Below are 284,195 nucleotides of genomic sequence, written 5' to 3'. Positions count from 1 at the left end.
GGACAGTTTGGAAATGGTCCGGACGAGTCTAATAATTCTAAACAAACAGTTCCAGGCGATTCCATAACATTCTAGCCGATCGCAAACGATTCCGGACATAACTCAGATCTCAGACATAACTAGTCAGATCGGGACTGGAACGTTACGTTACATGCGGCCCCCCCAAACAGAACCTCATCACTAGTCGTCACTCATCCGTTCGAAGCGAAGCGTGGTGCTCTCTAGTCTGTGGAAGTTATATGTTATTTTTTATTTTCTTTTTTTGTGTATATGCAATTAATCCCAGCAAGCAGAAACGACCCATCAAACGGACGTAAAGTTGGCTTGCGTCAGTGAGATGAACACGGACTCCGAAAGAAGTCCGTCCGCCCGCAACCAGAACCAATACACGACGGACGGGCAGCGATGGACGGTTTTGATTCCACTTTATTGCTAGTTAACTTTTTTTTTGCATTTTATGTCCAACTCTGCTTTTTCACATGCGCACCCACGGCACACGAGGAGGCACTTCGCAATCGAGACGAGATTTTCATGAGTCTACGCCGTTCCAGGGCCACAAAATCGCACTCGAAAGTGCGATAAAACCTACCGGGGGGGGGAGGACGCATCAGTTTGCTGGAAGAAGGTGATGATCGGTGAGTACCCCGGCACGGTGCGATACTTGACTTGACAGCTCGTAAGGCTGTCCTACCCACCCCACCCCAGAAAGAATGCTCCCAAAACGTGTGCCCCCGTGTTCGAATGGTCTTGGGGCAGAGTTTTTGGGGTCGCATGCTGGTGAAATGCTCTAGCGGACGAGAGTGTCTTCGCCCACGACCGAACTTACGTCCACGGTTTCATCAGGGCGGGGGTTGGTAATCGCAATATTGACATTCCCGTGGACCTCGCTCGGGCGCTTAATTCATCTCGACCGTCCGTGACCTCCGTGGTCGGGTTGGTGGGAGCCGGAGCAGGATGCGATGGGGGTTTATATCTTATCCGCAACGGCAATTGCGTACATTGATCCTCCCTGTCCCCCGTGGACCGAGAGCCTGGGGGTTGAACCGTTCCGACATGTTTACATGATGTCCTCGACATCTTGCACCCGTCGGTGGCAGTCGGCGGCGAAGAATACTTAATGAAACGTGCACTACCCCGTTTTGCGTGTTCCGGCGCTCCCCGGGACCTCGCCCCCGTTCTTCAAACGCACTGTCGAACGCGCTACGCATCACTCAGCCAACGTTCCGATATCTGATTACGCTCCGGTTCGCACGATAGAGCAGGAAGCGCGCGGTAGATGTGTCGGACGGTTGGCTTCTTCTGGAGACAAACTGTCACCAGCCAAGCCCTACAGAGAAAAAGACACAGACACACACACCGAGAGAAGCGTCAAAATGTCGAGATGTCCACGCTCGCCAATGTCGTGAACTCTCCGGACAGACATTGACTTCGACAGACAGCTGCACGCCGCCCGCCCGTCACCCACCACTGCGCATACACCATTATCTTCCACGTCATTTGCGGCGGTCAGCCGTGCGTGCCAAAGCGGGCCAGAGCTCCCAGCTGCTACCCTCGCTCGCGCTTTGTTTTATTTTCCCGCCCGGTGCCGGGCCGGTGCCTCAGCCCGCCCACTCCCCGCCGGGGGCGGATAATTAGCGTAAGTGCGCCGAGCGCTCCATCTCCCTTCATTATCATTCATTCGCCACCCGTTCCTCGGGAGGGTGGAGGCGGTGGCAGTGGCACCGTTGCGGACCTTTCGCCTTCCACCGTCGGCCGTCGGAATTTGTGTTCCGTGCCGAAAAATGTCGCTTCAGCCGGGCAGGCAGCAAGCGGGACCACGCAAAAAGGGGGGCTTACATCCCATCGTTCATCCCTTTCGCAAAGTGATGGATCTTTGTCGTCCGGGTTGCGGCGATGGGCACTCGCATTGCGTCCGGTCGATCAATTACAAACTCGTACCGCTTTTGTGCTCGCTGTCTCGTCTCGCCCGACGGACGGCACGGTGAGTCCGCGCAGCGGCGGAGTCAAACTGTTCTTCGGCTATTGATTTCAAAAACTGTCGGAAGATAGATTTCGGTGGCCCCGCTTCCGTATGTACGTTCGGATGACTCGAGTGTGTGCGATAAATCTTTGGGACGAGCCGCTGGTGAGGTCCAATGGTTTTTCCACCACCAACGAGTTGTCAAATTGAAGATTACAACTGATGAATTTCGTGAACTTTATGCGTCGAGGATGCTTGTGAGCGTGTTTTTGCTGGTAGGTATTTGCAAAGTTTACTTGATACGTCATCCCTATTGCAAGTTCCTAATACTGTTGTACCTTGGAGGACTCCTCGTTTATGCGATTTGCTTACGTCTATCTCAGAATGCCAATCTCAAGGATGGAACGAACGTTTTGCACAATTCAACATTTGATTAGGTCGAGTTTAGCCAATCAACTACGGCACTAGCCAAGTCATTTTGCTAATATACAGCCCATCAATGTATTCCATCTCTAATGCTTCCAACACTTGAGTTCAAATTCTCCAAACGTTTCTGCTGGATCGACATGCATCACTCAATAATCCATTTTACAACACAAATGAAATGAAAACGATTGAAACAGCTGCATTCCATGTGCTCTATCAACCATCTTTCTTCATTTTTCTCTCCTGTTTTTGTCATGTAGCTCAATGTAAACCATCTCGTCATGTCAGCTTCTGCATGCGATTGCAGACAACAACCCTCAATTTGCCAAATAGCTTTCGCTCGTCCTTGTACATCGGCACGATACAACAGTGGCACCCATTTTCCCATCCACCGAAGCGCAACGTACACTGCCACGCATTACTTTCGCTCGTCTACGTTTACGCTTTGCCTTTTATCGGTAGCGGCAAACACTGCACAGCAGCAACGCATCCAATGGGTGCACTTCGTCTTAATCAGCTTCGTGCATTTGGTAAGAACATTGCATCCCGTTGGCCCGGGACTCTTACGTCGAAGCGATTCGTTTCCCTTGTCTTCAGCAATGTTGGACACCTCCCGTTTAATTAAATGCAGAAGCCGGGTGATGTCGTCCGCCGAAAGTATATATTTTTTTATTTGTTTCTCCCCGAGGTGTTGAAAGACGCACTGGATATTAAACTGCCGCCAACGCGACTTCCAGCGCCGGGATGGAAATAGAACCGAATAAAGTCGCGCTGTGATTAGCTGCTGCCCAGAAGCTGTATGTACGCTCACACCTCTTCAAAGGGCTCGAAAGGCAAACATCCCAAACCGATTCATTTACGCAAGGGCTACGGCATAGTGTTTGCATTACTTGTGGCATCTTCAAAGCAATCGCATATCGATTTCCAGCCAACCCGCCAATCTTGGAGCCACTTGGAAAAACCACAACATTGTTGTTTGGGCGAGTGTTTAACACCACCAACCCCTCACAAATGGGCCTCGAAAGGGGGGCCAGTGAAGGTGTGAACATGCCACACATTACTGCACACCCTCGTGCTTGGTCGGGCAGGCAAAGTTAACGTGTTTAAGTTACTGTATCGCAGCAACAGTCAGCAGGAAACAGCAATGGGGGCAGTAAATTCTGTCCGCAAAATACTTGTTAAAAACCAAACCCACCTGCAAGTGGTAAATGTGTCAGTACAGTACATGGCGCAGTTTGACGCACCACATCCGCCTTGTACCGTCGACTGCCCCGCGCGGCACATGTGCATCCCATTGCCGGGGTGGTGCATCGCGGTGTCGCGCCCTTGTTCGCACCAAGAGCAAAGTGGCATTTTAATGGCTCTCCAGTGTGCGTTCCGGAGCTGATCGGATTGTTGGGGTTCCCGTTTCTCGCCCGTGGAATTTACAGTGTGCCGGTGCCAACTCCCCCAAAATGCCATTACTTGCATGCAGTCAAATGCCCGTGCGCCATCGAAACCATCTGGAAGCCGACCGATGACGGAAGATTATTTCCCAGCTCTGTGTATGTGTGTGTGTGTCAAGCACCAGAAAGTCAAATTGTCATGTTGTTGGCAACGCCGAAAATCGATGACTGCTGGAAGGTAGTAAAAGTTTAGATAGGACAACATTGTCTAGCCATTTCAAGATTGGGCGGGGCGCTGGAAAAAAACAGGCCCACAGCATCTCCATCTCCAGCGGCGAGTTGCGAGCGCCATCATTATCCATAAACATAGCGAAACAGCGTGGATCGCTGAGGCAAATTGCTAAAAAATAGCCTTCCCCCACCCGTTTAGTACGCAAATACGAGCCGGGCTATAAAAGCCAACGCCACCGCCATATGTGCTGTGCGGTTATGTAAACTCGGACTCGGAAAACGCTCGGAAGCTATCAAAAAAAAAACATAGCCCAATTTCAGGCGCGATCGTCCCATGCAGACCCCACCATCAAAGGTCCCACACTTATAGTCGACATCCCAAAAATCCACTTCGGCTGCCGGGGACGGAGCGCGTACACGCACGCATAAATTTTGGATAACGGGCAACCGCTGCCACCCACCCACTCCCGACAGGCACGTAATCTGGTGCGCAATATAAAATAAAATAAAAAAAAACACCCGCGGAAACTCCGCGGCACGCCTGACTTATGGAGTTCGCGGCGCAGGCCCTATTAAAGTTCCCCCACCCTGGGTGTGGAAGTGATGCGGTTAGAATCGATAGAGCAAATGCAGGGGAAGGGGAGGGTGTAATCTGCTATTTGAGGATAAATGTCCATCCATCCATTCGGGTCACGGAATGTCATCGATCGCCGTGTCGTGGCGTGGCTGGGGCGCGAACAAGCCGATAAATGTATGAGCGATAGCATGCGGCAGTGTAGTAAGACTCGCTGTCACCTAAAATTGGAATCCATTTTCAACTAATTTTTAAAAAACGTTTTCTGCAACATTTTTTGTAAGAGTAAATGAGAGTTCTCTTCACATCTGATTACAACACTTGTTTTGCTCGATTAGCTCGAAATTATAACACATATCAGTGAGGGACTATATTTGTTCCTCACTAATGCACCACAGTAGCTTCAATCTAATAGCTTCCATCCAATTCGGAACGGATGAATCCCCTAACAGGAGGAGAAATTGACAAGAGCATAATGAGTCCACTTTAAATGTAGGCTCATTTACTATTCGTTCAAGATTGTAAGAAAACGCATGACTATATCAATTTGTGGATTCTCCAAGACCCAGGGACACGCTTACAGATACACGTTTTACGTATTAAACGCCGATTGCAATAAGACAGGAATAAGAGGAAGGACTATAGATTAAACAACACACTACAGCAGGCCCACATTGATTGATGGATTGAAAGCCCCAAATGGATAAATCAAACGATGACAACTTTGAAACGTTATTGGATGATTTGATTGCACAGATTGTTATCATGAACCAATATTGCTTACGATATAGAGATGGTCACTGATACTTAAATGCAATTGAGAAATAGTTAGGGGAACACATATGAGAGTGACACACGGGATGATTCCCGATCAAGTATAATCCAACTTGAATATGTTGGTTAACATGTTTGGTGTTGAGCGATCGTGTTCTCCAGGGCATTTTCCAGAATTGTGGCATAATTAGGCTTCATCTATTCTTGCAATGGATATGTCTCGTCGTCAAGTTGAATATTGCTAACTATATCTGGTCTAATTTGCAACCGAACTATTCGGCTGCTAATTGCGGTTTGAAGGTGTCTATAGAAATGTGTAAAGTACGAAATGTTCTCCAGGTACCAGAGCCTGTGGTTCTCGACATCTCAATCCTCGCGGGAAACAAACTTGAAGGACCAACATAAAAATAAACGATAACTCAATGAAATAACAGTAGAATACATCATTTCGTTTGATTATCGATAGGAAAATTCCATATTGTTAAGCTAACATTATAATTTTGTAAGTAATCTCCGGGATCCGCTATTTGTCGTCTTGAAGGATTTGCCCTACCAGGCTTCTAAAACAACATGCATATTTCAAAGAGCACTCGACTCTACTCGAATCGCGTAAAAGCTGCGTTTAAGGTCTAGTAGTGCATCAACAATCCCAAGAGGAAGTATTGGACCGCAATGCTGGAGCTAAAACCAGAATTGATCTAGACCTCAACAGCTAAATTTTGGAGCCCTTGCGTATGAATTTTGAACGGAGAAGCATCGAAATATGTCAAAGCACATGTATTACTGTGCCAAATAGGTTACTTCAAGAATTTTGGGTAGCAAAGAACCCTGAGAAGTACATTGTTTTCAATATTATTAGCAGCCACAGCAGCTTAATTCGATTGTTACCTAGTAAGGACATCTATTAAATAGGTAAGAGATATACTCTGAAGATGAAAATGCTATGAAGCATGGCTGCACGACATTTAAGTGATCCTAATGGAAGAAGTCTTCAAACTAGAAGGCTACAAAAAAGCACTTTTACGAGCGTTCATATACAACGCTCACATATATGTTCAAAGTTCTTCAGAATTGAGAATTATTGTCATCTGCCCATTCCTGCACTGTTGATTGATGTTGACTGATCAATGTATTTGAGTTGATGCATCACCATTCAACCAAGTGATCGTAAAAAAAGTAGGAAATGCTAATTCAATGAAGAGCAAGGCTATAAAATACAAGGGAAAGCCCCCGGCACGCGAAAAGATTAAAGAATAGTACGCAAAACTAAAACTGATATCATTAAACATTAAACAGTCGAATAAAAAACAAATAAAAAAGGTGTGATAGGCAATTGGAAAAGCAATCAAACAAAATTAACAGCCCGATAAACCGAACCTAATAACCCCTTGCTCCCTTGCGGCATACAGCAAGCGGGACGGATAGCCACCACGCCAGAACTAACTCAAACTCCCCGGACGGCCATTTCGATAGTGGTGTTTTTTTTTTCTTTTCCTTTCCTTTTTGTCACGTGAAATGGCCCCATTTCAGCCGATTGGGTCGCCATCCACACCTTTTGACACCTACTTGTCGGCGTCGACATGTGTACGTGCTGTAGCCCGGGCAACTTCCCCATCGGTGCTCGGGCAATCGCGAACCATCACCATCGCCATCATTACGCGTCCCTCTGATGGCGGTATCCACCCCCCATCCGCTTCTACCTTCACCCGACAGTGCTCCGATTGTTTCTTCTTTTGTGTCGTTTTGCGAGAAAAACCCGAATCTTTTCGGTGTAACTCCCACTGCCCAAACTCCTCCATCGAACAGTCCTTTACTGTTATTATTTTCCATTTTCCATGCCGGGGCGGGGCGGCTACCTTTTTGCTCGGGAGTTTGTCCTCACTTTTTGTTGCGCGGGCTCACGCGTAGATGCGCACTTTCACAAATAATCGTTAATTTTTAATGCATCATCTCGTGCCAAAACGAGCGGCATTACGCGCGTCACTTCAGGCAGGCTTTAACGAACTGCTCGTGTTTGGGGCGGTGTTGGCGGTACGTTTCGGGTTCTTTAATTCCTTGCCCGCTTTGTGTAGTACCCAGCACGAAACGGCGGACCGGTGAAAAGCGCCGCCACCTTTACGAGCTTATCATTACGGCGTACGGCGCTGATCGGGGCAAGATTTACCGAGCAGTGCAGAGTGTGTAGAAAGAAGCGGGAAGGGCTCGTAAATGCGAGCGTTAAAGTATGCACGACCGTTGTATGCGCTGTATTACACATTACACACAGCGAGCAGCTCAGTGTAATAATGGTTCCAGTTGCAGCCGCTCATATGTTACCATCCGTGACCATGTTCTGCCTTTTAGTTTGTTGCTGATTTATTTGCTCCAGCAGGGGCAAGACACACACACACACACACACACAAAACAGCTGGCAGCAATGCAGCGAAAGTAATAACTTTGCTCTCTGCTTTCACCGTAACACCGTTCGATGGCGATTGCAACATGTGTAAATTCGAGCAGCCGAACATTGCTGGCAGAATACGGGAGAAAAAACTACTCCCACATGCCCCTTTTCCACGTCAAATATGTCCTGCTGCATTAATGTCCATGTCCACCTTAGGGGAGAGGAGGCTACAAACACATACCTTGCCAAGGGTGCTACTAGTACAACTAGTGAGCTGAGTGAAAGTGGCAACTAGTGGATGGACTCTCGCTTGTTGATGCACAACGAAACAATAACACAGCCCTCGGACTTCGTAGAGCATCGCGCGCGCCTAAAGAACAAAATCCAACGCGATGAAAACTTTGCAAATGCGCTACGCATCATTGCACCAACGAGATTGGAGCAATGGCGAAGAAACTAACCCTTCTTTTTCCACGTGCACCGGTACACCCACTGTACGTACGTACGTGACTGGGCCGCTTGGGCTGCGGTGGAGCAGTTGCTGCCTTTGCCGGCGCTATTTGTAGATGTAAAGACTGGGTGCGGCCCTGTGGGGAGGGAGCGTCATGCACGAGCAGGACCGAAAGCGAAAAGAGCGGTTTACTTTTCGCAAAGAGCATTAGTGGTTCCTAAAGCAGCATCGAACACACATCACACCGTCGGGAGAGCGAGTTGACATAAGCTGTTCTAGTTCGTATCTTTTTTTTTTTTGTAGCCATCGCTAGCGTCTGAACTTCTGACAATGTGCTGACAGTGCTGAGAATTGGAGGCAAAACAGCCATCAAAAGCATCATGGAGGGAATTACGAACAGCGGCGGGAACGGATGCACAGTTCGAAGGAAGCAATTAATGCTCTTTTACAGCCTGCTCTTTATACTTCAGACTTTCCAAGCCGATTGGTGCGCCGAATTCTAATCCCATCAGGTGAGACATATTGCAGAGTTATCGCGAACTGTTCTCCAATGGTTTTAAGCACGTTCTGCACTGTACAGCTCGTACCGCTTCGCTCAAAATCGCAGATGCTCTCTCCATAATCTTCAGGGTACAAGCATCAATATCCAAGAGGAATCAATCTTACAACCTGTCGGTTTTTTTTGCGTCCACTCTAAAACTTACGTTGTATTCCCGTGTGTTCCTACCTAAAACCCAATCCCAAACACAAAAATTGGAAACCACTACCGAAAAGGCCTTTCTATTTTTTTTTGTGGTTGCTCCAAACTGTCACCATTTAGTCGCTAATGCCGCATTAAACGACGGTCGAACTTAGCGCACCATCCAAAGTGGCCGTCAAAATATGTATATGCACCAAGGCCCGTAAAGGCGAGCAAGAGAGAGACCAGAGTAACGGCGGTAATGGGCAGCATTTCGTACCAATAAAACCAAAAAAGGTCTAACAATCCCATCGCTTGGAGCTCCACCGAACACAACGCGGAAAGGCTGGGCAAATGCTCACCGACGGCTAATGGATGCAGTAGTGTTGGGTAAATGTGATTCAGATTCATGAATCTGAATGAATCTTTGAAATGATTCAATGAATCCGAATCCCGGTTGCAACGAGTTATGAATCTCCAAATATTCTTTAATTGCCAAAGATTGATTAATCTCAAAAGACTCATGAATCTCGAAAGATTCGTGAATTTCAAAAGATTCATATCTCACGAGATTTTTACGATCTCCAAAAATTCATAGAGCTTGAGCTTCTCATTATTCCTCTTTTTGAAGCAACAACCTACGTGGTCATGCCAGGTTATACAGGCTTTCGGGACTTCTTGGCAAGTCCACGCAGCCGGTTGGTTTGTTTTGCTACGGGGAGACGGTCCATGCGCGGACTAAAGCCACGGCGGGTTTAAAATGTTGTTTAAGATGTTGGCGATGTGGTTTGGTGAGATCGCGCAAATTACCTATTTTGCAAATCATATCATATGCAAATCTTTGAAGATTCATATATCTTTCGACGTTCACAAATTCTTTGAGATTCATGAATCTTTAGAGGCCAGGTCTGCGGCCGTCAGACTAGAACATTGCAAAGCGATGGACAAATCCGGACAACACAAAAGGATGCTCTCTCTCTCTCTCTCTCTCTCTCTCTCTCTCTCTCTCTCTCTCTCTCTCTCTCTCATGGGAATTTTTCCTACGTCTAGATCGCAATAGAGCTGCAGCATCTCGATCTCGAAACTCTGGTGTCTGGGGTCGCACAGATAAATAGCGCCAAGTAATGGTTGCTGCGGAATCGATTTCCCATGCCATGCCACTCACGGATCAACCGCCATAAATCTTCCAGGTTTGAGTGTTTTCAGCGTCTGGGGAGGGGGGGGGGGGGGAATTTTATAGCATCATATGTGACATAAATGCAGGATCGTCAGTGCTGGTCCGCCCCTTTGTAAAGCATCAAACAGTCATTGGAAAGTTTGAATCCTCGCGATCAGCGGGTTTACGACGCTCAATTGAAACTTAACGAAAACTGATAACTAGTTAGGCAACGGCAGATTGGCTACGTAAACCCTGGGCAACAGTGTACTCCACCATCACGGGGGACATGAGTTCGGCATGAAATTGTTCCACAAGGGGACGTTAAATCAGCGTCGCAGCTCTTACTTCACCATCGTAAACTGCCAACCGTACATCAAACTATTAGCCAGACGAATAGTTTATATCACTCACGTACCCGGCTTGGTTACTTGGTTTTAGATGGGTTTTGAAGCTGCATGCGTCTGGTGTGGCACAAGTTTTATTTTTCCTTCGTAAAATCCAACCAGTTCCTTCAAATCTTCTCCCAAGCGGTGGCGTCTTAGTTTGACAACTTTTCAGAAATGCAATTCCCACGAAAAAAGAAACCCCCCTAGCAGCACGTTCGTAGAATGGTCCCACCCTTCCTGCACGAATAAACGACACCCAAGAGCACACGCAGACACACACACACAACTCACGTACCGAAAACGTTCGCCCTTCGGAACGGAGCAGACAAAGCTGGCCGACCTTTTCCTCCGGCATCCGTGTCTCCGGCAGAGCAGTGGGGAGCGACAGCAGCAGCAGCAACGACAACGCCAACCAAAACGAAATAGACGTTTTATGTCGATCGCTCCCCGGATGGCAACGGGCACGCGGACGGGTGAATCCGCGGGGGGGGGGGGGGGCTGATTGACAAAAATAAATCCACTTGCACCGCAATTAGCCTCGCGCCACTGTGAACACGCTGACAAGTCTGTCAAGATCGATCTCGGGCTTACCCCTCCCGCCGCCCTTCCCACCACTCTCCCGCATGCACTGGAGCAAATCACACACACACACACACACACACACACACACACACACACATGTGCCTTCATGCCTGCAGGAAGAAGCAGCCGGGGATGGGCCCGGCCCCGGGAATGTGGCGCAAATGCATTCGCCGAAAACGGCACCGTGACCCCTTAATGATGTCGCCCGTCCCCTACACTCCCGCGTAGCACCCCACCCGGCAAAACCCGGCCCCACCAACATGCCTCAAACAAAACCAAGGGACACAAGCACACCAAAAAAAAACCGGGAGGACTAAAACGGCGCACAAAGAACCCGCCCTTGTGCATGTGGTGCGTCTTCTGCCGGTGTGTGTGTTGTTTTGTCCCCGCACTTCTTCCATCTCCGCTGTTTGCTCGTCATCTTTCGCTAGCTTCGCTTTCCACTGGTGGAATTTTCTTTCATCTGTCGCAAGCAAAACACAAAGAAGTGCGGGCGCGATTCTTCGTCGCGTGTTTCCTTTCTCGAGCGCAAAAAAAAAAAAACTCCCGGGCGAAAATCCTGCCTGACAGCTTAACCCATTGCCCCAGGCTTTTGTTATCCGTCGCCGCGCGCGCGCGTGTGTGTGTATGAATGTTTTCCCGACATTGAATCAACAGCGCACCAGCCCACGGGATTTCCGGGGCGATGGATTTGGAGCAGGTGACGGCAGTGGGTCGTTGTGCTCGGGCCGGAACCCGATCGAATGGTGGGGGAGGAAAATGGGAATGGACAGTGATCGAGCCCCGGGGCGTATATTATTACAGCAAACATATTTTTGCGGAATCGTTGCAATCGTTGCTTTCTCCGTGCAGTTGAAGGTCGCACTGACTTGCAATATTTACGCCGCTTCGCTTGGGACTGGAACTTCAGTTTCCCGTTTCTCGTGTTCCTTGCTGAGTTCAATCATCCAATATCGCTGGAGCAAACAGTGTTCGTAGCATCTTTTCTACAATTCCTGTTACTGTCCTAGCTGGATATTGAGGAATGTCTCTCTTTTCCTGAACTCGGTATGAGTCAGCACTTCCGGATGCCTGCAGAAGGAAGTACATACTGTACAAGCAGTAATTGTTTGCATGTTTTGCTATTGGACAAGAGAGTGCCGTATTTTCTTCCTAATAAATGAAACATTCAAACACATTCTGAGAGTTCAAAGTGAGCCATGTTCTTTAAAAAACAAATTGGAATTCTATGCGAATTCAGAGCTTTCTGATATTTATGTCACAATATCACACTCTGGTCACACACGTTTGAGAGGGCCATCCGCGACTCGAGGGTGGATACTACGGGAACCAACTTCTATAAGTCAACCCAGATCCTGGTATTACGCTGATGATATAGGCATCATTGGTCTGCGACTCTCCTACGTAGCAGACGCCTACCAAGGGATCGAGCAAGCGCCAGAGAACCTCTGATTGCAGATAAACGAGGCAAAGACCAAACTGATGGTGACAACATCAGCGGACCTACCAATACATCATCAGAATCTACGTAGGTGGACGCAATTTTGAAGTCGTCCCACAATTCACCTATCTCGGATGAAAGGACAGCAACGACAAAAGCTTGGAAGCTGAGTTGCGCGCAAGGATACTGGCTGCCAACCGGTCATCCTACAGCCTGCGAAATCAGTTCACCTCAAAGAACCTGTCGCTACAGACGAAGCTGGGACTGTATAGCACCTATATAGTACCGGTACTCACATACACCTCTGAGACATGGAGCATGTCCAAATCTGACGAAACCCTCTTAGCCGCGTTCGAGTGGAAGATGCTCAGAAGGATACTTGGCCCTGTATGTGTGCAAGGGCAATGGAGGAGCCGTTATAACGAAGAGCTACACAAGATGTACGGTGAACTATCGTGCAGCTTATCAAGCTCGCCAGGCTCCGGTGAACTGGCTACGTTGTACGCATGGAAACGGACGACCCTGCCCGTAAAGTCTTTTTAGGCCCTCCACAAGGACAGAGAAGGCGTGGAAGGCCCAAATTGAGGTGGCAAGATGGCGTGGAATAACGGAAGACGAAGGCGCGAGTTTTGGACACTCGTGAGGCAGGTCAAGACCGCAAAGCGGTTGTACCGCCGCATAAGTAAATAAGTAAGTAAGTCACAATATCTTTTGTTGGAGCTGTGTTGGACATCAGGAACATCAGGTTCATCGCAAGGACATCATTATGTTTCCTGCAGTTTGGAGCAACGAACATCATTTCCTTATTCAATTAGTATATCCAAACGAATCTCCTTACGTTGTAGTTTTAAGATCGAGTTTATGAGTTCTTGCAGTTGGAGTATTAGGTCCTGATATCTTCGTGATTGGAGTAATTGCAAACAGAAACAAAATCAAAACAAAAATCCCCAATATTGAGAAGTTGTCTCAAAATCTTTTCAAACATTGGATGTTTGATTGGAGTTGTTGGAGGACTAACCTGCATATAGCTGACACCCTGTCCACCAATATCCACCACAGGGACAACTCTTTTTTGTTTTAGTCCCAAACCCCTTTGAAAACAACTTCAGCGAACAATCCTTTGAATATCACTGTTTGCTTTAAGGGCTGCCGAAAATCTGTTTTGAGCTGTTGGATTGGCTGTACTTTCAGCACGTCCTTTTCAAATGTTCCAAATAACTTCCCCCATTTGGAAGGCCCTTAAAACCCAGCAACGGCAGCACCGAAAACAAATCGTACCCATTAAAGACCTCCGCTCCCAGGCCTGCGAGGGAAGCCCCGAGAAAAAGGGAACTTCCGAATAATCCTTTACAATCATTTAGTACAGTTTACTCCCGCGTGTTTGGGCCCTCCGTCTCTCCGTGTGAGAGTACTTCGTCGCATTTTTTTCGTCACCCTCTTTTCTGGCTGCCTGCCTTAAACGTCTTCCCTTTTGCTGCCGTTTTTCGTGGCTACGTGTCGATTTTCCCAGCACCCGATTCCCTTGGCGCGCTAATCCGGGACGCTCGGGGATTATCGCCCCTCCCCCCGGCGGCGAAGGAAAAACCCTCCGCACTCCGCATTTATTTATTTACTCTCAGCTGCAAACCGGTGCGCGGGTTGGGGGAGCAGTTCAGCCGCGAGTTTTGTTTGATGGTTCACGATGATCGTCACGGATGCACAAGCTGTGTGTGTGTGTTTGCCCTTGCACCCTCCGTGTGTAAAAAAAAGTTGTTTCCTTCCACGCTGTTTGTTGTTTCTTCGCGTCCGTCTGGTGCCTGGTTTGCGCCTCTTGCAACGTTTATTGGGCGCTCTTCCCGTGGGTTCATTTTTACTCGCCAACGCTTCAGTTGCTGCAAGAGTATAGCGAGAAGAACAGTAACGAAAAACAAAAACGGAAGCAAACTCGAGAAAATTAACTACGCGCTGGCCTTTTTTTGTTCTTCAAACTTTTGCTCTCATTTTTTTTTTCTCGAAATAACAAACACACACACACAAAACTCCTCCAACTGATGAAGCCATACCGATCCTTCCTGTCTCTTTGCCTAATTCGCCCTCAGCCCGAGCGCCCGAGACGAAGCGGAAGGAAAAGGGGCGAAGATAATGGAACAAAAAAACACACACAGAGAGAGATCCTAGCGGACGGCGCGTTCCAGGAGGGCAATTAAAACCGTATGGCGTTCGGTGTCGCGCGCCTCCGTGAAACGTGAAACCCTACCGGCGGCCCAACTGGCGGCCCATATGGTTGGGGTCGCGCCGCACAGGAAGCCGGAAATTGTGGCGTGCAGCCGCGGGAAGGAACAAACAGAAGAAAACACGCGAAACGGTAGAACTGAGACAGGAAGAATAGCACCAAAATTAACCGACACAACAGCAACAGCTCTGTCCCTGAGATTATCTGCCTGATGTCGATGTCGCTAATCAAATAAAATCGAACGGCAAAGACATTCGCGCGCGTTAATACCACGCCTAATGCTAATCGGATTTCGGCGGCATTCAGCTGCAAAATTGCCGGCCCCCCGCGCGCACCCTCGTGCTGGTGAATTAGACACGCTGGGATGCGTAATTGATGCGACTTAAATCACCTTCCCTCGTTCACCCCCTAGCTCTAGCACACTAATCAATTGCACAAATCTCGCCCAAACCGTTGACCTGGCTCGATTGCCTGCCGAGCGCAATATATGTGGGCTCTAATCTGGCAAAGGAAAACTGGATTAGCAGAGCGTGCTGGGGAGGTCACGACCTGCTGACATGGCGCCAGTGTGTGTGTGTGTGTGGGGGCGAAAACTGTCCAATTGTTTGTAATTGAGCGAGGTCAATCTTGGTCTGGTTCAAATAGGAGTTGCCCCAAGGAACATTTTAAATCTTATCATAGTTTTAATGATGTTGCTACGGTTATTCCAATAGGTCTTCTTTTTTTATCTGAATGTCGTATATCATCTAATAAGACTATAACAAAATTCACTTAAGACTGAAAGGGCCCAGCTACAGAACTCTGTAAAGACTACTAGTTAAATCATTTCTAGACCTTTAAGATGTGAGGCGCAAATAAACTACCAAAAGTACAGCCTTTTCCTATGGATACGTTCTTGAAACGGCAATGAAGCATCGAATATGAAGTCATAGAAATGGTTGAGAATTATTTGAGCATTATTATGTTGTCTTGATTTTTGTTGTTGAAATCGTTCGCGTATGAGCAGAAATCAATGCCATCAATGATTTGAAACATATCAATGCGCCTTAATAATATGCATCTTTATCAAAATATCAACATGACTGGCACATATTGGACACAAAAATCAACAATCATATTAATAAAAATGGATTCTATTGGATTACGATCGGAAGGACTTTCCTGATCACAAGTTCAGACGATTTGTAGTGCAATATGTGTGGTTAAAATCGTTTTAAACAGCACATAGCTTTAGGAAGCGCTTGTGCAGACTAGCAAGTTTTAAGATTCTCCGCGCACAGGCAGTGTCAGAGATACGCATATTTACATAACCGCGGATTTCTCTGTTTTATCCCCTGCATAGATCAGTAGAATTAGACAAATAGCTAATAATCTTTACAAGGGGATAAAACTATCAGAAAAAGTATTTAATGGTTGAAAACTGCAAAATACAACTTACGCAGAAGATAGAAATACTCGGTTTATCCACGTTTTGCGTTAATAGCGTATTTCATGTACAACCTGTATAGTCTGTTCCCAGCTTCCCTTTATTCAAGACTTTATATGCATTTCACAAGATCAATTGATCCTGATGCCTTAGTCTCAAATAACAAGTCTTTAAACAGGTTGATTAAAGCCAGCCATCAAAACTTCAATTTTAGTTTTAACAGACAGTCATATAAGCTTCTTCAGAACGTTTTAAAGGTTTAACAACTTTAAAGACTGCTAAGCATCTGCAAAAGATATGTTGAAACTATATGACTTCGAACACTCATAATAAAGAATGCTTTAAGAAATGTTTAAACTTATATGGTAAAGGGTTACAAATTTTGTAAATTATTCACAGAGGTTGGCAAAAGAGAAATATCTAAATAACCAAAGATAAAAGGATAGCTGGATATCAGTTGCTCCTGAAAGCACACAGCAAGCACAATCGTCGTGTCTATGGAGCATGTCTTAATATACCACCATGTAACGGATTCATGATATACAAGCAGACGAACGATATCAAAATTCATTACCTTGGACCTTGGAGATTTGCGGAAAAGATAGTATTTGCTTTCAGCAGGATTCCGCGCAAGACTTCAATCATTCAGGAATGAGGCGTAAGAAGAATTGGCCTTATTTCCTAAGCTATCTGAATAATCTGAATGTCCCCGCCTATCCATATTCACGATAATCAAAGTTGGAAGAGTACGACGGACTGTTATGCTAAAAGAACTTCAGGATTTTGTTTTTTCATGCAGAAAGAACGGCTTCGGCCGTTATTCAGTAACGCTCATACAGATAGTTTCTTCCCGCTTCTCCAAAATCAGTCAAATCCTCTCGCGGGCCAGAGTAAACGTTGCCGCAAGACCTTTCCGACCGCTGGTTTACACCGAGGCGTCACCATTGCATGCACGGTGCCTAATTAGACGAGAATCGAATCGTTTGCACTGAGCAGAAGAATGAGCTAACTATTGAGCGACCACTATATTTTTAGCTCCATTTTTTTCCCCCAGTTACAATAAGAAGGAACGAAATAGCAGACACACTACCACACTACTGCCACTTACCTATTGCACTGTTTGCTGGAGATGATGGCGAACGGCCGTACGGCAGCAGAGCAAAAGCAGACAAACAAAAGCACGATTGTCCGAGTCCGCTGCTCGGGGAAGCAATGTATCGTTTTCGTTATTCGAGCAGGTAGATCGAGCGATCCGCTTCGAGAGAAGACGCGCACTATTTCGGCAGGTTGCCGAGGCACTATTTTTGGCGCGGGCTTTTGCCTCGCGTGGCTGCCCAGTAAGCACCGCAGCACGGTTTACACTATTTTACACTTTGCATACATTCACGCGCACACACACACATATACACACTCGCAGTGGAGTGGAGAGCCACTGATGCCTGGTAGCACTGCCTGCCTCGGCACGCACTCGGTCAGTTCAGTCGGTGCGGCGGCCAAACAATCCTTCGGCACGTACCGGCCGCTCTCGCCGTGCTGCAGGAAACATCGAAAGAGAACGCTAAAGACACCCAGCCAGCCATTCGGCGAGCAGGGGATGGTCCCGGCAAGGGTTGATAGAAGTGTTGATTGATAGGCTGGCTTGAAACGAAGCGTTTTTGAGGTTAGTGCGACGAGACGAGACACCCCGGCCACCCACCGGTCAACAAACGAACGAAAAAAAGTACCTCAAAAACTAATCCTCAAGGGAGATACGCCGGCACTGGTCAACGTGCTTGGGCCGGAAAGGTGGAAGATCTCCACTTGACAACCGCGTACTCGCGAGCGCATTGCGGGACCTGCTGGTGAACCTCCAAAAACCCAAAAAACTCAAGTACAACCGTGGCGGAACGGGTCTAGGCACTAGAATTTTCTGTAAAACAAAAGCATGCCAGTGAAACAGTGGGAAGCAACAGAAGAAAGAAAGCAAAACGAGACACCTGCACAAGTATCCTGATCTCGGACAAGAGGAAAGTGAAACGAAAGAAGAAGAAACAAATCGAGGCACGCCCTTTCTCAACGGGCTGGCACGGGTCGGAAGACTCCCCTCCTGTGGTGAGTGGCAGCGACCGGTAATCGAATTCGTTTCACTGTCACTTTGGCCACGGTTCGAAGCTCAAGGTCTGTGTCCTGAGCGTTTTCCCCGAGTGTGTGTGTGTGTGTGTGTGTGTGTGCTCCCGTGGCCCAAAAGGGAAAAGTTTCCGATCAGTTCGGAGCGGATGGACAGGACAGATAGAAGGAAGAATTATCTCCAAACTACTGCTCGAAGCAGATCTACCAGAGATCCGGAGCATAGTACCCAAGTACCCCGGTCGTAGTTATCTGACTCTACTGCCTAGCCGCCTGCCGTGATTATAGGTGACTAAATCGTTCGCGGAACAGTAAAGTTCGCAAGGACCCCTAAGGTACTCGGCAAGCGACACCAACGAACGAGAGAGGGAAAAAAAACCCCGCGCGTCAAGAATTTCGATCGAATCGATTCTTCACTATACACCATCCAACGGTACCACACACACACACACACACACACACACTATCAGGACCTACTCTAAAGGAGGCGTTCGATAAAGCTCAACTTCCCATCCGACCACCGATTCGCGGAATGTGCTTTAAAGCTCGCACGAGCACAAACTGCTGGACAACGAGGATGAGTGGTTTTTTTTTGGGTTTCGCTCCTCCGTTCCATTCTTCCCGCATTTGTTCTACATTTGCCTGGCTTTTAATCTCCAAAGGCGCACTTCCAATTTGGAAAAGGGGGGATAGGACTGCTGCTAAAAGGAGTCTTTGGCAGGATGATGCCCTCGTACGTCCGGGCACGTCCATCGGTACCCGGTAGAACCGGTGTCTCATTGTTATACCTCCTTATCTTGCTACATGAAAGCCTTCATTGACTGCCGCTGGCTGGACGAAACTACCGACGAAAGGTACCGGACGGAGTCGACCAGCAACAGCACAGAGCAGCAACAACAAAAAAAAACCAAGGGCAATGGAGGCTACTACGGGCCGCCGAGCAACAGGGAGGATCCGTTTTTATTACGTCCGAAAGCCCCAACACGCCCCAACGGGATAACACAATAAGGATAATAACGTCCTTAGACTGTCGGAATCGGTTTTAGTTCTCTTTTTTTTTGCGAGACGATGCTACAGGTCCGGTGCCTTCCTGTGCTAACGGCTAGCGGTGTTCTGAATAAGGGGGTACGGATGTACCAAAGGGAGTTTCCACAATAGCAAGCAACTCTCTGCCCTCTATTATCTACTTCAGGCGCTCACACAAACTCGTACACACACACTCGTACGACGCACTCGTACACTATTACCAGTAATTAGATTGCGAATTGAAACCGGATGATGGTCAGCCTGATTGACTGTGTAAGGTCCCTTTTGGACGGGTAGGGGGGACGTTCCAGGCTGTTCGGTGTACCGGACGACCACCCCTCTCCAGGTCAGCTGAGAACGAGTCCTCGGCTGAAAACTCGGGGCAGTCCTTTTTGGGAGTAATCGGAGCTTCCTCCGCACTCCGGAAAACGTAACCGTGGGTCTACTTTTCCGTCAAAGGTGGAGTTCCTGCAATATTTCTGGGAAGGCTCCACATGCTCTGAGCAGGGACGCTATCCGTACGTTTGTGCGGTTGTTTAAAGTGAGTGTGAATTTGCTCGCCAAATGCATACACCAGCGAATAACTGTTACGTCCACCGCTTTCTTCTCTTCATCAACCAACCCGCCCTCCCTCTCTTCTCCTCCACACACACACACACACATTCGGAGAATCTAAAAACAAAACCAAAATTACCCTAATCACACACTCGGCACTTTTCCGGCGGGGACACTCAGCAGCTTCCGTTTTTTTTTTTTTTTTTTTTTTTTTTGCTCTACGACACTACGACGCGTTTCGCGTGCAACGCGTTTCGACACGTTCGACCGGAAAAACGAACCTTCACACACTCGCACGCACGCACGCACAAACGCACACGCCACTCTCGGGAAAGCGGGTGTGTGTATCGAGCCGCACCGGACGGAAGCTTACGGAATACTAGCGCTACTGGCGTGTGACTGCTTCGCCGAGCCAGCTCGAATCCCGCGCGCCGTACCCGTTTCACTCTGCTGCTGCTGCTGTGTGTGGTGTGTTCGGGTTTTCTCACCGCGCGCGAGCGAGCGAGCGCCGTGCGTGAGCTGTGAGAAGCGACGGTGAACGGTGACGATGAGAGCAGGCAAGGGTGTGCTTTACTCGACGAACGCACCGGATACGCCGTACGTACGCACACGCGGGGCGTTACTGGAACACACCAGGGTCGTGCACGGGGCAAAACCCCGGTATAACTCCCTAGGGCACTGGGGATGTGAGAGAGCGTGAGCACTGGAGGCACTTTTTCGGCGAGCAGTATTACGCGAGGGACACCACACTGGCATCCCTTCTCATCAACCAAGTGGGACGGTGAGATGTGTGTATGTGTTTTTTTTTGTGTGTCTCTCCTATCCATATTTTGGTACCTTCTATCGAAAAGGAGGAAATAAACTATTGATATTGAGTTTGTAGGGGCTGTTTAATGTACAAAAAAAAAGTGTTTACACATTCGCGCATAGAGACGCACGGGTGCAGGCGCGCAATCGGGAACTGAACTCGTAACAACCAAGGTGCTACGCCTCCAACTACTATGCACGGCTATTTGCATCGGAAGGATTTGATAATGTTTCATCAAAATATAAATACCGGTCGTATTGCGTAACGATGCCGTCCACATCTATTCCACCTAAATTTAACATCTGTTTATTGTTTAGTACTAGAATTATTATTATTACTACACAAAAATTATTCATTTTTATTCATTTTTGCTTTTAACAAAACTTGTAAGGTTCACCTAATTTCTAATTGGAGTTTGGCCTTTATTAACTTCAGGACCGTGGTTTTTACAACAGTGACTTTAAACTAATCGAGCAGGTAGCTATGGAAAGAATCATTTATCTTGTCCTGTAGATTTGATAGGGTATCCTCCCTGTTGCTATCCAGGGCCCTATCGGATTATTTAATTAGAAAGTAGCTAGTTACTTTCTTGTGAATCTCTTATTGTTATATTTTTTGTGAAATGTATGATAGTTTGTTGTTTAAGAATCTCTGTCCATCCCTTACAGCTACATTTATTTCCCCGTTGCTTGTTTCTATTCCTTTTCCCACTTTCTGTTCCATTGCAGGTTGACTTTCTTTCCATGTGCTTATTTGCTTTTGACATTTTCCCAGTGTTCAGTGTTTATCCTTCCCTAATTTGCGTCATCTTTCTGATATGAATCTGTGCCATCCTTACTTTGCTTTACTTGCAGAACATTAACCTGCAACGCTGCAATGATGACATAACAGTATTCCAATTTGACCAATCAATATGTAAACAAAACTAAGGTCTCAAACCTTGAAATTAGAGTGTTGCTCTGAACCTCTGAATTTTTCACAACTTTCACATTACGGCTCACACACTCTCTGAAGAAACGTCGTAATGCGATATGCTAATACAGTAATTTTATCCCTTAATCCCGGCTAGACAGCATCACGTACCGAGCATTGACATTAAAAAAAAATCCCACACTCACTCACAAAACCATCCCCAACCCTTGTCCCATGTGCGCCAGATAAACCGTCCCGAAAAGCACCAAAGGCATCTTGGGAATCAAATTTCCGGCATTACAATTTTCGTCCGCCCCAAAACACAACCCCAGACAGTGCCACTGCCTCGATAATTGCATCGTTGCGCGCCACCCTTCCCCCTTCCCGTGCAGTTCCGAAAAAAGAATGCCCACCCGTGCGTGCACGCGTGCACGGTTGGGTTGCAGTCGGCGTGCTGATGTTTCGCTCGTTGCACTTCCTTTAACGTCGGAACGCTGTGGTGCGGAGTGGTGCGGGCTGCTGTCATTCCCTTTTGTGTGTGTGTGTGTTTTTTTTTACGTCGCGTTTTGTGGTCCCCTTTTTGCGCTATTCCCTGCACAGTGTATACACCCGTCGCATGTGAGCGGTGAGCAGCATTCACCGATGTGAGAAACTGTGTGGTCGGCTTTCGTGCTGCCGAACCGAGCACCTACCGAGCGGCGTACGAGCGGGACCAGCCCGACCGTTCGGTTCGCGATCGGACGGACTCGCGCTGCCTTCGGGACCATATCGCACTGCGAGATGTGCTGGATTGGATGCTGTCCGCACACCAGCGAAGGGACATTCAGGGCGATGCGAGGGACAGATTGTACCGTTCGTATGGTGCTGCGTGTGAATGTTTTGATTCCGCTCCCCCAAGGTGTGAGCAGTGGTTTCGGGAAAATGTCTCACGACTCACGATCGTGCAGCTTTCTCACTGTACAGCAAATTGTGGGATGGGGCACGGCAAGACGAGAGGGCGCCGGGGCAAGCAATTGCCAGATCACCTTTATCGTGTGGATAGTGTTGTAGCATGAAAAATTACACCTTCCCCTTCGTCGGGAAATGCTGCAACCGTTTCCCCCAGCAGGAGAGCACACGGGCTGAGTGATTTGTGTCTGTCAAGCGGCTGCAACGCGCGGGAAAATTGGTCGTGAAAAACACGAACCACGGCTGTTTGCTGCTGCTTTGCATCCGTTCTCACCCACTTGCCACCGGTGCACCGTCCGGAAGTACAGAAAAGGGAAGGGCGCACGAAACCAAGCACACGAAAAACGATAAAAAGGCAGAGAGACAGGAGCCAGAGAGGAGGAAGAAAGAAAAGGGACAGCGGAATGGGTAAAGATTAGAAAGAAAGGGAAAAAAACAAAAAAACCAATAGTAGAACGAACCGAGCGAACAAGCGGAAAGGAAAAGTACGAACGAAAACATCGGGAAACACGTGTTTTCGTTGCTCTTTTTTTTGTTTCGGGTTCTCTCCACCCCTAACTGCTGCTACTTCAAGATATTAGTTTTTCTTCCCTCCTCTCGCGAGCTCTTCTTCACTCCCTGTGTTGCACTTCAAACACTTTTCCTGTCATCGAAGTCGTTAGGAAACGCGTCGAAGAAGGAGAAACAGCAGCAGCAGCAGCAGCAAAAAACGCATAATGCATTATCGCATTAAACGCACATCCACATCATTGCCGCTCGTGTTGCCCTCTCTCTCTCTCTCTCTCTTTCTCTCTCTTCTCCGTGCGTTTTTTTCTTTAACTACTCTTCTTTTCCCTTCGCCTTTCCAGTCGCTTCGCTTTTCGTTTGCGCCCGAATGCCCGCATGCAAGAGCGCCTGAAGGTATGCGCGCTCACTTACCGTGCACCGCAACGAGCATCGAAGCTAAATGGAGGCAGCTTGTGCTCCCTGTGCAAATCACACACACACACACGCACACAAAATTGTTACGGATCGCGTCAGCGATAAAGGCGCTAACCGACGTCACGCGAATCCGGTACGAAGGACCAAAAGTGGGGACCCGCATTCATACATCCCGCACGCGCTTAATCTCAGCCGACATCATTCGCGCCCGAGATTGAGATCAATCGCTTCCGGTTGGTGTGTGTGCGTGTGTGTGTATTCGGATGTGAAGGTGCTGGAATTACTTCCGAAACAAACGCAAAAACGCAGGTGTAGCAATCTGCGCCCGTAAGCGCATAAATCTTACCCATCTGTGTGGGTGTACGCTTTTTTTTGCTGTTGTTTTGTTTTGTTCTTCTGCAATCGATTCTCCTTTTCGTGCGTGTGTGTGTGTGTTTGTGTCCATATCAGCTGCCCAGTCGATGGCTAATCTGTGTTTGCTTAACGAAATGGCAAAGTTCAATCAAAACCCCTTCCTCTCTCTCTCTCGCACCGCACGAAAACGCTCCGGCCCTGCATATTAACACATGCTTTATCTGCCGGCTTTAACCGGAAGCCTCCCGCCAGAAAACAAAAGGGGGCGCGCGGACGGTCGGTGTTGTCTGCGGCACCCGGAAATGGCTCCCGCCCAAACCCCGCCAACATCAAGCGTGCAAGTGTTTCTGCGTGCATCCGGCAAGTGTCTCTTTAATTAATTACACCCGATTACCGAGGATTATCGGACTCATTTGCCACGATGACTTCGACCGAACTGGCGGGGCTGGAATGCCATTGCGGGGGTTGGGAGGGCTGCGGGAAGACACATATTACCGCACGATGTGGCAGGGCAGCGAGCCGCACCGATAGGCTCAAGGCATTTATTCTATCCTTCTGCGCCCGCACCCGCCGTCGGTGACAGATAAATCGCCCCTCCGGTCGGCGCCATCGCACATGCCGTTGCGTCGGCCGTTGCTATTCCCCAACCACGCTGTCTAATCAATTTACAGTCATCGATATTATCCTCATCCTGCTGCCCCTGCCTGCCAAACCGCCCAAACACAGTGACCTGCGTCCGGCGCGAAGACGTCGAAAGCGAAAGACATTATTGGAGGATAAGTGACGCAACACGCACACACACACCTCCTGAGCCCGGGCCCGTTTGCAAAAATGCATCCACAATTGACGATAATAAACCAATTAATTATATCATTTATCATTCACCTGCGCGCACACGCGAACCGAGGTCCGCCGGTCGACCGTTTACCGAAAAGCTTTACCCCGATGGGATCGATGTGACAAAGGCGCGAAACAATCGTCATCATCATCGTCCCCGCCGTGCCACGCAGCTTTGCCCAGGCCGCAGCTCCGATCGATCCCTACACCTGGTGCTGGTTGTGTTCGAGTCGCTCGGAAATTGTATTATCACCAGCGCCCGACCCGACCGAACGGGGGACATTCCGAAACTGGGCAGACACCCTCCCGGCAGTGAGTGTGCCTTTCTGCACAGCTTCCACTGCTTCTTCCGCGCGCAATTATGCTGCCCGCACAAAAGCGGACGCGCATGAATGTCGATTAACAAAGGGAGGGCGGTGGTAGATGTATGGGGGATTATTTATCACTCCAGTTCGACGGAATCCGCGCCGAGGTAGGTCCAGCTCGAGTCGAGTGTCGTTGAATGTCACGCGCCGCGCCAGTTCGGACGATTAAACTTCAACCCGTGCTGTGCGCGGTAGGCCACGCGCGCTCTCTCTCTCTCTTTCTCTTTCCCCCAGGGCTCTGGCTGCCGGCAAAATGGTTAAGGAAATATGGAGCGAACTGGGCATGTGAAGGATTACGCTCGACAGCTGATTGGACCAGCTCCAGGATCTGCAGGGATTTTGCATACGTTCCAGCATATGTATGAGTTCAGAATCATTTACAGGACCAATATAGGCACAGAATTAGTTCCAAGACTGCAACACGTTCAGTGTCAATTCCACGACCCGTATGGATTCAGAAAAAGTTCCGGAGCAGGATCATGAGTTCATAGTCTATTCCTTTTGGATTGAATTGGTATGGTTTGAGCATCAGTTCTGAGACCCGTATGAGTTCAGCATCAGTTCCAGAACTGGTATGGATTCTACAAAACCAACAGATTCAACTATCAAATTCAGAATTAGTATCAATTCTAGAATCGGGGTTTGGTTCAGTCTCTGTTACAGCACTGGTATGAGTTCAATATCAGTTGCAGGGCCCGTATGGTTTCAGTATCAGTTTAGGGACTCGGTCGGTACTGGTTCAGATGGCAATTTCCCGGGTTGATAAGGCCTCTACTTCAGTTCCAAGACCGTTATGAGATCTGGATGAGTTCCGATACCGTTATGAGATTGAGGTTAGTTTCAAGACTGATATGCTTTAGACGTCAGTTGCAGTACCAGTGGAGATTCTAAACCAATTCTAAGACCAGTATTGGTTAGGGATGTCTTCCTATGAGTTCTACAAAGTTTCAAGTTCGACTAGTGTTTGGTATCGATTAGAGGACATCAAGGATTTAAGGATTGAGTTTCTCTAGATATCACCCAAACCATAGATACGTGTCGCATCTCTTCTTACAAGAACGAGGTGCAGCGCAAGGTACAGAGTGTAGAGGTTGATGTCGGAATCGTTCCAAACTCACAGGGACCTGAGACAAGATGAGGAATTCTTCTGTCTACTCGCCAACCTCGCTCTGGAAGGTATCATTCGAAGCGCGGGACTAGATAACGACATCAGAGGACGACATCGACATCATCGGCAGGACAACAGCGAAGGTGTGGGAGGCGTACACCCGACTCAATCGCGAAGCACCAAGTATTGGATTGAGAATCAATGCGGTGAAGACGACGTACCTGTTGGCCGGCGACCCAGACCAACCGGGAATGCAGTGTATTAGTAGACCGCGACAATCTCGATGTAGTAAAGGAGTTCGGATATCTAGGGACGGTCGCTACTTCGGACAACGACATCAGCAGCGAGATCCGGAGACACATTGTGCTGGAGAATCGTGCTCGTCTATGGACACGAGTCTTGGACCATTCGAGCGGAGGATGCAAACGCTCTGAGCGTATTTGAGCGACGCCTCCTCCGGAGCATTTTCGAGCATGGAGCCTGGAGATGAAGGATAAACTACGAGCTTGCTAAGCTGTATGGCGTACCAAGCATCCTTACAGTGGCTAAGGCTGGCAGGATACAATGGCTGGAGCATGTTATGAGGATTCCATACTCAGTCCAGATATGCACAGCGAGCTCGATGACTCAGGTGAAGAGAGACCTGTTGGAGCTCTCTCTACATGGATGGAAAGCTGCTCTATCGTGAGCAGGCTAACAAGAGAGACAGAGTCTTTTTACACATTCCACGTTCCATTCCATTTTACACTAAACAGTACGAAAGTTTAGTTTTGAGACGGCAAAAATACCATCGTTTTAAGCATAAATTCTATTTATAATGTAGTAATACTACAAGAAATCATAGCTCATACTAAAAACTTTGCATATCTGCCAACAACGCAGAGTCAACCATTTTGCCCCACATGACCGTTTTGCCCAGGCCTGCCTTGCATTCCATCCCAGTGTACCAGCGTGGACATCGTGCGGAGCAGAAGCAACGTCACGTATCGAATGGGGGAGTGTTTCAGCCGTTCCTGGTCGCTGGACAGGAATGCGAACTAACGAGGGCACATCCTTCGTGCAGCTCTCGGAATGTGCTAATGGACCTGCCACTTGCTCTCGTAGTCCTCGTGTAAGCGATGGACATCGATTTCGCCTGTTTGCGGTAAACTGTTCTCCTTCTCCTTCCTACATGTCCCCTTGCTTACACAGCAACAAAACAAAACGCAGTTTTGGGTATTTTTTTTCTCGTCGAATTGAACACTGCTGTCCTGTTACGCCGAACAATTGATCCGCTAATCTTCGCTGCCAACCTGGCACCTTGCGAAACTTTAAACGTGCACGTGGATCCGGCCCTTAACACCCAGACTAAGAGCAGTTAAAGCTAAGCCGCCCCTGTTGTGCGTGCTTTCTTCGCTTCAGACGCTTGCTGTTTTGCTCGTGTTCGTCTTGTCCGGCGGCACGTCCTCGACCAGAGGGGACCCGAAGGGCGCAAGCGGATTATTACTGGGCTGCCAGGTTTAATTGTACCCGCAACGCTTTCGACACCCATTTAACAGTGCACTTGTAATCCTAAGTAGCCCTCCCGGTCCGGTTGCGCCTCGTTGAGCACCGGAAAAACGTTGTTTGACGCGACGACGCTCATTTGCCTCGGTGCGTTGGTTGCCTGCGCTCGCTCAAGCGTGCCCCGTGTTCACGGTGTGCGGGCAGTGGTTTGGTACAAGCCATTCTGCACGGCCATTTCTTTTCGCTCGGTGTTGGGCAGATGAACCAGAGATCGAAAAGATGGAGCAAAGTAGTGTAGATTAAAAAGGGAAAAAAAACAAAAACATGCAACACAAAAACCACAAACATTGTGCTCGGCACGAAATGCGAGCCAAACAGTCGTGGGGGGAGGGGGGGGGGAACGGCAACTTACGGGGTCGGCAATGCAGTTTTCAAGCTCTTGGACGCTCAATTGGAAATAAATTTCAGGAAAATAATATAAAACTATTGACAAACACGGTCACAAACACGGATACAATTGTTGAGTGTGATCCGGTTCGAAGGACCATAAATGATGGATTTTTTTTAAAATAAATATCGCTTACATTTTACAATTCCGTGGAACTTTGCTAGATAGAGGTTATAGCGCCATAACGAGATTTTAAAGTTTGGAGAACACAGTTAACAGTGCTATCTGATTTAATCCCTCTTTTGTTGACACAATATTTATTGGAAAAGGGAAGGACCAACAGCACAGTTATGACGTGAAACTACTTTTTTCTACTTTATACCAGATTAATAATAAAATAACGAAGGCAATCATGAACTACACTGAGAAGCAATTGCATTTCGACGAACTACTAGAATTCTCTATAAAATTTTGTAATTCTTAATTGCTTACCTACATGAATCTACCTCCTGAAAAAAAGCTGTGTGATGTTGTTTGTATGTTTTTCAAGCACTTTTTGCAACGATTTTCCTTTCTTTTTTTAATTACATAGTTTTCGAGCCCAAGTAAACATCGCTCAGGTGCTGTTGAACATCGTTCAACTGTAAGTATTAATTGGACGTCCAACTGAATTGCTTGAATGTTCGCTCGTAACTAAACAAACCTGATACGATTGACAAATGGGGTCTTGTCTTTTGTTGTTGCCTACATTTGCAACAACAATTAGAATTTCGATGTCAAAAATGTATCTAGATACTTTCAAAATTTATAACTGATTATGTATCAAGCACGAAATCAGCCGAAATTAAGTTTTAAATTAGTTCAAATACAGTGGAGTACCTTTTATCCGACTATCCGTTTATCCGTGCTGTTGAGAAATGACAGTTCTATACAAAGGTGACATTGCGTTCTGAGGAGGATATTAGAAAAAACGGTTATCAGAGCAAATGGCCATTACAAAAAACACTAATTCTTATAACTAATTATAATTCATGGTCAATTTCAAATATTCTCATTGGAAAAACATTAAGTTAATAAAAAAATGCTAATTTGAATAAAAACATAAGATAAATTTCAAATAAAAATCAAGAATTTGTGCCTAATTATATTCTTTGACTCATTATCCGTGTTATTCGCATATCCGGGCGAGGTCAAGTCCCAATGAGGCCGGATAAACGCCGCTTCACTGTAGTACAAAACAAGAAAAAAAAATTGGAGAAAGCAAATGTTAATGTTACGTAGGAATACCCTACCAGCCAAAATCGTTAATAGATGTCTATAAGCCAGCCCAATAGACAAAGACTGTCTGTTTATTCGGCATCTATTAGGTTCACGAATGGAAGTAATTTTTAGACAGTAAAAATCAAAACCATCAGCAGAAAAAAAATTGTAGGGTTCTACGCCATCACATTCGTAGCGCTTTGCAGATATGTTTGATGTAAATAACTTTTTTCGTGTTTATTCCAGATCATTATTGTGTGTGTAGCCGCGTTTCGAACTCAGTCCAGTGATGACGAAAACTCGTACATCTGCAGTGAGGGATAAAGAGAATTATTCACATTGGAACGCTAAAAACAGATAAAATGCTTCAGGTTTATGATTGTGATAATTGTGATACAAATGTTTTTAAATATACAAATTGTTTGTGTTCTGAAGGCTCCTTGAATATGCCAGTAATAATCAGAACTGCTATTGTTTTATTAAACAATATTCATGTGTTGCTGTGTGTTTAGCAGAGTCTTTGAATACTTGGCGTAATATTACGCCTCTTTCTTAAATGTTACTCTTCATCAAATCAGACAATTTCATCCATATAGATGGGCAATCTTTCTAACAAAATTGCTTAAAGACTGAATTTGGACTCTTGTTGGGATCTATCATCTAATCACAATAATTAGACAATTATGAGACAAGTTTATGACAGTAAGTCTAATAAGGCTTATTAGACACTTTTTAGACGACTATTAGACAAGAAGTCTAATAAATCTTATTAGACACTAAAAAGACAACAATTCGACGGGTCGTCTAGTTACACATGAGCTGTCAATTAATAGACAGTTATTGGGATCCGTTGCCGTTTTATTTCGATTTTGGCTGGTAGGATATAACGCTCAGTCAGGCATCAGTATTTCAGTTGACTGTCAAATGTTTACTTACATTTGAACAATGTTCAAAAGCACCTTAACATTGTTTAGTTAGGCTCTTATTCGGTGTAACTTCAACCTTACTTACAGCTAAGTCTCATTCAATGTTTTGTCACAAGCTATTACTTCTTATGAGTAGCTTTATTCTTTATGCCTTAATAACTTCATTTCAAATGATATCTTTACATGCACAGTTAAAGTTGTTAATATTTCCAGTGCCTAATTTTTTAAATTTACATTCCGTTTCTCCGACTTTTTTTCCGTTTCGATAAATGTTTTTTTTTTTTATTTAGTGTGTTGCAATGTGCCTAAGTATTACCAATAAACAGGGTTGCCAACCCCTGGCGTTAGCAAAAACATCACCAAAGAGTGTTGACGACAGCGTCGACATTATGGGGCAGAATGGAGCAAGTTTTAAAACTGGCCACGATTAGGTATTCCGCTCATACGCCTTTTACGCTCGGAACGCATCCACAGTGGCCCCAATCCACGCCCTCCCCTCCTTTCTCTTGCCGTTTAGCTGTCCTCACCTTCTCGCACTCCACCACCATCGGGCGTTATCATAGCAGCATCGCTTTTGTCCTGTTTTCTTTTCCTTTTAACGGGAAGGTTTGTTGTTTTTTTTTTTTCTAACCAATAGAATCGATCGGACTCCCGGTTCTACCACGAACGGGGGATGCCCAAAAAAGAGAGCAGCATAAAGACTTTTTTTATGAAGTAGAGCAAAACAATGGCCACCTTCCCTCCCCACTGGTGAACCTTTTACGCTGGTTTGAATGGGCGCTACACTTTGCGAATTTTTAAAACAGCGAAACAAATCCACTCACGTTCCCGCTGCCTGGCGTTCCAGCGGCTGCGACATTGTTGTGCAGCTCAAATCAAAGCAAATTAACCTCCACGACCCGGTGGTGAACGACTTTGGTTTGCCGGATGCTATGCCGGATGGCGTGTTCTACACCCCTGCACTTGCTTGCCCAGCCAGCGCTAGGGCGCCGTGGACGGCAGCCGGGGACAACCGATTGTTTGACACAATTTTGGGCCTCTGTTACGCGCTGGTTCCGCTCTGCAAGCTGCCAATTTTTAATACCCTCCACACAAAAACTATATTCGTCGGTTCACCTTATTTTCGCTCGCTGCGCATTACACCGTCTTGGGTTTTTGGGTGGAACTTTCGTCTCAAAAAAAAAAAAAAAAAGGAAAAACAGTGCTAGCCGGCCCGCTGCTCTCGATAAGCATCTTCCGTTCGGTTGGGGCAGGCTAATAGCTTTATAGATGAAAGCCACCACCGAGCACGGGCGAACTCTACGCTACCGCTCTACCAGGGCGAAATGGTCGCCTCAGGGCGGGCGAACTTTCGCACGAACCGCTTGGAGGGTTTCGTGCATTTAACAGGACGTTACGATTTTCCTTGCTTCTTCTTCTTCTTCTTCTTTGAGCGTTTTAAAGGGCAGTCACTTGGAGCCACACAAAACTCCTAATCTACTGCCCTATTCTGCTCCTTTCCCTCCCGGCACAATTAGCCCAGCATGTCCGAGTGACCCTGAACGATGGGAACGCCATCTTCTCGAAACCGGTACGCCCGCACGCACCCAGGCCCGGAGAGGGGGGTGCAAGTGTAAAGCGGTTCAGATTAGTGTTGCCAGAAAACTTTGGAGACCATATTTATAATGCTTCCTCGCCTTGCGTTCGCTCATTCCGCTCACGATCTTCTTGCCCTGGTGCCACGTCCACCTTTCCTAGACCTTCCGCGGACGTAAAGCCAGCCCTACACTAAGCAAATTTTTAACCAGAACGGTACGAAACCGGCACGTGTGGTCTTTAAAAAGAATTCCAAAGTTTGTTGTGGCCTTTGCTGTGTTTTTTTTTTTTTTTTTTTTTGTTCCAGCGGCAGTTATTATTTCCACTCCGTCCGTTCTTTACCGAGTGCGGCGTATTGCAGGGCGAAAACGCTCGGGTAATCCTCGCCTCGGCTTAATGTGATTCGAGCCCGAAGGATACGCCCGCTGCATACATCTAGGCGGATTGCCTTTTGTGCTGCACGCTGTCAGGGTTTTGAGGGGAGGCTCTGGCAGCAGGGCCGAAAGTGTTGTTTGCTAGTTGCTACACCCGGTTCAATGCCAATCGGGCGGCCTGCGCTACGTCCTGCCAGCGTGCGATGCAATTTGCAGCGAACCAGGCGCTACAACGCGCTGCTGTCAAAACTCAATTTCTCTTCTCGATTTTGTTAGTTTTTTTTTGCCTGTGTGTCTAATATTCCTAATGCGGTTGGTTTGGTTCTCTGCTCCGGACCTGTCACGGATGCTGCGAGGCGAATTTTTGCTGACAAATCGAACCGGAAATGCACACAGAGCACACACACACACACACACACACACGAACGCTCACTGTTGAATTCTGTCTGAAAGGTCGGGAAATAACGCTTTAAAACCTTGTCGTTGAGCCGTTGTGCCAAAAAACCGCGTTGCTTCTTTAAAGCGAGTGCATTGGAGACGGAAGAAGCAAAACCAAGTGGCGACAGAGTGAAGGGACCCGAGGGGTGGGATAAGAGATGGCAATTATGAGCCATAAGTTTTGTTGGAAGCCCTTTTCGGACGCCCTAATCCTGCAATTTCTTCCCAACAGACTGCTGGAGAGTTGGGTAGTCCTGCCTTCCTTCTGGCTGTCTGTCTGTTCTACAATATTTGCCTTCTTGGTCCTCGTCTTTTCCTCCCCAACTCGAAACCGCTGCACTTCGGCTGCAATGCCTTTTGCAACGAGAGCAGCACTCATTTGCGCTCTTCTCGAACGTCCGCAGGCAGCTCCAGGACCAGAACCGACCAAAGTCTTCGAGAGCGCCTCAAGAAGATCTTCCCCATCGGGCGCAATTAGACGCCACACAATTGGCCAACACCGCAATGGTTACCCGAATCTTCCCGCAGGCGGGTGCGGTTGAAAAGCCCACCCTCTGGAGGGCTGGAAGTTTGGACCAGGCAGGATGCGGTGTTCGTAAAATTCGTCAATTGCGAGCGACTGTTCACGAGCGACAGATTGTTTGAAGGCTGGCTCGGAGCCTACTCGCCACTCGGCGTCCACACCTGTTGGGGGACGGACGGCTGACGGTAAGGTCAGATGTGTGCTTTCGCACGTGTACGAATCCCTTTTTTGAGCAAGGAGCAGCACCGAACGATATCAGTCTAACCGAAGGCGCGACGTCCACCTCTTCTCCGTCTCTATCCGGCTCGCCGATCGGTGTCGAACTTTCGAAGCGCTGAGCGAAATGCGAACTCTCGTCCCGGGGCCCGCCCGGACCTGCCAGCCCAAATACCTCGACGAGCTTTTACACCACCGACCGGCCTTTCAATAACAACTTCTGCTGGAGCGGTGCACCACCGCACCCGGTCGTTCTGCGATGTCTTTTGGCCACCGGAAAAAACGGACCTTCAGCTCGAGCACCATTCAGTGTTGTATTTTTGTTATATACCATCACCACCACCCGCCAGGGCGTAACTCTCGCCTGCCGGAGGATCTTTGCCCGGTGCGCATCCTGACCTATCCAATGGCATGATGTACCGAACTAGTGTTGGGTGAGTCGGAATGAATATTTGAGATGATTCAATGAATCTGAATCTCAGTTGAATCTCAGAAGGTTCCAAAATCTCTGAAGATTCGCAAATCTCTAAGGATTCTCAAGGGACTCATAACTCTCATAAGATTCTTCGGCGTAACGACCTACGCAGTCAAAGCCTGCATGACTTCTTGTCAAGTACTATGCAACCGAATAGTCTTCTTCTTCTTCGTTTCTTGAGGTCAATCAAACGTTCGGTACTGAATTTCTGATTCATGTGCCTTTCAATACTATGCCGCTATTATGATGATAAAATTACAACCTCTGCTTGAATATACACGGCATCAAAGGCCATAAGTCTGTCAAATAGTCTGACCACTGTACCAGTCGCGACCACTGTACCACGGAATCGCGTGAATTCAATATCCTCAAAATCATACACCCCTAAAAATTCAAGAATATCGGAAGAATTAAAGAGCATTTATGGTTTCACGAATCTTTGGAAATTCGACGTAAGATTCATGAAACACAACACCACAGCGGTACCTGCTACCCGAAACTTTAGCATCAACGCATCAGGCGGCAAGCAGCAGCAGCAGCGACGGGAGCGAAAGATTGAGTGCAGGGACACCTGCCACGTACACGTAGCACGGTTTTAGGGAGGCTATGGTCGTACTAAACAAATACTGCGCATTTCATATCGAAACGATTGCGACGAGCAGCTAGATTTCCGTGATGGATCCAGCTCGCATTTTGGACGCCCAGCCGCATTTTCCCAGGAAAGCCGCGTTTGCTATAAAGGTAGGAGCTGTGCTCTTTCTCTTCTTTTGCTTTGTCGTTGTTTAGTTATGACCCCCCATCCCACCCGCCTCTTCTCCTGCACGGTCACTGCGTCACGTATCCACCGCAACCGATGCTCTACATTCAATAAATGGAAAATGGAACACACAAAACCCCCGATGGAGAGACGGGACAGCACAGGGCGGCCTCGGAGGTCCAGATGGAGGGGGGAGGGGGCGAGCTACACCGATGGATTGTTGATACCCAAAGGATTGGATTCAGAACGACATGGCGCACACACACACACACACAGGGATATAAAAACGATATGCAAGATGGCGTATAGCCTTAGCAGGCCGACAGGGAGAGACAGAGTGAAGTCGTAATCGCGTTTTTGGGGGGAAAGGATTTGAACCATCTCGGAACGTGGATTGGATGTTCGTTATATGGGGTGTTCTTGTTTTGCAGCAGCAGCATCAAAATTGCCAGGACTTTCGTGTGCTTGTGTATGTGTGTGTGTGCAGATTAAGTTGCTGGAGGAGATACTATGTATCCGGGGAAAAGACACAGTTGAAGGTGATTGAGCAATGTACAATATGGCAGATTGTCCCCCCTGCAGGTGGATGATGCGATGAGAGCCGAATGCGAACGGTTTGTTTTCTCAAGGCTATTGGAATTCAACCGGCACCAAGACGAGCTGCAGCAATACACGAATATTGCAACTTTCAAGCGCTACAATACCCGCTGCCCAAAGCCAAGAACAGAAGTAAAGCTTGGGGTTGCCTAACTATGGTAAGACCTTACAGCCTGGAACTCTAACTCTTTCCCAGTAAGCTTTGGGCATATCGTGCGACAGCCCCTATTACCTTGTTGGCTCAAACCCTTCGTCAAACTTTTGAGGTGCAATCAATCGTTGACCACGAGGCTGTCTGTACCTCCCCGGTGTCCAATAGATTCGCAGTGTGCCCCCAATATTTTGCGATCTCCCGCAAATACCTACATCTGTCCCGCTATCTGCATCCACTGTCAGTCCGGTTTGACTTTGGAATAGCAGCCCAGCCGAGAAACAAGCAAACACAACAACCAAAAAAAACTGCAAAGAAATATCCCATTCCACACACAGACAGCACGCACCACCGAACAGTAGACACCCAAGAGCGAAGAGAACCAGAAAGAGCAGCGAAAGGAGAGAAAAAGAGCGAACACAGCCGGACAAAGAGGGAGCGAGATATTGTGTGCGTGTGTGTGTGAGAGAGAGAAAGGAGCAGCGATCTGTGTAACGTTCACGCAGCACGATCCGGTACGGTCCCCTTCTCCCTCATCGTCAACACCTGTGGCACAGTGGGACGGTGCAGCACAACCTGGCGGATATATGTATGTGTACATGGTTTGGTGTTGATTTTTATTTTATTTATTTTGTGGAGTACTTTGTGTCTGCCCGAGTCAACTTCAAACGTTTGATGTGCTTTTGTTTAAAAGTATCATCGCAGCAGAAATTATAATAAATCGTGAGGACCCGATATGGACCCGACTTGGACATCTAGCAGCTGTTGAATCGACAACAGAACGTAACGTGGAAATCACTGAAGTACTGTGAAGTACTAGTACAAACTGGTTAATCCATCACGAGATAGTTAGCAAAAGAGTATGGAAGGGAATGGTCAATACAACATCTTAATACATTTCAATCCTCAGAATCTGCAAAAAAAAAACAAAATCCCAAAGCAACAAAATGGGATCAATATTCAAACATGATCTTGTATTTTACCTGAAGGAATATTCTGATTACTTAAAGGAACTATTATCGGGCAATCATCTGAATCAAATGGAAAAGCGGACACAAACTCTGTACTAAACGAGATTGTTGGAGATGTCTCAAGTTTCATTATTATTTTTTTTTTTCGTTTCATTGTCTCGAGGCATTGCTTTCCAATTGATCTGTCAATGGTTTGTTTGTCAATCCTTTCAATGATAATCAATCCTTTCGAAGTGTAAGTTCTTGCAATTAGGTGAGGTATAGATTAACAATGTTACTAGCAAAACTATGAAACCAAAGCACTTTTCGTAGCTCTGATACAACGGACACCTGTTTGAGAAGAATTGGTCTTTGTTTGAGACAGGCAATGCAAATGTTTGACAAAAAAGAGTTATCTAGCACGCATCATAATACAAAATCAACCTCTTTGGCCCATCGTGCAAGTCATCTAATTGCGCCAGGTCTACTCGTTGGGCTTATAACCTACACAAACTATGCAGATTTCTGCTATGTCCACTCTGTGTCCCATCGTGTGGTTGTAAGGTTTCGGAAATATACTGAACATGATCTTCGCCCAGAGTTATTGGAGGTATATCAAAAAGGGAGGCTCACCAATAGCTGAATTTGACAAGAGTGTCTTGAAGTACTGCACAAAACCTAAAAACTGATGTGCCTGGCGAACGAATGATACGTTCGCTCTGAAACTAAACATCTATCATCAGAATGTACATCCATGTCCAGCAGGTGTCTGCTGTGGCGGTGGAGACTCTTCTTAAGTGATCACCACATCTCTCTTCCTCACACACCTAGAGAGCGCCCAGTCTTCAGTTCAGCTTCTTCTTCCTTAGTTACCTTCCTATGAACATGCATGATTTCAACTCCTCCCCTCTCTTCCAGCTCTATCCCCCTCTCACTGTCATCCATGCACACTCTACCTCGCACTCTATCCTTAGCCATTCTCTTTTACCTTCTCTTTCGGCTTTGCCACCACTTCAACACGACCAGGCCCGGCTTGATTCGCGCACAGTACCCGGCTGTGTGAATGTGTGTGATTCGACTGTCGGGTCCAAGACGGCCAGACCCTACCCGTTTGGGGGTGCGAACCCGGTGACCCCAGTGCCAGTTTGGATCCGAACGCACACGGGACTGGTAGCAGCAGCAGCAGCAGCTCCAGCTACTAAGCAGCGAACACTACAATCAACCCGTCCGGTTCCTGGGGGTTTCGGCAGCTCGACGCTGCGATCAATTGTCCCCACTCATCTCCCAGCCAGCGATCGGTGGATCTGTTCTGCCGCGTGACTCGCGGTGCGCGTCGATCGGTGGAAGTACCCTCCCGGATGTGCGAGTCCTCCTGGTGTCCGGAGCAAAGTGTGGAATAGAAAGCGCCAAGCGTGCGCACGTTTGTGTGTGTGTTTGTGTGTCTGTGTCTGAGTGTCTGTGGCTCTGTGCAGTGCCTTGTACGTGTGTTTGTGTGGTGGTGGTGGTGGTGGAAGCCGGAAGCAGCAGTACGTGGTCTCCCCAAGCGGGGAAGAGATAGATACCAGAGACCCGCTCCTCAGACATCGCTCCGACATCGCTCGGACCAGGCATCATGCGAGCCCTCGCCGTGGCTCTCTTCGGAGCCGCCGTCTGTCTAGTGAACGGTAAATTGCAATGTCTCTTCTAGTCTAGCAAACAAATTCCAGCACTCTCGACAACACTGCCCAACCCTTCCGTCCACGCAGAGGGTCCAGGAACGAACTACACGGTCTCGGTTCTCGTGCTCTGTTCTAGCCCGAACGGCAAAGAACCAGTTTCTGCCCGAACAGCTCCCTTTCATATCAATTTCACGAGCACGACATTCACTTTCAAGCAGTGCTCGTAGTGGCCACGATGGCCTTCAGCTTTCGGTGCAATTCCCGGACGTGAAAGGTGATAGGCGGCAACCGAGCGGCACAGCACTGCAGCCACTTGCTCCCACCCAGCAATCCTTGAACGTGTCGAGCAATGTTGCCAAACCTGCCGAAGATGTCACCGGCCCGTTCGCCCCGCACTGGCGTAACTTCCTGGCCGGCTGTGCTGGCGAACGAAAAGACGAAGATGACGAAAACAAAACCAGAGCAGAACCAACCGGTGGGGTCGCGTTGCCTTGGTTCCGCTTCGACGCGGTACAGGAAATGAAACGGTTTGCAACCACCTTTGTCATCCGGGGGGGGGCGGGGGGGGGGGGGTGGGATGGTTGCGTTCGCATTCCTTCACAGGCGGATGGCTTTAGGTTGTTAGGTTTCTCTGCCTAGGGTCTCTGTGCTGTGACGAAACGAGTGCCGCTCAGCTTCACTTTACGATTCGATCGTACAGAAATTCAACGTTTGTCTATCACTGTCGCTAGTTTACCAATGTATTGCAATTATCTTTGTATGTTTGGCAGAATATCTGTATCTGTGTGTGCGTGTGTGTGTGTGTGTGTGTGTGTGTGTGTGTGTGTGTGTGTGTGTGAGTGCATTTTGTTTTTTGCTACTTTCTTCTTTCTCCTTCTTACGGCGTCGCCTTCGGTGCGGCTTTCCCCGTTTTCGGCACGCTGAGGGGGTCACACACCCCCAGGTAAATGGACGCCGCCAGCTTTCTCGGCCCATAATTTCTCCCAGCTCCAAAAGCTCAGCCACCACGGATGTTTTGGTCCCCAAGGGGTAAACTGTCGCACTCTAGAGAGGCGCACGCGCGCGCGCACCACGAAATGGCGCTGGTCCGCTTACCTCAGCGGACCGCGCTTATTTTCAGCCGCCCGTGCCGTGTGCCCGCCGCCATTAGCGCTGATTGTTCGGAGGGCACAGGGAAGGGGACGAAACGGGGAGCTACAGCTAAAAGGCGGAACACAAGCCGGTTTCATTACCTCACTCGTAACAGAGGCAGGGAGAAAACGTGAAGCAACAACGAACAGAAAATATAAAAAAAACGCAACCATGCAAACCCCGCTGCGCACTCTTACGTCGCGCATAATTGCCCCATACGAACGCGCATCGGTGGGTGGGATGCTGTTGCTGCACGGGCCGTATTGTTTGTTTGGAACATTAGCTCGGATTGCACTGGGAAGGAGTGGCAACAACGGAAAAGCACAACAAACGGATAGCAACCAATGGCACCGATCGCGAAGGTGTTGCGCGCGCGCGCCCGGTTGCTTTCGATTTTAGACATTTCTTTTTCCGGTTTTGCTGTAATTGTTTCGTGCCTTTCGCGCCTTTCCGTTTCACTTCATTTTCTCGCCCAAACTCGAAACCCCGGGGTTTGGACCGGCTGCTTTCTTTCCCATTTTGTTTTGTTTCGCGCTCGCTTTCATTACGATCGCGCTGAGGTTTTTTTGCCATTCTCGCAATTTTTGTTTTCATTTCGCGCAGTATTTCTGTTTCCTGTTTTGGCTTCTCTTTGTGTTGCAGTTTTTTTTTCTTGTTTTCATTTTGGTGGCGCCACCCACGATTGCATCCGGTTTTATCGGGCGCGATAAAAAGGGAAAGGTTAACATGGTGCCAGTTTTTTATTTTTTTATTTATTTTAATATTTGTTTAGGCATATGGTTTTCGATTTTCGATTTTCACGCGTAAAAGATTATTAATTTTTAAATGGCGAAATTAGAAAACGGAAGAAACTCAATACTTTCCGAAAAAATACACCTGTGGTAGAATGTGAAGCACTTCCAGCGCTGCCTATAGACGGTAAGCTTGATAGCGCAAGTGGTAACGCAATTGGACCCCCGAGCGTGGGCTCTCTGCACGTTTGTTCCCCGCCTTGCAGTAATGAGTTCAATTCTCGCTTTCACACTTGCGCCTTGATAATTATTCTCCTTCCCATAATGCCTCGAATTAAGTTTTCTATTGAAAGCTTTTTCTCGTTCCACTCACCCACGTATGTGTGTGTGTGTGTCTCAACTCAACCGTACCCGCCGTATACATATGAGTGTGTGTGTGTCCATTATAGGAATAGAGTACGTTGTTTTGCCTCTTTCGCGGAAGAAATTTCGCCACAATTTTCGTTTTTCACCTCATTCTCGTAAATATATTGAAACCTTCGCCTTGCCTTCCGCATCACAGCCGCGCATCAGGCTTGAGTTAAGCTTTTCGTGCCGCCGCTTCCGGCTGCAGCAATTGGGTGAATAAATAGTTTTCGCACGCACTTTTCGCCCAGCTTCCGGTTCCTTCCGTTTCGCAACCATTGCGCACTTGGTAGGTCGGTAGTTCCGGTTTCATTTTCTTTTGCAAAATAGTTGCAGCACCGTTTCCAAAGGCTACATAAGAACGGAAAAGCTTCCCGCAGAACGTTTTGAAAACCAAACAAAAAAAAAGCCCAAACAGAGCAGCCAAAACCCCGACGTGACCGGGGTCGGGGGGAGGTTTTTTTTCCAGCAACGGCACATGATTAAAATATAATTACTAAAACCGACAACGCTCGCTTCCTGGTTTTAGGTGGACGTGATTTTAAGCTAGCCGTGATCGGTGCAACAAACACACACACACACACACCTTCACCCCAGGCGGCCACATTCCAATAAATAGTAGCATTGTGAAGGTTTCGCGCGATTTAGCGACCACTAAGCCGCGGCGAACGCCCTCCCCACAGCCGCCTGTGCCGTGCAGATTCGTGGAAAAGCCGTGGCAAACACAAAATCATGCGCCGGAAACGCCGCCACCGCCGCCACACACCCTTGGCGTGGACGCTTTGCGCGCGTGTTGCACGCCTGCAAGCCAAATAAAGTCGCATTACGCGCTCGCTGGGGAGCCGTTCTCATAATTTGTTTACCGATAATTTTCATCTCGATAAGCCGGCCGGCCCCATGCGCCGAGGTCCGATAAAATGCCGTCCGCTTCCGGTTCCGCCGGCGTGCAAATGCAAATCAAAGCGTATGGTTTTGGTTTAAAATAGGCAGCGGGGGGAGAGAGAGAGAGAGAGAGAGAGAGAGAGAGAGAGAGAGAGAGAGAGAGAGAAGGCGGGCAGGTCAGTGTGGTTCAGCAGTTGAATAGCGTCAGTCAGCTTTACGAGGACGCGGAGCACAAATTGTCAGCGGGAAAATTGGAAGGACGACTGCTTTTTTGGCACCATTCTAGGCACTGCCCCGCCCAAAGGTGTCCCAAGTGTGTGTGTGTGTGTGTTGTCTGCACATGATACACTCGCGCCTGGGCTGGGAAGTGAGTTTGCACATCGGTGCACAAAACGGCAGCCCTGTCTAATGATTTGATTCTTTTCGATTTTGGCTGGCGAGCTGTCAGATTTGACAGCTCCGCTGGACTCCCAAACTGTAAGTTGGAGCTCTTAAGTGTACAGAAAGTGCCACTTTGCTGACCTGCAACACGACAGCTCAGGTACGTCCCCCAGAACGAGCGGTCACAACATCCAATCAGATCCATCAGCACGACCAACACAATGTATTTCTTAATCTCCCAATACACACATAAACAAGTACGGCTGCCAAACCATTTTTACCAGCATTTTAAATAACATCCATTTTGCATCCACGTGCATCCCATCGTGCCGGCCGAATCAACAGAGTGTGCGAATTTCCCGGGACCGTGCGGGGTCGCCCTGATAACGCTCATAAAACCGACCTGAATAATGCATCCCGTGTGTGATTAGGGGGAGGGGGTGGCGAGTTGCCATCATTCAACGGCTCAGTTGCAAAGCGGTTGGGCTTAACGGAGCACACATACTAGTGGTGTACTCTTTGGAGCGCACCCAGGACTCCGATCCGACTCGGGCTAAGTCCGACAAAATTGGAACTGCTAATTCCACTCGGAATAGGTGTCATCTGGAGTCAGTGTCTTTTGGAGTCGCCTAGAGTCGGAGTCGTCTGAGGTTGGAGGCGGCCGGAGACGTCTGGAGTCGTCTGGAGTAAACCGAAGTCACACAAAGTCGAAGTCGTCTGATGTGGTACAGAGTTGCCCAGGGACGTCCGGTGTCGCCGAGACTCGTCCAGAGTCGTCCGGAGTCATTTGGAGTAAACCGAAGTTATCCAGAGTCGGAGTCGTCCAGAGTGGTCCAGAGCCGCCCAGAGACGTCCGAAGTCATCCCGAGTCATCAGGAGTCGTCCGGAGTCGTCCGGAGTCGTCTGGAGTAAACTGGAGTTATCCAGAGTCGAAGTCGTCCAGGGTGGTCCAGAGCCACCCAGATACGTCCGGAGTCATCCGGAGTCGTCCGGAGTCGTCTGGAGTAAACTGGAGTTATCCAGAGTCGAAGTCGTCCAGGGTGGTCCAAAGCCACCCAGAGACGTCCGGAGTCATCCGGAGTCGTCAGAAGTCGTCTGGAGTAAACCGGAGTCATCCAGAGTCGGAGTCGTCCAGAGTGGTCCAGAGCCACCCAGAGACGTCCGGAGTCATCCGGAGTCGTCAGAAGTCGTCTGGAGTAAACCGAAGTTATCCAGAGTCGGAGTCGTCCAGAGTGGTCCAGAGCCACCCAGAGACGTCCGGAGTTATCCGGAGTCGTGAGGAGTCGTCCGGAGTCGTCCGAAGTCGTCTGGAGTAAACCGGAGTTATCCAGAGTCGGAGTCGTCCATAGTGGTCCAGAGCAGTCCAGGGACGTCCGGAGTCATCCGAAGTCGTCAGAAGTCGACATGAATCAGAATCACCCAAAGAGCAGAAGTTGGAGTTAAAGATGACAAGCCTCATCACAAAAACATTGCACCGGCCGTCTGCCAACTCCGGACGACTCCGGTTGACTCCCGACGACTCTGGACTACTCCAGATGACACCAGCCTACTCCGGGCCAGTCCAGATGTGACTTCGGACATCTCCATACAACTCCGGACGACTTCGGATGACTTGGGATGACTCCTATCGACTCTGGACAATTCCAAACGGCTCCAGATAATTCTTGCTGGTGTTAGTTCCAAATATTTTTTAGTTGGAGAGTCGACCACGGATTTCTGCCAGGTTTACCCATCACTAGTACACACAGAGATTTAACAGCAGATACTGCAGCGCGACACTCACGGGAGGGACACGTAAAAGGACAGTACCGCTGGTCCCCGACCCCGATTAAAAAGGGGTTTGCGCGATAATTTCCCGATAATCGGAGCAGCGACAGTAGCGGTCCATTTTCCGGAGGGCGGGAGTTTAAAAAGGGGAAACATAAAATATATAAACATACAAACAGCAGGTCCACACGTGCAAACAAGTCGAACGGACCACCGCCCAGCACGATCCTCCGGGGCTTCACCATTTCCGGTGTCCAAAGGGACCGAACAGGGCGAGCTTCCAGTTCCGGACTTCATCTTTGAAAGGATAGTGCTCGAGCCTTGTGCTCACGGGGGCCTCATCCTTACGGTTAGCCTTTTTAGTAACCTTTGCCAGGTTCGTCGCTTCAAACGTATTCCCTTTTTTTTCGTTTTGTTTGCCGTTCTTGTCTGAAGTGGACGTGGACGTGGATACATAAAACACAAACTCCAACCCAAACAGACCGACCCGCCTGCACGTACTTCCGGCGTGAAGGTTGTTCTTTTTTTTTGCTTTTTGGTTTTTGTTTTCGCAATACACTCGTCCATTTCATTTCATCTTTTCCAACCTTGTGCTGTGTCTGTTGACTTACGGACAGCAAACATGCAGTCAAACAGCGAGTCGAGCAAACAAAACACGAACAAACAAGCGCGACTCGCGTCGCGTCCGAGCTCTCGGAGCCCGAGATGAGCTGGCTTTTCGCGGGTTTTTTTTTCGGTGAAAGGAAAAGGAAGCGGGGTACGGTGCGGGAGTCAATATATCGTAGCGCAACTACTCTCTTATCGGTGCACTAATGGGTACACAACTTCACCGTACCGCACAGTGGATCCTTCAAGGTTGGGCAACCTTTGGTTTTGCCGGAGTTGAAGTTGTACCGCAGCAGTCAACCAACGAATAGAAACGAGTGCCCGGAAAAAAGGTGCCCTCAGGTCAGCGTCAACAGATGGGTCAACCGTTGCGTGCCGAGCTGCACGAAGTTTGTGTCACAGTTTTAAGTGCCGCGGCAGGAAGTGACCTGCAATCCGGCCTTCGATTCGGTGGCCAACTGTCTAGCGGCTGTCTCTCGGCAGACGCTATTCGGCACGCACCTCGTTCCAGCGGGCTGTAAAAATATCCCTCCCAGGGGATGGTCTGTGGCCCAGCTTACCTGTCCGCCACGCCCTCCCGCCGGCTGTGGACTTAATATTTCATTACATTCAGCACGTTTTTATTGAGCCACCCGGGCGAGCCAGGCGAGCTATACGCCCGGGCAGAGTAGCGTCGCGGGCAAGTACGGCATGCCCGTAGGTCACGTTCTGGAGATCAAGAAAACAATACTACACCGTGCCCTTTTGTGCATATAGACACAAGCGAGTCCCGCGCGCACACACACCCACACGAAGCGAAGCTTTATTTTTGCAAGGTTAAAGGTTACCAAGGCTCTCTGCTCCGCTAAGCCCGCCATGATTGCCCGGAAGGTGCTGCGTGGGCCACCCAAAATGGACACGCAAATTGGCCGTGAATGTAGCATACGCATGTACGAATGTACATACACATACACACACACACACACGTACATGCCAAATCACGACCAGCTTTAAAGCTACAGCTTTCGTTACTCTTCCATTTGTGTTAGTCGTTTGCTGGAGAGTGAAAACAAAATTGGAAACGGTTCGTGTTCGAAGGACCAAACAATGGTTCACGCGTTGTGAGCGTGTACATTTAGCCATAGATCGAAAACAATTTATTCGAACCGGGGTGCTAATGGAGCTTTGGTAGTTATTAGAGTGTTTTATTAAAGAGGACGCACTTTTCATGTTTATAGCCACTGTTTGTTTGGGGTGCCACTCCTGGTGCCTCGGACACCGAACCAACATTACCGCTGGGATGGTAGTGTAGGGTTGGGTAACTGTTGATTCCGATTCTTTGCAGTGATTCATTTGGAGTGAATCTTAAAGCAAGTCAATACATCTGAGTAACAAATGAATATTTAAAGTCCAAGAATCTTAAATGTATTGTACTTCACAAATTCATAAATCTCCAAAAAATTAAATATTATTGAAAAAAAAAACTACTTTCATTTAAATAAACAGAACAAGAAAAAAATACAAATTACAAACGAATTTATTTCTAATGCGTAAGATAAATAAAACATGTTTTTGCCACAAGATAATTATAATTTACTTCTTCTTTGCTGGTTCGTGTAGTATTTATTAAACTTGTGAGTCATTAAAGGCTCAGAACTCTTTTTAGTGCATTGAAAATTCTTAAAATTATCCAATATTCTTAACTCTTGGAAGCGTTCATTCGTGAGGCGAGTCACTTCGAGTCACCAGCGACTCATTTGGATGATTCTATACGAATAACTCATACGGCACCACAACCTGACTATCTGTTTTTCGTCCCGGCTTCGTTCGCGTCCCAGTGTGGAGAGTGGATTGAATTTTTTTTCTTCCTCAAACACACCACAAACACGAGATCTACCGCTACCGAGACCGCCGTGGAGAGTGTTGATACATGGGACCACCGTTACTGGTCGTCAGGACGCGATCACGCGATAGGTTAGGAGGTTTTTAGCGTCCATAAGTAAACTCTAGTAAACAGTGGCTTAGAAGAGGCACTGACACGCTGCTCCAACGGCAAATCAAAGCCACCGTAGCCGATATTGGCAAATGTATCTGCACTCGTCCCAAACACCGAAGAGTATTGTGCTCGGGTGCTGGCTGCCTTAGCTCAGCAGATGCCATCTTTTTTTTTTTTTGTTTTTGGATTGAGCTGCTGCCGTACCGTTCCGAGTTTTGATTATTCAATTTTCGGTAAGCCTACTCTGCCCGAGCTCGTGCTTGTGCCGGTGTGTGTTTGCGAAATGTCGGGGGCACGATGAGGAAAGGCACCACGCTTCCCGGTGCAGCGGTGGCAGCAATTCAATACACTACAATACTACTGCTACCCATTCGTTCGATTACGAATTTGCGTTTCCGGCGCGGCACCGTACAGCACTCCACCCGGAACGCCGCACGGCACAGATAACTTCGTTTTCGCTGCAGATTACGCAAACGCCGTGCATGCTCAAGAGTTGCATGAGGGCAGTGTTTGGTTGCTGCTGTTGTTTTGCTATAACATTTTATCCTCCTGTCGGGCGCCTATGACGAAATAGCGCCGCCAAAATGCAGATTGCTGTACCGGCCTTAGACGTAGTGTCGTAAAAAAAAACAACACAACAACACAACGACAACAAAACCTTATCACAACAATTTAGCGGAGGCTTGAGTTGTAAAAAAAATTATACATGGGGCGGCTTAGGGCAGGAGATGTCATATCGTGAAGGTGTGGCATAAAAATTGTAATCACATAAATCTTCTCCGGTGCGTGGGGACCGCACAGGTGAAACGTCATCGATAGATGCCAAGTACAGGTGAGTTTACGGTTCACTCAAAAATAACAACAGCGCCCATAAAACCGGCCTGCATCACACAAATTCATAACGTTTGTGTTGCGTTCACTGAGAGAGATATAGAGAGAGAGAGAGTGATAAAAATCACACAAGAACAAAACAATAACACAAATGGGGAGCAGCCATCTCCACGCTCACAGGTGTACATGATAGTGAAGCGTCCAAGCGGAGCCGCTAGGGGGATCCGACACATACGCGTGAGGCGAAAGCGGCTCCAGCGGGAGGGACGCCACCAACTGAGGCTGGGGTATGGTCTCTGCGTGAGTGAGCCCCTTCATCTTATCCCGGCCGGGAGCCAGTTTCTCCGCGCGATGAAAGTGAAATGGCTCTCGGAATGTCACGGCAGACCTATTAACGTGTGTGTGTGTGTGTGTCGTCACTAGCAGCAATAAAAATAAAAATAAGCCATCGAAACAAACCATCATCCAGGCAGCAGCTCCGGGAGAAAGAGAGAGAGAGAGTGAAAGAGTGGGACCAGCAAACCACTTTCAGTTTTTCGTTCACCTTTATAGCTTCACTTTCGCTCGGTTGTAAAACCTTCTGATGGTGTGGGCAGTAGCAATGGCAGAAGAAGAAAAAGAAGAAGAAAAAAGTGAAGCAAACCCTCGCCAGGACGCTTGGTGAAGCGCACGGAAGAGCCTGTTCTAGTCCGTGTTGCATTGTAACTGCTTCATTTGTTGCTTGTGGCGTCCTTATTGTGTTGTTATTGTTTGCGTTAACCCTCGGATAGCAAGACGCTGGTACGAGATGTGACGTAGCGTACCTGCAATGTATATAATCTCGTGAGCTTTTTTTTTTCTTCAAAACTGTTTGTATTAATAAAATATGAAAAATAATTCCAGTGTCCATCAAAGGCGATTATTGGGCATGTGTCTGCTACCGGTATGTCAACCGTCTCTCCCGGTGGCATTCAACGACCCTCCAGGATAGCAGATTGGGTTAGAAATCACGAGCCGGCTCGGGATGGACGGATCATCCTCGGGGCCCGGGCGATGCGCCGGCGAAAGCGAAAGTTGTTCCAGTGTGTGCAACGCGAAAAGCCAAACCCACCTTTTGCATCCCGCCCGTGAGTGTGTGGGTAGCGAGATACGGAGAAAGTGGTCCGGAACGAGTCGAGTGACCTTTTCCGACACGCTCTTGATCGGTTTTTGGCCGTCGTAGGTTGCATCGTACGTACGACGTGGACACACGTTATGAAATCAGCAGGGAGCAGAGCGTGGTTTCGTCGCGCAATGCAATTTCTAGCTGGTTAAGACCATCCTGCATAAAAATGTTTATAGCCGACCAAGCCATTTTGGGTGAAAAAAATGGTAACACTATACAACGCAAAACATTACAAGGCAGCAAAGAAGCTCCCAACTGTGCGGAGCAGCAACCTCGAGTTACCGCAAAGCAAGAGCCTGAACGGCGTCCTCCTCGGCCCTGCAAGGGTTAATGACGCGCAATGATGGCTGCAAGAGCCGCAATTGATAAGCTCGCGCTAGCGTGCTCTCGTATCATTTTTCCTCTCTGCTTTCATTGCAATGAGCTTTTTTTTCCTCCGCCCGTGTGTGTGTGTGTGTGTGTCTCGCAACAAAATAACACCCCATTACATCACAGAGCTACCGGATCACGTCCGCTAATGAAAGTGAAGCTGAGCGACGTGCAAGAAAATGGAAACTAACCCGATGATATCGAGCTGGCGCTCGAATGTACAGAATTCAATCGACAGCTCTGTCTATCTTTTCTGCCTGTGTCCGACACAGCTGTCTGTCAGCGCGTCGGTACACCCCACGTTCACTTGCAGTACTACCAGACGCGTCTGTAGCTTGCTGGAGTTAGCACGACCTTCCCCGTTCCTCGGTTCGACACCTATTTTTGGATGCACGGATTTGCATGGATCGATTTATTTACAAGAAACAAACCGACCCGGGGTGGAGTCACCCTTTACCACACTCCAGCAGCAAACAAACCCCCTTCCCCCCTCAAAAGACCACTCGTAGGTGTCGTAAGCACCTCTCCCTGCGCACCGTTTAAAGTTGAACCGAAACCGGACGGCGCAGGGAAGACTTTGGGGCAAGCATACCAGCAAAAAAAACCCCTCCACGACGTGTCGAAGATGCGTCGTGTTGAGCCGAACGGCAAAGCCTTTAGCTCCGTGAAGCACTGCTCTCTCTCTCTCTGCTGCTGCTGTTGTCAGGGCGGAAAGGATACGAAAAAATCGATGCAATCGAGGGATTTTTTGGGGAGTCCGCGCATTTGCATAAATAGTAAACAACACCAATCACACGAAAAACCACCTCTCGTGCAGTATTAGCATAATTTATTCCGGCAGGGTTGGATCTTTTTCTTCATCTTTTTGCTTGCGGGCGTAGCGTAAGCATGTGTGCGAGAGGGGGGAAGGCGGGCTGGAGGCGGGTGGAGCCGAGGTGCAAGAAAAGGAGTTGAGGAGCGTTAGCGGCTTCAACTTTCGTATAAAAAAAACGGAAGACACTCTTACGGGGAAGCCAACGAAATGGCGAGTGGCTGCAAAAGGCCGCTGGAAAATCGTAGCCTAACGCCCCGCAGCCAAAATATCATCAATATAGCAAACGTGTGTGTGTGTGTGTGTGTGAAGGACGTTATCAAAAAAAGAAAAGAGCCACTCCTTCCTCCTCCTCCCAAACGCCGTGCGGTTGGGTTGGGAAATTATTTATATCGACTTCTATTATCTAATCCCACCTCCTTTTGCTGCCGTTGTTCCTCCTCCCGGGGTTTTGAACTAGTTTCGGTTGCCTCCGGCCCACCGGTCGTGATTCTGCTCTTCCCGCCGGCACCGTTATTATCGGTGGCTGCGCGGGGCAATTGTGCAACGCGCTATCAGAGCGCTGTTGTGCAACGGCGGTTGCCTGCCACGCAAGGCACAAAACGGCCGCTAAAAGTTCAGTTCAGCAGTGAAAGTTGCAACCCTAGGGGGAGGGGTGCATTTGCTGGTGCAATGGTGGTGGTGATGATGCAGCTGGGCAGCAGAGAAAAAGGGCCTTTCATGTGCCTCTTACACCGGGCAAGGTAAAAAGGCCCAGGAGAGAAAGAGAGCGATGTTTGGAGACATTCGGAGTCGAACGAATTTCTTGGAGTGGTTTTGTTTTTTTTTTCTACTCCAACAAAGCACTCTTCCCTGCCTGGGATACGTCCGGGATGAGGTAAACTTTTTAATTAGCTTCCCGGAGACTAAATCGGCTCAGATCTGTAGGAGCTGCACAAGTACGTACAGTAGGCTATCCAAGGAAGATAAACAAACCAACAAAAAGTAACATCACAAGGTCTGGTCGTAGTAGGATATCTGGACTAGTGGTGTGCTCTCTGGAGCTCACGCACGACTCCAATCCGGCTCAGACTATTGGTAATTCGATTCTGAAGCCGGCAAAATCGGAACCATTAGTTCCACCGGGAGTCTGAGTTTTTCTGAAGTCAGAGTCGTCCGGAGTCGGCAGGAGTCGTCCGGAGTCGTCTGGAGACGGCTGGAGTTGTCTGTAGTCGGACTTCGGACGACTTCGAACGACTTCGGACGATTCTGGAAAATGCTGGTCGACTCCGGAGTTTTGCCAACTATACCCATCACTAATCTGGACGACGCAGCGATATCATACGTTGGATCTTGATTATAGCCTACTCCCCACACCAGCTCCACTTACTTGGTCAATCTGCTGAGAAGGAAGCACAATATTTCGTAGCATATTTTTACGCGCCTCCTTCCAACAATGCTCTCCTCGCTCTATTCCACAAACACACGAGAGTCTGCAGAACGGCGTTCAGAGACAACCGACAGCCTCGTGTGGCAGAGAGTTAATATCTCTTACCTGCTTGCCTGTAATCCTGCAAGTTCCCCAAGAGGTCGAGCCCCCGGAGACGCCCCAAAAACCCACCCCCTTATCGGGTGCCTAGCTACTCTAAATCTAAATCCATTTTACACGGCTTCATTTGCATACGCAAGTTGCTTCCCCAGGTACTGACGTTCTTTCCATACATTGTTTGTTTTCTTCGTCTATTCCCAACAGCCCAGCAGAACAAGGAGGAGAAGGAGTTCAAGTGCCCGATCGAGCAGGGCAACGGTAACTTTGCCGACCCGGTCACATGCCGCCGATTTTATCAGGTACGTAGGGCTAACCAAAAACACGACAGCAGCACATGTCCAGAGGTGTTGGAGCGGCTGGCAATGGATTCCGGAGAGGACGTAGGAGTACGTGGAGTGCTGCGGAAGATAATCGGCTTCGGGTGTTTTTTTTTCTGTCTGTCTTTTTTTCGTTTTTTTTGTTGCGGTGATCTTCCAGCACGCTCCCTCCAACCCACACTTAATTAAGCCACAGCTGGCCCTGGTCTTCCGGCAGTGAGATCTTCCGCAGCAAGGTCATCCGGAGCCCGTGAACGAAGACCAGTAAGGCACGGGGTTGTGGCAGCGTTGCTATGCTTGCTACCAGGCCACTGTTTTCGCAACCCCGGGGCTTTCCACGGCACGTCCTTGATGTTCGAGAATCCTTCCCCCCCGGGGTAGCAACAACTTGATTGTGTGTGTGTGTGTGCGCGCGCGCCATATCATTAGCCTGGAAGCGGGCGGCCGAGACACCTTTTGTCGGGTCTCCTTGGGAACACCAAGGAGGCCCCACACTCTTCAGGACAAGTTTTCTTTTGTTTCGGGGGCAACTTCCAGGCAGGTTCCAGTTTTTTCTTTCTTCTTTTTTGTTTGTGCCGTTTTCGAAGATTTCGAGACATCGCTATGGACATCTTCAGTGTCTGGCGATTACGCCACCGGAAACCGGATCGGGCGTGTATGTGTGTCTGACGACTGCAAAAGCATCGTGAACGGCGTGATCCAGATGGCGTCTGGTGCCTTGACATTTAGGCTCGAGACACCGACATGCTGCTTCGCGTGTGCCAATTTTGTGATCGATCAACGTCGACATTATTGGTTGGTTTCCAGTAATGCCTAGCAACAGCAAAAAAAAAACAATGACATTGTACTACACTCCCATTGGAAATTGCAAGCATTAAAGCTCGGGTTGAATCAATTGCGCCCAACTATTGATAAAGCACGAAGATCTCCGTCCCTGCAGACGCAGACATTGCACAATAACAAACAAACAAAAAAACGCTGTACGATGACAAATGCGTTGGCACACCGACCTGTGGCATATGGAAGGCGGTTACACCGGTAGCATTCAGCTGATGCCCCTCCGAAACACGCGACAGGCCTTGGGCCTGCTGCCCAAAGGTAAACGTGCCACACTTTGCAAGAAGACGCAGGCACGCGTTGCGTTGCAAATGTAATCAACATAAATTCCACACCACGTCCTCGGTCCAACATTCGGCCCTAGTAGCTGCACAATCTCACACCGTAGGCCCCCGCCCTCGTTTACCTCTGTCACCCTGCCACTGTCTGAAACAAGAGAAAATGATAACGCATAATAGACGATGAAATAGCAAGAAGACCCAAAGCTCACCCTCGAGAAGAATATAACAACAACCTAAGAAAATAAAACGAATCGCAATTACGCGGACACCATTACACCGACGCGCCAAGAAACCTGGACCAAAACCGAGACACACGCACGCACTTTGACAACAACAAAAAATATGTCTCGTTACATTCGTATATTATTGTCACTACCCGTACCCGAGGTCCAGGACACGCGTTTGCAAGGGACCCTCGTAAGGAGCCTTTCCGGAGCTGGCAAGTCGTAGCCAGACCGGTGCAAGAATGATAATAATTACATTCAGCAAACTTTTATTACTATTTCACGTGCCGCTCCCCAGTTTTTTTGCTTTGCTTTGCTTTCCTTCCTTCGTTAGATTCTCTTTTGTGTCTTGTTGTGTCTTTTTGTTAACTTGCAAGAGTGAACTGGGGAGGAGTGCCTTAGGAAATTGTTACTCTCCCTCCTGCTAGCTGGATGTGTGTGTGTGTGTGTGTGTGTGTGTGTGTGTGTGTGTGTGTGTGTATGTGTGTGTATGTGTGTGTGTGTGTGTGTGTGTGTGTGTGTGTGTGTGTGTGTGTGTGTGTGTGTGTGTGTGTGTGTGTGTGTGTGTGTGTGTGTGTGTGTGTGTGTGTGTGTGTGTGTGTGTGTGTGTGTGTGTGTGTGTGTGTGTGTGTGTGTGTGTGTGTGTGTGTGTGTGTGTGTGTGCAGGAGGAGATGCAGGCGATGTGGTTATTATTACCGCTTTTGCTTTTAAAGTTTTCTTCGCACTCGCACTCCCAAAATTCGCTCCCACAATATGCCTGGAGTCGGAGAGGATTTGTTTTAGCTCCATCCATGCCGGCAGGCGCTTCTTCTTTGACCGGCCCCCCGCAGGAGCATATTTTTATTGCAGCGAGCTTTTCTGTCCTCCCCTATCCGGAGGATTAAAGGAAATTGTGATTCTGACAGTGAACGGTGGCGCGTGCTTCCTGCATTAAAGCGACCTGTTCCCCAGGTTTCTGTGACCTACCTGGAAAGGGACAGTAACGGTTTTTTTGGCTTGCTATCCCGTTGTTCCACAACCTGACGTATCCGCCTGAGAAGACACAGGACACCCGAAATTGGATAACTATTTCGGGTGGTGGTGTTTCGTAACGACCTACCGTAATGGTGCCGCCATTGAAGACGCGCTTCAAGCGGTCTGCCGAACCCTGCTGGACCTGCTCACAGCTTCCCTTTCCTCCATCTCCTCGTACGTAAGATCTTACACAACCGGGTCAATCTTGGTACTGGCTACCATGAAGTTGGTACCTCTCCAACATTCTTGCCCAGTTTTGGTCCAGCGAGAGAAAAAAAAAAAATGACTCCGCATCATCGTAGTCACCACACCGTCGCATATTCTTCTCCCAACGTCCACGGCTTCCAGGGGAGCAGAGGAGCAGTGGAAAATATTATGCTCCAAGTATTAAAGATAACCATAAACTTTGTAAGGCGAAAGCCCGGACACCTACATGGGCCTTGTTTCGAGCTGCTCCTTTTTTTTTGGGGAAGGATCTTCTCTAGCTCACTCCTCTTTGTTTGTGTTCCATTTTGCTGGTGTGACTGTTGTTCAGGGGATGAAAATTTGCGCCCGTAAGGCGCACAAGTGAAGCCAATTTGGCCATGTGTGTGTGTGTGTGTGGTCGGTAGCAGACCGGTGCGATTAAATAACGAACCTAAGTAGTTGATTTACAGGCCCATTCGTTCGAGGTTTTGATTGTACGGCCCGGGCCCTCTCGGGCTGGGCTGACGCTGACGCCACTGCCTGCATTGGGCCGTGGCGAGTCCGGTGCGAGGTCGATTTTCAGTAATGCGCGCTTAGTATAATGCCCGTCCCGGGCCAATGTGCTGCCACCAGCACCGATTATCGTTCGGCAAGATTCAGGAAGTTCGTCGCTTAGTATCTCTCTTTATCGTTTTTCTCTTTTGAGCAATCCCGTCGGCATGGGAAGGGGATTTGGACGAGATGGTAACTACGCCAGCGTAAAATTTCATATCCTGGTAGTTTTGGGGGATCGACAAAAAAAAGGTTATCCCGTTTAGCCATTCCGGGACGGTTTCCCGTACTGCGAACTCCAAACTCCACGAAAAAAAAAACGCCCAACGTAACACAACTTACTCTCCCTTCCCTCCCTTCGTGCCTGTCTGTGTGTGTGTGTGTGTGTGTGTATTTTCATGCATCTTCTATTTCTTCATGTTTTCCGTATCTGCCCCGTTAGTGCGTTGATGGATTTCCGTACCTAAATCGCTGCCCATCCGGTCTGTACTTCGATGACATCCAGAAGTACTGCACTTTCAAGGCGGAGGCGAAGTGTGGCCCACTGGCAGCAAGTAAGTAGTTACCACCGTGTGTGTGTGTGCGTGCGTGTTTGTGTGTGTGTGTGAGTGTGCTAACTGCCGGCGTGCTAAATACAATTTCCGCCCATTTTCGCTTCGTCGGTGTGTTAACCTTTTTCTTCCTGCAATTATTTATATTTTTTTTCTTTCTCTTTCTCTCTCTCTCTCTCTCTCTCTCTCTCTCTCTCTCTACCTCTTTCCTACTCGCACCAGCACCGGCAGCGACAACCGAATCGCCGATCGATCTGGCGAAAAAGTGTAACCCGGCGGAATGTGAGCTGCCGTACTGCTACTGCAACAAGGACGGCACCCTGATTCCGAAGGGGCTCGACCCAGAGGAGGTAGGTGAAGTCGGCAGCGGGTTCTTTTTTTATATATAGTTGTCATTCCCTTTCGTGTGTGTGTGTGTGTGTGTCTCCATACCCGAGCATCCTCAGAGTTCCAATTCGGTTGCTTCCGGTTGCGCGAGGCTGAAAACGAGATATGATGTACAACACCGCGATGCCTATCTCTGGCACGGATTACAGAATCAATATGGCAGACACACACACACACAAACACACACATACGCTGTAGTGGCATCACTGGCAGCTGTGCAACAAGACCAGACAGCACAAAAAGTATCCTACTGCGAGGACCAACTGTTCGAGCGGGGCGGGGAAATGTTAACAACTTGGCATTGGCACAACCAGCCGCAGCTGCAGCAGTATCTCCAGCCAAATGCGCTATCTTCACCGGCCAGACCCGACGGGGCATTATTGCTGGCAGTGCTTATCAGTTGCAGCCGGCAAGCTCTGCATTAGCAGCATCAGCAATCTGGTCATCTTCATCTACTCCTATTCGGGATATTCGGGCGAATTAGGGAGATTGCTCTCTCCAAAAAAAAAAAAAAACAGGAGCTCTTAGCAAACCTCCACAGCTTCCAGGCTGCTGAGTGCAGTTGCCGATTATCAAACTCAGGTTTACATCGGAGACCCAGATCTTAACCCACTCCACAGGAGTAGCAGCGCAACTGGATGATATTATCGGTTGTTTACATGCTCCCCACGCACACAGCCAACTCCACACTGGCTGGGAGTTGTCTACGAGCTCCGGGTGTCTGCATCCCCAAAATATCCCAATGTTCCTAATTTCCGACAGTGCGGCTTGTTGCCTACGATGATAACGACAACTACCGCAGACGCAGAAGACCCCACCGACTGCACAGATGGCGCTGATAAGGTCGTCAAGCTCAGCTCGGCCAGGAAATTGCCATTATCGGTGTGCCATCTATCTGTATTTTGTTTTCGACTTTTGTCCTCCTACTGTTGCCTCATCTTCCCATCTTCAAAAGCCAACATCTAACTACTCTATTAACGAACCCCGCCACTTTTCAGACGCCCCAGATCATACTGCTCACCTTCGACGGTGCCGTCAATCTGAACAACTACGAACACTACCGGAAGGTGTTTAACGGCAAGCGCAAAAACCCGAACGGCTGCGACATCAAGGGTACGTTCTTCATCTCGCACGAGTACAGGTAAGGCTTACCGCGGGCATTTCATTACGGTAAAAGGGTTATGGCTCGCGAAGGCATTAGATTTCAGCGTATCTGTTGTTTTTTTGTTTGAGGAACACGCGAAATCCTAGCGCTTCTTCTCCACCACGTTGCAGAGCGCAACGCCGCCGAGGTTTCGGTACATCCATTTGCAGGTTTTTAGCAGTTTTAGCATTTGCGTGATGAACGTACAGCCAGCCAACACAAAAAAAGCCCCGGAAAAGTAGCCCCAAAGAACACTATCGCCCAAAATGTAACACCCAAATCCCGGGCGGATTCCAGATGAGCCGCGTCGTGCATAAATGGGGTTTCGGTTTCAATTTTTCTAAAAACTCTGCGCCATTACGCCAGCTGAGGGACACTGGTTGGGCGTTGGACACGGTGATTCAACATCCTGAGGGCCATATCCCGGGTGCTGGTGGCAATTAGGTTGCCCGAGGCACCGCTGCCTGACAGAAACAATTTTACATGGTATCGTATTTTATTTTTTTATTTTTTTGGGTGTTAAATCCTCCCTCGCGGCTATGCTGTCTACGTCCACGTCCAAGAATATCTTCCAGGATATTCAAAAAAACAAGGCAAACCACCATTCAAAAGGAGTTATTGATGGGTGGGACGAAGCTGCTCCTCTCCACAAACACACATCCACAGAGAGACATCCGAATTTTTTGGTAATTTAGCTAATGTCTTGGCTGCCGGAGGCGACAACTTGCTACCGGAACCGTCCGGAGCGCTCATTTCAGAAAGCGCAACCCTGCGCAAGAAACTCCCGCTGCTTCTACCCTCGGCCCAGGTAGGTGCAGGCGATTTGCGGGCGATTTTTCTTCATCACCTCACCGGGCGGTTTTGCTGCAAACTCGCCCCCGGAACGCAAATTTCGAATGCTAAACACCGCCCCATCCAGGCCGGTCGAGGATCCGGATCCGGAAGCACTTGCTGCCGGGCACGGAAGGGATGCCAGACAAAGGAAAGGGATCCGCTGCACAGCTGTCGAGCAGTGTGTGGATGGCGGGGGCGCTCGGGCCGCCGGTGTCGGAGCATTACTTCACCATTAAAAATGAAAAATTGTGCAATAAATTCTTCCCGAGCGCGCGCGTTTCTCCGGCGGGCTTTCTGCGCGCCCCTAGTGCCCACCGCCGGCCGATTCTATGCCATGTATTTTAGAACGGTTAGGGCTTCTTCTTCTCTCTGTTTGCCGCAATGATGCTTGCTGGCGCTGAAGCGCTTCAAATAAAAACGGACGTTTTCAGCGTAACTCGCCACAGCAAAATGTGCAACCTCCGTACGCAGCCGGTGGGACGAAAGGGAGAATTGAAATTGTCTTTGTAAGGACCTCACATCACCGGTCCCATCCGGCGTTCCGTGTGGTGTGTGGTTCGGTGTTGCCTTTCATCTTGCCGAGACGTTTTCCTTGTCGAGCTCTGAGCCGGGCGCAAAAGCCGTAGGAGGGATAGCCATCGCTCGGTCGCTATTTTGTTCAGGTTCAATTTTCGTCCATCATCTCGCCCTTTTTTTTTTTTTTTGCTCAACCACCAATCTCTGGTTCCGCGATGAGTTGTGCTCACCTTTATCCTTTCGTGCAGCTGCGTCTGTGCCGACAGCGTTTATCCCCCCCCTTTCAGCCGCGCATTAAATGGTGCTTTCGATGCGTTTTTTTTTCTTCGTTCGAGCAATCCTTCCAGCAATGCAGACTGCAGCGGATCTGCATGCTCGCATGGATGGTTGGCCAGCAATCCCCCAGCGCCGGGAGAACGCCCGGAAGCAATGTCATAATCAATTTTTATGATTACATTTTTTCACGCCGTGACAGAAATTGATGGGAAATTTCATTACATCTAATCGAAACGATGCGGCGGATCGGAACGTTACGGGCGGCTGCTCTGATCCCGCACGTCATACATGACAGAGCGTAGGGAGAAAAGATAGGAGATTAGGGCTTGCTTTTTTTTTTTTGTATTTTGGTTGGATCCGATCGCGCACCTAGACGACCCACTCGTGATGGATGGCAGGGAAAGCCCATCCGAGCCATCTATTACCTTATGGGTGGTCTTTCAATGGGAAGACCTAGTCGGTCGATGGAGATGAGAATGCGAAACGGGAAAGAACTAATCTTAGGTCCGCGTGGTGCGTTATTCTTCGTATGCCTGTGCGTCTATTGTAGGGAGCGTAATTAAAGTACGATGTTGGGATATGACGGCAGGTGTTAATCCTAGGCAAGGAGCGGGAAGTTCCGCGTCTCGCAGCATTCCATTCTTGAGCGAGAGCGAGTTCACTCAGATACTCGAAAAGACTTGGAATTCTTCATTGTTGGTCGGCTCCAATGATGGACAACTACACCTCAACTTCTCCAAGATGTCTGTCCAGGCGTTTTAAACCAGCTAACAACAGCTCGAACTCCCACCGCATCCCAATACTCACTCTATTGCTCCTTCCTACCTACCTTCCAGCAACTACCAGCAGATCCAGACGCTCGCGAACGATGGGCACGAGATCGCGGTCGAAACCATCTCGCTCCAGATGGGCCTGCAGGACAAGGGATACGAGGAGTGGGTCGGCGAGATGATTGGCATGCGGTCGATCCTGAAGCACTTCTCCAACGTGTCGGCGAACGAGATCAACGGAATGCGCGCACCGTTCCTGAAGCCCGGCCGCAACACCCAGTACAAGGTGATCGAGGACTTTGGCTTCATCTACGACAGCTCGGTGAGCGTGCCACCCAGCCCGATCCCTGTCTGGCCGTACACGCTCGACTACAAGATACCGCACGAGTGCAAGAGCGGCACCTGTCCGACCAAGTCGTTCCCGGGCATCTGGGAGGTGCCGCTGAACGCGCACTTCGTCGAGAGCTACGAGGGCGGCCACTGCCCGTACATGGACCAGTGCGTGCTGCACAATCACGACGCGGAGGACGTGTTCGCCTGGCTGCAGGAGGACTTTGAGCGGTACTACTACCAGAACAAGGCACCGTACATGATGCCGTTCCACACGAACTGGTTCCAGATCAAGGAGCTCGAGCGGGGCCTGCACAAGTTCCTGGACTGGACGCAAACGCTGTAGGTGTTTTGGGAGTTTCTTGATTAGTTTTCGCTCTTTTAACCTCCCTGTATCTCTCTATCTCTCTCACTCAGGCCTGATGTGTGGTTCGTGACGATCACGCAGGCCCTCACCTGGATCACCGACCCGAAGACGAACAAGCAGCTCGGCGGGTACGAGCCGTGGAACTGCAAGAGCAAATCGACCCAGACGCCGAAACCGTGCAACATCTCGAACAAGTGTGCGCTCGCGTTCAAGGAGCCGACCTCGAACATCAGCGACACGCGCTACATGGAGACCTGCTTCGACTGTCCCGCCGTCTACCCGTGGCTGGGCGACTCGCACGGTTCCGGAATCCCCGGCCGTGACAACTACATCGACCAGTCGGAGGGCGGCGGTGCCAGTGCCGGCCGCGACCAGGGCGACGAGGAGGAGCAAAAGTAGGGGCCTCCACCCCAAGACCAGGCGGAGCGGACGCCTTTCGGGCCCGGCTGTCACGGTATTTTAGATGTAGCGATATTTTTTTTTTAACGAAAAAGCAATCATTCGAGCTCGAAACCAGCACGAGGAGGAAGGGGGCTTCGATCGTGAAAATGCAATAGGGGGGCTCGACTTGTAATGGAGAGGTGTCCCACCCCCGAAGCCGGATAGATTATGGTTGACTTCCCGATCGATACAGAAACGTTAAATAAACTCACACCAACAACTGTGGAAATTGTTTTGTTTTTTTTAATTCCATCATTGAAAGATCATATTACGGTGTCGCTTGGATGTACTAAGGGGTCATGTACGCATTGTACTATTGCCATCTAAGTCGTATAGATTCCCGCTAATTACATTAATCAACAAAAAGGAAAGCGATTCGATTCCAATCGTTTACAGAGTGACTAACCCAGACGGACAATGAAGATAAATTCATCTTGCATGTATTTTTTTTTGTGCATCAAGCTCCTGTCCAATAATTTTTGTGGAATGATTTTTAGCCGACAGGGACCTAAAAGATAATTTGTAGCAAAAAAAAATCCAATCGCAAGTGACAGAAAACTGATGCTACGATTAAGAGTGTTTCCCTTGCTGCCTTGAAGCTGTACGTTAGTGCCTGCATTAAGCACTGAAGGCATCAGATCTTAATTGTAGCAGTGACATCATCGGCAGGACAATAGCGAAGGTGTTTGAGACCCGACTTAAACGCTAAGCAGCAATAATTGACTTGAGGATCAATGCGTAGAAGACGAAGTACCTGCTTGCCGGAGGCTCAGTCTATGATAGGACCCAACTGGGAGGCAGTGTATTAGTTGACGGCGACAATCTCGAGACGGTAGAAGGTGGTTCTGACTAGTGGTGTGAAATAGGACCTACCCAATTCCGTTTCCGTGTTCAGAATCGATTCCGGAGCTGAATCTGGAGAGGATTCTGTGGTCTACTCGCAATCCGGGATAGATTTCGGACTCGGAATCGATTCGGGAATCGGAATCAGAATTGACTCAAGAATAGGAATAAGCTCCGCAATGAGAATCAGATCTTGAATTGAAATAAGAAGTTTCAGATACGAAATCAGTCCAGGAATCTCCATGAGAATGGATCGTTTACAAGTACATTTGGATTCTTTGCGACAGTCAATATCATTGGACTCAAACGCCTATTCTTATGGAGATGCCAAAACCGACTCCGATCTCGAAGCCAATTTTGATTTTGGAGCCAATTCCGATTCCCAAACCGATTCAGGAAACTGATTCTGGACCTACAATCTGGAAGAGATTCCGATGAAAACTTCATTGTTCCCATCACTAGTTCTGACGCATCCGGATACGCATTATGCAGAGGAATCCTGCATACTATGGGCTTCACCGACTGCTGAGATCCAGAAGACTTCGAGCCCGCACGAAATGTGAGATACCGCACATTGATTCGCCCGGTGGTTCTCTACGGACACGAATCTTGGACCATCCGAGCGGAGGATGCAAACGCTCTGGGAGTGTTTGACCGACGCATTCTCCGGACCATCTTAAGAGGTGTGTTCGAGCATGGAGCATGAAGCAGAAGAATGAACCACGAGCTTGCTGAGCTGTACGGTGAACCGAATCGAAGTGGCGAAGTCTGGCAGGATAGGATGGCTGGGGCATGTCATGAGGATCCCGCACTCTTGGTACGAGGCGCTGGGGACACAACGATGGCTGGATCAGGCGAAGCGAGGCCTGACGGAGATCGGATGTCTGCATGGATGGGAAGCTGCAGCCAGGCACCGAGCATTCTGGAAAATGATTGTTGACCGGGCCATGTCTCGACGACCTGCCCTATCGTGAGCACGCCAACAGGAGAGACTATCAGGGATAGTTTAAAGATTCAATTTGAAGCTTAATTTAGGCCTTTTTCGTTATTGTTTTTCTACATGTGATCTCTAAACCTTGTTAGCGTGTCCTTAATTTGCAACGTACAGTATCCGTGAAATCCCTATTCGGCATTGTCCAATGAATGTCGAGCGTATACCGAGCAACTATAGACAGATCATTCGAGTTTGCAATGTTATCGTGGAAAAGTATTTTACGGAATTGAATTGTTCGCTTCCGACATTGAGCTGGCTAGAGAAACCCTGCAAGGGAGTTTCCTTATTAACACAAATCCGTGTAGGGAAATGATTAAAATCGTTAAGGTTCATCAGTTGCTAAGTAAGTTCCCGGAGCGTTTAGGACATATGAATTTTGCAAGATTCATGCATTCGTTTTAAACGTCAATGTAGACTATTGCCGTTTTCCAAAAAAAATCCTATAGGATATGCATGAGTCTGACCAAAGATAAACTGAATTAATCATTCAGAATCAAAAATGTTCATCATTATGATGCAAGACTTTTCGTTGATTGCAGATTCACTTTGCTCATGGAATATTGCCCGTTGAATCGTCCCATTGATCGAAGGTTTGATTGGATGCAGAAGATTCGGATATTACAGAGCGTTTGCTTCCTGCTAAACAATTCGTTTTTACACCAATTACCACCACGCTTTATGTTACACAAAGATTAATTTAATAACAGTTGATCGTTCTTCTACCACAGTACAAAGTTGGCAGCGCGTGCCAAGGAAAAAAAAAAGATTTCACTATAAATGTGCAGCCCAATCAGAGTGGAAAAACATAGTAAGACGATTAAACAATTACTAAGAGGAGTTGTTGCGAGAAGACAATTGCACGTGCGCACACGCAGTGAAAGGTTAAACATAGCTATAGTCCTCCTCCCACCCAGAGCGGCAGGAGAGGAAGGTTCGCGAACCTGCCCCGCGGCCCACACTTCGGGACGCATCCGCCTGGTTTGGTAGCGAAGGTTTAGGATGCGCCCGTCATACGTAGGAGTGTGCCCTACGGGCCCCGGGTCACAGGTTCAGTTCGGAGAGAGGCAACGGTGCCAAACGCGCCTACCAGCCCCGGCCCACAGTGTGTTTGTGTGTGGGCCCGGGTTACGGCGTGTTGGCACTTTACCGCGCTCATCCGCCACCGGGAATGGTGCAGTCGGACAGGGTCATCGGGCGTCCGATGGGCCTTCGGCGCGGCCCACCACCGGGCGGACCACCACCACCACCGCCGCCACTGCCTCCGTAGCCACGAGTCGTATCACGGCCGCCCGAACCACCGCCGCCCTGGAAATCCAGCATCGTGCGGAAGCTGCCGGAAGCAACAAGCAGGAAAAAAACATGAATAAACAAACGCCCACCAAGCAAAGGACTGTGGCAGGATATACTTACAACATTACCAGGAAGTTAAAGAACCCCATGATGAGGCCCTTTATGCGATCGACGCCCCATGGTTGGGCTTCCTGCACTGCGCCGTCTGTGGGAGGAAGCGAACGGAACGAAGGGAATTGTAAGCAAACCGCCACACACAATGGTCTTTTTCCTTCTCTTAGTACTTACTTCTTGAAATGTACACCATTTTCAAGAAACGGCCCTCAGCTTTCTTTACTGAGCTTCTTTAATTGCGTATTTTCGTGGCCTTTCCTTATTTTGGGTACTTCACCAACATGACATGACACAAATTACAGCTGGCTCAAGGTGAAGGAACACGTCGGCTGTCAGGCGGTGCGTTTACGACCGACGGGGGTTCAGTGCTTCAAATCGCTCGTTCGGCACGCGCTGCTCGCCATTCGAACTGTAACGGAAATTGGCGTAACGAACATTGAAATTATAGTTTTTACGAACGAAACGTAGAAACACAATTGTTTCTCGTGAAGGTTAGGAAAAAATTGTTAAAATAAAGAATAAAATTATTTAAATTGTTTCATGAAAATCTATCAATAGAAATGATAAATTTTAAATTGTAAATTATCAAAAATATTTTTCACGAGCAAAATTTTGCTTGTCGTTTTTAGTTCTATTTTTAATCTTTAATTCCAATCTCAAAATCAAGAGATCACGTGTAGCAAATGTTCCAAAAAGATCCGAGATGATATCTTTTGGGATTTGAATCTACGACTGATACGTTCACTGACTTCATCTTCTTCTTCTATTTGGCGTAACGTTCTAACGCGGACATGCCGGCCTATACAGGCTTTCGAGACTTAATTCATTACCACGCAGCCGGATAGTCACAATCCTTGCTACGGGAGACGGTCCATTCTAGGCTCGAACCCATGACGGGCATGCTATTGAGTCGTTCGAGTTGACGAATGTACCACGGGTCCGCCCTTCACTGACTTCATTTTCAACGATTTTTTATCTCCATGAAAGATAAACCCCTTTTATAGGCCCTAAACCCGTACCGGTAGCTATTGTAACGTTTTATTCGCAAATCGTGCCGCTGCCATGTTTAATGCGTTTTAGCCGCCCTACATCGGCCACTTAAACCATCAGCTCACCCAGCTACCGTGCACTATTCGCTGGTGAAAGATGGCCAAGCAACGTCTGCATCTGGCGCTGCTGCTGCTGCTGCTGCTGCTACCGTTGCGCAGCGTCGCGTACAAGGACGGAGAGTACTGCAACATCTGCAAGGAGCACGTGGCGTGCGGCAACGTGGACGAGCTGCACGGCAGCTGCGTCCGATACGAGAACGTGAGCCTGGCGCCGCTCACCCGCTACCGGGACGCGATACTGCACCGGGTGAACGATTTGCGGCACACGTTCGCGATCGGCCATCTGCCCGGGTTTAACGAGTCGTACGGTCCGATGCATGCCGTCGCGTGGGACGCAGAGATGGCCGACCTGTGCCGGATGAACCTGAACACGTGCCGCTTCGCGCACGACAAGTGCCGCGGCACGCTGCGCTTCCCGTACAGCGGCCAAACGCTCGGCAAGCTGACCAAGTGTGTGGCGCCGAAGAATGTGGACGATCTGCAGATCCGGGTCCTCCCGCACGTCATCCTGCATCTGATCGACCGGTGGTACCTGGAGCACGAGGTGACGCACCCAGCGGACGTGAAGCACTACTCGCAGCATTCGTCGTAAGTGGATCGCAGTTCGAAGGAGAGCGATATGATGGGCCGCATGTATTTCTTGCAGGTCGCGCAAGTTCCAAATCGGACACTTTCTGCAGCTAATCAACTGCAACGTCTGCCGCATGGGCTGCTCGCTCGTCTCCTACCGGGAGCATCGCAAGGGCCTGGTGTGCGACACGTACATCCTCTGCTGCAACTATTCCTACATCAACATCGTCAACCGGCCGATCTGCAACGTGAATCGGTACGAGCGGAGCTGCAAAAGGGACCACCAGTTTCCCGGCCTCTGTGAGCAGTGTCACCTCTAGGCGCCAAGGGTGATATCACACAACCAACAAAGCAAAAAAAAATCAACACACATCGGACTACGCTCAAACATACGCAGGCACTGCTTTAATAAACTGATTTTCCTCCCAGCTACACAGCCCGGCATAGTCCGGATTGGTGCCCGTGCGGCAGCGGCTCGCCGGCTCGCCCTTCCGGTAGATTGGCTGGTGCACGATGCTGGTAATAGCGTAGTTGCACGCGTACAGCACCATCTTGAACACAAAGTCCTCCATCTTTTTCGGGTAGATCACCACGCCGCACCCGATCGCCGTCGTGCGGTCGGAAACCATCTGCGTGTAGTGCCCGATCGTAGCACTAGCGGTGGAGTGGATCCGAGAAGTACAACAAAACAAAAACAAACAAACAAAAACCCACAAAAATCAAAGCAGCAAGATTTGGGGGGGGGGGGGAGCAGGCATCGCTTCACCTACTTGTAGTCGGTCGTGTACTTGTCCAACACTTCCTGGGTCGTGTCGAGGTACTCCCGGTGCCACAGCCCGGTCAGGTTGTGGATGATCTCGAAGATGTCCGTCTCAAGGTAGTAGGACCCGACGGCCAGGTTTTGCCCGGCGTGCAGATACTGGTAGGTGCTGCGGCACTCGTCATGCTCGAACCTGCAGCTACGCACGTTAATTTCTGCCAAATTCGCTAACTCATCGTCCCAAGTCTAGTGCGGGAGGGTAATATGGACACAGTTTGTTTATCTAGCCTTCAACTAGCACTCCTGCACACTCCAACCTCGAACCACTTACCACCGTGGGCATCCTGGAGGCGGCCGCAAAGCCCGCCTCCTCGCCGCGCGCCAACCGGTCCCGCACCTCGTTGTGCAGATGGAGTATGTAGGCGCGCAGCTGCGCGTCAATCTTCAGTATCATCCGGCCCGGTGGGCACGCGTCCGCAAACGAGCCGTTAAATCCGCAGGCCACGTGCCGCTTGGCCTCGAGCAGCCCGGCCCGGTTGTAGCGCAGGCAGAGATCCGGCCTGCAGTACACATCGTACGCGCTCGGTTCGGCCCACTCGACCGCATCGATGTAGTCGGCGGCAGCACTCGGCGGCAATTCCGCTGGCTGCACCGTGCTCGGGACGTCCGTGAACGGTACCGTGCTAGACTCAGCGTCGCCTGTCGTCGTGTCGTACCGTAGCGTGGTAAGGTCGGACCGACACACTGCGACAACGTTCAGCAGACAGCCCACAAGCAGCAGCGCACTGACGCAGCGCAATCCTAATTCGCAACAAAAACAAACAGAGGGGGGGAGAGTGCGTTAGCTCTTGATTGCCGATCGTACTTCGAAGGCCGAGGGGCAGGGCAAAAAGTTGAAGATTCTGGCTGCTTCGGGAAGATTTGAAAAGGCGCAACGTGGCGCACCGTCTGCTTCGCAGCTTCCAACGGGTGCTGCGCTGTGAGAACTGGTTGGCTGGACGCGCTTTCGAGCCGGGCCCTTCACTTTTGCCCCGTGACTGGCTCTCGCTCTCTCTCTCTCTCTCTCTCGCACCGGGCTTCACAATTTGCAAGGTGTAATGTTTACATGACATGGCAAACCATAAAATATCAACGAATCACGTTCGCGCTCCCATGCACAAAAACAGATGCGCAAACACGCTAACGCGTTGTGTGGCTCAATAAAGTCCTTCCTTCCTCGCACAACCTGGGACCAGTTTTTGCTACTTACCGTGCATGATGTAGTTGTAACTGTTTGATTGCTTGTTGTGCTGTAACCTGTCCGCTACGCAAACCCAGAAGCAAGCAAGCTGATTGAGTGTTGAGATGAGGTTGAAGAGTCACTGCTGCTGTCTTACGTACGCTGCAGGATAAGCACACACCCTTCCCGCGGCGAGGACTTGGGTCTCTGGTCTCGCACAAACTACCCAAACGCACCGCCGTCGATTAGCAACTAATCAGTGCGAGCATCCCGACCACTGACGGGTGCTTATATACGCCGGCCAGCGCGCGGGGCAGCGCGTTCCTTTCCAATTTTAATTCGCGCGGCTATAAAGCCGTAAAACGGAAGAACTGGCCGATTAGGGGTTTGTTTGAGCGAAGCGTCATCTTCGTCATGGCAGTCCCCACTCGGTGCGCAGCGAGCTAACTCTTCTCACTCCTGCTACATCCCGCAGGGGAGGGGAGAGGGCGGAGTAGAACATGGACAGGGAGTCTTGCCCATCCTCCATCGTCGGCAGGCGGCGCACTTCAAGGCTACTTTTTTGCTGTTGTTCCGGACATTCTCGATCACGACCATAGCTTGCGAGCATAATCATCAGCAACGCGAGCCTTCCACAGAGATGTGGCGGAAAGCAGGAACAGCAGAGAAGAGTACAACACAATACGGGCAGCCTCCAACAGGAAGAGCCCGTTCCCACGCAAACGTGACCGGTCGCGTTATTATAAATGCCACACCTCCCAGGATGGGCCTTATCTAATTGCACCGGCACGTGACACGTGCGCGCGCGCGCGCTCCGTTTGCTTAGGTTAAAGGTTGAAGTATTAGCAGTACGCGCATTGCGAAGGAAGTGTAGGCGCCACCAATGGTTTGAATGTCAGACCTTGCCGGGCTGATTGTTTGCCGTGCCGTGGGTCGAATGCATTTGATAGGGTACTAACTATAACTGGTTGTTTAGCTTAGTTTGCGGCATCATTCCTGAGCAGGCCCGACAATGCACACCCGTTTGTTATTGTTTTTGTTTTGTTTCCTACGGTGACTATATTGTAACTCCTGCCGAACAAACTCATCACACACGGCGACAGTGTAGAAGCCACTGGACGGGAGCTTTACATCCATTAGAATTCGACGAGGATCATTCCCCGGTCGAGGCAGCGGTTAATTGCAGCGATGCCATCAATCCAGCTTTGATGGTTTGCTGATTGTTTTGTTTTGATTCGTTTCGCAATGATAATTCTCAGGTACATGCCGCTCTGTAATGGTGGGAGGCAACAGCGTTGCCTTAGTATCTCGAAGAAGGAAGTTCTCATCGAAGTTTGTTGGAACTGTTGTCTAGCAGGTCATGTTAATTATGGACAACCTTTTCTACAAATGAATACCATTTCCAGATAGTTTAACTACTAGCTATTGCATATTCTTGTCGTTGCTGACTGGTCAGTTTTTTTCTTCGCAATATTCCAGTTCCTATTCTTTGTTCATCCCATATCGATCATGCAACCGACTCCGACAGTTGTCAATCCGATTCCGTCCCCAGCATAATAGGAACCACAAATTTCGCCTGCAGTCGGAGTCTAATAAAGCCTGGACTCATTCGGACTCATCCCATCTCATCCAGCTTCATCCCGACTGATCCAAACTGATCCGGACTCGACCGGACCCATTCGAACTACATCCGGGTTTATTCAATCTGATGGAAAAGGTCTCATGGTAAAGACGTCCACTCGTACGGCTTAACTCGTACGTAGTCATGGGTACAAGACCCGGATGAATCGTGGCTCCATACGGAGGACTCTCCTGCTACGGGTAATCCATAAGTCACTGTAAGCCAAGCCCATTAGTGGTACAGGCAAGCCTTGTTTGAAATGGAACTCACTCATCAAGGAATTGTTCGAAGATAACGGACAGCCATTTTTAGAATTTGGAATTGCATTGCCAAACTAAACTACTCGCTCGGACTCGTCATTCGGACCTGTCCGAAACTCATTTGGACTCATCCGGAATGATCGGGACTGATTTGAACTCGATCAAACTAATCCGGATTCGACTGGAAGGGCGGAGCCGAATCCGGTTATGATCTGGAGTTGGATTCAAATTTTGACTCCGAATTATCCATCACTACTCTGGAAGTCTTCGCCCGCATCTTTCCGACTCCAGCCGACTCCGGACGGAACTAGTGATTCCATTTTTTTTCGAAGTCGGAATCGAACTAGGGGCAGCTAGGAGCTGCAGGTGAGAGAGGGCTGTGAGAGAATTGACAACCCGTTTCTTACACCGGTGTTTGTAGTAACACCGAAAGTCACCTAGATAAGACTTTTGGAACAGATAAGTTTCTTTTGATTTTCAACAATATTTATTTGCTTATTGACTGCAAAAAGACTAACTATCGTTCTTTGCATGCCGAGGAGATTGCGCTTATCGAAAAAGCTGTCAGTCGCTGTTAACGCATGCTGTCAGTTATTGTATCTGCAGTTTTCTCGGAGTGTGTAGAAACACTCTAACAATAGCCGGAATCGGATCGAAGTCGCCGACGACTCCGGACAAGCCCCTCTCTCCCCTTCCTGAGTTTTGTCCCGGAGCCCAAGGAACAGTTATATCAAGTCGAGAAATGTCAATTAGCTCTGAACAACTTCACCTGGTCATATTCATACACCTTGCTCGGGAAGGCTCAGGATCAAGGATTGTGTACGAGCGAAGTCAAGTACAGTGGAGCGCCGTTTATCCGGGCTTCTCGGGACTCGACCTCGCCTATGCGAATAACATGGATAATGAGGGCGGTGGCAACGCTTTTTCGCATGCGATTTTATCGGACGGCCTGTCAAATTTTTGTATGGGATTTGACAGATAACGTCGGACGACGAAATCGCACATCCGACGTTATCTGTCAAATCCCATATAAATCTCGTCCGATAAAATCGCATCCGATCAGCGTTGCCACCGCCCTGAGGCCCGTGTCTGTGCTCCGTCGGATGCGATTTTATCGGAAGGCCTGTCAAAATTTTATATGGGATTTGACAGATAACGTCGGACGTGCGATTTCGTCGTACGACGGAATCAAAAAATTTTGATTTCGTCGGACGCCGCATCCGATTTTATCTGTCAAACTAAATGTGTGGTGTTTTGTAGGAACAATCTCAACTTAATTTTTCATAATCGTTATATTATTAAAATCATCCAAATAATCGCAATATTATACGAAAAAGCGTTTGACAGCACGTGCGATAAAATCGCATGCGATGGAGCACAGACACGGGCCTGAGTCAAATGCTATATTTAATCACAAATTCTTGTTTTTTTTTATGTTTTTCCAGTGAGATACGGATAAGCGGATAAAAGGTACACGGATAACCGGCGCTCCACTGTATTAGCCAAAATCGGTTTGGCCATCTTGGATGAAATTTGACAGCAGAAAGTCCTGAAAAAATCATCAAACCCTTAAACCATTGTTATTGAAAGAGGCATCAATACATTTGGTGTAACATTTAGTAACCAATTTATCATTTTTATCGCAATTAAAATTTGAATCGAAAAGAGCTCTTAGGCCGAAAATACACGGACCGGAATTTCACGGCCGCGGCATTCCGCTTGCTGAAAAATGTATGGATTTGACAGTTCCGAAAAGTTGCCGTTGACGCTTTGTGTATGGGTTTGACAGCAGGCGAAATTCCACGGTCGCGAAATTCCGGAACCGTATATTTTTGGCTTTAGATGTCAAACTGCCTGTAACGAACTCTTGGCTACTTGTCAAATCGTTCAATATTACTTGACCTCGTTCCTACACAGTCCTTGGCTTAGGATAATGCTAAGCGGACCTACCTTACGGGTTCGATTCCAAAATAGTCGGAATCGGATCGGTGTCGAGTCCGGATTTTTGTCGGATCAAATGTAACGACTTTGTTTATTTATAAGATGAAAAAAATACATAATAAACTTAATAAAGACATAATTAGTTGACTGACACCTTTTCAGTGCCCGATTTTGTTCATCACACACCACAAAATCCACCTCAAACGTGTGTGTGTATGTCTGTGGTCGCCATCTGTCAAAAGTGGCAGCCCAACGAAAGCAAGCATGGCGGCGCGCGCCTGTCAAGCGCCTGTCAAAGCTGCTCGCTGCTGTCCGTGTACCGACCGCTCCGCCGCCGACAGCCAGCAGTCGCGGTGTATTTGCCAAGCAGCAGTGGCAAGCAGCGCTAGCAGAAACCTACGGAAACTACCACGAAAGAAAAACGCATCTTCCAGCCCAAGTGTGTGTGTGTGTGTGTGTGGACGCGTCTGTGCGCGTATCCGTGCCTGCCAGCTTCTCCCCCGCCCTGTGCCGTGACAATCGTTTCGTGTCGCTTGCGGCATTCCTCCGCGCTGCGTGTCGTGATATACGTGTTTTCGTGCCGTTCCCCCCCGTCCGTCAGAATTTTTGCACCATTCAACCAGTCTGCCCCCAACCGCACCGCCCCCCCCCCCCCCCTTGCCACCCCGTGGGCTGCTGGAACGCGCAATAGGGGCCCAGGCTAGCGGGCGCACACCTCAACCAAAGGGGAGCGCGTCGGGGTAAGCAACTGATCGTTTTTTTTTTCTTCGTATTGCTGCCGCTCGTCTCTTTCTCTCTCTCTCCTTCCGCCATTTTCCTTTCGTTTGACAAAACGTTGACTTTTTTTTCCTCTCGAACCCCCCCCCCCGTCCTCGTGGTTGTGATCGAAAAGGGAAAACCGGCAGCAAATCGGTGTGCGTTTGTGTGTATGTGCTTGAGTGTGTGCATTTCACCACAGAACGGAAGTGTGTGTGTGTGTGTGTGCTGAAAAGAAGAAAAAGTTTCCTCCATGCCATGCGAATGCAGCTCCCAATGCGATGCTTTTCCTGTTTTCTTTTTCCCCTTCCCCATTCATTTTTCCTCCACACGTACACTTACACCTACACCCACACCTACGGGGGGGGGGGGGTTGTGTGGATGTTGTAATGTGCGAGTGTGTTGCACCCCGTACTGTTGGGGCCCGCTGCTGTGTCATGCACCTTTTGTCTTTGCTGTTTTGCTTTTCTTCGCTGCCGAATTTTCACACACCACCCCGAGAACACCCTGCATTACGCAGTATCTACATCCGGTGAGGGGGGGGGGGGGAGAAAGAGAGAGAGAGAGAGAGAGAAAGAGAAGAAAATAACGCAAAAATACAGGCACACAGCCAGACAGTGACACAGTCATTCATTCCAATGGTGAAGTTTTTTTTTGCTTTTTAATACATTTGCAAAGAGTTCTCCGGAATTTGCTGCAACGGTCCCTGCATGCATGTGTGTGTGTGTGTGTGTGTGTTCTACGCCGTGCCGTCTCGCTCGCGCGCACGGTTTTGCACCACCAGCTGCGTTTAATGGCGTGTGCATTCATCTGACAGCCAGCCATAGCCAGCACGGATTTTCTGTCCCTGTCTGTGTGTGTGTGCGCGTGACTATGCATGAATGTTTTTTTTTGTTTGTTGTTTTCGTTGTTGTGTTCCTTTGACTGCCCGCAAAAAAAAAACTCCGATCCAGCTGCAAATTTTGACTCCGATCACCATCCGAAGTGTGTTTATGGGCGTGTGTGTGTGTGTGTGTGTACGGTGGACAGTGGAAAGTTTTCCGATCCCAAGCGAGATCCAATCCGCCTCCTTCCGAAACCAAACAACACCAGGACAAAAGGGCTGGGGCGTTTTTTCGTCCCGATTGTGCTGTGACCCGTTTTTCCCTTCTTCTATCAAAAACCACGGCGCAGCAGGAGCCGCAAAGGGGCAGCAGGTCGGGCGGCAATCAAAAACGGCAGCGAAAATAGGCCGATACATCAACATACGACTTGTAGCTCTTGGCGTATTTGTGAGTCTGTGTGTGTGTGTAATTGAGAGAGATAGAGAGATAGAGAGAGATATTCCTGGATGTTCCGGAAGCGCCCCAAAAAACCAGCAGCGAAGGCGCAAGAAGCAGGAACCTCCTGGAAGCACAGAAAAACACACAAGAGAAAGAGAAGATAACCGCCACACACAAACACACGCAAAACAAAAACACTGTTGCAATGTTTACGTGTGTATGTGTGTATGTGACATTACAAAAAAGTGTGAAAAGTTTAAAGTTATCTTTTAGTTTTTTGCTTTTGGTTTACCCTATTTTCTTTAGTAACCAATTGACAGCCCCTCCCCCCCCCCCCTCTGCCCTCGCTCGTTTCTCTTCTTCCTGGATGATTGTGTGTGTGTGTGTGTCGCAATGTGTGGAACGTTCCACACTCGCAATTTCGATTGTTTCAATCGCGTACACATACACACACACACGTTTGTACACATGCATTCAACCAGACACACTAGTGATGGGTAAAGTTGGCAAAAATCCGGAGTCGATTCCGATCCGACTCCGATAATTTCGGAACCGGCTCCGGAGTCGTTCGGAATCGCCCGGAGCCGGTCGTCAAAGGCCCACAGGCGTAGGGGAAAGCGTGGCAAAAGGGGCATGTTTCAGGGTTTTTGTGGAGTTCTCATTGCTGAGGGAATCTTTTTTGACTCTTTCTTCGGTAAAATGAACTTAATGTAATAGGAATTGGACTCTATAGCAACCTTGTGGAAAAATCCAACAAGAATTTCATAGGAATCTGTCCCAAAAGGATGCAATAGAGTACAATTTTAACATATGAAGTTCACTTTCAACTAGAACGAATCAAGAAAGTATCCCACAACTATGGGAACCCCTGGAAAACCCTGTAAGGCCTGGAAACATTGTCCGTACTCACTAGTGTAATTTAGATTTTCACTAGCGCATCTGACCGAAATATTTTGCCAAACAATTTGTAGCCGCTCCAGAATGTTTTTTTCGTGTTAACTACTAAACTTACATGGTGTTCATAGAACACTTTAACGAATACATTTTGAGCATTGGAATGCATCTCTGTAGTGAAATAATACTTAAATAGAAGGTGCCCATTTTGCCTGTTGAGTCGGACGGACTTCGATTCCGGTCGGCTCCGATCGACTCTGGACTCCACCTCCAAATGAATCCGGGTGAATCCGAACGACTCCGGGTGGAACTAGTGGTTCTCATTTTTCCGAAGTCGGCATCGGAGTCGTAGGTGCGCTCCGAAAAGCACATCACTACCACGCACACATGCTGATTCGCACAAACGTTCCAGTAATGTTTCTTGTATCCAACATGAAAATTAATGTTTTTTTTTTGCTTTTTTTAGGATAAAAAACAATACCAATTGGAAGAAGCCAAAAATTAAGCAAGAAAAAAAAGCAATACAAATTACCAAAATGCAAATGTTTGCATATCTGTGGTGCACACATACATACGTCATGTTGCAGCATCGGCTCTGCTGCCCATAATGCTGCCCCCTTCAGCCACACTGTGTTCCTTTGTTTGTGTGTGTGTGTGTGTGTGCGTGAGTGGCTGTGATCAAAGATTGAGGAAAAACAAGATGAAAATGTTGAACGAAATGACAGCAAGCAAGAGCTGGCTGGTTGGCAGCTGGCGAAAGCTGCTGCTCTAGGGAGAGATGACGATGCCCAGGAAACAAAGAGGACTGGAAGCTCCTTTCTTCGGCCGCGTGAATGTCATTGTCATTGTTGTTCGAAGGAACAGGAGGAACAAGTTGGCCAACAATTATTGCTCCTTGTTTCTGGTCAACTTGTGGCAGATCTGCTGGACTCGAGCAGTGAAAGGCTTTATGCGAACAAAGTGGAAAAGCAATTAGAATAATGCATCCCTTCGCCAGAAAGCAAACGAAGAAACTTTTGGAGCAAGAAAAACGTAACCAAGGGCAGAAACACTAACTCAACTTTTAAGCTATATGAACGCAGTTTTCTGTCCGGGTGATTGGAATTGACAAATTGATAGGAAAAAACTATGCTGTAAAGCTAGTGCAGTCTAAAAATTCTCCATTTACGGGGCATTACCTATGGACTTGCTCGAGAGATTTTGTTTTAATCAGTTTTAAGGAAGCTTCTAACGTTGGAGTTTGTTCTATTCTTTTACTCGATGAGAGTAGAGGCTACAAATTTGACTCAATTGCTGTGCATTGAAATATGCTCCAGAAGCCTGTCAGCGACAATCAATCGATAACAACAAATAGCAAGACCAAATCTAGAGGATGACTAATAGGCTTGAATCGATTCTGGAATCGAAAGAACACGTTGACACTTTCTTAGAAAAAACTCACCTAATTGACACATTTTTATGGATACATCGAAACCGCAATTAGAAGCGGGGGATAGCTTAGTAGCAATGTAGACCTAACATCCATAGCAATAATTCAACTCGACGTCGAGACATTTCAATTGCAAGAAAAGGAATAAGTCTGATTGATTTTGAGATGTTTGAGATGAACCTCGTATCGAACGGACTCAGCGGCGCAGGATTTATAAATGCATTCCTTATGGCTGAGTGTTGTTGTTTCCTGTTGTTGAACTGTGCGTTGAACTGATACTCAATGAAAGGGCGTCATGACATGCCGAATGCGACGTGCGATTGCTTGAGGCCAACGTGATACTCTGACTGACAAGCTGAGCTTAATGCCGGTGCAGGCCTAATCATGACTTTTTTTTTCTGGCTGTGAATAGCGCTCCCAAATACCACTGTTTCTGAACTGAAATGAACCTCCAATCAACTCACGTACACAACTGAGATGATCAGAGGTGAGACTCAAACAGTTGGCGGACCAATCACTTGCTTGATTACATTTTGTTTAGCACCCAACTCTTGATCACTCATTTGGTCACGACAATTTCTGTCGGTGATAATCAGGACCTTCTTGGAACATACTTGGCGTGTGGTCCCAGGCAACAAAATGAGCATGCTTTCTCGCTCTGTCTGCTTTGATTGTCTGTCGGATCAAACAGAGCGAGAAACCATGCTCACTTTATTTCTTGGCAACCACTCGCACACACCGCCTATCTCCCATGACTATCATGATGATCATTGACAAAAAATGTCACGACCAAGTGACTGACCAAGAGCTGGTATCACAAAATGTCACCAAGCATATGAAGGTCGCAACAGCTGTTTGAGTCTCACCTCTGATCATCACAATAGAGTTCATGACGCTGACATTTTTTTTTTTGGTTTCAGTCGGAATTTGTCATGACTTTCTCAGTGACATTTTGCAGAATTGATCACAGTAAAAAAAGCCATGTCCAAAAATGTCACGAAGCATGCATTGATCACACCAATCGTTTTGAGTATCACCATTGATTACCACAATTGGGTACATGAGGCTGACATGATTTTTTTAAGTTAGATTTTTTTTTGTCAATGATATGACAGTGACATTTTGAGGCAATGATTCTGGCTTACAAGTAGACACAATCTACACGGACTTCAAGGCCGCCTTTGATACCATTCCGCATCACCTCCTGCTATTTAAAATAAAAAAAAAACACTTTGCTTTACTAATTTGTTTATCGATGGGCTATATTCTCTGTAATATCTTTTTGTCATAACCGCAATCCTATCCGTCACGGATATTCGCTTTCCAGATGATGAATCATTTTTCACTAAATTATAACATTTACAGTGGGTAGTCGCAAGTGTCACTAGAACGTTGGGGCTAATATATAGACTCACCAGCGCTTTCCATGACCCGCTTTGCATAAAAGCACTATATTGTTCTTTCGTTAGTTCCACGCTGGCATAAGCTTCTGTGGTCGTTGGTCCAGTCATGATCAGAGGTGAGACTCAAACAGTTGGTGGGGGTCACGAGGAGTTCGTCTTGCGACGGATGGCTGGCCCCAATGGCGCTATGCCGAGTTACGAAACTCGTTGTAATTTGTTAGGTCTAGAACCCTTCGAGGTGATGCGCTCTCGAACGCGCGTTCAATTCATCTCGTTGTATAACGTTCGGTTCCAATGAGCCTCTGCTCCTCCAATGTATACGCGCTTTTAATACTAGCAGTAGATCCTCCCCATTCCCGCCTTTAGTCCCTTTTCTGATACTCTTTCTTCTCATCTTCGTTTTCCGATCTCTTCTTCTCGGGTCGAGCCTACATTTTTTTCCCTCTTCTGGCCAACAACTTAGGCATTTTCTTAGGAATTCGAAATCGATAGATAGATTAAGTTGGAAATCAGTTAGATTTATGAATTTTTAAGCCGTTAGGCTGACAATTTGAATTTACTTGAATTGAATTGAATTCTTCGTGTATGGTAAAATGTTCATAACGTTCCTTTAGCGCCAAGAACGTTGCATGTCTGTGCTCCCATGCAAAATCGTTTTTAAGAAACGTCTCAATGCGCTCGGATGTCGTACCGGTTATCTGCTCGTCCACTCCTACTCCTCCTTTGTCCAGTTCACAGTCTCTGTTGCTTTACCTTGTGCTAACTGCTCTTTTTTCCACGATTATGTTAGACACTAATGAATGTGTTGTTCCTTTTCTTTTTAGGGTTTCCAATAGCGCCCCGTCGATCAACCAAGTAGGCCTGCACTAACATCAACCACTGTAGCAGCAACAGAGCAGCAAACACCACCACGACCACGAGTAGGCCCGAGATACTGGCCGCGATGCCGTGGGTGGCACCGTTGGACAATGCGGCCGCCGCACAGATCGTCTGCCGGTTCTACCAGTACGGTACGTGCCGGTTTGGCAGCACCTGCCGCTTCATACATCCCGCCGCCGAGCCGGCCACACTCGGCAGCAGCTGCAGCAGCAGCACTAGCAGTAGCAGTAGCAGCACCACCAGCGGCAGCAGCTATCACACCGGCAACAGTATCAGGGACGGCAGCAGCCCCGCCGACAGTGCACCGGCACCGAAGGCGAGCGCGGACGCCGCTGCGCCCAACACCGAACAGAGCGGCCATACAGGCGCCGTCGATCTGTCCCGCTGGATCGACGCGCCCGTCTTTGTGCCGAAAGCGAAGCTTCCCCTCGAACAGCCGCCCCAACCGCCACAGCAGCAGCAGCAGCAGCCGCGAAAGAGCAAGCGAAAGAGCGACCGTCGCACAGTGGTGGTGGCCGAGCCACAGCAGCAGCAGCGTCGCACAGCGATGGACAGGTCACAGCAGCAGCAGCAGCAGCAGCAAGCGGAGCAGGAGGTAGAGGACACAGAGGAGAAGCCGGACGAGGACGGGCTGGACAACGAGGCCGACAACGAGGCGGACAACGAGGAAGAGGAGGACGAGGAGGAGGAGCAGGAAGAAGAGGAAGAAGAAGAGCTGGAGGAGGAGGAGGAGAACGATGATGGTGGTGCGGTCGGTGGGCTTGCCGCCGGCGCCGGCTCGCCCCTGCTTTCCTACGCGAACGTCGTCACGATGAACAACAATCACAACGGCACGGAGCCGGAGGTGGGACCGGCCGGCGAGGTGCGGCTCTGCGCCCACTACGAAAAGCACGGCCTCTGCCCGCTCGCCGACTGCGTGCACGTGCACGGCGAGCTGTGCGAGCTGTGCCAGCGGTACTGTCTCGATCCGCGCGACCGGGAGCAGCAGCGGCGCCACAACGCCGACTGCATCCGCGAGCACGAGCTGGAGATGGAGCACGCGTTCGCGGTCCAGCGGTCGCGCGACAAATCGTGCGGCATCTGTCTCGACGTGGTGATGGAGAAGCGGGCCCGGGAGCAGCGGTTCGGCATACTGCCCAACTGCAAGCACACCTTCTGCCTGAGCTGCATCCGCACCTGGCGCAAGGCGACCAACTTTGCCAACAAAATCAGAAGGTAAGTAATGGGTTTGGTTTTGTTCTGTTGGACACGCATCATTGGGCACTCCTTTAGGTGTATGAAGAAGCAGCAGAAGAGGACGAAAGACGAAATGAAAAACTAACATTTGTGTGCTGCCCAGTGCTGCCAATGTCATAAAAATAAAAATGTCACTGTCATTGTCATAAAAAATTCTGACTGAAAAAAAAAAATCAATGTCAGTGTCTCTATTGTGATAATCAGTGGTGATACTCAAAACGGTTGGTGTGATCAATGCATGCTTCGTGACATTTTTACGACCAAGCGATGTCAGTCATTACAGGGTTTCCCACGATTTATTGGTTGGATCCCATCAATTTTTAGTGAGTTCCCATATTTTTTTGGTGCGTTCCCACGATTTTTTGGCCGTTTCCCAGAATTTTTTGGTCCCATTGTATTGATATCCAAGCGGAAAATACCAATTTATTATGGGAACGAACCAAAAATCTATGGGATACGACCAAAATATCGTGGGAACGCACCAAAAAATCATGGGATCTGACCAATAAATCGTGGGAAACCCTGTATGTCATGACTTTTTTTTTTTACTGTGATCAGCTCTGCAAAATGTCACTGACATAGTCATGACAAACTGCGACTGAAACAAAATCATGTCTTCGTCACGACCTCTACTGTGATGATCAGAGGTGAGACTCAAACAGTTGCTGCGACCATCACATGCTTGATGACATTTTGTGGAACTCTTGGTCAGTCACTTGGTTGTGACATTTTCTGTTGGTGATCATCACGACAGTCTTGAGCGATATGTGGTGCGTGCGACTACACGCCAAGTATTATTCCAAGAAGGTCGTGATTATCACCAAGAGAAAATGTCGTGACCAAATGAATGATCAAGAGCTGGGTGCTAAACAAAATGTCACTAAGCGTGTGGTTGGCCCACCAACTGTTTGAGTCTCACCTCTGATCATCTCAATTGTGTGCTGATTGGAGCTTCATTTCAGTCATGAGTGTTGGTGACACTGTTCACAGCCAGAAAAAGTCATGATTATGCTTCCGCATTGTTTTCGCTGGTGAACATCGCGTGATGCTCATGCCATTTGGCAGAACGGGCCGGGCCCAAAAAAAAAGAAACTAATTACCAAATTACAAAACTAATTACCAAATATACCTCCTCTCTCCGCCAGGGGCTGCCCGACCTGCCGCGTACCGTCCGACTTCGTCTGCCCGAGCTTCGTCTGGGTGGAGGCGGGCGAGGAGAAGGAGCGGCTGATCGAGAACTACAAGCAGGCGTGCAACAACACCGACTGCATGCACTTCAAGAAGGGTGCCGCCAACTGCCCGTTCGGCAACAAGTGCTTCTACCGGCACGCGCTACCGTCCGGCGAGCTGGTCGACCTCGGGGCGCCGTCCCGCCGCCGCAACCCGAACCGGGCCGCCCGGGGGCACATCGATCCGCTGCCGCTGCAGGAGGTGCTCGCGGCCCTGCTCGCCCGCCGCAGCCTCACCCTGCACGACGAGCTGCTGACGTCGCTGTTTTCCGACCTGGACGACTCGGACTACGATCTCGAGTCGAACGTGCGCGGGTACGGTTTCTGGTCGGACTCGTCCGAATCCGCCGACGACTATCTGTTCGACATTGTTTGAGCCGCGCGCGGGTGGATGTGGAATTTCAGAGAGAGAGAGAGAGAGCGAGAGAGAGAGAGAGAGAGAGAGAGAGAGAGAGAGAGAGAGAGAGAGAGAGAGAGAGAGAGAGAGAGAGCCAAAGCAAAATTGTACGGAACACACCTGCAAAACATTCAAACACAAAAAAACACACACTCACAGCCACACACATACAAATACAGGTTGAACCAGGGTAAGGTTCTACGCGATTACTGCTTGTAGAAAGTTACTGTACGCGTGCGTGTGTGTGTGTGTGTATGTGTGCATCTGCGGATTGTTAAATATTGTATCGTTAGTTCGGACCGTTATTATTAGTACTATACATATACATATATATATATTCCTCGCAAGGAAAACAACTTCGGTGCGGGGGGGAGGGGGTGAATTTATCGCCAGCAAAGGATAAACAAGAAACCACTTCAAAAAATCGCCAAATACCAAAATCGAAAGTGCTAAGCCACGGACAGAGGCCATACTAGGAAGGTGAAGAAGGGAAGGATGGAGACGGAGGAGGAGGGCACACACACACACACACACGCACGCGGCAGCAGCAGCATTCCGGTCGCCACTTTCCGGTGGTTGCTCAAAAGCTTTCTCTTCCCTCCTCTTTCTCTCTCTCTCTCTCTCTCTCTCTCTCTCTCTCTCTCTCTCCTCAAGACACACACACACACATTGTCCTTCCAAAACCAAAACACTCTCAGCTTAATCTACCTCATTCCCCCACTCCTACCTTTTGCCCCCCTCGCCGCCTCACCCCACCATCTCCGCGACTGTGATGCCTTTGTGTTGGTGTGTGCGCGTGTGTGCGTGTGTGTGTGTGGTGAATTTTAACTGCAGGGTAAAAGTTGTCGCAGGGACACAAACAAACACAAACGCAAGAGTAATTAGAATAGTAAAAAAAAAAAAAAAACAGGTCCCATCGACTCATCAACCCCCACTCCCGCCCGTTCACAAAACACCGTCACTTGCCATTTCCAACTGCGAGGCAGTGACGCACCCCGCCCTCCTTCCTCCCTCTTCACTTATTGCTTGATAATGTTGCTTTTGTAATTCTTTTTTTTTGTTTCGTTTTGCTGTATTACATCGCGGTCCCTCGCCAAAATGCGTCCCGTTACGCAGACCGTCGTGGCGCACACACGTGCACACGTTTGTAGATATATTTCTTTTTGAACTTCTGTCGGCATGGGGGGATAGGGGGATATGGGGGGGGGGGACGGCTCACCATTATTTAAAATTCAATGTTTGTGTTTTTTCTTCTCTTCTTCTCTTCTCCGTTTCAACACTCCAATGAGCATTAGCATGTAGGGCAGATGTAGGGTAGCGTGTAAGGTTGTGCTGTGCAAAAGTGTTATGCGTGCGCGTGTGTATGTGTGTGTGTGTGTGTGCAATCGTTTCTTTAGGCCGGTTTTGTTTGACAGTCTGCTCCAGTACTGCTTTTCCCCGTTTGTAAAAGTGTATTTCTCGGAGAAAGCGAGACACACAAACAGAGCAGACGGTGCGGGCACGGCCCTCCCCTCGACCCTCCTCCCGCTCCACTAAAAGCGCACCAGACCCACACACACACACACACACACACACACACGCACATTGCCATTATCATTCGAAATCATTAAATTATTGTTAAACTCTACTTTTCGGGGTTTTTGTTTGTGTGTGTGTTTTTGTTTTGTCCTTCTTCAAAATTGTTAGGTTATGGCGTATTGGGCCCTTGCGAGCCGTGCACAACGCAGTGAATGTATTGTAGCCAGAAAGAAACAGACAAACAAACCGGACATAATCAAACGATTTAAAACTTAGCTAGTATGTGGGTGTGTGTGTGTGTGCGTGCGTGTGTGTGTACGGCATCTCGTCTCATTTTTAATTAACGCGATCACACACTTTCTGACCCTTTCTTTTACTGGCACAACAACTCTGGCAGCATAATCACGTCCTACGTATCGGTCCATCTGGGGTTTGAACCCCTGACCGTCATGTTTTTAAGCCGTGCGTGTTGCGTTTCTGATGCGGGTGGTGAAAAAAAAACTCCAAGCTCTCCTGTGTATACTCTAACGCTATGTATGTTGGATTATTTTTGTGATATAAGAAAAAGCAACCCAAGCAACAAACACTTGTTTTTCTCCATTAGATTTTGTAAGCAAAACTGCCTCTATAGGTGTGTGTATGTATGTCTCCTTTGCAGAATGATGTAATGTTGGGGCAGCAGAGAGCGTCGCAAGTAGGTGTAGAAAAACCTCATGCCCCTTAGAAATGGTAAGAGATCGAAGTTGAGATTCGAAAGTGGTGGGCGGGAGGAGGGGGGTTGTGGCGCTACTAGCTAGTATGAAGGTTTCAACGATAGTGCATGCGACCCTGCTTCCCTTTAATGCTGCTAATCCTCCTCCCTACAACTGCTCTCTCTCTCTCACTGTCTCTCTGACTCTCTCTTGCCTCTCCCAGCGTTACGTCAAGGATAGTTGTTAAGATAAAGTGATGTAGTGAAGCAAGAAGATGAAGAAAAAGTGAAAGAAGAAGAAGAAGAATAAAAAGTAAAGGAAGAGAGAAAAAGAGAGAGAGAGAAAGTAAAGTAAAATAATATAAACACACACACAAACAAACAAAAACGTAAATCATAGATGCCTTAAGGTTTGTTTTTAAGCATGAGTAAGATTGGCAGATTATCAAGAAGAGTGGTTGGCAACAACACGCAAACCAATGTAAAATCATACTCAAAACACAAATCATACGAACGAAGAAAACAAAAACAAAGGAAAAAGACAGAGGGAGAGAGAGAGAGAGAGAGGAGAGAGAGAGAGAGAGAGAGAGAGAGAGAGAGAGAGAGCAAAACTTTCGAAAGGGTAAGCGAACGAAGCAAACAGAACGGACAGGAAAGACACTTTGAATGGCAAACAAATTGTGTTTTGTTTTGTTTTACCGCTTGTGTTTGCTGTTTTCACCTACATACATGTACGTCACGTGTCTCAGAAACTCGGAAGTAGAAAAAAAAGGGATGGAAAACAATGGCGAAACCAAACGCGAAACGAGGGAAAAACAATGCTGGAAAAGCTATAGCGCTGATACGTAAACGATACATGGAAAAGCAGGCAACAAAAACCAAAAGAAACAAGAAAGTACACTAGAAGCATAGGGGATGGGTAAGAGATGGTACAGAAGAGGGGAAGGGTCCGGTAGGGGGGTGGGGGGAGTTGTTTCACGACGCTTGGTGGGTGCGTGCGTAGTAATTATTCTCTAACCTCGTTATCTGAGTATAATCGTCTATTTACAACTGTAATACGCAGCGACGCGCACCGACACACACACACACACTGTCAGCAGGTGTATGCGTGTGTGTGTGTGTATAGTAACTCTCATACGATCATCGGTAGTATTTAAAGCCATGCCGAAACTAGACAGGGATGGAAGGAGCCAACACGGCTTGCGATCATCCTCCACTCCCTTCGCATCCGATTATTAGAACAAAACAAAAAGAAGGAAAAAATGAAAATTGTAAAGGATCACCACCACCACCACCACCACCAAATCCAATATATCTCTCGCCCCAATATAATGCGCTGGAGAAAAATCTCAAATCTCTCACCCGCTCTCTCTATCTTCGATTTCGGTGTTTACGGTTGTAATAATAATAAATACGCTGGACTTTGGAAGCAAGGTTGAAGGAAAAGGTCGAAAACAAGGCAAGTAAATCCCGGCAAAAGAGAAAAACCAAAACAACCAGACAACTCACAAGGCAAACAAAAAACCAAAACAACAAAAACAGAACAGAACAAATAAACTCTATTATATATATATATACACATGAAACAAAACAAGAGAAGAAAGTCAAGAAGAAGAAAAAAAGCAAAAATGCTTCTGTGTTTGGAATTATTCCTTCTATTACAAGGTTTGCTTTTCTTTCCGAGTCTGTGTGTGTGTGTGTGTGTTGTGTGTGTGTGTGTGTGTGTGTGTGTGTGTGGTGTGTGTGTGGTGTGTGTGTGTGTGTGTGGTGTGTGTGTTGTGTGTGTGTGTGTGTGTGTTGGTGTGGTGTGTGTGTGTGTGTGTGTGTGTGTGTGTGTGTGTGTGTGTGGCGGGGGCAAGCTTTATGCCAATCAACTACTCCGAACTGTTATCACAATTTGTTGACGTAATTGTTTTTGTTTTCGTTTGTTTTTTCTTCTTCAAAGTTTTTGTGATTTTCTGATTTATTTTCCGGTTATGGGTAAAATTGTTATACGTTTTACATACATGTACATACATGGCTAATTGATGTTGATTGTGAGTTTGTGTGTGTGTGTGTGTAAAAGTTTTCCACTTTTCCAGTTCGTTTTCCATTTGCCTATGCACAAAAACACACACACACGCACGCACACACTGTACAAAGTCCCATGTGTCACACTTATTTTGTTGTGTTTTGCTTTGTTTTTTGTTTTTTTGTTTTCGCTTCTGGTCTTTCTTTGCAGCGCTTTTGTTTCCTTTTCTACTTTCCCCCGCACCATTCTCTGCTCTGCTTATAATGATAATGTGTAGGAATGTATGTATGCGTGTGTGTGTTTTTTTTTACTTTTGTTTTTATTACTATTATTGTGTTTTTTTGTTTGTAGTGTTTATTTTGCCTGTGTCTTCCTCTTCTTCTTCTTCTTCTTCTTTTTATCCCTTTTCCTATATCGCTTTGCGGTTGAAAGTTTTTCTTTTCTTTTTTATTTCACTAGATGGTTTAATATGTTTCGATTTTCCTATTCCCTTTTTTTATTTACTTTATTTCGTTTTCCCGTCCCGTTCGCGCACCGTATTCTGTTTTTTTATTTCTTTTTTCTTCTTCTTTTTTTACAGGGGTTGTTTTGCTCTTGCACTGCTTACTGGATGGGTGATATTTCTACAAAATGAAACGCTCAATTTACCAGTAACGAAACGAAGTACCATTTTGTCTAAAAGTAATTGGTTGCTTTTGTTTTTAGCACGGAACAGTAAAGCTTTACAAGCAATGACAAAAGAAAAAGGTAAGACATGGAAGAAATAACAAAGGACACTTGGAATTGGCTAAAAAGGGAGCAGCACGTACTAACTAAAAAAAAAACCTCAAACGCGTTTCGCGTTCTTTTAATTTTCCCTTGTTTTTGTGTTTGTTTAATCTGTTCGTTTGCATTATTTCTGTTTTTTTCTTCTTCTTCTTCTTTTGTTTCCTTTTCCTATCTTCATTTTTTATCATCAGCTTCTTCTTCTTCTTCTTCTTCTTCTTCTTCTGCTCATATTTTTAAATTGTCTCAATAGTAATCACAGTTATAGATTTCTCCTCGTCCACAACGTCGTCCCCCTTTCTTTCGGTCCCCTCTCCCCAAACTATTTTTCACTACTATGGGGGCATTTTTCACCGTCGAGAGAAAGAGAGAGCGGGGGGGAGAAAGGGTTTGTTTTGTTTTGTTATATTTTAATTATTTTTAGTACTACTGTGTTTTATTGTTTAGTTCGACCCTGCCTCAAACTAATTGCCCGCGCTCCGTTTTAGCACGTGACATCGATTTTACTTTTTAATTACGATGTTCATTACTAGTTTTTCCTCTTCCCTTCTCTCTTTCTCTTTTCTTCTTCTTCTTCTTCATATTTATAAACCCTAAATCACTAAATCCGGTATGTATATATATGTATATAGCTAAACGAGTTTATTTACTTTATTTTTTCCCTTTTTGTTTTTCGTTTTCCGTTTTCCGCTTTCTACCACTTGTTTTGCGTTGGTTTTCTTTCTTCTTCGCTTTACTTTAATAGCTATTTCTCCCAACCCCTTACTAGTATCATCAATGTTATATTTAACTAGGCTTACTACTGCAGCTATGCTTACTATTTGCTTCCTTTCCTACGTACCTTTCTTCTTGTAGCGCGGCGTTCAGCGTCGTCTTTGCTGCGCCAACCTGTGCGCGCGTGGTGGGTTTTCCCCTTGCTGCTCTTCCCGGCCCGTTGCTGTTTCGTTGCTCTATTGATTTGTTGGCTAACTCTAATACGTGTTGTGTATCTGTGTGTTCCGCGTCGAAACACGTGTGTTGCCCGGTATCACGGCTTCGCAAGTTGTTGGTTTTTTTATGGTTTTGTACAAAAAAAATAAAAATAAAAAAAAAACACTAGAATTTATTGCCCTCCCAGAGCAAAGAATTCTCACACCATTTTCTTTGTCCTGTGGTTTAAAGGTTTAAGGCAAAAGGCAAGCAAATAAACAAAAACAAAAAAAAATACATATTTTTTTCCTGTTCAAAGTGTAAAGTTTTTTTTTATTTACAGCAGATCTCGTCGTGCGTCCGTTCAACGCAACCACACACATACGCGCTCACTCCTGCCTTCCACGTCCCGCGTTTACCGACCGTCCTCTTCTTCTTCTTTTTCTTCTTCGTCTAATTCTATATTATATTCGGCTTAAATCCCATCCCCCTCACTGTTGCCCTCTTCCCCCCCGCGCTGGGTTTCATTCTCATGTTCACGCGCCAACAACCCGCTTTTCCGTCCTCTCTCTATTTCTTTCTCTCACACACACACACACTTCCCGTCACACAGCACGGCACAAACCCCCCCTCCCCCCCTCGAACGAACAAGAATGTAAAACAACCGGTTCCGCACGTTTCCATTTTTTCCCCTTCACAAATTGATTAATCACACTGTTTTTTTTTCCTTTTCTCTCTCTCGCGGTTTTTTTTTGTTTTGTTTGCAAAAAACCATGAACAAACAAATAATAAAAAAAAGTACACTTAAAAAACGAAATACATAGCCCCGGGGGGGTCGGCAGGGCGATTAAAACCGAAACAAGTGACGCCGATAAGGTAAACCAGTTCTTACCGCTGCAAGCATTTTGTTTGTTTGTTTTGGTTGTTCATGTGTCTAAGAGTAAAAACAAAGAATTAAAAAAAAAACATAAGAAAAGAGTAGCAAGTATACAGTTTAAAAAGAAAACTAAAAATGAAAACCAAACATTTGCACAATTAATCACAATCAAGTAACGCTTCTCACAGTGTGTGTGTAGGTGTGTTTTGTATGTATGTTTTTTTTCTCCCCCTTTTCAATTGAATCTTAGCTCAGTTTTTGTTTTATCAATTTTGTTGCTGTGTGTTTCTTCTCTTCCTTTTCGCTTTTTGTTACTATCTTCTGGGTTTTCTCCGATTAGTTTACTTCTGCGGCTGTTGTGTCCCTTTATGTGTGTCTTTCTCTCTCCTTCTCTCTCTTTTTTCTCTCTCTTTCTCTTTCCCTCTCTCTCTCTCGATCAATAATAAAGCCTTAAAATGTATGTTAATATGTTTGTGTTTTGTTCTACATATGTCGAATGCCTTCGCGTTTACGTATGGGTGTGTTTGTTTTGTTTTTGTTATGTTTACTCTTCACGCCACCAATTACCTCTTCCTCTCTTTCTCTCTTTTTTTCTTTTTCTCTCTTTCTCTCGCTCTTGCTGCAGTGTGTGATCGGGATCGTTTTCTTTGTTTTGTTTTGTTTTGTTTTGTAAAACAACACGTTTTTGACTACTCCGCGACTCCCGCGGGACACAACACAAAAAAGGGTATGACACACAACGCAGGACCTTCGCCCTTTCACCCCAATCCCCAATGCTTTGCTTTTCCCATTTTGTTTTTGTTTTGTTACTTCTTTCCCGGGGGCGTTGTGGTGTGGTTCCCTCCCATGGTGGGCCTATTTCTAGGTATCGTTTAATTTTTCCTTTAACGTCTCTCTCTCTGTCTAAAGCTATAAGGTCGATACCACTAACACGTGTGAGAGAGAATGTTATCATTCCGCCATTCTGCCCTCCCTTGGATTGCCATTTATGCCAGCTATTTTACTAATTCATTCTCTCTCTCTCTCTCTTTCTCTCTCTCTCTCTCTCTCTCTCTCTTTCTGTTACACTGTTTTGCGCTCCCTCCATCTTGCTAGATGATCTAGAGCAGGGGTTTTTTTGCGGCTGCTTTTCGTTTCGTTTTGCACAAAAGGCTCCGTGAACGCTTGCTGCCCGCCCGCCCAGCTTACCAATAAACCAACTATCGTTATCACACTTAGCGGCCGCTCCCACATGGTAGCGGGGGGGGGGGAGGGAGGAGAAGGAAGGGGGTGGGAGGAATTAAACAGTTCTGTTGCCGGCCTCGCTTCACTTCGTTTTCCCTGCTAATTAATATTGCTCTATAGATGCGTCTCTTATTTCATGCGTCTCGCCGCACACTATCTTCTGCCCCCACCCCCTCCCTCCCCCCTATTCCCTCCTATCTGCATTAAACTATTCAAATGTTTTTTTTTCTTCCTTTTTTTCGTCTGGATTTCGGTTATGTTTTTTGTTAGCACCTTTACTCTCTCTCTCTCTTTTCTCTCTCTCTCTCTTCTCTCTCTTTTGCCCCTGACTATTGTGCCTACTATATACATGCCCCTCCCCCCTTTGGGAGCTTCCATTTCTCTCCTTATCTCTCTGCTCTCTCTCTCTCTCTCTTCTACGCACTCTAAAAAAAAAAAACAATAATTCCATTCACTACAATACCGACCCCTCGCCCCGAGCGCACAGTTCTAACCAGCAGCGTACAGTGGGCAGCGCTAGCAGGCAGTCAAGCAAACCCCCCCCCCCTTCCCTCCCACCCCACGGCAACTCAAGGAAAGCCACAGCAAATTCCCTGCCACACACACAGCAATTTTTCCACTAGCATTTGAAAGCCCATAGTTCTTGTTTTCCATTGTCTCTCTCTCACTCACTCACTCACTCACTCACTCACTCACTCACTCTCTCTCTCTCTCTCTCTTTCTGTTAATTTTTCCTAATTTTTTGTCTGTTTTTTTGTTTGCTTTTTGCTTGTTTTTTTTGCTCCGCTTTCAGTAGATTTTTTTGTTTTTTTCTATGATTCTGGTGTATGTGTGTGTGTGTGTGTGCGGGGATAAATTCTGCCCAGTTCGCTGCATTCAGGCACGTTTGCTCCAATTTTTGCGCGTACTACTTCTGAAGGTGTGCCAAAAATTGCTTGCCGCGCCTGTTCTTGTGTTTTTTTGTCTTCTCTTTTTTGTTTGCCTCTCGGCAACCGGGGGCGAACGGTACCCCTTGCACACCCACTCTGGGCACACTGTTTCTTCCTTACACCGCTGCCTGTGTGTGTGTGTATGTGTGTGTGTCTGTGTCCGGTTCAGGCCATCCCATCATCCGTCCTGCTGTACACTAATTAGAGCCTTTATGTACAAGAGCTATATTTTAATGGGTTTTAATTGTTTCTCTTCCTTTCTCTTCTCGTTTTTTTTTTTCTTTTGACATATGTCACTAGCTAGTTGGGTGTTGCATTTTTGCTGCATTTGTTTTTGTGTTTTTTTGTTTTTTTTTTGTTCGTTTTCTTTTTGCGGGCGCCACCTATTTGCGCTTTCCTACCCTGGGCCCGGCTAAACGAGCGTGCTCTGTGGGGCCAGAGAGAGGGGCACACCAACGCCAAAAAAAGAATGTTTCCACCTCTATTTACGAATGTTTTTTTTTTTTTGTTTCACTTCGTTTAGTTTTTAGTTTGCCTTGCACAGAACAAGAAGAGATCCTGGTTACTGGGTGTACTGCACACCGCCCGCTGGCCTCTAGAGCTTTAAGAAACGATTTTGTCAGCGTCGCTCTAAACCGATAAGGTGGTAAATTACACAAAAAGCTAATTTAAATTGCCTCCTTAGTACTGTCGTACTGAATTTGACGCGCGTATTAACCGAGGGGAATGATAAAATAAAATAGTAATAAAAAAAACCCCCAGAACAAAGCAAAGAAGCGAATTCTAATGTCCAATTTTGCAGCACTTTTCGTCCGCTGGGCGTTGAGCAAATGGGTTTTGTATGGGCTGTAAGCGTGCTCGGTGTGCAACAGTAAAGTAAAGCAAAACCGATCGGGCTACGTAAGAAACGGTAAGGTGTAATTGTGTATGTGTATTTTGTTTTTTTGTTGTTGTTGTTGTTGCGTACGCAAAATGGAAAATAGTCAAAGCCGAGGCCGAGGCGATAAAAATTTTAACTGGGAACAGTCGGAACCGAAAAAGAAACCCTGCCTCCTCCCATCCCGTCTCGGACGGGACGTTCTTCTCTTCACCTCCCAACCCCCCCCCCCCCCTTCTCCTACCTTGTGGACGCTCTGCGCAAATAACAAACGGGTTTCAATTACAAACGTTAACAACAACACAAAACACCATCAACAGCATTGAACGTCCCCAGTGTTACGTGCTGGTAGTTGCCGCTCCACTCCACCGTCGGCATGCTGCGGCACCCTGCGTCACCATGCTCGCTCGTGCTGCTGCTGCCGGGAGGCGTCGTACCGTCGTACTAACTCCATCATTCCGCTCGTCCTCCGTTTAATGTCCTTTCAGGGGCGCATGCACACACATACAATCGAGCTCTTTCCCTCTTTCATTCGATCTCTCTCTCTCTGTGTCTCCTCCCCTTCCCTAAAAATAAAAAAATGATGTTCGGTGGCCGGCCGGGAAGGGGGCGTGGGGGTGTAGTACGGCTTCTTGCAGTTTAAAGTTTCGTTTCTTGCAAATTCATTACTACTGCTGCTGCTGCTGCTGCGGCTGATGTTGTTGTGTTTGTTTTTCGTTACAAATTGGAATTCCACTAATCGCCCGGATGTTCCGGGCAGCTACGATTCACTTCAAACCATTTGTCGATGCATCTGTTCGGGCCGGAAAGAGCAGAAGAAAAACGGGCAGGGAAGGGTGTGAGTTAAATCGGAATCGGAACTGCAGTTTGTGCATGTGCATGGTCAGCTTACACTTTATGGTAGATGCATAAGCACGGAAGTCTAGCAATGATATCACCAGGAGATAGATCCTCTAAGCAAATGACACACTCGCCCTTTGCGTCGGTTAAACAGTCCTCTGGAAAAGGAAAAGGAAAGGTTAGTAAACAAAACAGGAGGACCTAGTCGATTCCGATTCCGATACTGCAATTGATTCCGATTCCGATACTGGAATCAATTCCAATTCCGATGCTGGAAACGATTCCAATTCCGATGCTGGAATCCATGCCGATTCCGATCCTGGAATCCATGCCGATTCCGATGTTCGAATTGATTCCGATTCCGACACTGGAATCAATTCTGATTCCGATGCTGGAATTGATTCCAATTCCGATCCTGGAAACGATTCCGATTCCGATGCTGGAATCGATTCCAATTCCAGAGCTGATTCCGGAATAAGAATCGGCTCCAGAATCAGAGTCGATCTGGGAATCGCAATCTGCTCCGGTAACGGCATCAGAATTGACTTCAGAATTGAAATTAGCTCCGAAATGAGAATCAGTTCTTGACTCCGAAATTAACTCCAAAATGAGAATCAGTTCTTGAATTGAAATAAGAAGTTTCAGAAGCGAAATCAGTCTGGCAAACTCCATAAGAATAGATCGTTTACAGGCAAATTTTGATTCTTGGCGGCTATCAGTACGCGACATTGCATCCAAACTTCAATTCTTATGAGGATGCCGAAACCGACTCCGATTTTGAAGCCGATTCTGATTTCGGAGTCAATTACGATTCCGGAGCCGATTCCGGAAACTTGTTCCGGACCTACTATCCGCAATCGATTCCGACGAGAACTTAATGTTTCCCATCGCTACTACAAACACACATACCATTATATGATAGGCGAGGCTTCGTTAGGCACATTACTAAATGACACTCGATGTCGTCAGGCGTCACAAATTTGCTACATACTGGACATTTTATACCTGCAGTGGGGCGGAGAAAAAGGAAAAACAGTTTAGATTAATCCAAGCCATCAGTCTCTACCGCTATGCAGTGCCTGCTCCCATCCCTTTGGTCGGATAAATTTTGCCATCTCTTGGTCGCTCCCCAGCGGACGGACCAGGCCACAAAGCAAGCAGAGAGAAGGGGAAAAGCGTTACACAGGATCCAACCTTCCGCCCCTATTCTCGATGCACCCCCCCTCTTGCACCCGCTCCCAACCACTTCTGCCGTCCAGCGAAAGGGCAGGCTACTGTAACGAGATGGGATGGCGCGAGCTGCTCTGTGAAAGGCGGTTGTGGGAGACGCAAAAGCTGGGCTCGTCCTTTCTTGAAAACCGTTTGTCTAGCAAGTGAATGACGTGGGAGGAAGGACAATGGAAGTGGGGGGGAGGGGGCCGAAACTCACCATTGATTGACCAGATATGAGTAGGTAGTGATGTTGCGTACACTCTTCCCAAAGCAAGCGGAGCACTAGCCGCGGCATTTTCTTCCGCCGAGCTACTATCGGGATCGGGATTAGCGGACGATATTTCGTACGGTGCGCCTACAGAGAAAATGGAAACAATACGGATTGTGTTTTTTCTTTTTGCTTTGGTATCTTTTTTTTTTTTTTTTGGGTTTCGATTGTGTGAGGTGCAGAAAATGAAAGGTGCAGAACAGAAAAGGGTGCTTGCGTGCGTGGGGGGGTTGGATATGAAGGATGAAAGAAGCTAAAAAAACAAACACATCCCACAAGCGATAATTGCACACAGCATAACTAGCAATCCAACACCGGACAACGGACAATTTATGCTAAAAAACAAAACAAAAAAAAAAGGAACAAGTGGCACTGCCCGTCATAACTCTATATAACCAAAACTACACCCTGTTTGGCGTTTCTTCCATTACTTCTGTGACATTTCACACATTTTTGTGTCGCCACTTTTGTGTCACAACTGAAAAGCATTTCGCTTCGGTTCTGCTAGCAACCGCGGTGCAACTAAATAGGGGAATTTTACATTCATCTCTAAACATTGTAAACTAAATAAATGCTACCACGGAGCCATAACTAAACGCGATAAATTAACTAAAATGTTGGTGATGTTTACAGCGGCACCCACAGTCAAATGACAGCTCCACAGTCCAGAGACGTCAATTTGCTCCAATGAATTATCAATTTTCAATAAAAAAAAAAAGCGCGCTACTCCGAAAACCGCCTAAAAGTGCTTTAAATTGAGCGCTACACAATTTGGTCCTTCGAACCGGATCTGTTAACAACATTCTGATGACGTAAGCGTTTCAATGTTACCTTTGTTCATTAAATTAAAGCAATTCAGCAAGGAGCCTGCAATATTCCCCTATTCTATTTGCAACCTTTCCCTAACCGGTTGGGCTGTTCCATTGCATGATTCGAGACCCTGTATAGACTTCATTTTTTTTTAGTGAAGCTGTGTTTTGCATAGAACCTAAGTTTCGTTTTTTTTTAAATTCTGTGTTATGTATTGTTTTTGGCACGTAATCGTTTTCCTTAATTATAGAAACTTGTATCGATTAAAAATGTTATATTCTGTGCGAAAATGCGTATCTTTGTTGCCTATTAGTATTGAATAAATAATAAATTTTAAAATTGTATGAATAATATGATTTAAAAAAAACCATCTTTCCTTAAATTTGTGAAATCAAATTCACTTTCTAGAACTGAACAGAAACGCTTTTCAGTCGCGAAACAATTCCATACAAAATGTATCACCAACTCGAGTAGGTCATTATAGACGTAAGGGATACGAATAGAAATAAATTATTTAAAAAAATATTGTAAAACGTTTAAAAATTCTAATTTTTTTTAACTGAATGGAAACAAGCCTTATCCTTGCATTTTGAACATTTCAAGACAACATCTGAATTCGATAAAAGAAAATATAAATCATTTAAAAGGCAAACCATTTGAGGTAGGCGGTTATAGAGATGATGGTTGAACAAAACAAATCGCAACAATAACCGAAACAATAGATAGGAGTTTTTTTTTTTGCGGGGGGATGCCGCGCGGGATTGGGGACCGGGCGTACCTGCGGTGCCGGACACCACATCGCTGCTGCTGCTGGTCGAGAAGGTGCGTGCCCGGGGACTCTGCTGTCCTCCATTCGCGGTGCTCGCCTTTATTCCCATTGCCGCCGGTTCATTCAAACGACCGTTCGCTCGCGTAACCGCGCCGCAACTGGACGCGCCTGTTGTGTGTGTGTGTGTGTTCGCTCTTATTTGACGGTCAAAACCGCCGCCCTCGCGCCCCGGGTCGCCTGCACGCTCTGTGCTCCTACAAAGAAAGAATGTGGGGGGAAAAAAGACATTAGCGCTGCGTTGGATCGAGAAGATGTGGGGTTTGGTGGAAATGTTTGTGAATGAAGGAAACAATTTCTCTGGATGGCGGTTCCCCTTCCAATGCCACAGTGCCGCGTTTGTCTCCGTGTGTGTGTGTGTGTGTTTGATGGACGATTTGATTGCTGGTGGTGTGAGCAGACGGCGACAATCCGTTGTGTCAACGTCGCCCGGAACCCAACGCCAGACAACAAAGACGATGTATCGTCGGAAAGCGCGGGGGGGAGCCGATGATCATACCCGGAAATGGGAGAATGCACTGAAGTGGGGGGGGGGCAAGATGCACCGTGCACTATTTGTGCAATATCTGGGGAAACGGGGTGGTCGTCGTCTCGGGAGGCGCGTTTGAGCGATAGCCAACAACCTTTTGGCTTCTTTCGTGTCCGTTTTCCTTGTGTGCTGTTGTTGTTGTGCTTGTGTGCTTGGGCTCCCTCCGCTCGCGAGATGAGACAAAGCGCTGCTAGTGCTGTCGCTTGCAGATTGACAAACCAAACACGCACACACACACACACACACACACCTACAGCACCGTTTGCACACAGTGAGAGGCGCGTTCCTGGCGCTTATTAGATAAAACAGACAACACGGGACACACACACACCACCGATTGGTGTTGTAATTGGCTTCCGCTGCTTTTTTTCGCCCTCCTTCTTCCTTCTGCTGCAGCAGCTGAGTGTTGAACACGAAGAGAATTGCTCCTTTTTGGTGCGTGTGTGCGGTTTTTTTCTATTGTTGATGTGGATGACAGGACGGAGGAGGTTGATCGGACAGGCATTCACACACGCACACACGCAGACGCGCAGTTTAGGCATTGGAAGAGGCTAGCGGGGGCGATCCGGTGCTGCCCTTCGGGAGGACAACAGGACCCCCCCCCCCCCCCCACGTCGCCCTGGCCTTTTCTTTCCTTCCGCAAAACGCTGCTAACCTCTAGCAGGACAAACACAAGTGACAAACACACACACACACACACACACACACACTAACACACCCCTGTGAGAATAGCCTAAGAAAGCGAAAAAGGTTGGCTAGATTATTGCACAAGATTTTGTGTGTGCTCACCCGTAGTATAACAATCACACGCACACACACACGGGGACACAGATTTTAACACGACCCTGTGCTGCCTGTGCTGCTCGCTTCGACGACGACGACGACGACGACGACGGTGAGAATGACCGACTGACGTTTCCGCTCGCTCACGAGGCGGGCGGCGCGCGCTCACTAGCTGCCACTGCTCACGCTCACGCGCTGTCAAACGTTTGTTTGCGGTGCCGGGAGCTCGCTTCGCGGAACTTCGCTGCTTCACCAAATGACTTTTTTTTTTACCTTCACTCTCACACACACGCTTTGTCTATCTCACTCTTGCACGAGCAGAATTGCTTTGCTGGTGGGTTTAATTAGTGTTACACTCCCACACACCCACACACACACACACTCACTGGGGGACACTGGGCTTTTCGATCGTCGTTCACGCACAGAAAATCACAGCACAGACGCACACACACACAACGGCAGAGTGCGGTGTTTTTTTTTCTTTCCCTCTAAAAACGATGAACCATTGTGTGAACTCTGACTCACTGACACTTACGCAGTTCGCACTCGAATCACAATATCACATACACACACACACACACACGGACACAAATACGACGAACAAGACTGATCAGGTCAGATCAAGTGCAAATATTTTCGCCTTCGCTCGCCTCGGTGAGATTGAGTGGTGGCGGGTTCGCTGTTTGACTGTCGAGATTGGATGGGCCCGGAGGTTCGGGGATGGGTGTTGTTGCGAGGCAACGAAACTCGGCACCGTCTTTTGTTTCGCCAACAACAACAACAACAAAACGATAGAACGAAACGTCGCACGTCTCACTGCTCACTCTCACGCAAAACTCACGCACGACGGCTCGATGAACACAGCTGGGCTGTAACACGAAAGAAGAGAGAAAGAGAGAAGCAAAATAGAAAAAAAAACACACACACATTAAGGAATGTTATTAGAGGCAGTTGTAGGAACATTATTTTACAGGCTTTCTATTTGCTTTCTACTACAAAGCTGATAGAGTAGACAATAATTAAGAATTTTAACACACACACGCACAAAAATTGCTCTGTCAGCTTCGCGATGCCACCTTCGAGCTCAGTCACTCGGGGAGGACTCGCGCTCACTCGTTCCTGCGCTCACCGTGCCGTTGAAATGTCAAGTTCGCACAATAGACACACACACACACACACACAGAGACCCGCGCACAGTTGCGCGTACAAGCGACCGATGCGACGAAACACAAAACACAAAACAATCGGTCTTGACTCTTTCCATACGCTATCAAACAGAGAGGCACACGCGCACACACACGATGACTATTAATAATGCAATAGTTGTATGCGTGCTGTGCTGTGTGCTGTGTGATTGCGGAAATGTGAGCGGGCGAGCAAACGAGACAAGCGATATAACTTAATCCGATTGCGCGAATCCTGCCCTTCTCCCTGTACACCCCCCCCCCCCTCGTTGCTACTACCTACTGCCCAGTGAAGCGGGGATCGAACGATTCCTCTTCCTGTGTGCGCACAGAACTTAGCAGCAGCGTTTCTGACAGGAGCCACCTTCTCTGACAGCTGATGTGCGCGCGGATCGTTGTGTCGCAACTGGCACCGAACACAGGTCGAAAAAGCCTCGGCCACCAACATACTGCTGGGAGGGGGAAATCCTCGGACCGGTTTCGTCCGGCGGCACGGTTCAAGCCCGAAATCGAACACCTTTGCACCGAAAGCGGATCTTTCTCTGTGTGTGTGTGTGTGTGTGTGTGTGTGTGTGTGTGTGTGTGTGTGTGTGTGTGTGTGTGTGTGTGTGTGTGTGTGTGTGTGTGTGTGTGTGTGTTGGCTAATGTGAACCAACAAACAAACAATTTAAAAAAGGCTAAGACGTAGTATTCAAACACTAGTACGAAATGAAAACAACCTCATTCTTGCCAAACACACAAACGTGTCGCTCGCTCGCGGTCGTGTGTGTGTGTGTGTGATTAGAAAATGAGCCTAAGAAAGGGCGCTGATAAGAGAGGCACGGTTTTTGTACCTCATTACGCATAAAGAGGTTTAGCTGCTGATCGATCACGCACACACACCAGCACAGAAGAAGCGTTCTGCGTCACCAAACAAGAGATATGCGTCGTTCTCGCTGTGTGTGCGTGCGTGCTTTGTACTTCCGCGAGCAATGATCTACACTGAAATGCGACACATCCTTGGACAGAGGTGCGGCAAAGTCAGCGAAGTGGAGGAGGCACAAGCGCGCGCGCCTGCGTGTGTGTGCGATGTTGTTGTTTTTGTTTGCTTTTGATAACGCGTGATTATAAGGGTAACCACTTAACAGCGCCGCAATCTCCGCCACCAGAGTGCTTGGGAAGGGCGAGCAGTAAGAGACGGTTTTGGTTGGCCCTGCTTCCCCCACAGCACAACCATTTGCCCTCTCTCCCCCCCCAGTCCGTTGATGACTTACGGTTGCGGAAGCAATTAAATATAGTTCGATCTGGGACACAGTGTGCGCACCACCACCACCACCACCACCTACAACATCACCAACACAAACACAGATAGAGAAAGAATTGGATCGGAATTGGAAAGCAATGAAGTGTGCGGTTTGCGATTTAGACGACGCTTCGCTTTGTATGCGTGTGGGGACAGGGTCCCGAGACGAAAGATAAAGCCGTGCCCGAGCGACAGGGATCCGGAGAGGCATTTACCTGACGCAACTCGGGTCAAAAACGAACCGATCGCCGTGTGTGTATAGGGAAATTTTGTGTATCTGATCTAGTGTGTCGCTGCTAGCTGTTCTCAGTGCGCCGCTGGCTTCGGTCGCCGCTGGGCAGGCTTACTGACCACTATACTATCGAGGAATCTTTCTTTCTAGCTCAAAAAGGAATACCTCTGCAATCACAAAACACACGCATACACGGCACGCAATAAGTGGCCGTATGAAGCGAATTCACACAATCAACAGAGTAGGCTTTGCCTTCAGAAGACAAAAGAATGCAACAGACAGTCCCGAAAGATCGGGCGACAAAGGGGAGGGGATTGGGTGACTGATCCTGCATTGGCACGGCCTCCACCAGCACTGCCTGGCTGGTAGAGCTGCACACACAAGCACACCAATATCGCTCGGCAACGTCTGGCGGGCGCGTTTGCACTGGAAAATCGCGTTAGATTGAAATTCTGGGTAAGGGGTACGGGGGGATTGGGGCTGGTTTGGGGAAACCAAAGTGTGCAAATGTGTGTGCTTGAGGTTTTTCCAGTGCTTTTCACAAGACTTTCATGGTTTCCTTTGCTGCATGGTTTTCGATACCTGGAACTGGACGGGCAGTTCTCCTGCCCTCCCGAACGCACACAAAGGCACAACAGCGCCCACCCCGAGTGACACTTCTGGAAGGTTTTTGGGGTGTTCGTGTATGTGTGGCGGAGGCTTTTGTGAAGGCGCAATAGATCCGGGGAACTGGGAGGAGGTCTTGGTTGGGAAGAAGGGATGCCTACTTTCAAATCTGCGCTTCTCGCCTGTTCTCTGTGTCACTGCGATGAAAGCTTTGTATTTAAGAAGTGATTCTTCTTCACCCCTTCCCCTTCCTATCCCACTCGCAACCCTCAAACAGCTTCTCTCTATCACTCGCTCGATCGCTGGACAAAATGTCAAAAGCACATGCTTCCAACATTGACCAGAGAGAGAGAGAGAGAGAGAAAGAGAGCGCTCGCGAGACTCACAGAAAGAACAGGAAATATAATCGAACGGCGAGGAGGCATCACCAGCAGCCGCCGCCGCCAGCCAGGCAGGCGAAAAATCGAGCGCAACCACTTACTATTGCGTTGCTGTTTGAAATTCGTCTTCCTCGGCTGATGTTGATGGATTCGAGGGGTTTTCGTTAGTGACGGGGTGGGGTTGGGGGGGTGGCTTGAAGATTACAGGCAGGGTGGCGGTTTAACATGAAACGGATGGCCGAACAAAGGAGGGTTCGTTGTTGTTGAAATTGGACGAGTAGAGCAAAAGAGAGAACGGTTGGTGGGGCGGGGAAGGTGGTCAAGAAAAAAAGGGAAGTCAGGCAAAGCAGAATTCTCACACATACACCAAGCACACACACAATGACGGTGCAGTTACGACGGGGGAGTGCATATTGGATGCCGTCGTTTCACTGTGGTCTTGCGTGTGTTTGTGTGTGTCCGATCCCTTTGCTCTGCTGCTTATTGCACTTGTGCACAGAAAAATCAACCACCCGCGCCTTAGCTAGACCACACACCTAAATCAAACCCCCCCCCACCCCCTCTCTCACGCCCACACAGGTAGAGCTCGCTACACACCTACATACGGACACACATCCCTTACCTTTCCGGATATCCGCAACTGCGGGCGGTACACACAGGGACCGCAAAAAGCTGTTTGACGACGGTGGCTGGGTTTTTTCGAGTTCCGTTCCCGAGTTCTCGGGAGCTGTTACCACTCCCGGTGGCACAGTGTGCCCTGTGGGTGTGCTGCTTGTGCACGTCTTTTACACTCCGTCGCCTGCCTGGACCAGGCGCTCGCTAGACTGTTACGTTTTGCTGCTGCCGACTGGTAGGGCCCACATCCGACCTTACAAACACACACCGCACGCAGCCTGCCTAATTCACGGTTCTGCACAGATTACGGCTTGTGATACACGCTCCGTCGTCGGTTCGTCGCAGCCCGTGCGGCTATCTTTTCATCTTTACCAAATCACAAGAAACGCACACTCGCGCTGGGAGGCCCACAAGAGACGTCTGTCCGTCTCGAACGCAAACACACACTCTGGCGCACACGCACGCACACGCTCGACGGCCCAACGGGAGCCCAATAGTCAGCGCTTGTGTGTGTGCTTTTTCCCTTCGTTCTCGAAGAGCGCACAGGTACTGGTTGTGTTTCTGTGTATGTGCTTGTGTACGCAAATGTTCGGGGAGGCAAAAAAAAACAACCCGAACGATTGCCCATCACTACCTACGATCCGGATGGCACGTTCCTCACCACGAATGGTTGATGGTGTGGTGAATTCGCTTTACAGTCGTTCATGAGTGAGTTGGTACAAAATGTAAATGATGTGAGATGTTTTGTTTTTTAGAAACAATTTAAAAAGTTTGTATTGAATATTTGTATAGAAAATGTGGAGTGCAGATAAACAATTTGTTTTTTAATTTAAAAAAAATGGTATGTGCTACTTGGTAGTTCACCTACTGTAAATGTTGAATCTGGAGTGGTGTTTCATATGTTACTGTCATTTAAAGATAAAATTAAAAATGAAAATATGACAACAAGACCATAGTTCGTATCATTTATTTTGTAGAGAATCGTAGCTCTTTTATACTTCTTACATCACTGTGTATAGATACATACCCATCATAAAGCGTGATACAATCATAGTTTTGGATCTTTTTGAAATATTTCGTGAAAGATTTTTTGAGAAACATTTCAGCTATCGTCAGCGCAAAATCGAAAGGAGGCTAAAACATACCTGTAGCAAAAACAACATCTGGAAAATGTGATGTCTCTGGCAAAGCGTTGATTTACTTAGATTAGATTTTGAAGGCTAGTTTGAATAGAACTCCCTACCCGCAAATTTCCGTTAAATGCCTTCTAATCGCTTTGTAATCGCCGGCGAATTTAAGGCAATCAGCAGTGCATTTAACAGTAATTAAATGGCTTTGAAATATGTCAATGAAAAATTTCGCTTTTAATTTCGAATTTAAATTGAAACTGGCAAAAGAAAATTTTACAAGCGTCTTCAGCACTGCACTGTTGTAGTGTTCCCAGATATGAGCGTGCGATTCGATAGAACGATTTACGTGTTATGTTCTCTTGCGTTAAGCTCTGAGCTATTTAACTTTATTAAAGATGGTCTGCATTATTCGGTTGTTAAAGACCAACCCGTTGAACGGTGGTAATATATCTAACTCATTTCGATAACTCTAATAAAAGGAGAAAAATGATACATATTTCTCCCATCCTGATAATGAAGGGTGAACATAGTGTAAATATTATGTTTTTTTTAAAAAGGCATTATTTTATTTTTTTTCACATATTTTTTTTACATTAATTATAGCAAAATAATATCAATTTAAAAAAGAAATAAACACAGAAAAAATATCATAAAAAAATCAGGGTTTGAACACACGCTTTCTCGGTTCGGAGCCAAAAGCGTTGTCACTGCTCTATTTGGCAGTTATCTTAGTAAGGGTGCAAAACCAGTACATAAACAATCTAAGATGGCGGCAAGTTATCTGTTCTCGTTGAATCAAAAAGTTTAAAGATTTCGAAGAGAACCCGTTACAGCCGTGAAAGTTTCAGTTGAAATCTTTATTCGTCTTCTGAATGCCTTCAAAGCCGTTTAATGCTGGTAGCGCTGTTGCCGACAAGCCAATAGTTCCAGTGACGAGTTATAGTTCCAGTCACGATTTGTTCTCTTTACTTTTCGAGTGGAAATTATGAGTAAATTAATTGTAGAAATAATGTAATTAGCAGTTTTCATGGTTAAGAATGATATTAACATGTATTTAGGAAATTGTATGAAACACTTATGGAATTCCTCGGAACACTTTGACTCCGAGCTGCTATCCGACTCTCGTTCAAACCCGAGCAAATTTCAATAAGCTTTTCATTCAAACTCATGCAGCTTTCCTCCACAGAAGCTTTAAGCTTTCTCATTGATTGCTGCTTCAAAGTTTCTCTATTAGTAGTTAGCTTGTTAGTACATCGTGCAGTGAAAAACAAAATAGCTTTGTTAAAAGTTTATTTCACCTTTTTTTTTTTTCAAAGTCGCTTTGCCGCATGTACAAAATAATCCTTTTTATCATACGCGATATTTTTCAAATCGTTTTACCGAATCTTCCTCCCACATGAAATTGGTTAACTTTGAAGGTTGGGTTGACTTTACTATCATTTTAGGTTCCATTTATCGACCATTTAATAGCCAAAATACTTTAAAAAGCATTACGAAAGGCTTTTGGACAGACTGCGAAAGCCACTGAGAAATCACGCTCCTCACAGGGAAGCGTCCTATGCTGCAAAGTCTTTCTTACGCTTCTTTATAATGTAGCTGCTTTGCTTCCCTGGCTTCAAACCAAACTGAATGCTGTGAAAATCTAAGCCTATCTAATCTAATGTATAGGAGTGATGAGCGTTTCACACCACGCAAGGACGAAAGGATGTCGCCCGGTTGTGCGCTTTCTTGCGCGCAAGTCGTTGCATTCTTGCTGCAGGATTCGAGTGTCGATCAAAACCGGTGAAGCAAAATAAAACGGACGTCGACCGCACGTATCCTTGCTATAAAATTGAGCAACTTTTTAGAGCAGAAAAAAAACGTACACGAATTATGATGCATATCGATTGGTATGTTACCATAGCTTGTGAATTAAATGTTCGTGAAAATGAATCAATTACAGTTTGCGCTCTGGTTTGCAGTCTGGCCGTCTGTCCGTTTGGTGGTGTTGCGTTTTTCTGCTCGCTGAATGATTTACGATCGCATTTATGGCACCGAACCGATAACGGCCCGGCGTCGGATGTGTTGATTGGCTTAATTGTTTTACGCATTCGATTCGATTGTTTCTGCTGATTGCTACTGAGTCACACACACACACACACACACGCACGCACAACCGGGACAGTTAGGGGTTTTGGGCAAATTTGCCCCGAAACGGTCGGAAAACAGAATGCCCCAAATCACTTTCCGACGCGGTTGCTGCACTTGCTACATCCATATGCTGTCAGTTACTGCCGTCTGCCGCCGAGCTAGTCATCCCGGTCGCGCACACCCCCATGCACACTCCGACTCCTTGCATCGTGGCAGCAGGCTGGCAGCTCCGTTTGCCGTTGCCATAAAATAAAGGCCGTCGGTTGTAAAAACCCGTCCAGGCGACGCGTTTTCCATCCCGCTTCGGCCGGGAAAGCAGCGGCGAAGCAAGCGCTAGCACCAGCGGTTTTTGTGCGTGATTGCAGCACAGCTTCGGCCAGTACTTCTGCATCTTCCGACCGGTGTGGATGTGGATCCTCGGCATCCGCTGCCTGGTTCGCGCCCCGTCGCCGTGTGTGATCTTTCTCTCTCTCTGTGAGTTATTTTTTACCCACTCTCGTCCGCGAAAAAAAAAATATTCAAACCCCTTAACGGTGGTCAGCCACCGCGTTGTGTGTGTGTGTGTGGGTGGTTTGTTTTCCGGTAAGGGGATGGTTGTGTTTAAACTGTTTAAGGTGCCTTTTGTTTACGGGGAAGAAGGGGGCGATCAAACTCGGGTTGGCGATCGGTTGCGCGTCTGCTGAAGTTGTGTGCAAACATTTTTCAAACCCGCCAAGCCCGCAGTGGTAGACAAAAGCACGAACGAAGCGCCTGAATGATTGAAGCATAAGCGCAGAGGCTTCGGATTGGCGGTTTTTTACTACTAGTGCTGCAGTTTGCGAAGGGACGCGTTGGAGAGATATTGAGAGCGCTCGGGACACTGCCGTCTGCCCATCAACCCAGGCATTGCAGGTACCATAGGACCAGCTGCATCCGATGTGCGGTTACCGAGCGAGTGATTGAATATTTCATTGTTGCATATTCGTAGCGATTGTGCTGCCTCATTGCACGCCGCACGGAAGTGGCCCCTGGTGCACTGCGGTAGCGGGCGGGCAATTCGAACAATGTGAACATCGGCCGCCCGACAGCGGGACAACGGTGGCCATTAGCAGAGTGGCTCTCGCTGGTGACGCCAAGCAAGATTTATTTCACTGTGCCGCATTTTATTTTTCCACATTTTTCTTTGTGCGTTGCTTCGCAAAAGGGTTTGTTAAAAAAAAAAAAAAAAAAAAAAAACTTTTTACATATTGTGTTTCAATTTAAAGCAGTTTTTGAGCGTATTTTTTCTCTGTGCCCAACCTTCATTTGAAACATCAGTTGAGCAAACTCAATTTCCTTACTTGATCGAATTTTCCACCAACCTGATGGATGCGCCTGGTGTTTTGTGCCGACGCAAAGTGAAGGATGTGTGCGCTCTCTCTCTATCTAATTAAAGTGATACGGTTTCTTCTCTCTGTGCAGTGAATTAAAAGTGGTTTTCCCCTGCACTACACCCCTTCAATCTCGCCTACCCCTACCAACTCTTCTCGACAGGCGACAGGAACGAATGGTTCCGTCGGATTTTGGCACTGCTGGCGATGGCAAGCGCCTTCAGCCCCTGTCCGGCCGCCGCTAGCCCCACGCTGGGTCCCGTGTGTCGTTTTTGCGTTGATGTGAGTGAGTGAAGGGAGTGTGCGATTGAGAAACGAAGGCAAAATTCTGCAATCAAACATTTCACCGTATTTGCATACGGCAAGACGGCCCCAGCCCCCTCCAGCTTTAAGAGCCGACCATCAGCAACTACCGGCAGCCGCGCTTCAATCAGCCCCATCTTCTCGTCCCCGAGCCCGCCCTACTGAGCCGAGCTTCTTCGCTGGGCCGGCGGCGTTTGGCTTCGTTAGTTCGATTGTTTCCCTTCGGACGGGATTTTGCCCGATAAGAGCCCCATTTACAGGTAAGCCTTGCGAAGGGGGGGGGGGGGAGGAAGAGGATTGAGATTGTGATAGATTAGAACCTGTTTTTTTCTTCATTTTCTCCTTTGCCCGGCGCCTGCCCGTATCGAAGCCGGGAGGGTAAAGAATTCCGTGAATTAATTAGTGCTCTCGGTGTTGGTTTGAAATTTAATTAATATTTTATGACACTTTGTTGATTTCTCGAACCAGCTCGGGCACCGGTCCGGTGAGGTACAAGAGAGATTGTATTATGCTCTTTCGCTTTCATGTCATGTTTGATGGCATGATGCTGCAAAAGAGTTTCTTGCGCTCGTACGTGCTGCAGCCTGGAGCGATTACTCCGGTGCGGAGATCTCGTGATCATTCCTGCAGGTCCTACTCAATCGGACCGGTAAACCCCTAGCTCGAGCTTCAACAAATTAGACTGCTGCACTGGTGAAATGTGGCGTGGGCATTAAAAATTACAATTCAATTGTGCGTTCCTCACGCGTGCAGGAGAGTGTTCGGCGAAAAAGGAACGGATTATATCTGCTCAATCGTTACGGCTGCAGCCCTGCGGCGGGTGCTTGTACGGGGTTCCGGTTCCGGCCAACCTGTACACCGACGTACGGCGCTACGGCCCGCTGCTTCCTGGGACGGCAGCTAATGAACGTTTCTTGTTTGCTCCGACTCCGAGCTGGATTGTTTGAATTGGTCCGATTTCGTGCCTTTGCTGCCCCGGTAAGCCAATCTGTGATTCGAGCTGATTTCGCTGGAAGAAAGCGCGGCGTTGCTTTTGCTTTTGCCATTTTAACGACCTATTGCTTACAGTTTAGAGTTTACAAATAAATACTCACGGGCAAGTTCCTAGATGTTGGTGAATTTGGTGAGCTGTATGAATTGTTGTTTCTTTCTTTCTTCGAAACAAGTGAATCACTGGAATTTGATTGATCTAGTAGTTTGAATGATTTAAAAAAGAACTGTTTAAAAAAGAACTGTGTGTTTAAGAACTGTTTAATGAAGAATTGGTAACTGGCGTTTTCCCTAAAGTATGGATGATGTTTAAAGTAATTGCTATTCCAAAAGTTTCTGTTGTCATTAAGGTCCAAGAATATTGGCCTACACTACTACAAATTTTGGAAATATTTTAATCAAGTAATGAGGAAACTTTCTTGACTTTTTCACACCTTAACTTAGGACCTACAGAGGAACACTGCTATGAAACGGCACTTAATCTTGCATTGACATAATGAAAAGCTTTCGTTAAACAAGAACACAAGGTGCTTGCGGTATTTCTTTGAGCTGTAACGTGCGTGCGAATCTATGGCGATATATTTATTAGAGATTATTGGAAATGTCCTATTCTGTTAGATGGATTTTCAAACCGATTAGAAAATACCCAGGAAGCTGCACAAGGAACTGTTTTTGCGGGCCAATTGGATTATAACTTAGATTAATGATGTAAAGAGAGTGTTGCATTTATACAGTAGGATTTATCGCAAGCTCTTATTTGAAACGAGCAGAAACTCTGTTTAATCTGCAACTGAATGTTTTAGATAGTTGGCCTAAATATTAAAAAAAGGATTTAAACATTCAGAATAAAATACAATACAACGGAAAATCTCAAGAGGTAGCTTTCAATTTCAATAAATCAAAAACACATTGGAAATAATAAAAAAATTAAAAAAACGGCAACGTTTACGCAACAAAAAATAAGAAGTTTAGTTTTGGGTCTTGGTCGAAGAAGTTCAGCTACCGTTACGCTTGACGCCCTGCAATGTCTCCTTGTTCTCCTTGTGCTTTAAGGGAATTGGAATGTATTTAATGTAAAGCCAAGAGAGGTTGCTAATGCTGTAAGTGTGAGTCTGTTTGTGCGCGTTTGGTGGAGGTTTAAAGAAACTAATTGTAAGATGATGGGACGTAATAGCACTTCTCTGTCGGACTGTTAGCGAGAGCTTTAAGCTACTCAATCATCCACTCGGGATTACTTATAATGAAGTAATATTTGATACATAAATATACATTCATGATAGTTTCGTCCTTTCGTCGAACTTTTGAAGGAGAAAGTGGAAGGACCATCATCAAACGTTACATCAATTTGCGATTGGCATATTTCTTAAAATCTTATTTCTAATCAAAACCAATACAGAGAATGAAAATTGTTTAGAGCTCAAATGAAGTAGATCCTCATTCATTCTAATGATACTGGGTAAGAAAGCAATGGCACAAATTCATCTCAATGTAATGTCGCAAGATGTCTATTTCTATGCGTTTGGCATACGGTAGCCACAGTAAGGCAGGCTAGATCCCAGCTGTTGCTAGCTGGTGAAAATTCAAGCAAATAATATTGCCCTTCCTATCACAAGACCAGTATCTCTGGAATCAGCAATAGGGAGTGGTTCCATAGAAGAACACAGAGCAAACAGACTAACGAGACTAATGGAGCAGCGGTTGATGTTTTGTTGTTCAATTTCCAAACAAGTTATGCAGTTTACTACAAGCCTCTGTTTCAATAACGTACGCTCTTCTTTTTAGTCACATTTCAAAAAGAATCGGATCTCTGATGCCTAAGCCTAACCACATCGTTGTGTGCTCCTTTACTAGCTTTGCTGCTGGAAAAAAATGCTGAAAATTATATGCAAATTTTTTGCCTACATATGAAAGGCAACAAAACTCCTATAGCTAATGGCAAAACACTTTCTGGACGCTTTGTTATTGATATCAGTTGAATTGATTTCCCTTACCTTACAGGGTTTCCCACGATTTATTGGTCAGTTCCCATGATTTTTTGGTGCGTTCCCACGATTTTTTGACCGTATCCCATAGATTTTTGGTTCGTTCCCATAATTTATTGGTATTTTCCGATTGGATATCAATACAATTGGACCACAAAATTCTGGTAAACGGCCAAAAAATCGTGGGAACGCACCAAAAAAATATGAGAACCCACCAAAAAATGATGGGAACCAACCAATAAATCGTGGGAAACCCTGTATACCAAAGGAATCATTCAATTCGTTCACATAATCTAACCAGAAATTTGAATACATGATTGCAACGAAATTTTATTATTGGAAAATGGACCTGTTGAGGATTGTGGTCTGTATCTTATTGGTTAAACCCCTTTACAATGGCATTTTGTCGGCAATCGCTACCTTAAAATCTTATTCGTGAAAAACAATCAATGGTTTTTTTTTTTTCGTGTAAATCATAGATAAACATCATGTGCCTGGATCCACATTCTTTTTTTTTTGCTCGAGTTATATGTTTAACTCTTACGAAAGCTTATTTTCGAGACGGTGAAAATTACATCATTTTGAGCAAACATTTTGAAATCTTAGGTTAGGAAACGTTCATGGTTCAGGCTTTAAACATTGTATTTGATGTTTGTCAATCACAAGAAGTCATTATAAACATGTTTGTTTGCCAATAATGCAGGTGAACATTTCGCCCCACCTAACCAATTTGCCCCAGGTTCTTCCACTATAAAATTAAATTAAGCAAACTCATAAAATTTATTACAAAAATTAATTGTAAACCAAAAAAAAAATGAAAATCACATTCTCTCCAAAACTCTCCCGCGACCAGGGAAGAAATAGCAAACAATGTGGAATCTCCTAAGCGGTTGCTGCCGCAACTAAACTTGTTGCTAAATGTAAACTTCTCCCGCAACCGCACATTCTAAAAACATTCCTAAGGCGTCGCACAGTTGAAGAAAAATATTATTTAGGTAAAAAACATTTAAAGGAAAAATTCTCGCTTTCCTTTTTTGTTTGTCGCTATGTGGTTGACCGCCGCCGACCGACTTTACGTACGCAAAGTACACACAGAGAGGCTAAGTTTGTTTGTTTTTTTTTGTTATGCCGCAGCATGCTTTTTTGTTTTGTTTTTGCACCCATACCAGGTTCAGTGGGCCGTAGCGGAAGGAGCAAAAAAAAAAGGAAGCTAAAATAAAATAAGCTACGCAAAACTTGCACGAAAACACTAAACCACCGCAAAGCGCGTTTGGCACATTTCAAATATTGGGGTTTGGGTAGGGGTTTGGGGCGCGCTCATAAAAAGCATGAGTCGGTACAATTCTTCCCATTTGGCGGGAGGCGTTGGCGAAGGCCTAGCTTTTCTTTACAATTTGCCTCGTGCCGTTTTACTCCTTTGAGGGAGGGGGGGGGGGTAGGAGTGGAAAGGATTTGGGACGAGGGAGGTGGGGGGAAGGTTCATAAAACGGATCGCGAACTCTGTGTGTGTGTGTGTGTAGCGCATAAAATGCAAAACAACAACATGACGCAGCCAAATAGTCGACCGGGAGCTGGCGGGAAAGCAATTTATCATAAATCGCTCATATGGCGTGGAGCCGGGCGGCACGCGACCACCCACCCCCAGCAAGGCTTTCCGTGGCTGGGTGGGTGGATGTAGTGTGGAAAAAAAAGACAAGTGAAAATGGAGCTTTCCTCTCTCTCTCCAAAGAGCAATAAATGAGTTCTCGTTCTTGGGCGCGGTAAGGAAAAAGGGAGCCGTGTGTGTGTGTGTGTATTGTCAAGCAGCAGTGTCTTGCCAAGGCTTGTCCGCTAATCTCACAACCCGCCAAGTTCATTTCAAATGTCCTGTGAAATATATTCACTAAAGTGCTGGATTGTGATAAATAAATTTGATAAGAAGAGTTCATTACATAATTCATTACAAAGTTCATTCGTGTAGTTCGAGCAGTTAATTTCATGCAGTCCAAATTAGTCAAGTAGTTTTAAATATATCCTATTGCTTAGTTCCTTCTAACTCTGATGTGTTTTCTTATTTGAATTCTTATTCGAAATATTAACTTATTCACCGAAAATCCAACTGGTCCAGTTACTGTTTTGACAGAACAAAAAATCGGCAAAACGGTCTCTCCCGCGGCCCACTGATTACAATGTTGGTCGTTGTCGTGTCGTGTCGGGCTCGCACTGCACCAATCAGTTTCAAATCTCGGACCGTACCCGTCTTCGGATCCTTCGCGGAAAAGCCGGCAAAAAGCGAGCCGTTCCCGCACTGCTTCGCTCAACGTTTTCGCTTCCAATCTTTGATGATTAATTTTGCGCGATGTTCTTGTTTCTTTTTTTTTGTTTTTTTGCTTTTGCTGCTACCGTTAGTGCCGTGCTCGGTAGCAATTAAAAGCCCTTGGTGCACGACACTGCACAGGTCAATCCGCGCGCTCGCGCGTGTGTGTTTGTATGTGTCGCTCAGGACGGGAAGGAAGGAAACCCATTTAATAGCCCTTTTCGCCCCGGCAACTAAGGCGGTGAAGACGGTTTGCTACACCCAGCGCACCTAAAAAAAGGTAGGGGGAGAGGGGAGGGGGGGGGAAGGGTTTTAGGTCGGGGGTTATGGCAGCATCCCGGTTCCGGTCGCCCCCAGTCGCCGGAAACCGGATGCCAATCATTATTAAAGACATTACGATGCAAATTACCTTCAAATTGTGCTTCATTCTTGTAAGCGTTGGCTGTTTCGGCTCGGAATGTACGGCTGTGTGTGTGTGTGTTTGGTGTGTCGAGGTTTGCTGGTTGGAATAGCCTTGATCTTGACGCGGGCATTAGGTTCACAAGAGAGGTGTGTAGGCGTTTCGCTTGGGCGCTGAAGCTGGTTGTACAAGTTTTCCCGCCGACGGCTGCCAAAGGCTCAAAGCTGCCCGCAGGCGTAAACTCAAGCTCGTTAATCGGTTATTGGAATGTGTTGAGTACCGCGTAACAATTGTCTGCAAAGTAAATCGATTTATGACGTAAAATTATTATAAGTTAAAAAATTAAGTAAAAATTATAAATTATAAAGTAAAAAATTATAAGTAATTGTTTTTTTATATATATTTTTTACATTCATTTACTTTCATTTTGATTTTAGCATCTTTTTGGCTGGTTGCTAGCTGCACGCGAGTCGCTCTCAGGCATTGCAATTTGCTCTCAGTTGCTGCTGCCGTAATGGAGACCGAAAACTAGCAATAGATTAGCTTAGCTGAAAGCACAACTATTTTAAAACTAAAGCAGTTTGAAAAGCGAATTGTTTTAAAACTTCTCTTAAATCAAGGTTGAATTATTTAATATTATTTTTTATACTGTCTTGTTTAGAGCGATCTTTAAGGCATGGTAAATAGGTTAAACAATCCAGCTAAGGTATTGTTTTTTGTGGATAAATTTTAATAAAATAATATAAAATAATAAAATAAAACAATAAAATAATCAATCCTCTTCGGTCCAGCATAAATCTATTTCTAATACTCTGGCTAACTCTAAATATGATGCTAGCTGGGCGGTAAGGCAATGTAAACCACCCTGCCAGACGATCAACACGGTACAGCGCTTTACAGCGAACGCTCCAAAGCAGTAGAAAAATTAATGCAATTAAAAATTAAAACGATTCTCTCGACCAGAACAGCTTAAACGCCCGAAGGTATGCAAAGTGCTATTTTTACACCAGCGAAGCAAGCAACTAGCTGGAAGAAACTTTTGCATCAACCCAAAGCCTTCGGCTGTAGGGGTCGATTAGTTAGATCACTTTTGGCTTCCATAACCCCCTCCCCCGCACTCCTCTCCTTTTAAGAAGGAACGACCACCCCTGATCCATGGTGGCAGGCGAGCCAAGTTGAATGGCCCCCGAACAGCATTGGGCAGCGCTGTTGGTTCAACTTTTTTTTTCTCTTGAACACACACACACACACAACCACAAGACAGGAGCGCACAAATAATTAAAAAAAACCCCGGAGGAATGATTTATATCCGTGCAGCACGTTTTTAGCTTCAGGAAAGTGTTTCGCGAGGTGAAAGAAAGGAAAGAATTAACTGGACAGTCGATCAAATGGTTCGCCCCAAACGATCCACTCTACGCGTCGATGGCTGATAAGAGTGGTTTGTGTAAAAAAAAGAAAAAGAAAAACTCTTTCACACACACACACACACACACACATACACACACATTCAGCAAAATCCTTTTACCAGAAGCGATCTCGATGTTTAACGCATTCAGCCGTTTTAGAGTGGAAAAACTCCTTCGCTTGCCCACCGTTTTCCCAACCCCTTTTCGTAGAGCAGGCGTGACGGACGGAAAGTAAACATTGTCCAGCACACGCACACACACACACACACACGCACATGCAGCCACAACATCATAAAGCAGTTGGGAGAAAATATGAGCGCGTCTTGCGTTCTGCGATGGTTGTTTATTGCTTCGCTTGATTGTGTGCACTGTTGTGTGCACACAACCCCCCCCCCTCCCCCCCCCCCCCCAAATCCCAAACTGTCATTTGCGGGGCAGGTGGGGAAGCGATGGAGGAAAATGAAAAAAATAAAAAAATAAAAACAAAATCGCTAGAAAGGAAGAGGAAAACCCTCCCGCATCGTATTAACAGTGGCAGACAGTTGGACACGGTAGCGGTTTTATTGTTACCCCGCACACACACACACACACACACACGCATGAAAAGATTTATGGAAACGCATGCCAGGCGCTGGGATCCTTATGTCCCGCCCTCCCCGTTTACAGCACCCCACCCCTCGTGAGGAGGCCCACAAAAAAATGGGGAAGCACAGTTGATGTCCTGTCGGTTCGATCTCGGCTCGAGCTAATGGTCTTGGTTGCTTGGCTGCCGCGCGATACCCCTTTAGCCACTCCCCCCCCCCCCCCTATCGATTGGAATTTCGAACCCTTCCCCTTCCTCCCCCCGCTCCAGGTTCGATAGGGTTTTCCACGAGGATGTGTTTTTTCTCTTTTCTTTGCTTTGGAAGGGCAGGGCGGTTTTTAATGGGCGAGCGGGCGGTGTGGTGGATTGGAATTTGTTTTGCTGAAATGGCTACCCCTCCCTCCAGTGCTGGATGACGGGATGGCCTTGGCACCGCCACTTGGGGAGAGGTAGGCGGCAGACCAGATGGCCCAGACTGGGCCAAACCGCGCTGTTCCGACCGCTTTTCCTTTGCTCGTTTTCGCGCGGCGTTACTGGCCGCCACGAAAGGTGCACGGTGGCCGAAGGAAGCTGTATTTCAATTTGATATGTTATGCTAAAGCAGCTCGCTCGGTTCTTCTGAAGGGGGACTTCCGCTTAAGGGGGAGGAAAAAAACGTGGCGTACGTACGCCAAGTGGTGCGGTGGTTTGCTGCTGCCGCTGCCTTCCCCGTGGTACCGATTATTTGTCTAGCGCTCAACAAACCGATCCGCCTCGATCGTGTACGAGGAGGAAGGGAGTGGCTTTTATGCTTCTGTTGCGAGGCCAAAAAAAGGGAGGGGGGGACGGCCCGCTGCGAAATAATAAAATTCGATCCATCCATCCCCAGCAAGGCCAGGCTGGGGAATGGAACGGAGGGTGCATGCGGTGCCGTCGCAAACGTTTAAAGCGGGAAGCGGGACTGCAGGGTGCGGGGTTACGGTTTGCTCGGTTTGCCCGTCAAAGTAAACACACTCACGACGCGCGGCGTGAGTTGCGTATGTTTAAAATACCGAAAAAAAATCTACTTTTTGCCTTTTTGCCACGGGGCGCCGCGGCCAGCGAAAGCTGGGAAGGGGGTGATAATTTTCTACTCTCCCACCTTCGGCAAAGTGCGCAGTGCGGGAAGGGGAATGGAGGGGGAGGGGAGAGGAAGGAATGGGATTGTATGTTGTTAGTTATTTCCCAGTCTCCCCAAACATACGATCAATGTAAACAAATGTAAACACGCCCGCAGACGACGATTATCTCCTCTTGGCTGTGTGTGTGCCTGTGTGTGTGTGTGTGTGTGTGTGTGAGTGTGTGTGTTTTTCTATCGCAAAGAGTTTGAAAACGAAGCCATTAGAAGCGCGGGGGATCCTGTGTCGGTACTGAGAAAAGCAAGTGCCGCGTTCGATGAGGTCTTTTTCTTTTCTGTTTTGTTGCTGTTGTGCTAGCTAGCTTGCTTTTACCACTTCTCTTCTGGCATTGGGCAACATTCGCCGGGCATTTCCCGTTGGCTTTTGGCAGAAAGTGGGCTGAATCTCAGCAGGTTTCGGCTGTGGTGGCGATAGGAGTTGAAATGTTGTCTTTTTTTTCTGGAGCTGGATGTCATCTGACTCCTTGCAGTGAGCCTTTGTGCCTCATCATCATCATCATTTGACGTGCGTTTCAAGAGAAACATCAAGTATTATGTTTGATATGCACACAAACATCTGCTCTACAGAACTCTGTCGACATTAAAATCAAGCAACAGAAAATCGTTTAATTTAATTACAACAAAATTCATACAAAGAGAATGGATAATCAACCGCTGGCATTTGATACTGTACCGTTTGATGCTTGGGTATGGTTGGGCCGGACCCGTGGTACAGTTGTCAACTCGCATGGCTTTGACAACATGCTCGTCGCTGGTTCGAAGCTCACATCGATCTCGCGCGCAATGTGTTTTCCATTAGAATTAATGGACGGAAATTGATGTGTTGAGTGTTTAATTTTCTTCGATGATCTTCCCGTGTGCTCTGCTACGTTGGACATCCAGATGACGCCACTGTACCCACACATTCAAATGGAAAGTATAGTAAAGTATACTAAAATAAAAAAAATAAACAAAATTAATAAATAAATAAAATAATATAAATAAAATAAATAAATAAAACAAAACCTTTAACAAAGCTGTATTGCCGACCATAAGTGCTTGTTTGAGTGTAATTAAGATTGAAGCATAAACGCTCTGAATTATTTAATCGGCAATGCATTTTTATTTTACATATCTATCACGTTAAAATCGTTACATCTCTCAAACTAAAGAAACACTTAGGATGAAATTTTGGATTTATATTCAATAACTATCATTCTCTTAGTTAAAATTATCTTGATTTTTTAAAGATTACGATTTGCAAGCCTTAATGTCCGCCTTTAAGCTATCGTGCAACGGGGCAAGCACTGATTGTCAGGCTGCATCGTACTCAATAAGTCTCTAAATGTAGGCTTATGCTTAATAATGTTGATTAAACATGAAGCGAAAAAAAAGCAAAATACGGGAGGCATTTATTGTTTTTTTTTTGCAAAATTTCCTATTTGAAAAACAATGAGAAACATTCTCGCACATTTTCTTTCGTTGCGAGTACTTTTCTGTCTCACACCAGAACTATGTTATCCAATTTTTAACTATTCTCTTTACTTGCTGTTCGCCTAAAGGTAGGCTAAAACACGGAGAGAACATTAAGGCGATCAAAAGCAGCCGGATGCTGCTTTACGTTAGTATACTTTCAGGGCGCTTACGAAAGCCACTCCAGCCTAATTGTATGCTTTGTGCCAAACTTTGCTCACCGGCAAGCACTCCACCAACACTCCCCAGGACTATACAGCCGCTGACTGCGAAAGGTAATCCTTTGTGTGAGGTGATTTGGAGATTCTTAAAGGCAATTAGCGTGCCTTCTATAAACGATTAAGGCAGCATTGCTTTACGATTGCATGCATTAAGGCGATTGGTAGGAGGAATTGAAATTTGCCTCACAATGACTGGAGTGCCTAGAGTTATGCAATCGTGCTGGTTTTTTTTTTTTACTTTCATCATAGCAAATCGCAATCAGCAGATTGTGTTTGATCTTTGATGTAACAGGTGCTTGGATTATCGTCTTTGCTGCAATCTGCTAATCACCACTAGCCAGATTAGGGTGGGATTACGTAGCTTAAGGCGATTAAATGTTGGGATAGCCACCGCTAGCGGGTATTTATTTTGCGCCTAGAGTTATGCAAATTTCGGTGCACCAATTCCAACAGCAACTCCCGGCTGGGCCCTGGAAGTTTATCAAGCGGAAATGAAAACTGTGCAAATCCCCCCCCCCACCCCCTGTTTGGCTGGAAGTGGGAGCTCTCGCCCAATTTAATTACGACTGCTCATCACGAGATCGGCTCAGCCATTGCCTTTTAAAGTAAATTTAAAGATAATGCGCAATTCTCGAAAGCCCATCGCTGCGTGCCGATCTGCATTGGGCTGCGGGCGGCCGCGGTCAATAATGGCGGGCAAGCAAGCACAATGCCAATTCAGCGCCGTTTATCGTTTTCCAACCGACTCCAGCGTTGGCCGAACAAAATTGAGTTGTTCAAAGGCGCAGAGAAGCGCAAATGGAAAGCGTCACAAAAAATCAAGCTCAACACACACCCACACGTGGCAGGAAGCAAACCGTAATGCGCCCATTGTGCAGGGTTTCGGGGAAGGAAAAATGTTGTTCTTTCACTGTCCCCCTCATCACATTTCCATCCATCCACATCCCATTGCCGGCAGCAACAATGAATTGTCGTAATACGACGTTTGCAGAACAGCGAAAAGTATTTCGTAAATTGAATAACCGTTTATCGGTCAAGCGTGTGCGCTCGCCCGGCCATAGAATCGTTCTCTTGTCTCATTCTCTCTCTCTCTCTTTCTCTTTCTTTCTCTCTCTCTCTCTCTCTATCTCTCTCTCTGAGTGTGTGTGCGTGTGTTTTTTTAGTTCACTCCAGTTGCACACAGTTTTTCGTTTTAAATTAATTTCCATTTGTGTGACTCAATTAATTAGGTCCAGGTTCAGGCTTTGTTTGCGTTGTTCTCAAAAAGGAAAAAAAAACCATTCGAGCGAAAGAGAGATGGGGGAAAATGGCGTACAGCTTAGTCGTCAAACTATCGGGGCAGATTTCAAGCCTGCCCGGGGTAGATAAAGTTTGATTGAAAGCGATTTTTATAGCTGAAATAACATTTAACGCGCCGCACGCCGTGGCAGTGGCTTTGGTAATTAAAAATTATGCTGACTTTTTTTCTCTCCCCTACCTACCCTTCCTCTAACAAGGGAAAATGAAATCATTTCACTCGCACAATAATCTGTATTGAATGGGTAAAATAAAAAAAAAAACTGCAAAATATGCATGCACCGCTTGGCATTAAATGGTCATAATTAAATAATAATAATCAGGCCCTTCACGATTCTAGTCAGCTTTTTGTATGGAGCTTGACAGTTGAAAGCTGAAATCATGTATACACTCCATACGAAACCACACACCCAAACTAACCTGCGATTTTCAGTCTAGATTATTCTAGCCTCAAAGCTAGAATTAGATTCGATCACCTGCTCGAAAAAAATGGCAACACAAGGTACCCAAGTGACATCCCAAGTGACATTTGCTCGAAATTGTTTTACCATATCTGCTCGATTAGTACTCGATACGCCTGAAATTGTGGATTTGTGTGTGATCAAGTGTGTTGAAAGCGCCAAGATTTGTGTGATCGTAAATTAGACGTTGCTCTATCGATGGACGACGCCGTCGAGCTCATTTTTCATTCATAGCTATGGTTTTTGATGAAAAACAAAAGATAATTTTGTCTGACGTTGTTCTATAAAAAATGGATATTATTTAAGTATAAATTGGGTACATGACCAACTATAACGATAGGAAACATCGTTTCCGAGCGAATCTAGAAGAAAGTAACGAAAAAGCCGCCTCACATTTGAATTTAAAGGACTTTTTCTAAATTCCCTTAAACTGGTGTAGTTTAAGGGAAGTTTAAGGCTCCAGTTTAAGGGAATTTGCTCGAATTTCCGATTATTCGTGCTATAAAATGTCAGTTGGGAACACAAGGTACCCAACCCAAGTGACATTTGCTCGAAATTGTTTTACCATATCTGCTCGATTAGTACTCGATACGCCTGAAATTGTGGATTTGTGTGTGATCAAGTGTGTTCAAAGCGCCAAGATTTGGTGTGATCGTAAATTAGACGTTGCTCTATCGATGGACGATGCCGTCGTGCTCATTTTTCATTCATAGCTATGGTTTTTTTATGAAAAACAAAAACTAAATTTTTGTGACGTTATTCTATAAAAATGGGTATTATTTAAGTATAAAATGGGTACATGACCAACTATAACGATAGGAATCATCATTTCCGAGCGAATCTAGAAGAAAGTAACGAAAAAGCCGCCTCACATTTGAATTTAAAGGACTTTTTCTAAATTCCCTTAAACTGGTGTAGTTTAAGGGAAGTTTAAGGCTCCAGTTTAAGGGAATTTGCTCGAATTTCCGATTATTCGTGCTATAAAATGTCAGTTGCGAAGTGACATTTGTTCTAAATCTTTAACCCCCCAATTGACATTTTCGAGCACAAATAACCGGGACTTCGAACAAATTCCCTTAAACTTGAGCCTTACTAAATTGACATTTTCGAATACGAATAATCGGGAATTCGAGCAAATTCCCTTCAAACTGAACCTTAAACTTGCCTTAAACTGCACCATTTTAAGGGAATTCAGAACAAGTCGTTTAAAAACAACTGTGGAGCAGCTTTGTCATTTCTTTTTAGTAGATTCGGTCGGACAGGATGTTTCCTATCGTTATAGCGGGTCAAGTACCCATTTTATACTTAAATTATATTCATTTTTCATAGAATAACGTCACACAAAGTTTGCTTTTGTTTTTCATCAAAAAAACATAGCTATGAATGAAAAATGAGCTCGACGGCATCGTTCATCGATAGAGGAACTTCTAATTTACGAATACAACCAATCTTGGCGCTTGAACACACTTGATCACACGCATATTCACAATTTCAAGCGGATCGAATACTAATCGAGCAGATATGTTAAAACAATTTCGAACAATCGTCGCTTAGGCCATGATCTGCTCGAATGTTGCTCGAGTTACCAAAATATGTGAATTTGTGTGTGATATACCGTGTAGAAAGTGTCCAAATTTCGTTTGTGCGTGCGAATGACCTTCTTCAATTGGATGATGATGTTGTGACATGATGATGTGATGATGTCCAATTCGTTTTAGATTAATTTGCTTTAATATTTGGCGAAAAAAGAAGGCACTTTTTGGTTTTAATTCGATAGTTTTTTTTTGTTGTATAAAATGATTATACGACCAGTAATAAGAATTTGAAACGTAATTTTCCAAAGGATAGAGAGATAGATGTATCGAAATCATCAAGTATCGAAAAATACATTTCACCGTCGATTTTAAAGGACTTGTTCTAAAAGTCTTTTAAACTGGTGCAGTTTAACCGTAGAGTTGGCAACCAGATTTACACACGTAAGTTGGCAACCGGCATACCCGGGTATTCCACAAGTTTTGATGCAAAAAATTAACGATTTTCATAGGTAAACAATGCTTTCTATATTTTAATGCTGTAAGCAAGTAATGCCGACCATATATTCTCTTCTATTTCATTTATTCATTAAGTTTTTTCATTTTATTATAAAAATAACGGTCAAATTTAAATTTGGAATCGCTTGAATTTGACTCGAAAATAAGCACAATACGAAAAGAAGAAGAAGAGAAACGTCATTCTCCATACAAAATGTATTGAATACCAGGGTATGCTGGTTGCCAACTTACGTGGTAAAGTTTAAAAAAAAATCAAAATAAAATACTTACAGGCTGTTTAAAATTACAACTTATGCACCAAAAAATCATAAATCAAAAGTTGGGAGGCTACGGAAAATTTCAGGTCAATAAAAGCAATGAATCAAAAGTTATTGCAGTTCGAAGTTGAAAAAAAAATACCCGGGTATCCGGTTGCCAACTTAAAGGTTAAGGGAAATAACTTGATACCTCGTTTTGAAAACCCGAAAATGTCAATTGGGTGATATTTACATTTATCCCAAGGTGCATTAAAGAGATCAGGTGATGGAATCCAGAATCAAAGTATATGTAGTCCAGGTGGTCTCATAGCATGTTTTTTATAACCAAATTTGAACATCACTTTTGGACAGAACGAGTGAACACTTTTGCTCAAACAAGCTTTCAGGGGGCTTGAGGAATACACAAAACACTTTTAAAATCTTCATTTTGTAACAGAAGCGATAAAAATCAGCCTTCTAAATGCATACACTTTGGGATATGCCCACCTGTATATTATACCGACTTCAATAGCTGCTCGAAAACTGCTATACAATGCAAAAAGCTGACAGGGTGAAATTTCCGCCTTCGAACTTAAAACGGAAAGGGCCCCAATATTGGGTGAAAATGGGCCTGTGCCACTGTATCGATTTATTGAGCAGAAAGTATACCTAAAAACATATATTAATAGAACGCACTGCTAGTACCTCGCACGAGAGCGAGAGGATGACGAGTGGGAAGAAAGGGAGAGAAAAAAAAAACCATCACCAGATGACGTAAAACCTTCCACAAAATGAGGCTGCGTCGGCCGTACCTTCGCGAGCGCGATGCAAGCGAATGGATTGACGCGAAAGCCTAGATCATCTTGGATCGGTGCAATAAATAGAACGTTCCGGAAATCTGAAACGGCACACAGGCAGACCGGCACTTCCCCGTAGAGCCGCGGAGATGTGAATGAAAATGGGTTTGCTGTAGGAAATCCAAAGCAGGCGCGAAGCGAATTTGCGTGGGCAGGCTGCTCCAGGCCGTGGGCTGGATTTTCCCAGGAAGATGCCGGTGGCTTTGGGCGCCGAGTCGTCAGAAAGAAATAACGTTTTCCCATCCCCGGGCAACGTGCCTGGGCCGGCGGTTACTACCGAATTGATTGGTGACTTTATTTTAGATTTGTCTTAACTTGTGTTTACTTCTTTTTGTAAATTTTTATTTTCCCCCTTTTTTTTCTTGCGCTTGACGAATCGTTCCCGCGTGGGCCCCGGTAAGCTTGGCTGCCCTGTTTCGTGTTTGCAGTACGTGCTGGCGTGCCGAGTGGAGCGATTGTTGTGCTATTTTTTGCGTTGTAACTGGAAGTGTCTGCGAGCGGCGCACTCGAGCGTCTTAGTACCTTGATTGGGAAACCAACACCCGGCAAGTAGTTTTGGGTGACCAGGGAACGTCCCAGGGACGTGGACGCCGGCACAGCCGAATTTATGGGCCGATATTCCTTGGCGATTATCTGCACCTTGCTCAGCAATTTGAATATCTGGCGCCGTGTGGGTGGCCGGCAACGCTGCCGAGCAAGCAGAATTTTCCCACTTCAGGAAACTACACCCACGGCACGCGTAATAAAAAACCGTTCGTTCGAGACATTATCTCAACACACAAGCAAACAAAAAAACTGCATCTTCCACTATCGCCTTTTAGCTGCAGCTAACCGGCGAGTAAAGCGATCTCATTGCGAACCACTCGAGGTTTTTCGGTGAGTTTTGCAGTTTTGGAGTGATTTATTGGCGCTGGTGGACCACCGGGACCTGCATTGTGCACTTCCGCCCAGGCTCAGCGCAGGCCTTTTTCCGGGTTGAGCGATATAATCGGGTGTGAAATTAAATTTGTGCATCGTTGGCTAGTTTCGGGGGTTTCTTACCGTTTTCCTTACCCTGTTTTTTGGAGAGCAAAATCTTGCTCCATTCTATTCCCAATCGAACTGCACGGTCCTGTTCGCAGTGTCCAGGCTCGGAAGGAACATAAATGAAACGGCTGAGCGATTGTACAGCCTCCTCGTATAAAAACCACACGCTATCTAACTCTATCTCTTGCTCACTCTATCTGCCTCTCCTTCTTGCACCTGGTAGTTTCCAAAACTTTGCAAAACCCCCACCCGAAGACGCCCGGGTGTGGATGAATAAATCAACCCCAGCACCACACACGCGCGAGCGATGCGCTTGGCAAAGTTGTTGTTTATTTTTATGGCTCCCGGCAAACTATTGCATCTCCATTCCAGGGTAATAATTTCTTCCAAGAGGCAGCGTCCGGGAGCGTCCGACCCAGAGCCACTCGCTTACCGTGACCGGTCGTTGGTTACGGGTTTTTGGTTTTTTTTTACGACCGAAACGCCATAGATTCCGATTTACTATTACTGCAGTTAATAAAAACAAGCAACAACCTTGAATTGGCGTTGGCCGAATGAAGTGGGTATGGAGGGGTTTATTTTTTTTTTGCTACGGACGTTGAAGGATAACGACGCTCCAGGTTGAAAGGCAGTGGTCGGCAATCGTGGTTGATTTAGTGGTCTGTTTAATCGTTCTTTTATAAATCGTTCTTTTATAAATTCTGAAAATAAACTCTTATGGGAAACAAATAGAGATAGAGATATTGAAGAAAGAGATAGACTCTTGCTGGTTCTCTGCTTAAGTACTCGTGGACTAAAAATGACTTTTTAGCACTATTTACTAATAAAATGTTTCTTGGGTCACTAAGGCTCTCTGACAGTCGTCAAACAAGACCTCAAACTCGAACAAACGTATAGCACACCTATAGGGAGATATACCGACAGACACTCTTCTCTCGAACCTAGGAGTTTGATTCTGTCTGTGAAGTCCGATTCCCATGCTGTGCGTACTTTGACTGTCAAACGCTTCAAATGTACAGTTGGTAGAGTTAAAGTCGGGACATTTCCAAGATGTTGTACGTAGTATAAGTTCTAATGTTAGTTTTTCTTCATAAAATTGCGTTCGATAAATAAATATTCCATCATAATCCTCACAATAACCTAAAATAAATGTGTAAATCGTGTAGTAAAATTTTATGTGTACTTAATGTATGTTGATGAACTGTACGTGTTTTGTCGTGGACGTTTGTTCACTGGCAAAATAATTTGTTGAATCTTCCCGCCCGGTAGCTGGATATATATTAATTTAATATTAATATAAAAATAATATATAAATTTGGTGGATTAATATTTATTATATATTAATTTAAATTTAAGGATTTAATGATTTTATTTTCAAGGACCTAACGATAGGTCTACAAGACATGGGACAGATGACAAAGCACCTATCCAACAGAGTCTTGTTTATTTTCCTCGTTCACAGGCTGCCATAGCGCCGCCAATGTTATCCCAAGTGATGTTTGTTCTAAATTTTTAACCATAATCTGCTCGAATGGTGCTCAAAATACCAAAATATGTGGATTTGTGTGTGATAAACCGTGTGGAAAGTGTCTAAATTTCGTTTGTGCGTGTGTATGACCTTCTTCTGTCGGATGATGATAACGTCCAATTCGTTTTAGATTCATTTGATTTAATATTGGACGAAAAAAGAAGGCACATTTCAGGCAGGCGTAGTTATTTTGTGAAAATTCGGTTTTTTTTAGTATATATTCTCTATACCGCAGTGCTAAAGATTAGAAACGGATTATTTCCTAAAAGACGGAGGAGAAAACAACGAAAAAGCCACATCACAATCGATTTTAAACGGTTTGTTCTAAAATCCCTTTAACTGGTGCAGTTTAAAGGGCCAGTTTAAGGGAAATAGCTCGAAACCCCGATTTTCTAACTCGAAAATGTCAATTGGGTTTTTTTGTTCAAAATTGCTATAAACTACCGTATTGCATTCTTTCAGGCGTTTTGCAACTAAGGCTAGTGTAAATCTTTACATCTACCAATTGTGCCATAAGGCTGATTAGTTGTGTTTTTTGTTAGCGTAAATTATTGTATAAGTGTATTAGTGAGATGTATTATTCGACTAAGTTTTTTTGTTCATTTCATTTTAGATTTTATTTTAATCTTTTCGTAGGTTTTCTGCTTCCCATACTAGCTTTAATTCAAGTAAAGTACTACACAGACACTCATATAATAGGAAATTACTAGCAGAGAACCAGGTAATTGATATGGCGAAATAGATCTGCTATCGTTCAGAGAGGTGAATGCAACCAAGCAGACCGATTAATTCATAATTAATTCAACGCTCCGCAAAAAAGGGAAATTTTCAATTCAATTGCCTACATGTAGGCGCTACAGTAACCTTCTAGTATTAATTTTAAAACAATATTTTTTTCTTCTTTCAAACAAATCCATAAAAGTGAAGCATTAGAAAAAAAACAATTTCAATCGCACCATTAAACAGGTCTAATCCAGTGCCAGACCATGGTTGGTTGACTACTACCGCTGTATTACGACAAATTTGGCACCTTTAGGGGTCCAGCAGACACAAAACAAAAAAAAACCTACTTGCTGTTCACTGTTCCTCTGGGCTGAGCTAGAGAGAGAGAGAAAAAAAGCGAAGCAGCGAGACGACAGTTTGTGCTTAGTGTGATTAATAGCTTCATAACCGTCGACCGGCACTGTCAAATCTGGGCAGCAGCAGCAGCAGCAGCGCCGAAGCAAATATCCTCTCCAATCAAAAACCGTCAAGAAAAGCGCGGCACTAAAACGGCTCCCACACCCACTTGATAAACAAGGGGGGGGGGAGGAACAAAGCGGCAAGGAAAGGGGACAAAAAAGACAATTTCACAAACCGCCCCACCCGCTCAAACGACGTCGCGTGGACACAATCACGATTTGAAAACGACTCGCTCGCTCGCTCACTTTTATGTGGATGTGGGTGGCATCCATCTCCACCGCCCCCCCCCCCCCACTCCATGGTTACTGTGGTTTCGTACTTGTGCGTACTTTACCGCGCCAGTCGTCATCATCGTCACCGAGTTTTTGCACACTCTCGAGCGCCTGAATGTATGCCTTGCGGCACAGCAAAAGATGCTTACCCCCGGGGGCGGCAGTCGTCGCGTTTATCATCCTGCTCGGCGAAAAGTGGGACCGGCACCGCAGTTTATGGGGCGGCGTGGGCCCGCACGTAAGTGGTCCTGATGTACGCGCCGTGCCGCGGTTGCCGTTTGCTGTGGGTTAAATTAATTCACTGCTCATTCGGGCCCTCCCGGAACGAAGCATCGCCAGGGCCGCTCGCTCTCCTGTGCGGATGCTGCGCGCAAGATAAACTACGATGTTAGCGAAGCGCCCCCTGTTCAGCCAACTGTGCTTGTCTGATGAGGAGTGATATATATATATGTATTCTGCACTAGCAGTGCCCTCCGCCAAGGGTGCTGTCGTCGTCTTCGTTAGCGCGCACGAGCTTGTAGCGCCGTTTACGTACAAACTGTAAATTAATTATTTGATAATAGAACGATAACGGCTGCTGCAGGGAGTGTGAGGGAACCGACCGGTGCTGTGTCTGTGTGTCACCGCTGCTGTTGTTGTCGCATTGGCAGGTTTGCCGTTGCGGGCAGCGGCAGGAATTCATTACACTAAATTATCGGGACTGAGCAGGAGACGCCGGATAGGAAGGCCCCAGACGGCGGGCACAGGATAGGATGCGATGCGACTGGTGTGGAAGGCGCCACGTCTGTCCCCTGTTAGCGTGATGATTGACGCTTGACAGCGTGCTGCCTAAGCGGTGCCTTTCCGTCGTCCCGATGCCGGAACGCTCCGGTCCCTTAATCTTTCCCCGACATGCTGCTGCGTGTTTTGTTTTAGAAGACAGGCTGCTGACCTTCACCGCTTTCCTACTGCTGCTGTTGCTGCTGCGGTTCACGGCCGGGGGTTAGTTACGACCGGTTTCCGGCGTCGGGACTTTATCCACGCGGTCGGGCAGCAAACCGCAAGGAGAGTTGGCCGAGCAAAACAAGAAACTCGGACCTACTGGTCAATGATTGCCAGCTATCCGGGCGCTGTGTCTTGTTCGATTTTTTGCTGATCGCACAACCACGCGGGGAAGCATAATTTTAGGCGCCCTCGGGAAAAGCTTCCCGCCGCGCCTAAACTTATGCACCACTCTGCGCACTGCTCGCTGATTTATCGTACCCCGTTCCCGCACGAACCCACGAAAGGTCGCGCAGCAGGGGCTTTCGGGCCAGAATTTACGCGCACAAACAAACCGAAAATAATGTCGCACCAGCAACCCGGCACGACGACGCCCGGCTCATTGCGGAATACATTAGCTAAAAATAATTTTGCAGCTACAATTTGTTGGTGTTGCGCGTTTTTGGTCCTTCGAGCCGGATATCATTAAACTGTCGATAATGATTGGTTCGCTCGTTCTGGCTGAGCTGTTTGCTGAGTTTTGCTGTAAAATCTCTCTCTCTCTCTCTCTCTCTCTCTCTCTCTCTCTCTCTCTTTCTCTCGCTTGGTGGGAGGTGGAAACTGTACCATAACAACATGAATGGTGAGTGCGTGCGAAGAAACAAGTCAACAAACTTCCGCCGAAGCGCTACAAACTGTTAACGCAAACGCAGCACACCGAGCATCATCCGAAATCAGGCGAATCGTTCGCCATCAGTTGCAGACGTGTTTGCCAGCACGAAATCGATACATCTTGTGCGCTTTTTCGCGCCGGTTTGATGCTCCGGAAGCTTCAAGTTTGCATTCGACGAATTCATTCGAGCAGCAATTTCACGGCAAGACGGTTCCATACTTTAAATGGCCACTCCGCGGCAAGTGCAGCTCACGAAAGATCGTAAATAAATCAGTACCGGCAGCTACTTTGACAGCAGCAGCAAACACACACACACACAGACACTTCAAACGCTCCGCTCCTTCAGACGCTTGAACAATGCTGTTTTTCCTCGAAATAAAGCAGAATACAGGAAATACCGATGAGCAACTCCTGGGGTTCGATGTGCGGGAGCGTTCGGGAAACAATCGAATGCCGTCGCGCAATGCCTGCCGGCGGTCGGCGTGCTTCTGCAAGAATCCTTTCGGTGCTGCTGGTGCTGGTGTGCGCTGGTTTGGTTCCGTCTCGCAGCTGTGAACTACCGCCCCAGTGCGGTTTTTCGTTTGAAGCGCACGACGACGCCCGGGATGCTTTGCCGCGGGCCACGGAACAGCTCCGTCCGTAGGTACGGCAAGCGCTGCGGGCTGACGGAAGCAGGATAAAGTGCTGACAAACGAGGGCGGCCTGCACGCCCGTAGCACGTCCATTGATTGCCAGCCGAGTATAGGGTGACGGAGCGCGAGAGCAAATACCAGCTGTGCCGGAGGCGCAAGCGAAGAAAACTCATCAACCACCACCACCACCGACACCGTGCAAAGCACACGCCGCCGGGGAGGGTGGGTTGGCATTCACGGGCCTTCGAAATCTGCTACCGTCGCTGGACTGTTTGCCGGATGAGACAGGGCAAAGCGCAGCGCACAAATTTAATATGCTCCACTTCAGCAGAGTGGTCGGTTGTGGGGCGAGGAGTTCTGTGTGCAGAAAGGTAAACAACACTCAACCACAGAAAGGAGCGAGAGGAAAAAAAACCCAAACACCAAGCTGCCGGACTAATCGCCCGCCTGGGTCCTTGGTTTTTGGTGCTCCTTCCTTCGGCGCTCAGCTCACTTTCGGTGGAGGAAGTTTGATTATGGAACCGATTCCTGCTGGGCGATTGAATGGGCCTCACGATGCATACGGTCCCTTGGGGGGGGCGGTACACACCTCCCCCCCCCCTCCCGCAGCGATCGATCGGTGTGCACGAATGACGCCTCTGCTGGTGTGCATGAGATTAGGGATGGGTGAAAAAGACCCGAACACAAAAAACAAAAATGATTCACTAGTCTGAGCTGTTTCGGTTAGCGAGTGAGTGCCAGATCCTTTTGATTTCTGAGCACTCCTTGCTGCTCACATCCGATCTCCGGTCCAGTTTTCAGATAACAAGATTGGGTTCCACAATGAATAGCACTATTGCTTTACATTTTTGCAGCTTAATTAAATGCGTAAATTCACAAAAAAAACCTGTTTTTAAGGAGCCTAATGATTTGTTTCCGCAAAGAATTGTAGAGGAGTAGAAGACTTCAGTTTCTATAGAAATTCTGATCACATAGGACCTTGCAAAAACGATTTTGTCGAACAATGCCATGCTTCACAGTCACCTCTGCTTGTGAGCAAAATCGCTCAAAATGAGCGCCAAATTTGCAGCAATGATGTAGTTTTGAAGTACGCTAATGTCATTATTATTATTTATTAATTTATGTCATCCAGCAATCGGAACCCTAAATAACAACATAATGCTTATAAAAATAAAATAAATTAAAAACCAAATCGCAATTAAACTGAAACAATAATATAATAAACAAACTAAACTATGCAACATAGTCCTCAAGCTACTTAAGGTTGTGCTGAAATCTACACTGTTTCCTAACGAGTTGTTCCACATCCAAACTGTGCCTATCTTGTCTTGATATGTAGAATTGCTCTAAGTCTTAGTATCCTGCGAGGTTCCTGCACGTTAAACTTTTCCACAACAGACGGGTTATCAATAAAAAACCACAGAAAAAAGTGTTAGTACAAGTAGGCACTCATTCTCCGTCATTATCCTGCGTTGCAGGGGTTCAAGTCCTAATTAGAGATATCTCTAATACCTCTAATTAGAGATTATCTCTAATAGATACCTCTGAATATGATACAAAGTGCATGCAGAGACATTGAACCACGATACAACAAAGAAGTGTAAGCTTAAGCTGTACCTGAGCATCTAAACCTAAAGCCTGTCTATTTGATATTGTTGGGAAGATTTCCTCCAAATGCTTGCAATTCCAAGAATTTGGGGATTTCACACTAAACGGATCTCGCAAGTCACTAGCAGCACGCAACGTTATGTCTAGCATACGAAGTGCCTTTGATAAAGTATGTTCTAAGTGGTCGTTAAAAATAATGTCATCTCTAATTCCATTGAATAGAACGCCTAGATTTCTAACCAAATTAGTTCGAGGTACTGAGGAATCCGCGTGATTATAGTCCGTACATAATGGGATCAATTTGGAATGTAAAGAGCAAAACAAAAACTCTTAAAAAGTGTCGCAAAGCACACCACTACATGAGATGATAACGACGACAGAGAGAGAGAGAGAGAGAGAGAGAGAGAGAGAGAGAGAGAGAGAGAGAGAGAGAGAAATAGAGAAAGAAAGAGAGTGGGAGGAAGAATGATAAAGAAAAGAAAGTAAATCAAAATTTCAGCGCAGTGTAGGCGGCAAATGAGAAGAGCTGGGGCGAAGAGGTCATCTATTATTTACCACAGCCCTCAAACCCTCTTCCTCTGCCCGCGCGGCCTCCTGAAAGGCTAAGGGTTCATTATTCTCCGCTGGCGATAACATTCATCTTCAACAGTGACAACTACGTCAGATACTCAGGTCAACAGACAGTGAGCCACTACACGCCCACACACACTCACACACGCCCACCCTCACAGCGCCACATGTCAGAAGGTTAATTATCTGCTAATAGCTGTTCTGTTCTTCTCATCGCCTTTTGTTTTCTCTCTCTCTCTCTCTCTCTCTACCACTTGCGGAGTGTTTGTTTTTTTGTGTGTGCCACCGAACTAGATCAAATGACCAGATGTCATTACTCTGTACGTGTGTGTGTGTGTGTTTATCTTTATCAAATGCTTGTGTTTTGTTGTTGTTGTTGGTGCGCTACTTTTACTGCAGAGTAGTGGTGTGCTCTCTGGAGATCTGGAGTCGTTCGGAGTCGTACAGGGTCGACCGAAGTCATTCGGAGTCGTTCAAAGTCATCCGCAATCAGAGTTGGAGTCGCCTGGAGTCGTCCGGAGACGCCTAGCGTTGTCCAAAATTTTTTCGGAGTCATCCGAAATTAGAGTCGCTCGAAGTTGGAGTCGTATGAAGTCGTCCGCAGTCGTTCGGAGACGTCTTCCGGAGTTATCCGGAATTAGAGTCGCCGGAGTTGTCCAGAGACTGTTGAAGTCGAAGTCCAAGATGAAATGCCTGACCCCAAGAACATTGTTCCGGCTGTTTCTGCCTATCTCCGGACGACTCCACCCAACTCCAGACGGCTCCGGATGACTCCAGACGACTGCAAAACCGGGTGACTTGGACTATGCAAGACACCGAACGACTCCAGATGACTCCGGATGATACTGGATGACTCCAACTTCAGACGATTTTGACGGTTCCAAACGATTCCAAACAGACCTACCTTCCGGAGTCGGTTCCGACATATTCGACTTTAGGTGTTTTGTCTACCTTACCCATCACTACTGTATAGTAATGTCTGCTGTATGTTTGCTTGCTCTTTCTCTCTCTTTTCTTCAGAAATCAACGCAACAAGAGGCGTGTGCAGGATCAAAACAAAAACACAAGCAGATATCTCGAGAGCTTGAGTCCCATTGCCAGTGGCATGGTGTTGACGTTGATGCGATGGGAATGATTTAGAAGCGCTGACTCTACTGTGTGTGTGTGCGCATTTCTACAAGCCTTTTTGCCAGTGCGAAGATAACCGTTTCCTACCCCCCACTCAATCTCTCTCTCTCTCTGTCCGCCTTCCTGGAAAGAGCAACATGATATCGCAAGCGATCCAGTACGCGGACTACTTCGCCCGCGCCATGCGCAACGAGTCGGCCGCCCCGGGCGGCGGTGTGTACAGCACGGGGCCGGCCGGCAACGGCACGTACGGCAGTGGCGGGTTCGGCGCCCTGGCCGGCAGCAACGCGTCCAGTGCCGGGTCGGCCGCCGGGCCGGAGCTGTTCGACATGTACGCCCGCAACTACCCGTACGTGTCGTCGACCGAGGAGCAGAACTACATCGAGCAGCTGAGCGACAGCCTGCGCAACCAGTCGCAGGCCGGCAACCGGAGCTACGGCGGGGCCGGGGGCGTCGGCGGCGCCGGCGGCTACGACTACGGCGTCGGCTTCGACCCGATCCCGCTCGCCGAGTGCAGCAACGCGTACTCGGCCGGCCCGTACTTTCAGCTCACCAGCTACTTCCTGTACATTACCATCTTCGTGACGGCGGTGATCGGCAACTCGATCGTGCTGTTCATCGTCCAGTCGAACCCGCGCATGCGCACGGTGACCAACTTCTTCATCACGAACCTGGCGGTGGGCGACCTGATGATGACGCTCTTCTGCGTGCCGTTCACCTTCATCTCGCTGTTCGTGCTGCAGTACTGGCCGTTCGGGTTGGCCATGTGCCGGCTGGTGAACTACACCCAGGCGGTGTCGGTGCTGGTGAGCGCCTACACGCTCGTCGCGATCAGTGGCGACCGGTACATCGCGATCATGTGGCCGCTGCGACCCCGCATCACCAAGACGTGAGTGGTTTTGGTGTACGGCACACGGCTGTGCGGCTGCTTTTGCTGTGCGGGCCGGTCTGCATTTAGGCGTGTGACCGTGTGACACACCGGCTTGCTTGGTGGGATTAATTTATAGAGCTAATTTAATATTTTTTTTTCTTTTGCAGCTGCTCCAAGTGCTTGATCGGCATCGTGTGGATCATCGCACTGATTACAGCCGTCCCGATCGCCATCTTCTCGACGCTCTACTTCCCAACCGATTGGCACGTGCAGTGTAACGTGTAAGTATCCCAGGCTCATGCATATTTGGTGCGCATATTAGGCACGGCCCGGCAGGTCGGTTGTACAGCCAGTTGGGCTAACAAGTCCACTGAGCTGGTGGTGCGCCCGCTTATGAATAATTCTTCAGCCTCGCCGAACACCGCTTTTCCCGCTTCTTTCTCGTAGTCTAAACACACACCCACACACACACACACACACACGCTCCATTCCAGGGTAGCACATTTGCATGTGAATGAAAGCGGGGCTCATCTGCATAACATTTGGCGGTCGGGTCCCGGCAAACCGTCCGTGAGCGTCGTCGGACGTGTCTAGTTCAATGCTCTGGATGAACCAAATTTTGCTCGAATTTTGCGCTCGCAACCGACCGACCATTCGGTGTCCTTTGCTGCGGTGGCCTCCCACCCCTAAAGTTAGTTACAGAGCGAGAGAGAGAGAGAGAGAGAGCGGGATAGCCGTGAGAACAAAGAAATTACCATACCCAATTAACAGCCCACAGTTTGCGGGCGTGAAATTAATAAGTCTTCTCTTTTCGCACGGGCCCAGGACTGGTTTGCATGCGGTTTTTTGACAGTAGTGTGGGGAGGGAGGCGAGAGAAGGAAGGATTGTGTACTTGCAACCCCCCCATTGCCACAATGGGGAATTTAAAACAAGTTGTGGGACAAAATTATTTTTGCTGAAATTGGAGGCCTTCACGATTCTAGTTAGATTTTTTGTATGGAGTTTGACAGTTGGAGGCTGAAATCATGTCAACACTCCATACGAAACCACACAAAAAAATTAGCCTGCAATTTTCAGTCTAGATTATTCTAGCCACAAAGCTAGAATTAGATTCGAGTACCTGCTCGAAAACACGGTGTTGTTTACATTTATCCCAAGGTGCATTAAAGAGATCAGGTGGTGGAATCTAGAATCAAAGTGTATGTAGTGCAGGTGGTCTCATAGCCTTTTTTTATAACCATCTTTGAACATCACTTTTTGACAGAACGAGTGAAAACTTTTGCTCCAAAGAGCTTTCTGGAGGCTTGCCGAATACTCAAAACACTCTTAAAATCTTCATTCAGAAGCAGAAGCGATAAAAATCAGCCTTCTAAATGCATACACCTTGGGATAAGCCCACCTGTATATTATACTCACTTAGATAGCTGCTCGAAAACTGCTATACAATGCAAACAGCTGGCAGGCTGAAATTTCAGCCTACGAACTTCAAACGGAAAGGGCCCCGTTGTTGGTTTTACAACTATCTGAAAAAATCAGAATTCAACGATAGCTACAAACAAAGTGTTCACTTCATGTGTAAAGTTAAACTCTGTCTTTGTTTTAGTGCGTGTAGCTACCGATATTGAACTGGTTAACGAATCGGAGGAATACAGCTCATTATACAAAATGTTCTTCTGGATGCATTTTCTTTCTTGCAAAATATTCTTTGTAGCATACTCCCCTCTATCCTTATAGTTAGCTTGTCATGACTTTTGGGAGTTTCTTCTCCCAAAACGCCAATAGATGCTGGTGCATTCATAACGTTTACCTGTTATGCGTATAATTTTAGAATTATTTTCCTTACCTTCGTCTTTAATCTGGAGTAGGACCAAAAGGTATTTGGTTCCGGTTTGCTTCATTATATTTAATAATAAAGTTAGGTTAGAATAGAAATTAACACATTAGATAAGTACATGAGCTGAAACTAAGATACACAGCTTCGTAATGGAAATGAAAGTTGATCTAAAGCACGTAGAATATATTTTTGTAGAATACACGAAATACCCTACACCAGGCACCTATGAAGCCGCCTAGCTACGCATGTGTCTGTTTTTAGAAAAAAGTTGATGTGAAAAACTGCAATAAAATTCGCGTTCGCAAACTTTCGCAGAATATTTCTTCACAGATTGATAGTATATGTATATATATATATATTACACTATTATGTGACATATATGAGACAACGCCACTTTACGCCACTTTGATTATGTCATCAAGTGAAAAATAAAAATGATGAAAATTTTCAGGATGTTATTATCGTATACAGGCGTCCCCCGAGTTACGACCCTCTCGAGTTACGACGATTCGCAGATACGACGATTTTGATTTTGACATTGAAAAGTTGTCATCGAGAAGAAATTGATGTATATTTTTGAATTTCCGAGCTGATAACCGTTACACACACATTTCCAAAGATTCCACAACTACCCGATATTGAATATCTATATCGTGTAAACGACTTTTTGTGTAAAATTTATACATTATCGAACATTATTTCAAATAAAAAACACGATATAATAGATTTCGACTCTTCAACTTCGGTTATAAACTTTACATTGACAATTATTCGACATACGACTTTTTCGACTTACGCCTTGCGTTGGGACTTTTTTTCGGTCCCAAATACAGTCGTATCTCGGGGGACACCTGTATTTTTGCATAAAATGTACTTGACTCAAAATATTTTATGTATTTATAAAGCTGTTTAAATATCCTTTATAAAATGGCTAGGCTTATCAAAGTTGGTTCATATTTGAAAAAGTTACAAAGGTTCAAAATTTTCCAAAAAAGTGAAGATTTTTCTGCGTTAACAAGGCTCGACTTTGAGAGGTCTATTATTTGAAATTGCGCTATTACAAAGTTGATTTTTTGAATTTCATCCCGGCAAACGCCCATTGTGCATCGCCACCCGAGCTAAGGGCCAAGTGACATGTGACTGTGAGTGTTTTAGGCTGTCATAATTGGGCGAACGCCTGGCGCTGTTTTTGCGTGAGCACGAGCGGGACCTTGTAAACATTACAATTACATTAGGACTGTCCAGAATGGGTCTGGCCCACCCTCTAGAAGAGACCGTGATGATGTCCCGGATGTCGCATAATCTACACCTTTACGGCACACACACACACACACACGCATACATACGAACACTCAAATGCAGTAAAACGCCTTTCTTTTCCACCCAACTCAGGCCAATCTGTGCGGAAAAGTGGCCGTCGCCGGAGCAGGACGACTACTACACCATCGCGCTGCTGACCACCCAGTTCATCGTGCCGCTCGTCGTGCTGATCTTCACCTACACGCGCATCGCGATCGTGGTGTGGGGCAAGCGGCCGCCCGGCGAGGCGGAAAACTCGCGCGACCAGCGGATGGCCAAATCGAAGCGCAAGGTAGGTGACACTGTTGGCGGGTGTGTTTTTATGCCGCATTCTTGTAGCTAGCCTGCCATCCACGGCAACCGTCTGATCGGATCGAACATCTTAAGCCGGTTTGGAAGTTTGGGGATACCAATAGATCCTTTAATTAATTTTTACGACTCGCTACGCTCAGACGGAGACACCAGGGACATGTCCGGTCGTATCGATCGAATTCCAGCACCATATTTTATGTGTTTATGGTGCCTTAATTCTATTCTACCAACAACAACAACAAAAAAACGAGAGAAAGAAAGAATATTCTTCATGGAAAACATACTAATACCACAAGATTAATGTCAATTTCCATAAAAAAAAGCGCTTCATTAAAGGGTAGCCTCTCCGTTGCGGGTTTTGTCTGGCCAAGCGAACACCGGAACGCGGCAAGAATGTTCTACTTGTCCCACATAAATTATGTAGAATGTACCGAGTGTGCTCGCTGGGAAAGAAAAAAAGGGAAGAACTAACGATCCTCCAGCCGATTGAACAAAGCAACATTACAGGATAAGATTTAATGTCTGCCCGCGTTACGCTCGATGTGCTCAATTAAGGCTGGCCGGTCGGTTCGGAGGGCAGCTGCGGTGGGATAAAGAATGCACCACTTGTAGAGCGCGCAAAGGGAAATGCCAGCAGGCTGGGGGAAAAACACGCTACCAGGCCGTTTGTTCCCAGCGCACCAATCAATAAATCGCAATCGGGCAGAGGTTTGCTTGCTTTTTGCTTGCTCTTGCCCAAAGTTTGAATTATCGTTTAATACGCTTCCGACAGGGATACACAGTGGACTTGCCAGTCGGGGTGCTCGAGAGCACAGAAACCAGCCAGCAAGCAGAAGGGGGCCAGATTTTATGGCATTTAATGCATTAGTAGCGTAACGCTGCGAAATAAAAAGCGCAACTGGAAAAGCACCGACACAGCGAATGATGCAGGAAACCCTGCACACAAAAAAAAAAATATTGGGCAAGATAAAATTAACCCCCTCCCCTCCCATAAAAAAAAAATCAGAAAAGCATTATTGGAGGGGGGAGGGGAGGGGGAAGCTGGCTCCTTTTTCTTCGCGCTCCAAGTGTGGCGACAATGCGCACTCTATTAATTTTAATTATCCATCGCAAATCCTTACTTTCACCACCCGGGCCCGATGTATGGTGCGTCGTGCGTGCTTTTGTGCTCGTTGGGAGCTTCGACCGCGCGTGGACGCTCGGGCGGAAGTGGAAAATAATAACAACTGGCTAGGCCGGATATGAAGCGAATTTATTTCCACTCTCGTCTGTGAATGTGTCTACGCTATCGAAGCTTTCTGCTCCAGAAGCGGCAAACATGTTTGTAAGGGAAAGAAACATTTCCGCCCCATTGCTATTAAGGCACTTGAGTAATGCGTGTTGCAGCTATTTGGGCGCTCTGCTGTCGAGGAACGCCAAACGCTCTGCCTGCCTCCCGGCCAAACATCCGACAGTGAACAGTGCATTGTGTGTTTGTTTATTTAGTTTGCTAGCTTTAGATTCCTTTTTTCTGGCTGACTTTGCTAGACGAGTTTGTTTGTGTGATACGTCACCGCAGGATATTAGACCGCAGGAAAAGGACATTACTGGCGATGTATCGCAAAACTTCTCCTTATTTTCGTCCCTCGAGCAGCGCTTCCTTTTGTGAATGTGTATTATTGTGAAACTTCCTGCGTGAAAATGAAACGCGTAAGCTTCCCCTGATTTGTTGCTGATCCTATTATGAAGTGGAAATGTAAGCCTTTCGACGAAACGGACAACTTGCTAAATGATACGCTATTGCAACTATTTAGGCGTTTTTTAGTCGATTTTGAGTACAGCAACTCTCAAGAATAGCTTTTTTCCTATGCTTTTTACTCTCAAACATCTCTAAATAATGCTTTATTAGGAGTGTGCAAACCCACATAATCATAACATTTCTTTTGGAGGTCATCAACAGTCTTTAAATCTGTAAAACCTTTAAATCACCCTGAAGACGCTTGTAAGACTTTGTTACATCTAAAATTTGGAGGTTTTGATAACTGACTTTAATCAACCTGTAAATGTATACTTGTATTTTAAGACTCATTATTGGAGCCTTAGACATTAAGATAAAACTGATCTGAATGAAGAGAACTCGGAACAGACTGTACATGTTGTCCCCTATATACACAATTAATTGCGGGGAAACCTCGCATTCTACTGATTCCCACGTCAAGTGAAGAGTAGAAGTTGAGTTTTTTTTATTTCTCGTAGAACGGCTTGGTTGGTATGTTGTAGCAGAAGTTTAATTTCTTGTCAAGAATATATGCATAGCGAAACGTTATAAATTGGCTAATTTCTTTGAGCTTAAAGGTCTGCAAATGGTTTTAACCATAAATCTGAACAGATGAACATTTTCAGTCTTAAATAAGGCATCTTCTAGTCTTGTTAGGTCATACATTGAGACCTCCAACTGAAAAGGGAAGACTTGAAAAAATTGACTTTTTTAGCAGGCTGTAGAAAAAAAAACAAACTAAAAGAGATAATTCTTTCCATGAACGTCCTTCCATTTATTTGAACTTCCTTCAAGATCTGTTATCAATTTTTATCAATTCTTCGGTTTTTGTGACAAAATTGTTGTAAGTAGCAGTGTTTGCATCATGTTCATGTCCAGAAAAATGCGATGGGATGCAGTCTGGGGAATATTCGGTTCGGTTCTCGAACTAAATCCGCCTAAACTGGTCGCATTGAGTTTTGGGCGTCATTGCTTGCTGCTGCGGTGGACGGTGGACGCGAATTCTGCTTCCTGATATGGTTGTTCTCGTTTCCCAGGTACTATTTCATCAATTTAGGGGTACTATTTCATCAATTGAGCTTTCTTTCGATGCTCGGATTGTTGTCTATTAGTGACAAGATGTCGTTCTTTCACATCTTTGGTGTTTGACTGTTTGGACTGACTGGAGTTTGAACTCAACTATCATGCTTTTGTCGTAGCTGACCTTTGACTAGACTATAGGTGAATTCTAGGATGACTTCAACAGTGCGTCCACTTATATGTACGTCACGCCTACGTTATTTTGGATCTGTTGTTGATAGGACTGCTGATGTTGCCACCGTCAGTTTGGTCTTTGATTCGTTCATCTGCAATCCGAGGTTCTCTGCCGCCTGCTCGATCCCTTGGTAGCCGTCTGCTACGTAGGAGAGTCGCAGACTAATGATATCTGTATCATCAGCGTATGCCTGTATCTAGATTGCCCTATAGAAGATGGTTCCCGCAGTCTCCATTCTTGAGTCACGGATGGCCCTAGCAAAAGGCCCTGAGAGTTTTGCATCCACCCTCACCTGGCAAGTGACGTTGGTCATACTCATTCTAACTAGCCTTATCAGTTTTGCCGGAATTCCAAAAGAGCTCATAGCTTCATGATGTCGTGTTTGCATTCTGCCATCTTCTCCAAGATCTGCCGCATGGTGAGGAGATCTGATCAGTGGTTGTTTTTCTGTTTTGGAATCCTCTTTGATAGTTTCCAACTACCTTTGCGACATGAGGGACAAGACGATCCTGAAAGCTCAGGGAGAGTATTTTACAGGCGGTATGCAACACCGTAATACCCCTGATAGTTGTTTCAGTCCAACTTGTGCTACCGTGATTCCATTTGTGTAGTATTACACTAGGGCTCCTACACTAGCTTACCTTAAACTCGTGATTCAAGTTTCAAAGGGAGCAAAAATCAGCACGCCAAGGACTCTGTACAAGATTTGCCTGCTGGGTGATTTGAAGATGTAGAACAATAACTTCTGTTAACTGACTTCTGGTTGTATTTCTTGGGGTACTTAGTACAAAAAGCTGTGTTCCGTTAGCAATGTTTACATTTTTGGGTTGGTACGCTTGCTTAATTTCCCCTCTTTCCGTTCACATACAAGTGTTTCATAATTATTAGTCAATACACCACCCTTTGACCCCATGATTTGCATAACTAACCACGTAGATGGCGCTACTGTGAAGTGTGGAGTAGTTTTTTCATCGCTTCGGGATGGCGCTGCTGATGGTTTTATGGCTTAATTCACATGTACAACGAATTGCCTACATTTTGGCGCATTTAAATCCTAAGCACCAATCACAAGGCATTGATTCGCTATCCCACACCCCAGATACAATTTGATGATTCTCGTTTTCTAGTCGTGCACCTCCATGCTTGACCAGTTCAGCTGCCGTTCCGTCCGTTCTGGTTTCGTTCCTCTGGGTGAAGAAAAATTATGAAAAATCTACAATATTGTCCATTTCTTGAAAATGCAAACGTGAACATTTAAAATCTCGCTGTTGCTATGATATTGCAGCTATTTAGGCGCTTTTTTGGGACACATTGGCGCCTCGGCCACTAAGCACAGTACCTAGGCCCAGCCGACCGATTGTTTTTGCACACCATAAAGTGGCACCGCACGACAAATTTGGGATCAAAATCTGAGATGAAGTATGAGCTTTCGGGCATGGATAGATGGAAGGTGTGCCACGCAGAATAGCAGGAAGCAATGGAGACGCAGCCATAAGCTACTCGTGCTACTGTGCCAGCAAAAGGGGCGCTTCTTGACAGCGCAAGGAAAGGTCCTCTACCTTCATCTCCGCCAAAGCGCCACATAAACCACTTTTTTCCAGCGTGGGGTGGAAGGTTTCCATTACGCTGCCACAAAAGCGCGTCGGATGCTGGGCAACAAAAAAAAAGAAAACACCCTCAACCCTCGTGCAGGTCAGACACACACACACATATTCAGCAGCATACGAGGGATCACGAGGCGTGGTAAAAACCTCGGCTTAAACCCATTAATCACACTCACACCCGGGAGTTCGCCTATTTATTTTTTTTGTGTCTGTGGCGAGTTGCTGTTGTTCGCCCCAAAAGCGAACCAAATTCCACTAAGCCGCTTACCGCTGCTTGATCTTCTGTTTGGGCCACCCCCTCCCTGGTTTCACCTGTTTGACAGTGTAATATACCTGGGCCACCACCACCATCCCTCACAGGCTTGCTAATGTGTCACATACCGTGTGTTTGTGGCGTAAGTACGTGAAGCAACTTGCCGCACGGCGGAGCTGAAATCCTTTGCACGGTCCTTCGCCGGCGCACGCATCCGTGCGTTTGTCTGTATGATGGAGTGGAGTGCATACGTACGCTCATTTTTCTTTACACCCGGAGGGGGTTTGGGTGGGGAGGATGGGTTCATTTTTCTTCACTTTTGCTCACGCACCCCTGCGACCTGCGTGCGCTGCGAAATCATTAATGGAGGTTCGTGTCTGACACGCCGCAAGCTGACTTTGCGAGAGCGGCTCCTTCCCGGAAGGACACTCAGCCACACACAGACACACACACACACGTGTACTTAGGACGCTTTCCAATTTCATCGATGTAAGTCTGGCGCGGTCTGGTGTCTGAAGCCAGGGCAGGAAAATTGCTTCCGAAACATTCCAAAAGCTTTTCCGCTCAGCAGCGGCAAAACAAAAAAGGAAGCGGAAATGTAATGTCACGCAGCAGCAGCTTGCACTGGTCAAAAGTTTGTTTGTCCTTTGCTTCCTTCCCCTCTCCTCCTCCTCCCCCTCTATGTTTTACATTGTTCGCTTCCTTTTTCCCGGAACCCCCACCCCTCCCCCCGGACACCAAGAGTGCATCCACTTTCGGGCGCGCTGATGACGAACTTTCGCTCACGCTTCACCGGGCAAATAAACAAGAGCCACTGCCCAACCGCCCACCCCACACCTTCACTCCCTTTTGCCAACCGCCCCTCCCTTCCCGTTCGCATCAATAAGGAGTAGGAAAATTTTAAATTAATTTTCAATAATTCGTTAAAAAAAAAACATTCCCGCGAAACTGGAAAAGTTTCTTTCCTGCGATCGGCAACTTCGGCCCATGGTTCGGCCGCATATGGACGTAAAATGGGAGGAAAAAAAAACACAAAATCGTTTATTATTGCATTGTTATTGTGTGCGCGTCTTATTTCGTTTTTTTTTTGTTGTTGTTTGCTTTCTATTTGGCCCACAACGGTCAACCAGCACGAAAGTACTTCCACCAAATTCTGAGCACGAACGCGCGGCCCACCAAATGTGAAAGCCACCCGCAGGAATCGTGTCGGTGGTGTGACGAAAGCTTTTCATTTCCCCCTTGCCAGCAGGGAAGCACGTGTGCCACATGTGGGAGTGGGGAAGAAGGGAAGAGACTAGAAAAAAGGGAGAGAGAGAAGCCAATCACCATTTTATGAGCTCACAAATGAGCTATTTCTGCCAGGTACAAATTACCATCTGGCAGGTAGTGGAGCAACACACAGTAGAAGAAGAAGTAGAAGAAGAATAATAAGAAGAAGACAGAATCGCCCCCCCCGTAAAACATAAATTGAATAAGGGTAGCCGGGGATTGCATTCGCTTCGGGAATCTATTACGCGACGTAATTCCGCCCGGCAGTATGCAATCTACATTACAAAAAGCCCTTCGGGCGGCCAAAAAAGCAGAGCAGCGCTGTAGCTTATTAGAAGGGGGTTTATTAATGTCTCGTTATTTTGCCACTTGCCACAGCCTCCGAGCCACCGTTTGGGACAGGGACGAGTGAGTGTTGTACGTCCTTTTTTTCCCCGTTTTGCGAAACACCCAAAAACCAAACAACGGCAACAGGAATTGTTTATTAAATTTCTATGTTAATGACTTTTGTACGCCTTGTTCATGGCAGTGGTATGGAAGAGGGGGTGGGAGGGGGGTTGGCAAAATGGTAACTTCTCGCTGCCAACGAAAGAGAGCTGAGATGGGTGGGACACGGTGGGACAAAAATTGATAGCGATACATCGATGCGAGCTTCCTTCCCTGCGGAACGTACCGGATTTCGATGGAATTTTTGCCTTTTTAGCTCCCGTCCACTCTCTCTCTCTTTCTCTCTTCCTCTCCCCATAAGGTGGTTGACAGTGCGGCACGGCACCAGGGTTTCAATTCGTTGGCATTTTCTCCCTGCGGCTGCGGAGAAGGTTTAATGCACGAAAATTCCGATATCACGTTACGCGAGCGTCTCAGAGCGTGTAAGTGATGGAAGAGGGGGGTGTTTTCTTCTTCTGGCGAGCAGAAAAGAATGAAGCCAACACCCCATCCCCTTTGCCAAGCCCGGGCACGGAATGGAAAGGGACAAAATGGAAGAATATGGTTCGGCCACGGCACGGCTGGCGCGCGCGAAGGATAATCCGAGCGAAAAAAAAAAAAAAAAAAAAAAAAAAAACAGGAGCGGAAGCGGATGTGGCAAGCGTGTTTGGGCGATAGCGTCGCAAGCGTAAGCATACGTACAATGGTTGTGAGTGGGAGAAGACACGCTTTTTTTGGCTGTACTTTCTCCTCCGACAATGGCAGCACAAACGTCGAACCGGGCGAAAGACGCTCGATCGAAAGCTCGCATTGTTAGCCGGCGGGAAGAATTTTGAACCAAAAAAAAATCGCACACACACACACACACAAAATGGTGACCAAACGGGGCGGAAAACTGATGCGGCACGTGCTCAGCCCCACGCCCCACGCTCGTACGTATGTTGCGTGTGTGTGTGTGTTCGTCGCTTAACGGCCCGATTTTCATTGCACTCAGAATCGACCAATTTTCCAATGCTTTTGTGAATGCTGTCCCGCTTCTTGGTGCGAGCTGCCCCGGGGAAAGCTAGAGCAGCCACCGGGTGGTACCGGTTTTTATTTCTTCTCGCTTTTCTGCAACCTTTTGCTGCTGCTGGGGTTTTTTTTTTTTGGTTGAACGCCGCGAACGGACTAAGTGATCTCTCTCTCTCTCTCTCTCGGGCTGATCCCGTTCATCCTCCGGCAGCGGAAGGAATGCGAGCAGCGCAAGCAGCGGAGTGTTAAATCTCAGCTGATGAAAGCTACCCGGCGCACCCGCTCCCGCTCCTGCCCTAATCGAATGGCCGGTGATTACGGTTTTATTTGACTTTTTATTCTTTGCCAGCTGGGTGCGGGAGGGATTGGAGAGTGTCCGCGTGGCCGCCCGCTAGCGCTTACTCCGCGTCAGCGAGCGTCAAGCTGTTGAAACTAAGATGTAGCGACTTTTGGGACTGTTTTTTTTTTGGTCTTCCTCTTTGTCCCTCCGGGGCAGAGCGACACGGAAAGTTGTCCGGAATGGAAAGGTTATTGGGAAAAATTAACGCTCAAGCAAAAATGTTCGAGAAGAAAAGGAAAAAAAATGAGATCACACACTCAAACCTAAAGAAAATGCAAAACCTTTTTTCCCCATCAACGAGGAAATCCTTTCCGATTTCGAGGCTCACGGGCATGCCACTACCGGGGTAGGAAATGGGAAATCTTGCTGCGTACAATGACTGTTCGAAGCAGTCGTCTGGGTTGTAGCAGCGACGGTTTTGTGCTCGCACTTTTCCGATGATTGTTTTTTTTTTGTTGCTGCTCTCTTCCTCTCCCTCTCTTTTAAATCAGATTTTCTGTAATTTGCCCTTTTGCCTGGCGTGGTGGCTTTTCAGTGCTTGCGAAACCCCTTTGCGTGTGGAAGCGAAATACTTACCTGGCTAAGGCTAAGCGCTCGCAGCTCGAGGAAATTGCACAGTGTCAGCTCAGCTCTGTCAGCAAACAAAGAACTGTGGCTTTACATGGAAAAAAGCGCTTGTGCTCAAAGTCGTTTAGTGTTGCGCCTAAATATATACAGCAAAATTGGCTTCATTCTTATTTGCAGTCGACTAAACTTACTAATCTGTTAATTATTACTCATTCCATTGCATAGCGTTGTGGGACAAAAACTGGTTCGTTTAGGTGCATTAATGGGCGATATAAAACTTCAAGACTCTTTTATAGCATTTTAAAACATACCCTTCATGCTTCAAACGTTATTTTAACCAATGTTAAGAGCAAGTTCCATACGCAGAACATTTTATAGTGCCAAATCTAAAGCTACATGTGAGATATATAGGACAAAATAACAAATTCTCAAACAAATCCTCCTGATAAGCGCCGTATGGTATGCAATTTTTTATCTTCCCCTAATTAGTTTCATCCAGTAACAAAAAAAAAACGTTTTGCATACTTTTAGGTGCCTTATCTTAGCTTATCATAGTGTAAAAGGAGATAAATGAGTTCGTTTAGGAGCCTAATCCCAATTTTCATCTTTAATCTACCCATTAGCTTTAATCTTAACTATAACCGATGTAATGAGCTATTTACATACGCAGAGGATTTTCGAATGCCAAAATTTAAGCTACGTGTAAGAAAAATAAGAAAAAAGTAACAAATTTCCCCACGATAATCCCACTAAGCGCCGGAGAGTATGCAATTTTAGATCATTTACTGAATAGTTTTATGAAAAAGGAATCGCATTGCATGCTTATAGGCGCTTAACCATAGCTTAGCAAGACTATGCTTCATGGGACAAAAATAGACTTCGTTTAGGTTTAATATAGGGCAACACAAATGCTAAAACTAATTTAATGTGCTGTTTACACACTCAGATCTTTTACGAATGCCAAATTTAAAGCTGCATGCAACAAAAATAAGAAAAAATGTTCCTGATAATGGCCAGATGGTATGCAATTTTTTGTTCATTTACTGATAAGTTTTACCAAAAAGAAAACATCGCATCGAATGCTTTTAGGCGCTTAATCTTAGCTTAGCATAGTATGGAGGGGACAAAATTGAGTTCGTTTAGGTGCAATGCAAAAGCAGATGCCTCGTCATGACATTTTGAGAGCAGTTTAAAACATCTTTTCCATGCATAAATCCCAACTACAACCGATTTAGTGAGCTAACTACACACGCAGAGATTTTTATAGTGCCAAATATCCAACAATACAGGATTTTTTTTAAGTCAGTTTTGAATTTAAATATTGTTATTCACCTTACCCAACATGTTTTTCAACAGCTGTCAAATGGTTTATTTGTTTCAAAATTGAAATTTCAGATTCAACACATGATTTTCAACACATAACAAAAAACTTTCAAACTCAATCCAGCTTTAGTCGTGTTGAAAATCATGCTGTAGAAATTAAAAATAATGATGATGGAAATGTCAGATCGATGAATAACAATGTTTACATTCGAATCTGACTTGAACAACCCTATAAGAAAATTGGATAAAAAATTACAAATTATCCCACGATGATCCCGCTAAGCCCCCGAAGGTATGCAATTTTTGATTATTTACTGATTTTTTTAAATAAAAATAAAACATCACATTGCATGCTTTTAGGCGCTTAATCCTTATTTTATAGCAAACTTTAATTGAAAGCCCATAAACGTCTGAGCTGAGTATATAACAGCCTTAAAATTATGTAAAAAAATCTACACACCCGTCGAAAGTTGCAAACTCCCTGTACAAAAGGTTGCCTTCAACTTTAGCGAATGTGCTCCGCTTTATCGCCGCACCACCAATTCTCATCCCATTTAATGAACATCCGCTTGCGCGTAATGGGAGTTGTGCAGTGCTTCCTTAATCGGTTCCTTTGTACATCCTTTTTAATGTTCATTATTTAGTTAGCTCCTTCTAGTAAAAAAAATAAGACCCCTAAACGTTCGATACCCCTAGAAGCGACGGCAGAACAATCCTTCCTTTTAATAATCTCACCGTCGGCGTGCTTTTGCATGCCCATTAGCAAACCCTCGCGCCCCGTTGGACATCCGAAGGGTGCTGCAAACAAAAAAAAAACAAACAAACACAGAATATTTCCAATTTGCTCGACACGATTCCGAGCTTTTGGTTTGTTGTTTTTTGTGTGTGTGTGTGTGGGTGTGTGTGCTTTTCTTGTCCAACCCCGTCCTGCTGTTGTTATTTTGGGTCCAATTATCCCGGTCCGAGATTGGGTTGTCAGGCAAAAGGTTCTCGGTGGGAGCAAAAAGAAAACGAGGGGAAGCAGGCAGGCCAAACCCCCAGGTCCGAGTGGTGTAATGGCGGAGGGCGGAGGTTTCTGGTGTGCACCGAACAGGAAAGTTATTGGAAGTAATTACTTTTTAACCAAATTGTTCAGGTTTCTGCTCCTTCTGCTCCTGCTCTCGGGCGCTCTCTCGCTCACTCTCACTCTGAATCGATTTTGAGTTTGAGGAGGGAAAAAAAAGTCTGCCAAAGTGATGGATGGTCTTACCGGGCGCGGGTGTGCGATCCCTTATGCTACCTTACGGATCGGACGAAACGAGAAAACAGAAGAAAAAACAAGCGAGTGACGACAAAAGGAGTGAACATAAAGGAGAGAAAAAAAAATAGGAGCAAATTCAAAAACGGCTGCAAGTGACGAACGCTTCAGTTGCGATGTCGAGTGACGCGATAAGCGTTCACGCCGCTTGGCACAAATGGACAATAAACGCTATCGTTGTGATGAAGCACTGGGAAAAAGCATTAGAAAGGAAGAGAATGAAGCAGCAGGGGGAGAGAGAGAAAGAGCAAGGTAATTGTTTCCCTTGACGATGGACATTCGTTTTCATCGATCGGTTACATAAATCCCGCATTAGTACCGACCGATTGAAGCGCGCGCGCGCGCCCACAGTCTTGCCCGAGATGAGCATGCCGACTCGCCGCAAACAGGAAAACATCTTTCTAGCGCGGCTGCTGGCAATAGGTTGTCTTCAGCCCCCGCCCACTGTCCACTTTCTGCCACCAAGGCGCGGCGTTTATCGTCGCCGTGCACGGTGAAGCCGGCAGTGAATGTACCATCTTCTGGCGTGAGCCTTAGCGAGCAGCATCCAGCAGCACGGGATGGAGCACCATTTTGCGCGCCCCTGCTTCTCCCCAGGCCCCCTGGGGTGTAGTAGAGGGGGGGGGGGGCGATTTGAAAAAGATCATTTGTGCAAATAATCAACCACTTACGATTGGTCACGCTACATTGTGACTTCTTGCCCGAGGTCTGCCTTTTCGCACGCAAAAGCGGCATGTAAGGATGGGTCAAGGGGAGGGAGGAGTAGCAAGGGTGGGGGCTCCTTGTTGGCGTTGATTCTTGATGAATCGATAGAAGTGCGCATTTGCATTTTCGCTGCACTGCCGTGTGTAACAGCGCCTAAACTTAGGCAACCGTGGGATCATAATCACTGCGTCAAACGAGAGAGTCGCTTCCCGCCGAGGCAGCAATTAAAACTCACTTAGGCCCAGTGGCTGTGAGAGCGAGATAGGAAGCACTTTTGCTTTTGGTTGTTGTTGTTTTGACACATCTCGCAAGCAGAAGCTACAGCCCGTGTGCCATCTATGGCCAGCAGATCGTGATATACCATCACCGGGGCCATCGTCGCGCGTCACGAACTGGTTCCTCTGCTCGTCGGACACTGAGCCACGGTCGGGGTAGCGCTCATCCCGGGTGCATTACTGGATCGGTGAGTGTGCGGGCATTACGTAAGCTTCTTCTCCTGGAGCGAAAGTACCATTTTGATTGGTTTTAACCCACCCCCAACGGGTGAGCCTTACACTTGACGGGACGTGGCCCGTAAGCTGGAATCTAGCTGGTGCGATTACGAAACAAATGGCCATCCCGACGATAACGCTGCTTTCGTGGTCGGTGTGAGGTGCCTGGAGTACCTTTTTGTACTTGAGTAATGCAGCTCGCACCAACTCGTCGCTCAGAAAGTGGTGGCACCAAATCTACTAACGTCCAAGAAAACAGGAACAGCTTCAGGTGTCTGCTTCTAAAGAAGCGCACAGCCGGGGCTATTTTGGAACTGGCGACGACTCAGGACAATTGGGCAGCGTGTGCGAGCGCTAATTGATTCGGAGCTTAACGCACCAATTTTGGACGACAGAGCATTTGCCCGCTATCGCCCGTTTACATCGTTATTTTGGGACCGGCATTCTCGAATCTGGCCCAAAAGAAGTTATGCTAATGATATTGGGAGCATCAATAAGTTTGTAGCGTTTTGATGGTTGTGTACCCAGGCAATACGGGGAGTCCCCGAGATGCGCGGTATTCTAAGTTTGACAGTTCTTTGGTACTGATTTGACACATTAATTCCTTCTGGGCGAATTTTACAAATCTTTCAACAAGGAAGAGCATCGCAATCTTCAGTCAGAATTATAACAAATAGTTCATTTAGTGGTTAGAACCTATATCTGTAAGGAAAATAACACGAAAGTTGGTGATATTTTGGTAGGAAACCGTGAGATTCGACATACACGGAAATTCAAGATACGCAGATTCTTCTCGGAGTACACATTAATAGCGTATCTTGCGGACAGCCTGTGCTATTATTTTGAAGTTTGATTGTTTAGGCTTAGATAGTGCCTACAACTTCATTCTGCTTCATTATTGACAATATTTTCGGAAAACGTCTGCTCTTGGACATCGAATTGTAGTGGAAATAGTCATGCTCTAGCAGAAGCTACTTGTTGGGCAGGGTTTGACGGGCTCAAAAAGGCAGAGCGGAATCTTTGAGGCTGCACAACTAAAGGCAATTCTTGAGGAATCTACCTGCCCAAACACATCAAGAGGACACACTCGGAGTATCTCAGCAAGTTATTTCCCAACGATCAACAAACATTGGAAATCATCCGCATGGTGTGGGAATTCCGCTTGAGCTGAAGCCTACAGACGAGGGACGCCGTTTGTTCACTTGTGAGCATCTGCTCCTAAAGAACCTGATCCTCCTAAAGAGCATCAAACAGAGAAGTTCAATTCCTTTTCCGCTGTATACTGCATTGGGGGTTTACTGTCCATTTCGGTTGACGGAGCTTGATCTGGTTGACTGCTCCAATTTCTCCAATGAAGCTCGAACACAGTTGGATGGAACGTGTTTGCAACCCTAAAAAAAGGATCTAAATATTCTCAGAAAGAGCACCGAAACGCATCGAACTTATTGACACTCCTGACATGAATCGCAAAATTAGAGCGACGAGCCGGACCAAAACAAAGCACACGGTTTCGGCTACCCCCCCATTGCAAAAAGCCGACGTGCAGCGACGGTGGCTTGAAGATGTCGGGCGTCTTCATAAATCATTGAAATTTTAATAAGATGGCTTATGTATATATATAGATAGATGGATCTCACTGGGGGCGACCGATACGGTGCCGCTTTACGTCAATCCCGTACGGTGGGACCACGGGCCACATCCATCATCCATCCCATCCGTCCGTCAATCGGCTCCGGTGTCCTGGCGGCGCATCGAACGGGTTTTGCACCCGGGGAGTTTGGCTGGTTACTGCAAGATGGCCGTAACTGGCGGCTCACCCAACCGTGCAGCAGCAAACGTAACGAACATAATCAAATCAGAAATTAATGATCCCCAGAGTGAAGCGGCTCTCGGGCAGAAGGCACCACACACACACACACACCGTGAAAGGTAAGGCTTTAGTTTTGAAGGACGCAAGGTGTTTGATTCCCAACGCCAAGAAGACGGGCGTTTGTCGCGCTTCATTTATCCTCCCGGGTGCGGTGCCGAAACGGGCGCCTTCTCTTTCGCCCCCCCCCCCCCCCCCCGGGATTAACTCTCTGCCAAAAAGCTGGCATCTTTTAGGCGCTCCGGATTGTAAGTGCGCATGGGACGGGGCTGGCGGGTTAAAAGGAAAGAAAAATTGACTACACTAAAGCCTACCCCATCCTGCTGGCAAAGGGTGGCCTCTTTGTCGTCGGTTCACTTTTTCAACCCGAGCGAGTGAGCAGATGCCGATGTAAGATATGATTAATGAAGCCGTTTGGGTTGGTGTGTATGGCTGTCAAAATTTGGAGCACTCGCACAGGTACGGATGGCGCGACCTGTGGCCCGCACGTGCCGCCAGTGCGACCGCAATCGTTGCTGCGTGCCTCGCCACAGCGCAGGGTCGAGTCCCTCTCTTCATCAATCAAACCGGGCCGGGTCGGGGTATGCAGTTCCTGGCGACGAACCCTTCCGCAAATGTGCGGTGCGGCCACATTCCTGCCGGTGGCATTGATCGGTGACGTTAATTAAGCGTACCTATCGGTAACCCCCGATACGGTCGCAATCCGCCCCCCAAAGTAGAACACAGCCACAGCAGTTGCCCCTTTTTGAGCCGCAAGAAACCGCACTTTGAGGTTGCTGAGGTCAGCGAGGGCGGGTGCGATTGAAAGCTTCGGTCACGGCGGTTTCGTCACCCTTGTGCCTGAGACGCTGCAAACAATTTAGCAGCTATCCCGATTTGCGGTTTTGTGCAAAGTTCTACTGTTCCTCTGTCGGGCAGTATCGGGCAAATCACTTGCCGTAATGGCCGTGCCGATAGTGCGGACGTGCCGTGCACTGGCAGCAGCTAATCGAGCAAGGGCAGAAGAGTGGAAAGGTGGTGAAAAAGAACTGCACAGAAGATACAGCACGACCACTAGGTCGGGACGGTAGCAGCTGAATTGCGCACTGAGCAGGCAGGCGCCCGTGTTAACGCTCAACCTCAACATTCCAGCCAACATTGACGGGGGTAGTCGGGGGCAAACTGGTCCCCCGGGGGGGCAGTAACGACAAATGCGCTTTAAAGGGTTGTGAATCCCCTCATAACGAGTACTCTGTTATACCGAGGTTTTCGCATAGACAAGCAAATCTAAATGCTCAACCAAAACTCATCTTAAATAGTAAAATCTCGCATTACGAGCAAAATTGTTTGTTTTTCTTGTAAATATTTGGCTAGCGATGTGTTATTAAGGTCACAATTGTTAACATTGAACATTTCTTTAATCCGGAGTTTTGCTCAGGCAGATGAGGGGTCCGATACTAAGAATCGTTTAATATAAACCTATTGCCCTGAGGGTTCTACGGTTAACGGTCGCATCATTCTGCACAAGTGGGCGGTATATTGACGAGTGTTTCTTGCGTTTCGATGCTAAGATTGGATCGATCAGTTGCTGCCTGGAAGGTGTTTTGTATGACTACAAATGTGTTTGAGTTTTTTTTGCCAATACATTTTTCGAAATCTTAATTCGTGCTGAAGAATATTTACCGCTAACAAATTTGTAATTTTGTGGAAAAAAAAATCTGAGAGTAAATCAGTAAAGCAACAAACTCCTCATGGATACAAGCTGATCATTTTCTTAGTTATTTCGCAGAAATGCGGTGACTGGAAAATATTTATTTTTATTACTGCTAGCATCATTCAGGCAAATATATGGCTCTACACGCAAGTTATGTATATGAAACAAGGGAGTTTGTTAATTTTGGGAAATATCAAATAAAATGAGCCCGGCATGACGATAGCAAATGTGTTGAGTCGCATTAATTTACTTCGCGCCTCTCGCCAGAATTTTTAGCGTCCTTGTTATTGTTGTTATTATTGTGTTATTGTAAAGCGTGTGACTATTTATGTTGTATTCCTATTGTACCCTTTCATATATCTATTGGGCTTATGAGGTCCGTCGATCATTTAATAAATATACAAATATACAAAATACTAAAACAATCGACCCTTTTTTTTCAACATAATCATGATATGATAAACATCAATAATCTTCAACATCAATAATCATGACAAAGCAAGCAAATTGCAAAAATCTTCCTAAATATTAGTATCAGGGAGATTTTTTTCACTTATTCAGCTGTATATATGGATTTACACCAGCACGTCCACTGTCCTGGAATCAATTATTTAACTGTTCATATAAAATACATGGAAGAAAGTGTCAAGTGAGTCACTGGAACGGCTTAAACTCGTTACACGCGAGGTTACACTGTATTTTATCTTTTTCGCAAGAGCAGGATAACGAGTTGTATTGAATCATGGGTCTTAAAATTGCCTGCCATGTGCTTCGCAAGAAGCAGCTCAAATTTGCCAAATGGGTTATATAGACATTTGCAGCTTGTATTTTGCATTGAAATCGAGATTCCAACTGTCTTTCAATGTGAGAATGAATAAAGCGCCTGAATTTGATTTCCAGTGATTGAGTTTGAAACACGCTACATTTAAAAATATTGTTGTTTTACATAAGTCGCCATGCTAAAATATAACCAGAAGTAAATGAAAGGACTTAGAAAAGTCCCTTCGATAGACTTCTAAAGCGTTTTTCCCCCGAATAGCGATCATTTTGCACGGCATATTGAAAGAAGATTTCTCTTCTTCGCTTTATAAAGTGTTGGAGTCAAAGCAGCAATGTGCAAGTCAGCGCAAGAAGCCTTAACGGGCCCAGCTTGCCCCCTGTTCCCATCGGTGTACACTCTGAGCGTGCAGCGTCTACCTCCAATCCAGCTTCCATTGTGGAGCTCTTGCGGTTCGCAATCGTTTTGCAGCCGATCGTTTGTGGGCTTCAGTCTCTCTGTCTCGCTCCCTCCCTCACAGTGCCGCGTTGTCGCTCGTGTGCTGTTTCTCAATTTTTCGCTACCTCATGTACGCGCTACGAGCGCGCGCTTCTTCATGAATCTGTCCGTCTTTCCCACACTTTCTCCCAGGGCCCGTTGCGCCATTGCGTAATACGGCTGTGTGTGTGTGTGTGTGTGTGTGTGTGTGTGTATGAGGTAAAGGCCTTGGGAGCAGCGCATTATGTTGTTAACTTATCGATATCCCGGGTGCATCTTAGATCTGTTTTGCTTCCCTCCCGCTTATGAGGTTCATTCAGCAATACACACTGTGTGTGTTTGAAGCTGACGGTTTGCACTAATGTCGTTAGCAAGCTTCCCCCGTTTTGTACCGTCGCCCTCCCTTCCCGAAAAACCGTTACTTTTTTTTTTCGGGCAGACCTCATCTGCACAGCTGCATATCGCGTCGTCTTCGAAAGGTCTCTTAGATAATGGTGAAGGATGCAGCTGCACTGGGGGCCGCCACCGCTACACTGCGAGGTTGCGTGAGCACAAGCACGTGGGGACCGATATGAGAACGGGCGGCCGGGTCCACATATCTGCGAGCGCCGGCAGAAGATCTCTTCATTTTGGTTTGGCGGAATTTCGCAGCAGTCACGCTTCTTTATCGGAATCTTTCTCTGTGACTTCATGCGGCTGACTTATTATTAGGCCCCGGTTTCGGCCAGTTTCGCCAGATCACTATCTGGCCGTGCGAACGGGTGTTTTAACCCCGGCTTGACATGAGTGCGGTGAATGGTGGTGTTGCTATTATTGTTACTTTTTGCTTCGCAGCCTCTCCCGTCGCCGCTAGGGCCCGGTGACTGGATGATTGGTTTTAGATAAGAACGATCGATTTGTGTGCATAATGCGGGTAATACACGGTACGCCGATTATGCTGTCGCAAAGAAGAAGAAGAAGAAGAAGGAAAGAAAAGGTGGAACATTCACATTTATAGCAAATGCCTCCATTACGCGAAACCTGAGCGATAGTACCTGTGCGATCCGAACGACCAGGCGGCTAGATTCGATGCACCCAACTATCCGGCGTCCATTGTGTCCGCCATGTTTGGACGCTCGCCGGTGTGAGCGAGTGTCGAAGCAGAGTGTCGATTCATCGGCGCACACAGGTTGAGGAACCTTTGCCGAGTACAAAGAGCCCAGCGTGTGCCGGTGCTTTGCGTTACCTCAGCCACGCACGGGACGGGACGCTCATCATCTGTATCGATGGGTGCGATTTGATAAAACAGTCCGGGCGTCGTTACGTAAGTTGGGTTAATCTCGGGTCTCCATTACGCAGCTTACGCTCGGCGGGGCAGTGTACTGGTTCTCTTTTTCTGTTTTGTCTTGCCCACTTCAACGATAGTGGGCCCCAGTCGAGTCGCTTATCAGCGACAGCTCGGCAGCACAGCAGACGCAGCGGGGAGCAAAATCCTCTAAAGCACTGCCGGGAGCAAAATGATGCCGTCCCGATGCTTTGGCGCCGCCACACGCAAACGTCACCAAATGGGTTCGACACTCAGCGAAGCGTGCCGGACAGGGCAGGGGCAGGGCAGACACCAATAACCGTTCCGTGTCGCACTCAATAATGCTAATTAGGTGTCACTTTTGCGTCCATTCTGTCCCCTTTTTTTTTATTTGTGAGTGTGGGTGCGTGAGCGTGAATTTTAAGCATCTATAGTGGGCCCTTGGGTACTGGAATGGCTTGTTCTTGTGTTGTTGTTGGCTGCTGGCGAATTCTAACCCGAGCAACCCTCGGAGACCGTAATCCTGAACTTTCGATAGGAACTATCGGTGCCGCACAGACAGTAGGGATGTCCCAAACCGGCAAACACTACAATCTGTTATTTATGTACACACACACAAAGTCGAAAGACATCTCAGGCAGGGGCGGGTTCACTCTTCGTCGGGTCGGGGCTCTAATAAAAGTTTATCGACATCATCCGGCTTACTACTTTTTCCACGGGCAAAACTGGACTAAGCGTAAAGCGCTGTCACCGCTGCCTTATCGCACCGCGCGTACTTTGCCAGGGCCTGGGGAGGGCATGGAACGGTGAAGAAAACGATCCTAAAAGCTGGACCCCGGGTGCGCGTTCCGTAATAACCTAAAACGGCACCATCATCATCATCGTCGTCGTGCCTTGGGTACATTATCGCACGCTCCATTCAATTTAAAAGCGTGAAAGTAACTCTCCATATACCATAGCCCACACGATGACATGACCGTAAGCAGGGCCCGAAGGCAACTACGTCTTCCGGGGTTTGGGAACCTTGCCGGGGGGGAGGGGAGCGGGAGCCTCCCATGTCGGGTCCACCGGGCGAACAATGTTTGTCTGGTGCGCTCTCACCCAGTTGCAACCTCCAGGCCGCTGTGGCCGCTGGGAGATCGCTTTCAATAGCCCGGTCCCGGTTGGGCCATTGTTCGGGAGGTTCCAGTTTCGCCGGTCGGCGTGCGGCCACTTCCCCACGGCGTGGACAGGGCAAACAGCCCCGTTCCATTTTAATGGGTGTAATTTATTTTCAAGCGAATACCGGGTGGCGTGACCCAACCGGTCAGTCGGCCAGCGACGTCAGCAAGGGGGCGCGGGCACTCGCCGGCCCGAGATGGTTTATTGGACAAATTTTTAAATTAACCTAAATGCCCACCTAGCCACTCTCCGCCACGGTGAGAAATTGTGGAAATGTTAATAAAAGGTGCGCGAGATGATGTTCCGCCAGCGGCCGCCTTCCGGGGTTTTGGAGCACGCGGCACGAGCGATAAACTTCAGTCTCGGCAGAAATTAGGCCCATAAAGTGTGGCGTCCGCTTGCCGCTCCACAAGTGCATCTTTATGGTACGGTGCGCGAGACAAGGTGTAGAGAGCTCTGGGTCTTGTATTTTTTTGTTTTTGCTTTTGTGCTGAAGATGGCATCGCACGTTTAATAAATGCCCGGGCGAAACATCCAGATTTCCAATTCCAAGGCTTTCCAGCTAAATTAAGCGTTCAAGTACTCGGTCAGGCCCGCCCCATTCCAAGAAGCAGCCGCAGTTAACCGTATGAAGCAGCCGTAGTGGTAGCTAGAAAGCTGTGGAACGAATCAAATTCCTGGTAGTACACGAGCAGGACTTAGAATTGAATTTCCTGGGCGTGTTGCCGTGTTTGCTTGCTGTGGAACGAGAGCAATTAAGGACTGGTTCGAGTGCGCTGCGTACAGCCAAACACGGCCGGGTGACGTGTGTTCATCGCGTTCAAGTAACCACTTCACTCGCCGGGATGACACTCGAAAGGTCAGGGGCTTGCGACCCACGTACCAGTCACCGCCGAAATGCGTGCCGCATCCTTCGCCGCCCGGCGACCTTGGCGCTCAAAGTCCCTTTCGCCGCCAGCGCGTTGACAATTCTGCGCGTGTCATCCGCGGCTGAGGGTCATCGTTGATCACACACCAGAAACACACAGCGGGGCCCCGACTGTGGAGGGTGCTAGAGAAAATTGGGCAAATAAAAGCGCTGATCGCTGCGGTCCAGTGCATCGCCAGGGCCGCTCGCGCCGAAGGACGGACGCTGATGTAATCAATACGGGCTCATCGACATGGGGAGTTTTTTTTTTCGGAGCGCATAAGCGATCAATCTGCAAGTGAAAGGCACGGGTTTGCAAGTGAAAGACCATCTTCGCCCCGAGAGCGACCTGGAGACGGCTCCGAAGGCGTCGACCTGCGCCGGACGATGATGGATGATGGACGCCGTACGGCCCTGGGGAGGGATTATGTAAATCTCGGACACTTTGGACGCGTGTGCGCAGGCGCGTTAAAGGGTCCCCGTTTACTGTCCCGCACTTTGCACAACAAAACGCGTCAAATGTACCACGGCGCATCATGCCACTGCGCGCGCGCTGGGCTCCAAGATTAATCGATCCGGTTTGGCCGCGAGTGGTAAGGGATGCTCGGATTACCTGGACCGCAATTGATTGATAACTAGAGTCCCGAGAGGGTCCGGGTTTGCGGCCTCCCGGAGCAACTGGAGTTATGACATCACCAAATCCAGTCGGGCCGTTTTCTTACCATTCCCGTCCAAACGGCAAGATCGATATCGTTTAGGTAAACATCGACATTCACCCGTTCACCTTCCGCAATGCGCGCGATGATGCCATTGCTCGTTGAACTTTCACTCGGCGGAGCTCGCAATTTGGCCGGGCTTCCCGTCTGATTACGCCGTTGGCATTCTTGCGTGGAATTGATCCAGACGCCCTGTTCCGGCAAATCCCCATATGCCCCCGACACACGCACGTGTAGCGTGCGCTGGTGGTAATCGGATGCTTCCGGTTGCTCTGCTCCGGGCCCAAAAACAACCCAGCGAGGGTAGCATAAAGCGAGCGTTTTATAAGCCCAACATAAAGCGCCTAATTTCGTTCGCTTCTCTAATCACGCGTAAGTCTGCCCCGCCATTGCAAAAAAAAGAGCTTACAAACACCACAGCAAAGCCTCAACGCATTGAAAGGCTTCCGCCCCGGGGGGGGGGGGCGCTGCAGGCGATACATATTATTATTTCGCCTTCTGCGCTGCGGCGCGCGTCACCCGCAACGACGCCGGTCAAGATGGCCGCCTGCCGCCTAATAAAGCTTCCGGTTACTAATGGGAAATTAATCATTTCGCTTCCCGCCGAAATTGGCTACCGTGCTACGGTGCCACCAGGGTGTTTGCCGTGCGAGAGACCACCACCAACCGCCGCCCAACACCACTCATCAAACCATCAACCTGAGCCCCGTCTCGTCTCCTGCACCTCCCTACCGAGAGCTACGCGACGGCTTTGTTTTGCTCGTTCGTTGCTATAATTTTTTGTTGTTGTTACGCGACGGTTTGGTGTGTGTGTGTGTGTGTTTGGTGTGCCTCGACCGAACACCTTATTCGACCTATGTGTTGTGGCTCGATGCTGGTGATGATGATGATTTGCCACAGTAAGGCAGGCAGAAGAGAAATAAAAAAAACAAAAGCAACAGCATCACAGAAATCATACAAATAAAAACCAAAGCAACAAGGCACGAGGAGAAGAAGAAGAAGAAGAAGAAAAAAACAACAAACAAGCAACATCCAACGGAAGTGAGAGCGAACGAGCGTACACAAAACGGTACCGAGCGACGGGCGAACCAACAAAATTGCGAACCAACCTGGCGACCATTTACCGATCGCTTACCTTTGCTGGCATCGTCTGGCACTTTGTAAGCGTTTGTAGGCTCGAACAAAAAAAAAAAAAACAAAGTACACACGCACCGTCACCACCGCAAAATGAAGACATGACGAGTAGCTTTTGACACTCACACATACGCTTAGTTTAGTATATTAATGGCGCTCCTTCCCTGGCGCAACATCCCTTTACCACTGGCATCCAGCCAGTGCGCAATTAATGAAGCAGAACGCCCTAGTGTGAGTTAGTGCTTGCTTCACGGCGTCTCTCGAGCGTCCTGCTAGAGCGTCACCAGCGTGAAGCAGAAGCTCGTTTACTGGGAAAATTTGCCAAATCATTCGCCGCACACTAACGGCTAATGAGCGAGGGCAAATATTTTAATCGAATGTGTTTCGAGCGAGATTCGTTCGAGCAGTAGGGAGAAACTGTATCGTTCGGTCGATGGTCTTTACCATTTGGTAGCCGGTGTTTTCAATGCTAGTCAAATTAAAGTGAAGAGATAGTCTTTGTAGGGGTGTTGGGAGCAAAACGGGCATTTGAAATATTGAAGTCTCTTTTCTCAAACGAAAATATTGATAACATGGTCTGATGATAAAACGCCTTTTTCCATTCAAAATATTATACAGCAACGTATTTTTCCATAACTACTCCCACGTGGTTAAATGGCCGATTGGCAAAACATCAACTGTCAAATAAGTGGATCCAATCGAACCAAAACACTGGGCGCTTAGAGTACGTTTGTAGGTTGTAAGATGAATAATACAACGTTGCCAACAATTGCACCTCAGTACATTATTTAGAAATAGAAGAAACTAACATCACCATCAAATCTCTAACCATGGATTCGTCGCCGATAAATGGAACAGGATGTGGAATCGTAACAATAAAAATATACACGTTCCATTCTACTACCGGTGTACACCAGCATCTTCTCGGCGTTTGTCATGATTATAGCAGCAGAAGAAGCAACAATGTCCACCCAACCTAGCCTTATTTTTAGCTGGAAAATCTTCTAGACTCAACAAATAGTATCTTTTTTGTTGGATTGCAAGCCACTGTGGAGTAATGGTAAGGTAATGAAAACGCAGACATGACAGCAAATGATGGTCGCAAACAGAATTGTGGACAAGAAGATTCCTTATCCAGGATGGAATTAGTTTTGATTAGATTCAAGGTTTTCTGTAAGTCAACTACACGCAAAAGCTTTCAAATAAGCTTCCAGTTACCATCGGTCAAATTGTGCTCCTAAAATGTCTTCTTTTACCGGTTTTGAAGGTACCCATGTTTTCTCACAATGCGTGTTTTTGCCTCACCTTTAATACAGAAATTCCAAAGAAACGATATCTGCACGGCGGTGGAATAGTTTACAGCTCCGCTAAACTTTGCTCATGCAGGTGCTAACGGTGTGGACAGCTGCAAAATTCCAGCGAACCAAAAAGTTTTGTCACCAATACCATGAAAATCCCCGCTTTTGTGCACGCTGGACCGAAATCGGGCAAAACACGCCACCTCACACAGGCCAACTGATAGTGGCTTTGCAACGAGCGCTTCGCGTACACACCGCTTCAAAAGGATAACACTGATACGAGCCACGTCCGGACGGAGTGGTAAGAGCGAGCGTGTGTACGTGATAAGCGCTGCGTACATGTGTAGAGCTACAAACAGCTTCAGCAGCAAAAAAAAAAAAACAATCAAAAGCCGTACTGTGACGCTATTCAAAAGCCGGTACCGTGCGCGTCATGTCAGTACAGCGCGGATAAGTCGGGGGAAAATCGGTTCCTGTCAGCCTGCTGAAAAGCCTGCCAGGCTCCAAAGCCGCACTGGAGATTGGTACATCGAGATGACATGTAATAACGGGTGCGCCAACGCACAGCCTGATTGCGGGCGGGCTTTGCTGTTGCTAGCGACAACCGGGGGCCGAGCGTTGAAAATTGGAACCGAGGTTTGTGGCCACTTCCCGTCCGGTTTATGCACATTTTTAGCACCAATGCTCCGACTCTTTTTTTTGTTGTTGATGCAAACTTTTTCATCTTGTCGCTGGTCGTCATCATCGGAAGCTCGTAACGCGCGTGGGCGCATTAATTATAGAAGCATCGGCCAGGTTCTTGCACCCTGGTAGTATTTGAATGAACGTCGGGGTTCACTGGAGAGGGTTTCGCTTGCCAGAACCTTTCCTAGACGTTCGCGGGCCGCCTTCTGGCAGGCGCTTCTTCGCAGAAAAGCGATACTAATCGTCTGTAAACGAGGTTCTTCATTTTTTTTCAGTCCTTCTCTCTCTCCTGTCAATACCATCCGCGGTCCGGTACATGCCAGCCGGTGCCGAAGATCAAACAATTCTTCACGCCCTAGGCTGCTGCCGCTCCTGATGGCAATGCCTTTTGCTTGGCCGAAGTCGGCAAAGGCGTCAAACCGTCATTAAATGTCGTTCAGCGGATGCCAAATCATCCAGTCGACTTTCGACGGCTGCAACGCGAGCGACTGGGTCTTTCTCTTTTTCGTTGCTGTTGCCCACTTGCCGAAGAATCGACGCTTCTTTGCGTTGGCGTTTAGCGAAGACGATGCTAAAAACGGGACGCATCTTGAACCTTTTTCTTTTCACCCACTCTCTCTCTCTATAGCTTGAAAGCAAGCAGGGCACCGTCGCTTGCTAACGAGTACTCAATCGATGGGAAGATTTGATTTGCGCGCGCTTCATCGCAACGGTAGGGGCGAGCAACTAGCGGCGCACCTAGGGGCGCACTTGCAGCACTGTTGGGACGTGCTGCGGAAAATGCAAAAGCAGCAACAATAACAATGTTGAAAAAACTGACACACACACACACACACAGAGAGATATTGCTAAGTCCTCCGAGAGAACTCACATCCCGTCAGGTGCACCTGACGCACGTCACGTCACGGTGTCTGTGGCAAAATGGGTTTCAACCCGCACCGCGTTATGTGATGCAAATTGAAATGGATCCCATCGGCCTCCCGAATCGCCTCCCAGGCTCAGCATTCTGCACAGCTGGCGCCTGCTGACGATAGCCTGTGCGTTACCTGGTCGTCCTTCCCGAGCTGTTTGCTTGCGCGACGACATGCGACGCGTCCACACGTCACGCCGCGACCCGGGGAGTTATGAAGCTCTCCCTCTGCGAGGACGGTGGCATATTGGTATCGCCGTACCGTGCCGCATATTTATGGCTTAATGGCGCTTCGGGCCCAATCGAAAAGCCACTTAATAATGCCCGATTGATGCGTGCGATTGCGTATCCCCGAAAGGGAAGCTATCGTAAAAAAAAACAAACAAACAAAACTTTTCGCACTTCTGCCATCCCCGACGGAGCGCGACCTTATCGGGCTAGCTGAGCACGCACAGACACGCCGCAGGTGAACGCTACAGTAGTCTGCCGGTGGAGTACTTCGTTTCGGGAGAAAGTAAGGTCTTCTGCACCATTTCGGAGCTCTGCATCGCTGAAGCGAGGGGAGTTCTATTTTTGTCTTTCTTTTTGTCTGCAGCTTGCTGCAATTATCGGATGATGTAAGTGAAGGTTAAATCAGTTCGCGTTCGCTGCTGTACGAAAATAAAACACAAAACTTCATCCCCCGGCGCACTTAGACGGACCGGAGGCAACAGTTTTGTGCATAAAAGGTCACTTGACAACAGGGTTGTATTCCCGGGCTGCGATGGACCTTTGAAGTTACTGTTTTTGTGCACCAGTGCACCCGCTCATTAGCTCATTGCTTACGGGGCTTGACGATGTACAATCGACCGAGCAGCACACACACGTATCGGTTTTGGGTGTCTGTCACGTAGCCCCGGGACGTGCTCAAGACGGGCGTCTGGCAGCTTACGGAGCAAACGACACAACGTCTTCTTTTTTGAGATGAAAATCGCCACCAGCTCAGGACACACACACACACACGTCTCCGATTACATGAAACAAGTGGGTAAACTCGGCACCTAAGCCGACCCGCCCCTCCCTTAGCTTGGCTTAGGTTCGCCCAATAATTGGGAAAGATATTGGGAAGGCCTTACCTCGGCTGTCGTGCATGAGCCCGGACGAGAGGACGGCTTAAGCAGCAGCCAGCAGTGGTGGGAAAGGCAAAGCGAATGCTTAATTATACAAAATAAAACCATCGCACGGCGGGAAATCTGGGTCATCTGGGTGGGCCGAATCTGGGTCAGGATGTTCTGCGGTGGTCTGTCAAGCCCGGGTCGATTAGTGGCGCCCCAGTAAGCACTGGAAGGACGCGTCTCGGTCGCGTTCAAAGCCAGCCGGCTCCAAACAACAGTGGGACAGGAATGGATAGTTTTTGAAGGCCTCTTCATGCTGCTGCTGCTGCTGCTCCTATTACCTCCTCCGGACGGTTCATGGACTCTGGATTCTTTACGCCTTATTCCGGTGGGATGACTGTTTCGGAAGGTGTGCGTTTGACATTTCAACCGTTCTGCTGGGATCCCGGGGAAGGGGAAGAACGGGCTGTTCATATTTCATCTGGTTCATTGCGCTTTATCTTTTCATCATTTATCTTTCCCAACTTTACAAACCACTAAGACAACAGCAGCAGCAACAACAACAACTACAAAACGCGCATTACGTCAAACGAGCGATCATTGTCTGGGGATGATGCTCCAATAGGAGTGCATCTTCATAATAGTGCCGTGTTAGATTTCTTTCTTTTATCTTTTACGTCTTGCTGCTTCTTGTGTGTGTTGTGTGTGTGTGTGTGTGTGTGTGTGTGTGTATGTGTGAGTTTTTCTCTTCTTCTTTCACCATCCGCGAACTACGTTACATCGCGCCCACGTGTGCCCGGTACGTGCGAACATCAGTTTGGGAAATCTACGACGCCGACGCCCGAAAAATCCCGGATTTGAGATCTGCTGCAGTGGAGATGTTTCACCCCAAACTCCCCCTCTCACGGAGCGTGGGACGGCAGGGGGGGGGGGGGGTCAGGGGGGCTAAAACAATAAACTCTAACCTTACAAAATAGAGCGCATCGCGGCGTGAACGTTTCGGTACGGCGTGGATGATGCCGAGATTTTAATTACTATTCTACCCAGCCAGGTCCAGCTAGTCGTAGACCACTTTGTTTAATCACCCGAACAACCAACTGCCCCGTTGGACGCTTGGCCGTCTCCTGCCCCTGCCACCTGCCACCCAAAACTCCAGGCGTGTGCTCTTCCCCAAAAATCTTCGCTACACGTCCTGCTACACGCAGCACAATTTGTTTCGGGTAGGGGAGATGGTGGGGGTTAAATGAGTGAAAAATCCAACTCCCCCCCCCCCGAAACGCATGCATAAACACGAGCCCGGAGCTCCCAACAGCGCGAGATGATCCAACATTCCAACTGCGCTTCCCGGTGGTTTTTCTTTGGCCCGGGCTCGGGCGTGTGTGTGTGTTTGTTTTCTGTTTTGTTGCTGTTGCCTAGCACTGCGAGCAATAGTAATGAAAATTAAATTAAACCACCATCCCCCCCCCCCCTACTCTTCTCCACCGTCCACCTGACCTGTTTGCACGTTCGCGGCGTTATTCACGCATTAATATTCATTTCGCTGAAGGTGTTACATCCCGCCCGACCGCTTGAGGGAGCATCTTCGCTCCCTTTGCCTTTTTCGCTTTCTTTGCTCTCTTCTTCTTCGCAGCACCTGCACGGTACGGCTGCCTAGCAGCAGCTTAACTCGCGCAATTGGCAACAAACACAAACCGTAAGCTAGGGCCGGCCGCTACTTGGGCGTATGTTGATGCTACGCGGATTATGCTGCAACCGTTTCGGTCCAACAGCACACAAAACAAAGGGAGGGGGCGAGCGGTTGGAGCACAAAACGGAACCCATGTAAACGCAGCATGGAAGCGTTCGGCTAAGCGCTCGGTGGCGAAATAATGAGCCGATGCCCTCCGGCCACACATACCCATGTTGGCTATCGTTTCCAACCCGACACCTCTCGATGGCGCAGCAAAGGGACGGCCTGCTACACTCATTACCCATATGCTGGGGAGGAGGGCAGGGTGGGTCCCGGATTAATCCTCGCCGGGCTGTTGTGGTTGCATAAGATTGCACCCCTTTTTTGGGTGGTCTTTAGGTGCTCAATTCAACACAAACTACTCTCAAAAACCAACTCAAGACATTCTTCGGAGAGCGGGAAGCGGATGTTTGCAGACGTCCTCCGTCCAACCAATTGCGACCAACAATCCCCAGGCACACCAAAAGAACCATGCCATGGAACGCCCAATTCCCCCAAGCGATGTCTGACGAGTGATGGCTATTTCCCAGGTTCCGTACACGTGCTACCCCGTGCCATTGGTGCGCTTGTCCCATCCATCCGTCCATCGCTGAGGGTGCTGCTTTGCAGGCTCCCTCACATCTTCACCGTGGACGTCCAGCATACACCCTTTTGCCGGCCGAAGTGCTGTACACCGAACATCTTTACTTCCCAACAATTCGTAATTAAAAACGCTCAAACGAAAAAGAGCAGCAGCAGCAGCAGCAGCCCCAAAACAGGGCCAAACAAAAACCGAGTGCACGGCAATGCGCCACTCGTGACAGCGTGCTAGCAAAAAAGGCACCAACCGCATGCCCCGTGGAGGGCATGTGTGTGCTTGAATGTGTAACCGAAACCGAAGCCCCATTAGCTGCGCAAACTCGAGATGCAAACTCGAGAGCAAAACTGCCCAGCGCCGCTTGGAGATCTGCTTGCCACATGCCCGCAACAACAAAACTTCGGTGGTGCTGATGCTCGCCTTAACGCTCCGTCCCACAGCCTGCCCGCGCACATACTTATCAGCTGGTCCAGTGTTGCCGGGCCGGGCGGTGGATAGCTGCAGGTGGTGATTAAGAGCTGCTAAGTGGGAGTTTTCAAACACAACACGCTGGCAGGGAACTGCTGTAGCATCATCGTGTTAGGTAATGGCAAAGCGACGAAACGACGACTACGGCGAGAGCGTGCTGCTTCAACGACGCAAACGGGTGCTGGCGGTGCTTTAATTCTTTGGTTACTTTGTTGCCTTTCGAAATTGAAGGCTCCCCCCACCGCCATCGAAACGGTAAGCTTCAGTGCCAGCTACGGAGCGGTCCAAGCGATCAGGATGATTAATTGGCCCCGGCCAGTTCTGGTGCCGTCCCGGGGTCCAAAACTAGATATTAAATCTGGCCCTTTTCGTGCTGCTGGCCGGTGGAGCATTCAGTCATCCGTCAGGCGAACGCTGGCATATCTATAGCACCGTAGGGCTGCATCTTTGGTGAGATGATGTTAACATGCATCTCGGATGGAGAATATTGAATCAGAAATTCAAAATTTACAACGTTTGAATGTATTTGTATTCCAACGGGGTAGTTCTTTGTGGTTATATATAAACAATATAGCGAAGCTTATGGAATGAATGTTGAAATATAATGGGTATAATGTTACAGTCGTTGCCACCTAATTTTGGCTCTGAGGCATCATTTTTTGACTCTAACGCACCTATTTTTATCTGTAAGTCATCACTTTTTGACTCTTGTAGGAATCATGATAATTTTGAATGGTATTTGAGCAAATTGCTGACAATTGTAATTTTATATCACATAAATAAAACAAAAACCGTGTTATTTGATAGTTTTTAGAGAAAAAATAATGAAATTTTATAATTCATATGAAGACTTCCAAAATTGGCATAATTGTTACATTTTATATTCTGTCAATGAAATTATACACTACTAAACATGATTTCAATAATTTCAGAACACACAGTTTCAGAAATTACGTTAAATGTTGTAAATAAAGCGACTGGCTCACAGTCAAAAGCGCCTTCGAGACAAAAAAACAGAGGCGAAAGAACTCCGTATGAGCCAAAGCCTTTATAAACTATTCTAACAACAACAATCCCAGACAAAACTTGATGCGCACTGTCCAAAATTGATGCCTTCGAGGCAAAAATCTTGACACGCTGTCAAAAATTGGTGCCTTGGAGACAAAAATAGGTGTGTTAGAGTCAAAATTTAGCGACAACGACTGTACCTTAAACATCTACTGATGATATCTCATATATTTAAACCTGAAGAATGATATCCCGAATATTAGGCGCACTCAGTCATCCGTCAGATGAATGCGGTCATGTGTCTAGGGGTCTATGGATTCAGTTTTGCGGAGATGTTGTTGAATGTTGCAGCTTTTGAAGATCTTTTGAATTCAAAGATTTGGAGATTTACGACTATTTCCAAAGCAAATTCGTGAATTCTTCTAACCTACTGGAATTAAAGAGGAGGCCTAATGGCTGTAATGTTACTGTAAAACATCTCTTGGTAATGTCATATCTTACAACCTTAAGTGTGAGCATCAAGACATACAAATTAAGAGCTCTCGGTCATCCGTGACGTGAATGATGTCATGTCTCTAGTAGTATAAGGATTTATCTTTGGGCCGATGTTATTGAATATCACCGCTTATAAAGTATGAAGTTGAAGACTTTGAAATTTGAAGTTTTAGAAATGTGTGACTGTGACCATAGCAAACATTTGTGAATTGTGAATACCGACTTGCTGGAATGAATGAAAGAATTTTGGGATTTAAACATATAGAGACTTACGACTGCTGCTAGAGTAATTTGCAAACTTCTGAACTGGCATTTTAAGCATTTCTTAATAATATCCTATCGATGGATCTTAAATATCAGATCAGATCGAGATCGATCTGAATTACGAGTGTGCTAAAATGAGTTTCTCCAAAACAAGAGATAAAGACTCATACATCTCCGAAATTGGTACAGCAACAGATTAATTAACTGCAAACCAGCATTCAGTCCGAATCAAACATGCCCGACACGAATCTCCCGACCGTGCAATCTCACCGCCGAGTCACGCAGGTCCCCGAAATCCGTTTCCCTCGATGAAAGTGAATTAAGCGGGTTTTTGTTGCTGTTATGTTTGTTCCAGGTGGGCAAACTTTAAACTCACCTTGCGTGCAGGATGAGCCAATTAAGGGTACTGGGTGTGTACGTGTGTTGTTTGGCATGCTATGGGAAGTGAGCGGTTTTGCAAACGTCCGCACGTCTCTCGGCACGTCGGTCTGCAAAGTTCATAGGTTGAGGTTACGCAAAGCGTCAGCCTTCCACTCCACGGCCAGTTGCCTGCCCGTTCGATTGTCTGTTGTGCGAGCGCTGGGTCGATTTAATTTAACCGCATCAAGGTACGTGTCAGTAATCCTCCCGAGACTTGCTTGCCGAGAATGGTTCCCCCTGCAGCGGGGCTAATGTTTAAAACCGTTTAAGCGTTCAAGTTCGCTGGCGGGAGAAATGTTGGGGCCGCAAGACGTGCGGAGAGCGAGTCAAAAAATGCGAACGGTACGGATTAATTTACTCACCGTCCGGAAAGCTACATTCCCACCATTCCCACCTGCTGCACTCGAATGCCAATTTGTTGTTTTGTTGTTCGCTTGCTGCTGTTCTTTTCTTTCGTTTCATTAATGCGTCGATGTGACAGTCAGCGGTCGGTTGCAGTCGGGGGTCCGTTGGCTGGCCATCCTGCCAACTCATCTCGGCGTCTTGCTTCCAAATTCTTTTATTTTCCATTTGCGCACATTCAGGCAGGCAGCAAACATTTAAATGCCGAGCTTTTGGCTGTTTTGTTTCCGTTGCCTGACCGGCTCGGGGCGAAAACAACGCACTAAACCGAAGCTCGGTCGACCTGGGCGGGAAAGGTCAAGCCGGAGTGTGTAGCGCAACCGGTGAAGCAAATCGAGCCCGACAAGTGGTTAATCGGGGCGAAATTACGGGCCCGGCGAAACGATAATAACCTGGCCGGCGCTGCAGCGATCGTTGCGGCGCTCACTGATTGAGTCACCGGGACGACACGGAGCGAGGCACGGCAGATCCGACGACCTGTCACGGCTGATGCTATTGACAGCGGCTGACCGCCGCGTAGCAGGTTGGCTGACCCGGGCGGGCCTGAAGCTATTAAAATGTTAAACGCCAAACCACACGCAACCCGTCCGCTGGCCTCCGCCTGTCAAGAGGCGTTTATCACTCCGCGGTGCGATGCTGGAGCTTGCCGTTGCGCCTCATCCGGTGACCTCATCGATTAATCAACCCGATGTGTTCTTCGCCGGGGACAGGTGTGCACGCGTTGGTCAGGTGGCGACAACTTCGCTGGAGAAAAGCGCCGCAAAGTAGACCGCCAAACTTTGCAAAACCTCGGCGGAGTCCTCGGGAGTACCCGTCCGCTTCACGGGAAATTGCACTCCTGAGGCTGAGAAGGATTCACGCACACACATGGCGCGCAGTTTGGACCAAGACATAACTAGCGGGGTGCAGAATGTTTCTGCACAGCAGCTTGGGAAACTTGCACCGGGGCGAAATTGTTCAAGTTTTCCCTGTTCCGGCTCCTCCGGGACGCGGAAAACTCGCAGCACCGGTTTGTTACAACTTGCAAGGGACCGCAAGGGAGATTTAAGTCTTAAATTGTTTTGTCATAGTTTCGCCCGGAAGGGCTGCTGCCGGGGTTTTGGAGTTGCCGAAGAATTCACCCTCGCTCGGAGAAGGGAAGAATGCACAACGCCGTGGGTGAGCGTCAATCGGTGCGGAACTGTGAAGCAATTCCAACACAAAAAAAAAAACGACAGACGATAACGATAAGCTAAATCCCGACAACCATTGCCAACCGGGGCGAGGGTGTAGCAATTAGGATTCGGCTAAAAGGGAAACGAGCTGGCAGGAGACACGGTTGTCAATTTCACCTTCCAGAAGTTACAGGAAATGCAAACTAATTTGCAACTTATCGGCTCAAGTCGCCCAAGTCACGCGCCGCTGCCCGGCTTGACGAGGCTGCTGCACACCTCCAACGTCCCAGGTGTAGAGGACGAGGCTCCGGCAAAACCCAGCGCTGGATGATTAATCGCCAAACCGGGCGGCGTTGTGTTCGAAAGTGATCGAATCTTTTGTGTTTGTGCGTGCGGGCGCGTCCTCAGGCATCCTTGAGCCTTCAGCAGCATGACAAACGGACAGCGGAGGGGTAGTGGGTTTTTAAGAGGATGGTGTTTACTTTTTTGCGGCCCATTGTTGTGCAGCCTCACAATCCAGCACGGGCCGAGGCTGCGACTGACCTGCGCGCCTACGTTGTTGAGATGTGCCGTTTGAGATTCGATTTTTGTCGCTGTGGTTGCTGCCGTCTTCGGCGCGATATTGTGCGCTCGATTGCCTACTTTTTGCTGCTGTGCGCCCGGCCCAAAACGGCTCTTGTACCCTTGTCAGGTGCAGGCGCACACCGCGCGCCCGTTTTGCGGCATCGGCACCCCGCAAGATTGATTATGTCATAAATCGAGGGTGGGCCGGTGATGCGATATGGGCCGAATGGCCCATTCCCTGGGAAACGCGTCTGCTTGGTGGCATCGGTCGGGTTTTTCACGCCTGCGGTTTGCTTCATTGATTTATGGCACCTTGCGGAATCCGTGTCAATCCAGGGGACGCGAGCGCACAGTGCCAGGCTGGCGGGACAGTTTTTCATGCGTTTTTTTTTATTATTATTTTCCCAAGCACCACTCTGAAGATGGGAGCATTTGCTGCAACGTGATGCAACGTGCACTGGGGGTGCAATGTTTCCCGCTGTCGGTGTGTGTGTATGTGTGTGTTTTATAGTTGCTGCTTGCCCTCCACGTTTTATGGCGCGATGTGCAGTTAATTGAATTTTAAATGATTACTAAACGTTTGCCCCCGTGCGGTTGGTGCCTGTGCTGCGGTTGTACATTTTTGCATAATCGATGGCAGATGGGCTACGCGATGCGGCCAAGCGACAGGCGAAACGGGGTGAGGGGATCAACCAAAAAAAAAAAAGGGAAAGGATTGCATGTATAAAAGAGCAAAGGGCAGACTGGTAAGGCCGAGGAACATCGAAACCGAACAAGGGGTGTAGAACCAAAATAGAAAGTCATCTCGCGCTCGCGTGCGGTGTGCGCGAATGTTGCGAGCCTTTGTATATGATGCTTTTCACGCGTGACACTCGTTTAGCCCGGTTGTACGGTGCCGTTAATTAATTCGAGCAAATTGGATCGGTCGAATTGGAGGTTGTTTTTTAATAATCTGAACATAGCGAGCAAACGATCGGTTTATTGATGCTGTAAGCAAGCAATTAATGTATCGCGGAGAAAGAGAGAGAGAGAGAATACAATAAAGACGTGAGCAAGGGAGATTTAAATACGGCTATTGACGCACACGCTGCTAGGGCTCTCCCGTGGCGCAATGGGAACGGTGGCGGAGTAATAAAACCACGCAGCGAGCGCGCATGGCTTCAAATCTCTTCCAGAGATCGATCGGGACTGCATTTCGAAAATGATCTTCTTATCTTCGTTAGTGTGAACAAATTGTAGAAAGTATATGGGAGGAAAACATAGTTGAAGATAATTTAAAGAAAATTAATTTCTACACAAAGAGAAACAACTTTTTAAATGTGTTTATAAACACCCTTTGCATCTGTCCCAGCTAACAAACGCGGGCTTAAAAAGGGCTATGAAAGCTTTTTCCATCATCAATAGTTTCCCTCTTACACAATCCCCCGTAAAACCCCATGGCAGCAAAAATTACGGGCAATTTCGCACACACACACACACACACACACACACACACACACAAATGTGTCTTTATTTATGTATGCTTGGTATGGCCCAGCGGTCCCGCTTACGATGCGAAATCGCATTAAAGCTCCTCCGCGCTCGATCCGGTCGGCGCTGTGGCGACAATAAAGCCTAAAACCGGAGCCTTCACACACACACGCACACACAAATTAATCGGTGGCGAAAAATCCATCCGAAACGTTTGCAGTATACAAGCATATAGTTTCTTCCCCGGGGCAAGGGTGTGCGTGTGTGTATGCGCCTGGTTAATGTGTGTTTTGTTGGGTCTCCCTTGTTTTTATTGCCTCCTCACCAGCTGCCTTGTACGGTTCAGGATATGGGGAAGGTTTTATGCACAAACAATCGGCACATAAACACACACACACACACACACACACCCAAAAAAAGAGTAACAAAAACAGCGGTCCAGGCATTTGTCATACACGCAGGAAGTGAAGAAAGAAAGTGAACACCAACAAAACGAAGGGAACGGCAGGGAATTGGCACACATAAATCGCTCCCCTTTCCGAAAACTTTTGGCGTGGTCCAGAGCAAGCAAGCAAACAATCAAGCGCGGAAGAAAGCCACTCAAACGTTGGGATTTTTTGTTGTTGTTTATGGGTGTTTTGTGTTCAGCCAAAACCCGTGTCCGACATCGGATAAACCTGTAACGAGACTGTCCGCTCGCTGTGACATTATCGTTACCGTCAGATCAAGACTTACGCGAGCGCGAAAACGTTCTTAATTAAAGTTTTTGCTTAAATCAATCTAAAGGATTGGCTCGTTTGGCGCATGGTGGCTGCGCGACCATCACGCGTAACGTTTTTGCTCTATTTTTGAACTGTTTTTTGGTGCTTAACAAAATGGCCGTGCGCGTCATCGAATTACTTTCGGCAGTACGAGCACACATTTGTTGCACCGTGGAGAAACAGGCTGGTGATGGGGTTTGGGAAAATTTAAAACCTCTCCTTCTTTCCCTCTCTATCTCTCGCTTTCCGCTCTCTGTACCAATGAAACAGGAAACTCTTTCTCAAACAGCTTGCACACACACTTACATACATGCGTACATTGGGCATTAGTAAAATTGGATGCTGCGAGCCGCACGGATGGCTTCCGTAATTTGCCCATCAACATCATCATCATCATCATCACTGTCGGATTCTGGCGGGCTGCGAGCGAGGCTCTGGCCAGTGTACAAAACAACCGGCACAAACAATCTCATCTCCGGCGCCATTTTAGCTACTAATGAGCAGCACAGGTACGCGGGAAGCGGGCATAGGGGGGGCAGGCAAGCCGTCGAACCACCACTTGTTAATTGACTGCTTACCCGGTCCCGATTACAGCCCACTGCTTTGTCTCTGCGAAATAAGCGCAAGCTCGTCACTAAAGGCGGCTCGTTGCTGACCATTAACGGGACGCTAATCGGAACTGTCAAGCAAACGGTTGTCAAAATAGTGAACGCGCGTTATTGTTTTTTTTTTTTGTTATTTTCACACTCGACACGTATCGCAATGGATGCTGGGTTGGCGGTACAGCTCAATGATCTCTTCAGCAAACTGTTCCATGGTACGGATAGAGATTTGCAAACTCTTTTTGCGCCATCGGGCAGCGTTGATTGCGATGTGTATGCGGATTTTTGCAATGCCACCCCACTGCTCTGTTCCGCAAAAGCGCTCCAAAAACCTTATTTACGAGCAAATAATACATCGTTACTCGTTAGACGCACCGCACAACAAAAACGACACATTCCAAGGCGCGCCGCGCTTTTCCGCGCACCGCGCTTTTCCGCGCCCTTCTCGGACGCTTCAATTTCGCCGCGGACACAATGGCCGACGTCCCCTGCTCCAGCGCCCCGGCCCTAGACATTCCCATCATGTTCCGATTCGACGCCGTGCGCTGTGCGCGATTTCATTCTTCTCCCGTTGCTCTCAATTACCTGGGGGTTTTTTTTCACCGACATTATCCCTCCTCTCTGGCCGGGATATTCCTTCTGCCTTCGAGCGAGAAATAGAGAAGCCCCCTCATCCATCACAGCATCACGTCACGTAATCAAACGCAGTGCCCACCCGTTTTGTGTCGGCCCAAAACTCTCTGGCCACACTTTTACTTTTGTTTGCCTAGCAGCGCTCGTACGGCTGCTAAAGAAAAAGGGTGACCGGTCACATTCCCGCGGCCATTCCATGCACATTCATTGCGTTCGTTTCAGCTGCTTGCTTCGTTGCTAGTTTCTATTATTGTTGTTGAAAATGGTCAGATTTAGTTGTCGCACGCCGACTTCTTCGGCGGGGAATGTTTGCGCCTTGTTCGGTGCGTTCGGCGATTAACGACATAGAGACGGGGTCCTCCCCCCACCAACCATTACGCAATACAGCTAGGTGCCTGGGTGGATCAATCAAGAATGGGAGAATCAAGTTGGGAGTTGAAGCGGCGAGTGCCACGATTAGGAAGATGCACTCACTCAGTAATCCTCCGGTCTTGAGCAAATACCAGGTAATGGAAGAACGCGTTGCCGTAGAAGGGAAACTCGTTATTGCTCAATTTCGCTCATTATCTAACCATGAGATGGGGTTCGATTGATAGACAGTACACGCGATGAAGGGACGCCAGGGATGACACGAGATGCTACCTATTTACCCCCGTAAGGCGTTCTTGGCGGACCAGGTGTGTGAACGTACGTCGTACATCAGCCCGCAGGTGACAGCTACAAACGGTTGGCACAGAGTGCACCACGGCATTCCACAAACGCTGCTACAGTGTATTTAATTTGTGTGCGTCCCCTAAAGGCAGCTAAACTAGTGTTGTTAGTCCGATTCCGACACTGGCAAAATCGAAACCTCTAGTTCCGCCCGGAGCTGGTGTCGCCCAGAGTGGGAGTCGTCCGAAGTCGTTAGGAGTCGGCTGAAATCGGAGTCATCCGGAGTGGGCCGGAGTCGTCCGGGGTCATTCGGAGTCGAAGTCGCCAAGAGTCATCTTGATTCAGAGTCCTCTGGAGTCTTCTGGAGTCATCGAGAGTCGTCTGGTGTCGTCTGGAGTCGCCCGGAGTCATCCGGAGTCAGCAGGAGTTAAAGTCGGCTGAAGACAGCAGGAGCAATAGTGAGGACGACTCCGGACGACTTCAGATGACTTGGACTACTCCGGCATACTCCAAATGATTCTGACACCGGACGACTCCGGATGCCTCCGAATGACTCCAGATGACTCCGGATGACTCCAGATGTCTTCAGATGTCTTCAGATAGCTTCGGATGACTTCAGACGACTCCAGGTAATTCTCGATGGTTCCAGACGATTTCAAACTGCTCCCGATAATGCTAGAGTCAGATCTAATTTGTGGAGTCAAATCGGAGCTAACTCCGAACTTTTGCGAACATTACCCATCACTAAGCCAGACACACTCACATGCATACAAACCATATTTTTCGGCTCGACTGAGCTGGCCGAGTCGCCAGAGTGGGACAACACAAAGTCGTCAGAGTGGGAGTCGTCCTGAATCGTTAGGAGTCGACTGGAGTCGGAGTCATCCGGAGTCGTCCAGAGTCATTTGGAGTCAAATACGCCCAGAGTCGTCTACAGTCGGAGTCATCTGGAGTCGACTGAAGTCATCCGGAGTCTTCTGGAGTCGTCTGGAGTCGTCCGGAGTCATCCGGAGTCAGCAGGAGTTAAATTCAGTTGAAGACAGCCGGAGCAATAGTGAGGACGACTCCGGACGACTTCAGATGACTCGGACTACTCCGGCCTACTTCAAACGACTCCAAACGATTCAGACACTGGACGACTCCGGATGGCTCCAAGTAACTCCAGATGACTTCAAATGACTCCGGATGACTCCGGACGACTCCAGGCAATTCCCGATGGTCCCAGACGATTTCAAACCGCTCCCAATAATGCTGAATGGACCCACCTTCCAGAGTCAGATCTAATTTTTGGAGTCAAATCGGAGTTAACTCCGGACTTTTGCGAACATTACCCATCACTAGGCCAGACAACACACACACACACATGCACATGAACCCCATTTTTCGGCTCGACTGAGCTGGCCGGGTCGCACGACAACACGTGCCCGGGAGCTTAGTTATCAGTCGCAATTTTAGTGGCATCCTACGAAGAATACATCGCTTGGGAGAGTACGCAGATATATAGAGAGTGATAGAATGCGAAAGAGAGAGAAAGATAGAGCAAACCAACACACAATCCATCTCCAGCAATGCCCCCCCCCCCCCTACCGCTAGATGTGATGGGTGTTCCAGGAATAGATTGAAGTTTGCGCGTGCCAACTACCCAATAAACCAACCCCCTGTATCTTGTTTGCTCGCCTCACCCAACCCTGTCAGCTTCCAGGAAGTTCGCCGTGGTACCACTGGAAACGTTTACAACGGCACAGAGTCAACAGTGTGTCGTCAGGTTCCGCGCCAGCAGCCCCATAAAGCCGAGGGTGTTAACAAGCAGCTTCGTATCGTATCGCTTTTTTTTTACACTGGCGACACTGACGCCACTGGCGGATCAATCGGGGTGGCAGGATTCGATGTTTATTTATCGCCTTTACCTTTGCACACAAACACGCCGTGCCCGCCGGGGGCAATGTCTCGCGAAAGTACGCGACCCCACCGCCCTCCAAACCATCGCTGTCGCTGTCAAAACAGTGTACAGTGAGGTGTCGCGCGCGTCCGAAGCGTGACTTCTGTTTTGCAAACCTCCATCCCTGGTGCTCCTGCTGCTGGGGCGCCTAAACGCTCCCGGGAATCGATTTGCGATGCGGAAGGCCACAGTAGGCCGCCCATCTTCCAGTAAAGCACCAACAAAAAAAGACAAACATACAAACATAAACGGCTCACAGCCATCATAGTCGGCTTGTGTGTGTCTAAAAGCTGTCAACTGGCAACACGCTCTGGGCAAAGCGAGAGCGAGAGAGAGAGAGAGAGAGAGAGAAAGCAGAGGGCAAAGTTCGGTAGCATCCACAGTTTGTGCGATGTTTGATGTTAGTAATCAAGGTCAAAAGATCAAACGGAGCCTCCGATGGGGAGGAAGCGTTGTGGAAGGAACTGTGCCCATCGCAAAACCGTCAATGAAGCGAGCGAACGAGCGCAGTTCTCCTCCACTGCCTGAGTGATTTATGAATTTTCCATACCGATGGGTGTTGCTGCTAGGCGACGACGCACGGTTGCCCCTCCCCCTTGGGTACAGGCGCGGACGACACTTGTCAGTCAGTCGCAGCGCTGCGGGCTGCACGACCCCGTGTCCCAATCGTCAGGATGAAAAGCATTTTAGCATTTTAGCAGCCGTGCCGTGCCATCGCTTCCGTCGCGTGGAGCGTGCCTGACACCTGATGAGTTCATTCTCGTCATCAGCGCACCGACCGACAGGGATGACAGGGGGCGCTTATGGGCGCGCTCTGCGACAAAACCGTGCCGGCTGTGACGCCGAAACGGGGTGACCGAGTGACGACGAACGTGCCTGAACTGGGCAATCGGGTCGCTCCGGCTCCGGCGGCGCCTGTCATCTAAATCAGCCAACTTACGATGTGGGGAAGCACACACACACAGAGACGCGCAAGCACGCGTACACGCTACAATGTAGTGCGCGACAATACGGGCAAATGTCATCCGCAAGTCCTGACCTATCGATAAATCAGTGTGCCGGAGCACCAGAATTAGCTCCCGTCGACGCGACTGGATGCTTTCAGTACCGGCCGCGCCTCCCAGCAGGTCCTCATCTCGGCGCTGGCCGTTGACGTCTTCACACCGTTAGCGCCCAGTTGCATAACGCCTGGCAAAGGCAGGGCAGAAAATGGTGTGCGTACCACCTTAATTTGATTTTGATCGCTACAATGTACACTGCCCATAATTGTGTGGTGTGGTTGGGACGGCGCGTTTCAATACGGGGACGCCAGTTCTTTTCAAGCAAACTGTTTCGTTGGGAGTCTTCAAAAACCTTCACACGCAAAGATGCCCGTAAGGTAGGCGTTTGATGCTGATGCGTCGCCTTAGTTCCCATGCTGTCGGTGCTCTTCCCTGCTGCTTGTAAAACGGGGAACCGTCTGGTGTGTGCCCTTTTCTTTGGCGAGCATTTTGGGAAACGAACATCCACCCCAAAAATGTGAAAAAAAAAACCAAAAGATCATCACCTATTGGAGCATCCAACATTGGGAACCTCGGCTGAAGAGGGTACGATAGGTCCACAGATGCACGCCATCCGTGTCGATACTGCGCACAATAGTCTGAAGCGCTATTTTGAGAGATTTTGATTAATTTTCTTTCCTTTTTTTTTGGAGCTGGAACGACCTCACCCAGCTCCAATACGACCGTGCGTAATCCAAAATTGGATGCACGGTGTTTGAAATGGCACCGAGCGGCTGGTGAGGCATCTGCGACGCACTGTGGTGACACACCAGGCAGCCCACCTTCACGAGCGGTGCGTCAATTATCCTCTCGAGAGCCCTGCCCGAGGTGGGGGAAAATCTGCTGCTCCCGCTGGCTGCTGGCTACAATCATCGCGGTCAAAGGTCGCGGTACCAGTACCACGCAGCCTTGCCGTGCGCGATCGAAAGTCCTTTGCGCGCGCTGGGGTGAAAGGCAGCAGCTCTGCGTGTTGCCCGGTTGCGCAACTCACGGATACCCGCCAGCGGAAAAAGCAACACAAAAACCTGCCTACCAATTCGAGAACTTCGGACGGGGGCCATCCTCACAAGGCGCCTCACCGTTCATCTTGCAAGCGATTCTGCTTCGCGCTTCGAAAACTCTCGCACAGACTTCCTGCTTCGATTCGCAAAACCATACGAAGGCATTCTTGTTTTTCGCCCCGCGCCAAGCATTAGCTAACGGCGGTCGTGGCTCGTAGCGCTTCTTCACGATGCGGCTTATCGGGCTTACCACTCTAGTGCGCTGCTCGCTGTCGCGACATTTCGTGCAGTTGTCGGTTGGCGCTCCGACGCCGTGAAGATTCGCGATTCCTCCACCCGCGGCACGCACACGTGTGGCAGCAGCCGGGACGGGCCGCTTCCGGTTCGCCGTTTGGCACTCGCCCGATAAACGATGACGGTGGGACTTTCGTTTTTCTTTGCATTGCCTGTCCCGCGTGGAGAAAAATCGCGCGATGTGCCAAAACGATAGCGCAAGCGACGAACCGGGAGGGGGGCTGTCGGTCTGCATCTGCACCCTGATGCGGTACCTTCTGGTACAGCTGCGAATTAGCACCGTGCCTCGGGAACTGCATGCCCTCCCCGGGTTTCATAATCCAAGCAAACAAGGGGGGGGGGTGGACATCTTCAAAAATGGGGAAGGCATTAATTCCAGCAGGCACCAATCGGCTCTGTTCCCTTCTTTGCGCCAAGGTTTGCCAAGGCGTGATGTACAAATTGGCGACTGCAGCAACCGGATACACCACACACACAGGGACAAGGGGGAGATGTGTGTAACCGTGGGGACACCAGATTGGTAAATCACCGTGCGTTTTGTGCACTTCTGTGCCGTTGCGCGGATATCGAAACGATGCGACATTGTCGGCTAGCCTACTTGCAGCAGCAGCAACAGCAGCGTGGGCACACAAACACACATGCGCGCATCCGTCCACACACAATTGCAAAGTGAAAGTGCACCAACCGCCCAGGGATGGAGCGGGTTCGATTCGGGAATTGGCGCACGGCCACGTTGAAATAATAACAAACAAACAAATAAACAAATACAAAAAAAAAGCTCTCTCACAACCGACATAAGCCGACGCATTTGCACGCAAATGCGCGCAAACCTTATAAATAAAACACCCTCCTTACCCTCCCCCTATCCCCCCCCCCCCCCCCCCCCCCCCCCCCCGAAAGGCAGTCTCAATTAGCGCGCTCCGGAGGTTAATCTTTAGCCTGGATGGATTTAGCTTTACGGGGACATGACATGACTTCATCAGGCCCTGGCCTGCCCTGCGTTCCTGATTCCAATTTCGCCGCGTTCGCTGACAGTTTCTCCGCTGACAGCTGAGCTCATCCGGCGTGATCGGATCCGCAGTGTATTTTTGTTTTGCTTTTTTGCTTTTGCTCATTCTCTTAACGACTCTTTTTTGTTGTTTTGCTTTTGTTTTGTTTCTGCCTCATGGCTGCAATCCATTCCGGTTTCCGTCTTTATCCGGTTGAGTGTGTGGTTTAATTTCATTTTCACTCTCCATTTCAGTTTTGCGTCTTTTTACTCCATCTCCATCATTTTCGGACCGTTCGTTCTACCGAAAACTCGTTTTTTTTTGTTCCTCTTTTTGCTTGTTTGTATTGTATTGCCAATCACACGCTCACACTCTAATTACACTCTCGCTACTTCCCTTTTTTTTTCGCTCGCACGCACACCAACGTTCGTGGTACCGAACGTGGTAAAAAAAAGGTGTGACGGAGAACGCACACAGAACTGGAGCAGTAGGGTTCGTTGCCACCGTTTGGGCCGGCTGCCACGATGTCTACGGCGCTCGCGCGTGCCACACAGAAACACACACACGCGCACCACTGAGAATGTGAGGTGCGAGTAGATAAACATCGCTCAAGCACACGCGCACGCAAACAGTAGAGCAAGCTGCTGAGCGATGACGCGATGACTGATGTTTGCGGCCGTTAAGCGGCGCATTAATTAGCTAAACAGACAGACCCTCCGGGTCTGGTCGTAAATAAAAATATTTAGAATGCACTGGACGGTGTTAGGGCGAGTGGGTTGTACGGGGAAGGCTACCACTACAGCTACATTGTAGCGAAGGATGGACCCGGCTGGGCGTGAGCTGGCTGGATCGTTTACCGCCGTACTAGGTCAGTGACGGGAGGTGGCGCCATGACACCGCGGCGTCCTAGCTTGTCTCTCCGTACCCGTATGCGTTGTGTGTGGTTTTTTAATGCATAATGTAATTGATGTTTCACTTTCCAGTGCGTCATTATTGCTATTGAAGAGTCCAAGTAACTCCTCGCAAACTAAGTGTTTGACTCGAGAGCAATTTCCAGGGGTGGGGAAAAAGGTCTCCCCCCCACACCTGGAAACTTGCTTAATTTTCCCCCAATTTCTAGTCGTTACATCATAAGACGAAAGCACGGTGCCGTAACGCAGATGACCGTGGTAATGGTACATCAGCACCGCAAGCCCCGAGATATATTAACGGCATTTATCTTGCTCTGCCCCCATCCCCACTCCCCTCTCCCACCAACCCATAAATTGTCACTTTTGGGACGGGAAGTAAGGGTGAAAAATAGAGCTGACGAAATAATCACTACGAAACGTAAGAAAAGCAATAAAACATCAAAACGATACACCAAGCGACGAACCCCTCGTTTTGACCGAGAAATTGTCTTGTTGCAACCTTCTCGTCCCCCCCCCCCCTCACAAAAAAAGGGCACGTTCACGTATAATTAAACCTTTTAACCCCTGCACGGTCGCGCCCGTATGTGAAGCATCCCTTTATTTGTATCGCATCACCGCGAAGACATGGCTTTATTTATTAAACGGCTATCACCTTGAGCGGACCAGGGGTGGGAGGGGAATGTAGGAGGAGGGGGGGGGGGGACGCAAGCGGACCAGAATCTGTGGACCGAATGGTTCACTTTCGGAACGCGCGCGCGTGACGCCCGTACGAATGCAAAGTGCAAAGCCGCCCCGGTGCCGTGACCAGGATCGACCTACGATACTTCGCTATGAGCCGCACACGAAGCGGGCATAAAATGCCATCTTTTGCTTTTCGGGCTCACTCCACTTACTTTCTTTCCCAGTTTATTTCCCCCCGTCTCCATCCCCACCCTCTTTCTTCCATACCTTTCTCTCTCTACACACACACACACACACACACACACACACAAAATACCATGCAACCTGTGCCCGCGAGGGCCGCCCAACCACGTTCACTTTCGTTCGTTCTGGTTTCGGGTTCGCGTATCTCTCCCCCACCCCCAAATTCCCCTTTTTTTTGTTGGGTGGAGTTGGGATGACTGCCCCGATGTGCCAAACGGGGCATTTCGCCTCTCCCACCACCGCCATTCTTTTCTTTCTCTTCCGTTCCACCATCTCCCGAGCCGACCCAACGAAAGGAAGGAAAAAATAAAGCTCATGCTTCCCGCGCACTCACAGCTTCCAAGCGCGACACGCCGAACGGAAAGTTCATTTCGCGAACGCCGAACACCGTCCGCGCCGTTTGCGGCCGATGAGATTTCGTCGGCCTTTCCCTCGTCGTGGCCACCCCCGCTCACCCCCACCCTCCCCACTCTGCCGGACCCCAACGTTCCACGGGAGCGATCGTTTTGGGAGTGCGGGAAGGGGGTTCACTTTTCATTTCACTACAGGGCCCATCATCATCTTCTCCGCACACATCTCACCGCGTCGAAATTGTGTGTTGTGTAGTTGTGTACGTACGCGTGTGCTTTTTTCTCTCTCCCTCTCTCTCTCTCTCTCTCTCCTTGCGCTTCGGTGGAGTGGGCTGTGTGGAAGCGAAACGGCAACACACAAAACCCTCCGCCAAGCAGTCGCAACCCGAACAAAACGCAAACCCGCGTGCGGGACGGGTCGTGCGATTGTTTTGTGTACAAGTGTCCGGGGCGGGGGGAGGTTCGTCGCTTTTGCTCGTTCTCGTTTCGGACGAGACGATGCTTGGGGAGGTGTAGGATCGTTGTTGTCGTTCGTGACGCGGTGTGTGTGTGTGTTCCACTCCTCTTCTTCTTCGGCCGGATTGATGAGGCCTTGCCTACCCGGTGCCGGCGCTTTGGTGGGTACCCGGGCATTAAAACAGGGTATAAATTGCATCGACCGCAGCAACCAGATCATCAGTGAAGCATTTGCATCGATCAAACCAAGAAGCAGCAGCAGCAGCAGCACACACAGCAGTGGTGCCGTGAGTTTGCAGTTTGGTGAGCTGAGTGATAGGCCCGAGCGATTAAAAGGATTCGCATCCTTGCAAGGCAGGCGACGAACGCGCTGTAACGAAACGAACAAAGAAAGCAACGAACCTCGAACGGTCTTAAGCGTACGAGCAGCAGGAACAGGATACACGCAATGAAGACGTTCGTGCTGGTGAGCTGTTGTTTGGTCCTGGCTTCCGCCCGACCGGAAGCAGGATACTCATACAATCGTCCATCAACTGGCGGCTCGCATGGCGGCGGCGGCGGCGGCTACTCGTCCGGCGGCGGCTCCTTCACGTCCGTCGGCGGCGGCGGCGGCGGCAGCTACAGCGGTGGCTTCTCGTCCGGTGCCGGTGCTAGCTTCGGCAGCAGCGCCGGAGGATTCGGAGGTGTGTGTGCATTCCAGGATATTCCTTTTTCCCTCGCTTTTACTTCCCCTCTCAAAACCCACTACTGAAAGGCTGCGCAAAAAAAAAAAACAAACACAAAACTGTTCTGTGCCCCGATGTGCACCCGTGCTACTAAGTGCCTCCGAGTGAGGGTGGAAAAGCGGAAGTGATGCCCATTGTGGAGGGTTCGTGTGCTTTTGTGTGCCCTTGTGTTTGTGTGTGTGAACGGTGACACTAACAGTGCCCCCCACCCCCTTTTTGTACTGATCCGGTCCCTTTTGGTTGTGCAAACTGACTGGCTAGTGATGCTCCATACCCACGCCACGACCGGCACTCGAACCCTTCCCCACAGTGCATCAACCGCTGACATCCTGCTCAACTCATGCTTCAATCAATCCTTCCGGGCTCAGGCATCGATTTGACAATTTTTGGCATTTTTTTCGCCCCACTTAACGGCAACTTAAAACGAAAGACTCACAACCGGCACACTGCTACAACAGGCGACGAACCCTCGAAATGCGCTTTTTTGGCTTTTTCGCTTATTTAAAGTGTAAAGTGCAAAGTAAATGCGTTCAGTAGTGTTTGTTACCTCCCTTCTCCTTTCCCCGAGCCACCCACCCTCTCTCCCCTTTACCCACAGCCTTTCTTATCGAAGGACCTTTAGGTGCGCCCATTTAATTCGGTCGTTTTAATTTTAAACTTTTCGTTCCCATCCCACCACCCCGCCCCCTCGGTGCCCATCCCCAGGCTCATCGTTCAGCTCGAGCGGTGCGAGCAGCTTCGGCGGCGGCGTGAGCAGCTTCGGCGGCGGCGGCGGCGGCAGCAGCTTCGGCGGCGGCTCGTTCGGCGGCGGCTCGTTCGGCGGCGGCTCCCAGCAGGCCATCATCCAGAAGCACATCTACGTGCACGTGCCGCCCCCAGAGCCGGAGGAGGTGCGCGTCCAGCGCCCGATCCAGCTGGCCGCCCCCCAGAAGCACTACAAGATCATCTTCATCAAGGCCCCGTCGGCCCCGTCCTACCAGGCGCCGCAGATCCCGATCCAGCCCCAGAACGAGGAGAAGACGCTCGTGTACGTGCTGGTGAAGAAGCCGGACGAGCAGCAGGACATCGTCATCCCGACGCCGGCCCCGACCCAGCCCAGCAAGCCGGAGGTGTACTTCATCAAGTACAAGACGCAGAAGGAGTCGAGCGGCGGTGCCGCGTCCGGCGGCTACGCAAGCGCGGGCGGCTTCGGCGGCGATCTCGGCGGCGGACTCGGCGGCGGACTCGGCGGCGGCGATCTCGGCGGCCACGGTTCGCTCGTTGGCGGTGATCTCGGCGGTCACGGCGGCCACGGTGGACACGGGGGCGACCTCGGCGGCCACGGTGGTTCGGGTGCGTCCGCACCGGCTGCACAGTACGGTCCGCCTGGCAAGTCCGGCCCGTACTAAACCAAACCGACACAAACACACACACACACACGGGACCACGTAGCTAGTCGTAACCACCTGTAAACACAACAGACACATACACACGCCTACACATCGCACAAGAGGAGAAAATGGCGCTGTCTCCGTCCCAACTGTGCGCATCCGGGCGCATCCCAATCTCTCTCTCTCTCTCGGAGCTCTGCAGTATCCATCGGCTCTTTCTCTCTCACTCTCTCTGTTGGGTCCTTTAGCGCAGCACGCTTTGTATATAGTTTCTAGCCATCCTATCGCCGCCATCTTGTGACCGACCACGCTCTACTATTCACGTCCTTTTCGATCTGCGCGGCTGCCGCCTTCCGGGCTTCCCAAAAAAAAACCCCAAACAAGGATCGCGTTCGCGAGCGAAAGAGCGAGAGAGAGAGAAAGAGAGATGGAGAGCGAGACCAGATCACCAAGCGAAGAAGAAGCATAGTAAGAAGATGCAGAACGACCATGCGCGCAGGGAGGAGTTCAGGAAGCCACGGGTGCGCTCCGTCACCCCGGAACAACTGCCGCCGAATTTATTTAGTGCGCTAAGGACGACGCTGCTATTTCAATCGTTCTTAGCCGTTTCACTCTTTCGTGTCCAGTTCGGTTCGGACGTAAAATGTTCCCCCCCACTTTCCCCCTTCTCATCTGTCACAATCTCTCTTTTTCTCTCTCTCTCTGTGTTTCCCGCCCACCTAGGTTTATAATGTATTGTTAATTACTCACTTACGTTACGTGTTATTACTTTTAAACGTTATTTTTTCAAAATGCAAATTAAAAAAAAAACAACAACGGTGACAAATTTTGAAAAAAAAACCCACCCCCTCCTGTTTCTTTTTCATTTGCGTACGTGTGTGTGTATGTGTGCGTGTATTTGATTGACAAGTTTCGCCGGTACTCGCAAAAGAGGTCAAAAAAGAGGTCTGAGAGTTGATGCCGTAACTGCACCCCTGAGGGCTCCACGGTGGGAAAGTAAGCGACATCCTTCCGAGCTTCCCATACTCCCTTACCCTCTACCATCGCTCCAAACAAACCGGACCGAAAATTGATCCGGTATTACTGCTTTCACGCAAAGCATGCCAGCTCTTTACACAATGCCGGTTCCCCCCAAAAAAAAAAAATAATAACAACACCATCCTGTCCTGGTCGTCTTACATTTCGGGGTGATTGTGCCTTGCTTGTGCAATCCTCCTCCCCCCCCCCCCCCCCCACATCTTCCGGAGCGTACTTTTACTTTCGTTCTGATCCGGCGGTGGTGCGACCGCAACTCGTCGAGAAAAGGGAAAAGGAGCAACACAGCACGCTCAGGCCACGCACGCTTCCGGGAGCGCAAGAGCTCACTAATTTTGGGGCTTGTGCTTCCGAGGCGAGGCGAGCGAGAGAGAGAGAGAGAGAGAGAGAGAGAGAGAGAGAGAGAGAGCGACCGTGGTGTCGATGAGGCTGCGTAACAGCTGGCGGCGGCTTCAGCCGCCTCTCGGTGCTCGTTGTTTGGCTACGCCTTTACAGCACGTGACGCAGCGCCGATTGCATTGCCGTTGAACCGCTTCGTTTCCGGGCGACCGTTCGTGCGCAATGGCGGGGTGGTTTGTTTGGTGGCGCTTCTTTCTTTTGCGCTTGTGTTTTGTTTCATCGCTTGCTTTGGATTATAAAATCAACTTCCGTGTGGCAGCAACACACACGCAAACAGCAAGCAGATGAAGTGTGAATCGGGTTTGCCATTTCCCCGTTCCGTTTTTCATTTGTAAATCTCGCGTGACGAGCGGGTAGAAAAGATGATGCTCATTTCGCTTCCTCCTCTCGCTCTATCTCTCTTTCTCCTTCATTTTTTTTTTGCATGGTGAAGAAGTCACCAGTCGTCAGCTAAAAGGTGAGCCTTTCCTTCCGAGTCGGGGGTGGCCAGCCCTCGCATTCACATTTTCCATTTCCCGTACCGTGCCGTGTTGTGTCCGTTCCGGTTTTCTGTGTGTGTGTGTGTGTGTTTTTTCTTCTTCTTTCCATTTCTATCTATTGATGCGCCCACCGTTTCGTGTGACCTTTTTGCAGCGAAGCTTCCTTTCGCTGGCTCGTTCTCTCGGCCCCGCCGTGCGGTTTTCTTCTGCTTCCCACTGTACCGGTTTATTTACTCATCTTCATCTCGCCCCATCCTCCCGCCCACTTGCAGTGGGAAGAAAAATCAGCCCCCTCTCTTGGGAAGGGGGAAATCAAAGGCCAAACAATGCAAAAATTATTCCTTCCTGTCCACAGCCCGCCCTGCACCGGATCGCAGGCCGCCTACATTGACAAACGCCGCTTCACCCTTACCCTCTTCTATCCACACACACACACACACACACACACACACACCCTCTCTCTGCTCTTTAAACAATCATCCAGCAGCAGCGGGAAAACGCGGGGTTGCTTGGGAAAAAGCTCGTAAAACTTGATTGTGGCCGATTCCGCAGCAAAGGTTCGTCGTCTTGTGCGCCCTCTGCGCCCGACTCTCCGAGGCAATTGCCGGCGCACAAGCTTCCGCGTAGTGTCATCATTCTTTCCCGCACATTCGACCCCCTGCCTCGCCACACCTGCCGTGTGGAGCGTCGTTCACTTTCGTATCGTGATCGAAGGAAAAGCTATTCCCCCCCCCCCCGAACCCCAACCAATCCACCGGGAGTTGCAATGCCTGGATGGCTGTGGAGGGCGTAAAGGTTGGAGGTTAAGCATGGAGCGGGTTTTTCTTCCTCTTTTTTTTTTGTTGGTCTTACTAGGGCGGGGGGAACCGTACCGTTTTTTTGTTGGTCTTCTTCTTCCACGTGCTGGCGCACTTTTACTTTGTGGCAGCATCGTGCGGATCGTGTGCGCCCCAATCGCGAACAGGGCCCAGAGGCCTGGGGTTTTCTCTTCTTCCAGCGCTCTTTTTTTTTACTTCTGCCTTGCTTTGTTTCGGTCAAACTTGGGCCACAGAAATTTGCGACGCGGTGGTGGTGGCGGTTGTAATGTTTTTTTTTCATTTCATATGATTTTGCTGTTTTTTTTGGGCCGGCAACAAACAACGACAAGCGAGTTGATGAGGCGCAGCAAATGGTGTACACACTCGATTAAAGCTTACGGCAAGGGTTTGCTGCTACTGCTGCCGGTCCCGTCCGCAGCAAATGCCGATGAAATGACAGATGAAATGCAATCAGCGAGACCGGCCGGCGGTGCGGATCATCCTGCAGGGCTGGCGATGGCGGTTTGTTTGGGAGGCAAAAACGATCGTATCAAGTTGCAATCTTGAAGGTGTTTTTTTTTTTTTGGTGGCTAGTTGGTTGGTATAGTAATTAACCGCTTATATGGGTTGATCTTTTTTTGGCGCAGGGAAAATTGCAATAAAAAATAAATTGCTTATGCGATGCGCTGGTTGTTGCGTAAGGTGCACGTTTTGGATGGAAATTTGCCTTTGAATAAAAACTCGAATGAGCTTGTTAAACACGGTTGCACATACATGGCACCAGTAAGAGTTTCTCTACGATTCGTTTACTATTTTTGTGCTCTAAAGTGAACTGAATCCAGTCGTTCCAAAATCTCTATAAAACATGCAGCAAAACGCAAAGCTTTTTAGGTTATATGTTTCATTAGAATTTTTTTTGGCGAAAATGGGAAATAATTCTGATTACATTTTACTGAATACTTCCTGGAATTGATCTGCAACTATTGCAGTTCTGGAATCGATTCCGAATCCATACCGTTCCAAGAATTGATACTGAACCTTTATCGATCCTGAATTCGAACCAACGTTAGAGCTTAAACTAAACCAGTACCAATAGTAGATCTGATCATGATCCTATTCCGGACTTGAAACTCTTACCGAAACTACAGCAGTCCTGGTACTATTATTGAACTAATACATATCATATACCTGATAGTGAATCCTTACTGGAACTGATACAAAATCCATGCCAGACCTGAAACAGATCTTAAACGTCTTGTCCTGGATCTACTCTTGAACCTCTACCAGCCCTGGAACTTATCTTGAACCCATGCCGGCCCAGGAACTGATACTGAAGACTGAGAGCTTGGAATCGGACCTACCCAATTCCGATTCCATGTTTGGAATCAATTCCAGAACCGATTCTGATTCCAGAACCGATTCTGATTCCGGAACCGATTCCGAGATCTTATGGAGATACCGAAACTGACCCTGATTTCTAAGCAGATTCAGATTTCCGATTCTGGAGCCGATTTGGATATCGGAACCGATTCCAAAATCGATTCTGATTCCGGAACCGATTCCGAGATCTTATGGAGATGCCGAAACTGACTTCGAATTCTAAGCAGATTCTGATTTCCGAGCCAATTCCGATTCTGGAGCCGATTTCGATTCCGGAACCGATTCCAGAACCGATTCTGATTCCGGAACCGATTCCAGAACCGATTCTGATTCCGGAACCGATTCCGAGATCTTATGGAGATACCGAAACTGACTCCGATTTCTAAGCAGATTCTGATTTCCGATTCTGGTGCCGATTTCGATACCGGAACCGATTCCAGAACCGATTCTGATTCCAGAACCGATTCCAGAACCGATTCCGAAAATGATACCGAAACCCTAGGGGAGCTGAGTTCCAAAAACTGAATCCAGTGCCAAAAGCGATCCTGAAGCTAGTACTGAACCCTTAGCGATTCTGAACCTGATTCCGAACCTATACCAGTCCTAAAACTAATAATGATCCCGTCTGAATTCATACTGAACCTATATTGGACCTGGAATTGATCCTAAACTCACGCCGAACAGATTTACAACACTGCAGCCAAACTAATACTGAACCCATTCCGGTCCTGTAACTGATCCCAAACCAATATCGGTTCTGAAACTGATCTTAAACCCATAGTGGACTAACACTCAACCCTTCCTAGAAGTTCCTAGATTGATGGCTACGGTAGACCTTAATAAAAACGACCTAAAAGGTCAATCATTTATTTGGTTTTTGATGTCGCTAAAGTGGTGCCAAGAAGAAAATCGTGCCACATCAGTGTGTGTAATCTTCGGAAGATAAAGTTGAATGCTCTGGCATTTTGGAAATCGATGATTGTATTGATTCTGTAGTAATGGCCTCTGTCTTGTTGGTTGGAAATTGAGGAAATCTTAGATTAAAGTGAAGAGCAATTGCATATCTGGAACTCTTGTGGAATTACTTGTAAAGGGTTGCTTAAATTAATCTTTAGCAGCTGCTTCTACTTTGGAGAGCACAAAATTGAGCACCTTGAAACTATTGACGAGAGGATTTTCATTCAATTGTATCAAATTTAATTACAATACTGACCGAAAAGGACATTCACGAACCATTTAATGCGCTTAATTTATAATACCAATCACTGTAGTACAATTAATAAAAACAATAAACTCAACAAACGACAAAGTGATGGCACGAAACCCCTGCAAACAAGGCAGTAAAGATCAGATCAATTTACGACGATGCTGCTGCTGTCGGTGCTGCCTGTTGCCTTCACCGTCTATTTTGGGACGACACGGCGCGCACATACAACAATCGCGATAAACCCATCCAGTGTCGTTCGGCGTTCGTCCCACTCCCTCGACCGCCGGGTTGCTACTGGGCCGGTTGCCCATCTGCCCGAGGCGGCCACTTTCACGCTGGCCCAAGCTCCCCTGTCGTTGCTGCACGGTGCTGCACTTGGGTTTGTTATTGTAGCGATGCGGCGCTGCTTACCAGAGCTCTCCGGGTCCACATTTGCTTCACTATTTTTGTTGTTGCGTTCACTTTAATCGTACCGAATGGGAAGACACCACGATGGCAAGGGACCTAACACACATGAAGAAAACACTGCTGTGTGTGTGTGTGTGTGTGTGTGTGTGTGTGTGTGTGTGTGTCTAAGTGTGATGCTTTTTTTTTTGTTTCAAACAAACACTCCCGAAAACACCAAACAATCTGTCCAACAAAATAGATCTATTCAAAGGTGTCCGTACCAAAAAAAAAAACCCAAGCCTGCCAACAAAACAGAGCAAAAGAAACAAACAAAATCCCTCCCAAATGAGCTGTGTGTGTGTGTGTGTGTGCGCGCTTGCCAGGCGGAAGCAAAAGTGGCGTGTGGTTTTTTGCTTCTCCAAGCACGGCCTGCAAGAGCGCTGGGAAGTAGCATCAGCTCCGCGTGGAGAGGCGAACGAAAAAAAAAAGTAGCTAAATAAATAAACGAAACAATCGCGATTACATGTGCGCACTGCTAGCCCCTTTGCACCACAAGCACATTTGCATTACGACGGAGGAGGCGAGAGCAAAGCAAAAACGCTCTGCACTCACTTGCAGCTCGCACAACGCGCCATAATGGAACATCATCACCGGTTAAATCGTTGCTCCCGTGCATTTTACTTTGCATCACGACACACACACACACACACACACACACACACACACACACACACACAACACACACACACACACACACCACACACACACACACACACACACACACACACCACACACACACACACACACACCACACACACACACACACACACACACCACACACACCACACACACACACACACACGTACACACATGGGGATAGCAAAATTTTCCCACCGGGCGTTTTTCCTGCGTGGCGTGCTTCTGTTCCGGTGGGCAAAGCTGGCAGAGTGGGGCGTGTTGCCGTGGAAACAGAAACGCTTTTCATCTTATCATTTTCCGTTCCCCGCTTACTCTGCACCACCAGGGGGAGCTTGCCTCGACCCGCCCCGGGCAGCGTTATGCAGCAGCACGTGCACTCGATTAAGCTCTTTAAAGTGGTTTGCATGTATGGGTGCTTTTGTCTGATTAGTTCGCTTTTCGCTAATCATTCTTTCTGCGCCCGTTCTGCTGTGAGCGAAAGGAAAGGAGCAGCATCGCATCGGGCGCGGCGGTACATACTTACGGTTGGTGTTCATATCCTAACGAACCCGTCTGCTCCTTACCGGGCCCGCGCAAACGTCAACGCCACCACTTGGATGCTTTATTTTCGCTTCACTCGGCCACTCAGCCACACACGCAAACACCAATGGTTTGTTATTACTGTACAATTTCCACCGCTAGTGGGGTTGTTTTTTTTTTCAGTGAGAAAACAACAGCCACCTGTGTCTTTGATTTTGTTTGCTCCCATCCAAAACGTTCATGTTAATTGAATAGCGAGGATTGCTTGCATACAAAAAGAGTTGCTCTTAAATGAGTTGCATGTACGGTAAGGAGAAACTTCCCAAATCCTAACGAACAGCCATTGAAGCGCTTACGTCATCAGAACGTCGAGTTAGCCGTTACCGAATCCGGTTCGAAGGACCAAATTGCGCAGCGCACAGTTCAGGGAACTATTGGGCGGGTTTCGAAGTAGTGCGATTTATTCTTTTAATTTATAATACATTGGAGCAAATTGACGTCTCCGATGTGACACATTACCTGGTAAAAGGCAGCATCGGCTGCTTTTTTCTGCAGAATTTTATAAATAAAATGATGGCAACAAGGGAAGGCACCAGATGTCAATTACACTAACCAACATTTTATTCATAATGCATTGATGTTATGATTTTCTGGAACGTCAATTTAAGTGTTTGGCTGTTCGACAGCCAAGAGCCAGGCTAAGGACATGGAATTTGAACATTAACATTTTTGACACTCGATAAGCACGTTGAAAATGCTAAGACTCCTTCATCATCCATCATGTTTAGTGTTGGATGTCATCATATCCAGTCGCTGGCCACATCGCTTATTAATTTTACATGACTGACATTATGTTTTTAGAATCAATTAGTGTGTCCGATCTGCAGTAAGCCCGTGATGTCATGTTAGATAAATGTTTACTGTCTATTTTTCTATCACTACCGGTGCAGGTAGTCTGACCAGTTTTACTTCAAACCGGTCCCTGTGGAATTCCTCAGGTAATTCCTATTAATATAGCTCAGTAATTTGTAATTGATATGTAATAAAGTCAAACTCTGTTGTCAGTAAGCACGCCACGGTCACGGAAATTAGAAAAATGCTGTCAGATGTATGACTAGAATAATATAATGGAATCGTTCACTCAGTTAGGGGAAGGATTCCAACGGAGAAGTGGTGGCTTGCGAGCATTCTGTGGAGGTTTGCAAACATACAATAAAGTGTTGCAACCGAATAGGGCGATATTGCAAGCTCCTAGATCAGCGGTCGGCAAAACTTTTGAGACAAAGGGCCAACTTTAGTAAATGATCTAAAGCCGCGGGCCAGGAGAATGTGGGTTTTCTATTATTGTGATTGAACTATTACATTGTAAAATTTTAGAAACAAAATTTACCTAGCCAATCGAGCGTCGTCAAAGCGTTATCGGTCGCCGCAAATACTTTTTCGGGCGACGTAAACCCTCAATTGGGCACTGTGATTTCTATTCGGGCCTTGTAAAGTTTGTGGACGTCGTGTATACCCGTTTTGGCATTTTGGTCGCCAACATCTTGGCACCATTAGGCAACAATCAAAGGATCGAAAGAAGTTCCAAATTCATGTTTGAGGTTCCAAAAGAAGCTGAAATGAAGACAGAGGGACAGGTGGCTTCATTACTGCGTTAGCTGGATCGAGAGATCGATGCAACCCACCAAACAGTAAAATAATACCCGGGGAACATGAATAAACAGATCAGGAATTAGAAATCGCATCCACTGGCTTCGCAGTGGCAAACAATTACGCGAAAACTCAATGCAATCATTTCAGGTGAATTTCGACAGAATTTCGACTATGACATCCTAGTCTGCGAACTGGTCTAACACCAACGTGATGCAAAAACTCTACTCTAACAATTTTGTATCGAATACTTAGGAGGAATTGACGAAAATCGAAGGTATAACTTAAACCATGCATGTCTTTGTCCACCGTGGTGAAAATTCCTGATTCCTGAATTGACGAAAGGCAATTCGCAATGTTTTGAATTTATTTGTGGAAGTAATATTAAATAATTACCTTAATTACTCTTAATAATTACTCTTTTTTCTGCTGCCAGCCAAAACTGGCATATTTTTTCATGCAAAAGTTACGGGGATATTGACCTCGGGTTCGAACATACTGCACAGTCCGTCATTCCATAGTTCTTTAATTTAAGTTGAAAAAGAACGATGGTATAATACGGTATACTGAAAGATCTTCAGTAATTTGTGTACGAATCGATTCTTCCCATCTTTCAAAATCAGTCAAATCCTTTCGCGGGCCGGATTGAATGTTGCGGCGGGCCGGACTTTGCCGACCGCTGTCTTAGATGAATTGCTTTAATTTAATAAGCAATCACAAAGGCCTTAAAGAACAGCCATTGAAACGCTTACGTCATCGAATCCGGTTCGAAGGACCAAATGTGCGTAGCGCACAATTTAATGCATTATTGTGCGGGTTTCAGAGTAGCGCGCACCTTTATTATTGATTTTATTAATTCATTAGAGCAAATTGACGATTCGACTGTGGAGCTGTCACTTGACTGTGGATGCCACTGAAAACATGGCAAAACATTTTCGATCAATTTACTTATTTATCATGTTTAATCGTTATACCGCGGCAGAATCGCCATAGGAGTTCGGACAATCAAATGTACTTGGCCAAGCTAGTCTATTTAATTAAAATATAAATTGGATTTTGTTCCACTTGAAACGTCGTGCTGTAAAGCATTAAACAAGCAAAGAGTTTTGCCAAAGCAAATCCGTGCATTTTTCAAGCTAGAAAAAAAAAGCGCAAAACGGCGAGTTAAATAAATAATCAATCTTTTAATCGCGTCAGGTTCCGCAACAGCAGCACCAAAAAAAAAAAGGGGTACAAACATTTAAATAGTTTTTCCCCCGCCCCGACATCTTTCCCTCACTTGGATGATGGAGAGGCAAAGTTTCCTTCAAACTGCACAATTTATTCGATTTGACCGTTGTTTTTTTTTTTGCTTTGTTTTTGTGCTTCGCCCCTTTCCTTAACGTATTTACTGTACAATTTACTTCCGCTTCGCCGCCCGCTAATCCAAATTTATTCCAAAGTGCAACTATTTTCAACTCCTACCGAGGGGTGCCTTGTCAGCCCCTTCCTTTCCCCGTCGTTCTCCCCTTTCGCACCCTGGCAGGGGCTCGATCGATTGCAGAAGCAGGGCCAGAAGCGCCCTACGACGACGACACTTGCCGAATGAACCGTAAAGGTTACTTGGATTGCATTGCTTTCCTTACCCCACTACGGTACAGCACATAAATTAAACATCGTAACAGGAGCTCCCGCCATAAATTAACGCGCCAACCAGAGCCCCCCCACCATCTTCCCCATCTCCCCCGCGCTCCATAGTAAAAAAGAAATTCTTTTGCGCACCGCCTATCGCGATGACGACTGCTGCCGGGGGTTGACCTTTCTTTCGCGTTCGTTCGCGCATTCGTTTTGTTCTGCCGTGCGGCAGCATGAGCATTATGCAAGCGGTTGGGTGGTGAAGCTATTTTTTTTTGTTAACACGCTTTATTTTTTGGCTTTTATTTTCCTTTCCCACACGAAGCGCGGGAAGCTCTGGCGAAGCAGATAAACCGATTAATTGTACGTAATAAACCCGCTGGGCAACGGGGCAGGGCCGGTGCGTGTCGACTGCAGGCACATCCCCAAAAAAAAAAACACACACACATACGCGAGGAGAACGCAGGAAAGAGAGAGAGAAAAATCAATCACGTACACGCACACCGTTTCAGCGGATTCAGTGTCCTCCCTCCCGTCCAAACAAAAGCACCCCAAAAGGACATTAAAATTAAGTTGTTTAAAAAGGAAAAAAAAACAGCAGAAACAAAGAGAAAAATCAACCATCGCGAAGTTGCCGTTGCAACGTGGCAGTGGCAGAAGGGAGAGGGATGAGCGCAAGGGAAAACACAGCGAGTGAACGGGAGTGAAAATGCATCAAAGTGCACTGCGGGCGGGGCACGCGTTTGCATCGGGACCCCTGTCTGCGGGGCGATAAATTTCATTACACTTGCCACTCTCCCCCTTCCCAACACAACCCCCCGCAGTCCTTACCGAAAGCTGTAAAGCTCCCGCGGGCTAACCTTTGACGCGCGCTCTCGCGTGATAGAATTACGGCGCAGCAGCAGACAACCCCATCAACTGACAGCAGCAAAGAAGGAAGCGGGGGTGAGGGATAAAAAGGGGGAAGAGGGTGATATGCTCCCGCTATTTTTCTTCTTCGCCTTCTGCCATCGGTTGTCGCTTGAATTAAGATCGTACTCCCCCATATCGCACCATTATCGTGGGTCGGTCGTCATCGTGGTCGTGGCATACAGCGCTGCATACAAATAATTGACATGCAACCGAACGGCGCAGAGGGTTGGTTTTTATGTATCGCATAAAAAGTGTTAAAAGTGCAGCTTACAACCCCCCCCCCCCCCCCCACTGACATTTGTGTGACGGACAACAACAACAACAACAGCAAAAAAAAAAAGAAGCAACTCTCTTTGTTGTGCGGCTCGGCTGTTGTTTTAACTTGTCTGTCTCGGTCGTTTTTAATTGCTGCAGCGTTGCAAAGACACGGTGCGTCAGTGCGTCACTGGAGCGAGGCGTAAAGGGCGCACCAAAAACACCGAGTGCCGGTTATTGAATTATCCGAGCCGGCCAAATTAAAGCGAACCGAGCGCGAATCCTTTTCGGCCGCGGATAGCTTCTATGCAGGACGAGGAAGGATTGTCTCAGTCTCCCGGGCGTGCAATCCTCCAAAAGTGCAATGTTGTAAGAAAAAGAAAATAGTTTAACAGCTCGCAAGAGCCTTCGCTTGTTGTTGGCGCGCGCCGGGCGAAGAGATGTCACGTTTGCCCGCTGGCTGCTCTTAGCCGAGCGAACACGGCTTGGCCCCAATGCAACCGACCGGGCGCTGACGTCATTGCGCCCGGGCTGACATTTGATAACGGTCGCCGCTTCGCCTGGCCGGGCCGTCGGGAATTGCTGGCTGCATTTGCATCCCATTTCTTGCTCCCCTTCCCTCTTCCTCGTGCTTGTTTGTCGCGCTCCGCAGTCGGTGGAAGTGCACAGGGAGCTGGATGTACTTTTTTGTTCCCCTAATTCCCCATCGATGATATCAGTGACTGTATGTGTGTGTGTTGGCGTTGGCTGACGAGTGTTTTTCAAATTTAATATCCGGACACATACATTTCCCATTTATCTTCGCTCGTGTCGTGGTGTACATTAATGGGTTCATAATGGGTGCAGAGATATGGGAGGTTCCTTTTTTTTCCATCTCGAATAGTTACGGTTCATTTCAATTCTGAATTTCAAATTAAAACGGGTTGAAATGGTAATGCATTCCATAGTCCATATCGGACGTGGAACTGGTACCGAACCCCTACCGGTACTGCAACTGATTCCGGTACCATGAACGGGTTGGAATTGATGTAGCCCTTACTAGACCTGGAACTGATGCTGTGCCCATACCGATACTGAAGTTGATCCTAAACTCAAGTCAGATCTGAAACTGATCTTGCATCAGTTCCAACACGGGAACAGATCTAGAACCTATATTGGTCCCGAAACTTAAACTGAACCCATTCAGGTTCTGGAACTGCTATTGAGCTCATATCGGTCCCATACCGATACTGGAACAGATCTAGAACCTATATTGGTTCTGTACTTTTGTTATTGAATACTTACTGGAACTGGAACTGATCTCGAATCTTTGCCAATTCTAAAACAGATTTCGAATCTATATTGGTCCAGAAACTGCAATAGATCTAGAACCTATATTATTTCTGGAACTTATATTGAATCCTCACTGGAACTGGAACTGATGCCGAACCTATACCAGAACCGGAACTGATTCCAAAACTATACAGATACTGAACCTTCAATGTTCCTGAACGTGATACTGTACCCATACCGGACTTGAAACTGGTACTGAACCCATACAAATCCTCGAACAGTTCTAGAACCTATATTGGTCCTCGAACTTATATTGAATTCTTATTGGAACTGGAATAGATCCCTCACTCATACCGGTCCTGGAACTGAAACTTAATCCATACTGGTCCTGGAACATATCTTGAACCTATTTAATTTCTGGAACTCATATTGAAACCTTACTGGAACTGGAACAGATCCCGAGCCTATACTGATACTGAACCCAGAGCGGTCCTGAAAGTGATCCTGATTCCATATCGGATTTGGAACACATACTGATACTGATACTCATATGGATCCTGGAACTGATACCGAACCCCTAACGATTCTAGAACTGATTCCAATACTGTGATCGGTCCTGAAACAAACTTAACCCTAACTAGACTTGGAAGTGATATTAAAGCCATTCCAGCCATAGAATAGATCTAGAACCTGTATCGGTTCTGGAACTGATGTTGAATCCTTGCTGGAAATGGAACAGGTCCAGAATCTTTACCAATCCTGGTATTCCTAATCCATACGTGTCTTGGAACTGATCCTGAACCTGTACCGATCCTAGAACTACTCTTGTATCTTTATCTGGTCTGGAAATGATCTCGAACCCACACCAGTCCTGAAACTGTTACGGATCCCTTATCGATTCTGGAACTGATTCTGAACCCATACCGGTCCTGGAACAGAACTACAACTTATATTGGTTCTGGAATTTATATTGATTCCTTAATGGAACTGGAACTGATCCCGAATCTTTGCCTATCTTAGTACAAATTTCCAATCCATACCGGTCCAGGAACTGATAATGAACCCATACCGGTTCTAGATCAGATCTAGAACTTGTATTGGTTTTGGAACTAATATTGAATCCTTACTGGAACTGAAATAGATTCCGAATCCATGTCAGTACTGAAGCTAATTCTGAACCTAAACTAGACCTGAAACTGCGCATTTAACGTGCAAATTGAAGGCTGTAAACTAAACTAAACTATAAAACTCAGAATTAAACAAGCTAAATGAAATCATTTTCAATGAAATTACACTCACTAACACTATACTTGGCCACTTCACGGCTCCAGATGATTGCCGAGCGACTGTAGCTGACAATAACACAGACATCATAATCACACCACTTGCAAAGCTGTGCCATCATCTCGCCCATACCGCACAGCGAAGGTCAACGGTTTGATCGAACTTGAAATGAAATTTGCCGGCCGGCCTCCACACTCCCATCATCCCGCACACAGGGCAATCACGTGACGTTCGGTGCGGTCGGCCGGGCCCCGCCCCAAAACAGCCAGCCAATCTTGTGCTGCAATAATTCAAATCACCAACAAAACTTTGGCCAACTTTCGCCACAAAGACCCATCCATGTGCCCATGATGAAACCGTCTGGCAGGTCGTGCTTTTTTTTTTGCTGCTGTTGTGCGACCATTTATTGCCCTCGTCAGCAGAACTATTGTAAAATTCTTTTTTCGGGTTTCCGCCACAAGCCACCCACCCGCACCGGAGCTGCTAACGATTCGAGGAGGCCTCAGACAACAACCAGGGCACGAGCACGGCCCAATCTGTGTGGCCCCAAAAGTTTTTCGTTGTCTCTGTCGCCGGACGGTGGCATGTTTCTGAGCAGAGCAAAACCAAAACCCAAACAAAAAAAAGAAGCGAACTCCCCTAACAACTTCGCTAACCTGTCAACCACCGATGTGGCCTCGACCCGATGTCGACTATTTTATTATCATGCGAGAATTCCCAGCGGAGAATGCTATCGCAGGACGCAGGAGCCTCGCCGGAGGAAATGGCGACGGTTCGCGCGCACATGCAACTGGTGTGTGGCCAGCAGGTTTTTGGGAATGCGCCGGAAGTTGGAAAGTGAATTATGACCCCCTAACTCATACCCGCACACACACACACACACACACACACACACACACATTGTACTGTAGTTTTGTTCTTTTTTTTTTTGTAATAAAATGCTGAACCCGACTCGGATGCGAGAGAGCGTCTTGTGCTGAAATGATTGGAACAAACTGGACAAGCGTTTGGAGCTGATATGCCTTTATTTTTTAATTTGATTACTTGTACCTTTGGCCTTCGGCCTTTGTCCCAAGTCTCTTTACAGAAAAGCAGCAAAAGAGAAGGGGGTGGGGGGGGGGAGAAATGCAGCACCACAGCAGTATGTGAAAATTGCAAACACCGAGCGCGATGATTTCCTGCGCGTGGCTGGCGGGCTGGGGACACGATTTCCCATTTCCTGTTCATCTCCGACCCCGCACGGCACGGCACGAAGGGAACGACATGTCCTTTCCCGCTGAATTGAGGGGGGGGGAGGGGTGGAGTTTTGATGAAATAAATGCAAATGAATGTGCGGGAGGATGGCTGCCCCGGTAGGAGACTAGAAGCGCCCAGCGGTGACGGTGGAGCAGGTTCGTGACATTTTTCGTGCATCGGTCGTGTCTGGGCAGAGCTGTCGGGGTGAGCTACTCCCCCTGAGGCCGGACAGTATTTTCCATTTTCGCTAACCAGTGTGCAGTTTTCTGGTTTTTTCCCCATCGCCTTTATATCTCACAAACCCAGCCAGAAAGTGGAAAAAAAAATGCCGCACTTTCTAGCAGGAGTAAAAGGAACGAAAATAAAAGAAGCACAAACAACAGCACCAAAGCAAGGAAGAGTTGTACATTTTGCAAAAAAACACAAAAAAAGAGGGAACGTAAAAAAAACACCACAGGAGCAGCATCAAACACGCCCCAACACGACCATAGCAGCAGGAAAGGCACTGCACTCATACTGCTGCATGTGCTGCTGTGCCCCGGTTGCAGGAATTGCGCTCTATTCAACTGCATTCGCCTTTTAAAGGCATTCCAAAAAGCGGCAGACGGCGAAACGGGGGAATGGGAAAATGGCGGGCAAAGAGGTGCAAAGTGCACCACCGCACAGTGGGCACCTTGGAACAAAAAACAGGATAAAAGTAATTTTTATTCAAAAGATTTTGTTTAATCAGAGATTTGTTTAATCCCTACATCCCATACATTCAGCCTATTCCTGCAAACTCCGTGCTCTAAGATACCGTCAAAGATGGTCGGGAGGATGCATCACTCAAAACACTTTTGCACGCTCGAATGGTCCAAGACTCGTGTCCATAGAGGACCACCGGACGAATCAATGTGCGATATATCTCGCATTTCATCTTCCTGAAACTCAGCAGAAGGTGAAGCCCATAGTATCCACAGATCTCTATAATGCACACTGGGTCTCCGGATTTCGCTGCTGATGTCGTTGTCCAAAGTAATGACCCTCCCAAGATAGCAGAGCTACCTATTATTACTACCTCGAGATTCCAGTTGGATTGAGCCGTCGTCTTCGTCGCATTGATTCTCAATCCAATTCTTGCTGATGCGCGTTTTAGTCGAGTGAACGCCTCACACACCGCAGTTGTCGTAGTGATGATGTTGATGTCATCTGCGAAGCAAAGAATTGGAGAGACAGGTGCCACGGATGTCGTTGTATAGCTCCGCGCTTCGAATGGCACCTTCCGGGGCGATGTTGAGGAGCAGACAGGAGAGTCCGTCACCTTGCCTCAGATACCTGTGAGATTCGAACGATTCCGACATCAACTTCGATACTCTTATGCCTTGCACTCTAACAGCTGAATCAGCTTCAAGGTCGCCTTGAAGTCGATGTACAGGTGATGCATAGGGATTTGGCGCTCTCGGCACTTCTGGAGGATTTTGCCTCCAACAAATCGAACTTCGTAGCTGCAGACGAAATTTGTAGCAAGGTTGTTGTTGTTTAAAGGTTTAAAGCGGTTTTGGGCCTCTGAGGCTCTCTTTTGCATCTGGTTTGTAGCAAGGGCCGCTAGTCTGCAGAACAGGATCTTGTAGGCGGCATTGAGGACTGTGATTCTCTGGAACTGTTATCAGCATAGTCACGTCATATCCTTTCTTCTTTTTTATCCGGCGCTACAACCGCTTTGAGGTCTTGGTCTGCCTCAACAGTGTCCGAAACCGCTCACGGTCTCGCACCTGCGTCTGCCAGTTTTCATAGCGGACGCCTCCACTATAGCTCTTGCCACCTCAATTCGAGCCTACCACGCCTCCTCTGTCCTTGTGGACGGCCTAAAAAGACTTTACGGGCTGGGTCGTCCGTTTCCATGCGTACAACATGGCCAGCCCACCGGAGCCTGGCGAGCTTGATAAGCTACACGATAGTTCACCATACATCTCGTACAGCTCGTCATTATAGCGGCTCCTCCATTGTCCTTCCACACATACGGGGCCAAGTATCCTTTTGAGCGTCTTCCTCTCGAACGCGGCTAAGAGGGTTTCGTCAGATTTCGACAGTGTCCATGTCTCAGAGGCGTATGTGAGTACCGGTACTATATAGGTGCTATACAGTCCCAGCTTCGTCCGTCGTCACGTCATATCCGCGACCTTGGGATCATTCTCGACACACGTTTAACATTTAACGATCATCTAAAGAATATAGTGTCCAGAGGGAACCAACTACTGGGTTGGATTATTCGATCAACGCAAGGTTTCCGTAATCCTATAACCATAAAAACCATCTACTTAAGGACTACTTAACCACCATATTGATGCTCCTACTCTATTAGCTACGATAGAATTGAACGCGCCATCTAGGAAGCTACATACACGTCAATTCATATCCGTCCCTCGTTATAGAACTCGTTTCGGCCAGTCTGATCCTCTGTCAGCTATATGTCAAACTTTCATCAATAACTATGATTTATTTGATTTCAACATACCACAGAATGTTTTTAGAGATAAACTCAGGACACAATGATACGTAATGATCATATTTTCAAAATACAATTTTCTATTCTTGTGCACCAGTTCTCCCCTATCGATTTATATACCTTACATAGTCTATAAGCACTAATTTAAGTACATACAGATAGGTTCATCATTATTCCCTTCAGCTTCTTCTTTTCCTACTGAGCATCGCTTAATGGACTACAGTGACAATAAAATAAAGCTCTGACAGTACACTTCACCTGCTCAAATATCGATGGTCATTACATTCAGTGACCTCAAATTTCAAATCACCAACTCTAAACATCTCCAAGTATATTTTCCACCAGCTTTCTTCACCAGCAAACGTTTTATTGATTTATTGAAAGTGTTATACTGTTATCGTTAATGCCAATGTCTTTCAAATTTGGCAGTGATTAAATATGGGGCCATGATGTCAAAAATGTCATGATTGACACAATTTAGGGAAAGTGGTGCACACTATACTCTTTAACTGCTAAGCCGATTGAGATATTTTCGCATACAAAACTTTTTTGTTGTGACTAGATCAAAACCTTTCCAAAACGTCTGAATTTTCAAAAATTGGAAGTTATTATGGTTTAAAGAAAATGACTGTTTTTCACGACCGACTTTAAGAGTCTGTTTCTCAATAACTGATACAAATAAGGGACTGAAATTTCCTGGTTTTTTTCCTTAGTTTGTTGCTGGAGCATTCATGCACTTGGAGCATTCATTCATTTTAGAACTTTTTATCCCGACAGCTGCCCACTGTGCACCGATTGCCCCTTTCGTGTGCGCTGCAAAGATGTGAAAAGAGTCTGCTGCCTCGCACAACCTCTGGGATGTCCTTTCCTCCACCTCCCCCCCCCCACGGGCTCCAGTGTCATTATCGAAAAACGGGGAACCTATTTTCCCATTCCTTCAGCCCTTCATTTCCTTTCTCTGCGTGTGTGTGCGTGCTGAGGGGGATGATAAGGCAAGGGCGCCCATCATTTTCATCGCCACTGCACTCGAAACGCTCGGCACGCTCGCTACATTTTATCTGCGACAAAAAGGTTCAACCCCTCCGGGGGGGTGGGGGAAGGAAAAAAAACAAAAAAAAAGTAAAGGTTCGTCGTCTGCGCCTTATCAATACATCTTTTGCTGTGTGTAGACGAACGAGCGCAAATTTCTCCATCGACGGGGACGGGGGCGGTGGTTTTTTGTTTGAGTAAAGAGGGGGGGAGGAGTAGGGGTACGCAATGCAATTTGCATATCTTTTTGGGGGTATCCGTCTCCGTTATCCGGCCCTCCCTTCGCTCTCCTCGCACGCCTCGCAGGTATGCAGCAGCCGGGTGTACCGAACAATTACCTTGTTAGGACCATTTCAACCTCAGCTAATGCTGTCAACGGTATCACTGGGCCACCCACCAAGTAGGAGGGGGGGGGGGGGAGGGGGGGAGGGGAGGAGAGTGTGTTTGAAGAAGAAAAAAAACCGCTCGGGATGAAAATATGAATACTCTCCGGCTCATGGCTGCCCGGTATTGACGAGGGGTGGGTCCTAGCACCGCCCACCCGTCCCACCCATCCCTCCTCCCCTAATCCGAGCCCGATGCCTGCGGTTGATTTGCAATGCAAATGATACTCACCAGCAGCGGTGAACTAGGGGGTGTGGGGAGGGGGTGGCTGCCGCCTGTGTCCTTCGGCGAAGGACGATGCAGCGATAGAGGGAGGGCGGGAGGGAGGGAAGGAAAGAGAAAGCATGAATAGGAAGCATAGTGAAGAAAAAGCGCGTTGAGAGTGTTCCGCTCGCAAGCTTGCTTTGCTTCTTTCCGAGAATGTATCATCCCTCCAGCCCCCCCCCCCCCCTTCCATTCTACCACCAAAGGTGGCGGTGAAGGTATGACATCGGAAATTGGAATACCTTCAAACCTTTCCCTCCGTTCGCTCTTTTTCTCGTTCTCGCTCCTTTTCGCTCAGAGGCGCTAGACAAACTGATACAATTTAATAAGAGCGCATGGCTAATCAGTACAGGTAGATATTTACGTAACCACTTTTCCGGTTCGCTACCGACTCTCTCCACCCTCCCCCTCTCTCTCTCCATCATCCCCTCCCCCAGTCTCTGTGGGGCTTGCCTGGATCAGGTTCGTTCGCTGCTGGCTTGCCTTGAGTGGCTGCCGGGCCGGGATACCGGGTCAAGTGTTCTTTCGCTCCGGCAACAACGCAAGGCAGCTTGGATCCAAGACAACCGACGAGAGGCTTATGGGTGTGTGTCTGTGGTGGTGCGTGTTTTGTTCACCCGCTACCGGAAAATATTAAATCCTGATAGAGAGGGTTAGAGCAGCAAGCCTCTCGGCCCTAGGTCATCGGTACCGAAGCGATGGATGGCTTTGGTTTCCTATCCCTTCTCTTCCACCCCGGTACAACAACAACAAAAAAAAGTCTTTAACCTTTCAAAGCGGGAGGAGCAGGGGGGGGGGGAAGGGAGGGTGGAAATGTAATGCCAGGAAGTCCTTCACTTTGCCGCCTGATCAGTTACATTGAATTCGATGTTTCCGGTTTCTTTTTTTTTTGCGAGCGTTGAAATGTTCAGCGAACGGGAAAACTGTTGGTCCAACAATCCAACGTGCACACAGTGCGCACTGCGCTGCTGGAAGATGGACACTTTTCATAAATGCATTGAAAAGTAGTAATTGAAAAAAACGCTACAATGTAACAAAACTGATGGTATGACAACGCATTTGGGAACATTTGGTTGGCATGATTTCTTGCAAAGTTGGTTAAACCATTGAGCAAAACATGTTTCCAAATAGGGAGCGGAGGGTGGACACAGCCATTTAAGATTTTCTGTACGTCCGACATCAATTGATGATGGAAGGATTGACATCAAGTTACCTTGAGTAAGGGTAATCGGAAGACATGCACCATCCAGCCACTAGAGAATGCGCTGAAATATGCATTGGATGCACCACACGATACCTAATCACTTGCCACGACTTCTAATCAGGAATAGATACAGGGTTTTCCACGATTTATTGGTCAGTTCCCATGATTTTTTGGTGCGTTCCCACAATTTTTTGGTCGTATCCCATTGATTTTTGGTTCGTTCCCATAATTTATTGGTATTTTCCGATTGGATATCAATACAATTGGACCAACAAATTCTGGGAAACGACCAAAAAATCATGAGAACGCACCAACAAAATATGGGAACCCACCAAAAATTTATGGGAACTAATCAATAAATCGTGGGAAACCCTGTAAGAGATTCTATAGATTTGCAAAGATTCAAAAGTTGAATTTTGACTTGGTGGAAAAATTGGCCTTGACGGCCTATTAACAAGTCCAACTAGCTTGCTGGGGTCGCATACTCGAGTAATTTCCCAATAGGAAATTTCGTATGCTCTTTCTCGAACCAGTTGTCCGTCCTATTCGAAAATTCAACACAACACACGTATTGCGCTTTAAAATGGGTTTTCTTGCAATGCGTATAGCTGTTTTGCTTATTTGAAACATCTATTTCTAATGAATGAATAAATGCTATTGGAAACGCGTTCCATCAAGCGTTCCCGCGATGGTACAGAAACTACACACTGCTGGACAGATTATTAGAAACCCTGATATCCTGGGAAACAAGAACAAAAACCATTTGAAAACATTACCCAAAAACAAGGTGTGTTTTACCTCGTGTTCTATGCCTATGCAGCCATTATGAACCGCTCAGATCTACAAGTTTTGGAAGAAAATGCATCCACAGTAATCAACTGTTCTATAATTCGATCAAAGAATGCTGTTCGATCCTACTTTACTGCACACAGCAAAACCTCGTTTTCGCATCATACGATCTGGCTTTCGAAAGTGTAGGTTGTATCCATAATGACGTCGACGCAGTGGATGCTTTTCTCGATGCCTTGCTAGAAGCAATCAGATAACTTTTTCGTTGTTTATACGACGTCCGATGAAATAGTGCCTAAAAGAATCACAAAAGATGTTAAAGGACGCTCATTAACACCACAGTCAAATCGTTCATTGGACAAGCTGAAGAGAGCTGAACACTGGAGAAGGTTCTCGTAGAGGTTCTTTTGCACATCTACAAATATCTACGATTCTCGTGCACTACGACATCGTTGTATGAGAACTATGACAAGGGCTTCCGAAGCTATTTTCCACTCAAAACAGTGCGTACAACCTTCTACGGTTTAGGAATCAATGGTAGAGCTCGCTAGTAAGGACACAAATTATGGAAGGCTGGTTGGATTTTGAGCTAGATGCAGTCGTAAAGCAAACCTGACGATTTGTGATAGTTTAAACATTCAAATAAATGGTACAACAACTGGTAACAGCGATTGACAATAACTTGTGCTAGGGGGCAATCATTTGATTTTTGAGTATGTTCAGGCAATCAGTAATTATTGACATTATCCATGAATATTCTGACCAAGAAAGATATAATTAGTATTTTTCATACATAACTGTTATTTAGTAGACAAAAATAACAAGAAAATTGTGATTTTATCAGGCTTTAAACATAAAAATAATTCAGCTTTTCCTAAACTGTGCAATAATCGGCAAATTGCCCCAGTAAATCAATTTCAAACTGACGTCATAAATAGCTCTTTTTTTTATACATTTTCGTTACCTTTTTGTGCACATATTGGACTTGACAAATGTTTCTCATTGGATTTGTATTAAAATAATCAAATTACATAGAACCCTCGAAGCTGTACTTACGATACCAGACTCAGAGGGATTTCCATTTTTTTTGCAATTGAAAAAGGCGCCCCGTGTAGTAATAATGTTTTGACGCATATTTTGTTACTTAATTAATGAGGAGCGAAAGCAAACAAACCGAATGTGTCGCCTACCAAGCAAGCGTTCGTCGCTTAATACGACAGATTAAAAGGTAAAACCTTTTTTTTTTGTTTTGGGTCTCTCTCTCTCTCTCTATTCTCTGTAATAATTAATTCGAGAAAGCCTCGTTTGCCTATTCGGTGCGAAGAAGACGTCAAAACTTTACTCGAACCCTCAAAACGAATCAGAAACCAAAAAAAAATAAATAAATAAATAAATCAACAAGTGGGTTTGAGCGGACGATCTACTTATCATTATCAGTAAGCTTCACTTGGAGCTTTGTCAAGACGCCGGAGCAGTTGCTACTACACTGTGTCACTTGTAAAAACGCCTGTAAATAGGAGGGGAAAAAAACACAGAGGCGCCCACTATACGTTTTGGGGTGTGCACACTTTTTGTCCTTCATTCCGGTAAGCGAGACAGACACCACCCTCAGCTCCACGGTACAGGTCCGTACAAATCCACTGGGTAATAAGAAATAATAATAAAAAAAAAAACCTTCTCCATTCCAAACCGGAACGCCGTATCCGCCTCGGTCGGTCGCTTTTTGGCTGTCGTGTAAAAAGTATTTACACAATATTTTCATTAGCCTGCACCGGAGGGAAGCGGTGCTGCTGGATGTACCCTGAAACACACACACACACCCTTGTTGTGGGAGTACAGAGGCACCGCAAAACTTTTGCTGCGAACATTCAGACGGTAGAGCAAACCGTTTGATATTATGAATAAAGAATGAGGGAAATAGGGCACACCACACACACAAAAAAACCGTCCCACTGACGAGAGCATAAATTACGCCATCGTGCCGCCTGACAATTTTCCTCCCTCTCTCTTTCTCTGTCACTTGTTTGCATGAAAATTGTTGAAGCAAAAAAAAAAAACAGCCGCATTATCGGAGCCAAAGATTTAAAGCGCAAAGCTCGGAAAGCCCGAATTAAATGGCGCAAGTAAATCACTGCTAAACGAAAGCGCTAGACACACACAAGGTGGGCAAAACGATTTTTTTACGGGCCCCTTGAACCTAAAACAACAGAGCCCAGTGCCCAGTGATCGGTAGCTTACGGCACGGTGCGCCAGTACGTTTGAATGTTTTTCTTCGGCGATAGTCGGATTTTGTACGGGGCACCTGGATGGCCGACAGGTTACAGTCAATTTTTCCAGTACGATTCCTGTAAGCGAAACCCTTGGCAGTTCGTTGGTCGTGTTTCCAGTCTGGTGCGGTCCGCTAGTTGGGAGCTTTCCACAGCCAATTTTCTTCCTGGAACGGCCCCAAAAAAAAAACACACAAACAGGCAGGGGTTCGAACGACCCCAAAATTAGCACAATATCTTTACAATGTTTAGAATTACAATCAAACCGACCGTGTACACTCACCATCCTCGGTGTTGATTTCTTCCCGTTCCAGATGATCAAGATGATGGTGACCGTGGTAATCGTGTTCACCATCTGCTGGCTGCCGTTCAACTTCCTAATGGTAAGAGGGGCACCGTTTCGCTTCCATTGCAGCATTACACCACCCTCCCCGTCTCCTCTCGCCCGCAGCTGATGAAGCTCCCGTCCTCGTGGGACCTGCTGCCGTACTTCTGGTTCGCCTTCCACTGGCTCGCGATGTCGCACAGCTGCTACAACCCGATCATCTACTGCTACATGAACGCCCGGTTCCGCAGCGGCTTCATCCTGGTGCTGCACGGTGTGCCCGGGCTGCAGCAGCTCTGCTGCTGCATCCGCCACACCCCGCCGGCGATTGCGCGCAACGTCGGCTCCAGCGTGGCCCTCGCCGGTGAGATGAATGGCCTGTACGGTGCGAGCGCACTGGGAAGAAAGGCGCGCGTGCGAGTTAGGTGCCACCCAGGACGACACTAATGCCCTGAAACATTTTCCCTGTTCTAATTTTGTGTTTTGTTTTTGTTTGTTTTTTTGTTCTAAAATTGTTCGATTTTTTTTTACCTTCTGTTTCCTGTTTCTGGGGGTGGGCACAGTTCTACCTTCCCACACTGGATGTTTTTTTTTGTTTGTTTGTGTGAGAAGGTGTAGTGTGCAATTTGTTCTTCGTGTGCCGTTAGGATGTTTCACAAAAGCCCCCTTTTCGGTGGGGCCGCTTTGAATTCTGCTGGAACGCGCGAGCACACACACACGCACGGGCTTCTATCTGCTAATGTTTTTGCTTTGTTGTTCTGTCTGGTTAATTTCGAACGCACCTACAGGCACTGTTTGCTAAACCTCCAACTCGTTTCACACACACACACACATCCTTCGCTTTCGCTGCCATTGCTTTTAACACACAAACAACACACACACACACACACACACACACACTCACGTGGAGTTTCCCGCGCACGTTCGCGGAAAAATCGGGGAAAAATCGCGCGCGACCGGCGCTGGAAAAGAAAAAGTTGCGATCTGTTCGGCAAGCAACTGTCACAAGCAATGTGACAGCTTTTGGTTCTGTCAACCGAGCGTTTCATTTTGCTAAGCTGAGCTAAATTGGGCCACTGATCGCGCTCACCGGGCTGGCTATGCGGAGCGAGCTTTGGACGATTATAACTTTTGGGTGCGTAATCCAATATCAATACAATATTCTAATGAAAGTTGAAATAACTTATCTAGTTTCTATGTCTGTGCACAAATCGTTTCAATTCTTAATGGTTTTTATGTTAAAGCTTTTCCAATTGGTTTTTTGAAGAAGAAAAAAAAAGGAATCCAAAACGTAAAAACACATTTCTCAGTAGTATACACAGTTTTCACAGCAAAATGGGTCTTAGGATTTCTAGTACTATACACTAAACGGCTAGCATACATTTTTCAGAATTTTTAAAAGGATAATTAAAAGAATAAAGGGATTTCAATTTGCACAAAAACCGTTACATTTTGTTCCTGATGGAACGACGCCGAATGAAACCAAATTCACGCACAACATTTAAATCCAGTCTCTTTTGAATGTAAAAAGTAAGAAACAGAGATGATTTTATGAAGTTATAGATTTGTCGCAATCACGTGTGTGCTGTAACGGTTTTTTATTCAAATGGAAATTCCTTTGCGTTTTTAGTTACTTTGGAAAAACATCTGCAAAATTTATGTTAGACTTGTAATTTACAGTTCCTAAACCACATTAAAGTCGTTTTGCTATGCAAATTTTGTGAAGTGTTTAAAAAAATGTTTTTTTAAGCTTTGTATTTACAAAAATTCCTGACGATTTTCTATTTTTTTATTACTTAAAAACTATTAGGAGTTGAACCGATTAGGAGTATTGGATAATGCATTCAAACGTTATAGGCCTCCCAAGACGCTGGCTGCACGGGTATAATCCGGTCGCCTGGAATAGAGGTATTGCAAAAATAAATTTTAAAAAACAGGTTTATTACATTAAAAAAAAATCAACAACAACCGAGATAGACGGCTGTAGCAGTACACACATATGCCAAATTTCAATCCAATCGGATTCCTAGAATCAAACCCGATTTGGCTACCCCAACTTGCTTGGAATAGGGTTGATCCGTTAGTACACAGCTTTCTCGGCATGCTGTACACCCACCAAGTACACAGAGTTGATCTTACGGAACAATTTGAACGATTTTGCTTACAAAAACTTTATTGTTAACAACCAGTTCCGCCTAGACGACGCGAACGGTTTCGATTACAATCTTTACGGAATAATTTTCCTCATTCAATGCTACATCAATACTCAATTTTTAGGAGAAGAAATTTGAATTTTCAATTATAAAAAAAAATCCACCGAACTAAACAAACGTCCATCTACCAATTTTTGATTCCGTTTGTAAAAAGAATCATTTTAACTATTCACATTAATCTCTCCCTCAATTGGTTATGACGACACTGTGGTCTATCGTGTGATTTTGGCCGCTACACTCTAATGCAACGTTGCTTGACGCTTTATTGTCACTTTACTATTGGAGTTTTAACTGTTTTTTTTTAAATACTGTAGTTCATTAAATTTCTAAATATTTATTAAACCTACGAACGAACTTCAACCTAAACCTAAAACCTTATTGAAATGATTCGCCCAACCGTGTAAATCGAAACGAGAGAAACGTAGCAAAGAGATTGTAACCGACCGAACGACATCCTCCTCAAAAGGCTTTTTGTTAAATATATTTGCCTTTGGACGACCAGACAAACAACACAATTCCACCAATTGCAGCAGAAAAAAGGAAGAGAAAAGAGGATTTTTGCAACGAACCTGCATTTAAATGCGAACCAACCATGCGCGGCTAGCGATGGATAGTGGTTCGGAAGCGACGACCCCGACTAGCGGATTACGGCGAGCATTTTAATTACAGAGGAGCACAAAAACCAAATCCACCAACATTCCCTTTCGCTGCCACTAAACTGTTAAAACGTAATTAAACACACAACTGCTCCATTAGGTTTGCTTCTTGCTTTCGCTGTGCAACGGGCTCTAAGGGTTCAGCCCCATCGTATGGAACTGGCAGCTTGCTAGGTTGCCTATGCAGCGGCGCTGAATGATGCATCCGAGCGTCTCCCTGGTGCGGCTTAAGCAACGTGTGAATAAATGACGAAATGAATCTAACCACAGCGCACAACAAACGACACTCCACACTACACTACAGTCAAGTACAACGGATTCTTTAAATCGCATTTCAAACGTTACGCTCACCGGCAAAACCAATCCCTTTTTTTCATTGGACTGGAATGTGAGGAGCTCGTGCGACCGTGTTTGACTATGCTGCTGCTAACTATGCTTAACTATGCTGCACTATCCATCGCTACCAAAGCATGGGCCGTTCGAACATATCAGCTACCGGTCGGTGGCTGTACGCGTTGCCCATTCCACAACATCACCAGGCGTTCGCTCTTGTGATGTTGTTGATGGGATAAAAAAAAAACACAAAAAACTAAACTAAAACCAACCAAGCAAACGTTGCGATGCGCGTTCTCATATTGCGGTCTTCGTCTTCGTCTTCTAAGCCCTCCACGGTTTCGTCGGTGATAAAACAGACTCTAACCGCGCTTGGGTAGGGACCGGACGCTGAGGGCGCAGTTCATTCCGTAGCGGCACAACGTGTTCCCTTCCCGATTCAAACGCGTGCCCGTTGGTCTCGGTTGCCCAAAGCGCCCCGGCGATCGTGCGATCGAAGACAACCAACTCCGTGGTGCGGTGTCGTTGCTGAAGAATGCGGCGAAAAATATCCGTTTGCTGCAAATAGAAAACAACGATAAAAAGCGGATCGCGAAGGGTTACGTTTCCACCACTACTACACCTTACCGCTTAACTGCTGCCTGTTTGCTTCAATCGATCGTGTCAACCCTGGGGGGGGGGGGGGGGAGGAGGGTTTACATTTGGTCCCCGAACGACCCCGACCGACCGGAAGCATCGAGTGTTTCGTAGCGTCGAATGTCTGCCGCTTTGCTGTGTGGGGTGGTTTCAGCCCTTCTATGCGCTCGCTCTGTGTGTGTGTGTGTGTGTGTGTGTGTGTGTGACATTGTTTTGTTGTTGTTTAGATTGTAGCTTCTGCAATATAGATAGAAATAGAATATTTTTTTTTAAATCAAATCCGTTCCACAAGTTTAAATGATTTTCTTCCCGATTTTCTAATGTTATTCTTTGTTTCTCTCTTTGTGCGCGTGTTTCCATCCTTCTTCTTCTTCTTCTACTTCTTCTTCTTCGTCGGCTTCTTCCAACATGATCGAAATCAACGCGACACGTGGGGGTACAATGCGCGCGGCAACCCAGGAATCGATGAAGTATCGCATCTGCATCGAGTTAACACATGCACCACATACATAAGCACCAGAAGGAAACCGACCCACAATGTGCAGGTAAAGGAAGAAAAAAAAACACGCCTTTCGGTGACAACTGAGGCACACATACACACACAAATGCACAGTGAGGTGTTTCGTAGCAAATGTAGCCTTCTTTGCATGTCCTTTTAATGCATCGTTTAACGTAGTTTACGTATTTGTTTTACAATACTTATAATAATAATTATTAATACAGGAATTGTTCCGTTGAGCGCTAAATGTTTTGTCTTACATTTCAATCACATTTTTATGTTTTTTTTTGTATAAAAAATAGCAACACTATTAACTACCGTTGTTTGTACTCAATGGAATAATTTATCTTACCAGAGATAACGAGCGAGAGAGAATGTAAAATGATTAATCGTAAGGCACGAGGTGCACAGATTTGTACAATACTGTTCCGTTTCTATCGCAGCATGCATGTCCTTATTGAGTGCCAAATTCATAAATAGCCAATTCCAACAGTCTTTTTCGATTTGACGTTCGGTTGATAAAAATCCAATAGGAGTATGCTAAATTCGACGAATTGGAATTGGGCAAATTGGTTTTGGAACGCAATAATAACGTAATAGATATGAAGTCATGGCTTCAACAAGACTCGATACTGGCGCGTAACTATTAGTAGTGCTAACAATATTTGTACAATGGCAATGGTTGCTAGGTAAACTGTATGTGTTTCCGTTTCGCTTTTGCAAACAATTTGTGCAATTTTAACCGTTTTTTTGTCTAATATTTTCAATTTGGCTAAATATTTCAACTATTTCCCATCTAAAATTACACCGTAATGCCCAAAATTACACCCTGCTTGGTCCACCTACAACCAACTAACGCAACGAACATAAGAGATTCACATTAACGCGAACCCCAAAAAATGCACTTCGCCTTCCCCCACCTCCTGTTCCCTCTCCAACAGGTGCAGTCGACCGAGACGTCGCTGTTGCGGTGATACCAGCAGAGCTACGACTAGAGCGGACCGTACACCGGCGGTGCGGCCGGTGGCAAGCGGACCCAGTTCCAGTGTCGGCCAGCAAACGGGGGCGGCGGGGTGCGGGGATGCGCCAGCGACGGTGCCGGGCGGCGGAAGCGACCGTGCGCGCCGAACGGGTGCGACCACCACCACCAGGAGCGCATCGAGCTGATCATTCTGGAGACGAACGAGGAGACGACGGTGGCGGCTTCGGACGAGGTGCGGACGACGGCACTGCAGCAGCAGGTATCAGCGGACGGAGACGGCGGTGGTGGTGGTGGTGGTGGTGATGAGGCAACCGTTGCACCCAGTAGCAATGGCGTTGGCGAGTAAGATTAGGGCGGCGCTAAATAGGAGGGGAGAAAGGGCAGAAAACAACCAGTTTTAGCATTTGCGCAACCATTTTTCCCGCGAACAAAAAAAAAACAAAGAATAAAATAAAAAGAAACCCATTTGGTCAGGGGGTTTGGGGCTATATCGCTGTAGGGGAGGAGAAGGGAGCAGAAATCAATTTAAATATATTCACCTTCACACGCTGTTGTGCTGCGTTGGCTGCTGCGACGACGACGACAACGAGTTTTTGACGCTCCAAATTCCTACTCCTCCAAATCCAATTCATCCGTCCGCATCCAGTCGCATCCAACCATTAATCATTGGCGCCGTTCTACCCATCCTTCCAAACCACACACACACACACACACACACACACTCACACACTACTAGATTGGTTGGTGGAAAGCCCTGTCGCCCCGGCTAAAAAGGACAAGCCCCAATCAATCTTGGCCCACGACGTGTGAGCGCGCGTGTGTTATTTCCTTATCCTTCGGCACACCGACACCCGAAGCAAGAACGGAATTTAAAAAAAAAGTAAATAAAAAGCAACTCGACCCATAACCCATCGATCAGATGAAAACGGTGGTTGTGGGGGTCGCCCGTAGGTGAAATGGATGAAACGTGTTTTTCGGTGTAGCTGGTTTGTTAGGCCACCCGTAGGAAAATGTAATTAAAGCCGGAATGGCATCGAGCAATTGCTGATTGTCCACCCGCCATCCACTCTCACCCATCGCCCTGTTTTGTGTTGTTGTTTCGGTTTTCAAACAGCGCTACAGCGCTCCGGCGGCAAAGCGTTTGCTCCGCGGGCGAGCGCATGCGAGCGAATGATAAATCCTGTTACTAAGATAGTGTAGGCATAAGTAGTGAGAAACAAAAACAAAACAAAAAAAAAACCTGTGTCCCCAATACATGAGCGATTCGAGCTATCCTGCAGCTGCTACACCCGACCCCCGTAGCCCCAGTCACGAACCCAATGAGCGATAGAGCACGCATTCTAGTTGGAATTCAAATTGCAATGCCGCACAAAGTGCGCTCATCGGAAAATTTGGGCACGGGGGAAAACAGATACCTATATACCATCTATATATACATATATATATACTATTCATATTGGCGGTGTAAGTGTGTTTAAAAAAACTCAACCAACAGCAACAGTACGAACCCGGAGGAATGTAACATTATATGGAACTAATAAAATTATTTTATATGTCTCTCTATCGAACAATTTGCTCTCTCTCTCTCTCTCTCTCTCTCTCTCTCTCTCTCTCTCTCTCTCTCTCTCTCTCTGGCGAGGCCACATTGTTGGGCGCGCGCTTGTGTTGGTGTTTTAGTTCATCAGTAATAAATAATGCGAGTGGTCGCCTGTCTAAGTATAAAACAATAATAAGTTAATCTGCCGCTCAAACGCTACCGAAAGCGTTCGGGAAAATGGCCGGCGCAGTTTTGCAGTTTTGCGAGGCGCTTCGAGAAAATTTGCAATTGTTTCTGCTCTACCTCTAATGTCTAGTATTGTAACAACACCCCCCGGATGTTCGATAACATCCCCTACGGTTTCGATTGTCCCTCGTCCTCTGCCTCGCTTTCCTCTTCGTCGGAGGGCGGCGGCAGCGGCAGCACCACTTCAATTCTGCGTCGCCGGGGGAGGGGAGCTAAAACAAAGCAGTTAAGCAAAGTTAAATCATTGTACGGTAAATCACATCACCCTTGCGCTCGCTTACGGCTGCGGCAGAGCGAGCGTTCGCGGGCGAGCTTCGCTTGAAACCGTTGCTTTGCCGACGGTGGGGGTAGGCGGCGCACGCGCCCCGCCTCCGACAGCTGTATCGGGCCGGCCGGTTGGTTCGCTGGAATGGCAATTGCATTACTCTCCGGGCATTACGTTCACTACCAGGTGTACGATTAACGCTCACTGCCCACAACACTTACCCGTGCGCGTCGATGACGTCTTGAATTTGCGAGTTGTCTTCGACGGTACCGCAGCAACCGCTGAACAGCCGAGGGGAAAGGCAAACGTTCATCGTTAGTCGGTTGCCGAACTAAACAGACAGTGATACTTACACTTGCTGCGGGTGGTGACCATCGACTGAGACGGTTCCGGGACCTGTGGCGGATCGTCCAGCTCCATCAGTTCTTTCAACGGAAGCTTTCCGGTCGTATCCGTCTCCGAGTCTGACCCGTGGACGGATATTACGTCATCGCATACTGAAAAAGAATAATCAAAGCAGTCGGTTAGCATGGTAAACGGCAGTGCGCATCGCCCCACCCTACCAAGAGCTATTTTGACTGGACATTTTTCTCCTTCTTTTCATCTAGCATTACTTTCATCAAGCATTCGCTGCAAGGTTCCCGCCCTCCAAGGCTCCTCTTCTTCCATTTCAACCACTTCCTAAGTAGCGTTATTTTTTGTTAGGAAATTCTCTTCAATAAATAGCGCTAGGCAGCGTTAGCTTGTACGCAAAATGCTTCTAATATTTAAAATACCTTCATGGCGTTCAAATTAATTGGAAAAAATAATAAGTAATTAAATAATTAAATAATTTATCTTACCAGAGAGAAAGAGATATTCGGCCGTACCGGGGTGGTTGTTCGTTCCCGGAACGTTCGCCGCGACGCTCATTTTCACTCATTTCATAGCCCTCTATGATCAAAAATTAGAAAACCGTCTAGGTTTTGTTCTGCCCTATCTAGTGGTACAACCCTGTCCACTCATGAGCGACGAACGTTCTTCGACGAACGACCATACGGCCGATTGTAAAACGATTCATCGTAGGGCACGAGGTGCACAGTTTTGTACAATACCAAAGCGGTTTGGCCAAATGGCTCCTGCATAGCCTTCTTCGAACCGACGTTCAAGTAATGGTTGATACAAATTTTAAAGTGTTATTTTCTTTTGGCATGCCATAATAATGAAATAGATTACTTCTACGTTACTCTCCTCACTATGGGTAGCAATTAGTAATACGAACAATTTTTGTAGAAGAGCAGTGCAATGGCTGCTAGAGATTGATTTGTGATCGCATTCGTATTTATATATTCGTATATTCGTAATCTGTGTAATTTTAGCCATTTTTGTTTAACGTTTTTCATTTAACTAATATTTCAAACAATCCCCACCCTATATTACATCCTTATACTGCCACCCCCACTAACCTGTGCGCGTCGATGACGTCTTGCACTTGCGTACAGCCGCTGTAAAGCCGAGGGAAAAGGAGAGCAATCGTTCATCGTTAGTCGGTTTTGTTGTGTGTTTGAATGTAACGGCAAACGATGATACTTACACTTGCTGCGGGTGGTGACCATCGACTGAGACGGTTCCGGGACCTGTGGCGGATCGTCCAGCTCCATCAGTTCTTTCAACGGAAGCTTTCCGGTCGTATCCGTCTCCGAGTCTGACCCGTGGACGGATATTACGTCCTCGCATACTGAAAAAGAATAATCAAAGCAGTCGGTTAGCATGGTAAACGGCAGTGCGCATCGCCCCACCCTACCAAGAGCTATTTTGACTGGACATTTTTCTCCTTCTTTTCATCTAGCATTACTTTCATCAAGCATTCGCTGCAAGGTTCCCGCCCTCCAAGGCTCCTCTTCTTCCATTTCAACCACTTCCTAAGTAGCGTTATTTTTTGTTAGGAAATTCTCTTCAATAAATAGCGCTAGGCAGCGTTAGCGTGTACGCAAAATGCTTCTAATATTTAAAATACCTTCATGGCGTTCAAATTAATTGGAAAAAATAATAAGTAATTAAATAATTAAATAATTTATCTTACCAGAGAGAAAGAGATATTCGGCCGTACCGGGGTGGTTGTTCGTTCCCGGGAACGTTCGCCGCGACGCTCATTTTCACTCATTTCATAGCCCTCTATGATCAAAAATTAGAAAACCGTCTAGGTTTTGTTCTGCCCTATCTAGTGGTACAACCCTGTCCACTCATGAGCGACGAACGTTCTTCGACGAACGACCATACGGCCGATTGTAAAACGATTCATCGTAGGGCACGAGGTGCACAGTTTTGTACAATACCAAAGCGTTTTGGCCAAATGGCTCCTGCATAGCCTTCTTCGAACCGACGTTCAAGTAATGGTTGATACAAATTTTAAAGTGTTATTTTCTTTTGGCATGCCATAATAATGAATAGATTACTTCTACGTTACTCTCCTCACTATGGGTAGCAATTAGTAATACGAACAATTTTTGTAGAAGAGCAATGCAATGGCTGCTAGAGATTGATTTGTGATCGCATTCGTATTTATATATTCGTATATTCGTAATCTGTGTAATTTTAGCCATTTTTGTTTAACGTTTTTCATTTAACTAAATATTTCAAACAATCCCCACCCAATATTACATCCTTATACTGCCACCCCCACTAACCTGTGCGCGTCGATGACGTCTTGCACTTGCGTACAGCCGCTGTAAAGCCGAGGGAAAAGGAGAGCAATCGTTCATCGTTAGTCGGTTTTGTTGTGTGTTTGAATGTAACGGCAAACGATGATACTTACACTTGCTGCGGGTGGTGACCATCGACTGAGACGGTTCCGGGACCTGTAGCGGATCGTCCAGCTCCATCAGTTCTTTCAACGGAAGCTTTCCGGTCGTATCCGTCTCCGAGTCTGACCCGTGGACGGATATTACGTCATCGCATACTGAAAAAGAATAATCAAAGCAGTCGGTTAGCATGGTAAACGGCAGTGCGCATTTCCAGGGGAGGTCCTGCCAAGAACTTTTTCCTTCTTTTTTTCTTTTTTGTTTCATCTAGTATTACTTACATTCGTTCACCGTTAACCATGGTGGTGGCGGAACCGTTCCCGACGTTAGCAAATCTGTCCCTAACTCGGAAAAACCCGTCCACGGCGGTGGAATATACGTTGAGTCAAACTTAGACTCAACGAGACACGACGCTGAAGAAACCGTTCTAAGCGTAGACTGCACCGTACCCTGTGTAGGCTCAACTGTCTCCAGCTTTGCCTCAAACATCTCCAACTTAGGCTCAGCGATCTCTGCCATAGGCTCAACTGTATGGTCAACTATTTCCGGAGTATGCTCAACCATCTCCGACTTACACTCAACCATCCCTGGTTCAATGTTCTCCGACATAGGCTCAACTGTAGGCTCAACTATTTCTGATGTATCATCAAACATCTCCGATTCAGGCTTACCCATCTCCGTCTCAATAGTCTCCGACATAGGCTCAACTGTAGATTCACATGTTTCCAGTGGCTCCGACATAGACTCTGTTTCCAGTGGCTCCGGCATAGGCTCAACTATTTCTGATGCATCACCAAACATTTCCGATTCAGACATAGCCAACTCCGGCTCAATGTTCTCCGACATAGGCTCAACTGTAGGCTCAACTATTTCTGATGTATCATCAAACATCTCCTGCTCAATGGTTTCCGACATAGACTCAACTGTAAGGTCTATTATTTCCTGTGTATGCTCTGCCATCTCCGACTTACGCTCGACCATACCCGGCTCAATGTTCTCCGACATAGGCTCAACTGTAGACTCTAGTGTTTCCAGTGGCTCCGACATAGGCTCAACTGTAGGCTCAATTATTTCTGATGTATCATCAAACATCTCCGATTCAGTCATAGCCATTTCTGGCTCAATAGTCTCCGGCATAGGCTCAACTGTAGGCTCAACTATTTCTGATGTATCATCAAACATCTCCGATTCAGGCTTACCCATCTCCGTCTCAATAGTCTCCGACATAGGCTCAACTGTAGATTCACATGTTTCCAGTGGCTCCGACATAGGCTCAACTATTTCTGATGTATCACCAAACATTTCCGATTCAGACATAGCCATCTCCGGCTCAATAGTCTCCAACATAGGCTCAACTGTAGGCTCAACTATTTCTGATGTATCATCAAACATCTCCTGCTCAATGGTTTCCGACATAGACTCAATTGTAAGGTTGATTATTTCCTGTGTATGCTCTGCCATCTCCGACTTACGCTCGACCATACCCGGCTCAATGTTCTCCGACATAGGCCCAACTGTAGATTCAAATGTTTCCAGTGGCTCCGACATAGGCTCAATTTTTTCTGATGTATCATGAAACATATCCGATTCAGGCTTACCCATCTCCGTCTCAATAGTCTCCGACATAGGCTCAACTGTAGGCTCCACTATTTCCAATGTATCATCAACCATCTCCGACTTACACTCAACCATCTCTGGCTTTATGGTATCCGACGTAGCCTCAACCATCTCCTGCGCTAGCTCAACCGTTCCCAGCGTTGGCGAAACCGTTCCCGAAGTCGACAATTCGTCGTATTGCTTCCACATCCAGTTCTTATCGCCATCGTCTAGTAGCGGTCCCTGTGGCTTATCCGTAATGACCATCCATGGCTGTTTGCTGTCGCGGTACGTTCGGCTCAAACTCGGTAGTTGCCCCAGTGTATTGGAGAAATACTCTGCAAACGAGGGAGAAAGTGGGCATTAGCACTCGTATAGAATGTATTGGAGTTTGATAGAAGAGTAACCATCAAATTGTAGTAAGCTTTGGTTATGAGTTTGTTGTGACGAGTAGAAAACGCACTTAGGCACTCAGGAGCTGCGCGCCTCGGAACGTGAGTGTGTTCGGATTTAACCAGGGATCGTGAGGGCACTCTCGGATAAGCGGTCAAGCGAGTAGGAACGCGATTAGAAAATAGCGGAATAAAAGCTGTTAGCTGTATAAGTAAACGCGTGTGTTAAGTGTATTACATTACGAACTACCCGAAAACGTAACAGAGTTCATGAAGGTTGATTCGGAGACGTATTAAAACAAAAATTTTGCTTTTGATAGTATTTTTTTAGCATAACGAATCCGCGACAATCTAGCATCTGAAAACGGCAGCTCTTGGTCTTTCCGAAAAGCGAAGTAATATGTGTCTAAGCAATGATGCAAACACCGAAGACCACCATCTGCAAGATGCACCCTAGCAGTATGTGGAATGAGTTGTTCACGACTAGCCATTAGTTGGCAGCAGTTGGACACAAGGGGATGATGCTTGGTTGACCAAGCAGTTTGCTCATGAAAGCCCTGCCAAAGGCGATACGATCCAATAAACCTTGGCCTGAAGTCACACGGAATTAGGTAGACTGCGGGATATTGAAAAAGCGAAAATTTGCAAGACATAATCAACAACTAGAAGTAGCATAAGAAAACTACAAAGGCAGTTTGTAATGCTGATTGGAGCGGTAATGGTACTGATGCCCATCGTTCTATCACTTTCGATCACTACGCGATGAAGCAATCCGGTGGTTCAGTTTGTCTGGAATTGCGGCAAACAATCACCAGTTTGCGACTCTCAACGACACAGAAAGCTGTTTGGAAACATTGTTTATTCCGAAAATAAGGAAGCAGAATTGCTAGCTAGGACACTTCTTGTCAGGGCACTGTCTTCACCGGAGGGCATCGGAAACTGTTGTTATGAACCAACGCAAGATGATTCACATGAGAACTAGATTTAATGATGAAACTAAGCGGCCACGCGGTCGGGAGCAACAACTTTGCAATGAACGTAGGTATCGAAAGGTTAAAAGGACGGGAGAACTACGTTTCATGGGCCTTCGCGATGAAGATGATGTTGTGTAGAGAACGGTGCTGGGATACTATAACGGCTAGAGACGATAAAGCGGTAGACAAAGACATGGACAAGCGGGCATTGTCCACTATCGCGCTTAGCTTAGAAAAGCACAATTACAGCCTTGTGATGGACGCTAAATACAGTAAAGGAAGCTTGGGAACAGCCTAAAGCTGCGTTCACTGATGATGGTGTGTTTAGACGTATCTCTTTATTGCAAGAGCTTGTTTCGTTCAAATTAAATAATTTTTCTTCGACCACAAGCTCAAAGAAATTTCGAAGTGAACACAGTTTCTGTACATTGGCAAAGTTTCCGTACATTGCCAAGAAGGTGCGATAAATTTATTAAATGTGTTAGAAGCACCAGACTTAGCTACAAATTTACTATCAATTAGTAAAATATGTAAAAATGGCTTCAAGGTGGTATTTACAGAACGCAAATGCGAAGTGTTGGATGAAAATGGAGAAGTGTTCGCATCGGGTATTGCTGAGAATGGATTACACCGATTAAATGAAAATAGAGTGAGAACATTTTTATCCTATGAAATATGGCACAGGCGACTAGGACATTTGAATTTCCAAAGTATTCAAAGATTAAAAGGCATGGCCGAAGGCATTCAAACTAAACAAACTAACACGTACAGTTGTGTAGCGTGCATTGAAGGCAAATATGCAGTAGAGTCGTTTCCTACAAGCCAAGAAAGATGCAAAGAAAAACTAGAACTGATTCATTCCGATCTATGTGGACCATTTGAAGTTGAATCAATTGGTGAGTCAAAATACTTTTTTTTTGGCAGAAACGAGTAAAACTCGATCCAAAATCCGAACGGTGCATTTTCCTTGGTTATCTTATATATTATACAATTTCCTTGGTTATATCCTTGGTTCCTTGGTAACAACACAAAAGGAGTTAGAGTGTTTAACGTTGTCACCAACGAAATTATTATCAGTCGTGATATTATTGTCGTTGATGAAGGCCAATGTGAAGGTTTTGGCAAGGAACAAACAACTCCTGTTGAGTTTCCGGAACTGCTTTTTGCTGAGGGAAAGGACGAGTCAAATAGTAAACGTAATAATTCGATTAATATTTCACCAACAGAAGAAGCATCGGATGGTCAGACAGAAGAAACCCCGACAAGGGCTGATCAGAGCAATGAAACTCCAAGGCGCAGTCAACGACAACACAAACTTCCAAGCAAGTACAAAGATGATGTTATTAATCGCAAATTTGTTCCTTCATCAACATTAGCTAACGAAGCAGAAAACGTATCGAGTGACTCGGACTATACACGACACCAGAGAGCGAATCTGATAAAGCGTTAGTCGTTTTCTCGCAGCGAGAAGATCCCAGAAGCTATGCTGAAGCTATGAAGTTTGAAGATGCTAAACAGTGGTTGGATGCTATCCAAGAAGAGCTTCAGTCTATTGGAGGCTAACAATACATGGTCACTGGTAGACCTACCACCGGGACGGAAGGCGATAGGCAGCAAGTAGGTCTTCAAGACTAAGAGAGATGCGGACGGAAATTTGTTGCGTTACTAAGCTTGTGTTGTTGCGCAAAGGTTTTGTCAGCAGTTTGGAACTGACTATGATGAGATATTTGCACCAGTACGATACTAAGACCGCGTTTCTGTACGGCGATTTAGAAGAAGAACTCTTTATGAAAGTTCCACAAGGTGTGAAAGTGGAAGATAGCAAGGTTTGTAGATTGAAGCATGGGCTGTACGGTTTAAAACAATCAGCAAGATCGTGGAATCAGAAACTTGATCAAGAACTAAAGCGCCAGGGTTATACCAATTGCTTAGCAGACAGTTGCTTGTACAAGAAAAGATGCGGAAAGGAATGGTGCTACGTTTTAGGATATGTAGACGAATTTGATAGCTGCTGGAGATAATCTTGACATGATTGAGTCATTGCTGGCTGAATTGAAAAAGTCGTTTGAGGTTAACGTTTTTGGGCGACATAAGATTCATCCTTGGAATGGAAGTAGAGAAAAATAAGCAAGGAGATGATTTTGTTAATCAGCGCAACTACATCAAAGATGTAATTATCTCTAGTAGATTAACAGATGCAAAGCCTTGTAGTATTCCTCTTGATCCAGGGTACATAAAGATCGAAGCAGAAGAAATCGAACTTTCTGATAATTAGGAGCATCAGCAGTTAATAGGCAAATTGCTTTATATTGCGATTAACACAAGACCAGATATATCGGCAACCATATCCATACTTAGCCAAAAGATAAGTAAACCCACACAACGCGATTGGTGTGAGTTAAAGAGAGTTGTTAGATATTTAACTGGAACCATGGGCTTATCGTCTACGATTGAGCGAAAAGGGATGCGATAGTGGTATAATTGGCTATTGTGACTCAGATTGGGCCCGAGAACAGAATAGATAGAAAATCCAACTGTGGATATGTTTTTAAAGTAAACGGCGGTACGGTTTGTAGGACTTGTAGCAAGCAATCATGCGTAACGTTATCAACAGCTGAAGCAGAATTTGTCGCAATAGCAGAAGGGATACAGGAAGCACTGTGGTTGAAATTACTTCTTGAGGAATTAAACGATGTACATGAAGTTATTATTCACGAAGACAACCAGAGCTGTTTGAAAATATTATCAGGCGAAAAGTTGAGTAATAGCACTAAGCATATTGCAACGCACTATCATTTCACTAAGGATCAAATTAAGAAAGGACAAATAAGCTGCGTCTATTGTTCAACAGAGGAAATGATCGCGGATCTATTAACTAAACCATTAGCGAGGATTGGAATACAGAAGTTAATAAGGTTGATAGGATTAAGTGTTTCACTGTGAGATATACAATGACAGAGTAAGGGAGCTTGCGTTGAGGAGGAGCGTCGTTATGAAACAACGCAAGATGATTCACATGAGAACTAGTGTTGCCCGACCTCTCCGCCGCACCGACCAGCCGCGAAGGTAGCTGGTGCCTGGGTCCGCCGTGGAGACGAGCAGCAATTCGAACTAAGCCCCGCTTCACTAACACCGCCAGGAACTCCGCCTTCGAGATCCCTTTGGCAAAAGTTCGCGCCTCACAGCGACTGCCTTCCAGCTAGTTTCCCCAGGCTTTCGGGGGGCTATGCAGATGGAAGGGGAACCTTTACCGCAGAAACTCTCAAGAGGAGAAGCTCAAGGAGTAGAGAGTGAGCGAGCAGAGATCGGATTCGACTTCGCCTTTCTGCCTACTGGTGTCCGCCGAGGATTACCACTGGAGGGGTCCAATAGCGGATCAATAAGCTTTCGAAGATTATATCGTTTCGGGAGTGAAATAATATATTGCGTTTCGTTTCTCTTGCTTAGCTCCTTTTGTTTATTTTCAGTTAGGAAAGGGATGATTTTACAGCGTGTTTTTCTAGCGATGGATAACATCCTTTTCTAGGAAAAATATTCTTCCTTAGGTGAGGCGAAAAATATATTAGGATCGAACGCGATCCTCTACTACCGCGCCCTGGACACCTATCTCTAACGCTAAATTATGTTTCTAATTCTGTGTAGTGCATACTAGGTTTTTATTAGGAAATTCCTGGCCTTAGTCGAAAAATGTCCTGATGAGGACGAAGGGAAAATATTTATTCGAGGATCGAACGCGATCCTTTTTAATAGTGTACCGCATTCCTGCCGCATGCACTACCTAGTACGCTCGGATACTAGGCGCTTAGAACCATAGAGGATGCTCTATTCTAATTTACTTATCTGCCTATCGTACGCGCTACTACCACCATCACATACACAGCGCGTTCGCTCGCTTGTGCTCGCATCTGATAAGCCTGAGCGACAACTAGATTTAACGATGAAAATGCAGAACGAATTTTATGGCAAATAGAAATAGAATTATGTTGTCAAAATTAGGAATAAAGAGAACTCTCTGCTTAGGAATAAAGAGAACCATAGTAATTTACAACAAAAACAATTCTCGATTATGGGGGGGGCGGGGGGAGGGGCGGTGGGAGGGAATCAGAAGAGTAAGCATCGAATTATAGTAAGCTTTCGTTATGGGGTTATAAATGATCATTCGCTGCTACACTGCCAAGGCTAACGGACGCACTATTCAATAAAATTCAAAATATGTATAAATATAAATTCTAACTGGATTTTGCATGTAACGGCGAGCAAACGGTGATACTTACCATCGCTGCTAGCAAAAGCCAGCGACATAAACGGATCCTGTGCGGCTGCCAACGGGAAAGACGTCTCCTGCGCCGATGGCGGAACGTGAAGTTTCATCTGTTCCCCCTCAGATTCCGAGTCCGAATCCGCATCGTCGACGGCTTCATGACACGCTGAAAAGTGAACAATGCAAATGGCGTCGGTTACCATGGTTACCACACAGCAGTGCGCTACCTCCCCTGCCTGTCAAGAGCGGGCAAACGGGGCTGGATTTTTTTCTTCTTCCTTCTTTTCAGCAAGTGTTACTTACGATCCACGCTGCTACCTGCCGATGGCGTACCGCTCGTCGATGGCACCGGCGGTCGCGAATCCAAATCAGTCCCCAGCGTTGGCGACTGCACCGCCGTCCCCGACGGCTGCAAACCGTCGTTTTGCTGCTCCGGCGCGTTACTTTCACCACAGCCCTGGGCCGGCCGGCGAAACGTCTTAGCGCTACGGCGAAACCGTGGTGCGCGCGAGCTGTGGAGGCCCTTGTACGGCATATTTTCAAGCTCGATTTCTGTTCCGCTCGTACAGAAAGAGCCAAAATCTGCATACGTGAGGGGGGCGAAAAATGCAGCGCGCAATGGGAGTGAAATTGGAATTCAAAACCAGATAAGCAAAGCGTTTGGGAGCATCACCTGTCGTGCGGTGGAGCAACAGTTGTCGCCGGTGTAACCCACTACCGGTCCCGATACGATGTAATTTGACTCGCGCTTGTTAGAAAGCGTTGGGCAAACGCGAAGCTGTTCGATCAAGAACCGAGGGACAAAAAAGATAGTGCGCACACACGCAGATTCTAACCGTCTCGTAATTTAGAAACACTTGCTAGTTTCTCCACACAATGGCGTCACTTGGGTCACTCGTATCTTCTACTTTGCACACTAGCACCAGCACCAGACAGAACGCGACCGTACTAGTCAAGCAGCGAACAGAAAGTGACCAAGCACGGGAACCAAAAACGCACTTCAGGTGAACATTTTTCAACTGTAATTCAAAGCCTGCTGCGATGCACAATCCTTCAAACCAGCCCTTTGCCAGCCGACCAAGGTGTATACATGTTCGGAGGCTGTGACAGGGAGGGGAACTTGATGGAGCTAAACATGCCCATGCAGCGTTTATGCTACGCTGGTCAACAATCTTCTGTGGCGTTTTTCCAAATCTTATAATCTTATAAAAAATCTTATAATTTTCTTTTCTCGATCACGGATGAGTTTTGTGATAGCTTTAGCTACGCAAACAACACGCTTGATTTGTTTCTGTTTCCATCTGTTACATTGTTGTTTTCTTTTTAATAACTGTGTTTGAATCATATAAATAGTTGATCTGCGAACATTTGGCTCTAAACGCTATCTATCATATCATGGTAGGGGATCTGGTTTGTGTGTCTCTGTTGTGTATATATATATATATATATATAGTTCAGTAACGCCTATGATCCACGCTATAGTAATATTAATTATGATTTATCATTATCGCTCAACTTACTACCGATCGATAATCTCACCCAGCTTGGCTACTGTAAAAAAAAAACACGCGCAAACACGGCTTTTCGCTGTCTCGCTGCCTCGCTTCACAGCGCTTGTTCTCGGTCTGTCCCGCCATGCCCAACAATTGTTTGTCCTTTCTTTTGACCTCCCTCTTCTTCCATCGACTACTATACATAAACACTCTCTCGGTAGTTTTGAGATAGCTCGGAGCCGCCTTTTTGCTTGCTGGAACTCCTAAACCAAACCTTAGTTCTCCAATGGTTTGCACAATTTTGGGCAGGCGAAACCGGGAGAGCCCGACAGGCTTCATTCATCATTACATCATGTGTCTTTGCATTCGGTAACTTGTTCAGAACACTGCTGCTGTTGCCGTTCTGATCCTGCTTCTTCTTTGTTTTGTCACATTCTATCACCATTTTGCTTACAGACCTCCGGAACTGTCTGTCTGTTTTCTGGTAAGGCCACTGCTGGTTGTTTTTTTTTTCGTTACACATTTTCTACTCACACACTGCGCGTTTGTTATATTAATTTTCACTCGATAATGTGGGAATTTGTCCGAATTTGTTTGAATATTAGAAGGGGTTTTTTTTTCTTGTAAAACATTCTTCCCAGAGCGTGTAAACATTTGAACCACTAAAGGCATTTCCAATTTTCTATCAATTATTGGCATTTAAAATATGTGTTTTGTTTTTCATTATTGCTTAGGTAAATGTTTCTTTTGCGGTCGTTTAAAATGTTGGCGATTAAAAATGTAAGTTTACGAAACATTTGAACAAACTACCATGTCATTCCATTGGGTGTAACTGAATAGCTTCGTTAAATAATTATGCAACTTTCTGTCGATGTATTTTTTGTGTGTGTGTGTGTTTGGCAATTTTTCTGTCTGTAAAACGTGAGCGTTAGTAGGAAAAATAATATTTACTATAAGACCCTTGCGTTGAGTGAATCTTGTTGGAAAATGGTACGATTTTAGCTTCCTATTAGTTATTTATACCCTTCCTAACTGCCCATTCAAATCCAACACATGCATTGGGGAACGCGTCCCTCGGCTGGGCTGGGCGTCTGCTCCGTTCGGCTGTACGTTATTATTATTATTATTTTGGAACGTTCGATTTAATATGAGGAGTTAATTATTCGATCCAGCCATTTTCTACCATGCGCAAAACGCTTACGAATTTCCACCCGACTAGTTGTACACACACACACACACACACACGCGCGCACAGTCGATTCTGCGAACAATGCCAAGGTAAGTAGAGGTTGTGTTGTGTCCCGTTCTGGCATGCGTCAAGTCACGATGACGTACCGGGTGAGAGCTCGCGGTTTGTAAACAAAGCCGGCGCACAGAAAGCGCAAATGGCGCAAGTGGTATACAAATCGTTGCCGTGTCGCCTCGTTGTTTGCATTGTAAATTCTATCTAAAACAGTGCGCCCTTTCCTCTGGAATAGTTGTCCGATTCGGCTCCGCGATTAAGTACCCGCCGTGCGGCACCCGCGAATTGTTGTTTTTTTTTCTTCTTTTGCTCGTGTCTCTTGTTTACCCGTAAGAGTGTTAACTTATTAATTCGTGGAATATTCTGATTCTGTTCTCGGTCGCAGTTTGGGGCGCACAGGCCTACTGCTCTCCACCCGGCAGAGATTGGAATTTGGTGGTTCGCTCACTCCTCCTCCATGGGGCCCTTGGGGGCCATGCAAACCTAACCTAACTGGTACTGCGTGAGAAGTTTCGCTTTGAAGGCCTCTATTTCAGCTGCTGGCGGGTTGTAAACCCCTAACCAGTTTGGCCCTAGGACGCTGAGGATCTATGCGGTTATAAATATGCACGGGAAAAAGGGGGGAGGATGTAAATGTATGGCACAGTATCTACAAGTCGGTGACCGGGCCGATCACGCCAATGCCGCCGCCGCCGCCGCTGCTGCCGTTGTTGCTGGTGGCGTTGCCGCTGCTGCTACCGCTGCCGCCCAGACTCGGCGTGTCCGTCCCCTGCAGGTCGACCTTTTTCTGCAGCGCCATCACTACCTTCTGCAGGCTACAAATCAAACACACACACACACAAATGGACAAGCGCATCATATAGACAGGTAAATATTCGAAAGCTCGCGCTTGCAGCATCCCTAAACACTTACTAGGCAATCTTTTTCGACTGTTCGTTCTTGGCCGCTATCGCGTCCTGCAGGTCCCGTCGCAGCTCCACCTCGCCCTTCTCCAGCAGCAGCACGCGCGAGGAAGACTCGTGGACGGAGGCGACTGTGCTGTTGCTGCTGCTGCCGCCGCCGCCGCCGCTCGTGTTGTTGCCGTTGCCCAGCTCGACCGTAACCGAGTCGCCACCGAACAGGTCCTCGGTGGTGGCGATCCGACCATAGTTGAGCCGCAGCATCGAGGGCAGCCCCCCGTTGCCCGGCTTACTCACACCGTTGCTCTGGCTGCCGATCGACGCGCCACCGGCACTGCCCGCCGGCCCCCGTTCGCTCATGCCAAACCCGTGGAACTGCTGGCCGGAGCTGACGGGTACCGTCTGGGGGGAATGTTGCTGTTGCTGTTGCTGCTGCTGCTGCTGCTGCTGCTGCTGTTGCTGGTTCGCATTTGATTGCTGAAGTTGCTGCAGCAGCAGGGCCTGCTGCACGTTGCCCCCGAACAGGGGCATCGGCGCGAGTGGCAGCGGGTGGTTGTGCTGGGCGCCGGCCGCCAGACAGACGGCCGCCTGCGGCAGCACGATACTCTCCAGCTGCAGCACCCGGCTCGTCAGCTTCTCCAGGTCGTGCCGGGCCGCACTGACCGACTTCTGCATCGTGTCGACGTCCTTGGCGAGGCGCTGCAGCGTGTCGTTGATCGACCACATGTGGTTTTCCTGCAGGTTGCGCAACCGCTCGAACGTGGCGTCCTCCCGCACCCGGCAGATGTCGCGTATCTCCCGCACCACGTCCGCGACGATGCCGGAGGTGTAGTTTCCTGTGGCGGCGAATGGGGAAGCATCATTAGCGCGCGATGTCGTCGTTTGCAGGGAAAACCTTACCCGTCGACCGGTACGATGGGGCGGGACTGTTCTGGCCCATGCTGCCGAGCGGCTGGCTGGTCGAGCTCAGCCCGCTCAGGCTGTCCCGGCGCCGGCCCAGCCCGGACAGGAGGTTCTGCTGCTGCTTCAGCCGCTCCGTTTCCACTGCAAAGAGGGTGTGTGTTAGAGCAGGTCGCTCCTACCGCTACTACTGCCACTACTGCTTACCTTGCAGCTCGAGCAGGCTGCGGGTGAGCTTTCGGTTTTCCTCCAGCAGCACCGCGTTCTCCTCGACGATGCTGCCCGAGCTGTTCGCCGTCGAGTCCTGGGCGGGCGTGCTGGCTGTCGGATAGGAGGAACGGGCGGACGGTCCCGCGAACGTGGTGGTGCTATCGTCCATCGTGGTGGATTCGTCCTCCGACGACGAGGACGACGATGTGCCCGACACTGCTGACTTACTGCTGAAACGGTACACGCGATGATTAGCGCAACTGTGCAGCAACGCGACGAACGGAGCCGCTTACAGTGGGTTAAGTAAGTAGGTGCCGCATGTAGGACACGGCGCGTCGTTCGCTTCGTGCATGCAACCGATCATAAGCAGTGTTTGCAGCCGTCCTGCATCCGGAATGGGAAACGGTATGGAGAATTCGGTAGGCAAACGATTCACTGCGCTTTGGTGTGTGTGTGTTTCACGCGATGCGTTACCCGGCGTGGCACCGGTGTGAGCCGTTCGAGTTGGTGTCAATCTTGCTTTGAAGTGGGACCGGATCAGACCTAAAGCTGTTCACCGGATGGCTGCAATTGTACAAAGAGGAAGCAAAGGTTAGGGCAACGAGCAAATGATGGAAACCAAGAGTGATCGAAACGTATTGAACACATTCAAAGTCCCGCGAGTTTGAAAAAATAGGTAAAACAATCTATTTTCGATTCAAAATTAAACCACAATTCATTTAAAACACAGTTTAGCTCCAAAATTTGCCCAAATTTCGATTCAAACAACTGCAATAATGTTCTTTAATGATAATAAGACTTTGTATGGTCTTTAAATTTGTTAACAATTGGCACATTGTTACAAATTCTTGTAAACACAGGGTTTTTACACGTCACATCAAACAACATGCGCAGATAATCAATAAAAAGCGAAATATCTAGAGCTAATGGCATTTTTCTCATTAGAATCCTGTTGAGATAACCCGAACACTGCACGGGCAAAACAGTTCGCTTCGTTTGATCGCTTATTCCGATATTAGTCTGATACAGATTTAATTAATTTTGACCTAGAAAAGACATTTTAACTTCTATTTGTTTAAACCTGAACACGAAGCTGCGTTCTAGCCCATCGGTCGCTTGAATTTTTTAGATAAAGGCCCAAATTAAGTAAACGAGCGAGAACCTCAGGAAGAAAACAGATTAAATTCAATGTTCTTTAAAAGATGCGCGGCAAAGAAAAATAGTGTAGCATCTGCTAAATCCAGACTTAACAGAAAACGATTCAAACGTACTTAACAACGATCCATTCGGATGGATTGCGTTCCATCGAAACGCAGTGTCTCACAGGTGTGTTACATTATAAAATGTTAAAACAAATTAATTGGATACTGATAATATCAAACAATGCGAATGGCGATATTATAATTTTTCTTTAATTATAACAAACTATCGAGTTTTCTTATATTGCAACTAATTGTAAATATTCATCAGTTAAACCTCGCATGGCGAAACCAACATTTTAGAGAATATTCTGAAGATGATCTGCAAAAGCCTTAATGGCTGAAAAGTTAGCGAGACTAACAGTTAATAGCTATCAAAATGCTTGACGAACATATAATGCCATTTCAGACAAATTGATAACTTATTCCATATGAAAAAGCTATTGGACGATCGTTGTACTTGTGAACAAGCATTTTCTTAATATACGCCTTTGTTACAAACGCTCATTTGATTTTCGTACAGAAACAATATTAGTGTTACATACGAGAAATTTAATTTTAAATTCGACCATAACGATCGTCAATCCATATTACGATTGTGAAAGTTGGAAGAGGACGACAATATGAAATGTAATACTAAAAGATGTTATCGCAATTTTATACACGAAGACGTTCTTCCCATCTCTCAGAAATCAGGGAAATGCTTTCGCGGGCCACTGCTCCAATTGCTTGCATTTTTCAAATAGGAGGCTCGACGCTTATTTCCAATAGGAGTGAACGTTTATCTGTTAATGAAGAGCTGCTGCTACTTTTTAACAAAATGAGTCTCGTTTTTTTTTAAATGATTAATGCAATTAAAAAGCGTTGAAGCCAACTATAAAAGAGGAAAGAATGAAGGCAATGTTTTCCAGCTTTTCGCAGTGTACTGTTTTTTTCTGAATTACCCTTATTGATGATCCATTGATGGTTCGTTAGCTACAATTAGATCGTCGCGAATTATAATGAATTTGAAGTATGGATAGTTTTTCTCTCTCTTCTCTCTCTCTCTCTGTGAAAACTAAATTTTTATCTTCCTTTTGCGTAACACGTTAACCCTAACGATGCTCTTAGCCCCGTTTGGAGCGCACCATATGGCACCTTTGCATTGTGTAAAACCGGTGGCGCTGCCAATCCCTAAAGCCTTGCCCATCCACCGTCTTTCCAAAGGGGTGATTAATGTGCCTGCCAAGCAAAAACAGAAAAAAAAACAAAGCTACCTCAAGCACCCTTTGCCGCATTTGTAGCGGCGGAAAGCGGGCTACTACTACTACTACTTCTAATCCATCGGCTCTCCGTACGCGTGCGTAAAACTGTTATCTAATGATACGATACGGCACACTTAGGACCGCTTGGATGTTCGAGCAAGCCGTCCGCATTCGCCGTTAACAGGTTTGCGCTTGTGTACTTTGTTCTGCAGCCCTTTTCCTGGTGGGTTGCGATGCGTTTGACCAGCGTGGCTTCCCCGTGGCGCGGAACGGGCCGTGCAAAACATGGCATCGGGCGCCAGCCCTTAATCCAATAGACACGGCAAACGCTGTCGGGCACGCGTTGGTGATGGTGCATTCGCTACATGTTGCCTGGCGGAGAAAACGATACCGATTCGTTTCGTTTCGGTTCCCGCCAATCAGGAATGTGTGAGGCGCACTTTGAGCGGCCCGCAATGCCGAGGTGCGTGCGCCGTGGACCATGTTTTTTTTTTTTTTTGCTATTCGCTGTGCACTAACTTTCCTAAAACGATACGAAGGTAGGAAAACAAACAAGATGTTAACAGCTACTGGGGGCCTGATGCAAGGACATGATCGGCGCCTCCAAGCAAACACGCCCACGGTTCGTTGGGTTTTTTTTTTTTTATTGGGGCGCGCGAGCCACATTCTCCTGCTCTGGGCCAACTGTTCGCGCGGGGAGGCGGCGTTGTTCGGCGACGGCTTAACGGCAACCTTCCCGGGCCCGGATCCGGCTGTAAAATCGATCGCTTTGTGAGCCACACGCGTTGTGTATTATCTCGTGGTTGGCAATTTTCCAGCAATTTTGCACATCCAACGTACATTTATTGGAGCATTTGAGCAATGCCAAAAAAAGAAGAAAAATCCTCCCTGTTGTGTCCACTTTTCGATACAAGAAAACCAACCACACTTGTACATTTCATTAAAATTGACTGTTTGAGCGCTGTTGGTATGACCTTCAACGATGGTCATGTGGATAGTGAGCTTAATTATTCTTCCAGCTTATTATCCAGTCCAGTCTCAGGCAGGGTTGCGATTTCACCTGAAGCATCTGGTGCAAGCAATGAGCAGAAAAGCATCTTCTACCCATGCTACTGCCGATTTTTGCTGTCCCGTTTCTCTTACCAGCGTCGCAGGACGTTTCACAAAAAGGTGTTCGGGGCAACAAAATATTGAAATAAAATCCTCAACATTTGGTAGCAGTTTGGCGCAAGCAAACGTTCTCGTAAATTTGCCAAACTGCTTAAAGATCTTCCTCGTTGTAGGTTTCTTCATTTTTCGACTTAAACAAGTGCATCATAATGATCTCATGGGCGCAGCGTAAGAGTTCAGCGTAGCTTTTAGCGCTTGTCTCCTCCGTCAGGTCGGCATTATTATTGAACCATTTTTCCTACGCTCGTTTTCCTGCGGTCTTCGGTCGAAGCGTTTCACAGGTGCAACATTGCGAGCTAAAAAAAAAAAAGAAGTGTAAAAAATAATAAAAAATCGATAAAGGCAAACAGAGCTGAATTAGGATTTGCTTCGGTACGACTACGCACGTCATAATACGCTTCTCGCGCAGATCAATCAAAGCAGCCTCTGCATGCTGCATGTGTCAACTGTTCACTGTCAACGTGTGTGTTTATGTGTGTGTGTAACCTTACTTTACTTCCCAGCAACTGACAGAAAAGCAGAAAAAAACAACAAAATAATTCCCCTTGTTTCTGCTGTTAAAGCCATATCACACAACGCCCCGCTGCCCGTGGAGCAATTCAACTCGCAACGGTGGAGCTGTCCTAAATGTGGCCGCTACGGGCCCCGTTTGTTCTGGGCGGAAATCCGCCCCCTTTTCCCTCCGCAAGCGAAAAGGGGCAGCAAAAAGAAAAAAAACGACCAAACCGGACGACATAATCATCGGAGCGCAGAAGAGCAGGTGAAAATCATCCAAGCCAAGTGACACTCCACCACCACCACCACTTCATCCGCCGTGTCTCTCTCTCTCTCCTCGTCGAGCACTTCGGTTGAATGTTTAATTGCATTAACATAAAGGTGAAAACTGTGCGGATTTAGTGCGTGTGAAAAACTAGTCGGAAGAGGCAGAAGAAGAAAACAAAAACGCCCAGCTCAAGAGAGCATTTGCGGTGAAGGTTTGTTGCTGCGCCAAGCCGAAAGGGGTGATGACAAAAAGAAATAAAAGAGAGAGAGAGAGAGAGAAAGAGATAGTGCTTGTAAAGAAAGCAGCAAACGGGAAAAAGGGAAACGGCGTTGATCGCCGGAACGCTGAAAACTCCCCACCAATGGCTTCTTGGAGAAGGGGAAAATCGAGCGGGGGGGGGGGGGTGGAAAAATTAATCTTCCGTTGTTTCCAGCCCATTTTTCCACAGCGCAACAGCCACACACACACACACACACACAAAGGCACAGAGATACTTCTCTGGAGGGCATCACCATGTCGTCATTTCACCCGAACTAGTGGTGGGTAATGTTGGCAAAAAACTGGAGTTGGCTCCGATCAAATTCCGATAATTTCGGAACCGACTCCAGATTACCCAGCATTATCCGGAGTCACCCGGAGTCGTCCAGAGTCGTTGGGAGTCGAAATCATCCCGAGTCGTCCGGAGTCGTTCGGAGTCCTTCGAGTCGTTCAGAATCAGTTGGAGTTGTTCGGAGTCGTCCGGAGTCGTCCGTACTCGTAGGGAGTCGTTTGGAGTCGTTGGGATTCGTTGGGTGTCGTTGCGAGTCAGAGTCATCCCGAGTCGTTCGGAATCATTGGAATCGTCCAGAATCAGTTAAAGTCGGAGGAATCGCCCGGAGTTGTCTGGAGTCGTTCGGAGTCGTTGGTGTAGTCCAGAATCAGTTGGAGTTGTTCGAAGTCGTCCGGAGTCGTCTGCAGTCGTTGGGAATCGTTGGAAGTCGGAGTCATCCCGAGTCAATCGCAATCATTGGAGTCATCCGGAATCAGTTAGAGTCGGAATCGTCCGGAGTCATCCGAAATCGCCTGGAATCGTCCGGAGTCGTTGGGAGTCGGCTGGAGTCGTTCGGGTTCGGCCGGAGTCGTTGGGAGTCTGAATCATCCCGAGTCGTCCGGCGTCGTTCGGAGCCCTTGGAGTCGTCCAGAATCAGTTGGAGTTGTTCGGAGTCGACTGGAGTCTTTGTGAGTCGGAATCATCCCGAGTCGTCCGGAGTCGTCCGTAGTCGTTGCGAGTCGTCCAGAATCAGTTGGAGTTTTTCGGAGTCGTCCGGAGTCATTGGGAGTCGTTTAGACGCGTTGGGAGTCGTTGGGAGTCGAAGTCATCCCAAGTCGTTCGAAGTCGTTCGGAGTCATTGGAGTCGTCCAGAATCGGTTTGAATTGTTCGGAGTAGTCCGGAGTCGTCCGTAGCCGTTGGGAGTCGTTGGGAGTCGGAGTCATCCCGAGTCGTTCGGAATTATTGAAGTCGTCCGGAATCGGTTAGAGTCGGAATCGTCCGGAGTCGTCCGGAGTTGTTCGGAGTCGTTCGGAATCGTTGAAGTCGTCCGGTATGGGTTGGAGTCGGAGTCGTCGAAGATAAAAGACACAACGAAATGAAATGCCTGATCCCAAGCACATTGCACCGGACATTGTCCTGTTGACTCCGACCGACTCCGATTCCTTTCGGTTCCGATAGACTCTGCTCGACTCCGACTCCGGGTGGAACTAGTGGTTCCCATTTTGCCGGAGTCGGAATCGGACTAACAATAGCCGAAGTCGCATCGGAGCCATGGGTGCGCTCCAAAGAGCACATCCCTAACCCGAACGCTCACGACGGGTGGCGACGAACGGGGGCAGTCCCCCCATCCCCAGCGCACCAAGCATTCCCACAGTGGGGCAGGGGTGGAATGGAATGTAGGGAGAGGGACAACGAAACGGAAGTAAGGTTAGAGAGAAATAACAAAAAAAGATAGAAATAACACACCACGAACCTCACTGGGAGTTCAAAGACGGACGACAGATGGTTTCAAAATAAAAAAATAAAAAAAGAGGACAGTGAGCGAACGGTGCGATCCAAAACAACCCAACAAATGGGAAAAATCGGACCCGCACACGCACACACACACGCACGTCGCACACTAAACTTATCAAAATCGGTACGGGTGGAAATGGAAAACCTTCGCGGTCGGGGACGGGGAGTTCGGTTGGTGGTTGGGAGGACTTTCCTTGGGCAAGGGCATTTGTCGCTTGCCCCGTGCGCGTTTTTTGTTCTCCTCCCAGGTGTGCCCCCGCGACGCAGAACATGAAGAAAGGGTTCGTCGTCTTGGGCTTCTTTCGTTTCGCTGCTTAAGCTTTTCTGCTGCCCTCTCTTCCCCGCTCCCAGCCACTCCCTACCAGGAGCTGTACTAATTAAATTTCGTTTGTTTTCGGGGGCGTGATTCGCGTTGAATGGTGGCGGTGTTGTTGTTGTTCGTGGTGGTGGTGGTGGTGGTGATGCGAGCTTATCACTTGACGTGTTATCTTTTCAACACCTGCGCCCTCCCCTTTCCCTCTCGCTTCTTTGCGGTTGATAGTCAGAATGTGTTCGCTACAAGGCGGCCGAAAGAGACAGAGAGCGAATGGAAAGTAGGCACTGTCTGGTTGATTGAAAAGGGACAGCAAATGGGCTGGCACAGCGAAGAATGGTTGCGCAAATTACAACCGAACAACTAAATGCAATTTACATACACACACACAAGCGCGCGCGCGGCTAGGCAACTTATCGTTTCGCCTCACCAACACACTAATAGCACGGCAAGGGAAGCCTTCGCGGGCTAGATGCCGTGTACACACACACACACACACATCGTGTTCCTATTGCTTTTATTCTTCAAATACACACACACACATCTATTGCACGCTCCTTAAAATGCATTCCGGTTGCATTCCTGAGTCGTCACGGAACAATCACATGGTAACGAAAGAAACCAAACACACACACACATGCACGCACACACCGTTAGGATTTTTGTATTTTTTTTTGTTGTTGTTGTTGTTGTGTTGTTGAAAGGAATTTTATTTACATCACTATTTTCCTCTCCCAAGCACAGGAAGCCTCAGAGTGACAAATTTTCGCTTTTCAACCAATTCCCCACACAGTCGCACCCGCTGGATGTTCGCTAGCTGATGAATAAATTTCTACGAATTTCACCCACATACCCGCAGTGGCGGAGGAATTCGAATGAATAATGCGCGGCTCGACGGTTGTGTGCGGCCGCCACAAGCAGCGCACGTACACTCGCACAAGCGTGCGTACGACAAGCCTAAGCGACGGAGCCGAGAATTATTTTATTATTTTCAAAAACAACAAAAAACCCTAAACAGAGAAACAATTAATTATAAAATCATGCACAGCACAGATGAGTGGGAGCGAGATGGGGAGAGAGCGACCAAAACGGGGAAACCTCACATTACGGGTACGGCAACGGAACACGCACACACACACATATATACGCGCACGCACGCTTTCGGTTCGATTTTTCCGATCGCCCTACCGGGCCGTCACAGAGCAACTAGCCCCAGCGCGGCGAACAATCGTACGGCCAGGCCAGGGGCCCACCGTACGGTCATGTTTGCGATTGGGAAGGGTAGGGCCGAAACGACCGGCAGGCATGCGACGCACGGTGTGTGGATGGGTAACGGGCCGCCGCACGGTGGGGGAAATAATGATCACATGCGCATCGCACGGTTGCGAGAGCGGGATGACGAGTCGTTTGAAGAAAAAAAAAACACACACACACAAAACGCTGTTGGTTTTATCGTTTCAGCTGTCATGCGGGCGCTGTCACTGCGGTGGCCTGACAGCGCAGAGGCAGCGGTCTCGCAAGGCAGCGAAAACGATCGGTTGGTGTTGTTTTTGAATAATTTTGAATATTTGCCTGTTTTTGGTGGCTGATGTGATTTTGGTCTAAAATTTGCGTTTTTTTACCAAATTAATAAAAGTGAGCCGGTGTGATCGTCAGCATGATACATTAAATTTATGGAGTGGTTAATTTACACGCAAAAGCTACTTTAAAAGGGCAGTTGGCATGACGTTTAACGGTAAATTATCGTTTTTTAAATTGTGCGATTTTATCGGAAGTGCTATCTAAATTGGATATTAAATATGACAGATAACGTCGGACTTACGATGTCATCGTAACCGTGTAACTAGACATATAAGCGATTATCACACACGACTAAATACAGTCATATTCAGTTGGAGCTTATCCTGTCGTACGTGTGATAACACATTTTCTACCAAGAAAATGGTTTATGATCCAAGCGCCACAGATTAAGCTTAAAGGCCTTGTTATACAGAGCAAAATACTGTCATTTCTCGATAGGCATCAAACTAAGACTTTGACACAAAAATACCTCTTGTACGTGTTAGCGCGTGGCCACGGAGGTGACAAAATGTTGAAAAAAAATTTCAACTTTGTCAAAATTGCTTGGCAACAGCAAAAAAGAGCTTTTATCGTGGCCGCACCAAAATATACGCAAGAACGACAAAAAGCTCAAACATCTGAATATCATCGATATTTTGTTTAAGAAGTACTAAATAGGTACATAAATCAAATAGAAGCATGCATTGTAGCACTATTATCATAGCAATGGGTCACAACTGCGCCAAATAGCTGTTTGTTTACGCTTTTTATGCGAACGTGAAATTTTGTCACTTTTTGTCAACTTTATTTCCTGGTTGCTACAGGTTATAAAATTTGGACAAAGGCTAAAAAAAAGTGACAAAAGCTCACGTATTAAAAAAAATTGTCAGCATTTTGTCACTCTCATGGCTTTTCGCCAAATGTGATAAGGCAAGAGAATTGTTCTGTCATCTATCACATTTATTATTTAATTTATTGATTTTCTTGGCTTTATCCGAAAGAATCATTTGTTGTTTCTCATTGTTGTTGTTTTTGTACATCATCATCAGGAAATTCAATTCGCTCTATCGACGTCGACAGAAAAAATCTAGTCGGGAGCAAATCGGAAATGAGCATGCCGAATTCCGATTTTCCGACTGGCATCTATCTCTCAACAGTATTTACAGAACAGAATGTCATCGAATTTGGCTTCACGCTTCACGGCGCGTCGTCTCTTGGCGGGATGTCAGGTTGCACGGTAAGACGGAATTATTTTTTATTTCGTCCGATCTGGTGATGAAAAAAGTTAACTTTTGGTCAGAATCGATTCCGACCTACTCCAAATTTTTGTGGAATCGATTCCGCATAGTAGGTCCGGGATCGGCTCTGGAATCGGAATCGGCTCTGGAATCGGAATCGGCTTCCGAATCGGCTCCAGAATCGGAATCCACTCCAGAATCGGCTCCAAAATCTTCATAAGAATGGATTGTTTTCAAGTACATTAGGATCTTGGCTTGTGGCTTATTCAATATCGATCGAAGCATCTAGAACATTCGGGCAAAACCCGTGGGATTTTTTTGACAGTTAGATGAAAAGGCATTCACCGTTTCATTGCAGCATGCATTGATTGTTTAGATGTGTTCCATTCAATGTGCTGGATGCCTTTTCGGCCATTTTTACAACGTTGGAAAAAATTAAATCGAGCACATTGTTACCTAAATTATTTATTGAAAACATAAAATATGGACATTTACGAAGGGAAAGAAATTTGTTTACTATGGTCTGCCAGTCAGATGGAAAGTCAAAATTGACTCAGTGGAAAAATACTATAGGGAGCTAGGCCACATCGTGTGGAGGCTTGCTAAGACCCACCTGACGGCCTAGTACGAGTACCGTTGAAGCCGCTTCAGGTTATGTTTGCCCGAACGAATCAACAACTCGATGAACATGTCAATAATATCATCTGAAACCCCTTTAAAAGGGATATTTGTGGAGCAATGAATGGATGAATGTAGAGCTAGTTATGCGGTTACAAATCGCATCAGCTGTAAAAATATTGGCTTTCATTTTGCATCTTCCAACCTCGTTGAGCAGCCGTATGTCCTATTCAGAGCATCTACAGGTATATGCGCTTAGGTGGTTATTCTCCATGAAGTATATTTCAAAACGAGCACCATTCTGCCTAGGAGTTCTGTTTGCTCCAATCTGCCAAGAATCTACCTAGATATAACTAGACGTTAATGACAGTATGGTGATGTAGAATGCGGAATGGTTAGAACCTGAGTGATGAGCCGCTTGATTGCATTACCGAGCACACAACAAAAGTCCCAGTCCAAGGAAGATGAATATCATTTTGTTGCATAAGTTGCACTGGCCTAATCCGTGCAATGTGACGCAGAAGTTAGCCCTGAAATCGTGTGCCGTACTGTGCAGGGTGCACCTTGCGCTCTAGCTTCATCGATCTGGTCTAGCTAGATAGTTAGATCATGTGGTGCAGCGCACGTTTTACACCACAGTCAAAGGCCTACCTTTTTGCTCCGTTCCCACCAGCATACCATGACGGTTGCAGTTGGGTGGTCTCAAAAACGAAAAAAAATAATAATAGAGAAAATGGAAGCTCTACCAAACCAACAGACCCACCAGTGCCCCACACCGGCAGGTCTTAATCCTGCAGCCTATCCTCGCCAAAGGCGTCACCCTGTGCAGCCTTGCCTGTCCTCGGCGGCCAGTATAATCGCTTCGGGCGGTGGTACAGCAAAGTCCCGCTTTAGGCTTTCAATTCCACTCGACCAGTCGCAAAAGCTCGGTTGCTCGGCGAAAACTCCAGCGTCTTCTTCAGCCACCACTGTACGTACCTGCGAGCGATACCGGCCGAGCGATACACATCCAATCCAATAGGTGTGCAAAGCTGGCTACTATTGGATTATTTTATTGCCCTTGCTCTCTCTTGCCTTTTTATCGGTACATCGGTCGCATCGGATCGGGTGGTGGATTTTGATCGGAACTGACACCGGTCGCCACAAGACGCGACAGGACGCGCTCGTCGTCTTTAGCTCCAAAAGACCTGTAATTAAGTTTATTCAAAAAACACCACACACACACACACACACACACACACACGTACTAAAAGGCGTTCAACAACACGTGACCGTGCAGCCGAGATCGAGCCGGGCAACTTCAGGGCACAGGGGCTCGCTTCGAGGACCCTTCAAACAGTTTTGTCCTCTGAAATGTCCCTCCCTTTGAGCAAAAAAAAAAAGGTCTTGAGAACACGCCCAGCCAGCCCGGAAGCCTGTGCGGAGTGTGCGTAGACGGCCAGGGCAGGCAGGGAGAATACGCAGTGAAGCGGCAGCCCTCGGTATGTGCGGCCTAGTGTTACATCATCAATATTGACATAATTTTGCTAATTTAATTAAACGCCCGAGGCCCGCTGAGGACGCGACGGTCGCAACCGGGCGCGCGTTGGCTACTTTCGTGTAACGTCTTGACCGGTGCGCAAGGTGCTGCTGCTACTGCTGAGGCTACTGCAGAGGACGGCTTTCGGAGCAGTAGGACCAGCAGGACAGTCCGGTCCCCGGTGCCCCGTTGCAGTAAGGGGTGGAACGGGGGCAACGGCTGTAGGGGCGTGTGTGTGTGTGTGTGTGTTTCTTCCAGTGCTTTTTGTTTTAATTGCTGGCTTGTTCGCTTTTCGGTCGATCGATCCAGGTCCAGGTTGTTCCACGGGCGAATCGAAATCGAATCAAACAAAGTGCCCCGCACACGCACACCGCTGCGTTTGCGTTTAATTAAATTAAAGGAAGCGAATCCAAATTCGAAACCGCTGCCGATCGGTGTGCGCACGAGGGGCCCGCTCGATCTCGCCATTTTTGGGCGCCACACACGCAGACAGGACCATCGTCGGAGCGAGTACCCGCACGGGTGCCCCACGCGTCAGTCTAACCGTCGGCTCGGTGCGGGACGGATGGTCCCGAGGATGTGAATGTGAAGTGCCTGCTAGTGTTGCTGTTGGGACCTCTCGGGTGCGGGCACGTTACTTAAACCTCTACCGTGTGCGCGTGTCTGTGTGCAGGTGTCGGTGTGTGTGTGTGTGTGTGAGTGTGGGGAGGGGCCGTCACAACAATCGCACGATGAAGAAGGCGACCGAGTCGCGGGAGAACCTCGTCAACTCGGCGGTGTCGCTCGAGGACGGCACCACCGAGCCGGTGGACGATCATCCCTCCACGCTCCGGTCGATGAAGAGCGCCGCGTCCGAGTTTGACCTCGACATCCAGGACATCGTGCTGACCAAGACGGAGAAGCGCTTCCTGCTCACCGCGGAACGGGGCGATTGCGCAACCGTAAGAAGGTAATGGTTGACCCCCGATTGCGCTGGTTGGCGGCGATGGCCGGGCCCGGCTAATCCACTTTCGGGTGCAGTGTTAGTGTGTGTGAGTGTGTGTGCTCCAGTCCATGGATAGCCTCTGGAAAGGCCCGGAGCAAGGACGCTTGAACACTTTACCATCAACAGCAGCCGCTTCCAATCAAACCTTCCAGCACTCCCATAAATGCCCCGAGCGATCGATTGCCGCTTGCACTCTCAACTGTCTCGACAAACTGCTGCTATGCACAGGCTTTGCACAGCGCCTAGCAAATCAATCTCCAAACACCAGATACACGCTCTTTCTCCATAGAGGACCTAACGCACTTCAAACTTCCGCCCCGCGAGGTGTCATATTCTAACCAAGCCGGTCCACGCCGTATCGTCGCGCTAATTATATTTAGTGCTGCTTGTCAGCTTTAAAGCGTCTAATCGTTAAGAACTCACGTTCAACTCACTCTCAAAATACAAAAAAAAAAAGGAACCCCAACTCCCTCTGCTCCACACGATGGAGCCCGTACAAGTTTCCGTCGTTGCTGCGGCTCTCTTCAAAACTTCCCCAGTTACGTAAAGCCTCGTGGTGTCCGTGTGCCACATTAATGGCGGGACCGGAATTAGACACACGATAACCATATGGAGACCTTCGGGACTTCCATCCCCTTCTAGCTCGCTTAAAATAGGTTAAGGTTAAGGGTAAGGGAAGGCTCCCATCATGGCCCAACAGTTCTTCAATGTCTTTGTTGGTTATTTAAAGAAGCTAGCAAAAAAACAGGCACTGAAATAATAGCAATAGTTCAATGTGCTTCAAGAAGATTAAGTAATTCCCCTCCCACCCTCACTCTTTTCCTCCCTTTGCCTTGCATTCCCCTATGCCGCAACCGCCCGAACAGAATCATCCAGGAAAACAAGGAACACCCGGAAGAGTTCGACATCAACTGTGTGGACCCGCTCAACCGCTCCGCCCTGATAGCGGCCATCGAAAACGAGAACATCGAGCTGATCAATCTGCTGCTACGCGAAGGTATCAAAGTCAAGGTAGGTAGGTTGGTAAGGTGCGCCTGGCCAGGCGGATGGAGTAATCTCCCGCACCGATAATCTCGGCACGTCGTGTGCCGCATGAAGGGCTTGGCAAAGGGGTTTTGAGCGAACCTGTCCTGGTTGCTAATGCTTGCCCGGGTTTCGGTCCGTTCGCCCTCAGGATGCACTGCTGCACGCCATCAAGGAGGAGTACGTGGAGGCGGTCGAGACGCTGCTGCTGTGGGAGGAGGAAAACCATGTACCGGGCGAACCCTACGTAAGCACTCGGCACGACCAGCACTAAGCCGTGCGTTTCGCATCGCTAACACTCCGTTTCTTTCCACATTTCCACTTGCTGTCCCCGCGGATCGGCAGAGCTGGGAGGCGGTCGACCGGTCCTCGTCGTCCTTTACCGCCGACATTACGCCGCTGATACTGGCGGCACACAAAAACAACTACGAGATACTCAAAATTCTGCTCGACCGCGGTGCCACCCTGCCCATGCCGCATGACGTTCGGTAGGTTTTTGTCTTTTTGCTTTTGGTGCTGCGGCGGAGGTAAATTGTCCACTCGTGCAGGTGTAGGTGGTGCATGATTTACTGCGTCCGGTATCATGCGGTATGATTTCTGGGAATTGAAGGCCCACTTTTGCGCGCGTTGCAAACCTGCGGCTGCAATTAATTATTGCCCACGCACTCGCACTGCTCGCGCGTTGTGAGATTTGGCAGCAGTGCTGTAACGCTATTCAACTTCAACTCTCTCCGGCAGGTGCGGCTGCGACGAGTGTGTTACCTCGAGCGAGCAGGACTCGCTCCGCCACTCGCAGTCGCGCATCAACGCGTACAAGGCGCTCTCGTCCAGCTCGCTGATAGCGCTCAGCTCGAAGGATCCCATCTCGACCGCGTTCCATCTGTCGTGGGAGCTGCGGCGCCTCAGCCGCATGGAGACGGAGTTCCGCGCCGAGTACACGGTAAGTTTCGCATCACGCGCACGCAGTGATGTGCATTGTGACTCGGAATGAGTTGGAGCAACTGATTTCAGCAGGTCCCTGCATAACAGTCTAAGAGCGTCGCATTTATAACACTACCAGTGTGGCAGATCGACTTGTATAATAGTCTGTGGATACTATTTAATTTCATCCGTCCACTAGTTTAAAACATTTGTTTTACTGCTATATATCATCCACAAAATAAGAGATATTTTATCTGATAGGTTTTTGGTGCTATTGTTTGGATTTTATGAATGCACAATGTAACAAAAAAGCACTTCACGGCTGAATTGAAATATGCAGTAGTGGACCGACAGGCATAACCTAACCATAAGCTGGATTGAGCAAGTTTTTCAGAGTGACCATATGTAGTTCTATCGAATTTCGATCGAATATCGGTTTACAATTGAGCACACTAAAACTCAAATTTTCTAACCCAAAATCATTCAACCATAAAATTGGAATTCAATGAGTTTTATGAGTGAACAAAAAAGTTGTTTTCTACAGAAAAATACCGTATTTGCTTTAGAGTTCCTACTGATAACCTCTAAAAACAGTCTGGTCACTCTGCGCCAGCAACCGGCATGCTGAAATCAATTGCTCCTAGTCAATAATCCATTGCTCGTAATCAAAAATAGAGGATGCTAGTCAAGAATCTATTGCGACTATTCAGAAAAAAGTATGCTGCTAGTCTAAACTCAATTGGAAAACCCTGTATATCGTCACGAATACTTGTTTTCAACGCATTCGTGAATTAACTTCCCGTGCCGAAGAGCAAGTCACTCACTGCGATTTTAATCAATCAAGAGTTTAGCAGCTCATGCGAGAGTTAAATCGGCATGTGGAGATGACATCTTTGTGATGGCTACCTCATGAAGAGAGATTTAACTCACCATTCTAACTCATCAAGCTTGAGTCAACTCTTGCTAATGAGTGGTTATCCCATCACTAACTCATACCAAGCCCTACCGCAGCGCCATTCTTACCTTTTTTTCTTTCTCTCTCTCTTGCACAGCAAATGCGGCTTGCGGTGCAGGAGTTCGCGACGGCCCTGCTCGACCACGCACGCACCTCCAACGAGCTGGAGATCATGCTCAACTTTAGCCCGGGCGCGGTCGACAACTGGGAACCGGGCGAGCGGCAAACGCTCGAGCGGCTGAAGCTCGCCCTCAACCACAAGCAAAAGATGGTACGAACCAAGCCCGAGCACAGTGCTGAGCGTACTGTAACTCATTTCTTTCCTTTTCCAAAAAAAATCCGCCACAGTTCGTCGCACATCCGAACGTGCAGCAGCTACTGGCGGCGATCTGGTACGAGGGGCTGCCGGGCTTCCGGCGCAAATCTATCCTCGGCCAGATCATGCAGGTCGCGAAGCTGGGCACAATGTTTCCTGTCTACAGCATGATCTACATGATAGCGCCCAACTCCGAGATGGGTCTGTTCATGAAGAAACCGTTCGTCAAGTTTATCGTCCATTCGGCTAGCTACGCGTTCTTTCTAAGTAAGTTTCGCACGAAGGGGTCGTGTTTTTGTTGCCCCGCTTTTATCATGACTTTTTATTGCCTGCAGTGCTGCTTGGCGGTGCGTCACAGCGCGTCGAGTACCTCGCGATCGAGTGGTTCGGGCCGGACTGGGCCCAGGACATACTGGCGGAGTGGAAGCGAAAGGAGCGCGGCTCGCTGCCCGGGATGTTCGAGTGTCTGGTGATACTGTACATCATAAGTAAGCGGACGGGGCACGGGGGTAGCAGCTGAGGTAGGTCACCACCACTCAACCACGCACTGTGCTTTCTTCCGCCAGGTTTGATATGGCACGAGATGAAGTCGCTCTGGAACGATGGGCTGATGGAGTACGTCTCGGACCTCTGGAACATTGTCGACTTCATCTCCAACACGTTCTACATCGTGTGGATGAGCCTGCGCTTCACCTCCTGGTACACCGTTTGGGTAGGTCTAGGGTGTGCCACTCCACCAGCCTGCATTGCTGAATGCTCCAATACCTCCCGTTTGTCTTCTTCCAGCGCGACGCCAAGGCGGGCCTCAATCCCTGGTACCCGCGCGAACAGTGGGACCCGTTCGATCCGATGCTGCTGTCCGAGGGCGCGTTCGCCGCCGGCATGATCTTCTCCTTCCTCAAGCTGGTGCACATCTTCTCGATCAATCCGCACCTCGGGCCGCTGCAGGTGTCGCTCGGCCGCATGATCATCGACATCATCAAGTTCTTCTTCATCTACACGCTGGTGCTGTTCGCGTTCGGGTGCGGCCTGAACCAGCTGCTCTGGTACTACGCGGTGCTGGAGAAGAACAAGTGCTACCACCTGCCGAGCGGGCTGCCCGACTTCGACAACAACGAGAAGGCATGCGCGATCTGGCGCCGGTTCGCGAACCTGTTCGAAACGTCCCAGTCGCTGTTCTGGGCCTCGTTCGGGCTGGTCGACCTGATGGCGTTCGAGCTGAGCGGCATCAAGAGCTTCACGCGCTTCTGGGCGCTGCTAATGTTCGGCTCGTACAGCGTGATCAACATCATCGTGCTGCTGAATATGCTGATTGCCATGATGAGCAACTCCTACCAGATTATTTCGGTAATGTTTTAAAAATAGGTCTTGCCCGTGGGAGGGCTTTTGATTCGATTTTGATTCAATATTTTGTCCTTTTTTTGTGTTGTTTTGTTGCCCTCCCAGGAACGGTCCGATACGGAGTGGAAGTTTGCCCGGTCGCGGCTGTGGATGAGCTACTTCGAGGATGGCGATACGCTGCCGCCACCGTTCAATCTCTTCCCCTCGATCAAAAACTTCACCAACCTATGCAAATGCTCGAACGACAAGCGCTCCACGACGAGCATTATTGTAAGTGCATGGGGGGGGGGGGGGGGGGGATAGGATTGAATTTAATTTTACACACTTTGCCGTCCGTGCCCCGGGGGCTACGGGGTTTCACGTATCATCCCAAAAACCCTTACCCGTACCCAGCATGACCAGATTATGCTTACTTTTCCCAACTGGCTGCCGGCTACAGCTATCCGCTGCGTTAGCCCGGAGATGCTCTTTCCCTTTATTTTGACTTGTTTTTTTCTTCTTTTGTTTTGCATGCAGAAACGCAACCGGGAGAAAGCCCAGCGGCGCCACGAGAACGTCATGAAGCTGCTCGTCCGGCGCTACGTGACGGCGGAGCAGCGCAAGCGGGACGACTTCGGCATCACCGAGGACGACGTGATGGAGATCCGGCAGGACATTAGCACGCTGCGGTACGAGCTGATTGACATACTGCACCAGAACGGTATGCGCACGCCGAACCTGAAGCCGAACGAGAACGCAAGTAAGTGTCTGATTGGAGACGAAGGAGGACTCCTCCTTTTTGTCCAAATGGGGGGGAATTTATTGTAAATGTAAAACACTTTCCCCCGCAGTTGCCGGCAAGAAGGGGCGCGTGATGGAGCGGCGCATACTGAAGGACTTCCAGATCGGGTTCGTTGAGGGCATCCTGCAGGACACGTTCGCGACGCCGAGCGAGAAGCCGGCGGACGTGTTCAGCACCATCGCGAAGGCAATCGGCAACAAGTCGAGCACGAAGAAGAAGTACGTACTACTGCTTCCGGGGTGCACTCCTTCCAGCAAGCCGATCTTCGGTTTCATCTCTCGCCTTTCTCACTCCCCTGCAGGAAGCCGGAGGACTGGAATGCGCTGGTGCGCCGCAGCACGGTCGCGCGCGACCCGATCGGCAACTCGACCGAGGCGATCATGCGCCGCAGCCGGCAGAGCCTGCGGAAGCAGATACTGGACAACTCGAACAAGGGGCTCGAGATGGACACGGACCATCTGGTCGAGTACAACCCGAAGCTGTCCGAGGTGACGCCGGTGACGCGCGTCGCCTACGTCAAGTTCATGACGACCAAGATGAAGAAGGACGCGGCGGATGTGGCGGCGGCCACGGCCGCGGCCGAGGCGGCCGGCGCGAGCGAAACCTCGACCTCGACCTTCGAGAACGAGCGCCGCCAGACGTGGAAGCGCAGCTCGCTCAAGAACCTGGTCGACATGAAGGACAAGATCAGCGTAAGTGGCCCGGGGGCGTGGGTTGTTGCAGGGTTGCGTTTGTCGTCGTGGCGTTCTGCTGCCTGCAAGACTGATTGCAAAACTGGTGGCAGATGTCAAACAGCAGTGTCACAGTGGCATTTTCGAAATTCAAAAAAAAAATCTTCAATAACTTGCCGCTGCAAGTGAGGAGTAATTGAATACTTCTACTGACAGACATCTATTCTAATTAAATTTAAAAATTCTTCTACGCTTTTTTGTGGTTCCTCCACAATTTCACGCCGATAACTATGAAAAAAAAAGAGGCGATAATGATACAACAAATGAACAGAGACTAATTTGACTGGGTGTAACGTTCTCTTATACCGCTAATCACTGCTTGAATGTATTAATCTGCTCATTAATCGGGTTGCATAAAAGGCATCTTGAAAAGGGATTTCTGGAAATGCCTTTCAGTTAAAAAAAAACAGCCTCTAAGACGATTTAAACACCATAAGAACCGAAAGGCTGAATTTTTAAATGGATAAATAACCTATCGTTTCGAATAAGCGTCTATTTAACCCTTATTGGACATTTATTAATGCTCTTATTAAGCCTTTCATACCTTTTTGGACATTTACATGAAACAGTGATAGTGACAAATAGTTCAACTGTATTGAAAATCACTAGGGGATTCTTCTATTCTTAGTCTTGATTCGAGTCGAGAAACTTGTCTCGATTGCTTCTTAAAATATGTTTATTGTTACGGAAGTCTGTTAGGGAAAATGCATCGAGACGGGCATCCGAAATCGTAGCAGATGTCAAATCGCTAGATCAACTCTCGGCGATGCATTTAAAATACGTAAGCAGAATATGAATGTATGCCAAAAACATATGGAAATTCCTGACAATCAATCAAAAGAAACCATCTTTTGGTTAATCGAATTTGATTTGAATGGCGTTAAATGATTTGCGTTACTTGATTTTAACACATATCAGAACTAAATTTTTCATAACGTGAAACTGGAATATTATACTTCACGACTGCCAAAACATCGATCGGTTTTTGATCGAGAATGACTGGCTAGAATCGACTCTCGAATCAAACGAACACGCTTTCATGTGTATAACTCGCTTACTTGACACATTTCGATAGAAACCTCTGAGCCGCTATTGAAAGCGGAATAGTTTAGTTGCATCCTAGACCTGATTTCCTTAGCAGTATTCGACTCAATGTCGAGACTTCTCAAATGCAAGAATAGAATAGGCCTACATATTTATCCGTTGGGATTTATTCCTTAATGAATGTCACACTACTCGTTAGCACTACATATTGCAGACATTTGTTGTCAGTAAGTCAATCTCTTTATTTTCTAACAATTTATGCAAAAATTCGTCAACACAATACTCATAATCACTATAGGAAATAATACAATAATACAATTCAAGTCAATTTTGAATGCTCCAATCAAGTCTGCTAAGTCCGCTGGTATACACTTCCAAAAATGCCGTGACCTGTTTTTAAAGAGATGTTTTTCCTTGTGCATCAAAACATTCACATTCTATCCAGAGAATTGATTATAAACGCTTGACTCAAAAATTATGAAAAAAGAGACGCAAATGCTAATTAATGAGCTTTGAGAATTACAAGAAAATCACTGCTATAAGAGAGACCACTGCTTATAAAATAGAAATACATCTTCTTCTTCTTCTTTGGCACAACAACCGCTGTCGGTCAAGGCCTGCCAGTACCCACTTATGAAATGAGCTTGGCTTTCAGTGACTTATTGTTACCATAGCAGGATAGTCAGTCCTACGTATGGGGACACGGTCTATTCGGGACTTGAACCCATGACGGGCATGTTGTTACGTCGTACGAGTTGACGACTGTACCACCAGACCGGCCCACATCTAGGAAAAGAAAAAAGGGTGACTTACAGACAACTACCATCTGCGTTCGAAACATTAATTCTCAAAGCAAATCAGTTATGCCTTGAAGGTAACACACACGTCACCAACTGTTGGAAAGCGGCATAACCTTAGTGGGTCTTTCAGAAAAGTTTGATGTTACTTTAATTTCCCTAACAAACTTCGTTGCTGTTCCGTTTGGCAGGACCTCGAGGCGAGTGGGGAGCAGCCACCGGACCCGGACGAGCAGGAGGCCGCCGAGCCGGCTGAATCGGCCACGGTCACGGTGGAGGAGCCGCATCCCGCCGAACCCTCGCCGGAGGTGGAACCGCCGGAGGGGGTACGGGCGGAGCCCCGGCCGAAGGTGCGCGTCCGTTCGCCCATCATCGAGGACCCGAACGAGGAGCGCGAGGACACGCCGTGCTGTGCCAGCCCGCCACCACCGCCGGAACCGATCCCCGAGCGGCCGGTGTCGCCGATTCCGCCCAACAGCCCGGAACGTCATCCCGTGCCGGAGATTGAGTCACCCTCACCACCACCACCGTCGGGTACCAAATCACCGGAAGTGCCTGCCCGCTGTCAGGACACGCTGTCGCCCACCGGTTCCACCAAGTCAACCGAATCGGTCCGCCCCAAGCCGGCGACGCCCTCGTCCAAGGCGCCGGAGCGGCTCACGCTCAGCCCAACCCCCTCCGGCCCGTCGGAGGACACCGGCGGCCCGATGGCGTCGCCCTCGAACCGCGGCAAGTCCAAGAGCACGGGCCGCAATCTGGGCGGCTGGATCTAGGCAAGGAGAGGGGTTTTTCTCCACCTTTTACAGAAGATTCGCCACAGCGCTGTTTCGCTGCCAACCGCTGCGTTGCTATCCGGGTTTGCGTTCGATTTGCCTGACACTGTGCTCCACTGACTTATTCCCCCCCCCCCCCTCCCCCATTTTGCCCTGCCCGCAACTCGCTGCGCCGCCCTGTTTCCAAGCTGCCATCCAAGCTGCTTTGCGTGGTCCAGCTTACCAACCCCGGCAAGCCGCTTAGCATCGTTAATTAGCGATAATTTGTTTGTTTTGCACTTTGATTGGGCGAAAGCAATGCGGTTTCCACCTAGCCCTTTTTGCCTAATGTCGTCCCACAGCTACTGTGCGTGCCCATGCCCATCCATTGACACACTATCGATTTTGCATTTCGCTTCCCGTGCGCGGCTGATGACGCTCGTTCGAAAACACCTTACTACACACAAAAATTATCGCCTCACAAATTTATGGCCCTGCCCCGTAGCCGTGAGCGTAGTAGTTGTGTTTGTTTTTCCTTCCCACTCCTTCCTTTTCTTCTTCTTCTTCTTCTTCTTCGTCTTCTTCCTCGTGTTTAATCTCCCTTCCCAAGCGTAACGCGGCAAAGGACGCGAGCCGTCGGGCTAACAATGTGCACGCTTCGCCATAATTGCGCCATTTGTAGATTGAGTGGACTTTGGTGGCGCTTTTTGGTCCTTCGAACCGGATGCTACTCACAACAAGCTACACCGAAGTCACGTAGCGACACACACACACACACGCGTAAGGCCGGATTTGGCAACGATCACATCGCTTAATAAATACGGCAACACATGCAGCAGGCGTGCGTGTGCGAGCATCGAATGCTTCGTGCATTTAGCAGCAAGGGGACGTCTTAGCGGACCAACACCCAGGAGTATGCATTAATTAATGTTACGGAACAAAGTTTGCTAACATTGCCACGTACTAGGAATTAGATGTACCTTGTTTCCCCCACTTTTGAATGTGTTTGTTTGTGTATTATTGCTGGTGCAACCACTACTACTACTACTACTACTACTACTATTACTGTTACTACTTACAATTTCGGTGTGTTTATAACGCATAATGCTGTGGTACATGCTGCAATAAAGTAAACGCTGGACGCATTATAGACGCGAATACAAAATCCATATTGCGCCAGAACTCGTGATGCAAATTCGTGGGTTTTTTTTTCATTCTATTGATAGGTTGTTGAGAAATTAATCTGCTTTGCTTCTTGTTTCTTTTTTGATCCGCCGAATCTTTTGAATTTCCAGATTTAAAGAATTTCCCATTGACATAGATTGGGCAGCGTTTGGTGAGAACACACTCATACAGCAATTAAAATGCAGTCGCTCATTAATTGGAGAGCTTTCGTGTCTGCATCCAGCACATCCTACTTTAAACTGCACTGCACTGACACTTAATCGTACAAACTACTTGAAGCTGATGCTGGTCTAATAATGGCATCTTGGTCCCAGCTGTTCGCTATGCTCTTCTTCCCAAACCATCTCGTTGGAGCATCCAGACGCTCGCGGAGCATCACAAAATTGGGCATCTTTATTGGAGATTGAATTTAAACATCCTCGTACGCACCAGGACTGCCTCAACGAGGAACTTACTACGGTCGTAGCGTAATCAAAAAAATCCCCAACCTGTTGCTGATGCTACCTAGGGTCGCTTACAGCGAAAATAGCATCACAGCAGCTGCCACCATGGGGTGCGATACATCTCGGACGCCAATATTTGTACTTCCTGTGGACCAAACGGTCGGCCCAGTCATCCCAACCATGGCCGAACGAAAATTAATCGCTGCGCATTTGTTTCAATCCCGCCCCGGCGACGACGACCCCGGGCATCGATGGCATGGTCCAGCGAGGGGGCGCACTTTGATTTGTTCTTTATTTAGTTTTAAAATCAATACCTTGCACACACACACATACACGCACTGCATCGACTAATGAAAGAATCGTTACCGCGCGAAGATGCAGACATCTCCCCCCCTAGGGGACGGAAGCCACGGCCTGCTGGGAAAGGAAAGTTTCGCTCCGGCCTGGTGCCTGACCCGCTGGTTAATCGAGCTAATCAAGGAATCTGTTGGACCACGGCCGCCCTTTTTCGCACGTCACCTGTCGGCTCGTTGCTGTTACTGTTGCGAGTTGCGAGGGCGTTAGATAAACTGCCGAACAGCCGTCCGAACTGGGAGGATTTAGAATGGTACTGTTGGGGTTGAAGATGTTTGCTCCCTTTTTTTGTGTTTCTATGCTTTGTATTGCTATTGCAAGCAGGGCAAGAAGGATGGCTCATCGCCGAGGGTACACCACCGCCGATGACATGCGCTCAACGGTCCAGCGCTCGTCGGTTTGCTGCACACGGCCCCGCTAGTACCTGTGATCCAGTGGCAGTATAAAAGACGCCTAGCCGGCCAACCAGCTCGTCACAGCACGAACCGCAGCCAGCCAGTGCAGCAGGAGGATCGTTCCGGTAAGGACACCCATACCCGCATCATTCAACCCGCTGCTCGATCATCGCCTACTAAACGCCAGCTTTGCTGCCAACGGAAAACTCACCCGAAATCTCCAATCTCACGAAATTCCAACGAGCGTGTGTGTGTGTGAGTTAGTGTGTGTTAACAGTGCAGTTGTGCAGGTTTTTGCTCCGTTGCTTGCCGGTGGCACAGGTCGTGCACGCTCCGATCTCTTGTCCGCGATAATGTTGGCCGGCTCGCAAGCGAAACCGCCGGTGTGTGTAGCGCTCGCGCTGGTACTGCTGGGTGTCACCGTACATCTTGCCGGCGCGGAAGGTAAGTAGTAGTTTGAGGGGAGGCCAAGGACTGGCCGGCGCTGCACCAGCGCCAGCTTAACGACTGTTTGCCCAACGTGCCTGCGTTTTTGCGCGGGCTGCCGGAGCTGCCGGTTACACGGTTTATCTTCGGCCCGATAAAGTATGGCTTTTCGAAGATCTTGGGATCTTCGTGTGGGTGTGTGTCGTCGGGTGGAAGGTGGGGTGATAATAAAAAGAAAACAAATTATGAGCGGGCACAGGAGTAATGGTAATCGAATTTGGGACGGCAGTCTGGGGGCTGTGTCGATTAAAAAGGAAAGTGTGAAAATGGAAAAACCTGTTTTTTTTTTAGATTAGATGCTATGCAAGTCGATTGTAGTTGCAGTTCGTTCGCTATCGACTCGTAGAAACTGATTGATTTTAGTTCGAACGTTACTAACCGAATTCATAACGGCTAGTCCGGGAGCACTTGATTGAGCACTAACGGGTTGAAACGGAGCGGCAGCTTTAGTCTCATTGTTAGCGTACGAAGCACGCAATCTAACCGGCCATGGTTCAAATCTTCGAAATTCTCGCATGATTGATACCATTTTTGTAGAATCCTCCTCTTTTAAATGATAAACACGGTATCGTTGATGTTTCCTCGTCACCGTTTATTCACCATCTGCCTATTCTCACCAACGTTCTCTTTATATAACTTCCAACAGTGACCAATGTTCTCTCCCACAATTCCTCTCTTTTAGTCAACGTTCTCACACTTCCCCTCATTCTATGTTTGTTCTCTCTCTTGCATACAACACTGCTTGTACGCAACTCTACATCCTTTTTCTCCTCTGAAGTTAATCCAATTTCAAAAGTACTACAAAACTTACATTGTATTTTAATATTTACATTGATATACGAGAGAGAAAAAAAAAACTATTATCTTAATCCTTTAGCCTATTTGGAATTCTTCGAACTCGTATTGGACGTTTACCTACACTTTGGTTACCATCTTTTTGTTTACTATTTTGTGAATTCTTTGTTTTTATCGCTTCTACCAGGGGAATCTTATATAAGTGTGCAACAGGCCGGCGATATTTAACTCCTTCATTACTTACTACTATAGTATCGTTTCCAACCCTTTTTATGACTCTAAATCTTTCAGTTCCATATTTTGGCTCTGCCTTTCCTTGGTGATAGTTCCATATTTGAACTATATCTCCTACTTCAATGTCAGAAGGTTTGGATCGTCTCTTCTCATCTGCATAGATTTTTCCTTTCATTTTCCGTATCGCATCTCTCTCTTTCACATCTTTGTCGCGGTTCCAATCTGTTGCTGTTTTTAATGATGGTAATAGTCCCTTAACTGGCCTTCCATTTAATAATTCTAGGGGGGCTTTACCTGTTATGGAATGTGGTGTAGTATTGTACATATGTTCATACTCTTCAATAGCTTTACGCCAATCACTGTTTTGTGCTTTTGCAATTCTTAATGTTCTTAGTATTCCTCTATTATTTCGCTCTACTAGTCCGTTCATTTGGGGCCAATAGGGAATTGAATGTACTATCTTTATATCTTTTGTTTTGCAATACGATCTAAACTCTTCACTACTAAATGGAGGCCCATTGTCACACCTGATCGATTCGGGGAATGTTTGATCTTTGCATATCGTTTCCATAGCTTCAATAGTTTTACTTGCTGTAATGTTTTTCATTTCCACAATTTTTAAAAATCTACTATAATAATCAGCTAGTACCAGGAACGTTCCAAATTCTTTTACCGTAAAAAAATCTACTGCTATGTCTTGCCATGGTCGTTCAGGCATTTCTTTCCGTATCATTGGTTCTGCTGTGCCCATTTTCCTTACTGCTGCACATCCACTACACGTTTTGACGTACGACTCTATTTCCCTGTCCATAAATGGCCACCACATTTTCTCTCGTAATTTTCTTTTCATTGTTACCTCTCCTGGGTGTCCTGCATGAGCTATATGTAATGCTTTTTGTCTCAGCTTTCCTGGTAAAACTATCCTGTCATCTCTCACAACCATACCTTGTATAATTCCTAGTTCTTTGCTGAACGCCTGATAATGTGCCAAGTTTGGGCCCCATGTCTGATTTTCTATAGCTTTGACAACTTTCTTCATTGTCTCATCTTGTGCTGTTTCTGACCTGATTTCGCTTAATGTTATCGCCTCGTATTCATTGTCAATAGTATAGACGTAATGCTCTGAAGCTTCGTCAAATGGTTTGTTGATATCCCAATTTGATCCCAATCTCGATAAACTATCAGAAATATTACAGTTTCCGGGAATGTATTTAACTACAAAGTTGTATGGTTGTAATCTCAAAGCCCAACCTTCCGCTCTTGAACATGCCCGTTTACCATTTTGGTGTTTTCCTTCAAAAATGTATTCTAACGTCTTATGGTCGGTGAAAATTGTAAACTTTATCCCAAACAAGTATGGATAAAATTTTTCCACTGCCCATACAACTGCTAAAGCTTCCCTTTGAGTTTGAGGATAGACTCTTTCTGTTTTCGTTAGACCCTTTGACGCGAAACTTATAATGCGAGATTTTCCTTCCTTATCTCTCTGGGTAAGAACAGCTCCTAATCCCGATGGAGATGCGTCAACATATAATTCTGTCTCATCCTCGGGCTTATAGAACCCCAATTCACGAACATTGTTGGACAACTCTGTACGCAGGTCATCAAAAGCTGTTTCCTGCTCTTTGCCAAATGTCTCTACTTCTCCTCTAATAAACTTACGTAGAGGTTCTGACCTACTCGATAGATGATGGATAAATTGCCCTACAAAGTTTACCAAACCTAAGAAACTTCTAGCTTCCTCCCTTGTTGCTGGTTTTCTAAAATTCTTAATGGCTTCTACTTTATCTTCAGCGGGTGCAATTCCTGACGAACATATCTTGTACCCAAGTATTTCTAAACTGTCAACACTAATTACACATTTCTCCTTATTCAAGGTTGCGTTATTTTGTTTTAAGACTCCTAACACTTGCCTTAAGCGTTTATCATGTTCTGTTTTATTTTCACCTGCTACAACTATATCGTCAATGTAAATTACCACTCCATCTATTCCTATTAACATTTGAGTCATAATTCTTTGGAATATTTCTGGTGCACAATTAATTCCAAACATTAATCTCTTGAAACGCATAAGCCCTTTGCTAGTCATGAAAGTGGTAACTACTCTTGAGTCTGGGTGAAGTTCAATGTGGTGATATGCCGAAGTAATATCGAGTTTAGAAAATATTTTGCATCCACGTAACTTGTTTAACAATGTTTCAATGACTGGTAACGGAAAATGTTCGCGTTGGATAGCTTGGTTTGGATATTTCATATTGATACAAATTCTTATATCATCTTTTCCCTTTGGTACTACTACCATTGGGGATATCCATTCCGGAGGGCCTAAGACTGGTTCAATTATGTCAAAATCAAGCATGTTTTGAATTTTACGGTCTACTTTTTTTTTCTAACGCAATTGGAACTCTAATATACGATATTTTTTTTGGGGGTATTGCCTTATTAATGGATAATCTGATCTGAATATTTGGAAATTTTGGAAAAGGTTGTATTTTTTCTTCTAAATTCTGTACCTCTAAACCTACTTTTAACACTTTTAACTGCTCGGCAGTAGTTTTGCCTAACAATGATTTGTTGCTATTCTGCACTACAAAGAATTCCGCATATACCGTTGGCTTATTTTCGTTAACTGTTACTAATGATTTAAATTTAAGAATTATTTTTATGGTTGTTTGCTCGCATACGCAGTTATATTCTTGTTACAGTCGTACGTGATATCGTGAATATCTGCTTTGAATTCTTGTAATGTTTTCCATACTTCCTCCGTAACGGTATTCACAGACGCACCTGAATCTATTAAAAATTCAACAGGAACATGATCCAATGTACATGTGACCATACCGTTCTCCCAAAGCCGTGATGTCGTTAATCGCTATAATAATATTAATTATTTTAATTGTCAAATCTACAAGGATTCTACGAGCCCTCATTATTATTATATTACCTCATTAAGGTTGTCTACCGCATCTGAGTTTCGTCTTTGATTTCGCTGCATATGTCCTGATGATTCTGTTTTCGGTTTTTTCCATTGAAACCTATTCTTTGTTACATTTTCTCCTTCCGTTTTGCAACATCTACCGAAATGTCCTATGCGCCCGCAAGCATTACAACGAGCTTTTCTAGCATAACACTCATTAGAATTTCCGTTATGTCGCCATGACCCACAACGGTGGCAGCTAGTATCTTGCCATTTTCTTTTTGTTATCATTGGTTGTTGTTTGACGTATGCAATTGACGGTTCAATTTCTTTGTCTTTAATTTTCATTTTCTGGCTTATTAATACTTCCCTGTTAATTGCATAATTAATAAGCTCATCTAATTCCATTATGTCTTCTAAGCCTTTGTCCCGAACTCTTTCGTCCTTTGCTCCTATTGTTATTTGATGTAATATTTCTTTTGTTACTCGGTCCTGAAAGTCACATCGAGAAGCTTGTGCCCGAAGACGCAGAACATATTGATTAACGGACTCTTCATTCTCTTGCTTAAGTGACCGAAACACTTCTAACTCTATCCTTTCATTTCTTTTCCCGAGAAAGAAGTGGTTCAGTCGTTTGATGGCATTGTCGTATTCCGGTACTGGTAATTGTTTAAACGGTATCGAAACTGCCCTTGGATGTTGTTCTCCTGGCACCGCTGCTAAGTTGAAATATATCCGCTGCAAGCCCCGACCTCCACGTGCCAGCATGTATGCTAATTTCTCGCTTTGTGTTTCGATTTTCTTCAGTGTGACAATCAGTTCAAATGCTCTATGCCATTCTTCCCACTCGCGACGTAGATCCGATGCATCCGCAATATCATTGAATGGCTGCAAAGGCCAATGTTCAGTATCCATCTGTAATTAATTTTTTTTTTAATTATAAATATTAGTATTTGTATTAATTGTTTATTTTCCTTTTTTTTTAATTTTATGACATTTATTGCTGTTATTATTTCCCATACTCTAAATACACTACTGAACCAGCAATAATATTCCGCAATAAACTTCGCTCTATCTCTTTCATAATAACTTGATCAATATGAAATGCACCTACACTCACACTTGTATGTAATTTAAAACCTATGTGGAATAATATTTACTCAAATTTCATTTACTAATAATTGCTACATGTAGTAAAGAAAATAAGTAAACAACAAAATATTAATCTACTGCCCCGCCTTGGGCTCAATTCGCCTTGGGTTCTCAACCGTCGCTAAATTCGTTGGTTCTATTGTCACTGATTGTCACTTGTTTATTATGACTCACATTCACACACACACACACACACACTGTCCCATCGTTCGAATCCGTCACACAATAGCTGCTGTCTTACTGTTCCAAAGAACTTAAAATTTACCTACTCTCACCGCGAATGCACGTCGGACCACACATGTCTTTTCATATTTTTTTCTTTTGTCTTCTAAAAAATCTGTCGTGCCTCAGTTGTCCAGATGGTCACTTGTTTATTATATCACACACACACACGCTGTCCCCTCGTTCGAATCCGTCACACAATAGCTGCTGTCTTACTGTTCCAAAGAACTTAAAATTTACCTACTCTCACCGCGAATGCACGTCGGACCACACATGTCTTTTCATTTTTTTTCTTTTGTCTTCTAAAAAAATCTGTCGTGCCTCAGTTGTCCAGATGGTCACTTGTTTATTATATCACACACACACGCTGTCCCCTCGTTCGAATCCGTCACACAATAGCTGCTGTCTTACTGTTCCAAAGAACTTAAAATTTACCCACTCTCACCGCGAATGCACGTCGGACCACACATGTCTTTTCATTTTTTTTTCTTTTGTCTTCTAAAAATTTGTCGTGCCTCAGTTGTCTAGATTGCCACTTGTTTATTCAGGCACAGACTATTTAACCAACTTCTAGCAATACAATTTGACCACACGCTCTGTTTGACCATTTACATTATTCGAATTTGTCCTTTCTTTTGCAACATTTTCATTTCATTCCACTCTGTACACTTTGATGTCGCACATTATTTATCTTTTCTAATTTCCTTAATTTCATTTGCTTTATATACCTTTTTTTTATGTTACGGTTCCGCACTGGTTTCGGTTACTTTTCGCTTTATCAAATTTTCTTTGCGCTGCGGTATCCTACCGGTCTCGCTATGCTACGGATTTTCCAGACTCTTTATGCTATGGAATAACCGGACTCAAATACGTGCTACGGGATGTACCGGTCTCACAATTTTGCTACGGATATCCGGACTCTTTCTTGGGCGCTACGGTATCACACCGGTCTCAGCCACTTTTGCTACGGTATATCCGGACCCCTTGGTGCTGCGGTGTTCTACCGGACTCCTCCTCGCTATGCTACGGATTTTCCAGACTCTTTTATGCTATGGAATAGCCGGACTCAAATACGTGCTACGGGATGTACCGGTCTCACAATTTTGCTACGGATATCCGGACTCTTTCTTGGGCGCTACGGTATCACACCGGTCTCAGCCACTTTTGCTACGGTATATCCGGACCCCTTGGTGCTGCGGTGTTCTACCGGACTCCTCCTCGCTATGCTACGGATTTTCCAGACTCTTTTATGCTATGGAATAGCCGGACTCAAATACGTGCTACGGAATGAACCGGTCTCACAATTCTGCTACGGATATCCGGACTCTTTCCTGGGCGCTACGGTACCACACCGGTCTCAGCCACTTTTGCTACGGTATATCCGGACTCTTTTTGTTTTAACCTGTCACATCTTCGTTTATCTTTAATTTTTTTTTTTATTATTATTTTTATTATTTTTTTTTTAGCTTTTAAATTCTCACTCTTTTATTATTCTCTTGTTAGTTGGGCTGTTTCGCTTGCTAACTACTACCACACGTTTATTCGTTTTTACGTTTTATAACGGACTTCACATTGTTCGTTCGGGATTATAACCGGTTTCACCACACTTTGCTACCATAATCATGTTTATCACTCGCACATTTCACAATTATTTTATAATAATTATCATGATTAATTGAACCATTTTTTTTTTCTTCTTGTACTCAAATTTCTTGACTCACCTTTCTCGTTTCAAATTTCCTCTTTTCTGTGCTTCGTTTACCGGCTGCGCCAATTGTAGAATCCTCCTCTTTTAAATGATAAACACGGTATCGTTGATGTTTCCTCGTCACCGTTTATTCACCATCTGCCTATTCTCACCAACGTTCTCTTTATATAACTTCCAACAGTGACCAATGTTCTCTCCCACAATTCCCTCTCTTTTAGTCAACGTTCTCACACTTCCCCTCATTCTATGTTTGTTCTCTCTCTTGCATACAACACTGCTTGTACGCAACTCTACAATTTTAAAATTACATTAATATTATTCGTTAATAATAATTGTGATTAAGGATGCAAAAACAATGCTCCTCCTCAATTGTAAAGTGCCACAAAATTCACAAAATTCAGATAGTGTGTTTTTTCATGAATAATTTAAAACAGATATTTGGTGTGTTCAAATTATGACTGCAAGGGTGATGCGGTGTTGATCTATAATAGCTTGTCCCGATTGGTAGGCCTTCTATCAGTTTTCAGTAAGAAGATATATTTATAGATTATTACATCTCTCACGATCGAAGTTTTTGACCCTATGGTAACAGTAAAACATTTAATTATAGGAACCGCTTCTACCAGTTCCATTAAATATGAATAAAAATCACAGTTAAAGTAGCTTAGCATTGCCGCCACACATTCATGAGCATAAAACCGTCCAGTTTTCTGAGAACTAACATAGAAAGCCGCAAATGGAATAATTTCCTATTAATACATATAGTTTTTATGCCTTCAATTAAATGCTACTGACATTTTCACTCGTATCTGAAACAGCTGGTACACTTTCTGGCACATTTTCCGTTTTGCTTTAAAAGTCAAGGTGATAAAACTGCATAAGCGAATGTAAGGCATAGGATAATAGATTTAGGGTTTAAACCTCACACCCGATACATTGAAAATCTCGTACAAATATTGAGCACGAAAAGCAGCTAGAGCGTTTCTGTGGCACATTTTAGAATCCATTCGCTGTGCACATCAACTTTAAGTGACGAACGCTTCAGCAGAGTCGAAGATTATTGCCGCAAGCACCTCGTCGCGGTGAATCCACGGCCCGGATTTGCCTTCCAGGTTTGGCCTAGGGACAAGGGTGGGTGTACGAAGGAGTAGGCAATGGGAGTGATATGATACGAGATTAATTCTACGACACATTCCGCTGCAAACGGGCCGTTATGGGCGGGCAACAGGAAGGACTGTTGCATGTGATGCCTAATGGCGTTGAGGGTGCTAGGCAAATGAGCCTGTACAAAGCCACAGCCGCGGGCAGAAAGATGGCAGAACAGTGCGTTCTGCAGCAACGGGAACAACAAACCAGCCCCGAGCAGCAAAGCCGGTAACCGGTCGTTATCAATTAGCACTTTCCGCATGCAAAGCGTGTACAATCGCCGAAGGCGCTCTGGCGCCTTCCCCCCTTTATCGCCATTATGTAATCTGAATGTTGTGTACGCTTGTGTGTGTTTTTTTCCCCACGGTAGCGCCCGAGTTTGAGTCGGTGGGACGGGTGAGCAAGCGGGGCCCCACCGTCGGACTGTTTGCGTTTCCGCGCGTCGGCCGCAGCGATCCGGAGCTGAACCTCGACTGGGAGTCGTCCGCCATGCTGCCGCTGGAGACTGCCGACGACTATGGTAAGAGAGCGGTGCACGGTGCATCCTTTAGGAGCTGTGACCATATCCTGCTGCCTTCCTTTCTGTTTTCTCCCGCCAGAAGACTACCCGATGAAGGAGATGAAGCGCCAGGGACTGGTGCCGTTCCCGCGCGTCGGCCGCTCGGGCAAATCGGAGCTGGCAATGGCGGCCGCACGTTACTGGCAGGCGGCCCGCAACCTCCAGCAGCAGCAGCAGCAGAGCGTCGTGAAGCGGGCCGGTGGCACGGGTGCCAACAGCGCCATGTGGTTCGGACCGCGGCTGGGCAAACGGGGCCGCTTCGGTGTCGCCGCAGCGAGCGGTAGCAGCGAGCAGCAGGTTAAGGCGGAACAGCTGTAAGCGCCACCTGTGGACTTGCCATCTGCACGCATTCACCTGCACCCTCCTCTTTTTCCGGTTCCACTGTTTCACGTGTGCGTGTGTGTAGCTGAACACCCTGTTCCCTGTTGATGTTTCCTTGGATATAGAGATGAAATAGAAAGAAACAAAGTAATCCTTAGGCTACAACCCAACCAAAGCAAAGGGATAAGATATAGTCCTCAATGTTCACTGTCCTCAGATGTTGCTGTGTGATGCATTTAAAGATACGTTTTGTTGTTCTGTTACCACTACTCCTGAACGTGCTTGAAGGAAGCTACAGTTTGACACTTAGGCAGCTTGAACAAAACAAAATTCTTTCGTTGATGTAATTAGGTTCCCAATCATCCAATTTCCAAGTACATTAGGTTACCCTCATAAAATCTGCTGGAACTGGATCTTGCAATGTCCGGAGCAAGCTCTGGTCTACTATTGGACCGCACCATCCTGAATTCGAGCGGGTCCTCGGGGCTCGGGAGAGTACAAATTCGCGACGGGAAATAACGTTGCAGGCTGGCGGGCAGCTGAAGGAATGGGCCTGCTGGTGCAGCCCGATTCCCCCAGTTGCCTGACGTTGTTTTCCACGCTCGCAGCGCGCTCACCGACGCCTCACCGACCCTGTACTGCTGTACGACATTAACCGAGCGACCAACGTTACCTGGCAGACCTGGTTTACATTAAGTTATCCACCAATAGACATACTAGATGGTCTCAACCCGACGGGAGTCTTCAGTATCAGAGTCTTGTGTGTTGTAGTTGCATCAACAGTAGAGGCAAAATGGTGGATATAGCAAGAAGAGAAAAAAGGCAAATTGTATTATTAGCTTAGCTAACAGCAAACTGCAGATGGCAGACAAGAAAATTGACAAAAAAAAAAAAAAAACAAGACACAAAACACACCGATAAAACGCGTTGTTCAATTATGAGACATTGTTGTTGTAAATAATGGGAAAAATAAACTAACACAATCAAATAAAAAAAAAAACACAATTCTAGACAAGATCCAAAATGGCACTGAAATCAACTCGTACTTGGTGTTTGTTTTTAATTTCGGAAATGTAACATCTTTTTTACAGAAGAATCGTCGTTGCTTGGGATGGAATATCTTGGCCAACTTCATCACTTCTGAACCGTGTTCCGAGTACGACTAGGGCGGCTCCGTTTAAAGCTAAATCATATCCAGACCAATGATGAGTCGTCGAAGTCTTTTATCCGTAAGAACCGTTAGAGCATCATCCTAGCCTTCTTGAGGAGATATTTTCTACTGTTGTTGCTGAACGAAATCTTGTTTGGATTCACCGATTCTAAACATGATTTCAAATGTTTTCCAAAGAATTATTTTAAGCTCTTCAAACATTTGGAAAGTACATTAAGTTAAACCATCAGTAGTTGTTTGAAATTATTCAAGCATTTCGCCAACTTTCCTTAGCAAGTTCCTGACAGCTGGCAGAAAGCTTTTCAATGCTACGCTTAGGAACTTTCCCAAGCTTCCTTTGTGCAAGTTTTGGTGATTATTTCGATATTGTAGCGCTGGAAAAGCTTTCGTATTTGAAGCTATCAGACGAATCTTTGAAAATCGTAAGTTAAAGTCTCGTAGCTATTTCCGCAAAAAAGCTTCCCTTTATAAAACCAGCTACTGTTTGCATGAATTTGAAATGATGGGTCAGTGGCTGGTTTTCTCTATCGTGCTCTATTGGTCCTCAGATTCCATACTGAATCTGATTTTGCTATTTTTCAAACAATTCAGCTCGGTTACGCGGTTACAGTGAAGAGATCACATTAGAAAAACACTGTTTTTTGTGAGCCAGTTTCCTGGGCTGGCTAAAGCATTTCTGAAAGATGTGAATATGTGCTCCACGGGTATCTGTTGTTTTCAAACGCTTATCAACAATACGGAGCATGGACCAACCATGACCTACGCTATCCTAAATTCCATTAAAACTACTTCAGAAGTAACACATCAACGCAGAATGACGAGTTCAACAAAGTTTCGGTCTGGGTGTTCTAAGCGACCCTAAGACCCATCGACAGTTTGTCGTGAAGGAACTGAGCAAGAGAGGAATCATCATCAGCAACAGTAACTCGAGAAGCCATTTCCGTAAGCAGTACACAGCCAACATGCTAGTTGAGAACAGGGCTTGGCGTGTCGTGATGAGTTTCGCCAAGCATTTGACTCGTCGTATCTGAACTCCCTTAAGGTACGTCCGGGCTATCAAGCAGATGCTTGCTTGCTTTTTGTTTTAATTTTGTTTATATTATGAGGTTGGACCTCAATGACACCAACAACACTATAAGATTGTTCATCCGGTGTTTCTTTTGTGTCATTGAGTCGGTCGGCTTAAACATTAGGGGCTGTTAAATGTTGGCATGAGCCATGCTGAGCTAGCGATGGATAAAGTTGTAGTGTGCCAATCGATCTCCCGTTTACAAAACAAAGTAGAAGACGAAATGATTCCTTCCAAAGGTATTAAAATCAGTTACCAATATCTACCACATCTCCAGGGAGTGCCTTGTACGGAAAATGTGGGATATGTTACTTTTAGTCCGAGAAATCAATCTCACGAAATTTGGTAAGCTTAACCATTGGCGTCATTGATTATGCGTCTTGGGCTGGTTAAGCAAACTCGCCCCAAATAGTTTAACGGAAGGACTATTCGGAATGAGTCTGACAAACAATTTAAGGATTTGTATTGCAGAATTCATAATCTAGAAATTGAGACAATCATCCAGATGAATCATCGCCGTCTTCAATTTGCTTTCGCAGTTTTGACAGCCGACTATGCCAGGCGTTTGTAGGAAGCAGGTTGTCCCCGAGATACGCTAATCATGTATACCGAGAAGAAACTGCGTATTTTGACATTCCGCATGTGTGGAATTCGCGGATTCCAGGCAAAACCTACAAATTGTTGGGCAATTTTCTTTAAAATGGTTTGAAAAGAAAAATTCGATATGGTTCTGTTTGAAGATTACAGTTTTGTAACTTTAAAAATAATTTAAATACCTTAAAAAATATATATGTTTTGAAATACGTCACATAGGTACAATTGGCTCAGACACCTGGAAATTTAAGAAAACCACGTTCCTCCGAATTCTCTTATAAGAGGTAGCGCACGTATCTTGAAGACCACCTGTACATAGTTTTAAGTATTTTAACAGAATAGCAAAAATATAATGTTTTGTAAATAAACAGGATACATTTCTTAATCCTGCTACAACACTCAAACATACAGTTTGTCTGATCATTCAAAACATTTGTGTAATTTTGTTTAATTTGGTTACGTGACAAGCCAACATTCATCCAACTCCTAATCCATCGCTAGCAGCGCATACTAGTGGCAAACATAAATAGATCTGCTATTTTCTGGTGCGATGCTGATGATCTGGTTGTTTCAAACTCGTAACGAACATTTTGAACCAACAGATCATTGGCCAGATACCAAGATAAAACAAAAAAATCTGCAAAGCCTGTACAGATGCTGCAAGCTTTTCGAACGATCCTTAAACGAACGTTAAACGGAACGATCGCAACTAGGTTAAACATTATGAACCTAGGAGGTAGATTCGATCGAAATGGTAGGTTGGATCGGAATAGTAAGTTCACCAGAACAGTATGGTAGGTTCGGTAGAATTAGTAGGTTCAGTCAGAGCGCTAGGTTCGATCGGAACGGTAGATTCGGTAAGAACAGTAGGTTCGATCGGAACGGTAGGTTCGATTGGAACGGTAGATTCAGAAGGAACGGTAGGTTCGATTGCAACGGTAGGTTCGGTTGGAACGGTAGTTTTGGATGGAACGGTAGGTTCTGATGGAACAATAGGTTTGGTTGGAACGGTAGGTTCGGTTGGAACGGTAGGTTCGGTTGGAACGGTAGGTTCGGCTGGAAAGTTAGGTTCGGTAGGTTCGGTTAGAACAGTAGGTTCGGTTGGAACGGTAGGTTCGGTTGGAACGGTAGTTTCGGCTGGAAAGTTAGGTTCGGTAGGTTCGGTTGGAACGGTAGGTCCGATCGGAACCCCCCCCCCCCCCCCCGTTCATCTCATAGGAAACCGTTGGTACTGAGTCAGTGTATTGCCATTTGAAGTCCACTCCCGACTCATCACATTCAAAACAAAACTTTCAACCGAACCTACCTATCCGTTCCGTTGCCAGTTCCAAGTAAGGCACGATCATGTGCAGACCTGTGCAGCGACAAGCGCAGCAACGATGGAGCGAAAAAAGAGCCAATGGCGCTAGTTGCCATAAATTGCTCGATGCGGGTAAGAAAGTCCACCACCAAAAATGTGTTGCCATAATTCTGCTTTATAGCAAAACTGACAGCATCTACGAGCAGCTGCCGCGGACGACAGCCGGTGTATCCTTTCTCGCAATTTGAATGTGGACAGGACATGCGCCCTGTGCTTCGCCGCTGCCTTCGGGTTGTGCTTCGGTGTTTCGGCAAGTGCAGCCACCCCAGTGGGTCTGCAGCTTCCGCACGCACCGGATGTCGCACCGGACGGCGGACGCTCGGTCCTAGGCTCAGCTCCATACGCGCCCGTAACTTCGCAGCACTAAAGCCACACACCACGCGCAGTAAGGGAAAGCATTCGTCGGGCAGGCGTTTGCGGGGAACGGATACTCGGTACCAGTCTTTATGCGAAAGAGTTGTACGGGGCAGGCGGCCGCGTAGGCTATTGCGGCCCCCTCCCGCCAATCAAGTCGCCGATCATTAGCGCACCACGTTCGCGGGCTAATGATTTCAAACGAAACTGCCGCTGCAAACTGCGGTCCCAATACGCTGTGCGCAACAGGTTGTGCAGCCTTCTGTCGAGGAGGTATTTCGGCGTAGAAGTACAAAACGCACGCTCTTTGTGTTTGTTGTTGTTTGTTGTTGTTGTTGGACAAAAATACATAAAAACACAGAGTTTGCTATATATTTGGCATGCACTGAAGAAAACAAAAAAAAAAAAAAAACAAAACTTGGTAGTCGCGCGTCACTAAGCCTAAAATCGCAATGCGCCCGGGGGTTTGCGCTGCTAAATGCCTGTGTCACTGGTGGTTCGGGCTGTCTTTGATGGACCGGAGTGGTCCCTGGGGAGGGGTTTTTTGTTTTCGTTGCCCGTTGCCCAATTAGAAATGCTTCGCTCGAGCGAAGCGTGGATGCGAGTCCGTTTCGAGAGCACTCATTGTTTTCGTGAGTGGGTGTGAATATGTGTGGTAGTAGTAGTAGTAGTAATAGTAGTATTAGTAATGTACAGTAGTAACCGCTATACGAAAGGATACAATTAGCCAGCAAGTCAAGGCCGGAATGTCCGAGCCGAGTGTCCGGCGCGCACATGTAAAACGCGCTCAACTAATTCTACGATACGAGGGGCAATGTGGCGCGCGCGCGCACACACACGTCCCGTGTTATGGCATTTTTTTCTTTTCATCTCCTTTCACTCTCTCTCTCTCTCTCTCTCTCTCTCTCTCTCTCTCTCTTTCTCTCTGTCTCTCCCGGCTGTGGGTGGGGATCATTACGGTGCGACCCGGACGTGCGTACACTTGCAGCAGGACGGGAACTTCACCTCGACCAGATCGAACTTGTTCGCGTTCGGCGCCACGCTGAACAGCTTGTGCGTCCGGTACGTCTGCTGGCACTTCAGCTCGTACCCGTGGCCGGTGTGGCTGTTGCTGCATCTGCCGCCCACATTGCTGCAATCAACCAAAAAAAAAAAGAAAAATAATAATTAGTATTTTGGCAGCTTTTCCGTGCGGTCGCATGCCGTAGCCCCGAACCCCTACCTGCACGTTTCGTACGAGATGGACTGGAAGAAGTTCTCCATGTTGACGATCATGTAGTCGTTCACCTTGGTCGGATATTCGGTGTGCGCGATCGAGTTGCACAGATACTTGTCGCCCTCGCTATCGACACGCGTGGAGAGCGGCTCGCGCTTGATGCTGCCCTCGAACAGGTCCGCGTACTTGTCCATATTCTTCTGCAGAATTTTGTCGATCGTGGCGCGCGGATAGTGCGGCGGGTAGGACCCGTTCTCGAACGTGATTTTGCCCGGATCGTTCGTAAAGAGCTCATTGACTGCATAAATAATAATAAAAAAATACGAGAAAAAAGGTTAAAAAAAGCAGAATCAAAAGGCAGGCTACCGAGATCCGCCATACGCTTCAGAAAGTAGTTGTCGCCCTCCTCGAACGGTTTGTCGGTGGACTGCTGCTCCTGTGCGGCCGGCTGCACCGGCACGGGCACCTTCGGCGGGTCGGCAAACTTGGGCACCAGCTTGCCCTCGGCGTCGCGCACCACGTACAGCAGCGGGCTGTGCTCGTTCTTGTCGATCGGTTGCTTCGAGCGCGTGCTGCCGCCGCTCGGGTGCTGCAACAAAAAAAAAAAAAAAAAAAGAACGAGACCATCAAAAGGGGAAGGTGTTTACACTTTCTTTTTTTGCCGTTTGTTCCACCCTACTTACCGCCCGTGCAACGAGCTCGGTCGGCGACGGTTCCACCTCGTCGCTCTGCCCGTCCTTTGACGTTTGCGTCGGTTTGCCAAAGTCCTTCCGGAAGATGCGCTCGATGTTGGCGTTCATGTCGTCGTCGCGGATTGCGCGATCGCGTATCAGCGGCACGTACGACTGCGGGCTGGCGTGGAGCTGTGTTGGCAGAGAACAAGGAGAGGAAGTAGAATGAATGAATGAATGAAGGCAGTAGGTAGGGCACACTTTTGGCGGTACTAGGCAGGTCCACACGCACGCTAAAACAAGCAGCCAGGCAGAGCTTATCAGCTGCGCTGCATTATACCGAACCAGGTACAATACACATGCAATGACGTCCATCCGGTACCCTTTGACACTGGCCATGAATAACAAATGACACACACACACACACACACACACACACACACACACACACAAACCAACGATGACTTCCGGACCTGATTAGGAATGCGTGATCCAGTTCCCAGACTCGCAGGTCATTGCGGAACTCATGCTCCAGTTTCGACCTCCGGATGCGTTAAAAAACCGGTCCTTCCACCCATTCCCAACCTCCAACCAGGTGCACCCGGTCCGCTAGATATCGGCATTCCACCTGGCGGTAGTTTAGTGTGAAAAGTTTGGAAAAATGTCAAAGTTCACTATCGATGACTCCCGCCGGAGCGTACGTTCCCGTTCCCGGCGTGGCATTTTTGTGTGTGCTGTGTTATGTGTGTTCCGAAAGCACAGGCAGCTTTGAAGGTCTATGTGGTAGCCCTCTGGTCCTGGTAGCTGCCATAGTGTGCCACAGTGTTTGGAGTTTTCCCGCAAACACCCGATACAGGGTTTTCCATGAGTTCTCATAGTTGTGGGACACTGCCTGGACTCTTTCTTATGGGAAGTGAACTTCATCTATTCCTAATTCTAAAATTCCTATTAGATGCATACAACAAGGGTGCTATAGAGTCCAATTCCGATTACATTGAGTTAATTTCAAATAAGAAGGACGCAACAAAGTGTCCCACAGCTATGAGAGCTTCTGGAAAACCCTGTATTGTATTTGAAACTCTTCGTTTGCTTCGCTGCTGCCCTAAGCGTCCTAAAGGTCGCCGGTGCTCGTGTACCGTGGGCCGGCGGTTTGCGGTTAATTGAAATTTAAGCCTCCCCTCGCTCCCGCTCGTTGTACAACTATTGTAATCAACTATCCCTATTGATTAATAATTTGCTTAGTTTCGTGTCCCAGAAGACTCGCGAGCATGAAAACCTACCAACCAAACCCAGGGCGAGCAAAGGTCGGCATTGGAGCAAAAGAAAAATTTTGGAGTACGTCCTAGAGATGCAGGTGTGCTGATTCAATTTCTGGTAAGACCACACACACCACATTGAACACCAATGGGCAACGGAATTCGGAGTGTCTGTTTCACCTTTTTGCATCCGTGGACTGACGGTCATCCCATTTCGTTCCTGTTCCGGGTAGCCAGTGGAAGAACGAAAGAAGACCAACAAAACCCTCATCACCCAGACGGTAATGTGATTGAACGAAGCAGTCCCAGAATTCAGCGTAGCGCTTGGCGAGTGCATAAATTCGTGCACCTGAAAGAGAAACGGGTACTAAAAATAGCCAAAAGCTCATCCAGCTCAAGCTGCTCGGGGTCGCCATCATCGCCCGAGCTCGTCTCGTTGCGCTGAATGGCCCACTCCGCGTCCGAAAGGGCGGCGGCGCTGCTGCATACGGGGGAGATGATGTTATCGCATTTTAAACGGGCGCCGGCGAGTTTCGCTCATTGAATAAACACAAGAGTGGGGTGCAGGGGGCTTAGCTTCCTTCTAAATTTCCGCCCTTGAGCCCTTGCGCTAGGTCATGGTTTGCGGTGATGAAGCCGGGCCCGGCAGGTTCGTCGATTGTGCGGTTCTGTTCTGTTCGCGCAGTCTTCGCAATGGTGAAGCAGCCGGATGTAGTTTCCATCTTTTGCAGCTTCTGCCCGGTTCCTTGCTCCTTGACCGGTGCGCTCCGCGTTCAAGTGGGGCAGGTTTCGTGCTCGTCTCTTGCTTGCACTTTCGCACTGCATGCTTATGCAAACGAGGCTCGAGCGATTATCCAGATTGTGCGATTTTTTTGTTTTCTTTCTGCATCTACTGGCGATCAGGGGATGGTGAACGCCATGGTTCACCGATGGTCAGCTACTTATACCGCAAGCGAGCGCACTGGCGGAGCAGGCGATGAATGGAATATGTTTTCTACGTTCGCAAGTTTTGCGGCAAGGAATCACACCGCCGTGGGGGGGCGCTTGGTAGCAGCGCATTCTTCTTGCTAAATGAAAGCACTCCCCCCGCATCGGGAGTGGTTCAATAGTTTCCGCGTTGAATTGATAGAGCCACATGTAAGATGGGCCTCAAGCAACCAAATGGAGAGGTAATCTATATTGACGCGCAGAATGCGGCGTAGTGACGAGAGTGTTTTGATTGATGAACCTTAACGTGCAATAACCTGCTGCGATCGAGCCGGCGCCGTGGTACAGTCGTCAAGCCGTTGCGACAACACAGCACAACAACGGTCACACCGGGTCGCCCCGTTGTGGGTTCAAATCGGCACACGGAAGGATCCGACATTGGAGTTTCTTCCTTTTACGAAGTAGTATCATTCACAGATCCCAAACACAAAGGTGTGTTGTTGCTGTTTACACCTTTTAATAATAGACTCCAAAAATACGGCTGTGTGTCTCTTTGACTGACGTCATCCCATGTTCGGTTGTTTATCTAAAGATATACCGACCTGGGTAAGAGAGCTCTCTAGTGTGTTGAGGGTAGTAAAAAAGCAGCTTGCCAAGATGTGTGTGTGTATGGGAGGATGATGACTCCAGTCAATCATCTCACTCAATTGAAATTTCCCCGTCCTTTATTCCCCCGGCGAGTCGCGCTCCGCCAATTATCCCCTAAGTATACGTACACACTGACGACCAGAATAAGCTAGTAGCAGCAGCACCAGCACACAAAGGCGCAACCTGTTTTCACCAGAACCACATTCAATAGGGAGAGAGCACTCTTGCTAGCAATAACAATAACAACAGCATAGAGCAGAACCACCATACCAATTCTAGCTTTTGGAGAGATACACACATCAACACACATCCGGGCCCACAGGTGTTTAAGGAAGGAGGAGAGGGAGGAGAGGAATGGCAGAGAGGGGAGCGTTGTGGCGCGTGCACATCCATCAACATATATCGGTGCTGATGTTGCGCTGGGATTTCCCGAACCCCTCCGCCATCTCCCTGATGGCTACCCGGGCTTACGGCATTCTTGTATGTGTGTCGCTGATGCGGAAGTGATGCACGCTATTCCGCCTTTTTTTGTCGATACGTACATATCCGGAACACAAAGGTCTGGAAGGTGGCCGGCGGAGAGAGAGATAGAGAGAGAGAGTGAGTGCAAGAGAACAAGAGAGGACTCGAAATAGACACCGGAACTGGTCGCGACTCCCATCACCATCCGTTTTGGCACCCCACCAAGTGGGTCGTTAATATTCTTCCGCTTTTTTTTTATTTGAGACATGTTTACTTCCCCCCACAGGTTCGTTTGGTGTTGCGAAAGACTAGGAAAGTCCGACGAATTTGTGTGCGCGGTTTATGCTCATCGAAATGGGGGAGTCAGATCGGGAGGGGAGAGGGTTTTGTTTAAGGGTATCGGCATGGCACCGACTTTAACAGCACCGTCGTTAAAGCCCGTCGGAGTCGGAGAGTGTTTTAACAACTAGTAAAAAGTTTACGGCACGCTTCCGATGCCCCGGCGGCGAGGAGCGGGCACGGCCGTGCCTGAGTTATGAATATTTTCCAATCTTTACGGTTTTGGCACTTTCTAAATGGCTTCATTCTAGGTCTAGTGCTAGGTGCTTCCGCTTTAACGGCTAATGAAAAGGCGACAACTTCGCGCAAACAAACAAAAAAGAACACTATCCCCCGCAAGCACCGTGACTCATTTCGCCAGCCCCAATTTCACGTGCTCCAAGTGCTGCTGCCTCGCATCACGGCGAAGGTGCGAACTGTACGATCTGCGAGTTAGCGAGTGCACCGTCGAGGTCCGGCTATTCTGCCAGTCCGGTAGCGAGCTTGCCCGGTCTGTTGTTGCGTCATATTGGCGAGTGCTTTTTTTTCCTCTATTTTGTTTCGTTTACATTTGCTTTACATTCTGCCGTGTGCGGGACGCTTGCTGCGCCGCACCACACACACACACACACACACACACAGGCACATTGCGAGCGCGCGCGCTCGCTCTCGATCGGGTCCGGATCGATCGGATCGGTTCGGATGAGCGAGCGAGCGAGCGAGCGCGGTGAACCGGCCCGGTCCGTCCCGCTCGCACAGTGAGCGGCGTGGGAAGGCGGGCAGATTGTTTGGCTTCAGGTTTTTTCGCGATCGTACACGGAACAGCTGTATACAGCGCTAATCAGCGTGTGTGTGTGTGTGTGTGTCTGTGTGGTAGGATGAATGTTGCGGCGCGGGCCAGTCCCATGCAAAGCGCGCACCGGCCGGTGCGTTTTTCTCTTCTTTCTCCTTCACTACTGACCCAATGTGGGATGGGTTCGATCGATCACTGCTCTGGAAGGGTTCGACACGCATCTCTCCACTCTCTATCAGCTGTGCCATAGGTGATACGATGAGATGAATTCACAGTGAAAGAGAGAGAGAGAGAGAGACAGAGACAGAAAAATGAGACCCAGTTGGGTTCATTTTAGAGTTGGACGTTCCGATTCAAACCCGGTAAAAAAACGTTCCGTTCTGTTTGTTGCCCGTTCCGTTCGGATCCTTTTTACAAAATCGTTCCGTTCCGTTCTTTGCCGCTACATTACAGGGTTTCGAGTCATAAATATAATGGAGTAGTTCAATCGGTTGAGGGAATGTTGCATACTGTGAATCTGTCATGTCAGACTTTCGTAGGCGGTGTAAACAGCTTCGAAGTGATACCGATGCTGTTAACTAAAAAAATCCTCAATTTGAGTTGTTTTCGAATGGCATCCTTTTGTTTACATTATAAAATAAAAAAAATCATGTCGCGGAGTTACAATGAAACATGATAAATAAGTAATATGTTTTAGGATGTTTACTGCGGCTCCCCCAAGCCGGATGACAGCTCCTTACTTTTTGTGCCAGGCTGTACCATCGAACAATGTGTGTTGAAATAAGAACGTGTTGAAAATAATTAGTTTAGTTAACATATTTAGTCGGTTTCGTGGTACAGTCTTCTGCTCGAACCACTCAACAACATGTTCGCCATGGGCTCAGACCCCGCATTCGTGGCACCTACTATCCTGCTAATCGTAATCAATGAGTCACCGAAAGCCAGGCCCACTAGCAGTGGTACAGGCAGGCCTTGACCGAGAACGGTTGTTGCGTCAAAGCAGAGCATGGAATAGAAGTTGCACCCAAGCGACACGTTCCGTTCCTTTCCAAAGCTGAACTAGTTCCGCACCGTTCCTTTGCTTGAGCGGGATTCCCAACACTAGTTCCGTTCAACGGGCCGCACCATATGTGTAAACAACAGCGAGCCTTCCCCGTGCCAAAACGCGTTTGTGTGCGAGGAACAACAAACCAACAACAACAACAACAACGCTGCACGGCACACCTACGCAACACGCTCATCCACACGCAACACCGGCGTGACGTCATCCACAGTTGCCAAAAACCGAACGCGTTCGCTAGGGCTGTCACTTTTAGCGTTGAGCAACCAGCCCATACGACAACAATTCGCCATCCGGGCACCGATTTTGGGCAGCCGTTCCACATTAGCTCGTGCCCATCTTTCTATCACGCACCACCGTCGGGATTGTTCCCTCTTCCGCCGGTCGCATGATAGCAGACGTTGTCGCTCGCGACACATCTGTCAAACGCGATCGGCGAAATTGATATCGCGCCACCGTGATCTCATCTGGACCACAGCCACAACAACGACAGCGCACTGGTAAACACAAGCGCACGCTCTTACCGACACGATGCCCAGCTGGAAGGTAAGCAGGAGCAGCCCCAGGTTGAGGTGATGGCGACCCATCGTCGACGGGCGTTCGGCGCTGGGTTGATCGCGGTCGGGCCCAACGGGTGCTCGGAAAGGGGTAGCCGCTTGAACTTTCGCTCCACTCCTGGTGGTCGGGGCTGTAACACGTGACCTTCACCCTGTACGCGCTGCTGCTGCTTCTTTTTTCTTTCGGATGTTATTGTTTTGAGCAAACAGAGCTTCCCACGGAGGGCACACTTTCACCCACGGAGAGACACTAAGCACTACACACACACACACACACACCAATCTGTATCGCGTAACCTGGCACACGCACGATGATTGGCGAACGCGTTGGAAATTACCGGAACGTTGGGCTAGGGCGCGCAAAAAAAAAACCCGTAACCCGCCTCAATTTTCTAGCACACAACGGTCCCCCCTACCACCGCACCACGTTTGAGCGAGGGATCTGCGAACGGGGTGGCGTTCGACTTCGATTTCGACCTCTCCGATCACTGCGCATCTACTAGTAGCGACGCATTGGCCTGCAACGATTAAATACTTCAACAGCAGAGACCGAGAGAGAGTGAGAGAGCGAGCGAGCGAGCAGTAGATCGAGCGGTCGATCGTCGCGGCCGTGCTTTACGACGATCGTACTCTCGCTCTCTTACTCTCCATGCATCACTCTCTCTCTCTCTCTTTCTCTCGTGCTCTCCAGCGCTCGTCGCAACTGCTCTCGGGCAGGGGTGCTCATCTCACTACTAAGAAAATCGTGCGAGCCCTCTGACTCTTGTCGGCCGATGCGTCATCAGCCTGACAGGGTACCGGAAAGGGGTTAAATGGTGCCTGCACGTGTGATGTAATTTTGGGAAACGTGCTTTACTGATAATGGGGGTTTTGTTTATCGCTTCACCAGATTTGGTACGTTTTGTTTTTGTTTGATGGGAGATTCTTAGCCGGCCGCCAACGGTTCAGCAGCGGTCTTCGGCTGACTCACTGCAGAAGCGACCTGCTCGGCGCGACGAAAATGGTGCGGCGAATGTGAAGTATGATAAAGGACAAGGGCGAGGTAGCAGCGATCCATGCCAAAGCGGCCTGGCCGGGATTAGAACAACGGCAAGAAAGAAGTGCCATTTAAAGAGGAACGTTGAGCGTACTCTTTCATAACTATAGCAACGTTGAATGCTCCAGAAACAGTCCCTCTAACTGGAGCAATGTGTGCAATTGTGCTACCTGATAGCGATAATTTGTTTTGTTAGCATTGTTTGGACCGCGGAAGCAGCTTTTATTTACTTTTCATACGTTATATCGGAAACAGTTTTTCACGTAGTGAGTTTTCGACGTGCAACGGGCGAGTCACTGGAGCCACCGGTTAAACGCAGATGCCGAGGATCTTCTGTAGTTGATACAAAAAAAAAAAAAAACAGAAATTTAATGTCATTTAAGCGTTTATCGTACACGGCTAAGTACTTCGATATTCGGATGGATTTTATCCTTCAAACGCGGGCTTTGAGATGTAATAACGCATGTTTTAACCAACAAGATATTTCATGGGTATTTTAAGTATGTCCAATGATATTTTTTTAATCAATAACCTACATTTTTTTTGCTGCTTCTTTGTTTTCAACTGTCGGCATACATTCTAGGGAACGCATTCTGTTTGACCGATAGAAACCAATATTGGGAAAACACCGCATCGGGCTAATTGGATTCCGATTTTCTTCAGAACTCGAAATCGGAAAATGTTAGCAAATGAAGCTAACCGGTTTGATGATATCAATGTTTAAATAACAGCTTCGTGGTATAACGTTATGAGAGCTATAAACAGAAAATCAGAAAAAAATTGTTTTGTAGACTTCCATAGTCTCTCAGTAACAAAAAGCAAAATTATCATCCACAGCAGTTTATAACAGGTTCACAACCCCTGCACCGGACCGATTATAACGCTTTCACGACTGTAACACCTGAGATCTCGATGAGTGCAACCCCGGACAGCAGCGGTTTCGAGCGCGATCGGTTTGAACCGTTTAACGGCAGAATCCGCTCCCAAGCAGCAGCGTACCGAGGATGTTGCTAGCTTGCAGGTCGAATGCTCTGCCCGTTCCCCGTGAGCTGTTATCTGGCCCGATTGAGGCGTGATCATTTGCACGACTACAGTCTTGCACATTTTTATCTCGCACTAATATTCTTAATTGATAAATTGGTTGCTTGAGCATTGCATTTCGGTGGTGCATTGTCGTTTCAGTTCTGATCGTCATCCGTCTTTGTTGGTGGGACCGAACAATAATGTCAGACACCGTCTTCGAATGTTCGAGTGTTGACATGTGTGTGTATATTTAAAAAAAAAAACCCCGAAAAAACTCTCTACCTAAATTAACCATTGAATAACTCAATTAACGATGCTCAATCACAAAATTGCGCTGAATTAGCTCGTTTTCAACACTTCGGAATGGAAGATAACACATATGTTTCCTTGTTGTGTTAGTTGTTAATTTTGTGAGTCAGTAAATTTTATTTAGATCATAAGTATTGCGAAGAAAAGTTTTTTTTTATCTATTGTATACGCAATTATCCAATGGGATAATCCCCAGCTACTGGTTAGCTTCCCAGCTTGGATAATCCCTGGATAGTCCGGGCATGGACTCAGCAGCATAATTTTAGTTCTAATGTTGCTTGCATGCGATACCATGATTCATTCCCCCAATGTGAACCTAACTCACCGAAACGTGCAGAGCATCCGAACAAAAACAAATATTTTTAATTACCAGAAAAAAAAACATAAAAAAACGTTTCCCCTCAAGAAAACGGGCGGCTTCATTGAACTATGTTTTGGGTTGAAATTAAATAATTCCATTGGGCCGCAATAGTTCACGCGCTAGTACGTGCCCATCGTGGGCATTAACAACACTCCCGCTCGCACGAGTCCGTTACTCATCGCAGTCGGTTTAGCGCTTATCACAGCCGCCGCCGCTCGTGAGCGTGAGTCAAAAAAAAAAAAAAGAAACGACAGAAAACCAGTTCCGGTGCTGTACTGGCGATGCGTCGCACAGAACGACGACCATTTTTCGACACTCACCTGACCCGCTCGCGGACCGCACACTCATTAACATTCACCGTGAGCGCCTGAAAACGGGCAGAACAGGCAGCGCCAGCTGGGCACGGCTCATTGCACACACCCAGGCGGGGACACACACGGTAAAACCGAGCGTATGGATAGCAGGCACGCCGATTTGCTTGACAATGAAAGGGAAATCCTTCTGTCGCCCGCATCGGATGCACCGAGCGTTACGCAGGCAGCTCGGTGACCGGTTTCGCGTGCGTCGGAAGGGCAGGGGTTTTCCGTTTTGCAGCCGGAGCGGAAATCATGCATAAGCTAGCCGCAATCGGCGTTTTCATACATTATTTATCAGCATCGATAAACCAGTTAATGTTAAAGCCGGCAAAGCAAGGATGCCATCATGACGATGAAGCGTTGCAAATTTGCTCGCTCCCGCATTCAGTCGCCTGCCACGAGCGGCGCGGGAAATAATTAATTTCGTCCCATGATTAGGTTTTGCATGTGGCACTCGCCCATCAAAAGTCAGCGATTGGAAATATTAATTATGATCTCGCAACTGCTTCACACCCTTTGCACAGCATCACGGCACGAGTCCCGCACGCCGATTCATACCGGCAGCACAGGCTGAAGCCATACAAATGTGGCCAATTTGACAGTCGCGTGTAAGATGTGTCCCCCTGCGAGGACCTCTGGAGCTTCCGGGGAAATGGTGGCAGGGAGCAAAAATAGCTTACAGCCTTCCCTGGAACGATCAATGTCACACGCTGGGCTACGAATGGGGTTGTTTTGCTTCAAATTGAATGACGACTGGTGGGACGAGTACCTTACCTTGTTACAGTTGTGAATTTGAATTTGCAAAATTCAGCAATTACCGATCCAGGTATTACGCTCCCCAAATCCAAGCTTGCTTCTGAGGTATGTCTTTGCTTGTTTCAGTGTGTCTACCTTCGTAGAACTAATTTGGAATTTGGTCACTTCCCGTGAAAAAAATACAACCTTTACTCGAAGAGTTTGTATTGATGGATCGCTCCAGTTGTTGTTGTTTAGGTTTATAAAGAAATAACATTCGAGTAATTATCCTGTTCCTGTTTAAAAATTACAAGCAATGTTTTCAGATTCACAGTATCTGATCCTGATCCGAGTTTTGCTACCGTTTGCATGATCTGTTTTGATTTTTAGTCTCCATATGAAACCCTATCTCGATGTTGGATCCAATCGCGAGGTTTTTGACGCACTTAGATTGAAATTGGGCCTTAAAATGCTATAGAAATGGCCTTCGGGAGAGTTTATAAGAAAACAGAAACAAAAAGGACCAACATTTGTTCTCGATACACCTTTCCAAGCGCCTGAAGGTATGCAATGCAACCCAGCTTTCATTTGTTATTAGTTTTGAGCAATGGTTTACAGTCGTTGCCGCTTAATGTTGGCTCTTAAGACATCAATTTTTGACAGTGTGCATTTGACTATACTGCACCTACTTTTGTCTGTAAGTCAACAATGTCAACAAGCAGATTTCATATAGCCGTTCTTTTGCATTACAAAAGCACTAACACAACTGTGCAATATTACTTGTTTTTTTGTTTTTTTTTTAAACAACAATTATATTTAATAATATCTCTAGACAATGTTTACACCAGGATGACTTTTTTTAATCAAACAAAACATTCAAAGAACTGAAAATATATCACAAGAATTGCAAATAAATATTTGAGAAAAAAAATCAACTGTAGAGCTCAAAGATTAACACTTTGAGTGCGAGTCCATTTTTGTCTATTTTGTCTGGGTGCCAAGCTCTTTTTGTTTACATTTTTTATGGCCCTCAGGGAAGCGGTACTGAATGTAAACAAATTAAAGGATAATGAAAATAATGATTTTTATTATAATTTTGATTGATTTCTTATTGTATTTTCAATGTTTTGCATTTTTTTTTATCATTGATTCGGGAAAACAACAGTTTAAAGTTATGTATGGATTTAATTTCAAAAGGAAGCTTCGTTGAAAAGCTATCATGTCAACAAAGTATGCTGACATTTAGATAATATTTTAACTCATATCTGCTGTACATTATATGGTTTAAAAACTCACATTATAACTAAGATAGATGAGGCAGTGCTATATTGATCGAAAGAATAGTTATTTTGCATTTACAGGGTTTCCCACGATTGATTGGTCAGTTTTCATGATTTTTTGGTGAGTTCCCATGATGTTTTGATTGTATCGCATTGATTTTTGGTTCGTTCCCATAATTTATTGATATTTTCCGATTGGATATCAATACAATTGGACTAACAAATTCTGGAAAACGGAAAAAAAATCGTGGGAACGCACCTAAACAATATGGGAACCCACCAAAAATTGATGGGAACCAACCAATAAATCTTGGGATACCCTGTATATTCTCGATTTTCGACCATTTATGGGTATAAATAAATTATTCTATAAAAAGAAAAAAAAATTGCCAAAACCGCATACATTACAAAATTCAAAAACTATTTGTTGATCTTTTTGCAAAATTTCATGATAATACGCCGTATCTGTTACAAGATATTACGATTTCAAATCAATTATTCCTGGCTATCACATATGAAAGCCATGACACTTAAAGTGTTAACTGCTTTAAATGACCAGGAAGTGAAAATGGTAGAATCCAGTCAGTAGTGGTTGAGCGTTATCAAATAAAAATGACCGTTTGGGTAAACCAAAACTCATGGAGGGAGACTTTTGCTTTTATGGTGTTTGTATATTAATTGGATAATATTTCCTTTCTGTGTTAATTATTATGCTGTCTGATACATTTGAAGAATGTGTGGTACAAAAGAATGCCTCTAACCCTGTCCTGAGTGTCACACGAACCCGACTGAGCCATACGTTACCAAAGGCAACGGAAATAATAATTTCAAACTGTGCGCATTGCATACCTTGAGGCGCTTAGTAACGCAGTTATACAAAAAAAAACAACTATCCAGTTGCCGTTACTGCGGACGAACAGACGGTCTAAGAATCGAACTCTTCTGTCAGATGTTTCCCTTCCTTTAAAATTTACTTTAAAAACTTTTAGATCGATCCACCTCACAAAGTAACAAGTATTTCGTTGGTATTTTTTTCTTCGTGTCACCCACTCACTATCCCTTTTGTCGGCTGGGAGTGCTGACAATCGCCTGACGATGGCTGTCGATTGAGGAAAGCCCAACAAGAAGCGATTACTTCCCCTATCCGGTTGCCCCCACTGCAATGTGACTGCTGTTGCCTAAGCCACGGTGGGGAGCAACTGTTGTCAGTGGCTTGCCAGCACGCACTATTCTTTTGGCGAGTCGCTCTAAACAGACGAAGGGATAGCAGCAAGTGGCAAACAGCCTAAAGAAAAACCACCAAACCATGGGAAGGAAAAAAAAACCAAAAATAAAACAAATCACCCTCCCCAAACGAAACAGGGACATTGCCGACCAGACTGACTGGTTGGTTCGGTGGCGCTTTGGCGTGGACTCCCACGCTGCTAGCTGACACAACAATACACTTGCTCGTCACGACGCGGACGATCTAGCGCTGCTACACCCGGCAGCATGTCGAGCCGGCGAGTGTTTATCGAGAAGATTTAATTGACCGGATTAGGGGCCGTTACCGGGCCACTCGGAACCTTGCTCATTAACGTCAAACCGCGTACGATTGACTGCCTGGCGAGGGGCGTGCGACTGTATGGACTGATGCGATAAGCAACGGGAACATAAACCAAGCGCGTGCTGGAATTGAAGCGAAGCAGTTGACGAAGCGCCAGCATAGTTGTCGCGTTGTCGAGGCGAGCGATTATCGACGCTTTTGCACTGACATTATGGGATATGAAAATGATGTGGTAAAACACCCACACACACACACACTCAAGCGCCTACATAAGTGGGTACAGAGAATAGTTAATGGAAGTTTTGTTTTTTGTTTTTTTTTTGGAGTCGAATTTTAGCAAAAGTGCAACAGACGTAATTTAATCCCCGGCTATCCTTCCACTTTGAAGCGTTCTGTTTTACCCCCTTTTTCATCCCACCTCCCGCACGGCCGGGCAATTCGCAATCACTCCCCGTGGCTGCACGCGCTTGCCTACGCATCAGGCGCATTTCCAAAGGGAGCGCGCAAAACACACGGCTCAACAGCGATAAACAGCAATTAAATTATTTCATTTAAAGTTTGCTAATTTGCTGCGATTACCGCACACGGCGTATGAGCCCCCGAGCCCGGGGAAAGGGGAGACGGGGAAGGCTACCGCCGCCGGGAGCTGGCAATTGCTCCCAAGCGCCCAAACTTTCCCAAGCGCCCTCAGCACCCCCCAGCATGCTCCCTGGCGCCCGGCAGAACGGATTTCATTGAACATTTTCATAAAACGTGCACGTGCCCGAAAACAGTAGGGCGCGCACATGGTAGCAATTGAAGGGTTTTAACGGTGTGCTTTTGTGGCATAAAAGCAGGAACGTTTTAACGATTAATCTGTCCCAGAGGGCTCAAATGGGGTGACATCATCGGGATCTCTTTTTTTTTTGGGGTATTGGGCTCATTCGCATCAATAGTGGTGCGGCGAAATGGGAAAACAAATTAATCTCCGTGCTGCTGTCCACACACCGATGATGACGATTGACCCACCGCCTTCACACCTTACCCTCTGTCGCGTGCTCTCTCTCTCTCTCTCTATCAATGGAGTGATTGATGTTTCGATCTGATTCGATTGATCCGATCCGAGCGTAAAAAGCTTACACCGGGGGCGAGGGGGAAAATGGGAAAATTATTACCAGCATGACGGGCCGCCCTGTAACAATTACACCTCATGATGTGTGAGTGTTGCGCAAAATGGGCTTTTTTTCTTCTTCTGTGTGCGTCCCTATACCAAAACGGTGCCGTAACGTAATTTGTCACATTTCGTAGCTTGTTAAAGTACGCCCATTTGCGCTAAACGTACCGAACCGAGCGCTGGGACACGTTACGATACTTCCCATTTATGCTTTTTACCCCTTCCCCCCTCCCCCCTCTCCTACGTCTTGCCCTCTGTCACAGCATCCCGAGCGCGCGTGCTGACATATTTTAATGATACGTCTTAAAAGAAGAAAGACACAAAACAACGTAACAAGATGTTCGCTGAAAAAAAAAAACCACTTCACTCCGCTTCACAGGAGCACACCGCCCCCTCCAAAACCCCTTTTTTTGCCATCTACATAACGAAGCAAAAACGTGCAGTGAAGGCAGTGGCCCGTGCAGTGTGGCGTTATGTTTCGTTTGTTTTTTGAAAAAGAAATTAATTAATCGAACCATTTCGAACGGGCCAGGTGCGCGAGGCGGGTGTGTTAGCATTTTTCTTTCCTTCCGCGCAATTTCACACCGTGTGTGTGTGAGTGTGGCGGTGCGTTGTTTGTAATGCCGTTTAATAGCCGTGACAGTTGTGGCGCAAACACGGTGACGGTGGGTCAGCCGCGATCGATTAAGGGCGATGCGCGACCGCCGAGTGCGTGCCCGGCCGCGGGAGAGCGGAAGACAGTGATGGGGAGGGGAGTGGGGGAGGGGGAGGTAGTAAGGAAGGAGAAAAGGGATTATTACGGATGAAGGTTGCTGTGCGTTGTTTGCTGCAATCCGAGCGCTGCGCTTGGGACTCCGATTTGCATTTGGGCGGGACGCCTCGGCGTTAGGGGCAGGGTTGTCAGATCGTTTCCTTAGATTAGGTGGTTAGATTTTTTTTGCAATTATTTTTCATCATTTTGTATTATTAATATTTTATAATTATGATTACTTTTTGCTATTTTCAAACTAATAATAATAATAATAATAATAATAATAATAATAATAATAATAATAATAATAATAATAATAATAATAATAATAATAATAATAATAATAATAATAATAATAATAATAATATAATAATAATAATAATAATAATAATAATAATAATAATAATAATAATAATAATAATAATAATAATAATAACAATAATAATAATAATATAATAATATAATAAATAATAATAATAATAATAATAATAATAATAATAATAATAATAATAATAATAATAATAATAATAATAATAATAATAATAATAATAATCATAATCATAATATTTTTTATTATTTGTACATGATTTTCGAACGAGCACTATATCTTGTAATTAGCTCTTTTGAAATTCCGGCCAAACTGATAAGGCTAGCAGGAATGACTATGACCAACGTCACTTGCCAGATGAAGGTGGATGGAAAACTCTCAGGGCTACCACCAAAACCAAACCTGTTACAGGGTTTCCCAAGTCAGTGTCGAATGTAAACATTGTTATTCACCGCGTGCAAAATGCAATTCCACATCTAACTAACATTTCATTTCTATCAAAATGATTTTTAATTCCATCAGCATGATTTTCCACACGACTCAAGCTGAATAGAGTTTAACAGATCTTTGTTTATGTGTTGAAAATCATGTGTTAAAACTGAAATTTCATTTTCAAGCAAATACACCATTTGACAGCTGTTGAAAAACATATTGCACATTCGAAAGTGACTTGGATTACCCTGTATTCCATTTGGCGCTAGAGAGGGCCATCCAGGACTGGAAAGGTGGAAACTTCGGGAATTACCTTCTATAAGTCAATCCAGATCCTAGCATACGCTGATGATATAGATATGATCGGTCTGGGGATCTCCTATGTAACAGAAGCCTACCATCCAAGGGATCGAGCAGGCGGCAGAGAACCTCGCATTGCAGATAATCGAGCCAAAAACCAAACTGATGGTGGCAACACCAGCGTCCCTGCCAACAACAACTCTAAACTTACGTAGGCGTGACGTACAGATTAGAGATGGGTTCTCCAGATTGCATCCACGGCTTCACTTCAGTTCTAGCAAAATCGTTCCCGATTCCAGAGAAATGGAATTGCTAGCTCTACCGGAATTGTTCGGAATTGCCAGAATCGTCGGAATAGTTGGGAATCATCCGGAATTGTCCGAAATCGTCCAGAAACGTCGGAATTGTCCAGAATCGTCCAGAATCGTTGGAATCGTTCCGGAATCTTCTGGAATCGTCGGAACCGTGCGGATTTGCAGTCGACCAAGTGAATCGACTAAGTGCGCCTTAGTTCGTGCAATTTCAGAATTTGGATCAGTTTTTTCTTGTCCATACTTAGAGCATCAAAACAACGGAAAAATACAAAGAAAAAATGATCTAATTTTCAATTTACTATCGCAGTGTCTTGTATCTTATCACGTTCGCTAATATCGGTTTTCGACTACAATTCCGCACGATTCCTGGCGATTCCAGACGATTCCCGACGATTCCGGACGATTCCGGAAGGTGCTGGACGGTTCCAGCGTGAGTGATTGATGCTTCCCTTGGGAACTGGTTCCGAAATTTGATGGAACCGTTCGGACCCAATTCTGCTGTCTTGTTACTCCTGCCCAACTCTAGTTCTGATAGCTGAAAGCACTTTTGTAGTCGTCTCAGAATAGTTTGCGACATTTGATCGTTGTTCGAATGATTCGTTGTTTATTTTCATGTTTCTCTTCTATGGTTCTTATCTTCTTGATTGATGCTACATGTTCCCTTTATAATCTTTGTAGAAATTATTGATTAAACCCTCGTTTGTTTTCTGTTTACTGAGCAAGCGCGCCTAATTACCGAGTTTGAGGTTTAACTTACAAAAACGCAAAAACAAAACGTCGTTTGTAAAATTAGGTAAATGCATCTCATGACAGGCGAATAAAGAGAAGCACCAGTTGGATTGAAATCAATACGCACGGGAATGTGTTAGACATCCCTGGCGCATCGAATCGAGCTGGTTAGTGCAAAACGCGCGGTACACACCGTTAACTACCGCGTGCGTTTACAATGTTCGAAAAAAAAACACTCACACTTACACCACAATCGCAACCCCCGCGAATGAGGGTGCTACCGGGAATGGGGATCGTTTTGTTTCGATTGGAGGGTGTGTGTGTGTGTGTTTGGGGTTTTTGTTGCCGTTTTGAGTTGTTGTTTTTATTTCATTTTCAACCGTGCTCGCGGCTCGTTTCGGCGGCAGAGCATAAAACGTTACGAGCTACCAATTCGATTAGCTACCAGCCTGCAGTCCGGTACAGGTTTAACAGTGTTTCAGTTTCGTCAACGTTGCACGTGGGTGTGTGGGGAGGGGGGGGGTTGCGATGAGGCCCCTCTCCCCCATTCGAACGCAATCGATCGCGCGAAACTAATCTCCGCTTCGAAAGTGCTCCAGTTACCGATGGGGAGTTGGCATGCATTCCAGTGCCTTGTGTGTGTGTGCGCGTTTGTCGTAGTTGTTGCTGTTGTGTTGCTGATGCTAGATTTTGTCCGGCTCTTGCTTCCTTTCCGACCGGCAGCGACCGGCAGGCGGCAATAGTGCCACAAGGCACACAACAGGTTGATGAATGGATGCCGATTTTGGAGGCCCGTTTTCCTTCGGCCAACCACATTCCCGCATGAAGGTGAAGGTGTCCTTTCGGGTGTAAAGCCTACCCTACGATTGGAAGGGAGAGGGGGGGGGGGGGGTGGCTGGATGCGGGATTGGATCCGAATTCGTTTGTCAAATATCAATCATTGCACCGATTAACCGGTGACCCTACCAAAAAATCCATTTCCACTGGCCGCCGGTCCGATGCCCTTGAGAGCGGGCCGGACCGGTCGGCCCTGGGGTGCCGACACGGGAGCAGTCAATCCTGGTCGAGGACACGCGAGGAGCAGACGGCGGGACGGCTTGGATGGTCTGAATGGGCAAAGTTTTCAATTCAATTTTCATCCCTCCCCGTCAGCGAAGGCCAGCGAGAAGCGGTGAGCCTAGAAAACGGGAGGGCTAGTAAAGCATCCTGAGCCTGCCGGTGAAAAACGC

At 47.1% G+C, this 284,195-nt stretch overlaps 14 protein-coding genes and 2 long non-coding RNA genes across 52 annotated transcripts in view; 7 read left to right on the top strand and 9 right to left on the bottom strand.

Annotated features, from left to right (window-relative positions):
* The window catches only part of LOC121592112 (chaoptin), a 99,654-nt gene extending 79,536 nt beyond the window's left edge, over window positions 1-20,118 (bottom strand). For 2 of the 11 annotated variants that reach the window (XM_041913409.1, XM_041913500.1), the window contains exons 1-2: window positions 19,896-20,118; window positions 17,178-17,978 (exon numbers count right to left, since the gene is read on the bottom strand). The gene's annotated coding sequence lies outside the window, so the exon portion shown is untranslated. The other 9 variants (XM_041913419.1, XM_041913429.1, XM_041913471.1 and 6 more) reach the window with 9 other exon arrangements.
* Window positions 20,119-37,169: 17,051 nt separating this feature from the next.
* LOC121593046 (chitin deacetylase 1) lies at window positions 37,170-59,600 on the top strand. The gene is made up of 7 exons (XM_041915089.1): window positions 37,170-37,788; window positions 50,548-50,642; window positions 54,198-54,309; window positions 54,529-54,656; window positions 55,692-55,834; window positions 58,300-58,905; window positions 58,981-59,600. Exons 1-7 carry the CDS (start codon window positions 37,737-37,739, stop codon window positions 59,327-59,329), a joined length of 1,485 nt encoding a protein of 494 aa, XP_041771023.1. The 5' UTR covers window positions 37,170-37,736; the 3' UTR covers window positions 59,330-59,600.
* A 2,259-nt stretch (window positions 59,601-61,859) lies between these two features.
* LOC121593057 (glycine-rich selenoprotein-like) lies at window positions 61,860-62,922 on the bottom strand. Its single transcript, XM_041915100.1, has 3 exons — window positions 62,787-62,922; window positions 62,619-62,703; window positions 61,860-62,538 (listed from the first exon to the last, which is right to left on the bottom strand). The coding sequence occupies exons 1-3, from the start codon at window positions 62,803-62,805 to the stop codon at window positions 62,361-62,363; spliced, it is 282 nt and encodes a 93-aa protein (XP_041771034.1). The 5' UTR covers window positions 62,806-62,922; the 3' UTR covers window positions 61,860-62,360.
* Window positions 62,923-63,758: 836 nt separating this feature from the next.
* On the top strand, window positions 63,759-64,683 carry LOC121589526 (antigen 5 like allergen Cul n 1-like). The gene is made up of 2 exons (XM_041908511.1): window positions 63,759-64,309; window positions 64,368-64,683. The coding sequence occupies exons 1-2, from the start codon at window positions 63,759-63,761 to the stop codon at window positions 64,609-64,611; spliced, it is 795 nt and encodes a 264-aa protein (XP_041764445.1). The 3' UTR covers window positions 64,612-64,683.
* LOC121598397 (antigen 5 like allergen Cul n 1-like) lies at window positions 64,675-66,576 on the bottom strand. Its single transcript, XM_041925190.1, has 4 exons — window positions 66,301-66,576; window positions 65,383-65,852; window positions 65,062-65,297; window positions 64,675-64,945 (listed from the first exon to the last, which is right to left on the bottom strand). Exons 1-4 carry the CDS (start codon window positions 66,305-66,307, stop codon window positions 64,675-64,677), a joined length of 984 nt encoding a protein of 327 aa, XP_041781124.1. The 5' UTR covers window positions 66,308-66,576.
* Window positions 66,577-70,405: 3,829 nt separating this feature from the next.
* On the top strand, window positions 70,406-79,644 carry LOC121590709 (probable E3 ubiquitin-protein ligase makorin-3). Of its 4 annotated transcripts, XM_041910641.1 has the most exons (4): window positions 70,406-70,531; window positions 73,471-73,668; window positions 76,661-77,930; window positions 79,097-79,644. In XM_041910641.1, exons 3-4 carry the CDS (start codon window positions 76,780-76,782, stop codon window positions 79,554-79,556), a joined length of 1,611 nt encoding a protein of 536 aa, XP_041766575.1. In that variant the 5' UTR covers window positions 70,406-70,531; window positions 73,471-73,668; window positions 76,661-76,779; the 3' UTR covers window positions 79,557-79,644. The 4 variants fall into 4 exon arrangements, with proteins under 4 accessions (XP_041766575.1, XP_041766566.1, XP_041766551.1 ...); XM_041910632.1 differs by lacking the exon at window positions 73,471-73,668; XM_041910617.1 differs by lacking the exon at window positions 73,471-73,668 and having other exon boundaries at window positions 70,406-70,832.
* Window positions 79,645-88,453: 8,809 nt separating this feature from the next.
* Window positions 88,454-99,520, bottom strand: LOC121596848 (E3 ubiquitin-protein ligase znrf2). Of its 6 annotated transcripts, none has more exons than XM_041922155.1 (7): window positions 98,953-99,520; window positions 94,653-95,515; window positions 93,287-93,531; window positions 91,648-91,785; window positions 91,128-91,223; window positions 90,271-90,376; window positions 88,454-90,171 (listed from the first exon to the last, which is right to left on the bottom strand). In XM_041922155.1, exons 3-7 carry the CDS (start codon window positions 93,384-93,386, stop codon window positions 90,114-90,116), a joined length of 498 nt encoding a protein of 165 aa, XP_041778089.1. In that variant the 5' UTR covers window positions 93,387-93,531; window positions 94,653-95,515; window positions 98,953-99,520; the 3' UTR covers window positions 88,454-90,113. The 6 variants fall into 6 exon arrangements, with proteins under 6 accessions (XP_041778089.1, XP_041778133.1, XP_041778100.1 ...); XM_041922199.1 differs by lacking the exon at window positions 98,953-99,520 and adding an exon at window positions 97,084-97,103; XM_041922166.1 differs by lacking the exon at window positions 98,953-99,520 and adding an exon at window positions 96,110-96,324.
* A 3,076-nt stretch (window positions 99,521-102,596) lies between these two features.
* On the top strand, window positions 102,597-211,057 carry LOC121596783 (RYamide receptor). 6 transcript variants are annotated; one of them, XM_041922035.1, is made up of 9 exons: window positions 102,597-102,679; window positions 103,583-104,117; window positions 128,716-129,712; window positions 129,862-129,975; window positions 132,922-133,120; window positions 204,500-204,568; window positions 204,637-204,874; window positions 208,808-208,893; window positions 209,789-211,057. In XM_041922035.1, exons 3-9 carry the CDS (start codon window positions 128,961-128,963, stop codon window positions 209,819-209,821), a joined length of 1,491 nt encoding a protein of 496 aa, XP_041777969.1. In that variant the 5' UTR covers window positions 102,597-102,679; window positions 103,583-104,117; window positions 128,716-128,960; the 3' UTR covers window positions 209,822-211,057. The 6 variants fall into 6 exon arrangements, with proteins under 6 accessions (XP_041777969.1, XP_041777941.1, XP_041777986.1 ...); XM_041922007.1 differs by having other exon boundaries at window positions 102,597-102,787; window positions 103,646-104,117; XM_041922052.1 differs by having other exon boundaries at window positions 102,597-102,787; window positions 103,646-104,117; window positions 204,637-204,930.
* LOC121596842 (glycine-rich cell wall structural protein) lies at window positions 178,754-181,476 on the top strand. Its single transcript, XM_041922139.1, has 2 exons — window positions 178,754-179,226; window positions 179,974-181,476. Exons 1-2 carry the CDS (start codon window positions 178,992-178,994, stop codon window positions 180,654-180,656), a joined length of 918 nt encoding a protein of 305 aa, XP_041778073.1. The 5' UTR covers window positions 178,754-178,991; the 3' UTR covers window positions 180,657-181,476.
* Window positions 201,442-205,578, bottom strand: LOC121596869. 2 transcript variants are annotated; one of them, XR_006005334.1, is made up of 3 exons: window positions 205,042-205,575; window positions 204,469-204,953; window positions 201,442-204,352 (listed from the first exon to the last, which is right to left on the bottom strand). It is a non-coding gene; the product is annotated as an uncharacterized LOC121596869 (long non-coding RNA). The 2 variants fall into 2 exon arrangements; XR_006005333.1 differs by lacking the exon at window positions 201,442-204,352 and having other exon boundaries at window positions 204,468-204,961; window positions 205,042-205,578.
* A 102-nt stretch (window positions 211,058-211,159) lies between the features above and the next one.
* LOC121596758 (protein clarinet-like) lies at window positions 211,160-223,692 on the bottom strand. Of its 5 annotated transcripts, XM_041921999.1 has the most exons (13): window positions 222,184-223,692; window positions 221,894-222,046; window positions 216,242-216,591; window positions 215,492-215,551; window positions 214,939-215,254; window positions 214,672-214,815; window positions 214,544-214,582; window positions 213,451-213,594; window positions 213,323-213,361; window positions 212,231-212,374; window positions 212,099-212,158; window positions 211,894-212,016; window positions 211,160-211,824 (listed from the first exon to the last, which is right to left on the bottom strand). In XM_041921999.1, exons 1-13 carry the CDS (start codon window positions 222,413-222,415, stop codon window positions 211,721-211,723), a joined length of 1,908 nt encoding a protein of 635 aa, XP_041777933.1. In that variant the 5' UTR covers window positions 222,416-223,692; the 3' UTR covers window positions 211,160-211,720. The 5 variants fall into 5 exon arrangements, with proteins under 5 accessions (XP_041777933.1, XP_041777908.1, XP_041777924.1 ...); XM_041921974.1 differs by having other exon boundaries at window positions 215,492-216,591; XM_041921990.1 differs by having other exon boundaries at window positions 214,939-215,551.
* Window positions 223,693-224,917: 1,225 nt separating this feature from the next.
* On the bottom strand, window positions 224,918-234,676 carry LOC121596806 (histone-lysine N-methyltransferase 2D). 8 transcript variants are annotated; one of them, XM_041922086.1, is made up of 7 exons: window positions 234,463-234,676; window positions 230,481-230,534; window positions 226,919-227,189; window positions 226,623-226,855; window positions 226,416-226,559; window positions 225,529-226,351; window positions 224,918-225,431 (listed from the first exon to the last, which is right to left on the bottom strand). In XM_041922086.1, exons 3-7 carry the CDS (start codon window positions 226,987-226,989, stop codon window positions 225,266-225,268), a joined length of 1,437 nt encoding a protein of 478 aa, XP_041778020.1. In that variant the 5' UTR covers window positions 226,990-227,189; window positions 230,481-230,534; window positions 234,463-234,676; the 3' UTR covers window positions 224,918-225,265. The 8 variants fall into 8 exon arrangements, with proteins under 8 accessions (XP_041778020.1, XP_041778002.1, XP_041778062.1 ...); XM_041922068.1 differs by lacking the exon at window positions 230,481-230,534 and having other exon boundaries at window positions 234,463-234,674; XM_041922128.1 differs by lacking the exon at window positions 230,481-230,534 and having other exon boundaries at window positions 226,623-226,852; window positions 234,463-234,672.
* Window positions 234,677-238,378: 3,702 nt separating this feature from the next.
* On the top strand, window positions 238,379-249,128 carry LOC121594417 (transient receptor potential protein). The gene is made up of 15 exons (XM_041917640.1): window positions 238,379-239,243; window positions 240,146-240,290; window positions 240,454-240,549; window positions 240,648-240,790; window positions 241,041-241,242; window positions 242,276-242,449; window positions 242,527-242,761; window positions 242,830-242,982; window positions 243,061-243,206; window positions 243,281-243,841; window positions 243,941-244,105; window positions 244,352-244,574; window positions 244,666-244,834; window positions 244,918-245,308; window positions 247,380-249,128. Exons 1-15 carry the CDS (start codon window positions 239,026-239,028, stop codon window positions 247,959-247,961), a joined length of 3,603 nt encoding a protein of 1,200 aa, XP_041773574.1. The 5' UTR covers window positions 238,379-239,025; the 3' UTR covers window positions 247,962-249,128.
* A 1,271-nt stretch (window positions 249,129-250,399) lies between these two features.
* On the top strand, window positions 250,400-260,863 carry LOC121589447 (cardio acceleratory peptide 2b). Of its 2 annotated transcripts, none has more exons than XM_041908398.1 (3): window positions 250,400-250,761; window positions 259,348-259,497; window positions 259,580-260,863. In XM_041908398.1, the coding sequence occupies exons 1-3, from the start codon at window positions 250,671-250,673 to the stop codon at window positions 259,852-259,854; spliced, it is 516 nt and encodes a 171-aa protein (XP_041764332.1). In that variant the 5' UTR covers window positions 250,400-250,670; the 3' UTR covers window positions 259,855-260,863. The 2 variants fall into 2 exon arrangements, with proteins under 2 accessions (XP_041764332.1, XP_041764325.1); XM_041908391.1 differs by having other exon boundaries at window positions 259,577-260,863.
* LOC121589461 lies at window positions 255,360-258,179 on the bottom strand. Its single transcript, XR_006004313.1, has 2 exons — window positions 257,845-258,179; window positions 255,360-255,664 (listed from the first exon to the last, which is right to left on the bottom strand). It is a non-coding gene; the product is annotated as an uncharacterized LOC121589461 (long non-coding RNA).
* Window positions 260,864-264,751: 3,888 nt separating the features above from the next.
* Window positions 264,752-272,831, bottom strand: LOC121589440. Its single transcript, XM_041908379.1, has 5 exons — window positions 272,281-272,831; window positions 266,305-266,484; window positions 266,003-266,210; window positions 265,628-265,919; window positions 264,752-265,537 (listed from the first exon to the last, which is right to left on the bottom strand). Exons 1-5 carry the CDS (start codon window positions 272,341-272,343, stop codon window positions 265,360-265,362), a joined length of 921 nt encoding a protein of 306 aa, XP_041764313.1. The 5' UTR covers window positions 272,344-272,831; the 3' UTR covers window positions 264,752-265,359.
* Window positions 272,832-284,195: the final 11,364 nt, after the last annotated feature.

The sequence above is a fragment of the Anopheles merus genome, chromosome X (assembly GCF_017562075.2).
Source record: "Anopheles merus strain MAF chromosome X, AmerM5.1, whole genome shotgun sequence".
Lineage (NCBI taxonomy): Eukaryota > Metazoa > Arthropoda > Insecta > Diptera > Culicidae > Anopheles > Anopheles merus.
This window is presented reverse-complemented; position numbering and strand designations above follow the sequence as displayed.

Excerpts from the sequence above, each read along its gene's own strand:
- LOC121593046 (XM_041915089.1), top strand. The coding sequence starts at position 37,737 with ATGCGAGCCCTCGCCGTGGCTCTCTTCGGAGCCGCCGTCTGTCTAGTG. Across the intron at positions 50,643-54,197 it reads CATGCCGCCGATTTTATCAG|TGCGTTGATGGATTTCCGTA; the intron begins GTACGTAGGGCT and ends CTGCCCCGTTAG. Across the intron at positions 58,906-58,980 it reads CTGGACTGGACGCAAACGCT|GCCTGATGTGTGGTTCGTGA; the intron begins GTAGGTGTTTTG and ends TCTCTCACTCAG.
- LOC121593057 (XM_041915100.1), bottom strand. Across the intron at positions 62,539-62,618 it reads TTTAACTTCCTGGTAATGTT|CTTCCGCACGATGCTGGATT; the intron begins GTAAGTATATCC and ends TGCTTCCGGCAG.
- LOC121589526 (XM_041908511.1), top strand. The coding sequence starts at position 63,759 with ATGGCCAAGCAACGTCTGCATCTGGCGCTGCTGCTGCTGCTGCTGCTG. Across the intron at positions 64,310-64,367 it reads CACTACTCGCAGCATTCGTC|GTCGCGCAAGTTCCAAATCG; the intron begins GTAAGTGGATCG and ends TATTTCTTGCAG.
- LOC121598397 (XM_041925190.1), bottom strand. Across the intron at positions 65,298-65,382 it reads CCTCCAGGATGCCCACGGTG|ACTTGGGACGATGAGTTAGC; the intron begins GTAAGTGGTTCG and ends CTCCCGCACTAG. Across the intron at positions 64,946-65,061 it reads AAGTACACGACCGACTACAA|TGCTACGATCGGGCACTACA; the intron begins GTAGGTGAAGCG and ends CTCCACCGCTAG.
- LOC121590709 (XM_041910632.1), top strand. The coding sequence starts at position 76,780 with ATGCCGTGGGTGGCACCGTTGGACAATGCGGCCGCCGCACAGATCGTC. Across the intron at positions 77,931-79,096 it reads TTTGCCAACAAAATCAGAAG|GGGCTGCCCGACCTGCCGCG; the intron begins GTAAGTAATGGG and ends TCTCTCCGCCAG.
- LOC121596848 (XM_041922155.1), bottom strand. The coding sequence starts at position 93,386 with ATGGGAATAAAGGCGAGCACCGCGAATGGAGGACAGCAGAGTCCCCGG. Across the intron at positions 91,224-91,647 it reads TCATATCTGGTCAATCAATG|GTATAAAATGTCCAGTATGT; the intron begins GTGAGTTTCGGC and ends GCCCCACTGCAG. Across the intron at positions 90,172-90,270 it reads TTATGCATCTACCATAAAGT|ATGCATCGACAAATGGTTTG; the intron begins GTAAGCTGACCA and ends CGGCCCGAACAG.
- LOC121596783 (XM_041922035.1), top strand. The coding sequence starts at position 128,961 with ATGATATCGCAAGCGATCCAGTACGCGGACTACTTCGCCCGCGCCATG. Across the intron at positions 204,569-204,636 it reads TGCCGTTCAACTTCCTAATG|CTGATGAAGCTCCCGTCCTC; the intron begins GTAAGAGGGGCA and ends TCTCGCCCGCAG. Across the intron at positions 208,894-209,788 it reads AACCGACCCACAATGTGCAG|GTGCAGTCGACCGAGACGTC; the intron begins GTAAAGGAAGAA and ends CCTCTCCAACAG.
- LOC121596842 (XM_041922139.1), top strand. The coding sequence starts at position 178,992 with ATGAAGACGTTCGTGCTGGTGAGCTGTTGTTTGGTCCTGGCTTCCGCC. Across the intron at positions 179,227-179,973 it reads CAGCGCCGGAGGATTCGGAG|GCTCATCGTTCAGCTCGAGC; the intron begins GTGTGTGTGCAT and ends GCCCATCCCCAG.
- LOC121596758 (XM_041921967.1), bottom strand. The coding sequence starts at position 222,415 with ATGCCGTACAAGGGCCTCCACAGCTCGCGCGCACCACGGTTTCGCCGT. Across the intron at positions 213,595-214,543 it reads GACGTCATCGACGCGCACAG|TATGCGAGGACGTAATATCC; the intron begins GTTAGTGGGGGT and ends ATTCTTTTTCAG. Across the intron at positions 211,825-211,893 it reads ACGCTCGCTCTGCCGCAGCC|CTCCCCTCCCCCGGCGACGC; the intron begins GTAAGCGAGCGC and ends GCTTTGTTTTAG.
- LOC121596806 (XM_041922086.1), bottom strand. The coding sequence starts at position 226,989 with ATGATCGGTTGCATGCACGAAGCGAACGACGCGCCGTGTCCTACATGC. Across the intron at positions 226,352-226,415 it reads CCCATCGTACCGGTCGACGG|GAAACTACACCTCCGGCATC; the intron begins GTAAGGTTTTCC and ends TCGCCGCCACAG. Across the intron at positions 225,432-225,528 it reads CAGTCGAAAAAGATTGCCTA|CCTGCAGAAGGTAGTGATGG; the intron begins GTAAGTGTTTAG and ends TTTGATTTGTAG.
- LOC121594417 (XM_041917640.1), top strand. The coding sequence starts at position 239,026 with ATGAAGAAGGCGACCGAGTCGCGGGAGAACCTCGTCAACTCGGCGGTG. Across the intron at positions 240,291-240,453 it reads GCGAAGGTATCAAAGTCAAG|GATGCACTGCTGCACGCCAT; the intron begins GTAGGTAGGTTG and ends GTTCGCCCTCAG. Across the intron at positions 242,762-242,829 it reads TAGCTACGCGTTCTTTCTAA|TGCTGCTTGGCGGTGCGTCA; the intron begins GTAAGTTTCGCA and ends TATTGCCTGCAG.
- LOC121589447 (XM_041908391.1), top strand. The coding sequence starts at position 250,671 with ATGTTGGCCGGCTCGCAAGCGAAACCGCCGGTGTGTGTAGCGCTCGCG. Across the intron at positions 250,762-259,347 it reads ACATCTTGCCGGCGCGGAAG|CGCCCGAGTTTGAGTCGGTG; the intron begins GTAAGTAGTAGT and ends TCCCCACGGTAG. Across the intron at positions 259,498-259,576 it reads GGAGACTGCCGACGACTATG|AAGACTACCCGATGAAGGAG; the intron begins GTAAGAGAGCGG and ends TTCTCCCGCCAG.
- LOC121589440 (XM_041908379.1), bottom strand. The coding sequence starts at position 272,343 with ATGGGTCGCCATCACCTCAACCTGGGGCTGCTCCTGCTTACCTTCCAG. Across the intron at positions 266,211-266,304 it reads CCGAGCTCGTTGCACGGGCG|CACCCGAGCGGCGGCAGCAC; the intron begins GTAAGTAGGGTG and ends TTTTTGTTGCAG. Across the intron at positions 265,920-266,002 it reads CGACAACTACTTTCTGAAGC|TCAATGAGCTCTTTACGAAC; the intron begins GTATGGCGGATC and ends TTATTTATGCAG.